The sequence below is a fragment of the Cavia porcellus genome, unplaced genomic scaffold (genome assembly GCF_034190915.1).
Source record: "Cavia porcellus strain 051 isolate PalLab524CR breed Dunkin Hartley unplaced genomic scaffold, mCavPor4.1 scaffold_6, whole genome shotgun sequence".
Classification (NCBI taxonomy): domain Eukaryota; kingdom Metazoa; phylum Chordata; class Mammalia; order Rodentia; family Caviidae; genus Cavia; species Cavia porcellus.
Genome location: NW_026947489.1, coordinates 30,944,581 through 31,232,938, shown reverse-complemented (window position 1 = coordinate 31,232,938; position 288,358 = coordinate 30,944,581). Strand labels below are relative to the sequence as shown.

At 38.2% G+C, this 288,358-nt stretch overlaps 4 long non-coding RNA genes across 4 annotated transcripts; 1 reads left to right on the top strand and 3 right to left on the bottom strand.

Annotated features, from left to right (window-relative positions):
• Window positions 1–29,470: 29,470 nt before the first annotated feature.
• On the bottom strand, window positions 29,471–63,646 carry LOC134476409 (uncharacterized). The gene is made up of 3 exons (XR_010048020.1): window positions 63,363–63,646; window positions 40,180–40,291; window positions 29,471–39,852 (listed from the first exon to the last, which is right to left on the bottom strand). It is a non-coding gene; the product is annotated as an uncharacterized LOC134476409 (long non-coding RNA).
• A 22,521-nt stretch (window positions 63,647–86,167) lies between these two features.
• On the bottom strand, window positions 86,168–109,209 carry LOC134476408 (uncharacterized). The gene is made up of 4 exons (XR_010048019.1): window positions 108,676–109,209; window positions 101,380–101,512; window positions 91,834–91,935; window positions 86,168–90,465 (listed from the first exon to the last, which is right to left on the bottom strand). It is a non-coding gene; the product is annotated as an uncharacterized LOC134476408 (long non-coding RNA).
• A 14,273-nt stretch (window positions 109,210–123,482) lies between these two features.
• On the bottom strand, window positions 123,483–287,933 carry LOC106028832 (uncharacterized). Its single transcript, XR_010048017.1, has 7 exons — window positions 287,829–287,933; window positions 262,647–262,992; window positions 203,737–203,777; window positions 201,518–201,726; window positions 196,560–196,647; window positions 191,549–191,735; window positions 123,483–132,696 (listed from the first exon to the last, which is right to left on the bottom strand). It is a non-coding gene; the product is annotated as an uncharacterized LOC106028832 (long non-coding RNA).
• On the top strand, window positions 168,724–171,936 carry LOC134476407 (uncharacterized). Its single transcript, XR_010048018.1, has 3 exons — window positions 168,724–168,887; window positions 169,909–169,981; window positions 171,669–171,936. It is a non-coding gene; the product is annotated as an uncharacterized LOC134476407 (long non-coding RNA).
• Window positions 287,934–288,358: the final 425 nt, after the last annotated feature.

Genomic DNA, 288,358 nt, shown 5'->3' with positions numbered 1-288,358 from the left:
TGTGGCATGTCAGTTTCCAGCTTGAGGGGTTTTGGAGACCCCTTAGCCAACTTTCTTATTGGATTAGTGAGGAAATTGAAATCCAAGAAAGACAAGACTTACTTGAGACATTGGAGACTCTGTACTTAGAATTAGAGCCAACATCAGAACTCAGCTCTTCAGAGCCTTCTTTGGTGTCTTTCTCATCCTCTCTGACTCAGACTGACCAGAGTTCCTTAACTAGTTGAAGAGAAGATGTAGCTACACAGTAAATAACAAAAGGAGTCCCTAGAATGGGCAGAAAGGAAAGACTGAGGTAAAGTCAACAAAGACAGTGTCTAGATATAAAATGAGTTTACAGAGGCCCTAGGGTAAAAAGTGCACTCATCTCCCAAGTTTTTAGTGAGCACAGATCTCAGATTAGACGCCAAGATCACAGGAGAACAGTGCCTGCTGGTTACCCATCAGCAGACATACTTCTTTCTAGAAGCTTTCTATGAAGCCTCCTTCTCCTTCCCATCACCGAGTTTTACTCTTTATTCAGACGACTTTCCACAGAGTTCTCTTGTGTTACTTCTATTTTTACCTAGTTCACCTCAACACATCCTTCAGTTATCATATTTCCCAACTCCAGGGTCCATGTTTCAACACCACATTCTTCCTTCCCCACCCCATGCTTGGTACTCATAGATCCTAAGTGAATAGAGTGAATGACAGGGCTATGCAGTTCCTGTAGAGCTACAGGAATGGAAATTCATGCCTCATCAACTCGTTTTTCTTCTGTTCTCTTTTGAGGAGAGAGGCAAGGGAGAGGGTGATCAACATATGTTTTAAGTAATTGGAAAATTTTTACTAAGTATTGATTCTAGCAGCTAAGCAAAGCTGATAATCACCGATCATTAGTTACCAATTCTGATTGCATGTGAGAATTATTTTTAAAGGAAAATAATCTTTATAGAGTTGAAAGGCAGTTTTTATAATTTTAAACTAATTTGAGACATAACACTTGCAAAGATGATGTATTTTTAACAGTAAGCAAAAGTAAGACTAGATTCTCTGCATTTGCTTCAAACTCTAAGGTGATTTTGCTTCTCTGCTTTTTTCTGCATACTGTTTTTTACCACCACCACCCTTCATCAGTGAAAACAAAATAAAGGGAATGGAGAAAGAAAATAAAATCAAAACAGCTCCTGTTACAGTGTAGTCGAATAACTAGAGAAAAAAGGAGACAGTGTGAAGCTAAGAGGGGGAAATATAAAAACAAAGGGATTAGATGACCTCAAAGCAGCGGTTTTGATCAAGAGGCAAAAATGTTGGAATGTAAATGGAAAATTCCTGTACTGAGGTAAAATTTTCAAATCTGTAGCTGTTAAGCATGAAAATATGACAACGTTTAATCTTACTCAAAATAGAGTCATCCCAGCCACATCTGGGTTTGTACATGTGAATAAATGTTTATTTGCTTTCTGTGACCACAGGGTGAAAATCCTGTCTACGATACGGAGGACTCCAATGCACAAGGTAATTTAATAAATTAGCTCCATCAGACATGATTCAAACAAGACTTTTAGGTTATATTCAATGAATCTCAAGGACTCGTTGGTCTAAAGGAATTCATGCATTTCGTTGTTGATGTCATGTGACAAATGGTATGCCAAGAACATCTTACAATTTTTGCTACTCTGTGAAGTAGGTGTTCAGCACCTTAAGCTAGGTACTATCACTTTAGTAGAGAGGGAAGAAGGACAAAACTAGATAAAAGATGAGGAACTAGACTTGTCCCGGTCATTTTATGAACTGTGGCTCAGTGTTCTCATTTACAAACCAAGAGCAATAGGAGTACTTACTTTGCATAGGGTTGCTAATAGGATTTAGTGAATTAATACATGTTGAAAGCTTACAATTGTTCCTGGAATATGACAAGGATACAGAGTATTGGTTGCCATTTTTCCTTTACAGTCAGTTCTGCTCTAACTTATCCCAACATGATTGATATCTCAGGGAACAATTCAAGTTTGCTCTGTGTGGGTCTGTATGTGGCGCACCATTTCAGCTCAGCAGAAGGTATACCCAGTTGAACTAAGCTGTGTAGGAATGCACAAAGTGCTGACATGCATCCACCTGAAACATCTCCCAGGGACTTCATTTGACTATGTGGATGAGCCGCATATCCACCCAAATATATTTTTTCCATGGTTATAACTTTTGATAAATTAAAACAACCTCCTTCCACCAGCTTCCTAATAACTTACAACTGCAACCGTTCAGATACTGACTTCCACAAGCAAATTTGCATCTTTTATATTATAAAAGGCTACTTTATTAGCATTTATGCACTTCATAACCATCTAATATGAATATAAAATAATCATGTCAGATTCCTTTCTTACATATCACTGATAGACTTTTTCAGTGGCTCCTGGTCCCACTTTTTCCATATGCTCTGTGGTTCTCCATGGATTGAGGAACACATACACTGCTTCGTGACTCCACCGACAGTAGTTATCTATATTTGCCAGTGCACAGATGAATGATGTGGTTAGCTGTGTGAAGTTTTTTCAACTGTATATTTTTAGTTAAGTTGCATCAAAAATAATACTTTATTAAAATAACTCAAATAGTGTCCTTCCTATGAAAAAATTTATGAAAAAATATGAGAGTTGTACACATGAAGAGCAGTTTATTTCTCTTGTGGTCTTCTATCTCAGGCTGATTAGGATGCTTCCTTCTCACCAAGGATCTCTGTCTGGGTTTCTGCTATTGTACACACACAAGCTACCAGCTACAGGCATATTCATGTAAAGAGACATTTCTGTGATTTCCACACTTTTTCATTCACAACACTGCAAAGGCCTACTATCTCCCAGGGACCAGAAGTTCAAGAGATACAGATCTTGAACACAAAGACGTATGAGGCACTATTACCTCTAAACTCAAAGCTTTGATATTCGCAGGAGAGCTATTCCACAAAAGGTTCAGGCCATCAATTCATGTCACTGAACTAAACTAACAAATAATTTTTTAACTAATACAACAAGAACACCTATTATTTCATCCTTTTTTGTTTCTCAGCGGTATAGTTGCTAGCTAAATAGTTTTTCCTGTTTTAAATGTAATAAGTATAACGATGCCTTTTATTAACTTCTCTCACTGCCCGTAAATTAGGCTTCAAATAGTAATGTATTTTTTAAGATGCTTTAAAAAAGTACAGCTTTTACGCAGAATTTTAAATAGAATGCCATATGTTAGAATATCAATGTCATCTCACAAAGAATTGTTTCTGAATTAGAGAATACTGAGCTTTCTTACATTTCTGTTTATGTTCAGAAAGAAGAAACATGTTTCATTTCCAAAGGGATGAGAAAGAGGGTTGGGAAAAGGGGAATCAAGTAGAGAATCCCTTTGTAGTGAGGACATCATGATCGACTTCCAGGACGGCGTTCCTGAGCACTGGATCCCTTTGTCTGAGGAAATGGGTTAGAGTGAAGGAGGGCCTATGAGGCCCCTGGAGAGACAGTGCCTTCCCCTACTTTATTTGCATCATCTTGAAGTGCTGAGTTGACACAAGAGTTTCACCTCTGATTAAAGTGGGTCATCTCTATTATTGGGGCTTTTGTATGAAGTTCCTGGAATTCAGCTTCATCTTCACATAACTTTGGATTCCACAAGTTATGGATTTCCTTTAATTCCTTGCTTCATTGGTGAGAGTAAGGAGATTGAATCAGAAATCACTTCTATTCGACTCTTCAAACTTCTGTTGAGTCAAAGAATGAATTTTTAAACCACGCAATTTTTCAGATTCTTGGAGCTAGTAAAAGGCAGACCTAAGATTTTCCCCAGATCTTTGTCTATTCTGGTCAATATATTCTGTTGCATAACTAAATTGTAAATACAAAAAAGTCCAGGCAACTCTGTGAGAGGGAGCATTACTTTAGATTAAATATGTATTGACAAGTTCAGTGTTTGGGGTACACTGTCAAGGAGTTCTAGAAGGCAAACATAGTAAACAACAAAGAACATCTACTGGCTCTCATTTTATAACCTGCTAGCATGTTTCAAGGCCACCAAGCAGAATGTGAATCCACTGGAAATATTGTGTCACATGTAAGTACAAAAGTAGGAATTAGGATTAAATGTTGAAACTAAATATACTATACCTTTTTCCTTTAAGTATACCCAGATCAAAGTTGCTAGAATTAAAATGGTTATAACCACAAAAGAGTTAATATTGTCTTAAATTTCTGGAGAAAATTCGGAGCAAAATATGTGCAAAACAAAATTGAGATCATTCCTGAATAACCAAGTTAAGCCTTTTGAGACGCTGAAAGCAAAACTTTCTCTGTCTGTGTCTGTCTCTCTGTCACACACACACACACACACACACACACACACACACACACACACACGTACACATGCTGTGTCACACAGACTCTTCAAACAGTTCTAAAAACTCACCAGTTCTAAAAAAATAATTACAAAGCAGAAAGATATACATTGAAGTAGGTAAAGTGAATTCAAAATATACCTGGAGTGTGCAGAATTCTGATAATACTAAAATAAGAAATACACAGAATTTAACCAAAGTTTTACTCCTATTATTCCACCATGTGTAATTTTACGATTTATATCCAAACAATAATCATCAGGAAGAAAGTGCCTAATGACTCAAAAATTCTGTCCAAGATTTCTAAACCATATCCAAATGGAAACCATGTTTTCCTCCAAGTAACAATAAATCCTAGGAACCAAGAAAATACATTTAAAGGGAAAGCACAGCAGAAATAGGAAAGTCAAAAGACCACCACCTTCTTTGTTAATTGAGATCTTCTTTATCTGTCAGCTAAGGAAAATCAGCTTTTTCTGTTTTACCTATTCTCAAAAGAGAGAAATAAAACTAACCCCTGATTAAAGCTCTTTGAAATTCATATCCATTTACATAAAGCTCTCAGATCCTGAAGATTGATAAAGAACACTTCCATGTTCGCTTGTCACTCAAAAATCTGTGAGATGGTGGAGTCAGGAGTTAGGAAGTAGCTCTGTGTCCCTGAAGAAGGATTGTGACTTAGCCTCCCTCCTCCAAAGCTTGTAGCACACTGCCAACAGTCTTTAAGGGAACTCTGGAAATTTCAGGGTGTGTTTAGAGAAATAAATCACCCAGTCCTCTTCCTGGGTAGCACCCAGGCAGGCACCTTCTGCACTGACCTTGGTATCTTTCCTTAGGCTGTGTGACATTTAATCCTGTCTCTCAAAAGAAAGATGTGCTTTCTTGTTTTGGGTGATTTTACTCTATTCTGTTCTGTTTAATATTGTCAATTTTAAGGGTATAGGCAACTACTTTAAAGGCAGTAAGAGTCACTATGATAGCCATCTGGTTTGACTATTATCTTCTTGTGAAGTTCAGTAATGTCTCCAATGTTTAGGTTTTATTGGTTTTGTTCTGTACTATGTTCAATTTTATTATACCTGATGATATAGGCAATTCTTTTTAAGGTACCAAGGGGCATTATGGTAACCATTGTTGATTATCTTGTATTCTGTTTTTACATCATGTACTATGTCCATCCTTTGTTTTGACCAACTCTGCTTTGTTTTGTCACATTTGGTTTTATTCTCTTCCAAAAAAAGTAATAAGAACTGTGGGAGTAATAAAAACCAAAATGTTTAAATGTTATTGTAAAAAAGAGAGGAAAAGAAAGTGCTCTAAAGGACACAACTGCAAGTGTGTTTAGGTGTGTAAGATAGATGACCATATTACTAAGTTTTTGTTGGATCATTGAACACAATTGTTTGCAGTTTTACTGTTTGAATGTCCACTTTGTATGCTTAATTTTGTAACTTGATCAACTATTTCTAAGATGACAATATGTAATTTATTAACCAGTGATTTCTTACTGTTTTTGTTTAATTTCTGTATTACTTGTACTCTTTTACTGTTTTGTTTTGTTTTTCTCTTTAAATAAAAAAGAAGGAAAGATGTACTGTGTAGAGGAGCAAAATGGCCACTGCTTGTGGCAAAGTTCTTGAATTTAGAAACAAGAAAATTCCTTTGAGTCAAAAGTCTGTTGAAGAAGACCGCACCAAAATGCCTTTTCGAACACTGCAGAGAAAAAGCCACGAACAGCTGGGCAAATTAAAACAACACTAAGATTCCATCTTAATCTGGAAAGAATGAAAACCATTAAAAATAAAATAATAACAAATGCTGGCATGTCTGTGGTGAGAAAAGAACCCTCCTAAATTGTTGAGGAGAATGCAAACTAATATTGCCATTTAGGAAATCAGTATGGAGATTTCCCAAACAACTAAAATTAGAAACTTTATATGACCTAACAATCCTCCTTCTAGGTATCTTACACTAAGAATTTAAATTGTTTATGGTTTAAGAATTTAAATTATCATGGTTTAAATTATTTATGGTTTAAGAATTTAAATTATTATGGTACAATTCATAATAGCTAAAGCCTACATGTGGTAATCTGTATACCCATCAACATATAATCAGATACAGAAAATGTGGTAGCTATACCTAACGGAATACTACTCAGCTATAATGAGTGACAAGCTTGAAATATTTGTAAGAAAATGAATGTGCCTGGAAAATACAATATCAAGTGAAATAAACCAGACACACAAACTTAAATCCTATACAGTGTCTCCCATTTGTGTGAGGCAAAGTACCAACAAAGAGAATTACTAAGTATTAATAGGAAGAGATAAGGGGATAGATCTCTTGCAATAGAGAAATGGTCCCAGGAAACAAGGGAGAGGGGAGCAGAGGAGGGAAGGGGAACCAAGAAGAAAAAAGAGATGTCATGCACAGGAACCTAGTAAACTCAATTGATGTGAACAGTGGTGATGTATGTTTAAAGCAACCAGAATTCATAGTATTTCACACAAGGACTGGAATAGCATGTTCCTACAAGAAGCATGGCCACATTAATATATAATTATATTGTCATTGGTGAGATATGAAATTTCAAACTTATTAGTTTCAGTCTCTGCTCTTATATTTGCATTGCTACTTAAAATGTTAGTTATATTTGACTTCAAAGTGCTGTGCATTGAACACTTCCAGGAAATGAACAAACACATACCTCTGGCATAGGAAATATTTATCCTTCCTATTATAATGAAATTAACAACTTCCACAAGGAATCTGCATCACCAGAAATCCTTTCTGGAAAAATAATCAGAGATAAAACATAAAATAGTGCAACTATTTCAAAGAATGTAGTGACAAGATTTAAAGCACTGCTAACATTTTAAAGGTTCTACAGATCTAAAAAGATATCTTCATGGTTTTAAATATATACCACAACTGCTCCTCTTTTAATTCCCTTAAAAATCATGGAAAGACAGCTCCCAGCAAAAAATCAGTTGAACACATACATTGTCTAGCTCTTAGTGGTGGTGATAGATTTTTCTTGAGCTACCCAAAACCTTCCACATCAATATCCTGGATTTATGTTGGCAATAAAGCAGCTTTCTGGGGTTTTAGCTATTCCTCAGCTCAGTCCATGCAGGCAACGTGTATACCAAGTAGTTACAGATGCATCTGAGCCGCACAAATTACTCTCAGACATCACCGTAGAATACAAATGGGCCATAGCACTGAATCAGCAAATCATGAATAAACTTTTAAATTGTACTTGGCAATAGAAATATCATCAGAAGTCTTGAAATGCATAATAAATCAAAGTAGTGTGCTTCTGCTGTATCGAGGTGGAGGAAGATCTAGATTTGCCAGCATGTGTCAACTGTAAACACACTCAACTGTTCCAGTTCAACCAGTTCCACACTCTGAGGACTGATGAACCCATGACACCCATCACTCACTCCCAACTTCCAGCTGAGCCACGTCCATAAAAATTGCCCTTCATGTTTCAGCTAATATTTTCACTGCAAAATGAAGTGAATGGGTCAAACTCTTTGTAAAAGTAGGCAAGTGTTATTCTGAGTATGTTCATGTGATATACTGTAAACAAAAGTCAAAAGTAAACCTTACAAACGAGTTTAAGAAGGAATTTTCTTCTATTTTAATTTTGTAGTACATGGGGTTCCTAAAATTGCTATGTTTAATCAGGGTCACCTCCAGCAGCAATTTTGGAATAATCATGTTTTGTCCCAATAGTGGTTTTAATTACATGACAATGCCCAAATTGCCACTTCTGGCATTAACAGTTTATCCCTACCTTAGTAAAAGAAATAATCATCCCTTGACTTGTGTCTCCAAGCTTTCTTTCCACTATCCTGGGAACATTATGACTGGCTCTGACAAGTGGATTTCAGAGTAACTATAAGTTTACAGACACAGGAGTTCTTGTGCCATTGGAGGTGGCCTGTAGGTCAACACCACTGTGCCTCATTAACCTAAGTATTTCCTGTAGCCTGTTATCTGAGTTGAGTCTTCTTTACCATGTCAACCAAACCCAGGTCTTTATCCTTGTCAAGGGAGGAAATTTTAGCCACCCTGCTACTATTTCTGGGCATGTAAAGGGCCAGGTCTCATCCTTGGACTTTGAGGTTCTTTCTGTACATAGCCCTGTTGCTCTTCCCTTGAACACACAGGTAAGCACACCTTTAAAATCAGCTTTATGGCAATAATAATGACACTTTGGTCTAAGTTTGCCTTATTCTTTTGTCTTATTTTTCAGCTGTGTTTGAATGGGTCAGGAAATTATTTTCCTTAGAACAATCCAACATTTGGTGCATTGGTTGAGAACAAGAAGAAGCATAAAAAATGACTGGAATGGGAACAAATCAACATGTTAAAAGATCTTGAGAGGTTTGAGGTTTGACAAGGTTTTTGTGTATGGAAAATATGTTTTATTTTCAGTAGATTGTGGATTGGCTCATAAACCTGCTTTTTAATAATTTCTCACTTTTAAAAAAATTCTGTGACTTGGAAAGAGCTTTAAACTTTAGGTCAGATGATATTTCAGCCCCAGTGGATGATTATCACTTGAGCTATGGTTGCTTTATATCAATTGTTTTTTATATGGTGGCATTTTGTTTGCTTGGTTTATGTACTGTGACTACTTGAAGCAAAGTTTCATGACCCACAGTGAAGACATCAGTTTCAGGAAAAACATTGTGACAATTTGGTTTCAATAGTATGCCTGAGAGATGCTGAAAAATTGGGGCTCAGCCAAGGCATACACATGAGAATTAGCTCAACAGGCAGGAATCCCCAGACCTTGGAACCCTAACCTTTAGGAGGCACATGCAGCTACCTCATGGTGAAGTTGTGTTCTCCAAGAACATCACTAATTTTAGCACATGTGTGCAGGTGTTCAGGCACTTCACATGGGTCGCTGGGCCTCAAGGCCACACAGTTATTATGTGATAGAGCTGGGGTCTAAACAGATTCGTTGTTCTCCAGAACCCAAGCTGTATTAGTTGGTCTTCACTTGCTGCTGTCGCAAATCACCACATTTTCATAATAGCATAAATTTTCTCTCTTACAGTCAGAAGCCAGAAGTCTGACATGAGACGGACTGGACTAACATCAAGGGGTTGGCAGGGCTACGTTGCTTCTGATGCCTCTAGGGAGAAATCCACTGAATTGCCTGTCCAGTTTCTGATACAGCCCTGTATTCCTTGGCCCACGGCCCTTCCATCCATCTCAAAGAAGTAGCAGAGCATATTCAAGGCTCTCTGTCCCTGCCCTATTGTCTACTTCACGTACAGGACGCTTGGGAGTACATTGACCCCCACCTAGATCATACAGAACAACCCCAAAATCTTCAGCTGTTACCAAAACCTGAAAACTCCTTTTTGTCTTATAAAGTAACACATCAGGGATTCTAGGGGATTAGGACCTGGACATCTCTACGGGGGGAGAACATTATTCTGTCTACTACACTATGAGCATCCAGTGTCTCTTCCAGGTGAACCCTGCATTTTGAAACATTCTAAATCCATATTCTGGGAATACACTTTTATTCTGAGATAATCACTTTCAAAGTTAAGATTTTGTTTCTTTTCTAAATGCAATAGCTGTGGCCTAGTAGTAAAAACAGTATTTTTAAAAAACTTTCTGCCAATTATGTTCATAATAAACACAACACTGAACAGTGTATTTTCTGTAGCCTTACACTAGGAAAAGCGCTCTTGAGCTGTCTGTGCTGCTAGAAACCCTGATTCTGTCACAACTGTGGAAGCCCTGTTCCTAGAACTTAGGGGTACTCAGGACATTCAGATTTTTAATTCATAGTAGCAGTAGAATTTGATTTCATAGTTTAATTATTTTGAGCTTTGTCATCTCTAGACTTAAATTTGTAAAGGGATAAGTGTTCACATTTAGATTATTCTAAGAATATTTCATAATGGGAGAGATTATATTCATATTCAGAGTTATATCATTATTGGCATTTTACTAATGAAATTTCTGTCTGTTTTTATTTCATTTTATTGCAGAGCCTCTGAGTTCCATTGGATAGTTGTAGCAAGATGGAACTTGGGAAAAGAAACAGAATAAAGAAAAGAATATTTTTTGGCTTTGGAAGTAGTATAATTAATGCATTGTTTTCATCCACTTCAAGGCAGCCTGGGGCCAAAAACAAATCTCTCTGAAAAAGAAAACCTGCCCAAACGAGCTCTGCTGAGTCAATTGGTGTAAGTCCAGCAGCCTCTGTGTCTGCGGCCTTGGCCCTATGCAGGCTGCTGTAACCTGTTATTGAACAGATTCAATGTTCCAGGAAAGGGGCTTTCTCTGTCTTCCCTCCAGTGGCGTCCCCAGCGTTGTGGCAGCCAAAAAATAAACTGCATTCTTTAATATCAGATTTTTTTAGTTAAAAAGGTGATGGTTTGAGCTTCTTCTGATCTATTATCTTGTCTTTCTTTCAAACAGTTTTTACACTCAAAACTGGATGAAAACTGGTATGTTGATTATTCAGTTCTTATGAAGTTCCCAATAATCATTTCCCTCTAAATTGTTTCCCTGGACTTCCCACAAACCTGTCTTTCCAGGCAATCACTGATGTCACTTGCTTGCAATGTAGGCATTTGATTTTGTAACCTTGTGCTCAGAATAAAAGATCTTAATCCTTTTTATAACATAAACACCTTCAGCAATTTGGAAACCCTTGGGCCCCTGTCCTCATAATGCATTTAAAAACATAATGAAAGATACACAAGGTTTAAAAAATAAGCTTATCATATTGAAATGCATTTCTCCAAAAATTGCAAAAATAAATTTTAGATATAATGATGTACATAAATCTTCATTACATGTACATAAATATTCATTATAAATAAATAATAAGCTCTGGAACTGTTAAGTACTATAATTTAAATACACTGAACCTCACAAGCAATATTTTAAGATATCTGTAGCAACTGTAATAGAGAATGGACATATTTGTGATGGGTTTGGGTGGAAATGCCATATATTATAGTTCATATGTAATGTATTGCCCAGATTCATAAGTGAAGAAAATGTCAAATTGCAGTTAAAGGTTAATTAAAATGGAAATGTGATTTTTTTCCTTTCCAAATTCATGATTTCTTTACATGTAAACACAAAATATAAACACTGAGCTTAGAGTGGGTGCCTATTTCTTATTTGCCACATAAAACTTTTCCGGGATTTTTCTTTACTATCCATAAATCAGATCTTACTTTTAGTCCTGCTTGGTTAACAATCTCATAAGTCTTATATTAAGTTACTTTGAGCCATAATGAATCAAAAGTTAATATCTAAACACAAAATATTGAGATTTGCACATATGCAAATTTCTTCATCTTCAGTGATCCCCTCAGGTCCTGAGTCTTACTCACTGCAAGATAAACTGTGTGGGGCTTCACTAACATTTCTAAGTCTATATGTGTTAATGAAAATGCTATACCACCTCATCTAACTGAACAAATGTGAAAACCCACTGAATTTTCATCAAGATATAAGCTTAGGGAGGCAGATATTTCATGTCTTCTTTGTCTTGGTCCTATAGAAGAAGCTCAGTAGATGTGTTGAATGAAAACTGAGCCACAATTGAAATGATCAACTCAGATTTCATAGAGAAGCAACACATACTTAACAGTATAAAAATGATTTAGGAAATAAAAATACATTCCTGATGAAACTGGTTTTAAATCTCAGAACATTTCATGTAAATGGGAAATGGAAACTGACTTCTTTTTTCCCTCTTTTATCTGCTATTAAAGATATAGTGAACCATCATACAATTCTCTTCTGTCTTTAACAAAGGTAAACTTAGCTTCCGTACCATGGGAACTGTTCCACACATGGTCTTCAAAGCTACCTCCTGTTTTGGTGATCTTGCACTTTAATTGCCTTAACCTTTGCACCTTTTAGCCAGTAGCGTAGGACTTAATTGTATTTTCTTTAAACATATGGATCATTTTTCAAACATAAGAAAATATTAAATTTTATCTTGTGTTTTGAATACAAAACACAAGATAAATGAGTTATTTTTCAATGGTTGTTTTGAATGAGGACTGGCATGGATAGGATTGCTTATTGAGTAGTGATAACATACAATATATTGAGGAGTGATAAAATAAAGTTCATTTTAATTCATTAAATTTCAAATTGACATCCATCTGTGTATTGAAAAGTCATTTTAGTGGGTCACAACTAATATTGTAAAAATTAAATAGAACAAAATGTAAAATGCCAGAATACAGTGGTAAAACTGTGTGTGTGTGTGTGTGTACACATGTGTGTGTTCTACGGAATTACAAAGTAAAATGCATTTCTTGCTAGGGATTATGGTCAAAACACTTTAAAAAGTATTAATTATAATTATTGAATTGAATTTGTAAATTTGTATAACCTTCATGGTTACTTAATAGAACAACAAATGCCATGTGAATATAAGCTTATTTTGAATATTAAAATATCCTTTGTTCATCAAATGTGATAAACAAGCTAGTATGAAAAATACGGTCCTGCTAATATTGCACTTAGTATAACTGAGACTATTAGGTGACATTGAACACAGTTACAATTTATATTTATGTTGTATTTATTATGTAACATCTAGATTTCATATTTTGACTATTAGAGAAAAGTATATTTGAAATATATGATATTAAGCTTAACTTTATAAGAAAGAGTATAAGAAAGAGTTTTCAGATATAATGGTCAATAAGCAATATACTATGGAATTCTATAGTATCTTCTTCCATAATTTTTTCCCAAGAAGTACTATCTACTGTTGACTCAATTTCTGTTAATTAAGAACTGGGATACATGCTATCATCACAATCCATATAACAATGTTTCATTCAACCATGGACCACACATAGGGTGGTATATACCACACATCTGCAAAGGGTATATATAGTGGGCTCAACTATTCAGGTTTGTGGGAGGATTCGTTGATATTTACACATTAATCAATTGCCTAATGGCACATTTCTCAGCATGCCCCCTGGTCATTAAATGATCCAAAACTATGCATAATTATCATATTGTCTCTCCAGTCTATATTTTAAATTAAACATTTTCAATATATTTTCTAGAAGACAAATTGATAAATTAATTACATCTAAATTAGCAAATTAAAATTTTCTACATCAGATTCAATAACATCTTTGTCCATCCATCTCCATAACTCTTTTGAGATGAAATAACAGTTAATTACCTAAGAAAATGATTTGCTTTCTTATTTGCAGGTTGCTATGTCTGGTGATTTAAAAGCACATGTTATAGTGTGTTTTTGTTTTTAGTGTCACTGTGAATAACACATTTCACAAGTGTGATTGAACTCTTCCTTTTATAATTTTACTACAAATTATTTGCTCTGAAGAAAGATGAATGTGCGTTATAGCTTTGAATGTGCCAACATGACTGTTGTAGTCAGGGGTTGTGCAGAGAACAATTAGAATCAGGACATGGAGTTTATAATATTGTTTTATGATGGCCACCCAGAGTTAACACAAGAAACTGCAGGAAATCTGTCTGCAACACCAAAGACAGAATAGTTTAGTCAAGGGCCTAAATCCCACAGCAATGTCCCACATGAGTCCAGATGAAAACCCAGAGCTCATGACAATGCCTCCCATCAGTCCAATTGGAGGTCCAGAGCCCGTAAGAAGGACTCACACCAGTCTCTTTCACGGATAGGTGCCAGGAAGGCCCAAAGGCCAGCAGTGGAAGCCAGAAAGTCCATGCCAGCAGGGTGAAGGAGCTGTGCTGGTGGGATGAGGTTCTCCACTGCAGCCAATAAGTCACACTCACAACAAAGACTAGAGCTTTCCTGAAAAGCACCACAGCCATCCTCAGCTATACGGAGGCTCCGAGCTCCTCCGATGACAAAAACAGTCTAGTACATGCCAGGAAACCAGCGTGATGAGTTCATCCTAGAGACCAAGTGGCACATATCTTCCTCTCTGGAGCCAGGAAGCAATGCTCAATGTGAGGACCAGAGCTTCCCCAGGAGAACCAACGGCTCAAACAGCAACATGAAGGAGAATCTGTTGGGAGCCGCCGACACCGGTCGCCTTACTTGGCGGACGTAGGGCCTGTGGGTGGGAGCGGAGCCTGAGCTAGATTGCCCCTCCCATCGAGTGAGCCAAGTTGGCACCTGCTTCCTGCCCCCTGATTGCGCTGGCGACTTAAACAACCCGCTCTGTAAGATAGTCTGCCTAGCAACAACTGATGTTAGCCAATCAGCCCGCATCGCGCGCTTTGAACTGATTGGCCACTGTCACCCTATAAAAGTAAATGCCTCTCCCGCCACAAGAGAGAAGCACAGGAAGCACAGAGAGAGATAGAGAAAGTCCACCGGCGAGAAAGGGCTGGTGACAGAGCGGAGGCCTCGCGGGGCCCACGCGGAGATAAATAAAGGCAAGATTGCACACCGCCAGACTTTGTCGTGTGTCTTTCCTGCCGGCCGGGAGCGACCCCGACATTTGGTGGCCCGTACGGGGACTGATCAACCCCGAGACACGGCGGTGGTGTGCAACGCTCCAGCGTGGTGCTGCCGGACAGGTGAGTTGGGGATAAGCCTGGGCTCTGGGTGGCGCGCACCTACAGGGCTTTTAGACTCCCCTCAGGCTCACGCGTAGGTGACGGGTTCTCTAAGTCACACGCGGTGAGTTACAGCCCTTAGAGGTTGAGGATGGGTAATTTACCGAGCGCAGAGGCGCGGCCCTTGGTAAATGCCCTTAGGAAGCTTTTAAAAGCTAGAGACCTCAGGGTAGGTCAAAAAACACTGAAACTATTCATAGCAGAGGTAGATAGGGTGGCTCCCTGGTTTTTACCCACGGGGCATTTAAACCTGCCGTCATGGGAGAAGTTAGGCGGGGACCTCACTTCGGCGGAATTGGAAGGGGATATTTCGCCGGCTATTCGCCCCCTGTGGGAAATGATACATGCGTGCCTTGACTCCTATGCCGAGTTGCGCCGCGAATTGTGTGCGTGCGCCGCTCGAAAAAAGCAGAGAGAGGAAAAAGGGCCCCCGAGCGCTCTCTGGCGGGGAGGAGATAGAGAGCCATCCGCTCCGCCCTGGAGCTCTTCTCCAGAAGCGGCTCCCCGCCAAGAGGCCGCTACACGGAACCCTCCCTTCTCTCAGCCGGCACAGGAAGTGACGCCCCGTTCCACTCTGTCGCGACCGCCGTCCTATGACGTTGCGCCGCGGGGCGGACGGTATTTTCATGGGCGGCTACTCTGCCGAGCAGGCTGAGAAAAACGCCGGTCGATGAAACGGGGGCTGGGGATTTAGCTCAGCGGCATAAGCGCCTGCCTTGTAAGCAGGCAATCGCGAGTTCGATCCCTGGTACCGATAAAAAAAAAAAAAAAAAAAAAAAAAAAAACGAAAAAGACCAAAAATAAAAAATAAAAAGGGGGAGTAAGCCAAGGCCTGCCTCCAAAGGCGCGGTTATCTATGGCATGACAATGGATGGGCCCGGATCCGGTGGTTAGCTGGAACCGAGGCGCGGTTTGTGTTTTTCCGCAGGAACCGAGACGAAAACCACTGTCGGTCCCAGAGAGGTTGACGCAACAAGTCCCTCGACTAAAGATCAGGCCTGTTCCACCAGAGGCCAACCGCAGACCCAACAACAAGATGAGCCCTAAAAGAACTGCAGGACAATCCCTTTTTGGGGGCCTGGAACGGCTTGCTCCCCTATGTGCTACCCTTGTTAGGCCCTCTATGCTCCTTGTTCTTGCTCCTGCTTATAGGACCATGCTTGCTCCGATGGGTCACATCATTTATTAATGGGCGCCTTGCGGCGGCCCGGCGTCAAGTACGCCTGGTTGCCCATGCGGCCCTGGCAGCAGCCCGTGATGGGCACAATGATCCCCAGGCTTACGCATGGCTCGCTCGACTGGCCTACGACTGGGTCTAGGTGTGGCGGGTCTTCCGCATTCCTTCCCTATTGACACCACACAGCAGGGTAGGTGAGTCAATGACGGGTAAGAGCGTGCCTCCCCAGCATGACTCGACCTAAGCCAGGCCCTACCCCATGGCGCACGAAAGCCGCTGGATTACTAGAATCTGCCCAGATCTAGATGCCTCTCCGAGGGGATCACACGGAGGGGCATGAGTGCATGCCTATGTGCATCCAGGTTCCGTCCAGTTCACTCCTGGCCCTGGAAAAAGGACGAGGGTCTCAAGGCCTTGGCAGACCCGGGGGCGGCCGACCAGGGTCCAAGCCAAGGGCCTACGGTGGGCCTCAACACAGGGCATAAGCCTCTGCACTCGATCCAGGGCGGGCTGCGATGCATACATTCATTCAAAGTAAATAAAATAGGGGGAGATGTTGGGAGCCGCCGACACCGGTCGCCTTACTTGGCGGACGTAGGGCCTGTGGGTGGGAGCGGAGCCTGAGCTAGATTGCCCCTCCCATCGAGTGAGCCAAGTTGGCACCTGCTTCCTGCCCCCTGATTGCGCTGGCGACTTAAACAACCCGCTCTGTAAGATAGTCTGCCTAGCAACAACTGATGTTAGCCAATCAGCCCGCATCGCGCGCTTTGAACTGATTGGCCACTGTCACCCTATAAAAGTAAATGCCTCTCCCGCCACAAGAGAGAAGCACAGGAAGCACAGAGAGAGATAGAGAAAGTCCACCGGCGAGAAAGGGCTGGTGACAGAGCGGAGGCCTCGCGGGGCCCACGCGGAGATAAATAAAGGCAAGATTGCACACCGCCAGACTTTGTCGTGTGTCTTTCCTGCCGGCCGGGAGCGACCCCGACAAGAATCCACTATGCCTCAACACCTCAATGCACCTCAATGCCCAGCTTCTCCTTCTCCAGGTCTCTATTTATGATGGAAAATTTCTTCAGGTGAAACATCTAAGCTCAGCAGCATGGTGATTTAATTCTGCTGGCGTTAAGTTGACCACCATTTCTTAATGCATAACAACGACACACATGGGTATATGATACACCCCAGAGAGAAAGAACTAGAAGGTCCACCATCCAGCAACACCAGTTGGTACATAGAATTAAGAACAAACCAGAAATCAAGGCAAGATTTTAATTCTTACATTCAGTTTCCAAACTGCAGATACCATCCATAACTCAGGAAGTTGGGTTCTAGCCATAGCAGATCTATGGTCTGCACTTACCAGAGTTATTCTGTTGCATATCACCAGCCATCTCAGAACAAAGAAGAAGAGCACCAAGAAGAGTTTTCCAGTAGCTGGAAAGCTCATCCTCTCCCTGAACTCAAAGATGAGCTCTTGCACCACTCCCTGACAAACAGCAGGCTATGGAAACAGAGTGGTGTTTTTCCAGAGATAAACAAGCTTAATGGATATTCCATGATAGAAAGTTGCCAGCTCTAGATTTTGCCAGGTCCCATACAAAAGAACTTAGAGAAAGGTTGTCTGGTTTTCACTCACTTCACCCCAAGGCATTATTAAATTACCCAACATAGGGAATAAACGTATCTCTTCCTTATTTTACTGGCTGCCTAAATTCTTAATGGGAATGTGTGAGCTGGAGGCCACCAAGCTAGAGGTGCCATGCAGCTGAGCCCTGTTGGAACATAAACTAAGACACCAAGTCTCAAGCTGAAATGAAGAAATTCTTAGACCCACCATTTGTATCATGTTAGAATATCAAGACAGCCAAGAAATATGACTAGTCCATCAAAAAACAGTGATGACACACATAAGTTCATTATTGCCAAAGAATAAGCATCCAACAAGTTGTAACTAATTTATTCCATCAGAATGAATTATACATTCAAGCTATCATACTTTGTCCAGTCAGAGGGTTAATGGGGAGCCTTAAGGGTGATTTTGCTTAATCTGAAAAAAAAATCAAGTCTAATTACCCAAATAAATCAGTCCTCTGACAAGAAAAGCAAGATTCCAAGTGCCTCCAAACCACAACCATGAAAGTAAACAAGAAGAAACACCGAAATTAAGCTAAGTCTGCTATAAGAGTTACTCCTTGCCTGTAATCCCCAGCCTACATAAACTGTGTAGTATTGAATTAAACTTTGCATGAAGATCTGAAGTTGAACAAAATTCACAATCAATTTTGTTTGTGTAGACATTTTAGTAGAGGTGAGTAGGAGCTCATTAAGTATTTGCTGAATGAATGACTGTGAGTAGTGAGAATTGGTCCCAGTTGTGTGAGTGTGTGAGGCAAGCATTCAGTTTGCAGATCAGCTAAACTTTAAGCAGGTACACATTTTTTCAACTCCTTCTAAGGAGACATAAAGAAGCAAAGCTCATGTAACTTGTAGTCCACACAACCACAGAGATTTTGATTTTCTTCATTTTTTAAAAAGCCTTTTTATAATTTAACCAAGGAATCATACAATTTGAAAGTTTTTCATTTGCTTAGGTCAAAGAAGTGACCAGAAATACCTTTATGTTTCTTGACATAGCATCTAATGCACGAGAGGTTGCACATGCTTACTTTTGAAAGATCCCGCTGCTCTAAACAATGGGAATTGTGGGACAGAAGCTAGTGTCATGTTCCACATTACAGTGAAGACATTCTCATTGTGACAGATAATGATGCTGCTTATTATTTTGTTCATTTATTGAACACTGACGATACTAGTCTGGTGGTTAATTTTATGTTACCTTGACTGGATTACAGGGTGCCCAGACATTGTTAACTATTATTTCTTCACATGTCTGCATTTCTGGGTAAGATTAGCATTTGAATTGGTAGAATAGACTGAGGAAAGCTGATTGTTCTCCCCCATGTGAATGGATATAATCTAATCCCCTGATGGTTCGAATAGAACAAAAAGATGGAAAGAAGGGAGAATTTGCTTTCTCTGTTTAACTGCTTGAGATGGAAATTGGTCTTTAGCTTGCTTTTAACTGGAACTTAAATTATTGGCCATCTCATTCTTAGATCATCAAGGCCTTCAGATTTGGACTAAAACCACACACCTGATTTTTCTAGGACTCTAGCGTCTAGACAGCAGAGCATGGAAATTATTATCCTTCACGATCATGCATCATTAAAAAATGACTGTAAGGATAAAGTGATAAAACGTCTTCCAAAGGAATAAAATCATATACTCCATTAATAATTGTGTTATGGAATTAGTATACATAACCATTCACACTGCCTTGAGCAGCCATATCTATTAGTCATAGATAATAACAACCACATCTATTAGCTATAGCTGTAAGAATGATAGGTTCTTAACTGAAGCTCAAAACAATTGGTGTAGAGGAGGATACAGATGATAGAAATCAGGAGATAAACAAACTTCAAAATTGAGTATCATGAATATCAGTGTTGAAAGTACTGAGTCCTGGTTATAGGATTTTGCTCATAGCGTGACAGACCAGTAATATTTATGAATTTAATCTAGTGAGAAGATCACTGATTGCCTGACCACATAATGATATAATATTAATGGAAATTGTAAAGGCCAGGTTGGACTCTTTGAGATAAAGATAACTCTAAAATAATTCAAGGTACGTGTAAGTAGATGTTAGGCTACCATGGATAGGAAATATACTCTTGCGTCTGAAATTCTTCAGCTCAGTTAATGGTGGACGACCATCCAAATTGAGGCAGTACTGGAGCATTCAGTATATTGACAACTTCATCTCCTATAAAAGTGAAGTGTCCCTCTCTCCCCACCACTCTATCAGTGTCCTCTCTTCTTCTAGACCCGTGGCAGCTACATCCATCCATTTGTAGTGCTAGCACCACTCCACACACAGATCAACACCGTGACCCTTTCCTTAGAGTCACTTTAGACAAAAGAAATAGATCTGAGACTGTATTCCTCCCATTTCAAACAAGGTGAAACAATGTTGATTGTAAAAAGCCCACCTAACAGGATTTGGAGCACAATATGAATAATTTCCTGGCTAAAGATTTTTCCAATTGACTTTTAAAATCTGACAGCATTAGAAGACAAAAGCCTTAAGAGAAAAAAATGTAATAGAATCTTGAAAGATCCAATATAAAAGAAAAAAGGACTTGGCATTTTTTAAAATCAAAGGTAGTGATGATTACTTTTCAAAATATGACCTTGAAGTCATAGGCAATATTAAAAAAATCAGATTCTCATGTCCCAGATTCCTGGATATTCTGGTGTGAGAAATAAGGTAAAAGAACCCAAAAGGGTGGGGGGAATAAATAGAATAGCATCTACACTGAGAAGGGGCCTAGGACAGACAGGATGTTCTAATAATATACAGTATATTTATACTTTTTATAATTCATTTTTCAAAAGACCCCATTAATAATCCTTCTGTGGGCAGCTAGTATACATAACCACTCACAGTACATTGAGCAGCCGTATCTAATAGCCATAGTATTTTAATCCTAATTATAAAACAATTAGATCTCTGTCCCATAGTGTGCTAGTGTAACCTATTTTTAAGCAAAAGCTCTGAATATGCCCATATCATAAAGGTACTGATCCACTGTGATATACAGATTGCGTAGCACTGACCTATAGTGATGTACAGATTTTATTTAATATGAAAACTGAAAAAGAAAGTGGTCATAAATCTTCAAGAAGAACAAAAACAAATCTTTTATGGAATTCATGTGTTAAATAGAACTGTGGTTATAAAATTGTTCTTCATATGAGGTAATGTTTTCCTAGGGATATTTAGCAATATTTAGCCATCCATCACATAAAAAGCACCTGTGTTCCTGCTAATCTAGTGTTGTTCATAATCACATTGGCAGAGAGCTAACCAAAGCATGTGATATGACAGAAAAGAAAAATTAGGAAACTCTGCTTTGTATCACATTGTTTAGCAGGACTTATAATGGACTCACGTTCTAATTGTCTATACTTTTTGTTGTTGTTTTGCTTTTTTACTGTGTTAAGCCTTGTTATTTTTTATTTAAGTATTTTGGTACAATTTAGGTATAAATAATGACCACATTCATTATAGGGAATTTGTATCTGTACATAATACATCTTGATTCTTTTTTTTTCCTGTTCACCTTCCCTGTTTGCAAATCCCATTCCCCTTTCCCTTCACAAACCTCAGATTTAATTTTATCCTTATTTTCTCATATATTTTCCCTTCCTTCTTTCCCCCTCCTCCTCCGTATTTCCCTTCTCCTTTTGAACAGTTTCTTCCTATTTCACAGTATCTATTGAAAGATAAAATATGTAGAACTCTGAAAGACATAGATGTAGGCAAAGCCTTTATAAAAAAACACCAATCACAAAGGAACCAATGACGGGGATCTCATCTTATTAAAAAGCTTTTTCACAACAAAAGAAATCACCAACAGAATAAAGAGACAACCCACAGAGTGGGAAAACATTTATGCAGCTATTCTTCAGACAAAGGACTAAAGCTAGAACATACAAAGAACTGAAAAAAATCAGATCAGACAAATTCAAAGACCCAACCCAAAGATGGGCATCTGAGATGAATAGACATTTCTCAGAAGAATACAACTAGCAAATAAACGTATGGGGAAAATGTTCAACATCACTGCTCATTCAAGAAATGGAAATTAAACAACACTGAGATTGAGCCTCCACTAGGATTGCGTTCCACAGGTAAGCAACACAGGTTAGGAGAAGGCAGCTACTTTGAAGATAACAAGAGGCATCGTAGTAGCCATTGTTTATTTCCTACTCTTGCTTTGAGTCCTGTGTCACTGTTTTGTTTTCATTGACTCTATTCTGTTTCATTGTTTGGTTTTATTCCTTTCAAAACAAAAACATGAGATTCCATCTCACACCAGAAACCATGGCTAACGTCAAGAAAACAACTAATAACAAGTGCTGCTGGGGCTGTGGGGAAAAAGGAACATATCTGTTGGTCAGAGTATAGATTGGTTCACTGTAGAAATTAGTGTGGAGATTTCTCAGAAAACTATGATTAGTGGTACCATTTGATCCAGTAATTGTCTGCAATTGAATTGAAGGTAAAAGTGCAAAATGAATCAATTACCCTAGACTTGGAGCTAAAGGAAAATAGAATATTTTACATGAGGTGATAAATGTTATTCAGAAAAAGCAGCATCATTCAATAAATAGCCTGAATAACTTTTAAAGGAGATGGAGAAGCAGTCTATAAAATGAAGACTTGCCTCATGCATATAGAAGGGACAGAAAAAATAATGTACTGTGTAACCATAGAGGTTTTGTTATTGGAAAGGAAGATATGATTGATGGTCTTGATGTCATTGCCAGTGATAGGTACAGGAATTAATAACCTTTGAAAGATCAGAATAGATATCCCATTTCAGAAGGATATGCCTTTCAGACACAGTACATAAAATCATTTTTTACACTTTTCATTTTTAATATTATTTGTAACTAAGTTTCTTTATAGTAAGTTGAGTGTCTTATTCATTTTTAATGTCCCCAGAATATCTTTAAGAATGTTGAAATTTTGTAAGACACATTGTAGAAACTGAACTAATACACATGTACTTTTAATGCTTTAATTAAAATACAATAAACTATGTTCTGATATATTTAAAAAACAAATTTGTATTCTCATATTACTATATTGTTTTGTTATATATTTATTCATTATATTTGTGTTGTATTTAACACAATAAGTGTTGCTATTAAGGCATTTATTCTATATTTTTATCTAAATTCAATTATAGAGATTTACATTTAGCATTTGCTCATTTATTTACAATGGATATTCAGTATTTACCATATGTAAGTATCTCTAAGCCCTATGAGGCAACAAATAGCGTTAAAGTCAACATAGCTTATAAGGAGCTATAATAGAAATATTTTCTATATAAATAGAGAAGCCCTGTTTTAAAGTTAGTAACCTGATTGAATTGCAGCATACTACATTGTATTTTGCAGTAGACTCTGTAGTTTGTCTTTCAGTCTAACACAATCTTCCCTGGGGTAGGAGAAAATGACTTCTGGAGTGGGTGAAAGGGACCTCACCCAGGCAGCCTAGAAACAGATCCAGACCACTGTCAGTTGCTGTGCACCTGGCTGTCCTCCACACGTGTGTAGCTGGAAGGTTTCATAACATTGTGATGCTTTGGCCCAAAGGACAAGTGACCTGAGACAAGAGGTAGAGAAAGAGGAGCAAAGAAGAGATGAAACACAACTGTAGATGTCCTGGAGTGCATCTCCCTCATGAAAACCTGCTCCTACTTCAATAAAAATAAGACTTACACTGTATACAGGTAACACCATGGGCTAGAGAAAAACATACTAAAATGCCCCAGAGTATAAATATCCACTCAAGGGAAAAGAATGAGGAAGATAGTGTATGCTCACGACCAGAAATGCACACTGCTAGCGGAGTTGGCAGACCTAATCCAGCTACAAGTGGCTTAAATTCTTGAGGGACCACAATGACTTTATTCTGGGAAACCACATCACTGGGAGCCCGTCTTTGAGTTGTCCCTCCACAAGGTGACTCAGCAGCACTGACAGCCCCAGTGAAACAGGTACAGTATCTGCTGCAGAAGAAACAGTCCCTCCATGTAGCACGATGACTCTGTCTCAAATAGTTTTGTACTTCGTTTCTAGAAGGGAAGCCAGAAGCAGCTCAGTCAGCTAGGGAGCTCCAGGGGCACTATTCTTGCCTGGTACTTGGGAGTCATGTTTTATGCTGGGATTCTTTTCAACCATTCAAAGAATTTTCAACAATTTCTTCTGAATGAGAACTTCACTTGCTTTCCTACCCTGTTCTGTCTTAGTTAACCTGTCCTTCAAACTCATTTAGCATTTGAAGTTTGAGGTTTGAGAAAGAGAAAGTGGGTTTTGTCCTTCGGGCTCAAAATGGTGTCTCACTTTGGACGAGCATATTAACAACATCTCCCAGAAAACTGAATAAAAGCAAGATTTCAGAAAGAGATGAGCTTAAATCTCCACTCTACAGCTTGTTCTTGTGAGGACTGAGGAAAGGCACTTAAACTTCATGTTGCTAGTGTGTATATTAGAGACAATATTTAACCTATTTATACAATTATTTTGAGAATTCAATGAGATGAACTGTATAAAAAGTGCCAACGGAGCTCTAGACCCCTGCTATGCTTCCATCAGAGCTTCTCTTCTGCTTGTAAGTACTGTATTTATTTAACTCTTATTTTGTATCATAGTAACTTCAAAGTATTACTCTTTGTTTAGAAATGACAACTTACTTAAAAGAATTCGCATCTTTTTGTCTCCAGAGAAAGAAGTCTAGAACTTTGCAGAGTAGTCAGCAACTGCTGGGGTCAACAAGCCTCCATGAGGTGACAGCCAGGTTCTTCTGGCTATAGATGTCACACAGCTTAAAGCTGTGGCAATTATTTTCATTACTCATTTTTTAAAAATACTCTTCAAGGACAAATATCTTACCTATTCCCTCACATAGCACATTCAGGAAACATCAACATAAAATTGCTTCCAGAATGCCATATTAAGTACCAAGTGCCAATGCAGTATGACTCAGCTATAAAGAAGGATAAACTTGAGTCATTGGCAGAAGAATAGATGCACCATAATGTCAAGTGAAGTCAGACACAGAAAAGTAAATATTGCATGATTTCTCTTGTATCAGAAATCTAAATTATAAATAATTTGAAGAGCAAAATTCATCTGGGTGTGGTGGCATCCACCTACCATCCCAACACTCAGGAGGCTAAGGCAAAAGGATACAGCAAGTTCAAGGCCAATATTAATTACATAGCAAGACTTGCCTCAAAAAACAAAAGAGAGATAATGGGACTGGAAGATAGACTGTGGAAATGGGAAGGGAATCAGGGAATAGGAGGAGGTAGGAGGACTGGGAGAAGGGAGATAAAACAGGATCAATACTCAATATGTATACACACCAACTCTTCAAGATGAATGTGATTATGATTTATCACAACTATATGCTAATAAGAAACATTGCATCTACCATATCAAAGAACTCACAAGCCAAAAAACAGCAATGTGTTGACTCTGTTACAATGCATCTCTTCCCCAGCATCTGAGCTTTCTCCTGTCCACTTTTCCATAAGCCTTGGAAGGTAGTTTCTTTCTAGGTTGCCACTAAATAATGGTAAGAATTTCTTTGTGTCTTTTCCTAACATAATCTGCTAATTCTTCATATTACATTTCCTTTTCCAAGCAACTGGTGTGGTTTCTGTTTTCTTGCTTTTTGTTTATTTTGTAGTAAAGGTGAAGAATTCAAGATTTTGGTTGTCTAAAAGTTAGTACAATAAAGTAGAAAAAAGTGAGAAAACATCTTTTCTTTTTAAAATTCTGCCTTTGTTGTGTGTGTGATCTCAGCTAAACCCTTTCACTTCTCTAATACCTACTGTCTTGTAAAGTGAGCCAGAGAGATCAGCCTTCCATTCCTCAGTTTCCTACAGGAATCAATTAGTTTATTGTTCTATAACTTGTCTATGAAACTTAATATAAGGTAAATATACATGATTTAAGAAGACACTAATTTTAGTCAGTCAGTCAAATGAGTCTGAGACTGAGTCTTGATATTCTTTACCGTCTACAATCACCTTGCCTCATAGAAAGGGCAACTGTGTGATTTTCCTCAGCAACAGCTGGGGTGGTCCCCTTCTCTGCTGCCTCTGTTTCGTTTGAGGAAAAAGTTCATAGTCTTCTTTGAAGTAGAAAATTTATTAAAAATAGTACATTACAAATGTGGGTGTAACATATGTGCCCATATAACAGGAGATAAATATATAAACACGTATATATTTCTATTTAATGAACAAATATTTTATAGGAAAAACCATCAAGTTCAAACTAGAAATTCAAAGCAAGAGCTTGACCTCCATGACACTCTTCACTGTCAGAAAAGTCTTTTCAGTGTCCTGCTGCATACTACAAAGCATGAAGCCCTCTGCTAAAAGGAACTTGAATTTTCCAGCTTGTGCTATAGCTATGTCACCCTATTTCTAGGCAGATGTGTTCTGGAGATTTTCACTCCCAGAGAGCTGGAATTCTCTTGGTATCAGCCCTGGAGTCAACTTCTCAAGAAAATATAATAATTGTAATTGTCCGTATACCTAGTAAGTGACTATCAAAACACATGAAGTAAAAACAAATACCATGAAAGAAAAATGACATAAATCACTTATTCCACTTGAACATTTTAATATCTATATGTTAACAGTTGAAAGAATAGTTAAGGGAGAAAAACCTTAAAGATATTTAACTTATTAACAATACTATCAAGCTTTTTGACCTAAAAGAGATTTATAAAATGTTGTACACCAAAAAGCAGACTACCGTTCTCTCTGAGAACATATGTAACAATCACCAGGGTAAGAAATATGCTGCCCCATCAAAGCATGATGGCAGACTTCAAATAATTAGTAGACTTCAAATAATTGAAATCATACTGTATATGTTTAGAAACTACAGTCAAATCAAGTCATAAATCAATTCTAATAAAATTTCTATTGAATTCTCAAATATTTTGAACTTGAATAGCACACTAATACTAATTCATAGGCCAACAAGGAAATCACAAGCCACATTAGAAAACACGTAAAATTGGATAATAATTAAAATGTGAAATACAAAAATTTGTATTATGCAGACAAGGCTTAGAGGAAAGTTTCTGACCTTCAGTGTTGGAAAAGAAGAGCGATTTTTGAGTAATGATTTAAATTCTCACATTAAAAAGCTAGATAAAGAAGAGCATTTTAGGTAGAAAAATAGGAAATAGAAAAATAAGATATTGATGAAATAAAAAACACGTAGTAGAAAAAGCGACAAGTCCAAAAGCTGGTTCTTCAAAAATACTAATGAAATTGAGAAAGATCTAGCAAGACTGAGTAAGTAATATGGAAAAACTCACTTAAACCACTGTCAGAAATAAACAGGACTACACCAGTACAGATCTCACACACAATGAAAAAGATAAAAAGGGATATTATACACAACTTTATGCAATAAATTGAATGACATAGAATGAAATAGATGAGTTCACTGAAAACACCTTGCTCAAGCATACACAAAAGTAAAAAGTTTAAATATTTCTATTATAATTTTTTAATTTATTAAGAAAAATCTTTTCACAAAAAAATGTCAGGCAGTGAGTGTTAAGCAAGTTCCAGAGTTATTCAGAACAGATTGGGCAGTTGGGCTTCTCAGGCTCTCCAGGGAGGATTAGAGTGGGTTCTCGGTGAGGGGAAGGCTGTGCCAGCCTCTGCCTGTTCCCTGATACCCATCTCTGTCCTCCACTTTCTCTCTGCTTCGCAAGTTTTCATTCAGAGATGACCTCAATAGTCACTCTTGATTTCTCTCTCTCTATTGGGTTCAGACCACAGGAAGTATGGACAGGAATTTGAAAAGGAGCAGGAATTCAGGGTATTTATTCACCTAGCTTCCTCTTTGGAGGCCCAGGGAGCAATGCCTTTGTCCTGATCTAAGAGCACTGTTCCTGTGAGATGCCTCCCCCCACAGCTCTCTGTCTCTGGGACCTAGTAGCCTCTATCTTTCCCATCACCTTAGGCCTAGAGGTAGCAACAGAACTACTCCTGTTACCAGGGCTAAACTTCTAAACTGTCATCCCCAGCACATATCCCCTTGCTTTGCCTGTTTTCAGGGCACCATTCTGTGTGTTTCTTGAAAAAAATTTTAATTGATACAGCTGGTAAGAGATGAAGACTTTTTGAGTTGACATCATGAAGAAGCATTAAATAGTACAAAATTATGTAATTTTCAAATCAAAGGCAATAGATAGAGGAATGAGCAAGGGTTGACAGAAGAAAGGTAAGAGTTATCTAAGAGGGTGACATGTTTCAGAGGGAAAACTCCTGAAGGTGGCCTCGCTTTTCAGTGAACATCCTGGTGGAGTAGAAGGTGTTTGGGGTGAGAAAAGTGTCCTGTGTCTCTAGACACCGGTATCTTGTACATTCACAAGTCATTAATCATCAGTTTCTTATTGAAGACTTTATCTTCCAAAACTGAACTCTGTCAAGCTACGTAGCATTTTCAGGGCAATTCTTTTTCTTTCTCCTCCTAGGTCTATAGGCCAATCTGGATTCTGTAAGACACACAAAAAAGCAATATTTGGCAGATAGCTGCTGGATGTCAACTGCACTCTGCTCCTATCTTCCTGGAGTTAGAATCAGATCACAGGTTAAAGACTCAAACCACAAATCTGCTTCCACATCAAATGCTCTGAGTTATTTCTTGTGCTTCTGACTGAGCAGCTAGCTACACAGTAAGACTGCTACGATCTCCTTTTTGCTAGAGCAGATCAAAGAACAGAAGAAAGCATATGTGTCCATTTATTTAAAGGACATTAAAAACATACAAATAAACACCAACTTGAAGAGAGGTATAGGGCAAAGGATGTGGGCAGGTCAGACCCTTCCACGCGTTCTGCAAGTGCTTAGTCTTCTCAACACCTCCCTGAGTTCAGCATCCCAGAAGCTCTCAAAATGTCAAAGCTATTTGGGGAGTTTTATGGCTCATTACATAGACGTGATATATATTATTATCTCAACCTCTAGTCCAATCATCCTGGAGGCTGCGAGGTAAGGCTGAAGTTATAATCCTTGTTTGTCTCTCCTGTCTCTAACTCCCAATTTAGAGTCTACCAAAGGACACCTCATTAAGATGAAAGACACCCTTGTAGTGTGCATGCCTGTAATCCCAGCACTCTGGGAGACTCAGGCAGGAAGTTCACTAGCTTGAGTCCAGCCTAGGCCAATTTAGCAGTTTACCTAGACATTATCCCAAAATGCAGAGGACTAGAAATGCAGCTCAGTGGAAATGTCCTGGGCTCACTCTCTAGAACTACAAAAAGAAAAGGATAAAGTAGGGGAGGCATGGTTATCACGTAGGTGGTTTCAAGAGATAAAGAGTTCTGTGTGTGTAACCTGAGCCAAACAGCATATGGTAGAAAATAAAAGATACACTTGCACCCCAATTACTCAGAAAAATATAACCTTTTTAATAATTCTTTACCAGAAACTGGGGTTAAAGATCTAATGTGTGTTTCATATGTGATCATAATATCACAAACACCCTTCATGCCATGTGGATGCAAGTGTTAGAAAAATAACAACCATAAAATTTCAAGAAAAAATAAGAGATAATAAAGACAAAACAGAAAATGGATAAAAGGAAAAACAAGAGCATCTGAAAAATATATCAGACATGGTGGAGCCTATAATTTCAGGGGTTCTAGAGGTCTGAGCAGGATAATTCCAAGTTCAGGTTCAGTAAGGGAATTTAAGTGACTTGGTGAGATTCTATCTCAAAATAAAAACTAAAAAAGGGCTAGAGGTGTAACTCACTGCAAAGGTCCTGGATTAGTTAATCCCTACAGAGGAGAGAGGAAGACGAGAGACAGACAGACAGACAGATAGAGAAAATAAATTCAAGACAGTCTTTGAGATGTACATTAACAGTAAGTTTGCTTAAGTAATAAGATAAACATAAGCAAGTAAAATTTTGAAGGGAAGGATAATCAAAGATGAATTTAAAAGAATCACTATTCAACAGTTCACATAAATTTAACACATAGGAAAATGAATAATATATTTTGATATATGTATTTTTAAATTAATTTTATTGGTACATTTTAGATAAACATAATGATCACATTCATAAGGAATTTGTACCTGTACATAATATTTCTTGACTCTTCTTTTTTCCTCAGTCCCCTCCCCTCCCTTCAACCCTTTTCTCCTCCCTGTTTACAAAAACTTTGTTTCCATTCTTTTTTTTCCTATTAAAAATATTGTTAATTTATTTTTTAAAAGACCCTAAAGTAGGAAATCTGAATATAATGTAATACTCCACAGATAAATTCCAGGAAATTAATAGAGAAGTATTAGGAAAAATATAAATGAATAGTTATTACTTATTCAAAACAAAAGAAAGGCAACTAGAAATTCTAGAAGGAAGAGGGGGAAAAAAACTGTTCTTGAAGGTTGTGTTAATGAAATGAGAGAAAATAGCATCTTTTTACACTCAGGCTTACAATATTGTCCTTCGTATGGCATGGCTAAAATACCGTGAAACACCCTAACGTCTACAGAATTAGTGGCTCAGCTCTGAATAGTGATTTTTTATAGTTAAAGTAGTAGAAATTCTAGTTATTGACTTTTGAACTTCAAATTCAGTCTAAAAGACAGCAGAGAGCTCAAATATAAGGGCTTTAAGAAAATGCAAGAATTAGCATACAGGCAAATTGAGGAGTATTAATTTGTTTCCTACATATTGGAGAAAGAAGATCCTATCTAATATAAATGTCTAAGAAATAGTAAGCCATGAAAATGGTGAATTACCTAATAAAATTAGGTAATACAAGAACTGAATTTTTTAAAAATGTGCATTGGAAAGAGAATGGGAAGAAGTATGTAAAAGAGTTTAGTTATTAGTCTTTCATAGCAGGGATTACTGGATATTTTAAAGCTAAGAATGCTCACACATCAATATCAATGTAAATTTTAAGAAGATAGTTGTCAAAATTTAAAATATGCACATTACTCTGTAGTTTAATAATATTAAGACTGTATGCACAGACAAATGCAAGGAAGTTTATTCTAGTCTTTATAAATTTAAAGAAATGAAGTAACAGCAATGGACAAAACAAACCTAAATGGTCTTCAATAGACAACAGGTTTAATAAATTTCAGTCATTCACATGCTAACATGTTCCATTAGATTCCGAAATTATATGGAAAATCACAATGTACTAGCATAGAAATTTCACAAAACACTAGTAAGTAAAAATTCTTCCAGAAAAGTTTGTGTAATCTCATTCTATTTCTGTAAAATATTGTGAAACATTGTTAATATATAGAAAATGTATTGAGACTGAATTGAGGGAATAATCTTCAAATTATCAATAAGTCTAACTCTAGAGAAATAGGGAGGAGGTAATTCTACTTCTTCATGTGATTCACTATTCTGTTTTTTCCAATGACTATTTTATATTACTTAAACATTTTTAAAATCTCAGTGAAGATCTACAGAACATAAAACTAAACCAAAATATGTTTGACAGCTGTTGTCTGTCAGTCAATTCACCCTTGCAGTCAACATGACTAGCAGATAGCAAATATTCAAACAATATTTTCTGATTCAACAACATCCTCTGATTCAAGCAACATCCGCTGATAAATGAATAAATGAGAAAAATAAAATCTGAAATATTCAACCATGTGTTTTATTTTTCTGTCATATTATTATCCACTTACTGGTATTAAGTCAACTCTTAAATAAAAACTCCTTTATTTATGTTTGTATTTTAAAGACCATGTAACTCTTCAATCCAAATTCTTGTGCATTGAAAAACAGTTTCTTTGTTTACCTTCTCTGGGTTCCCCGGCCTACAATCCATGTTTTATGCACACTTGGACTCTGGGAAATGAGCCCCTGATTAAACGGAAGCTCTAGGGAAACATTTACAAATAGGTGGCTCCTCAGACAGAAAAGCATTCCAGAAGAATTGGTCCATTTCCACTCCAGAAGTGCACAAGGACGCCATGTGACTGGTGACACATCCAGCCTCTTCAGTACTCATTGTTCTATGCAGGAGGCAACCATAAAGCTGTAGAAACAAATAAACATAATATAGGCTTGTCCTGGGTTCAGGGTCTGCCAAAATCAGGAAACGACAAGTTGACTGTGACACTGAACCCCAGAGGAAGCCAAGGAGCCTTGTGTTTGCTTTGTTCTGACACCGCAGGATTAACTGCCATGCCCTCATTCTTCTCAGGGCACTAGACTTGCTCCTTCCTTTGACCAGTTCCACCAGATGCAGTGTTCTCATGCAATTCATGGGGAAAGAAGCAGGAATCCGCCCATGAGAGACATTAATCTTCTACATTGTAAACAGCTTCAGGAAAGCAATACAGCATGTGCCAAGTGAGAGAAAGGGGAAAAATATAAAAGGAATGAAACCTTGAATGCGACAGAAGACTTCTTCCGCTTTGGTGTTATATAATACAGAAAGCCAGGAGCGAACTGCTTGCAAGAGGCCAATAGGCCACAGACTCACATCCAAATAGAAGTGTCCAAGTACCACTTTTCAACAGGTCTCCACATTGAAGGTAGAAATTCCACTGATTAATTTTTTTTTCAGTCATTGACCAAGCAAGCTACTTGGTAAAACGAGAAAGTGAGTAATTATATTAACAAATATTGTGACCCTATCTTGCTTTTCTTTTTTTAAAAAAAGCATACCTCTCTAAAAAGAGGAAAATAATTGTCATCCTGGAAAATGGAAAACGGTTCCAGGAGAAAAGAAGCTACATGAGCAAATGCCAGTGGCTTTTGCCAAGGACAAGGTGATGGCCCATTTGTGTCAGAGAATAGAACATTTGTGCTAAGCAATAACAGCCAAGGATTCAGTCGGAAAAGGACAACTTTTGGGGTTAGTAGCTGGACCTATCAGTCTTTGTTCTGAACTGAGTGAAATGCCCAGGTGGTTCAGCAGAGGTCATCAATTCCTCTTCAGGTATAGTAAGGTCAGTAGAGAGCATGGTTTGAGGATAAACCCATCTGACAACTTGTGTGCAAGTTGTCCATTTAGTATCAAGGCATAGTTACAGCTACAAGTAAAAGATGCAATGGACAGAGAGCTACACGGTAAGGAGCAGAGCCGGGAACCATGGACTAGAGAGAATCCAGCCAATTGGGCTTCCCATGACCTGCATGAACTATCAGTAACCCAAAACTGGGTCCCTTCTGGACCTCTCATGTCCAAAGTGTGAACATGAAAACCAATGCTCAAATTCTTTGTGCCAACTAGGATGTGTGAGGCTGGAAAATGATACATTAGTGTTTGTTCTCTCTGAAATTTCCCCTTTTCTCTAATCAATCCAATAGCAGGCTTTGATCTTGCACTAAGACGAGACAGAGCTGCAATAAAATCTGAACATTCTCAATTGTTTCTCCAAGAGCCTAAGTTCATTGCAGAGGAGAGGGCTGGAAGAAAATACCACACACGCTTGAAAAATGCTGAGGAACACAGGCATTGGGTCACTAAAGTAAAAATAGAGGAAAATGGTATCCTGCAAGAGGCAGACCTGCACCTTAGTCCCCGCATCCTGGCAGTTTTCCAGAACTGACCACCAGCTGTCTGCAGTGGGCTGAGGTAATGGGCACAGGGACTCCTGTCATGAAGAACATTCCTGTGTGCTGGGAGTGACAAAGAGCAGCAGAGAGCATCTAGAATGGAAGGGGCCTGTGGGTCGGGCAGCCATGAGATGGGCAGCGATGACTCCAACCAGCACATTGCATGGCTTCTCTTATATTTTTGTTTTTGGAATTTTTTAGAAATCTCCACACTGATTTCCACAATGGTTGTACTAGTTTATATTCCCACCAACAGTGTAGAAGGAAGGGTTCCTTCTCCACACATCCTCAACAGCATTTGTATTCTAATTCCCTGATGATAATAATTCTTTCTGGAGTGAGAAAGAATCTCAATACTGTTTTAATTTGCATATCTCTAATGGCCAATGATATTGACCATTTGTCCCATGTATTTATTGGTCATCTGTATGTCCACTCAGAGGTGTCTATTCATTTTGGTTGCCTCTTTTTTCATTGGGTCTTTTATTGAGGGGTTAATTTCGTTTAGTTCTTTATATATTGTACATAGAGAGCTCTTCTTGTTCCTCCTCTCAGTTGGGAAGTTTATATTTGTTATCCTATGGAAAAGTTATTGAAATTTCAATAAGTTAATTCCAATCTACCAGTTTCCGTGCAACCCACCGTGAGAATAAAGACACTAAGACATATTGATCGTTATGGGGAGCCCAGGGGTCCTAACTCCAGCCAGGATGAAGGTTCATCAGAACAAAGGCCTCGACTCAGGGTCCAATCTGAGTTTTATTAATTTGTAAAGAAGGGAGTGGCTGTGAGAATGATGGGAAATGTGGTAACACTGTGCAGAGACCTGAAATCACCTCTGCAAGATGCAGAGAGAAGGATATGGAGAAAGACTTACCTGCGTAACACACTTGAGGTTAAAGCTCACATTTTGGGGTTTGTGCTTCAGCTCTGATGTGTTTATTTTTCTTCCCTGAGAAATCATAGCCTCTTACCTCAAGGCTCAATCCCAGTTGACAGCTGTGCAGCGGCGGTTTTTCATCTCACCCGGTTCAACCCTGTTTTTTGGGAGTCACGGAAAGTGGAACTTCAAAGATTACACATCAGCACCTCAGCCAGCCCTATTTACATTGCTTAAAACCAGTTTAAGGGATAAAGAAATGGGCTAGCCAGCTCTGTACATATCAGTATGTGGAGACGGGGCCAGGTATAGTCAAAATGGAGGTAACTGCTCTTCATTCAAGGAGAGGCATCTGGGTGGTCCCCTACATTCTAGGTGTTAGTCCTCTGTCCAAGCAGCAGCTGCAAAATTTTGTTTTGCACTTTGTATTTTTTCTCTTCACTCCGCTGTTTGTTTCGTTTGCTGGGCAGAAGCTTTTTAATTTGATATAATCACATTTGTTATTTTTTGCACCATTGGGGTTCTGCACCAGTGTAGCCCTCATAAACTCTGGGTTCACTTTTTATAACTGACAGAATGTTTTAGAGTGTAAAGCACTTATGATTCAACTATTATGAAGTTTAATTTTGAAAGAATAATCTGAGGCTCCATTCCATCTTAAATAGAACTCTCCTTTTGCACCCACACAGGTCAGTTTCCTAAATAACTCAAGATGTCTTTTTCATTTCATTATTTCCAATTCAGTGGAAGAATTTAATGGGTGTGAGATATGGGAAGTATAGACAGACTCATGTTTTCTTTCACAAAGATAATTAAGAAATATTTGCTAGGTACTTGTCATGTTAGTTTATGCTTCAGAGCCTGATTCAGCCTGGGCCTATTTTGTTTGATGAATACAGTACTTTAAAAAATAAGCCTACTATTCAAAAATTATGATGATCATTTTAAAAGTATGAATTTATGACTTTGAAAAATCAAAGATTCCAACAACAGGGAGGAGCAATCCATCTCTTAGGTGGAACATGTGATCTTCAGTTCATCACTGGCTATCACAGTTCTTAATGCTTCCAAATCTGATGCTAATGCATTCCCTCACCATTACCAGGAATGGAAATGTTTCCTCCAAGGACAGCAAGTACCCTGCAACCGCTTTCTTCTCAAACTGCACTCGTCCTCCTGATAGTCTGAATACCGATAATAAAAAAGGATCTTTCTAGCTGCCTTAAGAAAATGAAATACACATAAGGAGAGAGTGTTCAAGAAATTGCTGAGCTTTCCTGGAACGTTTAACATAACTCAGGAAACACTTCAACATGCTCAAGACAATCAAGGGCAGAAAGCTCACCTCAACCATTTCCAGAGCTTGATGTGTCTCTCGAGCTCCCTACATGGGTCAAGGAGTCCTCATGCTGACTTCAGGACCTCAAGAATCCAGCTGTCCTGCTATAGAGTGATCAGTTGTTCTCTGATTGGCAAGAAACCATGTTTGGAGAACTCATAGAATTTCCACAATCATTGGGAACTGGGGGAAAACACATCCCTTGATTCCATAGTGTATCAGTGAAAGGGATGAGTATGTATAGGGTTTGAAGTTCTGTAAGTCTCACTGCCAAGTGACTCAGCACTTTTAGGAGGGAACATTAAGCATGTTACTCTGAAACATGGTTTTAAATTCCACATAGAATTGGGCAAAGGGGAGGAAGAGAGAAATTAAATAAATCTTCCCCAAACCCCAATTTTCCTAAATAAGTACAGTAAAGATAAATAATAATACACAAGTGGTAGAACTCTTACAAATTCAAATACAATTCAAATATTAATTTACCTAGAATAGAGCCTGATGTTACCACTGAATGAGCTATTGTAGTTTGGTAGCTTTTAAAAAGCTTTTATTATTAATGTTTGTACCACACAATAAGTGTATTCACTGTGAGGAGCTGGTACAAATGCACATCACATCTTGAGTTTATTTACTTCGCCTTGCCTCTCACACATCTCCCCTCACCTGCAAATCCTCGTCCTAGCTCCATAGTCTATCCCCATGTTTCCTGTCATATACCTTCTCATTCACTTTTTATATTATTTGTACTTTGCATCTCTCATAGACAAGAACTCATTTAGCTCACTTAGCATTATACACTCAAGGTGCATCCATTGCCTGCAATCAACTCAAATTTATCCTTCATTATGGCTGGATAGAACATACATATACAGAACTATACATATATATATATCTCCACATAATGTGTAATATATATATATATTATAGCCCACATTTTCTTTATCCATTCCTCTGTTGATATGGACTACTTCCAAGATTTAGTGATTATGAATTGTGCTGCTATAAACATGGAATCATTGTAATATAATGTCTTCTTTTATTCTTTTGGGGAGATATCCAGAACAGATATCTGGATAAAATTTCTTCTTTATTTTTTGTTGAATCACCATACTGATTTTTATAGTGGCTGAACTAGTTTTAAACCAGTAGAACATTTAACAATCAAGAAGGATTTCTTTTTCCCCACAAGCTTGCCACCATTTGCTGGGTTGACTCCATGATGACAGGCATTCTTTCTGGAGTAAAATGGAAGTTCAGTATTGTCTTGATCTGCAGTTCTCTAACGATCAAAGATGCCAGAATTTTTCCATTTACCTGCTGACCACTTGCACTTCTTCTAAGAATTGTCCATTCATTTCACTTGCCCATTTTCTAATTGCGTCTTTTGTTTTTTGGGAATCTTAATTATTTTGAGTGACTTATGTAGTCTACATTTGAGTTCTTTGTCTGAGGAGTAACTGCCACATTTTCCCCATTCTTTTGATGATCTCTTCATTGCTGTTTGTTTCCTTTGCTTTGAAGAAGGTTTTAATTTGATGTTGACACACTTTGTTGGTTGTTGGTGTTATTTCTTGCTCAGCTGGGGTAATTTTCAGAAAATCCTTCCATATGCCTATGCCTTCAGGTTTTTTTGTCATGTTTTTCTTTCAGCAGATTCAGTATTTCTATTTTTATATATAAGCTGTTGATCCATTTTGATGTGATTTTAGTAAGGGCAAGCAATATGGATCTAAATTCATTCTTCTGGAATAACCAGTATTCCAGAACTTTCTATTAAAGAGACTATCTTTTCTCCATCATGTTTTCATCCTTTTTTTGAAGATAAGATGGTTGCAAGTGCCTGGAGTTGTTACTGCATCCTCGGTGTTGTGCTATGGATCAAAAATCTGTTTGTGTGCCAGTACAATGCCTTTCTTTTTCTTTCTTTCTTTCTTTCTTTCTTTCTTTCTTTCTTTCTTTCTTTCTTCCTTTCTTTCTTTCTTTCATTCTTTCTTCTTTTCTTTTCTTTTTTTTATGGTACCTGAAATCTAATTCCCAAACTCACCTTTGCCAGGCAGGTACTTATGCCGCTGCGTTAAATCCCCAGCCCACTACTATGCCATTTTTAATCACTGTAGATTTGTAGAACAACTTGGAATCCAGGATTATGATGCTTTTATTTTTGTTGCTTTTGCTATTTTGGCTATTTTCTGATTCTATATAATAAACTATGGTTCTTATTTATTTTCTCTGCTCTAATTCATGAATGGTGGTCAAAAGATGAATATCATAGCTTCCTGAAGTTTAAAGCAGGGTCTTGGCTTATTAGCACTACACATCAGAAGAAATCTTTGACCACTTTTCATATATATATATATGAAATACCATATATATGAAATACCATTACTTTAAAAGGTCAATTTATAAACACTCACTGCACCAAAAGCACCAAAATCTTAATTAAGAATATTACATTGCGTGCAGAAAAAAGTCAAGAATCTAAAATCAAGGCACCTATTATTCACCTATATTTTTAATTCATTCTTGAAAACTGAATGAATAAATAAAAATCTACTTAAAACAATGTTGCAGCAAATTTAACAGGAAATACGTGATTCATCCCAACACAATGTTTTAAAATAATTATCACAGATAGAAAACTAAAACTGTTTAAAAATTCATGCAGATTTATAAAGCTAAAAAGTAACCATTCCACTTAGAAGGATAAAAATGATATGTAAATAAAATGTAACATACTCAGGCATGTTATTCTCACACATAAAGCAAAAGAGCTTCAGACGTGACTGGAGGAAAAATACCTTCTTCAGTATCTGTGAGCTTGTGGTCACGTTGCTCCCAAAATATCTTTGAAAGTAAGGTTGTGGTAGCAAATAAAATGAAAAGTATTTGAAAACATGTCCAAATAGTGCCTGTAAGCAGCAGCTCCAAATGCCTTAAAAGATGCTATCTTTTACCCTTTCACTTGTGTACACAGGCAAAGCAGAACATTTGGTTATGCGGCGTGTAATTCCAATTCGCTCCAAGTGATAGTCTGATTAGACACTGTTGTGTTGAGTGTGTCTTTGCCGAAACAATCAAGTTAAACTATGAATCTTATCTTGTTTTTACTCTGTTAGTTTTGAAATAAAAAGTCATTTTATTAAAAATAAGAGTATCACTTTACGAGGCAAACTACAAACGGAACTGGATAGGCAGGGCTGAAGCAGCACCACAGGCCGCTGGCCTGGTCCCTTCTCACTGACAGCTCACACTCCTGAGTCCCACAGCTGGCCCACCTGGCTTTCCACCCAGCCACACTTGAGCCAAGAAAGGAAGCCCACTGCAGGGACAGAAGGGACCCCTGGGGAGAGTTAAAGACCCAAAGCCCTTTCATCTCATTGGGTAGGAAAAGCAGCCTCTGGGCAGCTATGAGGAGAAAGCAGTTTTTAAGCAGCTTTGTGGTTTGAAGCTGGCAGCTTGTGGTTTTGACACCTGCCACTGTCCCTCCTGGTGCAGGTTGTCATGCCTACCCAAATTCCCCTATTAGCCCGCAAGACCAAATCCCTACCAACAAGCCTACTATCCAGTCAATCAGGTGTTACCCCTTGGGGCTGGAGATGGGATCCTGCCTATAACACAGGACAAGGGCCCTAGATTCAGCTCTGTCCCAGCTCGAATCATCTCATTCCTTCCCCGGATGGCTTTTATCCTGTCTTGCAATACATATCCTAAAATTACTTTCACTTTGCACTGGTGTTCTCTGACTCTTTTTCCTCTTTCTAAATCTGATAGAGACAAGCCTTAGCCAGGCTGAGTCTGGGGACCTCTTAGGCTCCAGACCCACTGGGCACAACACCCACAGAGGCTCGTTAGATTCAAGTTCTTCATCAAACATCAGCACACTGATAACTCAGTGGTCCATTCTAATTCTTCTTTTTATTTTTTCTTGACTAGAGTCAGAGAAAGTTCTTTGGGGTTAGGGTTAAAGATTCCAATCTTTAAAATACCACTTGGAAGCAGATACAAGAACTAGAAAGATCCAGGCTTTTGGAAATACAAACTGAAGTATGAAACCTTCACAAAAGGATAAATATCCTCAAGAAGAAAAGATCAAATCACACAGTAGTGTCCCTCCAGAGGAAGTGCTTTCTCCTGGGACTGAGACAAGAAGGCAGGCTGTGGTGCAAGTGCCTGAGAATCATTTCTCTCCACCTTCTGAGTAATCTCTGTTCTCTGCCTTTGACACATACTTTCCATTCCTGATGCAAACAGAAAGAACATTTTGGTTATACCCGAATTTTAGTATATTCTAAGCGCAACTCTCAGTGCTACAGAGCAGCAGTCCTCAGTCTTTAGAACCAGAGACAGGTTTACAAAAGACAATCATTCCACTGGGGAATGAAGTGGGGTTAGTATAATTCAAAGGAGTAGGCGCCCTAGAGCTGTTGCATGCAGTTCACAGCGGGGTGGCTGTTCTTATGAGAACCTCGGCTGACCTTGTAGGAGATAGAGCTCAGGCAGTAATGCCAGCAATGGTGATCAGCTGTAAATACAGGCAAAGCTCCCCTCACTTGCCCCCTACTCACCTCCTGTTGTGCAGCTTGGTTCCTAATGAGCCATGGACCAATACTGATCTGTGGCCAGGAGGTTAGAGACCCCTGCTGTGGAGCACCCTACAGCAATGTAGAATTCCTTTTCCTAGGAAAAACATTGCCACAGAAGGTAGAACATGAATTGTTAAGTATTTAATATACTTTCATGCTATACTAATTGCTTGTACATGCTATATCTCTCTTAATCAATAGTAATTCCACATGAGGAGGCCTTATCCCTAACCCGATTTTTATTACTACCATTGTATAGACTAAAACCAGAAGCCATGCTTACCGAAAGTGATAGAACCTATAAGAAATCCAGAGAGTTGTTGTTGTTGTTACTGTTGTTTTCTTTTTCTCAGTATACCCCACAGACCTAAGCCCTCCACAGACCTAAGGCTTCCATTTTTCAGATCTCTAGGTAGGAGTCTTGGAGATGAAGTTAACAGCTTTCTTCCACCATTGAATTTGAAAAATGGAAAAAGAGGCAAAGGATGAGGAAGCAAGAGATGGACAGGAATGTTAGACACAGAAAACAACCAAAACAAAAATAAGCAGGTTATTCTTAAATTAATTCCACAGAAGAAAATGGATTAGAAACAACTTGATCAGAGTATGTGAACCTCTTTGGATTTGTGAGGGGAAGAACCTTACCAGAGACATCATTGAAGTGGTCAAAGATTTTTTAACACAGAATTGAAAGCCTAATATGCCCATCGCTAGGCCAAAGGTCTACTAACATTCTTTGTAAGTGACATCTTCCACAGTTGACCATGACTAACCTTTAATTTTAAAAAATATAATCTAATTTATTTGCCCTAAGGACTGATCCTTATTGACTTTTTGGCAATAGGTTTTATGTGGTTCTCTGCTTATTTGTAAAATACACACAGATAATTCACTTCCTTAATTCTACATTCCTTAGAAAGCCACGTGTGCCACTGGTATATTCGTCACCAGTTTTTCACGGTTCATAAGCCCAGTAACAATAAGGAGTTTTGATGGGGTGGTAGCACCTGTGGCACAAGTTTGTCAAATGTCTCTCGGTAAAATGCACTCACTCCAGTGCAGGTTGGGGTGAAGCCACAGAGCGAACTCACACGGCAACCGTTTCATGTTTTCTAAAGACCTGAGTAATGGTTTTACTAACTGAATACAGAACATTAGCTGGTGCTGGTGATTAAAATTTTCCAAGTACAATCTTTTTATCTCAAATGGCTAAATACGTCTTAAAGAAAAAACTTCGCCCAGCAAAAGGAGGGTGTTTAGCAGCCTGGAGCTCGGAATCTCTTTGCTGGTTTAGGAGAGTGTTTGTGGTGACAGTGGGAGACCTACAACACAGCACAGCCACAACCTTTTTGAGGGATTTGGCAGAAGCTTTGTCTGGCTATTGGTAAACCCCAAACCTCTCAGTTTCACATTTCACATTTTCCCCTCTTCAAACTTTAATTCGGTATTTTGTTGAAAAGTGTTGATCATTCTGAGTCTGCAATTTGTGCTGTGAGGGCCAGTAGGGGTGGGGTTCACATCATTTTGTTTGTCCTTAACCACATGCCAACTGTCAAACCCTAAGACCCGGACACTTTCCCCAAGAGGGTAGGAGTTAGGAAGGTACAGGGAGGGGAGAGTACACCCATGGAAACCCAAAAGCTACCTCTGGCAAATGGGCAGCTGCCAGTTCTGTGATAGACAAAAAGAATGTCAACTTCAGCAGCAAACATGAAAAGCTACCAATGCCTCCACTTTCCTGAGGTCCTGGGAAAGTAGATGCTTACCTGAAAGGAGACAAAGAAAAAGCAAAACTAATAGTAAAGATGTGAGAGTTAGCACTGTCTTTTCCTTCTCCTGCAAGACCCCAGGAGAACACGAAAGAAAACCCTAACAGGTCAAAGGATGCTGTACTGAACAGAGAAAAGGACTCTTCTCTCCGAAGACAGTGTCACTCTCATTGTTAACTTACAATTTTTGAATTCACTGATTTGAATGAAAACGTATGACTAATACCCTATTTGAAGGTGCACTGTTTTGTTCACACTCATCTCTTTTTTAAATAATTAAATTTATTGATACAGTTTAGATATGCATAATGATCACATTCATCATAGGGAATTTATTCCTGTACATGATATATCTTGGTTCCTCTTTTTCTCTCATTCCCCCACCTTCTGTTCAACCCTTCTTCCTCTTCTTATTCACAAAGCCTTGTTCCCATTTTATCTTTTTTTCATTGTTTTCTTTTTCCTCCATCTCCCTTCCACAACTTCCCTTTCCCTTTGAACAATTACTTCCAGTTTCACAGTGTTTATTATACATTTTGGTTCTTGTTTAAACTTTCACTCTCTCAGAGAGACTCATTCTTTAATGCTTTTTTCATCTCATTTTTCCAAGTAACTAATTGTGGCAAAATAGACCTAAACATTACATTTGAACCATTTCTTAATTGTATAGTAAAGAAACAGCTAGAACATTCACATTATTGAGCAACCACTACCTCCATACATCTCTAGAACTTTCCATATTCCCATTTTTCTCTGCCCCAGCCCCTGGCAATAGCCATATTACTTTCTGTCTCTGTGAATTTGACTACTCAAAGTGCCTCATGTCAATGGAATCACACAGTTTGCTTGTTGTGCCTGGCCTATCTCATTTACCACGCTGTGTTCAAGTTCATCTGTGTGAAAGCGTGTGTCAGAATTTCATTCTTTCATAAAACTGCATAAGGAGAATATTTCTATTCCTATCAAAATCTTTATCTACCACATATTTGTTCTATAACCTTGAAAAGGTCATTAAATACCTCTAATCCTAGGTGCTATTAATCTCTGTTAGTTCATCAGAAAGAACAGTTTCTGCCTTCATTGTTTGATGGTTGGATCATTTTTTTCAATGTTCTGTCTTGTAATTGGAACAATTACTTTGAAGATAACAGTACGCAATATATTAACCAGTGTTTATCTACTATTGTTTTATTTGGAAATTTTGTATCATCATTTTTATTCTTTGTTTTAAAATTTAAAAATGAAGAAAATTCGACTAGCTACTATACTAGAACTTTGTAAAGGATGAGTAACTCAGATAAATAGAATATTTTCTGAAACATAGATGGACCCATTGAGACGTAGCATTGATCATTAATTTGCTGTTGTTATGATTATTATTACTTCAGAAGCTATCACATTTTTAGTAATATATATATTTAAAGATATATATATATATATGAAAATTTAGTCTTGTGCCTTCTTTTTTAGAAAACCACTGACTTCCTAAACACTAAAATATAGCTATGCATCTTGAACACTACACAAATTAAGAAATTTGAGTCCAGACATTCCCCTAGATGAGTATTTGATGACCATGATCAGAATTAAATAGCCTACTAAAATAAACTGCCTGGGAGAATTAAAGAGTTAAATTGTTGCTATTCCTGGGTATACCCAGGTATATAGAAATAAGAGCCAAGTAAAAATAGATTGCACAAGTCTGTCTCATGAGGGAGCCGCATGTATTTATGATAGCAACTCCTCTCTCCGTCCAAAACCAAGATGGTCATTTCAAGTATCCCAAACCACAATCTGGACAAAGCCTGTGATACAATCTGGACACAGCCAGGTCTGAGATCAGACTTGGCAAAGGGCCTCTCTCATTCTGAAAAATGTTTGCTGTGCTTACCAGATGAGGCGAATTAAGAGAACAACAGCACACTGCCTGGTGTCCCAGAGGCACTTCCCAACAAAAGGACAAGTGGATAAATGGGTACAGTGTTTCAGAAGACCCAAGAGGAAGTTTCCTCCTCCTTCCTCATAAAACTGCATGAAAGAGATGGAAAAACTAAATATAATAAATAAAATGCTAATAAGCCTATCTGAAGGAAAACACTCAGAAAATTGATTGAAGCTTTTACACACACACATGGATTTTTCTCCTTGAAAAGTAATCCATATATATGTCTGCTTAATTTGTACTTGGACTTAAAATTCTTTTTTTTCCTGCTGCAGATAGTTGGATGTTGTCTTAGTCTAATCAAGCTGTTACAACAAACACACCGTGAAGTGGGTGGTATAGACAACAAATATTTTCTTACAGATCTAAAAGCTAGAAGTCTACAATTAAGGCAGACAGTGTTTGGTGAGAGCTTGCTTCCTGGCTTCTCAGTGGTTCTTCATGTGCTAGAGAGGTGAAATGGCTTTCCAAGGACTTCTTTGTAAGGACAATAATCTTAATCATAAAGCTATGCCTTCATGAACTAAATCACTTTCCAAAATTGCCATCTTTTATATACCATCTCCAGAGATGGGAGGTTAGAGTTTCAACATGTGATTTTGGGAGAACATAAACAATTAATTTCTTAACAAGTAGGGTGATTTTGAAAGTAAAGTTTAGACATTCAAAATTTACCTAGTCTTATGAGTATTAGCTGTTCTTTTCTGAAAACTAATAGAGTTAATAGTATAATCAGCTTAGCTATCTTGTATATATATATATATCCGAATTTATATTTTTTTTCTTTCCTCTTCCTTCTTTTCTCCTTTTCCCTATCCCAGTTATTTTTTCCTGTCTATATCTGGTAATCTAAGCAACTGTTTTGAAGATAGCAATATGCAATTAACAGCCATTGTTAAATACCTATCATCTTGTTTTGAAAGCCTATATTGTTATTGTTTGGAGTTTTTGGGTTTTTTTTTTTTTTGGTCTCTTTTGCTTTTTGTTTTTCTTGTCTGCTTTTTCCACCCTGTTTAAATAAAAAAAAAGAAAGTACAGCTCTCAAAGTGCATATCACCCGCATAACAGTTTGTGGACAGATCACAGATGTGTTGATCTGTCACCTTAGCTCACCAAAGAGGTTCCCAAATGGTCATATAATTTCTTTCAAGTGAAAAATTCCAAAAATGATGTAAACAGTCACTTGTTTTCAGACAGTGTGCAGACTCTCAAGATGAATAACTTGAAGCTTCCATTCTGACACATTTCCCAGGCTACCCATCAGGCTAGAAGCACCCCTCTCATTAGCTGGCATTCCAGGGCTAGTGACCCATCAGCTAGCCCTGATGGGTAGGGCAGGAAGAGAGGACTGTGAGAGAGGACTGTGAGCTGAGGGTAAGACATCTATGCAAAACTCTTATTCCTCAGGACACAAGCATTTGTCCTTCTTTTGAGCTCTTATGACACATTGGTAAATTTTCCTAAACTGGATGTCAAGAAGGAAATGGAAAGAAACATGTTTATTAAGCAAATTCTATCATACATTATGCCAAGAGACCTTCATAACAATTTATAAATTGTGAACACCCATCATGCCATGAAAGACTGAAGTGAGGAAGATGACTTGATTTGAAAAGCTGCCTATTCAAGAAGATGGAGGACTTGTGGCAGTTTATGTAACCCGAGGACAGGTGTTCACAATTTATAAATCACAGAAGATGATCATTCAGAGGGATAAAGTAACTTGCTCCAAATCACTCCCTTGCTTCTCTTATTTTTTTGATAAAATGTTTTTAAAATATAAAAATTTTTGTTATTCATATACATTAACTATATTATATATTAATATGCAGCCCAAGACAATTTATCTTCATTCATTGTGGTCAAGACAAGCCAAGAGATTGTACACCTATACTCTAAATCCTTTGATTGCTGTGTTAGACCCTAACACCCTTTCTAGTGGCTTTTCTGAATGATAAATGTGGAAATGTCTCTTTTGGTCTCAGAACTCTTAGGTAAGACATCATCCTACTAAATATATGACCTCATGCAGCAGAAACCAGGAGGGCTGCCAGGGCAGCTGGAACAGTCAGAGTGAGGACAATGGCACTTCCTGATCACACTGAAACTGGCTTGGCCAGACAACTTAGAGTCAAGGAAAACATCCTGATTTCTGCATAGGAGTCAATGAGGACATGAGATAAAGGCAAACATTTGGGTTTCACCCACCACACGATTCCTTACACACAGTGCTATCAGACAGTTGGAAGAGTTACATTTATAATCATTTGTAGAATGGCAGATGATAAAAGTGATACGTAGCTTCTTGTATACTTTATTTCCTTTTATGTGCACAGAAATTTACCGGTCCTTCATTTGGCATTGGTACAGATTCTCTTCCTTCCCCTTTGGATAAATCCTAGAAATCAATCATGAGCGAATTGAGCTGGTGCCCCCCAAATGCACTATGACTTTCCCCACAGTCATCTTTGACCCCACCTGTTCCAACAAGTGCATTCATTGGAAAACAGAAGATTCCTAAGGCTGCAAAGAACACTGTGGCCTCCCATGATTTCCCAGGGCACACAGACATTTTAATAAGACATGGCTGGTTTTCTTTATTTCCATATGATGTTTCTTCTAAAAAAGGGTCTACATAAATTATTGAATCCCTATCTCTCTCAAAGTAAAAACGATTTACAGGGAAGAAATATCTCTGACATTCATTTTGACCTTTTCACCTAGCAAGTTAACAGGCTCCATCCTGTCTTTCAGGAAACTCCAGCAGTCAGTTCTTATTGTCTTCTTAAGGAAGTATCAATATTCTGAAGACCTGTTTTCTCTAGTATCCAAACTAGTGATGTAAGCTAATTCATTTGCTGAGGCACTGATTAGTCTTCTTGAGATAAGGAAAATACAAGGTTGACATTCATTTTCAACTGATTTTAGACATCAAATTAGAAAAAAGATGCAGAAAATACAGTTCAAAGAAATGAAATAATAATGATAAAATAATATTCTCAGACCCAAGTCTGACGGCTGTCTGCACAACAGGTCAATTAAGTCAAAACATGAAAAGTTGAGGCAAGGAAGGTGACTTGATTTGAAAGCTGCCTACCCAAGAAGACGGAGCACCTGGAGCAGTTAACATGAGCAGAGGGTGTTCACAGACTGGGGTGCTTTCTCATAGCAGGTTGAAGGTTCCAGCTTTGTGACCAGGCAAGACCCATATGTTCTTAATCATCTAGTCACAAAGTGATTTTCGGTTCTGCAGACCTCCAGAAAAACAGTGGTTGTTTTGTTTTCTGATTAGCTTGCCTGTGTTCAGTCCCTGGTGTAGTGTATTCCACAGTATGCAGACTGGAGGGCCTGACTGGTAGGAAAGACAGGCAAAGGCTGGGTGACATTCAATATGAAGTCCTTAGCACTCAGCTTCAATTAGTTAAAACAAAGTATTTTTCATTTGTCATATTGAATTAATCAAACAGACAGGAATGGTTACTGTTCTAATTTTATAGATGAGGAATACGAGAAATAGCAGAATTTATATTGATATGGCAAAGCTAGACTTCCCTTCTAGGCTGTGAATTCTGAGTGCTGTAAGTACTTGCTCTCTGCCCCCACCTAAGGTTGTCTTAGTTGCCTGTGGTTTAGATACCCCATTAAGAAGAATTTCCATTAACCTTAACTCACTTTCAGGCTTTAGATGAGTAACAAAGTTCTGTAAACTTTTAGATGAGTAATAAAAAATGGTAAACTGCAATTGAATCTCGTTGGATTCCTGGGAGGAACTTTTGAAACAGTCTCTACAAGAACACTTCTCCCTGAAATAATCACGCTAAGATTTGGAGTGGAAGAGGAAATGAAATCCCAAACTGCCTTTTTTATCTCCTAATCCCCAATATAAGTTATCATAATGGACTTATATCTCTTCAATTTTTTTTTCATGCATGGAAGCAGAAAAATTTATTTCCCCTGAGTCTGTAAACATGAGTTTACCGTATCCTTTCTAGATGGGGTTAAATGATCCTCTTCTACCACAGTCTGAAAATATTTCTACATCATTTGTTGACCTATTGTGCTCTTTTTGTCATTTGTCCTTTGTGACTTACTCTCATAAATTACGAGTTTTTCCATTAATATCAGGACAATGTGTATAGACTTTGGGCTTCAACATTTTGATGGTACTATGCTTTTCTATTACTTGGGAACTCAGTTAAAAATTTCATAGGACTTTTATCTCATTTAAATATTTTCAGAATATTGTCTCTTTGGTTGATGTGTCTTCCAAGCTCATTAGATGTTGGCAGAAGTCATTTCTTTCCTAGCTCTTTCTTTTACCCTGAGGTCCCACCTTTAAGCCAGCAATGGTAGATTGAGCTCTTATGTTTCCTATCCATTTGGCTTTCTACTTCCAGTGAAACTTCTCTGCTTCTAAAGGACTCATTGTACCACCTGGGCAACATTCTTTTCATCATGTAACATAATCATGGGAGTAGCAGCAGACAGCAGGGGTCATGAGAATGGTTTTAAAATTCTGTCTACCACAGCCACCACCAATGCTTATAACCATATATACCTGCATTATTTTATCCTTTGACTTTAAAAGGATGATTTTGCACAAGAGCTGTTTAGAATTGAGAAATGAAATCAATGACCCTGGAGCAGTTAGAAAACCATGGATTCAAATGGAATGACTCCCATGGTGTTGGCTTAGAAAGTGTATGTTAACCAAATGAGCAAACCATTCTTCCTCCTGGGGTGAGTAATAATATCAGTGACCCTGACTTCAGAGGTAGAATGAGATGCCAGTGATCCCATTAAAATATTTCATTGTACCAATAAAGTAAAGGTTATGACCACCATTTAAGTTGGAAACTCAGCCATCCTGCTGTCAAGGAATGATTTCTCTAATTTTCTGCAACCGAGAGTTTGAAAGCTAAATATGGTTAAGCTGTTCTCATGATTATAAAGGAGTCAAATTTTAACTATTTCACTATGTAGTTCCTATTTATTGTTACTAATATAGCAACCATTACTGGCATAATAATATTTTGAACGCTTTCAAACATATATTTAGCTTATGAATTAACCAAATGTCTAACAAATCAACTTCAAATAATTATATTAGGCTCCTGTGCAATACTGCCAGAAAGAAAAAATGAAATAAATCAACCCTAAGCATTGGTTTTATGAGCCTGACTCACACAGAATTCAAAGAGACATGAAACTCAAAGAAGAAAAAGGATACGCCTCTCTTAAACAATTTCATCTAGATGACTGTTGTAATTGAATCTTAAAGACACCCCCAAATCGCAAGAGTTCAGAAGATGATTGGATCGTGAGGATTCTAACTTCACCAGGGATGAAATCATAGTCTGATGGCACTACTGACAGACATTGAGAGATTAAGGAAATACAGGAGGCCGGTTGGAGGGAGTGGGGTGTGTGATGCTAGGGATGCCCCAGTCCTGTCCTGTTTGGTACTGTCCCTTTCTCTCTGCTTTCTAGCTGCCATAAGAACAGTGTTTCTCAGCCATGCTCCTTTACCGTGATATTTGTGCCTCATCACAGGCATAAAGTAATGTAGCCAGCTGATCATGGACTGAAAAGTCGGAAACCATAAGCCAAAATAAACCTTTCTGCTCCAAAGTATTTTCTCAAGTATTTTGTTACAGTGAAGAAAAGTTGACTAACAGAGGAATTTAGTCCTTTTCATTCAGTTTCTTGAAACAAAGAACTTTGTGCTTTTAGCTTTTTGTCCCTACATATGTCTAATTTCAAAAAAACAGAAAAACTAATTATCTTTCTCTGATCATGAGACATTGCATTACATAATGAAATATTGCACTATATCCCATCATTATGTTAATTATTATATGTTAATCAAATTTTCTTAAATCTTTAGGTGATAAAATGTTAATTCCTTGGTTTGATCATTGTATACCGTATACTTTTATCCAATTATTATATGCTAGTCTATAAATTTGTATAAGTAAAATAATGAAAAATAGCTTCATTAAGAACCATTCTAGCAGTAAAAAATTAAAGCTAATGAGAATGTTTGGTATTAACTATTTTAGAATGCTTTTCAACCATTAAAATTATGTTGAGGAAAAACAATTTATAGTGACATAAAATTGTGCTATAAATTATAGATAAAGTCAAGTCACTGAATAAAATTAATAAACTATTACGTTTATCATATAGGTTTGTATATTTTAATATTGTATGTATCAAAATATATAGCAACATGTTGTTTGCTATTGCTAGGAATCAAATCACAGGTAGTTTTTATTTGCTTCCTTAAGATTTTTCTATAATTCCTGAATTTTATTCCTTTGTGACCAACTTTAGAAAAATAGTTGCTGAAAAAATTTTTAGAGAAATAAAATATATCAAGTTTAAATTGCAAACTGGAGCTTTCAGCAGAACATAGCTGAGTCTTTGCCATGGACACCAAATGATTTCCTTCCTTTCAGTGGCATTCATACCACTGCCATGCGTTTTTCCCAACTAAATGACACAATGGAAAGACCAGACCTACACCAAGTGCAGTCTTAGGCAAATGGAATGTCGGGCAGGGCATGAAGTCACCAAACAGGACCTGTGTACAATTTTAAGTTTATGCCATTGGCTGATCAGTTGCTAGATTTCAAAAATGATAAATACCATTATTCCCTCTCTCAGTTCCTCTACCTCTATGAAGAAGGCATTTTTCACAAATATCTTTTAAATGGGAAAAGGAAGAGAACCAAGTACCCCAAAGCATTTCAGATTAGATCTTAGAATCACTCCCCAGAGTGGGAGCTCTTCCCAAAATTAGCTTCCCGATTAGATTAGAGTAATAAGTTGGAACTCACTGGCTAAAGATGCAAAGGCAAGTGTATTATTAGCACTCAGGAGCACTCACTTTGTCTTATCCTCCCTGTCTTCCCCTAGACTCTTGGTTTTGTTTATATTTCTCAGAAACCCTGAGAAAAATTCCTTTTGAAACATGTGACTGCCTGATTCACTGTTTGTTTCCTCTGATTTTCCCCTCAAGTGATAAACAATGGACTCGGCAAATGCAGACCGCCTATGAACTGGAAGCCCACAGGCAGAAAAACTCAGTGTCACAGGGCAGACTGCCATACCCACGCTGTCCTCTGCACAACTCCTGACCTCCACTCTTCTGTTCTAAGGGCCACTTGGCAATGCAACACATTCTCACGGTCCTAAAACCATTTACCTCTTCATCTCCTCTTTCTTTCTTCTCCAAGGGAATACAACTGTAAATTCACACATCAAGGAATTTGTGACTAACCCCTCAAAAGATACTCAAAATAATGCTCAGACATCATTATATGATTTTCTGTAAGAGCTCCAGGATTTTACCCACAATCAGTTTAGAGTCTTCGCATATTATTTTGTCAGTAGGGTATGGTTGTTGGGGAAGAGCGTTTTGCAAAGTTAAGGACCATGACAAGATGTAGGAAATGCATGAAAGTAGCCTAAGCTCTGGGAACACAGCATAACGTGACCAGACACAGTAGCAAGACCTAGACTGTGGAATAAGAGAAACACGGCAAAGCTTCAAAGTCAAGGGAAAGCAAGATAAACTAGTAAGAACTGAAAATAAATAACAGAGCAGCCTTCAAATGAGAGAGAGAGAGAGAGAGAGAGAGAGAGAGAGAGAGAGAGAGGCAGAAAGGATGTTTGCATACATGTGAAGAATGCACACCCCAGTCCCTTGGTACCACGTCAGAATCACAAATGGATTTTCTGGAAATTGTGTAGAACCACTACTGTGGTTCAATTACAGGTATCTCCCAAAGGCCCATGTGTTAAAGGGTTGGTCCCCAGGGCATTATTGGGAGATAACAGAACCTATGGGAGGTGGTTAGGTCATGGGGAATGTTGTGGTTTAGATCTGTCCTTTAAGGCCTTTACAATGTCCTCATGTGTTCAAAGGTGTGGCTTCTAGAAGGCAATTAGATCACTAGGTGCTATACTTATTAGTTTGAAAATCTAGCAAAGAGCCAGAGTCCAATGTACTATTAGGTGATAAGAGTGGATCGAAGAGGTGGGTCGCTGGGGGCATGACCTTGAAGGGTTCCAGTTCCTAATTTCCCGCTCTGCTTCCTGATGTGAGCAGCCCTCCACTATGCCCCACCGCCACGCTCTTTCTGCCTTGGAACCAGCCAACCACAGTGTGAATCCTCTTTTTAAAAAAGAAGCCAAAATAAACCTCCACTCTTTCAAATTAAATATTTGTCCTAGTCACAAGAAAGTGACCAAGACAGGAGCATGCACCTGTTTCATTTCTCTGCTCCTTGGCTTACAGGGTGAGTCATTTACTCCAGCACACTTCTCTGGTCATTGCTGTGTGATGCCCCCACTGGAGGTACAATGCCACAGAACTAGTCATCTTAGAGTAGAATCTTTAAAACATGAGCTAATAAACTTCCTTCCCTTGATAAGTTAATTGCTTTAGCTATTTCATTAAGGTAATATAAAACTGACTAATACAACCTTACAACCTTCTCTGCCCCAAATATCAGGTTTTCTGGCAGACACCACTTGCTTCTCTTCTCCATCTAAAAATGGTTCAGAATAGCAGGAATTTAAGGAGTTCGTAAAGGAAGTAAAAAGTTACAAATAATTTTGATATTCTTGCTATTGTTTAGGTAACTTCACTTTTTAAAGATCATTTTTCTAATCATGAGATCGTAGTTCTTATCTAATTTTTTAGTGACAGCAAAATTCTAATTTATAGGTTCCAATAACCTTCTTGGCACTAAGATTTACAAGCCAGTAATGTGACTGAAAATTCAGGAAAGAAGTCATCTCCTTTCACAACAAATCCTTACCCTTTTGATATCCAAATAGCAAGTCCTGTAGATTTCCTGCCATATCACTTAAATCTATCTTCTTCTATCCAACTCTACTTACTCAACACATGGCTTATCAAGTTTCCTCAGCAACTCATTCTCTGTCTCTGTCTCTGTCTCTGTCTCTCTCTCTCTCTCTCTCTCTTTCTCTCTCTCTTTCTTTGTCTCCCTCTGTAGGTCTGTCTGTCTCTCTCTCTCTCTCCCTCTCTGTGTATTCAGTCCAAAACACCCCCTCCTCTTCTTTGCTTATCTCAGCAAATTTCAAATGTTGGGGACTCAAGACCCTCTGCAATGATAAAAAATTTGGGTAACTATATCTACTGATTATTTATATGTTAAAACTGGGAATTTAAAGAATTTAATTAATTAAAAATGACTACATTAATTATACATTAGCATATTTTATGAAAAATAACCACATTTTCCTAAACCTAAACCGCACTAGCAAGACAGATGGAACTGATTTAACTTTGCAGACCTTTCTAATGTCTGGCTTGCTAGAAGACAGATTTTCCTCTCTGTTTCTGCTGCTCATTCTGTAGTGATATCTCTTGATATGTACCCTCTGCGGCCCTATACTGCACACCTCTAATTGAATCAAGATGGAAACAGTAAACAACTTCTGCATGTTATTATTAAAATAGTTTTGATTCCTGTGTTCCTCAAAACTTTCTCAAGCAGGAACTTCCAAGTATCCCAGGCTAATTGTGAACTCATTCTTTGCTTTGTCTTAAAGTTCAGGTTTGCAGTGAAGGCTTCCCTGACCTCAAAGAACAAATTGGGCTGTTATTGTTGTTGTTGTTGTTGTTGATGATGGTGCTGGTGTTGTATAACACCCTGAACCTCTATGTCAAGACATTGATCATGCCTGTGTTTTAATCAGTAACTTGGTTAAGGGCAGAGACTGTCAGCTTCACTCATAGGAAATCCCCAGTGCTCAGCATACATGGTAGGGATTTTTAAGAAAAGTCTTTGCTGGAAGAAAAATGAGATGGAAGAAGAAAGGAAACAAGGAGAAGAAAAGTCATAATGCTTAGGAGAAAACGTCCTGATCACTGCTATTTCCCTCAGCAGGTCAGATGTTCTGAGATGCAACTTTTTCAGCTGCTTTCTGGAGCTTTAGAGCCAACTACCTTCAAAAGAGGGTGGGACAGAGAGGCAGGTAAAAGACAGAAACAAGGACACCAAGGGGAACCAGTAGAGAATAGTAATTAAGGGTACATATGCTGGATCACCCACTAAGGTCATCATTCAACAACATCCACTGAACATCTGCCACCTCCAAAGCCTTCTCCTAGGCACATCACACATCAATGAACGTGACTTCGAGAAGCTCATGTGCAGACCTGACCTCACCACCACGTTCTACTACTTGATAATAGTTTCCCTGGCACTAGTTATGTAATCTCCCTGTACTTCACTATCCTCATCAATATATTGCGAACAAGCTTCCAAAGTTTTCTAGTGAAAAAAAAAGTTTCTTGGTAAGAATTGAATGAAAAAGTATTTGTGCCTAATATTTAGGCACCTTGTAAACATATAGTAGGCAGCAGTCTTTGTAGTGGAAAACACTGGTTAGTTAAACACTGATTAGTCTAACACTGATTTTTTCACTTTTAAAACGTTTGAGACACCAGAATCTAATCATTCACAGGATACCCCTTGGGTAGTTAGAGAGGGTCTGCTTAGGGTCTCCACAGAAGTGAGGAGGGTTGCAGTAGCACTTCTATGATGTAACACCATCCCTAGCTCCCTCCATTCTTATAAGGGAGCTGGATATTTCTGCATTGTTCCATAATCCCAGAGAATAGAACTGTAAGAGGCACATTATGAGGTGTTTCAAAGCAGGGTCTGGAATCACACCGAGAGTGTGAAGCCATTGTAAAGGAGATGTTCACAGTCAAACATTTACAACTTAAGTACTTACTCATAGGTTTACCCAACTGCAGGTTCCCAATGCTACTTTTTGACTCAATTTGGCTTGATCTCTGAGAAACTACCTTTTAAATAGGATTTCCAGGGGAGGGAAAAAAATGGGTATGGATTTTTTATTTTTCTTTCTTTCTTTTTATTTTTTTCCTCTACTTGTTCTGATATCTTTACCATTAGCACTTCACTGAAAAAGTAGTAGGTAGAAGAAAAAAAGAGGAACAATTTCATCAGTTGATTTTGCTACCAGTCTGGTGAAAACATTCAGACTTTAAAAGTATTTCACATATGAATAAAGTCTGATAGTTACTGCTGTGGATCCCATTTCCTCAGATTACCCACATTCTTCCTTAGTAGATGTTCATGAATCAACTACCCTGAACTGTGGCTACTATTCAAGTGACACAGGTTTAAAGAGAGATATGAATTGGGATGATCTCCCAGTTAAAGCACTAGATGACATCTGGTGAAACACATATGGCTTTAGAATGTGTCAAGAGTAACTAAAAGATGCCACATGGAAGTAAAATGTACTATTGGCAAGCACAGTGACAGGAGACCCCAGAGGACTGAGCCATAAAGAATTTGCAGCCTCCTTGGCTAACTTGTGGTCCAGTTTGATCTTGGAGCCATTGTCTTGGATCATCCTTGCAAATCTGTTCCTGTATTTAAGAGTCGCTGAGCTCCCTCTCAGGTTCCTTTACATTGACCTGTCAGGGCCAAATTTCAACAAACATAGACATCACACCAAATCATCCAACAGATGTTCCTTTCAAATAAGCTGGAGTAGAACCAACTACATGGAGAAGTCATAGACAAGGAAGCAGGCAACCAAAGGATTTTCAGTGGGTTGGCATAACTCTCTATACAAAAAAATCAGTCTTCTGTGAGTTTCAGAGAATATGTGAACATAAGTAAGTAACCCTCACCCCACCTTCTAAGCATTTAACTTGGGAACTTGTACCTTGCTAGAATGAGCAAAATGGGAAATACACAGATTACTTAGATTGTAAACTGTTCATCATCTCAATGAAGTGCTCTCCAGGTCCACAGCTCTAATGAGCAGCAAGTTTTAATAACTGGGATAAAAGATTTAGCAAACAGGAACTCAGTGTCCAGTCCCGTTTCTGTGAGGCACTCACACTCTCACTATAAGGAAGCAGACAGGAATGGTCCTGTTTCTGATTTCCCTTTTCACTAACATCAGAAGGTTGCAGGAAAACTAATCTCTGACTGGGCTCCAAGTGTTAAATAAGAAGATTCCATGTTCATTCCAGGCCACCAAGAGGTTCAGGGTCACCAAGTCACAGACTGTGAATTCGAACATTTGATGACTTTTGCAGGGGACTGGATGAACAAAGGAAATCCTTGGAGATACATGAAGATGGAAACTAGAATTTCTCTTTTGAATTATTTAAGATGTTTCATTTTGATGGTTTAAATTATAAAAAATTGCAGGTCCTTCAATAAGGAGAAATGGAGTCACTGAGTTTAGTTTTTTGACCTACAGTAAAACAGGAAACATGTTCACTAATATTTACAAGGTACTTCAAGGCACCAGGGAAAATGTCTAGTTTATTTGCAGAACACTCTTGTTCCTTTTATTGTTCACATAGGCAGGCAATTAATAATCTTTAGAAAATAAAACCATCAATTCAATATTGCATATTTTAAAATTGCTTTTATTCAACCCACACTCAGAACTTACTGAAAACTTCTGTGTGCCAGATACTATTTTAAACATTGGCGATATTAAAATTAAAAAAGTTCCAAACTTTGAAGGGCCTTTAACATTATACTTTAAGTTTTATTATAAATGTATGTTTTAATCACCAAAGCACTTAGCTCATATCAAAGGTTGAAGCAAAATTTTGTAGAGATTTTGGTTAAACTTAGTGTTAAAGAATACTAGCATAAATCTACATATGTTTTTAATTACCAGATTGTAATACCCATTGAAATACGTATTCATATGTGTTGTTTTTAAAGGATTAATTTGGAGCTTGTACCTTGTTGGACTGAGCTGAATTGCTTCATCTCTAGCCAACACTGCCATCTCGCTTAGCTGAACACCAAACTTAGCAACTTCCTCTCTGACCTATTTGTAGGGCAGAATGAACAGGAGAAGACAGAAGACAAAAACCCTGGAAATGTCTATTTAGGTTTCCATGATGTTCTTAATAGCAGTCTATTTTTGCAATCAAAATTAATTTGCTCCTTGCCCAACTGTGATACTAGCTCACCTTCAATGCAAGGGAGAATTTAAGAATTATTGAAGTTTTCCATATTCTTGTATTTGGTGGCATAGTTCACATAATGCCTCGGTACTCCCTGGTTACTTGGTACCATAAAAAGCCACAAGCTGAATCCACAGATTTAATTTATGAGTGGCTTAACAGTAACATACTTCATTAGTGAAGGAAACATTGCAAGGACTAGAAAGAGAAATATCAAGACTGATACAATTGAATGGATGAAAATGGTCCAAGTTCTTGTATACAGCAAGGAAAGAATTACCAAGCATACACCTCATAGTATGCATTTATATTTATCGAAGATCACCAGGCAGCAGCAGGAACAGAGAGAAGGACAAAGTGGGCAAAAAAGGACTTTTTAACTCAGGCTTCCAGTATTTAGAGGGTCAGACATCCATTGGTCCTAGGTGCCTCCCACCATCTGGCTTTACTGATTTCAGCAATCTGTGAGATCTCCTAAATTTAAACTTGAATATTCATTAGGGTAATGTGATGTTTCCAGTTGGATAAGCCACAAGAGTGGCTCACCCAGCTCCTTTGTTTCTAACTGAACTAAAGAGTATCATATATGTCCAAATCCCCATGGATAGCACTTCATTTATATTTTGTCATACAAACTTGAAATAACATGCACTAAACAGTAGTTGTCCTTATTCTACTTTTTACAAGTTTTAATGTTTTTTTGTAAACTGCATGCAAATTGGATCATACATTGTTTGTCTCTGTACCTAATTTGTAAGACTTCTATGTTTAGCTGCATTGTCACTGATGACAGAATTTCCTATCTTATATACTAAATAGTACTATTCCACTGTGTGCTATAAATTACATTTTAAAATTCATTTTATGCCTTGATGGACACCTTAGGTGATTGTGTACCTTGGCTATTATGAACAGTGCTACAGTGAACATAGGAGTGTAGGTATATCTTCAACATACTGATTTCAATTTCTTTGCATGTATTTGTGAGCGAGGCTAGTGGGCCTGGGCAAAAGATAGATCAGAAAAGATAAAGCATTAGTCAATGCATAAGAAAAGTTTACTTAAGCGGAATAATTCTGATGTTGTACTGCACAGCATGATGATTAGTTAACAATAATGTACTACATATTTTGAGGTAACTAAAAGAGGATTTTACATGTTCTCATTACAAATAAATGATAAATAGTTGAGATGATGGATATACTAATTAGCCTTTGTTCTACATGTATAGATGTTTTAAAATACCACATTGTATCCCATAAAGATAGACAACTATTTGTCAATAAAATAAAATTTGAAAAAATTAATTGATGAAAATTTAAAGTAATTCAATGATATTCCAGATCTCAAAACTGAGACACAAAAATTCTCTTTCCAATATGTTTCTACCCTTTTCTCAGTTATGATTATTCACTTCCTCCTACCTGGCTTAATTTAAGACCTTATCATACTTCATCAGCTCTCATACCTAGGAAAAAGTTATACAATGAATGATACTTATTTGGAACTTTCATAGAATTTCACATTAAAGAAAAAGTGAAAAATCTAAATGATTTTCTTCCTGAAGAGGTCCTTTCACATCCCCCAACGCTGGCCTCTTCCCCTGCCCTATGTGGGAAGGAGGAGAATGGATGAGCTAGTAAATCTTACCTGCTTTTATATCTTGATACCTTCTCCAAAATGGCCCACATCCTAGCTAACAAAGCATGCTTATATAAATGCAAAAGAATTAAGATGTTACCATATTATCAAGTGCAATGGAAATAGAAATCAATAGAAAATGAAGCCATAGAAACTATGCAAATGTATGACAATTGAACAGCACACTCTTGAATAGTCTGTGGGTCACAGAAAAAAATTAAGGAAGAAATAAGACAGTTCCTAGAATTAAATAATGATGCCAGTACAAAATATCAAACCTAATTAAAGCACTCTCATGAGGGAAGTTTATAGCCAAGAATGCTCGCATCAAAAAAATAGAATGAGCCCAAATAAAGAACCTAATGATACACTTCAAAGCATTAGAAAAGAAAGCAAATGCAGACTTAGTACAAGGAATGAAATAAAGGTAAGAGCAAAGATCAATGAAATGGAGAGTTAAAAATTGGTATAAAGAATCAGTGTTTCAAAGAGCTGATTCTTTGCAAGAATAAACAAAACAGACAAACCTTTAGTCAATCTGATCTTTAAAAAAGTAAATAAAAAAGAAGAAAAAAATCAATGCTATCAGAAATAGAAAGGTGAAATTGCAGTGGACACTGCCTGACTTGGTTAAAGGAGGAAAGGTTTATTGTAGCTCACAGTGTGTAGAGCTTTCAATTCAAAATTGGTTAGTTCCAAGGCAGAGTAGCAGGACAGAAGGGAAATGATTCATGGCAGGCAGAAGGCAAAAAGGCAGCAAGCGGATAAGCAGCAAGCCATGACAGCAGCAGCCCTCCTTCTTCCCCTTATGTGCCATCCAGGCTACCCACTCTTAGGGAGGGATAATACTCAGACCCAGAGTGGGGCACTTTTCATCCCAGCATTGCACCGTGAGTCAGTTCCAGCATCACCACTCTAACTCCAGTTACTCTGAAAAGTCCTACCTATGATTACATGAGCTTTTGGGGGAACATCTTGATAAAACTAGATGTTGAACAGTTTTTCATGTTTATTTGCTGTCATAAAAGTGTCAAAATCCAGAAAATTATTAGCAACTACTTCACAAACCTACATGCCAAAGAATTGGAAAACTCAGAAGAAATGAAGATTTTCATGGATATACATGAATTACCAAAACTCAACTAAGAAGACTTAAAAATCTTGAATAAACCAATAACAGGCAATACAATTAAAGCAGTAATAAAAAGCTAACCAACTAATAAAAGCTAAGGACCTGGTGAATTGACTGCTGAATTCTAAAAGAATTTCATGGAATACATAACTTTAATATTTCTCAAACTTTTGAATGAAATCAAGAGAGAAGCAGTACTCTCAAAATCATTGCTGAAAGCCGGCATTATTCTGATCTCAAAATCAGAAAAGGATACAACCAAAAAAGAAAACTATAACCCAATCTCTGTAATTGATATAGATACAAAAATCCTTAACAAGATCCTGGCAACTAGAATGTAACAAATCATCAAAAAGAGTATATACCATGATCGATTATGTTTCATCACAAGGATAGAAGGATGCCTTATGAAATCAATAAATGAAATTCATTAGAGACAAAGAGAAAAATAAATATGATCATCTCAATAGACCCAGAAAATGTCTTAGACAAAATTCAACACCTTCTCATAATAAAAAAAAGAAAATTGAAGAAAATAGATGTAGAAGAGCCTTTACTCAATCTGATAAAAGCCATTTATAACAAACCAATGCCCAACAACATACAAATGAGTAAAACTGAAAGCTTTCCAAGTCAGAGACAAGATAACGATTTCTGCTATTACTACTCCTGTTCAACACGATCCTCAAAACACTAACCAGAACAATCAGGTAAGAGAAAGAAAAAAAAAATTATAGGAAGGGGCAAAGTCAAATTATCTCTATTGATGTAGATGACATTAACCTCTACTTACAAAGCCCAAAAAGCTTCACCAAAGACTCCTAGAAGTAACAACCAAATTCAGCACTGTAGCAGGATATATAATAAACGCACAGAAATGAATAGTGTTCCTTTACAATAATAATGAACTCACCAAGAAAGAAATTACGAAAACAACACTATTAACAATAATATCAAGAAAACTTAAATACTTAGGAATTAACCTAACCAAGGAAGTGAAAGACTTTGACAAGAAAAAATGAAAAGAAAAAGGACATCAGAATGTGGAAAGATACCCCTGTTCTTGCATAGGCAGAACTAAGATTGTAAAAGAGGCATGCTTCCAAAATTGATATACAATTTTAATGTATTCACAGTCAAAATATCAACAGCATTTCTCACAAAACTAGAGAAAATAATGTTAATATTTATTTGGAACTATAAAATACTCAGAATAGCAAAAGCAATCCTGGGTAATGAAAACAAAGCAGTCAGGTGTCACAATCCGGGGTTCAAAGTTATATTACAAAGTCCTTGTGACAGCATGGTACTGGCATAGAAAGAGGCATGTGGATCAATTGAATAGAAATAGGAGGCAGCAATAACCCCAGGAACATTCAGCTATTTGATCTTTGACAAAAAGGTCTAAGACAAACACTGGAGGCAAGATAGCCTGTTTAATAAATAGTGCTGGGAAAATGCTATCTACATGTAGGCAATTGAATCTAGATTTACGTATCTCACCATGTACTAAACCAAAATAGAAAGGATCAAAGATGTGATGAATGACAAAATAGATAAAATTCTTGAAGACATAGGCATAGGTAAGGACTTCCTAAACAGATTCTCAATAGCATAAGAAATAATACTGAGAATCAACCAATAGGATCATATCAAATTTAAAAACTTCTTCACAGCAAAAAAACAAACCAACATGGGAAACAGACAACCTACACAATGGGAAAACTTTTGCAAGCTGTTCCTTAGACAGAAGACTTACATCTAGGATATATAATGAACTCAAAAAAATAACACTTTCCCAAATAAAGGACCCAACGAAAAAATGGAAAAACAAAATGAATAGACATTTTAAAGAAGTACAAAAGACCAATAAATACATGAAAAAATGTCCAAAATTACACTGAGATATCATCTTACTAAAACAAGGAAGTCTATTATCAAGAAATGTAATTATAATCCTGGTGAGAATTTGGAGAAAAAGGAACTCTTCCACATTGATGATAGCAATGTAAGCTAGTACAAGCACCATGGAAATCATTGTGAAGAGTCCTTAAATAAATGAAAATAGAAATTCCATTCAATCCAACTAGACCCTGTCTAGATATCTTTCCAAAAGAGTTAAAAGACATTATATGCCAGACATAAATGAACACCACGTTTATAGTAGCACAGTTTATAATGCCTAGATCTTGAAAAACAGTGTACATATCTAGCAACAGACGAAGGGGTTAAGATAATACAGTATTTATACATAATGGAGTACTACTCTGCCATAAAAAGATAGACTTGTGGTTTTCTTAGACAAATGGATATAATTTGAGAACAGAATATTAAGTGAGATGAATCCCACATGCAAACCTGCATATTGCATGGCTTCTCTTCTAAGAGAACTGAGACAATGGAAGTTCAAAGAATTTCCCAAATGATTTATTCCATTGTTGCAAAAAAGTTTAAGACATATACTACTTTGCTTCATTAATACTAATACTTTTTCTTTGTTCATCGAAAAGAACATTTTTCCTTTGTTTTTTCTTTGTAAGAGAAAGTGTTTTTTTCTTTGACTTGTATGGAGTAACATTTGGCCATTCTTTTAAATTATGACACACAATCTTTTTACTTTTGTTATCCCCTAATTATTTTGTTTGAATTTTTTTTATCGAAACAAAAGTCTTTTGTAACTTATTATTATGTACCTATTATCTACCTGTACTACTTATTATTATCTACCTGTATTACTTTTGAGCTAACTCAAAACGGATCAATTACCCTTAATGTTAGACTTAAAACTATAAAACTTGTGGAAGAAAACCTAGCATTAAATCTTTATGACCTAGGGTTAGATGAGATCGTGTTTCATGATTATATATATATATATATATATATATATATGTATATATATATATGTATATATATGTATATGTATATATATATCACAAACAACAAAAGTAAAAAAACTTGCTCTTCATTAAAATAAGAAAAATAAATAAGTGAATGAATTTTTTTTTTCTTGAATAGGCATTTAGAATTCACCCTGTTGTTAGTTAACTTTCACATCTCCAAACTATAAACTGAACTGAATTATCCAAAACGTACGTGTTGAAGCCCTGTCTCATGACTAATGTGCCCATAGGTGAAGACTGGGGCTAGTCAAAGTTAAGTGGAATCATTCAGGTGGTCTTAATCCAGTAGTATAAGTGACTTTATAAGAAGAGAATAAAGACAGAGTGAAAAGGCAGCTATCTGGGAGCCAGGAAGAGGGAACTCACTAGAACTCAACTTTATCAACATTTTCAACTGAGACTTCCAGCTTTGAGAACTAGGAGAAACAAATTTCTGTTACTTCGACACTTGGTGAGGTGTTTCAAGCAGACTAATGCACAATATAACACACAGGCACCTCCCGGAAGACAGTTAGGTCCTTTTTAGATGAAGAGTATGAGACTCTGAGTTCATTAGAGCAGTATGAGGCGGGCACTGAGAAGCAGAGGTCCTCACTCTGAAGTAGCCAGAAAGCAGAGAGAAAGCAAAAGAACAATAGAACACCACACTGGAGACCAAATGTATCTCCCAGATCACGTGACCCTAATCTCCTCATTTCAAGCAGACCCCACCTCCCAGCATCATCAAGCCGCAGGTTAGGGACCTCATGATCCACTCACTTACCAAATGCTTGTCAGAAATCAAGCCTTCAGCACCATGAGGATTTGGAGGGGATATTTTGCTTTCCAATTATAACAGCTACCATAACAAAAATACCACTGATTAGGTGGCCGAATTACAGAAATGTATTTTCAGATAGTTCTAGATGCTAGAAGTCCAAGTGCAAAGTGCAGGAAAAATTTGAAATCTGGTGAAGCTCCCCTCACCAGGTTGAAAACAGCTGTCTTACTACTGTCTTTAGTGATCTCTCTGTGCATGCAGAAGGACACTGCAAAGGGCCGCTGTCATTTCTCCCTCCTCTTACAAGGACATCAGTCTACTGGCTGAGGCCCCACCCTCGTGACTTCACTTAATCTTAACTATCTTCTTAGAGGACCTATTCTAAGTACAGTTCACGGGGTGTGGGGGAGGTAAAGCTTCCACAAATAAATGAATGAGCATCTAGATTCAGCTCCTATCACACAGTAAACAAAGAAATATGAACAAGACACTGATTTTTCTCAAGGACGTTATAATCCAGCAAAAGGTTGGGGAGTGAAAACAAACACTTATTTCTGTGTATAACCTAGTACTTGACCTGGTAGAAATTCTGAAGCAGAATTAAAAATCAGTTATCCCGGATCTACCACAGAGAAACCTAGGGAATTTGATTTGAAATTATGTAAAAAGGCTTTATAAAGGGAATATTAGATAATTCCATGAATACGTGACTCCATAATATTAGGCAGACTTAAATGAAAATAGAATTAAACCTTTGAAAGAAATGAAATAAGAGCTATGGAAAACAATATTTTTTCCTTTTTATTGGTACATTTTAATTATACATAATGATCACATTCATCTTAGGGAGTTTGTACCTGTACATGATGCATCTTGCTCCTTTGTTCCCCATCCCCTCTTCCTCCAAACTCCCTTCCTTTCTTTATTTACAACCCTGAGGGGATCTCCCTTTTGGGGAACTCAGTAACTGGATCTATGTGAAGGTAGCTGCTGCCTTTTGTTTAGATACAGAAGCCTGACTCACAAAGCTTAACAGCAGTGTCTTGTCTAAAAGGAAATAAATATGAACTAAAATAAATAATCATATCTCTGAGGCTGACATATTCTCCCACATACACACATTTTAGAAGCCCTTTGATTCTAATTTATTAACCTGACCAAAAAGACACATTTTTAATTGGTTAATTTCTGCTAATATAGACACACCTATCAACGGTTAGCAAATAAAAGACTTTATTTCATAGTTTATGCTTCCTTATGCACAGAAAATCTCTTGTGACACATTGCTACAGAGAGCCTTCTTTCCAGGATTCCTTAAGCCCAGGGTTTCTCCATTATTGGGTCTCCCTAGACTTGAGGAGCTGCCCAAGTCTAATGTCAATTTGTATATTTGACCAAATCAGGAAAAGCTCTGCAGGTTATAACATTTTTACAGGCACAAACTGATTCTTATTCCAATTTGGAGTTATATTTTGCTGTGAAATTATTCTGACTGTGTCCTTCAAAGCCAGTTGCATACCATATTACTCTTTTCTGCTTGTTTTTTCCTTAAACTCTTTCATGACAGTCACTGCTTTTTGCATTGCCACATTCCTGTCATTGTCATAGATGATCCCCTTCTGAAGGTTTTCAAACTCAGCTGTGAGTGTTCCTGCCAGTTGAATATATTTTCATTTGAAAACCATCTGTGCCCATCTAGCATTTGGCCTGGAAATCTGAATACAATGAGTATTTGTTCATGCCAAGTTGCAAGTCAGTTATAATATTTCAAATTGTACAAGTCTCTACAGGATCCATCACTAAAAGGGCATGTTATTCTCCCTCTGTCTGCTGTCTCTCTCTCTCTCTCTCTCTCTCTCTCTCTCTCTCTCTCTCGCTCTCTCTCTCTCTCTCTCAAGTGTGTGTGTGCTAGCATGCACTTAAAATTTACGTTTCTTTTTGAACTATTTTTGAATTTCTAATGAATTCTGACATGCATTAATATTTGACATACCCATTTTCTGAAGGTATCACTGTGTCTAGTATATAACCCCACCACCAAGAATCCATTCTTTCTTCCCGTCAAATAGGGTACTAAAATTTGGACAACCATAGAGTATGTTATTACATTTTAAAATATCTCTTTTAAGTTTGTATCATTTTGCAATTAAAGCTTTTGTCAATAAATTATAGAAACCGTGCATGCAAGTTTCAGAAAGCACCTTACAATGTAGTTTGCTCTACCAACTCGAATCCCCACCCTTTCAGCTATCTGAAAGGGAATAACTGCTCTCTTGGGCTGCTAAATACTTTCAGAAAGAAAGTCATATACAGAGAAACAATGAGATGGAAGAATTCTGGAGTCCTGAAGGAAAAATCACTGAGTCTACTCCACACCCCACTCTAAATGCCTTTTATCTGAGAAAATAGCTACCCTTTTCTCTACATTGCATTATTTTGCTGTTTTGTTTTGATAACTATAACCAGATTTAATTCCTAAGCCTAATCTCTACATAGAGTTTATCAGTCCAGTACCTCCCAGAAAAACATCAGAGAACTTATAACGGTATCCTAAGACCCTTGGGTTGAAATCTATTCTACTGCTATGCAAAATGTTTTGCTTGGACCAATAAGAACCCATAATCTGTTTATGGTACATTACAAGATAACTACAGAATTTGAGAGTGATCATTTGAGTGCTTTCATAACCATTCACGTGCCCAACTCATCTCATTAAAACAGCACAGGTCTTGTCATGTTGCCCCAGCAAATCCCATGAGCCAGCTGTCCACAAGTCCTTCACAAAGGATTCATGAAGGGAACCCTTAGGAACACTTTTTTATCTATCCCACCAAACTTAAGTGAGAAAGTATAAATATAAGCACAAAATGTTGCATTCTTACAAGTCTTAATTTTAATTATTTCTGTTTTAAATCTATTTTAGCATCATTAGCTATATTAGAGAACAGAAATTTTCATTCCTATTTGAAGATAGAAAGAAACTTCACTGAACAATTTTATTAATAGAAGACAAACCTACCCCAATGGCAACATAATGTGAACTAAATAAAACAAAGAAATGAAAACCAAAATGCTGCATGAGTTTCACTTCGAATTATGATCGTTTGTGTAGCAATTTCCTTATCATAGCTGTAACTGATGCTAAAATTACTGTCTGTTATTTGAAGAGATGTGTTGGCTAGTAAATCAATGAAACTATAAAAGTCCTAAAAGTATTGATCTCAAGATAAATCAAAACCAAGAGAATGATTTTCAAAAAAATATATTTAATTTAAAAGCCATGAAAATCAATAAATAAGTTTCTTGTAAAATAGCACATTGAATGGCTAAGTTTAAAGACTCAAATGCATTTGATGAAATATTAATGATATACCACATTGAAGACATTTACATAAAAATAGAGACTCTCACAATCTTGCCCTTTTCCAGTGACTCCAGAGAACAACGTTATACAGGCGGCTCTGAAAACAATTAGGGCTAATACGGTGGTCTGCATCTTACAGCTCAAGTGGTAAAGGGTTGAGTGCCAGCCTGTGGTGCTACTGGGAAATAGTGGAAACTTTGGGAGGTGAATCTGAGTGGGAAGAAGTTGAGCTACTATTGGTATGCATCTAAGGCAGGTATTAGATAGATCCCTGCACCCTTCTCTATTGTTTGACTCTGCCACAAACTTCCCTGATATGCTTTGCAAAGGTTCGAAAAGAAGATGCCAAGTAACTATGAACTGAAACCTCTTAAGTAGTGAACCAAAATAAAACCTTCCTTTTATATTGATTTTCTGAGATATTTTGTCACAGTGACAGAATGCTAACACAGAAAAAAAATTTTTATTGCAATTGAACAGATTTACAAACATTGCTAAAATGGCAATCTCTCCAGTATATGTGCAATTTGAAATTATTTTATTATAAATAGTTGTCTACATTGCATTTTTTAAAACACATGCAGCTCTAAATCACACAGAATGGGTAATCCAGTCAGGACCTCTTCTGTCTCTCTCAGACAGATGATTTGTTTCTTTCAATAAATATATTCTACTCTTAAAAAATAAACCATACAGAAGCATAAGTCAATAAATATGATTTGGAGATTAAACTTTACAACAGTTGTAAATAACAGAAAAAGTTCTGAAGTAGCTGCAGCACAATGTAAATTAATGCACTGAATCGTAACAAGACAAAAGTGTTAGATGACCTGCAAATTGTGGTTAGTGTACATTGTAAGTTGCATCGAACTCAATGTATTAAATTTGAGATGACTTTTTATTTTCAATTACATGGAAGTAGATCACAAACAACTATGAGACACAACAGTTATTGAGGAGATGGGTTATTTTATTATGATGTGAAGTACTGAACAAGCTTTTTGACTTCTACAAGACAAGAAGGAGCCTCAGCATTTAAAAGATATGAGTTGTACAGTCTGTCATGCTTAACTGTTTAGTAACTTTGATATGTTAAAGAGCTCCATATTTCCACACAGATAAGGAATGTGATGGATTTCCAATGACTGATAAAAACAAGAGGTAATACTTAGAATCTTACAGAGACAGATATTTCAGTGTTGATAGCCCTATCATTTAACGGTAGTTAATAACAGTTGGATAAAAATGAAATTACACATCTATAAGAACATTACACTAAAAAAGAATGTCACATGTACCTTAAAATAGTTTTAGAATGTTCTGAATTTAATTTTCAATAAGAATGCTTCTTAAATAGGTATATTTTCTTACATAAGATTCAATTTTCTTTTATTAAAAGTTTCACTTTATTTTTAAATACATTTTATTTTTTATTGGAGTATATTTGCAACATATAATGATTACATTCTTCATGGAGAACTGGAAACATGTAACAGTACATAATACATCTTAATTCTTTTTATCCCTCTTTCCCTTATGCTCTCTCCTCCCTCCATTTCTTAATTCCCTTCCCTTTTGCAAATTGCTAATTGCTTTTATTTTTTATTTTGCTCTTTATTCATATTTTAGGCTTATTCATAAAAGAAAAAGCAACCAGATAATATTTAAGCTTGTGTGTCTGATTTATTTCACTTAACGTTATGCTACCCAGGTGCATCCATTTTCCTACAAATACAAGATTTTATTTTTCTTTGTGGCAGAGTATTACTCCATTGCATATAAATACCATATTTTATTTATTGATTCATTTGTTGATGGACATATAGGTGCCTTCCAAGATTTAGCTATTATGAGTTGTGCTGTTATACATGGATATGCATGTATTCCTGTAATATGCTGTCTTTAACTGTCTCAGGAACATACCTAGAAAAGGAACATCTAGGTCAAATGAATTTCTATTTTTTAAGGAATTTTTTTAAGGAATCTCCATCCTGATTTCCATCATGGTAAATACTGATTTACATTCCCACCAACAATGTAGAAGGGATCCTGTTAATCAGTAGCATTGCTAACATTTGTCATTATTTAATTGCTTGATGATAGTAATTCTTTCTGGAATAAAATCAAAACTCAGTGTTTTTAATTTTCACTTCTCTAATGACTAGTTATGTTGAACACATTTTTCATGTATTTCTTGATCATTTGTTCTTTTCCTGAGAAAGGTCTATTCATTTCAGTTGGCCATTTTTTGATTGGGTCTTTAATTTGGGAAGGTCTTATTTCTTTAAATTCTTTACATACTCTAAATATTAATCTTTTGCCTGAGGAATAGTTGGAAGTATTTTTCCCATTTTTTAAATGGTCTGTTTTCTATGTAGGTTATTTTTTTAGCTGTGAAGAAGCATATTAATTTGATATGGTCTCATTTGTTGCTTCTGGATATTATTTCTTATGCCACTGGTGCTTTATTCAGAAAGTCTTTGCTTATACCCATGTCCTCAAAAATATTACCTCTTTATCATCCAGCAGATTAAATGTTTTTTAACATTTAGACTTTTGATCCTTTGTTGGCTTTTACTTAGTTCATAGTGAAATATAAGGATCTATATTCAACCTTCTACATGTAGACAACCAGTTTTCTCAGCACAATCTGTCAAAGAGGCTATTTTTCTCTAGAGTATGTTTGAAAAACTATATTGCTGAATGTACGTGAGTATCTTAGCTACTTTTTCATAACTGGGACAAAATATCTGATATCCACAACTTAAAGGAGAAAAGGTTTATTTTATCTCATAGCTTGTGGAGGTTTTAGTTAATAGTTGGGTGACTCCAAGGCAGGAAGGCAGGGCAGAGGAACATGACAGAGGAGAAACATTCAGTGTTGTGACAGATGAGAAGCAGTGCATGCTCAAGAGATAGATACAGATATAGATGATATAGATAGATATAGATATAGATATAGATATAGATATAGATATAGATACAGATATAGATATAGATATAAATAGATATCTCTGGACCATACCCTCCCACCCAGCTTGCCTCCCAGCTATAAACCCATCAGTAGACTAATGCAGTATCACACACTGTCGCACACACCCATGACCAAGTCTCCTCCAAAAAGCCTCAACTATGAAGGCATGAGGCTTTGGGGGAACATCTAAATACAAGCCATAACACTAAAGTTGTTTCTGAATCCTCTGTTCCATTGAGCCACATTTCTGCCAATACCATGCTGTTTTACCACTGTAGCCCTGTAACATAGCTTGGAGTCCATTACTATGATACTTCCTGATTTGCTCTAATTACCCAGGATTGTTTTTGCTATTCTGGGTCTCTTCATTTTTATATAAATTTCAGGATTGTTTGCTCTAGTTATGTGAAGAATGCTATTAGTATTTAGACTAGGATTGAGTTAAAAAATTTTATCAATTTTGGAAGTATGGCCACTTTGACAAATCTTGATTCTGCCTACCTAGTAACAGGGGATATCTTTCCATTTTCTGATATCCTATTTGATTTTTTTTTCATAATTGTAATGAACTTTTCATTGTTGAGCTTTCACTTCTTTGGTTGCATTAATTTATATTTAACTTTTCTTGATGGTATTTTGAATAGCAATGTTCTAATTTCTTTCTGGGGGAGTACATTAACAGTTTATAGAAATACTACTGATATTTGTGTTTATTTTTGTGTCCTGCTACATTATTGAAATTAATTATTAATTCCAAGAATCCTGGGGAACTTTTTGGATCTTGTCAAATAATTTAAAGAGGTTCTAGTCATTTGTAAATAATTAACAGTTGATTTCTACTTTTCTTGCACATATCCCTTTTATTTATTTCTCTTGTATAATATCTCTGAGTAATGTTACAAGAACTGTTTTAAACAGGAATGATGACAGTGAACATCCTTGTCTTGTTCCCAAATTTAGAAGGAAAGCTTTGAGATTTTTTCCCATTTAATATGATGTTGGCCTTTGGTTTGTCATAAATGGTTTTATCAGATTGAGCTAAGATTCTTCTATATGTATTTTTTTCTTTTTAAAATTATAACTGGATACTACATTTTGTAAAAGGATTTCCTGCATTGCTTGTGATGATATTGTAAGTTTTGTCTTGTTTCTATTTAGGTGATATATTGAATTTATTGATTTCTTGTTGAACCCTTCCAGCATCCCTGTAATGAACCCTATTTGGTTTTATCCTTTTTGATGATTAGTTGCATTCTGTTTGCCAGTACCTTGTTGAGAATTTTTGTGTCTATGTTCATTAAAAGAAATTGGCCTGTAGTTCTCTTTTATGTTTAGGTCCTTTTCTGATTTTTAACTATCATAGTGCTAGCTTCCAGAAATTATGGAAGCATTTGGAGTATTTCTTCACTTGCAAATTCATTTAAAAAGTTTGAAGAGCACAGGCATTAGATCTTCACTAAAGTTCTTGCACAATTCAGCTATGAATCCATAAGGCCTTGGGCTTTTCTTAGTTCGTGTTATTATTTCTTCAATTTCACTGCTTGTTATTCAATTACTCAGAGTTTTTATATCTTCTTGGTTCAATTTTGGTAATTAATACATATCTAGGAAAGTACTCCTCTGAAGTCTCCACTTATTTAGAGTTTAAGTTCTCAAAGTAGTTGCTAATAATCTTAATTTCAGCAATGTGAGTTGTGATTTCACCCATTTCATTTATATTGATTTAGTTCTTTCTTACTTTCTAAGATTGGCTTAAGGTTTTTCCATTTTTTTAATTATTTCAAAGATCCAGCTTCAATTCACTGATTCTGTGTATTATTTTTTACTTTATCTCAATTTCATTAATTTCTGCTCTGGTCTTTATAATTTCCTTTCTTATAGTAGATTTGGATTGGAATTGTTCTTATTTTTCTAAGGCCCAGGGATGCATCATTAGGTTATTTATTTGGACTCACTCATTCTTAGGTGGGCACTCACAGACATAAACTTTCCTCTTAGGACTGCTTGCATTTTGTCCTGTTAAGTTATAGCATGTTTTGCTGGCATTATCATTTGATTCCTCGAACTACTGATTTCTTCTCTGATTTATTAATTAAGAGAATATTGTTTAATTTCCATAAGCTTTCATAATTTCTGCGATTTTTTTCTCCATTGATTTCTAGTTTTATTATACTATAACATGACATATGTATGAAGTAATTTCAGTTTTTTTGCACTTAAGTCTGCTTTAGAGATAGTCCCATGTACTACTGGGAGGAATGTTTTTTGTTGTTGGGTGAACATTTTGTAGCTACCTAAACCATTTGTACAAAAGGTTGCTTTGACTCTTATTTTATTTATTTATTTAATTTATTGATTATTTTGGCAGTAGAAATCAAATTCAATACCTTGCACTTGCCAGCAGGCACTTGAGCAACTAAATTTATCTTGGGCCCAACTCTTATTTTTTTGTCTATTTAGGCTATTGAGATGACCCATTATAGTTATGTCAGTGATATCAGGCCTCTTATGTTCAATAGTATTTTATGAAGTTAGGCATGCCAGTGTTTGATGCACATATATTTATAGTTGTTACCTCTTTCTGTTGAATTGTTCCTTTAACCAATGTGTACATAATAACCTCCTTTGTCTCTTCAGATAAGTTTTGGCTTGAAATTCACTTTGTCTGAAAATAGGGTGGCTGCATCTGCTTTCTTTTCTGGGTTCCTACTGCATGGAAAACTTTTCCTATTCTTTGATTTTTAATCTGTAAATTCTCTTGAGTTAAATGTGTACTTGTATACATCATATGTCTATTACTCTCTGTCTTTTGATTAGGAATTGAGATCATTCACATTTAAAGTTATTACTGAAAGGTATTGACTTATCCCTTTATACTTTCCTGTTGCTGATTTACCTTTCTGTTCCTGTTTGTTTGTTTGTTTGTTTGTTTAACTGCTCACTCTTCCTGGTATATTCATTCTATTAGACCTTTTTATTTTAAGGAGAATAAAACAAAAGAAAACAGAACAAAACATATCAGAACAAAACAATATGAACAACCCAGAATTTTAAAACAAGACAACAGGAAATCAACAATGGCTACCATAATGTCTCTTGTCTTCTTCATTTTGAATTCTGTTAGACTTTTTGGTATTGTTGGTTCCTTTCAGCTTTTTGAGATATATTTTAACAATTGTTTTTGAGTGCTTGTTTGGTGGTTATGAATTATTAAAATTCCTTGTCAAAGAAATACTTGTTTTGCCAACAAACTTGAAATATTGCAAGATTCATAAGTCTAGGTTGGAAGCTATTTTATTTTGTGGGGGGAATGAGTTCAAACAAGAAAAGGTGGAGGGAGGTGATTCCTCTCAACTTCAAAATTTGAAGTTTTAGAATATTTTCCCCTGGCTTTACAACTTCTGGATTTATAAAGCTCCCTGTGTTCCATCTATATATTCACCCCAGACTGGCAACTGTCCCAGCTGAGATGTGTCGTTGCCCATGGTGGTAGACGGAGAAAGTAATCAGACCTCTGACACATGCTAGATGTAGTAGGGTTCAAGCATTCCACTATATTTAATGCCAACACTTTCAGACTCAGAAGATTCTGAGAGACACACCACCATTTTCACCATGGAGGGTGGCGTCCTACATCCTTATCGTGATTTACAGGTGTCCTCGGTCCAACCCACACCCTTTCTGTGGCTTTTTCCCTTGCTGTCTCTCAACCAGTCACCCTTGAAAGAGTTACACTGCAAATCCTAAAATGAAATTGTTTTTCAGTTGTTCTAAGTTTCTGTCTTAAGTAATCAGCATCTTCCCAAAATGACACCTGATTAAAAACTCTCTGGAAACAGGACAAATGCTGCCCTGGCCTCCTCCACCAATTGCCTACCATGTGGAATAAGTCCCTTTGGAAGAAAAAGTGAAGTCATCAGATTTTTACAAACCACATGACAAGTAAAAATATATGCATCTGTGGGCCACATTTAGCCTTTGGCCACGAGTTGAGATCTACCGGGGCTCCAATTCTCCTGATAGCCAGAGTAAGGCCAGTGTTTGGAAGGAATTTCTTTCAGGTTCCATTTGTAAATGGTTTTTAGCTGTTTCCTACCAGCACTTTATCATGGGCAGAAAACAGTTGCTGCTGTGACCTGAGTATTACAGGAGCACTCTGCCTGCTTCCACCTAGCTTGAGGCTCATCCAAATAGACCTCCAATACCAACTTAAAATGAGACTCACATCATGTGGAGAACCCACACAGGAAATGTTCAGCAACTGATCCTGTAACTTTTGAGCTAATAGCCTGAAAAAGGTATACTAGGTGTGATCAAACAATGCAGGGAATATTCAAGTTTTTAAAAAAAATTATTGTAGAATGAAATAAATTGCCATTAATCCCCTTCAAAACATTGTCCCTCAGTTCAAACATGTTTATTCCATTGTCCGTACACTTTCTGAAGCAGTGAAACTCCTCTTTCATGAGTGCTATTTGCATAATTATGGCTTCCTCTTGTTCTAATCCCACTCAAAACCTTTCCTTTTCATGGTCATTCTGATTTTGAAAAAAGAGCCATAAGTCACATGGGGCCAGGTGTGGAGAGGACACACTCCAATGTTTTTATTTAACAGAAATTTGCCATGAGCCATTGATAAACACAGAGTGATAATAAAATCTGGCTAATACATAAATATTAACATTTATTATAACAAAAGACATTTCTATTAACTCCTCAAAATATTAAAATATTTCCCCTGAGTTTGAACACACTCATCCCATTGTTTTTGACAAAGTGTCTTTTAATGTAGTCAAGGTTTTTTTTTTTAATTTAAATTTTTAAAAATGTAAACACTCAGGGGGAGGATCAAAGATGGTGGATAGATAACAACTGGCTACAGAAGCTCCCTGATATAGTCAACTTAGAATTCAACATAATACAGAGTGGGGAGCCCCAAACAGAGGGAGATGAATTCTCTCATCCCAAGAAGAAATTAAAGCAACTTGCTGACCATCCGAGTCCTGCTGTAACTGGCCGGGTCCCCCCACGACTTGCCGAGCCGTCCAAGGTCCTGCCGCTTCGACTCACTGGAGGTGCAGTTACACTGAGTTCAGGGGTCGGTGAGCAGAACGGAGGGCTGGGTTGGCAGGGTGTCTACATTGACCTGTGGTGAGTGATGGGAGTGGAGCCATTCCACAGAAAGGGGAGCTCTGGCAGATGACATTCTGGGACCAGAAAGGACTGGCAAAGTACAAGGGGCAGCAGTGATTTCAGTCATTTGTTCCCTTCCCAAACCAGATTGGTAGAGTGAGATAGGCCTGGGTCATGTGACCTGGCTGAGACCCAATAGGTTATATGAGGTCAAGTCCCTGTAGCAGTGGTGCACAGTAACCACACTGGCCCAGTGGGGCCTCGGAGGTTTGGCTGGTCTGGAGGGAAGGTGGTGCAAAGCAATATTATAGTGCAGGCCACAGCAACTTGACTGTCCAGAGAGGAGGGGCCGGCATATGCTGTCCCTGTCTGCAACTCACCAGCACATGCAGTGTGAAGGGTCATATAGCCAGCGTGCTTCAGAAGAATTGCAACCAACAAAGAAAGAAACAGGGGTCTCCTGGAAGAAGCAAAAGAGATGGGAAGAGGAAGCAACAACAAAAAGTCCTCAGGCCCCAACCCTGAGAACATTGACCCAGGACAGGTAAATACAAAGGAGAATGACAACAGCAAACACACAAAATAAGACACAGTGCCAGTGGACATAAAAAGATATATTCGGGACCTCATAAATGAATTCAAACGTGAAATATTTAGCCAAATAAAGCAAGATATAAGAAGATTAATAAAAGAGATACTAAGCACCCCTCAAGCAGACACAGATGGAATAAGGGAGGAACTCAAACAAAGGAGAGAACCATTTGGTGAAGAATATAAAAAAATATATAGAATACATGAAGCAGATTCAAAGAGATCACCGGGAAATTAAAAACTCTATGGAAAGACGGCAATCAGCTTGAAAGAAACTAAGGATAGATTATCCAAACTGGAGGACAATTTTGCAATGTGGGAGCATGAAAGGGAAAACTTTTTAAAAATAACAAGGAAGCAAGCAGTAACAATACAAAGGCTAGAAGATGACAAAAGGTTCTATAACTTGAGAATAAAGAATGTAAATGCAGAAGCTGGGATACAAACAAAGGAACTACAAAGGTTATTCACAGAAATAATTAAGGAAAACTTCCCAAACATAGGAAAAGGAAATGATATTCTGATATATGAAGCATACAGAAATCCAGCCACCTACAATCAAAACAGAGCTACACCCAGGCATATAATAGTCAAGATCCCAGAAATTCAATATAAGAACAGAATATTAAAAGCTGTTAGAGACAAGAAACAGATAACCTATAGAGGAAGGCCCATCAGAATAACAGCAGACTTCTCGACACAAACCATCAAGTCAAGAAGAGCCTGGAGTGAAATATTCCAAGCCCTGAAAGAAAATAACCTCTATCCCAGATTGATATACCCTGCTAAACTGTCTCTAGAAATTAATGGAGAGACAAGATGCTTCCAAGACAAAGAGGAATTTGGGAAATTTGCAACCACCAATCCAACTCTACAGACAATACTCCAGGGTATTCTAGACAGAGTGAAAACTACTAGAATTCCAGGAACAGTGGCAGAGAGGCCTCAATGAATGGAGCAGAAAACAGAATGATGAAGATAAGCAGACAGCTGATGGCAAAAAAGAGCATAACAAAAATGAGACAGAGAAGATTTTATTCAAAACTGGTATGATTGACAGTATCAAGTCTGCTCTCAGGCAACTACACTGAAGTTGATGAGACTCTATGATACACATTCTGGTTTGATAACTACCTGTTTTTGAAATTCTATACTATATACAAATTTGTGTTTTTATTAATACTGTTATGTACTGATATATTCAGTTATACTATGTCTCATGATATAACCAATTCTATTGGAGATAACAAGAGATAACACAGGAACCATGGTAGAACTCTTTGTACAATGGTCTTACATGTTTATTTTGTTTCAGGTGTTTATAGGAATATGTTTTGTTTTGCCTTGCTTTGTTTTGTTTCTCCCTCTAATATAGAAAGGATAGAAATGCATGTTAAGATTCATGCGTGTGTAGAATCTATAAACAGTTTATGAGAACTGATCATATGACACATGATGAAATGAACAGATACTTTGAAGAAAAAGAGACACTAAAATACCCAGTGCTGATCCTGGAGTGTCATAATGTGAAACCCACCAATAGTATTATTCTTTGTTCAGAATGATATTAGCTTGCTTGAGTTTATTCAATTCCAACATAATTGAAGATATGGATAACTGCATGTATGTTTAAATGTATAGGATTGATAACCATATTTCTAAGTTTTTGTTGAGTAGTTGGACAGAACAGGTTGCAATCTCACCGTTTGAATCGCCATTTTATAAGCTCCACTTTAGTATTTTGAATAACTATTTGTAAGAAGACAATCTGTAATCATCAACTAGTGAACTCTGTTTATTTTTTTCCTTGAAATTATGTATTATTTCTACCCATCTTCTGTTTTGTTTAGTCTTTCTTTAAATTAAATTTTTAAAAAAGACACTACAGTACAGTGCTGATCACGGAGTGTCATGATGTGAAATTCAGCAATACTATTATTCTTTGTTCAGAATGATTTTAACCTACTTTAGTTTGTGTAATCTAAATATATATGAAGATATGATTAACTGCATGTATGTTTAAGTGTATAGGATTGACAACCATGGTACTAAGTTTTTGTTGGACAGTTAAACAGAACTGTTTGTGGTCTCACTGTTTGAAATCCACTTTACAAATTCCATTTTTGTATTTTGAACAACTATTTGTAAAACAACAATATGTAAACATCAACTACTGTTTTCTTACTGTTTATTTTTTTCTCTGAACGTATGTATTATTTCTACCTATTTTCTGTTTTGTTTAGTCTTTCTTTAAATAAAGTTTTTTTAAAAATGTAAACACTCACAGCATCTTTCAACCACTCATTGTCAAATATGGGTCACAGGTAAGAGAGGATCTGAAGGAGACCTGCTTGAAGGGTGCTGGCAGTGGCACTACCAACCTCACCAGCAGGAAGGGAAGGAAGTGTGGCCTTTTCCCACAATCCTAATGGGAAGATTGGGTATCCATGGTACAACTCACAGCACTGAGATTGACTAATACTTGATTCCCACAAGAAACAGATAAGCTGTACCAGGCAGCTGGGCCAGCCAAGGGATTCATGTGTTTCCTACAGACATATACAGCCTCTTTGCTCACAATCACTCTCAGAAAAAGGGGAAGACCATTGTGCATCTGCTCTTCAGAGATGTCACCTGACTTCACCAACTGCCATTCATAAAAAGAGTTTAAAGTGCCACATCAGGACTGAAGGGCATTGTTCTTCCACAGGGATTTCATGAACAAGATGAAAGATAGAATTTCCACTCCTGGTTTCTGGACATTTTCCCAGGCCTTTCTCCTTTTGTGTGTTCCATCTACAGACTCTAAGGTATCTGCCCTAAGATCCTGAGATGGCCTTTCCCATCGAGCTCCATTATATTTATCTTCTATGGAAAGAACTCACTTTGGATCTGAATGTCCACAAGCAGTGGGGAGGTCCAGCCAAATCCTGCTTAGGGTAGCACTCACCTCGCTATCTAGTGATGGTTTCATTTTTAAAACTACTTTCTTCACCAGAGGGAACCAGAGGCCTAAAGTGGGAGCAGGGGGTTACTATCCATCGTGTACCTGAAACAATGAATTCAGCTTCTATGCTGAACTCTGTCTTTTCCCACCCAGTAGCTCCCAAGTCTGAATCCACAAAATCCAATGCAAGGCAAACAGCAGAGCCCTGGATGTAAAAACTGGAATTCTGGTTTCAGGGAACTAAGCCAACACAGAAATCCTCCCTGACTTTTCATAGCACTTACTGCTTGTGTCATAGGTTTGGCACTTGATTATATTCAATTTAACACATAATCATATTCCTGCTCTCTCATGTTTTTCTTGTATTGCTTATAAGTGTTTAGGCTTTAAACATTTTTTTGGTCCCAATAATATCGTAAGTCCCTAGATACTCGAGACAGCGTCTCACCTTTCATCAGGGATCCACATACTTAGCACAGTGTTAGGCGCAGTGCAGACATGCAGTAAACACCACTGAGCCAACAAAGAACGTTCACCACCACGTTCAACTGCCAGACTGCCATGCAGTTGAGGAAAAAGGCAAAACCAACTGAGCTTCCAGCTTTCCCTGTCTCTTTCCCAGTAGGAAGTCATAAATGTTAAACAAAAGAACATACTATTGCCGAGGCTTCAATGTGGGCCTGTCCTAGGGAATCACCTTCTAAGAGAAGCCCAGATCTGGGTGGATAGTTACCATGACTCATTGTCAATTCTATGTGACCGTCTCAGTGACTGTACTCTCATAGGAAAAGTATTTCTGTTCCTTACCACACTCAATCACAATAGGCCATCCTGTTGCCTGTTATATCTAAACTGATCCCGGAGCCTCACTAATAAGTTTGGAACTTGGACCATCAGCATCACAGAGGGTCCATTAGGAGAGCAGAACCTTGGGTCTCACCTCAATCTTATGGGTTCAGGCCATTTAAACAAGATCACAGGTAAATCAAATGCACATAAAATCATATGCATGAGAACCTTGTCAGGGATTCACTTATGGAGAAAATCTGGTTTTCTAAACTAAAGCTGCAGAATAGGCCAGATTAACCTAAGGGCTGTCCCTGAGTTTCACCCAAATTATGCTTTCATCTTCAGGAGAAGAAGAACCTTCACAAAGCAGCAACAGCCAAGTTACCTCCAGCCCCCAGATAGGCATAGAATTTAAAAGAAATTAAGATAGGCCAAAGGACAAGCAGGACTTTGTTAATAGATAATGTAACAAATAAAAGCAACTCTATGCCCCACTCTGTGCCATATACAGGATGCCACAACATCCTCCTCTCAGTGTAGTGTAACACACTGGAACAGCCTACCACATGTCCTACTATCCCAGCTGAGCTGTGGCCTGGTGCTCTACCTTCCCTTCAGAGACAACTATGGGTGAGCCTACGTTCCAAAGCTAAGAGAGGACTATAGATGTGACAAAGGCAAGAGATATTTGTCCCAGCAGAGCAGGCCATGTAATTCTAATCACTTTGCTCCAATTCTTGGGGAATTCCAAGAAATATTCACAAGAGGAACAACAGGAAGAACTAGGCAAAAAATTAAATGAAAAATAATAAGCCCAGCTTCGTGACTCCCGCCAGCCAGGAGAACGTGTGCTACCCTCAGAACTTGGCCCACACAGCTGTGCGCTTCCTGCATGATTCCAGCCAGCCCTGAGGAACACCATGCTGCCCTGGGACCTTGGCCCATGCCCAGCAGACACCCAGACCCAAGACATCTGCTGGCCCCTAGAGGACACTCTCTACCTCCTGGACCTAATACTGCTGCTGATCTTCAGCTCCCACCCTTTCTCCCAGAACCTTGGACTACAGCAGATTTACTGTGCTAGCTTGAAGGGAGATTCAGTAACTGCCTCGCCCAAATGGAAGAGCTCAGCAGGCTCCAGTCAGTGTGGCAAGTATGCCTCTAAACTAGAAGTGTACAGCGGGTAACTAGGGCCAGTAGTAAAGCTCCCTCGAACTAACTGTAAGACTTTGGTGAGTCTGACAAGAGTGTGGGTGATCCCTTTCTGCACTCAGAAAACATCAGACAGAGTAAGAAGTGTGCCAAGAAGGACTCCCCCAACTTGAAGAAAATCAAAAGGGCTTATGACACATACAGACACAAAATAGGGACACCGTAGGGCCTCAGCTGACACAAACACTATACACAGGGAGATTTAGTGACCTGGAATAGCCTGAAGATAAAGTAATAGCAGGAACCAAAAGTTGACTTATGTCAATGCTACTAGGTTTGTCAGCCCAAGAATAAAGGATTCGTCCAACAGACCTTGAAATGGGAAATCAGGTGACAGGCCCACCTATTCATTGTGGGACCCAGCAATTAGACAAACATCAACCTTACATTAGGATCCCAAGATGCACACTACCAACAGGTGACACTAGTGGGACTGAAGGACCAAATATTAACTCGAAAGGGGAAAATGGCAAAAGGAAAAAGCAAAATGCAATCTCAAACATCTAGTCCACCAGAAGCAACTACGGGAGACATTGAAATAGAGGACTTCAAAAGTAGCACACCTGAAATCTCTGCAAAGATAGCAAGTGAAATATAAAAAACAATTCCGTGAGGCTATAGAGGAAATAAAATTAGAAGTACTCTCCCATGTAAAGATAGAAATAACAACCTTAGTAAAGGAGCTGCTGAGCGCAGCTAAAGAAGAAATAGAGAAAAAAGTACAGGAGCTTGGGAAACTGATTGAAACCTTGAATGAACAATATAGAAAACGAGCAGAATTCATGAAACAAACTCAAAGAGACATCCAAGAAACAAAAAATCTATTCAAAGCTGGAAAAACCATTTAAATGAAGCTGAGGATAAGATTTTAAGCCTTGAGGACAAGATTGCAATTAGTGACCATGAAAGGATACAACTTTTAAAAATAACAAAGCAGCATGAAATGACAATCCAATAGCTTCAAGATGATGTCAAAAGTAACAATGTAACATTAATAGGCATTAGTAAAGATGCAGAAGTCAATGCAAATGACATAACTAAAATATTCAGGGAAGTAATAGCAGAAAATTTCCCAAACATGGGGAAAAATCTGATATGCAGATAAGCAAGGCATATAGAATGCCAAACAGTCACAAGCAACCTAAATCTACACTCAGACATATAATAATTAAGATCTCAGACAGGCAGCATAAAAACAGAATACTAAAAGCTTTTAGAGAAAAGACACAACTCACTGTCAAGGAAAGCCCATCAGAATCTCGGCAGACTTTTCAGCCCAGACCCTTCAGTTAAGATGAGCTTGGAGTGCAGAATTCCAAGCCCTGAAAGTAAACAACTTTCAAACTAGATTGATGTACCCAGCAAAACTGTCTTTCAAATTTAAAGAATACACAAGATATTTCCATGACAAAGAACAGCGAAAGAAATTCATGTCCATCAAACCAATCCTAGAAAGAGTATTGAAAGACATACTAGATAGAGATAAAAATGACCACAATCTCCAAAACAACAATAGAAAGAAACTATCAGGCAGGGCAAGCAATTAAAGAAGGGGGGAAATCAGAAAGCATACAACACAAACATAACATGGCTAAGTTGAGCCAGTATATATCAGTAATATCCATAAAAGTAAATGGCCTCAATTCATCTATCAAAAGAAATAGGTTGACTGAATGGATCAAGAAACAGGATCCCACAAAACTCTGTACACAAGAAACACATTTGACCCCAAAGGAAACTCATAGATTAAGAATCAAAGGATGGAAGACAGTATTCCATGCAATAGGAACCCAGAAAAAAGTAGGGGTAACTATTGTATTTTCAGACAACATAAACTTCAAGCCTAAAATTATTAAAAGAGATAAAGAAGGTCACTACATACTTGTTAGTGGAAAAATTCAAGAGAAAGAACTAACAATTATAAATAAATATGCACCAAATACAGGAGCACCCAACTACATAAGACAAATACTAATGAACATGAAAAACCAAATACACAGTTATAACAGGAGACTTAACAGTCCATTGTCACAAAGAGATAGATCAATTAGACAAAAAAATCAGCAAAGAAATAATAGAACTGAATCATACCTGCAAGCAATTGGACTTAGTAGATGTTTACAAAGTGTTTCACACAAACACATCAGGATACACATTCTCAGCTGAGCATGAGATATTCTCCAAAATAGACCACATATTGTCCCATAAAACATTCTTAAGTAACTGCAAAGATACTGAAATTATCCCATGCTTAATATCTGACTATAGCACACTGAAATTGGAAATTAATGGCAAAAGAAATTACAAAACCTGCATAAATACATGGAAATTAACCTTTTGAACAATCAGTGGGCTACAGATGAAATTAAAGAAGAAATAAAGCATACCTACAATTCAATGAAAATGCAGAAAAAACACACTTTAATATGTGGTATGCAATGAAAACACTCTTTAGAGAAAAACATATAGCAATATCACAGCTATATGTTATATCAATAAAACAGAATGATCACAAATAAACAACCTAATGCTTCATCTAAAGCTTATAGAAAAAGAAGAACAAGTTAAATCCAAAGCTCATAAAAGAGAAAAAAATTGTAAAGATTAGAACAGAGATAAATGCAATTGAAACTAAAAAAATACAAATAATTAATGAATCAAAAAGCTTATTTTTTGAGAGAATAAACAAATTGACAAACCCCTGGCTAACCTCATAAAGAAAAAGAAAGAAAAAAAAAACCCAAATTCACTCAATAAGGGCAGAAAAGGAGGAAATTATTACAGATCTCATAGAAATTCATGGGAAAATCATGAATACCTGTTTTAAAAATCTCTACTCACATAGAGTGGAAAATTCAGAGGAAGTGGGCAGATTTCTAAAAACATATGAAGTACCAAAGCTCAACCAAGAAGATATAGCAATTTTGAATAACCTAATATCAGCTATGGAAATTGAAAATTTCAATAATTAAGACTTCAAAAATTAAAAATGCACTAATAAAGAAAAGCCCAATTCCTGTTGGATTTATGGCTGAATTCTACAAGAAATTTAGAGATTTGATAACAATACTCCTTAAACTCTTCAATGGAATTGAGAAGGAAGTAATCCTCTCTAAATCATTCCTGCAGGCAAATATTACTCTCATACCAAAACCAAAGAAAGATGCACCCAAACAGGAGAACTATAGACCAATCTCACTAATGAACATTGATGCAAAGATTCTCAATAAAATACTAGCAAATAGAACCAGCAAATCACCAAGATTATACATCATGACCAAGTAGGATTCATTCCAGGAATGCAGTTATGGTTTAACATACACATATCAATAAACGTAATACACCACATCAACAGAGCCAAAAACAAACCACATGATCATCTCAATAGATGCAGAAAAAACTTTCGATAAAGTCCAACACATGTTCATAACAAAAACCCTTCAGAAACTCGGAATACACCATGTCTACCTCAATCTTATAAAGGCCATCTATGACAAACCAACAGCCAACATTATACCAAGTGGACAGAAACTGAAAGCTTTCACCTTAAAATCAGGAACAAGACAAGGATGTCCACTATCACCACTCCTATTCAACATAGTTCTGGAAGCACTAGCCAGGGCCATCAGACAAGAGAGAGAAATAAAAGGAATAAAATTAGGAAAGGAAGAAGTCAAATTATCACTATTTGCAGATGAAATAATTACTCTATATAGAAGACCCAAAAAACTCCATTAAAAGACCACTAGAGGTAATAAACAAATTTAGCAGTGTAGCTAGATTCAAAGTCACTGATCAAAAATCAATATATCATTCCCGTACACAAACAAAAAACTCACCAAGAGAAAAATTACAGAAATATTACCCTTCACAATAGGGTCTAAAAAAAAGCAATACTTAGGAATAAACCTAACTAAGAATATAAAATACCTATATGCTAAACATTATGCTATGCTAAAAGAGAAGATTGAAGAAGACACTAGAAAATGGAAGGATGTTCCTTGCTCATGGCTAGGAAGAATCAACATTGTGAAAATGGCCATACTCCCAAGTCTGTTATACAGATTTAATGCAATCCCAATCAAAATACCATTAACATACCTCACACATCTAGAGAAAAAATCCTAAAATTCATTTGGAAACAAAAGAAACCTAGAAAAGTGAAGGCAATTCTGGGCAACAAAGGCAAGGCAGGAGGCATCTCAATTCCTGAATTGAAACTATACTACAAAGCCACAGTGATAAAAATCAGCATGGTACTGGCAAAGAAATAGACCTGAGGATCAATGGAACACATTAGAAGATGCAAGCACAACTACAAAGGCATTCAGCCACCTTATATTTGACAAAAGGGCCAAACATGTTCACTGGAAGGATAGCCTCTTTAATAAATGGTGTTGGAAAAATTGCTCTCCACGTAACCAAAGACTGAAACTAGATCTATGCCTATCACCATGCACAACACTAAAGTCTAAATGGATCAAAGACCTAAATATTAAAACAGAAACACTAAATCTACTGAAAGAAAGGTAAGTAGTAATCTTGAAGACACTGGAGTAGGCAGAAAATTCATGAACAAAACGCAAACTGCACAGGAAACATTTCAAAGAATCAACAACTGGGATCTCATATTATTGAAAAGTTTCTGTACTTCAAAAGAATTCACCAACAGCGTAAAAAGAAAACCCACAGAATGGGAAATAATTATAGCAAGCAACCCCTCAAACAGAGGACTTATATCCAGAGTATATAAAGAATTGAAAAACATCAAGCCCCCCAAATTCAAAGATGCTCTACAAAAATGGGCATCTGAGATGAACACACAGTTCTCAGATGAAGATATACACGAAAGGGTTTTGGCCCAGACAGGACACTGTAGCCGGTGAAGCCTTAGAGGGGAACCAAGGAGCTCCTATCTCCCCCACCCCTAGGAATTTACCTGTGATGTCATCTTCCCCGCCCCTGGGAACTTACCTATGCAACAAACCTAGACCAATGGGCTACTGGTGCATCCCTGATGCCCTTTTAGGTTCTACCCCAAACCAAGGCTACTTACATACCCCGTCACCCCCCACGCCACTGTCCGGTTGGGGGGGAGGGGTTGGTTTTCTCTCTCCGTGTTCTCAGAATAAAGGCCTCTTTTCTTTTACACTTCTCATCTTTTGGATATAATCTTATCAATATAAATGGCAAATAAATACATGAAGAAACTTTCACCATCACTGGTCATTCAAGAAATGCAAATTAAAGCAGCACTGAGATTTCATTTCACTCCAGAAAGAATGGCTGCCATCAAGAAATCAATTAATAACAAATGTTGGCAAGGCTGTGGGGAAAAAGGAGCACTGCTCCACTGTTGGTGGGAGTGTAGACTGCAACCACTACGGAAGTCAGTAGGGAGAATTCTCAGAAGACTAGGATTGAAAGTTCCACTCAATCCAGCTATTTCTCTCCTGGGTATTTTCCCTGAAAAACTGAAAAGGTCATGTCACAGCAATATATGTGCAAACATGTTCATAGCAGCACAATTTGTAATAGCTAAATCTTGGAAACAACCAAAATATCCATCAACCACAGAGTGGATGACAAAGAGGTGGTATTTTTATACAATGAAATATTACCCAGCTATTAAAAAGGAAGATCTTGAGTCCTTCATAGGCAAATGGAGACAACTTGAGGCTATCCTCATTAGTGAAATAAATAAGAATCATATTTATAAATATCACATTGTGTCTCTAGTGTAAAAAGTAATAAGAAATATAGGAGTAATAAAACTCAAAATGTGTAATTGCTGTTGTAAAAAAGAGAGGGAAATAATGTGCTCTAAAAGATATAACTGCATGTATGTTTAAGTGTGTAAGATTGATTACTAAGTTTTTGTTGGACAGAACTGTTTGCAGTTTGTATGCTTTTCTTTTGTAACTTGAACAACTATTTCTAAGAGAACAAAATGTAATTTATCAACTAGTGATTTCTTACTGATTTTTTTGAAACTATGTATTAATTTCTAGCCTTTTTCTGTTTTGTTTATTTTTCTTCAAATAAAAAAATTTTTTAAAAATCTTAAAAAATTAACAAGCCCAAGCTGAGTTTCCATGAAGCAAACCATACTGCCAACCCTGTATGGAACCATAACTCTACTTACCATCTTCCCCTCTATGGTCTGTAACTGGAAGAAGGAAAACTTATAAACAACTGAAGCTTCTCCCAGGGATGTTACTGAGCAAAGAAGGGATGCACATGTTACTGAACAATCATCGGATGTTCTTCCTACACCTATGCTACCTCCATTAAAGTAAACAAGTTAGCGATACGTAAGTCAGATTTTAAAATAACATCACTAAACAGGAGAAGCAACGGAAGACTGCAAGCAGGGATGGGGGACACCAGTGCAATTCTCTGATGCTATGATTGGCGTGACAAAGATCCAGTCTCTGACCCAAGGTTCCTGAGAACTGTGCACATTTTCATCTGGTCAATGGTGCCCGTGACACGCAGTGCAAAAGGTGCCTGTTACATGCAGCTGCCCCTAACATTTGTTTCACGTTATCCTTCATTCATGTCAATGAACACAAGAGACACCCCTGGCACGCTGGCACCCTGGGATGAAACTTGAAGCAGGTATTCAGTCTTGAAGCAAGTAAAGTTCAACGTTTCTTTTCAATAAATCTGAATATGGTATCTTCTAGAACAGGGACTTGATAGGGAACCTGTAGAGTTATCAAATCCTCGAAGAGTGTGATTTACTATATCCTGAAGTAAATATGAATCTTCTTTTCAAAAGATAAATAATACCCCTGTTGAAAAAAATCCTAAGACATAATTGCTAAAATTCCACTGAATTGCCCATTATCCATCCTTCCCCCTTGAGCCACAAAACATCCCTCTTTCTGACCTCCAATGATGTTAAACACAGAGGGGGTGCAAGGAGGCTCAGGGCTCCCAGATTCCCCTAAGCACACGTGGCCCCGTCTCTCCTTACCACAGCTTTCTAGGCATCAGACTCTTAAGGCTTATTTTCATTCTTCCACTCATTTCTTACTGAAAAAAGAAAACTCAAAAGCTGGTTTTTGCAAGTTTGTGATTCAATAAATATTCAGAACAAACAGTGACTGATGTGTCACCCATGTCCTATGCATGGCCTAAAGGAAGCTGCTTTGAAGTTAGAGAAATATACATACCCAGGGGCTTGAAGCAGAGGTAAAATGTCAACTTACAAGCACAGGGGTTAGAAAGCTGTCTCAAAAAGAAGGTGTTATGGAAAAGGTAGTGAAAGGTTTACCACTGTCCCTTTCCGTTCAAGAGATGTTGACAGATGGCTATTCATTGTTTAAAGGAGAACAAAGACTCCAGAAGATAAAGGTGAAGATAAATATTTGTAATATTGTGTCACTGCATTTTACATAATGGCCTGTGGTCTTTGAAATCTGACAAATTTAAAGTCTACAGGTTGGTTTACTTTTTTCTTATTTGCTCTCGTAGGGCAGGCCTCCTTTAAGGCTGTCAGGCACCAGCACAGCTAACAGATCCAAGGGCCCCACGGGCATTCCGCCAACATGACCTCAGAAGTATTTACATATTAGAGACTATAATATAATTCAGTTTTTGTTTTGCTATAGTTTCTGCCAATTAATAATCTAATGTATTCCTCAGGGATGTGGTAAGTGTTGATTTAAGATAAAAAAAAGTGAAGACAAATATTAGTGAGTTGTACAAAGGTATTACTTTCCATGAGGGCATTATTTCTCAGCAATGACTACCTGGATCTCATCACCAGAGATTTTTATTTCCCTGGTCAAGAGCACAGCCTGAACAAGGTTTTCAAAACCACCATGAATAAGAGACATTGCACTAGAGAGTTACCGGCACACTCTGTATTTTATTTTATTTGGAGCACAATCAAGGTCAACCTGATTAACTCAACGTAGATGTTAAAAGAACCTGAAGAGAAATAAGGATGGAGGTATAGAGGAATAAACAGTCAAAGAAGAAGAAAAGCCAGTTGCTCCCAGCTGAAAGTTGGTGGAAACAAAACATACAAATGGGAAAATGAGAGACAAATTACCATAAAAGTGACATGGAAAGAGTTTCCCCCAGTGGAGTCAGGAGATCATTATGGAAGCAGGGTTTACCCATAATTCCAGCTATGTGACTGCCTGAAAGGAACTTTACAGCTCGGCTCTTTGGCTTAGAGCATCTGGATTGACTTAAGCAGCATATTGTGCTCAGAGACTCATGCCACAGAGCAAGAGATTATGGACTTCTGTTTTATGTAATTTCCATTCCTTTATGCATTCTTTGCTATGTCTATATCAGTTACAGAGAGCGCTCTGCTCCTTCTCAGCATAACAAACCCCTTTTCCTGCCTTCTCAGAGCACTGCGTTAGAGTTAAAGGTGAGTCTATATCTTCCGAATTACAGTTGCTGAGACCTCAAATCAAGTCCTTCACAGTTTAATGAGTTTAAACTCACTGACCTGAAAACAATTCAAAAGATGAAGTTTGGTTAGTAGAATTGTTGAAGCCCAGAAAAGAAAAAGTCACAGGACAGTGATGGCGAACGTTTTAAGAGTTTTCAGTGATACAAGCAGCCTGCTGTGGCATGCACGCCATGGATTCACCACCACCATTACAGGATGTGCAGGGTCAGACAACCAAGGCACTTTTATAAAGATCAGTCAGGTCTTTGGACAGCTCTGTCTGCTTTTCCATGCACCTGAGGTGACTCGGGGAGTGGCTGACACTCCAGCTCCTCTCCACAGCCTTGGGTGCTGTGCTTAGTATCCCTGTCCTCTGCCAGGCTTTCCCCATGCTGTAGAGATTTCCATGCTGGCTTGGAGACTGTGGCCAGACACCCACTTGCCAGAGCCTGGATGAAGGTATGCAGAGAGAGTCAAAAAGATGAGCGAGATTGAAGGAAACACCTGAAACACAGCCCCAGCTGCCTGATGCTCAGAAGCGTCCTTTTCCCCTTCCCCTCCTTCAAGCCCAGGGCCCTTGGCACCTCACAAACTCCTCTGTTAATGCAGGTTGAGCTGTCTGTGTTCCAGCCATAAGGCAAACAGTTGGAAAGTGATCAAACCGTGTGTCTGCTCCATCGCCTCACTTCGTATTGAAAGAAGGTTTGCTTCCAATTAAGGGATTTCGAGATTCTAGTAAAGGGTTTACAGACTCTGTGCAGAAGTGGAAAGGACAACCCCTCTATGTCCCCACCATCATTCAGAAAAGAGAGTCCAAGGCCAGGAAACCTACTGATGGTTTATGATGTAGGTATTAGAGTGTCATCAGGTATCACTAAGTGATATTTCAAAAATCAATATTGAGAGACTAATAGAATCCGATATAATCAATGTCATGGTAAGAACAAACTTTTTCTTGACTATATAAGGTATTAGTAATTGCATATTTTGCTGTAATTATTCAGTACTTGTAAATTTTTTTACTTTTATCATTTACTTACTGTGACATAATAACTATGGATATTATTAAATATGTTTCATCATTGAATTAGTTAAAAACAACTCTACACAGGAACATTTGTTTGAACAAACAGGCTGGTGGTTCTGTTAGAGGTTTACAGATCAGAAGGAATACTGTTCCCAGTAACTTCCTCATGCCATAGGCATTGAATTTGTCTGCCTTTTCTGTGCATTGTTAAAATATCTCTCTTAATTAAAGATTGCTTACCATAATAAAGTAGCAAATCTTTTCATGAAGCACTTACAAGATTAGATAAAATTGTCAAAAATAGCTACTTCAGGGCTTTCGGAACTAAGAAAAGACCAAAAATAGATGAGAAGCACTGTATTTGCGCATAAACAGATAAATATATACGGGGGACATCTAGGCCTTCTTGCCTGGTACTGTGCCCATCATCCCTCCAGCTGAGACATCTGTATGGTAGTTTTCCCAGGGCAGAGCAGGCATGAAAACCAGCAACTTCACTGCTACCAGGACTTGCTGGGTCCAGAGGGACTGTCAATAAAGCATTAGCATGGGTAGGAAAAAGCAGGGAGCGCCTCATGTCTCACAGCACGCAGATGCAGCTGAAGTGAGCATCAACCAAGCAGGCTGGCCAGACCGTTGACAGGGAAAGCCTAGAAGAGAAAATGTGATTGAGTGGCATGCTGCACACAAGCACAGCGAGGAATCCCAGAGTGCTCACGACAGACTTGAAAGCTGCTTGAACTTTGAACATGCTCCAGATGCACACTCAGATCCAACAGCAGGAGCAAAGGAGCGAGGAGGGGCATGAATGCCATCTGTCATCAGTCACTAGCTGACCACCACACTGACTGATGTAGGGCAACACAGGAGGAATAAGAGGGAAATAAAAACGGGGGCGGGGGGGGGAATCCCAGAAATTCCTGACATCCTGGGGAGATAGTTCTGCGGAACAAGTCCAAGCAACCAACTAAGAAAAATAATAGCAGTGACATTTTCAATCATATGTGGGCTCAAAAACTTATTTGTTGTCTTATAAAGGGAAAAGGGAGGAGAGAGAGAAAGGGAGAGAGAGAGATAGAAACAGGGTGACTATTAGAGCAGAGAAAGGAACCATGAGGGAGGGTAGAGGGGGCCAAAAGGTATATTTTCTAAAATAATCAGTTTTCACAAAATATCATCAAACAGACAAAGAGATAAGATGGTATTGAGCCTGAAGATTAGGCCATGGCAGGCTGGTTGAAAATCACCATGGAACCTGAACCACAATAAAAGTTGATCAAAAAGAGGTGACCTCTTAAATATGGCAAGCATCTGCTGGGCAGAACAACTTCCCAGAGATACATCTGAGAGGGACTAAAAGTTGGTGGCCATTGACTTCCCACCCCTCTGACCTTGCTGCTCTATCGTCCTCTTGTTTCTGTGAGTGCCATCCTGCTTGCAGGAAAGATCTCCTCTTTCTCTTCTTTTTTCCTCTTTCTTCCCTATTATTCCTTTGCTTTCAATAAAAATTGCATTTGCCTGTTCATCAGGCATCTTGGCCAATTTTTTTAGTGAGACAAAAATAGCCTGGAATCACTAGATACCGTGCCATTGGCACCAGAGTGACTTATACTCAAGAACAGTAGCAATCTGTAGAAACTTTCTCTGAGTGGGTCCTGATGGTGGATTCAGTATATGAAGAATGATCCTAAATGAAACAAAAGGTAAAAATGACTGTGGAACACTGAGCAGAACACAGGAGGCCTAGGTCAATACACCACATTCTTGCCAGGAGTGTCTTAAGAGCCTCAGAAGGACAGGAAAAAGTATATGGAGGGGTAAGAGTCAAATATTCTATATAATGGAGAATTCTTAAAAACAAAGAAAAAAGAATATTCAAGACACAGATGAATGCTATATAGAGGCACATCAATAAAAGCAATGTCTGACTTTTCAGGAAAGACCAGAGAATCCTGCTTAAATGAACACAAAAGGCCTCACAGCCTAGAATTATATATTTCCAGTAAAATTCTACATACCCGGTGGTGATGTCCATCAGAGCAAAGACGAAATGAAGACATTTTTGTCATGTCTTATCACCAGCAGGCCAAGTTTTGCACACTGAAGAAAATGATTCCAATCTGAAAGTAGAAAACTGGATAAACAAAAAATTGTAAAAGTCTCTGAAATGACAAATGAAGGGAATACTGTGTTTTCCTAATTTACTTGAAAGGTATGTGTTTAAAATTAAAGGCCTTGTGTTTGAAGATTTGTAGCCTATAGAGGAGCAAATTATATAAAAGCAGTAGGCATAAGGATAAGTGGATTTGTACTTTATAAGCCACTCACACAGAGGCACTGATGCCACTTGAAGACGTACTGTGATCTATCTACCATCTATCTGTCTGTCAGTCTGTCTATCATCTATCTATATAATAGTGTCTGAACTCCCACTAAAGAATAAAGTGACAATAAACATAAGAGACCAAGAGAGGATATAAAATAAAATACTAAAAGTGCATATATTTGACAACACATATAAACATTCAGTCTACATAACGAACTCCCTTAATTAAGCAAGTTAGAAGGGTTTTATTGTTATTATTGTTACTTAAAATCTTAGTATTTACAAGAAGCCAACCCCTTCCTGTGAGCCGGTGGCAGCCATGTGGACCACCAGGAGGAGAGATGAGAAGCAAACCCCCACCCGTGAGTCAGCATCAGTCACAGGTGGGGAGGATAAACAAGAAAATAACTTAATGCTTGCAGTGTTTACTATTTGACTGACTTTTCAGGCCAAAGACTGGTGGTCTTAGTATCTATCTGGAAGATAACAATATGCAGTATAGCAACAACTATCAGGGATTTCCTTCTTAAGGTGATAGCTGTTAATTCCCTATTATCTTGTTTTAAAGTCTTGTATCATTTTAAGTGTTTTGTTTGGCTTTATTCTGTTTTGTTTGCTTTTATTATATCTGATGGTATGGGCAGCTATGTTGAAGATAACAAGAGGCATTCTGGTAGCCATTGTTGATTTCCTATTATTTTGTTTTGAAGTCCTGTATCACTTTCACTGTTTTGTTTTGATTGGCTTTATTCTGTTTTAATTTTTTTTTATTCTTTTTAGAATCAAAAAAAAGGAAAAAATTTAAAATGTTAGTATTTGCCTGATTTGATTGTTGACTGGTCTTTGGTGCATGCATGAATTAAACCATCCCCTTTACCTCATAAATATGTCTAATTATTATGTGTCAACCAAAAAGTTACTTTAAATGCAGTCAAGTCCTTTTTTTAAAAAGTAACCTGACAAAATAGGAAAATGACTTGGACAAACATTTCACAAAAGATGTAAAGACGCTCAACATCATCCATCTTCAGGGACATGCAAATTGAAACCACAACCAGACACCATTAAAGTTCCCTACAAATGCCAAACATTAGTTATGATCTTGCATTTCTTCTCCTCAGTGTTCACCCAAAAGAAATGAAAACACATGCCTACCAAGTAACTTGTACAAGAGTACTCATTCCAACTTTCTTTGTAATAGCTGAAGATTAAAAGCAGCAGATGTCTATTAACAGGCAAATGGGCAAACAAACTGAGGTATGTTTATGCAATGGAATATGACTCAATTAAAAAAACTGGGGAGATGAGACATTGACACATGCAAGAACACGTACAAATCTCAAAAGCAACGTGTTACAGGAAGCAGGCAGGCAAGTCACAATGAGTCTCTCCTGCAGGATTCCATCTACTTACGTGAGTATGGTAATCGGCAAACAGGCAAAGCTAATTTGTGGGGTTAAAACAAGAACAGAGGTTGAATTTCCAAGGCCCAGCATAAAGGAGCTTTCTAAGATGATACAAATATTATGTATTTTGAGATGTATGAGTTTTTCAAAATTTAAGGTCTATGCATTTTACTGTAATTTTGTTCAGTTAATACAATTTCCTAATTCCTAAATAAAAGATATCAACACCTGCACATTATTCCTTTCTTTGTATCTTATTGATTATGACTTCCCTTCAAAGCTACCAAAGAAATGCAGGTAGAGATTGGGTCTCACAACTTCTGCTCAGTTCCTACTCCCTGAACATGCCTTTCAGTTCTAGACTGTGATCATTCCCTGAAACAAATTGATTTCCCAAGCAGAAAAAGAATGGCTGGATTTGTGATCAACCCACCATTAGCTAACATGGTCACAGGGCCCTGCCTGAACCTCAGAAAAAACATACACACATATTTATTTGGCTAATCTTTCCTACTAGATAGCCTGGTTTTAGCATCATTTGGAAATATGAAACTTCCAACGTGCAAATCAACAGACTTACTTCTTACTTGAGGAAAAAGAATCACATTTATGAATAGCACTCATCAAACTTAGAAGAGGTTTTGCTTACCAATACCCACTCAGCTCATCTTTAAAAACATCTAGAAAGTAAACTCTTGGTGATGGAAAGAGGGATCAGGCAACAGGAAAGGAAAAGTTAATAGATGTATCATATGCATGTACCAGTTCCTCAAAACAAATATCACCATTCTGTATTACAAACATTCACTAATTAATTTTAAAAAATCTTAAACTTCTTACCTCTAGTCAGTTGTGGGTATGGGACCACAGTGACTAAGAAAAATTTTAAAACTCCAAATATCATAATGACTAAGAAATTAACCCATCATTAAAAACCTGAATTTTTGTGGGGGAACTGAACCAATTTTTCATTGTTGATATGCTACGGACTCAGGGACTAGGACAGAAAGTACCAGAATGGGTCATGTTTATGGTGTCAGGGCCACAATTCATGCAGTCTTGGAGCAAATCAAACGTTTGAGTAAGACACTAACAAAAACAAATGTCGGGCATCTGAGTGAGGAGAACATATCCCTCTAGTCTGAAAATAACTCTCCACTGCAGGTATATTTCTCAGCAACAGTTTTTAAATATAATGTTGAAGGATTTTGGTATAGTGAACAAAAATACTTCAAGAATTACAAATGGTTGGGGTAGGAGAAATTAAATACAGTAGTTAAAAACATGGGCTAAAAGTCTAACATACCTAGGTTCAAATTCCAACTCAGTCTTAGATCAGTGTGATCTGCAAATTACTAAGCCTTTCTGTGTGTTAGTTCCCAGATTTGCAAAACAGGAGTAATAATAACACTTTTACAAGGATGCTGACAACATTAAACTTAGTGATACATTTAAAGTATTTAGTATAACTACAGGTATAAAGTAATGTTTCGGTAAATGATAGCTTTCATAGCAACCTACTCAAATTCTTAAAAACATAAAGATAAGTAACTTAGAAACACAATTGTATTAATATACTTTTTATCTCAGAGAATTTTCTGAAATGACTATTGCATATTGGAGCCACAAGTGTAGATGAGAGGATCATTCTTCATTTTCATCTTGTATAATTACTATTCTAGAAATATAAATAAGGAAGCATTCTCCAGCTCTCTAAAAAACCTGTTGGTCACAGCACTCCCCATTTAAATGAACTGGTAGGAAGCCAGCCTTGCTGGTATATTTGGTGAGGTACCAAATACCTCACCTCTGCAGATTGTCTTGAAAAACACTGAGCATCCATCATTCTAAGGGAGTCCTAAGGATCTTGATGACATGGCTCTGTTTTATATGGCTGTGGCACATGTCAAGGACGTTTTTTACTCCAGCAAGTTCTGATAATTGCGTAGATCAGGCTCCCCCAGGAACAGACTCTGAGGCTCTGAGATTGTTGTGGGAGCTTGTCGGAGGTTGCTTTGTAGATTGAGCTGAAAGGGACAGATCTGTGACGTGCTACAGAGACCCCAGAGACTGCAATGGGAGCTGTGTTGCTAGTAGGATGGCCCTCCCAAGCAGGCCCGCCTGGAAACACATGGAAAAGCCACTGAGTGAGATTTGCCTTTGGGGAGGGGGAATGAGCTTGGCCAAGAGTGTTGCCTGGAGAAGAATCAACTGAGAACATTTAGCTGCACATGCCCCACCACCTTCAGGAGCTGGAGGATGAGTGCCGCCTTCTTGCAGTGGGACTTGGTAGAACACCAGAGTTCTTAAACCTCTCTTGAGGTGACCAGCAATTACTTATAACTATGAGTTTATAGTTATAACTTAAGAGAACTAAGCATACACACACACACACACACACACACACACACACACACTCATTACTTCTGAAAAAATCAAGTATTAAATATGTGCCGCATCTTGGAGTGCAACTTCTATCATTCATACTTGATGATTATTATGTTAGCTCTCTATGTTTAATTTTGTCGATAAGGCTGGCAGAGATGAATGATAGAACCTAAACTAAGCAGCTCTTAAATGGAAAAGAGTGTGGCTTAAATAGATATTTATCACTTTAGTCACCATGCTTTTTCTCTACAGGGTCTGATATTTTGAGTTTTTATTTCTTCAAAGCTTTTCAGCGGGGATTTTAAAAATACAAAAACAATTTCTTCAGGAAATTAGATCTTGGGGATAAATGCATAGACTCAAAAGTCAATCATTCTCTACTTATTTTGGTTTCCTCCATTACTTCCTCCTCCTCCTTTCCATCATCATCACCAGCAGCAGCATCCTCACGCTTCATGCCTCACATCTCACTATCAAACCTAGCTTACACATGTGACAAAAGTTTGGTGAGGTGTTTGGTGACAAAAGACCAGCAATTACTTATAACTATTTGCTTAAATACTAAAGTTAACCTAAAGTGTCTTTTGTTTTCATTGTTTTTACTGTTTTTAGCTTTCAGTGATCTCAGGAAGACTTGAATGTCTACTCCCTATATTATGACTACCTTTTTTCCATGGGTTTTTGGTGCTGTTTAGAATGGGTTGAATGGAAATCTCATCTCTGAGAAGGATGCGTTCTCATTGCCTGGCAGTGTCCACACCTCACTCCTTCTGGGTCGATATAGAAGACTTCCTGAAGTTGAGAAGCTATGATCTCAAATGTAGGATTTTAAATTAAAGTTTTTGTTGATACAGCTGAGAGTGATTCTGCATGTGTGCCTGGAGTGGGGAGTGTGAGTTCACTACCACTATGGGCAAAGTATACTGGTTTCTGCTTTTGAACTCAAATTTAACAGATCCATCTTTCCATATTACTGAAGTTGTAGCCTGATGTGTAACCTTGGAACAAAGCCTGTGAAGGTGGTTTACTAAAAATTCTTAGGCTGAGGAAGATCAGAACAGCCTGTCCATCTCTGGTATGCAAGAATGGAGGCCAAATAGGGAGGTACACAGTTGTTTTGTCCCAGAAAATAGCTGCTTTGGAATTTCTGTGGTCAGATATTGGGGGATCACTGATGAAATGGGGAAAATATAAAAAAATAAAGTGAAAAACAAACAAGAAAAGGATTATTTCAAAGAGAGAATAAAGAAAAAATAATTTGTTCTTCTCCAGTTATAATAACTAGATGAATTTCAACTCAAAGGATGAAAGCAGGAGATGGCATAGAATGGTCACCCCTTTTCACCAAACTTTTGTCACATGTGTAAGCTAGGTTTCATAGTGAGATGTGAGGCGTGAAGGGTGAGGATGCTGCTGCTGGCGATGATGATGGAAAGGAGGAGGAGGAAGTAATGGAGGAAACCAAAATAAGTAGAGAATGACTGACTTTTGAGTCTATGCATTTATCCCCAAGATCTAATTTCCTGAAGAAATTGTTTTTGTATTTTTAAAATCCCCGCTGAAAAGCTTTGAAGAAATAAAAACTCAAAATATCAGACCCTGTAGAGAAAAAGCATGGTGACTAAAGTGATAAATATCTATTTAAGCCACACTCTTTTCCATTTAAGAGCTGCTTAGTTTAGGTTCTATCATTCATCTCTGCCAGCCTTATCGACAAAACTAAACATAGAGAGCTAATATAATCATCAAGTATGAATGATAGAAGTTGCACTCCAAGATGCGGCACATATTTAATACTTGATTTTTTCAGAAGTAATGAGTGTGTGTGTGTGTGTGTGTGTGTGTGTGTGTGTGGTTAGTTCTCTTAATCAAGACATAAACAACCCAGATACTTCTGTTTTCACTCCGCTTTATCCCACACGATTTGAAAGAATATTTTAAATATTTTCAACATTGTATCAGTAAAGTAATTCTTTCTAAGGATCTAAGGAGCAATTAACTGGTGTATTAAAGCTCTCTTAAAAAACATATTCAATATAAAATATATATATTATTGTACTATAAATACACCCAAAGTTAGGGAAGGAAAGGAATTTTAGCTCACAGTTTGTGGCACTTTCAGTCCATAATCAGCTGGTTCCAAAGCAGAGTGTCATGGCTGAGGTTTAACTGTTAGTGGCGGCCACAAGTGACAAGAGAAAAAAGGGCAAAAAAGGCAAAGCCTGCCTCCTTCCCTCCCTTGTATTGTATGCCTGAACAATTCCTGAAGAAATTGGTTGAACAGGCACAGCACTCACATCACCAATCCCAGAGCTAGACAATGAAACAATTATGAACACTAGGTTCAGCCACCTCCATGACTGCTTGAGGCTTTGGGGAAACACCCAGATACAAACCAAAACAATTATACAAGGTATTTATTAGGTAAGAAGAAGAAAAAGAAGAATTCTAGCTGACATCTGATGGTTCAGAGGCAACAGGATCCAAAATAGCCACCTGAGCATAGAGAATCACAAGGCCTGGGGGCAGTCAAAGGGCTAAATGATCATGGCAGAGTGTAAGGCTGCACTGGAAGGCTGAAGAGTCTAAGTTAGAGAGCTGAAGAAGCTCCACTGTAAGGCTGGAGGATCTTGAGACCAATGTGCAGAGGTAAAGGCAAAGACCAGAACTTCTCTAAACAAGAGAAACACTTCCTTCTTTATCTTCTCATTCTGTCCAAACTACAAGCCTTTTGCTTGTGCCACTCCCCTCTCCTTCTGCTGGCCTACACGTCAGACATTCATAGACACACCCAGAAATGCCCAATCTGCTAGCACGCTTACTTAAGTCAAATTATGATTGGCAAAACTTAAAATTTACTAAAACAAGGATTTATTAAGTTAAGTTGTCTTTCTGTTTTATATCAATAAAACTATACTTCTTCTGGAAGTCTCTATCAAAATCTATATTCATTTTGAAAAATATTAGCATCTGATTTATGTTTTACCTTGGCTTATACCTGTGTGACAATGTAATTCTGTTATTCACCTAAACTGTCTTTTGGCCACCAAGGTTTAAAGAAGCCATTGTTACTGTGACATGTGTGCTTGGTTCATTGTGCCTCCTGCAAAACGAATTATCAGTAGATATGAGAATATCAGCTGATATTCTGACTCCATTCCTTCTGCTAAGAGACAGCTAAACTTTCATTTTTGCCACTATGCTTCACTGAAGAAAGGACTCCAAACAAACAGATAAGTACTGGCTTTCATTTCCCTTTTAGCTAGAGCTTTTCTTTCTCAGTCTCCGACCATCATCTGTAGTAGGTAAGCGGTCACTTCTCTGCATTCCCAAGAGGATGGGAAGGCATTCCCCATTCCCCGTCCTGCCTCTTTGTTCATGCATTCAGTATTTTTCCCGGATCTAGAACAGAGTTCAGACATTGTTAAGCAGTTAATCCACAAAATTTCTCCATCCTTCTCCTCTTTCCATGATTCACTGATTCACTTGCTGGTTTTGGAAGACCTTTAAAGTGACAGTGTCTCCATGAAGACAACATCCAGATGATGAATATATTGGAAAGACAAAGGAGAAAATCTTGGTCGCATGGATCAAGAGTGACATCTGGGTAACATAAGATACATTTCTTCTTTGCTGGTAAAATGTCTATGGATTTTCTGTTCCAGAAGCATAAAACAAAAGCTGCTGTTAAAAGCCACCACACTCCAGAGCAACTCTGGCGTGCCTGGGTCTGTGCCTTGCCTGTGTTTTCAGTGAAATGGATACAAGAATGGAAGGTCTGGCATTCCCACTGCAGAACAGTCAGAGAGCAAATAATTCACAGTCACTATTAATCAAACAATGGTGCTTCCTTCCATGTGGAATAGATTCTAAATAATTTTATTTTTCACTTTTAAGATCTATGAATTATAATCAGAGTAGAATAAAAAATCAGATTCCAAGGATTCTAAAAAATGCACTTATGTGACAAGATAAAGACTGATTGAAGCTTTTTACCTTCCCAGAGTTCTGTTCACTTTCAGTCAATTGTCAGGTTCTTCATGTCTGAGGCTGCCAAGGTGTCATCTGAAGACAGTTATCTGCAGCTGATTTTGCATTTAACAGATGACTTGAGACACAGCAACATGTTTAGCTGTTAATTCAGGTCTAACGAGGGCCCCCCTGGAATTACTCTTCTTATACCTGATGCCCATCTGAGAGGAGCCTTCTTAAACAACAAACTTTCTCATGCTTTTGTGCTGAGGCTTACATCATTGCTCCGTTCAAAACGTTCCCCTTCCCCCATTTTTCCACTTCGTGAAATACTTTGGATTGTACTCAAATATCACCTCCGTTTTAGAGTTCTCCTTTATTCCCCACAATTAGAATGATTGTCCCCGATTTTGAATTCTCAGCAACATTTCCATTATGCACCTATTTTTATAGTTGTTAATTTTGTATGTTTTCTTTTTCCAGAAACAATTCATAAATGCTTCTGAATACTCAGATAGATAGGGAAGATTGAAATAAGACTATTTGAAGCATTTTGTTTTGGTCCTGATACCTAAGTATGTTTTTTTTTTTCATGATAAACACACACACACACACACACACACACACACACACACACACACATATGCAATCCAGCAGAATTTTTCAGGGAATCATTTTTCTAAATATCTCCTGACCAACAATATTTTGTTCTCATATTGTAATGGAAAGATTGCAGAGACCAAAAATTTAAAAAATAATTCCTGTTTTGAAGTGTGCTCGTAGATCAATAAATCAAACAGGAGTTTCTTTATGCACTTCAGAAATCCAAAAGCAAGATATTAACCCAGAAGGACAGCAAGTTAGAGATCTTTGTTGTTCTAGTCCCTTGGCTATGGCTGTGACAGAACAAAGTGTCCTAAAGCCTGAACCTACCCCAGTGAACCCACACTGCAAGTATTGAGAAAGTCCTTGCTTCCAAAATCATTTCTTCATGATTGAAACAGACTCAATTCAACTTTCAGAACCATTCTGTCCTCTAAATAGAAGTGATCGCATGAGTCATATGGTAATAGGAATGTCATTTTTGGAATCTGTTTCCCAATCAGGCTCCCTCACACAAATTTTCAAGTATAACTAGAGAGGCAAAGACAAAGAATGAGTCAATTTTGAGATGATTCAGGAAATACTATAATATGCACTGTTTAGTATTACTCAAACACTTGTCAGAGGTAGCCTTGGGCAAAGACTTGTAAAGGCACAAGAGACATCGAATCCTTTGTTAGCTTCCAGCAGAGGCTATCTCCTGAGCAAGACAAGGAAAACAGTCAAGTGATGCTGGGTCTAATGTACCTCTATAAGATGGTTCCTTGGTATCCAAAGGTACTAGGGGATCTGTATCAGTAGTAACTGAGATGCATGTGCAGGATATGCAACTAGTAAGGTTCACACTGGAAAGACATGACTCTCTTTACCTCCTCCAGAGCTGAAGCACCTGCTGTGACATTGTTAAATGGAAATGAAAATGGAGCACTGTTTGCAGTGGTGTATTGTTCAGAGACAAGCTTCTTATCCAGTAAGGTCTGCTACTTTTTCTCCCCTGAAGACCTAGAAAGTAAATGAAGAGCTTGTTTCAGCTTGCTGTCTTTTTATCTTGTGAGAATTATTTGCAATATCAGATGGATAAAATTCCCTTCCCCTTTGAGAAACTAGAAGGTAAAATAACAGTTGTACTTTTTAAAAAATTTTTATTTAAAAGGAAAAAGAGAAAAAACAAAACAAAACAAAGCGGTGTAAGGATACAAGTAATACAGAACTACAAAAAAAGAACAGTAATAAATCACCAATTAATAGATTATACATTATCATCTTAGAGATAGTTGCTCGTCACAGTATCAAAGCATACAAGGTGGACATTCAAACAGTGAGATTGCAAACAGTTGTGTTCAATGATCCAACCAAAAACATTAGTGTGGTCAGCTATTTAACACTCCTAAACACACTTGCAGTTGTATCCTTTAGAGCACTTTTTTTCCTCTCTTTTTTACAACAAAATTTACACATTTTGGGTTTTATGACTCGTTAGTTCTTATTATTTTTTTGGAAGAGAATAAAGTCAAATATGGCAAAACAAAGCTGTCAGTCAAAACCAAGGATAGACATAGCACATGATGTAAAAACAGAGTACAAGGTTATCAACAATGGTTACCATAATGCCTCTTGCTTCCTTAAAAAGATTGTCTATCTCATTAGGTATTATAAAGTTGAACAAAACAGTAGAGAACAAGACCAATAAAACCTAAACCTTGTAAACATTACAGGACTTCCAAAGGAGTTAATAGTCAAACCAGAATGGGCATCATAGTGAATCTTATTGCCTTCAAAGTAATTGCCTATACCCTCAAAACTTGATACTATCATACAGAATGGAACAAGATAGTGGGAGTATTACAGGACTTCAAATCAAGTTAATAGGAAATCAAAAAAGTTACTATAACATATCCTGCTAATTTTTTTGATTTTTCCCCTTAGTTAAAAAATCATAAAAAATAACTAATTTTTTTAATGAATAAGGGAGAGATTGAGATAAAAGAGGACATAACAACATAACAATACAGGTCAAAGCATGACAGTTTCAGCAACCTAGTGCTTCACCACCAAATAACCCGACTTAATAGTAGTTACCATAGTGTCTTTTTCCTTGAAATATTTGAATATAACTTCATATACTATAGCTTCAAACATATCAAGTCAGTGTAAAACCATTCAAATGGATGGAAGCATTGTAGGGTATTTAGAACCAGCTAACAGAAAATGAACAATGGTTTCTATATTATCTCTTTGCCTATAACAATTTTTGTTCATACTATCACATATAATAAAATCCAGCAAGATACATCATGATAAAACCAATGGAGACATTAGAGCCATAGTTTAGTGGGGCTTCAAAACAAGATGATAGTAAATCAGCACTAGCTATTATCTTAACTTACCTGACTTATTTTCTTCAAAATAGCTGTACATTTCATCACAGGCAATAATATCAAGCAGCCCAGAATAAAGCCATTCCAATTAATACGTGAAAACTTCATAAGGCCTCAAGACCACATACTGATTACCACATAATGAGGAATCATGATAACCACATACTTTTATATATTTGAATCATTACTTACATTAGGGAAACTTCAGTATTCACACATGCGAGATTGATTTATTTCACTTATGAGTATGGTCTCAAGCTGCGCCCATTTATTGATAAATATCTCAATGTGATCCTTCTTTATTGCTGATTAATACTCCATTGTATAGAAATACCACAACTTTTTTATCCATTCCTCAGTTGATGGACACTTGTGTTGTTTCCAAGATCTGGTGATTACAAATTGTACTGCTATAAACATAGGTGCACATATATCACTGTGGTATGATGCTTTCAGTTCTTCTGGGAATATGCTTAGAAGTGGAATAGCTGGAACAAATGGGACTTCCAATCCCAGCTTTCTGAGAAATCTCCAGATTGACCTCCACAAAGGTTGTACCAGTCTACACTCCCACCAACAGTGTGAGAGAGTTCCTTTTCCCCACAGCCTCTCCAGCATTTGTTGTTGTTGGTTTTCTTGATCCTGGCCATTCTTTCAGGAGTGAGATGGAATCTCAGTGTGGTTTTAATTTACATTTCTTTAATGACTAATGATGATGAACATTTTTTCATGTATTTATTTGCCATTTGTATTTCTTCATTTGAGAAGTGTGTATTCATCTCAGATGCCCATTTTTGGATTGGATCTTTGAATTTTGGGGGTCTGAGTTTTTTTAATTCTTTGTATGTTTTAGACAAAAGTTCCTTGTCTGAGGGGGAGTTCACTAAGATCTTTTCCCAGTTTATGGGTTTTCTTTTCACTATGCTGAAGCTTTCTTTTGACATGCGGAAACTTTTTAATAAGAGGTGGTCCCAGTTATTGATTCTGGGAAGTATTTCCCATGTGATTTGAGTCCTGTTCATGAATTCTCTATCTACCCCTATGTCTTCAAGGTTTCTACCCAATTTGTCTTCCAATAGATTTAGTGTTTCTGTTTTAATTCAGATCTTTGATCCATTTAGATTTTAATTTACTACATGGTGATAGGCATGGGTCTAGCTTTAGTTTTCGGCAAATGGAGAGGCAGTTTTCCAACACCATTTATTAAAGAGACTGTCATTCTTCCAGTGAACCTCTTGGTTCCTTTATCAAAGATAAGGTGGTTGAGTGTGTTTGTAGTTGTGCTTGTATCTTCTAATCTATGCCATTGATCTTCATCTCTGTTTTGATTCCAGTACCATGTTGATTTTACTACTGTCACTTTGTAGTATAACTTCAAGTCAGGGATTGTGATGCCTTCTGCCTTGCCTTTGCTGCTTAGAATTGCCTTGGATATTCTAGGTCTCTTCTGGTTCCAGATGAATTTTAAGAGTGATTTCTCTAGATTTATAAGGTATGTTGATGATATTTTTATTGGGATTGCATTGAATCTGTATAAGAGTTTTGGGAAAATGGCCATTTTCACAATGTTTGTTCTTCCTATCCATGAGCAAGGAATGTCTTTCCATTTTCTGAGATCATCTTCAATTTCTTTTTTCAGTGTATTTTAATTTTCCCTGTATAGGTATTGCACTTCTTTCATAAGAGTAATTCCTAAATATTTCATTTTTTTGCTTGCTAGTGTGAAGACTATGGTTTCTCTTATTTCCCTCTCTGTGATTTTGTTGTTAGTGTATAGGAATGCTATTGATTTCTTAGTATTGGTTTTGTATCCAGCTATATTACTGAATTTATTTATTATATCTAAGAGTTTTTCGATGGAGTTTAGGGGGTCTTCTATGTAGAATATCATGTCATCTGCAAACAATGATAATTTAACTTCTTCTTTTCCTATCTTTACCCCTTTTATTTCTCTCTCTTGTTTAATTGCTCTGGCTAGACTTCCATTACTATATTAAATAGAAGAGGTGATAAAGGACATCCTTGTCTTGTGCCTGATTTTAAAGTAAAGGCTTTCAATTTTTGGCCATTTAGTATGATGCTGGTTGTTGGTTTGTCATACCTGGCCTTTATTATATTGAGGTAAAGACCATCTATTCCAATTTTCTGTAAAGTTTTTATCATGAATGAATGTTGGACCTTATCGAAGGCTTTTTCTGCATCTATAGAAATGATCATGTGATTCTTACTTTTGGCTTTATTGATAATGCTGGATTACCATTATTGATTTACATATGTTGAACCATCCCTGCATTCCTGGGATGAATCCCACTTGGTCATGGTGTATAATCTTCTTGATGATTTGCTGCATCCTATTGGCCAATATTTTATTGAGGATTTTTGCATCTGTGTTCAATAGGGAGATTGGTCTATAGTTCTCTTTTTTTGTTGGGTCTTTCTCAGGTTTTGGTACTATAGCAATATTTGCTTCCAGGAATGGCTTAGGAAGGATTGCTTCCCTTTCAACTTCATTGAATAGTTTGAGGAGTGTTGGCATTAGGTCTTCTTTGTATTTCTTGTTGAATTCTGCAGTGAATCCATCTGGGCCTGGGCTCTTCTTTGTAGGTAAGGACTTAATTACATTTTCAATATCATTAATAGAGATTGGGTTATTCAGCAGTTCCTCTTGATCTAGCTTTGGTACTTCATATGTTTCTAGGAATCTGTCTATTTCTTCTGTGTTATCAAACCTTTGAGAGTAGAGGTTTTCGAAATAGGTGTTGATCTTCTGTATTTCTGTAGTCTGTAGTGATTTCACCTTTTTCATTTTTTATTGCATGAATTTGAGGTTTTTTTCCCTTTTTTTTAATAAGGTTGGCTAGGGGCTTATCAATTTTATTTATTCTTTCAAAGAACCAACTCTTTGGTTCGTTGATTCTTTGGATTGTTTTCTTAGTCTCTATTGCGTTGACTTCTGCTCTGATTTTTATAATTTCCTCCCTTCTTTTGGCTTTGGGCTTGACTTGTTCTTCTTTTTCTAGCTGTTTGAGGTGTAGCATCAGGTTATGTATTTGTATTCGTTCTGTTTTACTGATGTGGGAACTCAGTGCTATAAATTTTCCTCTGAGGACGGTTTTCATTGCATCCCACAGATTCCGGTAATTTGTATCTGCATTTTCATTTTCTTGTAGATATTGTTTAATTTCTTCTTTAATTTCCTCTGTGACCCACTGATTACTCGAGTATGTCATTCAGTTTCCATGTGTTTGTGGAATTTTTGCAGTATCTTTTATCATTAATTTCTAATTTCAAAGCGCTATAATCTAATAACATGCAAGGGATGATTTCAACTCTTTTGCATTTGTTTAATATGTTCTGTGAGTAAATATATGGTCTATTTTAGAGAATGACCCATGTACTGCTGAGAAGAATGTGTATTCTGATGTTGTTGGGTGGAATATTCTGTATATGTCTATCAAGTCCATTTGTTTACAGGTGTGATTCAGTTCTGTTATTTCTTTACTCATTTTCTGTCTGGTTGATCCATCCCTTGGTGTCAATGGTGTGTTAAGGTCTCCTGTTACAATTGTGTTACTAATAATTTGAGTTTTCATTTCTGTTAATAGTTGTTTTATATAACTGGGTGTTCTGGCGTTTGGTGCATATATATTTAAGATAGTTATCTCTTCCTCTTGGAGTTTTCCCCTAACTAGTATGTAGTGACCTTCTTTGTCCTTTCTGATCATTGTTGGTTTAAAGTTCATGTTGTCTGCAAACAGAATGGCTACTCCTGCTTTTTTTTTTTTTTTTTTTGATTCCTGTTGCGTGAAGTATTGGTTTCCATCCTTTGACTTTCAGTCTGTGAGTATCCTTCCTGGTTAGATGGGTTTCCTGTAAACAGCATATGGTTGGATTTTGTTTCTTGATCCATTCTGCTAGTCTGTTTGTTTTGTTGGTGCATTGAGACCATTTACATTAATGATTATAACTGTTATATGCTGGTTTACTGTTGACATGTTATCTCTCTGCTGTTGCATCTTTATCTTTCTGTTCTGTTTAATTATCTGCTTTGCTTAGTGGTTTTTTCCTTTGTGTATCTAAACTGTCTCTCAATATTTTTTGCAGGGTTGGCTTGGTGTTCATGAAGTTCTTCAGCTGTTCTTTGTCATGGAAGTATTATATTTCACCATCGATTTTGAATGATAGTTTTGCAGGGTACATCAGTCTAGGCTGGAGATCATTTTGCTTTAGGATCTGGAGTACTTCACTCCATCCTCTTCTTGACTTTATTGTTTGTGCTGAGAAGTGTGCTGTGATTCTGATAGGTTTTCCTTTATAACTGATCTGTCTTTTCTCTCTGACGGCTTTTAATAATCTATTCTTGTGTTGGATTTCTGGGATGGTGATTATTATATGTCTGGGTGTAGTTTTATTTTGGTTATGACTATTTGGAGTTTTATAGGCTTCACTGAACGTGATGTTGGTTTCTAATCTCATGCTTGGGAATTTTTCAGCTATTACTTCTCTAAATATCCTCTTGACATCCTTTATGTTGTCTCCTTTTTCATTAATCTCTATCAATCTTATGTTGTTTTTCTTTGCATCATCTTGCAGTTGTTGAATTGTTATTTCCTGATTCCTTGTTATTTTTAAAAGATCTTTCCTTTCCTGTTCACTAGCTGAAATCCTGTCTTCAAGGTCTGGAATTCTATCTTTACTTTCATTGAGGTGGTTTTTACAGCTTTCAGTGGAGTTTTTTATTTCCTGTATATCTCTGTGCATCTGCTTTATGTATTCTGTTTGTTTCTTACATTGCTCATCTAGGGATTCTATCTTTTTGTTTAGTTCCTCTAATTTTTTAACTGTGTTTTCTTTAGATATATTCAGATATATCCTTTAGATATATTCATTCTTTCATTTCTTTTATCATTTCTTCTTTTACCTGGGAGATTATTTTGAGTTTGAATTCCTTTAAGGCTTCCTGGAGTTGCTTGTTTATTTCAGTAGCTATTATGTCCCATATTTGAGTTATATGGCATATATTTTCTTCTGTATACATTGCTCCTAGGATTTCTTGAGATGGGCTGGAGGTTTGAGGTTATAATTTGGTCTTTCATTTTGTCATTTTCCTATATTTCTGTGTTTCAAGTGTTATTCAAAAGCTTCTTCAGGGTCTGTTTGAAATTCACTTCTATGTTCACAGCTCTTGGGACTGTGCCACCCAGTTCCCCCAGGCTGCTGGGCCTCTAGAACCAGTGGCCATCTTCTGCCTGTTTAGAACTCCATAGTTTCAGATAAGCTGGGCTCCAGGGACACTGTGTGCCCACCTACTTGCTGGAAACTCCACAGTTCTCCAAGTGCAGCCTGAATGGGGAGGCAGATGTAGGCACCTGGGGTCCACTTAGCCACTTCACTGCACCCGGAAGTCTGGAGGGTCCCAAAGAGTCTGGGCTTGGGGCAGAGTGCCCTGGTCACTTACCGCAGGCCATGGGACCTCTGGAACTGGTGATGCTCACCTGCTGGCTGAGAAATCCACAGTCCTCCAGACACACTGGGAGGCAGATGCAGGAGCCCCAGATCCACCCAGCCCTTACTCTGCACCCAGATGATGCAACAGTCCCAAATAGGCTGGGCTCCAGGGATAGTGTGCACCCACCTGCTTGCTGGAAACTCCACAATTCTTCTAGTACAGCCAGAATGGGGAGGCAAATATAGGTGCCTCAGTCCCACTTAGCCCCTTCACTATATGCAAAAGCCTGGAGGGTCCCGAATAGTCTAGGCTTGGGGAAGAGTGCACTGGGCACTTACCACAGGCCGCAGGGCCTCAGGAACTGGTGATGCTTGCCTGCTTGCTGAGAAATCCACAGTCCTCCAGGTCAACAGTTGTATTTTTTATGCAGGCAAATTATTTGAGAGTGAGTGACTTAAGAACAGTAGAAGGCTCATTATGTTCTAAATATCTTGCTTAGGGGGCAAGTCAATGTCTGGAGAGAAGAAATTGAAGTGTTACAACAACTTGAGATTTCAAGTCAGCTATGATAGTACATGCCTATAATCTCAGAACTCTGGAAGGCTGAGGCAGGAGGATCATAAATTCAGGCCCAGCCCAGGCAATTTGGAAACTTAGACTCTGATACAAAATTTATAAAAAGAAGTTGGAGATGCAGTTCAATCCCAATACCTTGAATTCACTACTCAATACAAAATAAATAGAAGACAGAAAGGAAACTTCACTGAGATTTTGGATGGCAGAAGGGGTAGTTTGAAGGCAGAACTCTTGAAAGTACTTAAAAATTTATTTCTAGCTTCTGATAAACTTCAAAAGAAATAGTATCTGTTTTCTTTCTTTCTTTTTTCTTTTCTTTTCTTTCTTTTTTTTTTTTTTTTTTTTTTTTTTTTTTTTTTTTTTTTTTTTGGTCTCCTGTTCCATGGAACAATTGTTTTCTCCCTTTGATTTTCAGTCTATGAATTTCCTTCAAGTTGTGTGTTTCTTGTATACAGTATATCAATGTAGTATCTGTTTTCTAAATAAATAGTAATTGAATATTGTATAAAATTACGGTTCCATAAATTTTTGAAATTATTGCTGCAGAAAAGACCTATAGAATACCATATTGTGTGTATGCACGTGTATGTGCATGTATGTATGTGTGTATTGGCATAAAATAAACAGGAAATAAACATAGAGCAGTGAAAAGGAAAATTACTTAGCTCCAGATAACTGTTTTATGTAACACCCTACTCCTAAGCACATGTCTTACTGGATGAGTCTATGGTTAATTCAGTAAGAATAAAAATGTATATTTGCTGTAGTCAAAAATCCTTTATGAATACTGAACACTGATATCTCTATTTTGTGAAGAATTTGAAAGACCTGATGAAATCTCAGATGATACCTGAAGTGGATATACTCATGTCACAGATAAGGAACATGTCTGAACATGAGTGAAAACATGCTGGATCACTCAAGATTAATTTAACACATGAAATATATTAAAACTCAATGAGACTTTTTAAATTTTCTTTATTTTCATCAGAAAAAAATTACTCCAAAATTATCCAAGGAGAATTTTCTTTGCATCCAAGAAAAAGTGATAAATAGCAAGATAAAGACAAAAGTAACATTAAGGAGAAAATTCATGCAAGTCACTAAAGCATATTATAAAAAAGTAGTAATTTTAAAACAGAGTAGTGAACATGTAGTAATAAGCAGACAGCCCAAAACAGAAAGTTTAGAAGCACATGCATATGAAGTATGGCAAAGGACAAGGTGTCATGTCAAATCATTAGAGGAACAACTTACTCAGGTGATAAGATACATATAAGCAAAAACAGTAACTTCCTTGCTGCTATCATATACAATATCAAACTCTAAGTATACTTAATAAATATGAACAAGAGCAAATGTTACAGTGTAGGTCCAGATGTTCCCCCAAAGCCTCTTGCTGTCGAAGGAAGCATGCTTTTCAGAGGTAGCTGAATTTAGAGTTTGTAATTGTTTCATAATTCAGTGCTGTAGTTAAAGGTATGAGTGCTACACTCCCCCCCCCCAGGGTGGGTGGCCTGCATACAATACAGGGGACAGAAAGAGGTTTTTCTCTTTTCTTTTTGCTTTTGCTATAACCGTAAACTGTTACTCTTCTGCCTTGTGCTCCCTTGACTTGAAACCAACTGATTACAGAATGAAAGTTCTACAGAGTGTGAGCTAAATAAACCTTAACTTATAGGTGTTGGATATTTTATCTCAGCAAAAATGAAAGAAGTAATTAAAACAGCAACAGTTCTTAAATTTACTATAAAATATTATGGACACTTTCCTGATCTTATGATAAGCAAGATCTAACTAAGCAAATATTTAAGGACAAAATGAATAAAATACACTGTTAATAGATTTGACCACCTAAAAGGCAAAATTTTTGAATCTCAAAATGCAATCCAAAGGGACCAGGGATGTAGCTCAGTGGCACAGTGCCTACCTGGCAAGGACAAAGTCTTTAGTTCGATACTTGGTACTGAAATGAGTAAATAAATAAATAAATAAATGTAATCAAAAACTTAAAATAAGTAGAAAATTTATACATGCACAAAAATAAAAAAAATAAAAAAGAAACACTAAAAGAATTGAGATCTTTGTCTGTAGCATTTATTTTCAGCTATATAAACTACAATAATAAAGACTCTGAAACATGCTTAGCATAAGCAGAAAATTCACAAAAAACAAATGAATATAATACAAATTCTCATCCTTTCTGATACTAGATAGAAATTTAAACAATAAAATACTTTATTCTGCTCATTAAATCAGCAACAATTAAAACGAAGAGTATTGATAGCGAAATGGGGACTTTTTAACCTGTTTCTGGTAAAAACTGAAAAGCTTCCTATTTTATAAGGGAATAGGATGTATATCCAAAGCTTTACAAACTCTTAATCACAAAATCCTTCAAGAAAATTAATCAAATACAATTTAAGATTTGTAATAGGTCGATAGTAATCACAGTATTTATATGAACAGCAGGTAAAATAATAAAAAAGTAAGTAAATATCATAAAGCTATTTAAATGATCCCATAGAATAGTACTAACATGGTAAAACTGTTCATGATGTCTGGCTTAGTGAATAAAACAATATAAAGATATGTTCTTCATTTTTCAAAACCACACACATGCACATGGTCACACACCTTTACAACTAACTAGATAATATAGTTATATATAAGTAATTTTTGTTCTTATTATTTTTCTTCTATGTATTTATAAAAAGTAAATATTTTCATGTAGATTTAAAGCACCAACTTCATTTTTTAATTGAAAAAAGTTATTAAAATAAGAAAAATGCAAGGTAATTAAAAAGAAATGAAATATTTCATCTGTCTCTAAAGAAGCATTCTCTGCAAAGATAAATAATACACTCACAGTTCTCTAACCACATCCTCCTTAAGCTCAAGCACTGAGACACAGTTGGTTGGAAAGAGTTCCTGGCAACTTTTGATTTTAATTTAGTTCCTGGAAATCTGTGCTTTTAACAGCTGGGAAAATGGACAACTGTATATTCGTGGATTCACTTGGTCCTATGAACCTGTGCCTAAATTGCTCATATTTAGCCACTGGAAAGTTGCTGGTATGAGCAGAAGGAGGTTTAGAATTAACAAAGTCAACAATATTTTTAAAAATCTCCAAGTTTATCTTCCCCCAAGGAGATGTGAAATAAAACTAAACCTTGGCTGCTCCAAGACATTTTCTATAACTAGACACATATAACTCTCCTGGAATGAAAGGATATTTAATCCATTTTCCTTTCCTGTGCTTTTAGTCTATTACAGTTCCAACCCTAAAGTATTTCTACAGCTAGTTGTCAATAACGGCATTAGACACACCGATGAGCTTGGAATGGTCTGTGGAGTGGCAAGACAGAGCCTCCCAGCTCCCGGCTGCTCATCCACTTAGAAGGATCTCTGAGATCTCAGAGGTCTCTGCGAGCCATGTGACCTGAGGTAGGCCACTGTAATTTCCCACACCTTGATTCGTCATCTGAAGAATAGGGATAACAAGGTCAATCCTATGGATATATTTAGGAACAGAAAAAGAATACAAATGACTTTGGGGTGGATGGAGAAACCATACAAATGTCCTACCATTTCAATAATGTTACTCTGAAAAGTCACTGTTTAACCAGTGTGAGATTTCAGTTCATTGGGCCCAGTGTCTCCAACTTCCTCCAATACTTTGGGGTTATGGGGTTGCCCTCCTTCCTCCTTTTTCCTCCCCTCCTCTCCCTTACCCTCCCCTCCCCTCCCCTTCCCTCTCCTCTCCTCTCCCCTTCTCCTTTTATCTCTTCTCCCCTTTCCTCCTCTCTCTTTCTTTTTTTTGTGCTAGGAATTGAACCTAGAGCCTACCACATGCCAAGAAAAAAGCAGTTTATTACTGAGCTGCACCCCTAGCTCATGGGATGGGTTTGTCATCTGACATTTGTAGTCACTTGGAAGGTATAGCAAAGGTCACAGGATAAGCATACTTCTTACCAAAACCTAAAATAAATTGAGGATAAGGAAGATTTATGTCTCTGTTCTGTTCTTTTAGGACTGATCCTTCAAAATCAATAAAAATTCAAATCTATCTTTAATTCACTAAATCTTTAATAATATGTATTTGCTGAGCCCCTTGAAATCACAGGGAGAAAATTACAGGTTGATTACTAAAGTGTTGATATAAAGATGACTTTTTTTCTTTCCTCCTTAAAATCAGTATGCTTTCCTATTACTCTCTTCTAGAACTGCCTAAGTACAGAGTAATAAATTAATATGCAGTTGCTCTGAAATTGCTGAGAAGTTCATACTGAAGTTTTCCACACTGAGGAATGCAGCATCATTTAAGATTCCTGGCTACGAAGTTACCTGTGTGAGACTCCAGGGAGGCAGAGAGGGCACTGACTTCTTACTGATCCCCACTTGCTCTGGTTTCCTGTTACTCTTCTCTGCTTTGACACATTACAGTGCATGACAGTTGAAATCAAATCAGCACACAGGATTCATTCTTCTCACAATGTGGACCACAACACAGTAGAAGTAGCATTATTGCAAAGTGAGAGTGAATTTCAGAAGGGTCCCATACCACATACAGTATTGATGAGTAGACTAACAGTAATGTTGAACATTCTAAAGAAAAAGACACACAAATGGAAAGAACAGAACGCAGCAAAAATTCAAAATGCCATGTCTTTTGGTTTGTATGTAATTGTTATGAATTTTCTTTTTACTCCTGCATTTGTTCATTCATCTGTAGCACACCAGTACCTAACAGAAGAGTACATGTTTCAGCTAAATTATTTAATAAGATATACTCATATATCTCCAAATAGTCAGGTTAGAGAGTCCCAATCTGCCTTTACATTAACAACTCATTCCATATATTTAACTCATCCTTTAACAAACACAGTTAATTAGTTTTCTTCTGAACTGTTGACCACTGATTCAAATGAACTCTAGTGAAAATAGTAATAACTTTAGGAGTTTGAACAAAGTGTGGAGAAATTATTTTACTTTTAATCCTTGAAAAAACAAGCACATTCTGCTGCCACACTGTGAGTTTTGAAAAATTTGAAAGTGAAACAATCTTACAAAGTTTTTGATTAAAAATGAAAAAAATTAATGTCTTAAATTCAAAGATGTAAACACAAGAGAAAACAAGACATTTGCTTCATTTGGGTTTTATTTGCTTCATAGTTTTTTATCTCCAATGTGCTCTGTTTGGGGATGACAAGCAGATGTGTGGACCTGCACATCTGGTTGTTGCATGATCCTATGTAAAATGCAGATGGCAAGTCAAGCCATTCCACATATGCACTGACTTGGGTCACCCTTGTGCTCCCTGCACAAATGAATCACCTCATCCACCATCCAACTCTGCAGTCAGGGGCAATACTATTTGTTGAACTGTTTCAAAGCACACAGCATGGCTTATTGACGAATTGACAGCCCGAAGAATCAAGTGATTGGTTTTGTGTTTTCTTCACAGGAGAAAAAAAACACTGTTTGAACATAGATGGGCTTAATTATGCAAAATGCAGGCTAAATTGTAATAGAAATGATAGAACTGTGGGATAAAAGGAAATAGGATTTAAACCCAACTGCATAGCCAGAAGTAGACTTATTACAGGCGATTTATGTGAAGTGAGTCTTGCTATGGTGTTTAAATAGAAATATAATCTTGACTATATGTCCCTTTTTGAAAGTCATTGTGGTTTTACAGCCTAGTTGTCTAATACCAAATCTTCTACTAGAAAATAAAGCATAAAAGTATCACTGCATTGGCTTCCAGTTAAACACTAAATGCACAATCACAACCAACCTCTAGAGACCTCTAGCATTTCAGACTAACCCAAAATAATCACTAAGTCACTTGACATACTTTGTCAAGGTGTTGACTTTTGGAAGTCTAGGGAATGCTATTATGAGAATCAAAGTGAGAAGCATGTGTACCATATATTCTCTTTACCAGAACTGAAAGCTTCTTCCAGAAAGTTTAAAGAGCGGAAATACAATGAAGATATGACAGTGGAAGGCGAGATAAAGTGGTTTGACTCTTTCAGAAGCTTGAAGGTTTATGATGAAGGCAGAAATTCATATATGTGATCAAGACCCAATTCTTTATTTCTGCCCCATCACACTCAATTGCTTTTCTAAGTATTACAATTTAAGTGCAAGTGTCAGTTATAGTTTCCATGAAATATTACTGCCAAGAGCACCCCTTACTTCCATCTAAAACATGTGAAGAGAACTTGCCACAAACCCTTATATCATCCTGAATGCTGCAACATCTTAGCAACTCCAAAGTCTAAGACACTTGTGCAGCACAACATTCTTCATATCTTGTCTCATCAAAGAATCTTTTTTGACTTTTCCTTCATTGTGCAAAGATGTATCAAATTATAAACACCTACTGTATTCCTTTGATGAGAAATGTCTGGAAAATTCAGGAGAAATAATTACAAATGACAGGAAATTAGAGAAATAGGTGAAGGGCATGAAATATTCCAAGGATTTAAACCTTTCCAGAAATCAGTGAGTCCCCAAACAAAATATAAATCCAAAGCTACTTGGCAATTCCACTCATAAAATGTGATGATAGTTCATATCTTTGTTCACATGGAACATATGCCTTTCAGTTTGAAGGACTTTCTGGGAGAGAACACTAACACAAAATGCAACGTGGACGAGAAAAGAAAATTGCTTTAGACATTGCGCTTTGAACCCTCAAACTTGGCTGGTGCCACAGTCTGGCACTCCATATTTCTGTCTTTGATCTGACTCTTCCAAACATGATCCACGGACTGGCAGATTTCCCTGGTGTCCCTGGTAAGCTTCAAGGCAAACCACTGGTTGGCCTCAACATTTCTCCCCTGGCTCTCTCTCTCTTGTTTTTGTGCTATAAAGAAACAAAGAATGAAAATTCAGTGGGCATTTTACATGTGTTTTCCATATTGTCCTTTAATCATTAAGTCTGAAAGTAAATCGAAGGGGAACCAGGAGTTAAAGCGCTTAGGGGCGGAGTGAGAATTTCAGATTCCTATATGCCAGTGTTGATGTTGTAGGACATTTAACCCAGTTCTGGGACATCTGCAGGGCAGCTGTCTTGTACATCCAAGTTCTCGGTAACCTTTCATTTTGTGTCACCACAGAATGAAAAACAAACATGTGTGCATGAAGGTGATGCATGTAGCTGTACGTACATGTGTGATTTGTAAGAAATCCAACTGATGAAGCTCAAATGGAAAACAGTGACACATAATTTGAAGCAACATGGTTTAAAGCAACATGGTTGAGTATTCACCAGGGATGTACTGAGTAAGTACTGCATTAATGAGTCAGAAATTTGTTTTTTCTCCATATATTTTGTAAAATAGAAACCAAGTCATGCAATTTCAAAGCAGGACAAAACAACTGTATGATTCAAACATCCAACCAACCCAGAAGACCCTGGCTTCACTGGAGAATCTCTTTGCATGTCTACTCGAGGTCTTGTGGAGCATCTCATCTCTTTTCATCCACCTTAGTCTTCTGTCTTTGTAGCAGAGGCTCACACGGCAGGAACACATCCATGTTTTCACCCTGGATTCCCAAAACATTTCTAACATGCCCACCCACTGCTTGAAGAAGTCAGAACCTTTCTTTAAGTGTGTTTGCTGAATGGTTTCCATGAGATGCTAAGTCATATTCTATGAAAATAGAACCTCATGGTCTAATAAATGTGGGAAATAGCAAATTAGTCTTATACAGGACTCATCAGAGTCTATCATTTACCAGTGTGTATTATGTATTTAGGAGAGGTAAAGCAGGCTTAGTTTGGTTGAGTTTTCTGTAGAGTTCAGACTGCATTTGTATTTTAAATTCATAAAATAAAATTGCCTCATGTTTAGTTTTCTTCCTACCATTCAAAATATTTGAAAGCTTTGAGTCAATTCTCTATAGTACTAGGGCAGTATGTTTCCATCACTGTTCAAAGAGTCCTTCCTCTTCTAGCTACAATATACTTTGAAGAAATAAGAAGAAAACATCATTCACTTTCAACAAATCTGACACATTAGCATCTATATTATTTCTGCCAATTTGCAGCTCATTGCTGTTTCTTCATGCCAATTCTTTCCGAGGATTATTATTTCTATTTCATTTCTCACTGAACTGCCATTGCTTGCTGTTGTTAAAAAATAAGAAAAATGATTTCAAAGGCTGTCTGTTGTCAGCTATGACAAGAATGCCAGAATATTTCTAAGCAATGTCACTGAAATGAAAAGAAAAGATAAAAATCTCCTACTAAATACCTAGACTGTGAGTCAATCAGGAATTGAGCACTTTGAGTTTAAGCAGGCAGAGGTGGAAATGACTAAAATAATGGGTAGGCAAACTACTGATAGCAAATTACAGCTGGAAATGAAATCAAGCTCTTAAATCTAAGATTTTTAAAACTTTATTTTGGTTATGGTGGTGGGGGAATCTGAGCATGTAGGAGATGGGTGGGTTTGCTATTGTGTAAAGGGCATATGTTTGAAGGTAGCATTTTCGGTGAGTGAAGAATCAAATAAGCCAGAAAAAATGTAGTAAAATAAACAGAAAGGGAAGACTAAGATTCAGATGGAAAATAGAAGATTTAAAAGGATCCAAAACCTTATGACAGCAATATTCTATGGCTGGAGAATGTGTCTAAGACACACATAATTTCATCACTACGTGCAGGGTTGTACAATATTTTGTATGCATCCTAATAAATGTGCCCAAAGATATCACTTTAAGCTAAACAGAAAATACCAAAACCCAGACATAGCTGGGTGCCAGTCCTGGGCAGGCTGGCCATAGGGCAAGCTATTCTGGAACACCTGGTCTGGTCGGCTGGCAGGTTTTCCTCGATGGCAGCATTTTGAAACCAAATCAGCACTTATTTCAGCCTCTCTGATGCTTTCGTATAGTAAAGAAGCAGTCAAAGACCTGGGATCATTTTCTGAAGCTTTGGTTTTGATCCATCTAAAAGGAAAAGTTGGAGAGGTGACCACAGGAGGAGAGAAGGGATATAATGTGTTTCACAGTTTCAAATCAAACGCTGTTGAAAAAAAGTCCAGAAAGTAATTCAGAGTGAAAATATTTGCTTTCTGGCTAAATAGCCAGTACCTTTTTATGGCAAAATGGAAATAAACAGTGCTTCTCATTTGTACCAAAAAAGGACAGTCTACAAATAACCCAAATCCTAAAATAAAGATATTGCCCAATAAACTAGAGCATGATTCACAAAGGTCTTGACTTCAGAGCTTCACGGATGGTCACAGCACACAGATTGGGGTGGGCTGGAGTTGTGAATAAGTAAAAGCAAGGGTCCATGAGTCAGCACCCTAAAAGGAGACTGGCCATGGCCAGTGTGGTCTTTGCTCTTCACAGACATCCTTTCTCCCTCCCAGGGATGGGGATGCTGAAAACCTAGGTCCATTCCAAGTGTGGTGACAAAAAGTAACACGGATATTAACTTAAGAGAAGGACATCTCTATGAAATTGTTCTCCTTGAGATTAGTTTGCTAGAGAGAGAAAGAGAGAGAGAGAGAGAGAGAGAGAGAGAGAGCAAAAAGAGTGAAATGATGCTATATAAAGAATTCACAAGTTAGCCAAAGAAAAGTAGAAATAATAATGGAATTCATTTTGCATCTGATTGATAGTATATTGGATATCTGCTGATCTACGTGCTGTAGATACAGAATAAATAAAAATAATCATGTAGAGAAGAAACAACAGATACCTTACCTCAGACATGCATGTGTAAAATGTGCTCTCTTGTATTTAAATAGCACTTAAAAGGAGCCAGAAGAGTCCAAAGTGTAAATAAGGGGCAAAATAAAAGATAAGTAATAGAAAGTGGGGAGATCTTTCTCAAAAGAGATGGAAAGAGTGAAATAAGAGAACAGAGATGGGGGGGGGAATATGATGTGTTCTCTACACGTACCAACTCCAAACAAGGGATATAATCATTATGTATTATAAACATGTGCTAATAAAAATAAATAAATAAGCCAGAGGATTTTCAATCACATTATCCAGTTTAATCCTAATACCACTCAGACATCAACCAGGCAGCCAATGTATGGGGAAACAAAGTCAAAAAGCTTGACTTTCTATAAATCATTTGTTATAGACAATAATTAAGATTGATCCCTGTCCTTTTGTTCCACTTTCTGTATATCCAATAATGTAAAAAGAAGTAAGAATGAATTACTCTCATGTTTATTTGGCTCCCAAAGAGCTGTCTTACCAAATCCCATGCACTCTAGGTTCTCTCTTGCTCTTAAAGCTAAGCCATAATAAATAGAACAACAACAAAAAATAAAAAATAAAATAAACAGAACAAGCCCATACTACCCTAATCACAAATGAAATAGATTTCCCTTGAGCAGACAACAATATGTGAAACTAGCTCCAATTTCTTGTAACAAAAATCTAATAAAGAATTTTTCAATTCAAATTGTTAATGTTTCCTATTAATCTACCCACTAAGCTCTTACGTAGTAAGAATCTACTGTGCTCTGATACTCTCCTGGGCACAAGTGCTCCAAGTGTGATCAAGATAGTCATGCTGTACTGACACAGGAGGAACCAGTGATCAAGGGAAAATTGAGCACGATAATTGCTGTTATTGTAATAAAAATGACACAGTGAGATGTGAGGGTAAAGGAGGAAATGAGGCCTTGAATCGGTGGGCACGGGAAGCCCTTTTCTATTTGTAGGTCTGGGACAGAGCACATTAACCACCAAGAGTGCATTGAGGCTGGAGTGGAAATGAGCTGAGAACACATCTAGAGCACAGTGAGAAAGGAAGACTCCGCTAAGATGAGATGAGAATCCAGCTGTGCCACCAAGATAGGGTCTTTGTCCTACATGCCATGGGAATCCATTAGAGGATTTTAGTTAAAGGAGTAAAGTTAGCTCATTTCCAGAAGCAAATCAAGAAAGAGATTCCAGAATTCCCAAATATAGGGAAAGATGTTCTTTGAGAAGCAGCTGGTTTATTATCTCCCTAATGAACAGGGACCTTACTGTGTCTAAATAGCATGAAAAATCAGATCAAAACATTTTCAGATGTCCTCTGAATGGAGAGGCTTGCTGTTTGCTCATGCATTCTAGGGGGCTCCAGTGCACCCCTGGTACAAAAGATTCCACACAGCTATGAAGAAACAGTTGACCCATAGCCAGCCTTAGGCTCCCTCAGTCTGGTGTTTATCACAGCCACAGTTGCAAAGGCAAGTTTGTGAAGCTGGTTTAAGACACAGCAGGAGCAGCTGAGCATTGTTGCTGGAATTGCTTCTTCCCTGTCTCCTGGGAAACAGACTCCGTGATCCAATCTTTTTCTCTATTTCGAATTTCCGCCCTCAATGGCCAGTGATTATCTAAATAGAACTGCTCAAGTATGTCTTCTGTGTATTGAGGATGAAATAGCAAGCATAAAGCATTTTTTAAGCATGAACTACCTTCTGTATAATAATCAACTATCTCATTTATTCGGCCTGACGTGTGTTACCCTTAAATAGTTCCATATGCATCAGTTTGTATTTGAGATACAAAAGTGTTCAGTCGTAGCTCCCACTGGATAGTAGCACGCACATGTTTAAAACATGCTTACTGTTATTGCCCTGTAATGTCTTGCCACAGAGCATTCCTTCCTAAGAATACAATGCTCTTTGTGAATACCACCTCATTAATCCTGGGAGAGGCAGAGACAATCACTGTCTCTACATTTTACCCAGATGGAAATGGAGCCACTGAGACACTCAGTGAGCCACAGAGATGGCAGAATCGTAAATGAATTCCTGGTTCCACTTGAGCTGAGGACTGTAAATTGGTCCCTCAGTTCATGAACTTACTTCTTTCCATGATTCTGGTCACAAGTCGAATTGAGCAAGAGTCAAATCAAATTTCCCCATAAGGTCAATATGATGAACTGTTAAATTTGATGCAGTTCTCATCCAATTCGGTTTGTGACCAGAATCATGGAAAAAGCTAAGTTCATGAACTAAAGTACTACTGTATAGCCTGCTCAGACAGCCTGGACCAGTACATCCAAAATGTCAACCACCATGAACAAGCTACCCAGCACCCATCTTTGCAGAGTACCCTGTATCCTGATGCTTTCTCAGAGCCCACTCTCAGTTCTGCAGAGCCCACTTGGATCATTGTCATTCCAAAAGCGACTTGTGGTTGTTTGTTTGTTTGTTTGTTTGTCTTTAATCAGGCAAGTTTTGTTTCTTTGAGACTTAAACTCCATTCTGCAATCACATTCACAAACATGAGGTACAGGCATGGAGACCCTAAACTCAACATCATGAGCTCCTTTCAGCATTCTTGTGGTTGTCTTGGACCTTCACAAGGCTCTAATTGGACCCAGAAATGGACCAGGCCCTTCAATTCAGCATAAGTCTCTACTTTTTAATTATTCAAAGCAGCCACTTCAACTTAGAAATGACTTATGACTCTGGTTGCTTTAATTAATAAATTAAAGCTTTTAATAAATTCTGTATGTTAGCATTTTACAGTTCTAGAATTCCATTCATCACTTTGTGTCTCAACAGGCAAGTCAAGTTTTTAAGACGTCCTTTTCAGTCTTAAATATCCCAAAAGTTATTCTTTAGGTCAGGAATGCCAAATTTTAGTGACTTATTTTTAGACTGTGATGAAGGTCTTGATGACAACTGTCTTTTGTGGCTTTTAGGAAAGCAAACAAAGACAGAAAAAAGACATCTGATCTGAAATTATTTGGTGGGTAACTGAACCTGATATGTGTGAGAAAGCAAGCTGCATTTGTGCGTTTCAAAGCAACCTGCAGGTTACTTTCTCTAAAAATGTTCACCAGTAGATAGATGCCTAACATTGCTGTAAACCTTTGTTCGGTGGAAAATAGAGATTTCTGTGATGGAGAACAATATCTCAGTCAAATTAATCACCACCCTGTTCTCCTATCTTCAAGTATCCACGGCATTTCTCGGCCTACCTAATAATCCGGACCTATCAACAGATAAAATGTTCACTACTTTCTCATGAGAGAAGCCAAAACTACATAGGCACTTTATCCTTTAAAATATTTATTCATTCATTTCAAATTAAAAGCAAAATTGTACATAGATATCTTATCCTCCCAACAGAGTTTTAGTAGGTGCTATCCAGACAGTCAGCGTTCTACTCTTTGCCTCTTATGAATTCAACTTTTTAGATTCCACATGTGATTGAGATCATGCAGTACTTGTCTTTCTGTACCTGGCTTATTTCACTTAACATGAGTTCCTCCAGGTTTGTTCATATCACAAATGACAAGGTTCCTTCTTTTTTTTATCAGCCCTGTGTGTGTGCATGTGTGTGTGTGTGTGTGTGTGTGTGTGTGTGTGTGTGTGTGAGACCTTTTCTTTATCCATTAATATATTGGTAAACACTTAAGCTGATGCCACATCTTGGCTTGTGTAGTAGTGATTCAATGAATTCAATGAGCGTGGGAGTCCGGGTGTCTCTTCCACACACTGATTTCATTTCTTTGGGGATATATACTACATGGTTCCATTTTTAATATTTTGAAGTCCCATGAATTTGTTCTTCTGTCTCCATTGGTTTATCATGTTGTATCTTATTGGATTTTATTATATGTGATAGTATAAACAAAACTTTTTATAGACAAGGAGATAATATAGAAACCATTGTTCATTTTCTGTTGGTTAGTTCTAAATACCCTGTAATACTTTCATTCTCTTGAATGGTTTTACACTGTCATGTTGTGTTTGATGCTATAAGATATGAAGTTATACTCAAATATTTCAAGGAAAGAGACACTATGGTAACTATTGTTATGTCAGGTTATCTTGTGGTGAAACACTATGTTGCTTAAATTATTCTGTTCTGACCTGTGTTATTATGTTGTTATGTCCTCCGTTATCTTAAGCTCCTTCTTTCTTTTAATTTTCTTAATAAAAATTTTTTTTAAAAATTTTGGAAAAATCTCCATACTGCTTTCCACAATGAATTTTCTAATTTACATTCTGTCAAGGATACACACAGCTTCCTTTTTCTCTAGATCGTCACCAACACTTTATATCTTTTATCTTTTTGATAACAACCATTATCACAAGTGTGAGGTAGTATCTCATGGTTTAATTTGCATTTCCCTGATGATCAGTGGTACTGAGAATTTTTTTCACATGTCTATATCTCCTTACTTGTAACTTTTGAGAAATGATGACTCAGGTTTAGTGCTAATTTTCCACTGAGTCACTTGAATTTTTGTTATTAAGGAGTTTCCTATATACTACCCTTTGTCAGATGTATGGTTTGCAAGTGTCTTCTTCCACTCTGCAGCTTGTGTCTTTATTCTTCATATTGTTTCCTTGGCTATGCAGAAACGTTTTAGCTTGATATAAATCTGTTTGTCTGTTTTTCTTTTTGTTGCCTGTGTGTTAAGTTTTTACCTAGAAATAAATCGTTTTATGGAACAATGTCATAAAGCACTCTTTACATAATAGTTTTCTACTTGTTTCTATGTTGGTTTGTTTGTGTTTCTAGTTTTCATTTTTAAGTTTATTATTATAATTTAGATATACATAATGATCACATTCACCATAGGGAATTCATACCTGTATATGATACATCTTGATTTTTCTTTTTTTTTTTTTCCAAATCCACTGTCCTCCCTTCAACCCTGTTCCTTTCCTTATTTACAAAACTTTGTTTCCATTTCACCTTTCTTTTAATCTTTTTTTTTTCTTTTCTTTTCCTTTTCACCCTCCCTAGATACTTTTTCCTTTTGAACGATTTCTTCCTATTTCACAATATCTAGTATACATTTTTGGTCCTTAATTACTCTTTCAGTTTCTCACACCAGGGAAACAATAGAATATTTACACATTGGTGTCCAATTTTATTTCACTTAAGAATATGATCTCAAGGTGCATTCATTTACCTAGAAATGTCTCAAGTTCATCCTTCTTTGTGGCTGAGAAGTACTCTGTTGTATATATAAAAAAAAAAACCCACGACTTTATTTATCCAGATATTGACTGATAAAAATTTGGATTATTTTCAAGATTTAGCATTTACAAACTGTGCTGCTATAAACATATAAACGTAGATGTTCATACGTTGCCATAGTATGATATATTTTATTCTTCCAGGAAGATGTCCCCTAGAAGAGGAATAGCTGGATCAAATAAGACATTTAATTCTAGTTTTCTTGGAATCTCCACACTGATTTCCATAGTGGTTGTACCAATCTACACTTCCACCAACAGTAGAGAAGGGTTCCTTTTACCCATCAGCCCTACCAGCATTTGCTATCGGTGGATTTCTTCTTTATGGTAGCAACTCTTTCTGAAGTGAGATGGATTCTTAATGTTATTTTAATTTGCATTTCTCGAATGACAAATGATGTGGAACAGTTTTTCACGTATTTATTTGCCATTTGTATTTCTTCATCCGAGAACTGTGTATTCATCTCAGATATCTTTTTTATTGAGTCTTAAAATTTGGAGGATCTGATTTTTTTTCAATTCTTTATTTGTTCTAGTCATTCAGGTCCACTGTCTTTATCCATTGTGAGTTGTGTGTAGTGTGAGATAAGGAAATAAGGATCAAATTTCATTCTCTTTTTTGTAATATCTAGTTTTCCAAATACCAGTTATTAAGGAATCTATTTTTGCTAAACAAAATCTAATTCACCATAAATAATGTGTGTATCTATTTCTGGGCTGTTGATTCTCTTTCTTTAGTCTGTGTGCCTGTTTCTATGTTAGCACCTTGCTGTGATGTTGTATTGTGTGGTGTGGTGTTGTGTTGTGTGGTATGTTAAGGTGTTGGGTTGTGTGGTGTGCTGTGGTATTGTGTTACCTTATTTTGCCTTGCCCTGTCCTGTCATACCCTGCCCTTGGCCTTTTTTGTTTATAGCACTGGAGACTGAGAGCACCCTCATGCATTTTCTTTTTATGAGACAGAGCCTCACTAAGCTGCCCAAGCTGGCCTCAAATTTAATAGTCCTCCTGCTTAGTCTCCAACAGTGCTGGAAATACTGGAGTACCTCACAACACTCAGTATTTTGCTGTTTTAATTACTGGAACTTCATAGTTCATTTTGAAATGAGGTAATATGTCTTCATCTTTTCTCAAGATTTCTTTAACTAATGGAGATTTTATAGTTTCACATAAATTTTAAGATTATTTTCCTACTTCTGTGAGGAGTGCTATTAAAATTTTGATAGGATTTCACTGAATATGTATATAGCTTTGAGTAATATGGATATTTTAACAGTATTAATCCTTTAAATTCACAGAAGTGTCTTTCCACTTATTTACGCCTTCTTCAACTTCTTTTATAAATGTTTTATAATTTTGGATATATAAGCCTTCATTTCTTTGGTTAAATTTTTTCAAAATAATTCATCTATATGCATTATAAATGAAATCATTTTCTAGGTTTCTGTTTTTCAGACTGATCATTATTAGTGGATAGCAATATTAAAGACTTTCTTGAATCTATTTTGTATCTTGCAACTTTATTAAGTTTAGTCATTAGTTTCACAATTTTTTGGTGTTGCCTTTAAGGTTTTCTATAGATTAGGTCATATCATTGCCAAACAAAACCAGTTAACTTCTTCTCTTTCAATTTGGATGTGTGTCTGATTGTCTGTTTCTGTGTGTGGTGTTGAACACCAAGCCTATGGCCTCATACATGATAGACAGGTATATTACCACTAAACCATATCCTCAGGCCCTGGATGGCTTTCATTTCTTTCTCTTGCCAAATTGCTTTGGCTAGGACTTCTAGTACTATTTTGAGTAGAAGTGACAAGTATGAATGTTCTTGATTTTTTCCTAGTTCTAGAGGAAAAATTTTCAATTTTTTACCAAAGAAGAAGTTGGTCATGGGCTTGTGCTATGTGGCCTTTATTTTGTTGAAGTATATTTTTCTATTCCTACTCTGTTGAGACTTTTTTATCATGAAAAAATGTTAAATTTTATCCAGCTCTTTCTGCATTTATAGAAATGATCAAATTGTTTTCGTCCACCATTCCATTGATGTGGAACTGTATTTACTAATTTGTATATATTGAATCATTTCATATCCTCAGAATAAATCCCACTTGATGATGGTAAGTGATATTTTAATAAGCTATTTAATTTGATTTGCTAATACTTTGTTGAAGATTTTTATATCTATTTCTATGATGGATACTGACCTATGGCTTTCTTTTATTGTTGTTTTTGTCTGATTTTGGTATTTTGGTAATGCTGGCCTCATGAAATCAGTTTGAAAGGATTCTTCCCTCTAGCCTCATAAAATGAGTTTGGAAGACTTTGAGATAAACCGGTATTAGTTCTTCTTAAATGGTAGCATTCATCAGTGACGCCATCTATTCTTGGGATATTTTCATTGTCATGTTTTGTCCTTCAGACATTAAACTTTGGGTTGCAAAAGAGAAACACTAGACATTAATACCTTAATGTTACTATTTTAATACTGCACATGGATTTTCTGTATGTGCATTATTCTTCAAAGATGCTTAGGATAATTTTAAACTAAGGAGGCAGTAAATAGAATGAGATGGCCTTGATATCATTTCCAAACAAGTGCTTGTTTGCCGAAAACAGAAACAGCTAAATCAGACTCTATACCCACCTCTCAAAAACCTTTGAGTTCATTTGTTCCAGAATTATCAGCTGCCTGCGGAATTGCTTTAACCCCTGAGTTGTCAAGCACATGTCAACCTTCTCAGAAATCTCCTCAGGGAAGCTCAGTCAACTATAATGATGGAAAGGATTCCCGTGAATCTTCTTCCTGCCACAGTTTTCCCTTCCCATTCTACTTTCCACAAAATACTCAGTGATGCCTAGGAGGACTGAGTGCTGGAAGCAATGCACTAAGGCTTTGCTTTACTCTCAGATAGGATAGAAATTTCCTAAAATTATTACCCTATCAGATTCCTGACACATAAAATCCATGAAAGTGGAAGAAAATTTAAGCTTGCAATATGTAATAAATCTTAAAATAGATTTATCTAGTAAAAGGAGATCTGTGACAGGCAAATTAAATTGTAAATATCTGACAGCAGAGATCATGGGGGAAAGGTTCAGGTCTAAAGTATGTCACTTTCCATCTGAATACATCTGAAAAGTTGTGTATCCTGAATCTTAAGAACTTCACTTGGAAAAGGAAGGAAGGGAATAAAGGAAGGAAGAAGAAAAGGAAGAAAGGAAAAGAAAATGTGGAAGGACAGCAGTGAGGGAGGGAGATAAATACTCTCCCTAACAAACAAACTTTAATAACAACCTCCACAGAGATTTTCTAAGAATGAAACCAATGTTTTAAAGTGACTAAATCAATATTGCTAATCTCATGAAATAACTTTAGTCTCCATCTCACTCTTTAAGTAAGCAACATTTGATACCATGGGCCCCTCCCTCATTCCTGAAATACTTCCTTCACTTGAGTTCTTGATGCCAGAGTCTCCTGGGTTTTGTCTTCCTATTTTGATTTGTTGCTCCTCGATTTCCTGTAGCTGCTCCCTCTTCATCTTTCTGGCAGCCTGAAATCTGAGTGTCCCAAAGTTCAAGAGGAAGGGATGATATCCAGAAGAAACGGGTCACAAAGTGGGATTTCTCAAGTACTCAGAGCCAGCAAGGTCAAGGTCCGTCGATGGGCAGACAGAAGAGCTGGCTACCACATGGTGAGAACAAAGGTCCACCCATAGGTAGATGCATGGTGAGCTCCAATAGTGGCAGGAGTGAACATGACCATATGGTTGGGATGATCCCAAATAGCCCTCACTCTAGTCTGATTGAATCAACTAGTGTCTTATATTCTGTCCGCATTCAATTGACGAGGCCTTCCAGGCTCAGCCTGGAGAAACAAAAGAGACTTCTCAAAACTCCTTTATTTCAGAATTTTCAGCATTGGAATCAGTGAATTTGGTGTCAGAATCCTGGCCTGGTGAAAGAATGAAGGTGGTTCAATTTGAGGGCTCCTGAATAAAGATCTTTCTGGAGGCAGAAAAGAAAAACCTGGCCACAGATGGAATGTGAGCTGAGTGGCAGAAGTAGGCAAGTTAAGTACTTGATTCCTGGTTGAGATATACTTAATCTTAAAGATGGTGCATTTTATTCAGCCTTCCAGAAAGAAGTCAGATTTACGACGTTAAAAATACTCTCAGGAAAAGTTATTTCCATTTTAAATTCTGGATACATGGAGTCTAAGAGGGTAACAAGCCCAGTGACAATAGGGAACCTATCACCACACACTTACAGTGTACCTCATAGTATGGTTTAACCACTAACCCCCTCCACTGCAGACACACACAACTCTAAGACATTCATTCTACAGTAAAGAATTTGAGCTTAGTGAACAGTTAACTCACCAAGGTGACCCAACAAGGAATGGAATCTGAGTAAAAGTGGCCGGGTTCACTTCATTGGCCTCCCTGCTCCATGGCCCACCTGTATCTCCACCCTGTAACTGCTGGCTGAGGCAGATATGCAACATACTCTTGACAGTACTGACAATTTATGTCCTCATTTAAATACATATGAACACTACAAAGGGAGTGATGTATCGTTAGGTTGATGTATCATATGTCCATAATGATGCAGTAATTGGCCCTTTAACATTTTCATTGCCACAAATCACACATTACATAACTATCATCAAGCTAACTCCCAGAATGACTTAATATTTCATCACTAGCCCGTCTCGAAGAATGTTGTACCACTTGTTCAAGGGATGCATTTAAGCTCAGCAATTATAGGGAAAGTATGCAGTGAAAACTGTCCTTAAATCCCTTTGTAATACAACCACATAAAACACCAGCCTAATTGAGATCTCTAGGACACTGATTGAGAATTATTTGCCATGTGTTTGTAGGCTTCAAATTAAAAATACCTAAAGACCTCTCCATCACTAGAGCACAAAAATACCAGCTGCTCTTCTATGCCTAAGTCTGTGGACCCCAGATGAAAAGAATCAGATCAAGTATTATAGTAATCAGGCTTCAAGCAAACAGAAAGTCTGACTCAATATAAGAAACCCCAACTGATAGGATAATACACCGTTGTGCTTTTGGGAATTTGGAGCCTTGGAAATGAGAGATAATGTCAGTTTCTTCTCTTGCCATGTTTGAATTCCACTTGATTCTTATGTCTGAATGTACACTCTTTCCCACTAAGTATTTCTTGTCCCCTTCCCTCTACTCTCAAAAATCTGAACTTAATTTATGTTCCTCTAAGCCCCTTTGCAAGTTGAGCTTCATCCCAAATGCAGCAGAAAACCATACCCAGAACTCCTAGAGACAAAATGTCTCTATGACTCTGTGAGAAAGTTAAACTAGTAATAAAGAGATTCAGCCGTATCCATGTCACTAAGTAGCGGTGTGCTGCCCAGCAACCTTGCTTCCTCATTTGGGAATTAGCTCCACAAAGATGAGGAGCATTGCTTTTAATTCTCATCTGCTTCTGCCACCCTTGACTTGGGGAAGAATGGTAAGGAACCAACACTTAGCAATCACAAAATAAATGCCCCATGTCATGAGGCAGTAGGGGGCACTGTGGATTCAGATCTATGGCGCCCAGTAACACACCCAGGAAAGAGGAAGTTGCAGTCCCCAATTTTCTACTTATCACCGGGAACTCATCTTGGGCATCTGCATCTACTCCCAGGGCTACCATTGCTTCTTCTGGTCCAATGGTTTTCAAAGGTGAGTTTCAGTTTTTGAGATTGTTGTGAAAGGCTCACTACATCAGATATTGTTTTATACAACAGTCACCATAGACAGAAGTTAGGAAGCAATCCTTGATGCCTAGATTTCACTGGACATTACTTCGATATGTCTTATCTCTTCTCACTTTCTCCAGACAGGCACAAAATCCTAAACAGCAGTGCTCAGCTGGGCTGAAATCCAATCGGTCACCATTGGAAAGAGCACGTACCCTGCCACTGGGTCTCATCTGCTCACACAAAGGGGCACCATTCTCTGAATGTTACAGTGGCCATGGACCAGCACAGACTCTCTAACCCGATGGCAACTACTTTGTTCCTGACCTTCATAATTTTTATAATGACCACTATTAAGTCTCCCAGTAACACACAGAGGTGAATTTAATTTGCATACACAATGTTCATAACACGAGAGAGTATGTGCAAATTTGCAAGTAGATAGGGAATCCTCAAAATTCAAACATTAACTGAATGTGATCAAAATGTTCTTTGGCTGAAGTCAAACCTTTTGTACTCTATGAGAATATTTATTACAGGAGCTTTGTAGTTATCACTAGAAATATCAAGAGTGACATGAGGATATCATATCCAACCAAAGCTTTCCTTTACTTAAAGTTCTATCTAACTGGGGCATCATTTGGCCTTTATGAAATCTTACTACGCTCAACTGTTGCAGCAGTGTCACTGATAGTCTGGGATACCTTATGTTCACAGTCTCCCTGAACTGAGATAAATCTCAGCGTAGAACTGGTAAACGAGGTCATTAAGATAATTTAGAGTATGTTATCTGTGGAAAGTTAGCTATAATATGCTAAGTTTTAAAATCAGAGCTCAAGAAAGCCAGATCACCATCACACCAGCATTTGTCAAATGAAATAAAACTGAAATTCAGCTCTTTATTTACCGGCTTGATATTAGCTGGCCACAGGAGGATGCAAATTTAGATAATTCCACTTCTTATACTGAGGACTTAATCCTTTGTAAGTACATAATAAAGGAGCTGAGGCATCATTGGGGAAATTATATTACTGTGATTTTTTTCCCTAAGGAACTACATTTCCTACCAGAAAATATCAAGCGCAATGTAAACAAAAATAATATTTCTATTAGTGTAGGGATAACATTTAGGAAGATCTGCAAACTGCAGGCTAGGGATCAAATGCAGTCCTTGCCTTGATTTTGTTCTAAGAATAATTTGTACATTATTAAAGGATTCCTGAAACTATGATGAATATATAATAGAAACAGCTTATAATTCACCAAATTTAAAATATGTAGTATTTGGCACTCACATTTTCTACTCCCTAATCTAAGTAATATTTCAATAAAGAACATTACTAATAAAAACTACAAAGAAAGCGTACTTCATTATGTTCATGTAAAGTCCTTGTCAAAGATGGTCCTCAGAAACAAGATGGACAATTTTCATCATCTGTGAAGATTTTATTTCTCAGATCTCTGTGTAATCAGTGAATGTCTGTAAAGATTATCTTATATCATGTGTTTAGTGTACATGGCCGGTATTTGATAAGAGCAACGCAGTCACCTATTCACAGCCTGCATCCCACAGAGCTCCACTGCACAGTCCTGCCTCTGAGGAGCCATTCCGCTGAGGCCCTGAGCTGCTCTCTGCTGATAGCATCGCACTGTTCTCAGGTCTGCTGCTCAACACCATTTTCTTGGCTCTGATTTCTACTTCCCTTTGTAGTTACTCTTTTGATGCTGCTGTTTCAGATCATACCAGGAGTGGTCACCCTACGTCCAGCCCGTTCTTTGACAGCTCTTCTACCGCACCGGCAGCTTATGAATGCCCATACCTGTGGGAAGGGAGGCATCTTGCCACTGGTAAACTGGAAGCTGAATACTCAGCGGTGGTGGCAGGCTCAGAAGCCGGCCAAGTGGATTCAGAATTTGTTTGATAGGGAGCCTCAGTTTTTTCTTTGGATTCAAACTGAGAAAGATGATACTACTTTTGAGAATGTTTCTAGGAACACTAGCTCTTAGGCAGTCTGAGGCAGGGGCAGTTATCACAAGGCTCTCAGAATTCATCCCAGCTCACCACATCGGAATTCTCTTTGGCTCTTATTAAAAATTCAGATGCCATGGACCAACTCTTCAATAGCTAAAGAATCGAGATTTCTGAGAATGAAGTCCCAGGCTTCTTCTTAATAATTCTAAGTAGATGGCTCAAAATAAGAACCACTGGTTTCAAAGGACTGACAGAAAATGCAAAGCATAGACTTCTCCATAGCTCTACCCCTAGATGAGTGACCAGCCTGCCTTCTCTGGAAAGCCTGAACTGTGCAGTTTCACAGATGCAAGAAGCTCGTACATCCCTTACATCCAGAGAAGTTCCTGTTAGAGGATCAGTGGTCCTCTGGGAGCAGCTGGATTTCCTGTTCTCCAACCTCAAGTTATTTGCGTTCAGCAGTGACTGTCCTTGTCTCAGGACCACAGGGAGTTCCTCAGAGGTCGCAATGGGCCCATCATCCTTTAACACAGAAGAAAGCGCAACAGGATGGATAAGTGTGGGACTGATCACATGCTTGTCCTGTCAGCCAGGCCACTGTTTTACCGATGTGCTCTAGTTCAACAAAACGGTACATGACTCCAGTTATCTACCAATGTTTATAATGGTGGAAGATTCCTATGAGAAGGTTAAAGACTTTCCAGTTACTAACTTGCTCCTTTACTTTATCAAGGAAGCCAACAAGGCTCAGAGACTTCAAGTGACCTTCAGAAGTTCTTAATTTGGTAAGAACTGTGGGGACTATCATTTATATGACCTCGTTGGCCCCGTGTATCTCTCCAGAGATACATGGCAGCTGCTGCAGCAAATCATGTGGCCTATAAACCTATGCTCTTTGTACTTCATCAAATTGTCTCAGAAAGCAATGGTAAATATAAAATTTCTTTGAAAATACAAAGGCAAAGATAACTATAATTTACTATTATGATAGTCGTCCCACGCCGGACTCCAAATATGATGTCAGCATCCAAATAGAAACAAAGATTCATCGGTACTCTGCCAGGTCATAATCAGGAAAGCTGCCCAAGAGGTAGCCATTGCCCTGTGGACAAGGAATCACATAAGTCAGCAGCTTTCCTAAATCCAATCAATTCAGTCATTCATTCCTCTCCAAGCAATTATCTAACCTTTTAAAGCTAGATTTATCATAACTGGGCTTCCTATCCACAAATATTGCCTCAGCCTTTAATGACATTTGCTCAGTGCAATACAAAACTTCCTTCCCTGATTGCACGCCACAGGGCAATGTAGAAGGTTGAAGAAAAATTGAGGCTAAGATAGAATATAAACTGGTCAACAAATAATAAAATATAGACAAAACGGATTTTATGCATTCAAAACAATTCATCCATTAGGAAGCTGACAAGCCTGTTTTTTATTTTGTTAGTACATGTTCGTAGTACATGAAGTTTACATTCATCTTGACAAGTAAGTTCATGCACATAATACAGCTTGGTTTTTTTTTCATCTCTTTTCTCTTCCCACCCACCTCCCTCCCTCTGACTCTAAATCCCCTTTCCCTGTCTTCATTCTTGTTGTTATTATTATCCTTAGCTCATGTCGATGACAAATAATGCTTACATTCATTGAGACATGCCTAGATTCTTGATTTAACATGTATCCCAAATGAGCCATCCCTAAAAGCCAAACAAGGCTTTTTAAAAAGCAAAACAAGGCTGAAAAGGGAAAAAAAAAAAAAACCCGTTGGCTAAAAACCTTGGCAAAAGAAAACTCCAACCATTAAAAACAAGATGCTCACTTAGTAATCATACAAAAAACATTGAATAGATTTACCACCATTATATCTTCTCATAAGTGTTTTCCGCCAGGAATGTACACAGAAAAGATTAGAATAGGCATAGAAACTACTAATATATAAACTATTAACAGTATAAACTCCATGAAATCTCAGGGGACGCAATGTGTGTCTTAGAGAAAATTATATTAAAATCAAATTGAACATTTGAACTGCTGAAAGTCCCACCAGATATATTCTCCACTAACACTCTTCAAAGTTTGTTGTGTCAAATCTACTCTCATCTATTTTGAGACTGATTACCAGAACTTAATTCTTTCTGCATCTTCCTCCTTTTTATCTCTCCCCAACTGCAGATATTATTAAAATATACTTAATAATCTTATGGAATATATAAAACACTTATATTTATTTTTAATTCATCCTTTGTTACATAACAAGTTGAATATGTCATTACAAATGTCAAAACCAGTTAACATATTTGTGTTGATCACAAATTCTAAGGTCATAAATTCAGTGTAAGAATCCCTTGTTATCCAAAGCTAATCCATCTCTGAAAGCCTAAAAGTGAATTTTCAAAGACTCTTTGTTTCACTATTTTGAATGTGAATAAAACATTACTGATCCCTCCCTAAAAAACCCAACCAACTTCCCCCTAAATCACAAAAGCATATTGCAACACCTACCTAAGACTCCATGTATCCAATTATGTAGTACTTAATGTGCTCCTTGGTGAATATGCTTATTTACTGAACCGCTTTACATATTACATTTTTTCCTGCATTGAAATAAAAGAACTACTAGTTTATTTAAATTAATGAACACATAACTCCAATAGAAATTAGAAAGTGAGGCAGTTGTTGGTACAATTGCTTACTGATTAAAAGTTAGTTGTCTGAGCTAAGTTTGGCTACCAGAGGTGCTGCTTGATGATAGTAAGCAAGAATGAGCCAGCAAAGAGAGAAACTGAGAACTGAGTTCCCCCTTCCTAGGGTGAGGAATTAGTGGACATCATCTCCTTCTGCACATGAAACTCCAAAGGTGGCACCTGCAGACCACTGTCTGAAGCTATTGGTGCATTAATACACAATCCCAACTAGCTTCCTTCTAATGAACGGTCTCTGGGATTCTCAAACTTGTTGTATTCTTCACAAGAGGAACATTCACCTTCCAAGAGGAACATTTAATTTAATAATGGGAGGAAGAAGCAGAAATGGGAGGAAGTAGCATTCTGAATGAGGATTAAAAGAATCTTTCCTGGCACTTTAGAGTGGAGAAAGATGGCTGAGATAAAACTGTAGCCTAAGGACAAAATTATTAAATGCACTTGATGTCGTCCCCCTAAAAATGAATGGACATGAGAGTCCAAAGATAGGAAATTTTGCCCTTTGCTTGGACTACAACATGTAGAAAAATGCCAGCCCTTACAGCCAAGACAACCTCAGATGGTTTATCCTCTAATGATCATGTCAGGGGAACTAAAACCCTGAGGTACAGGCGTTCAGCTGGGGTCCAGAGCTAAGACAGACTTGGCTCTGTCTGAAGGGGTGAACTAAGCATGGAAATGTCCCTCAGAACATTTTTCACACAGTTTGTGACATGTTTCCCCACTTATTTTTGGCTTGTGTGACAAGGACTTAGGGAGGGACCCTCTGAGACTTCAGTCGTAGACTGATAGTTTGTGATATGCCTGCACATGACAGATGTCCTGACAAGTCAGTATCCACAGCTCCGGAAGCAGGGCTTCCACTGACTCAGCCACCCCAAATATAGCTCTTGGGATTTCCTACAGCATCCCAGAGCTCCCGCACGACACTTTAAGAACATTTCCTGATAGCTTCAGAACTCTGACCCCAGCTCTTTTTGCATGAAAAACACTCATCCTTGTCCCTCTAGCTGGGATCTGTCCCCATTTATCCTCTTGTCTATCTTTCCAAAAGATACCAAAAGTATTTCTGCCTTTTCTCTGGAAGTAAGACATTCATGTAGGTGTCAAATGGACATTTTAAAAATATATTATTTATGGAGTCTTGGGTATCATACAATACCCAAGGAGGTAAAAGGCAAAATCATTTAAGAAATTTAGAAAGGTAAATGCTTACATCACAAAAAGTTACTGCAGGATGCTTGGTGTTTGTGGAGAGACATTATCATGACACATTGTTATGGTTGATCATTGTGTCAAATGGCAAAGTTTAGAAGTTTATCTGAGAGACTCAGTAGGGAGCCAGGGTTCATTCTTTGTAAATATTCCCATCCTGTGCAAAGGAGGGCAAGGAGACTGTGTGAGTGTTACATCTCCCCTAGAGGGTGAGGTGGGGGCTGCATACAGTACAAGGCGGGAAAAGAGGCTTGTTGTCCCCTTTTGCTCTGACTACCCTTTTACTTTGGCTGCTGCCTTGAAGTGTTGCCCCAGTGCCATGCCACCCTGCCTTGGAGCCAGCTGATTATGGACTGAAACCTCCACAAACTGTGAGCTAAATAAACCTTTCCTTCCTTCATTTTGGGTATCAGGTATGTTGTCCCAGCTATGAGAGAAAAGTAACCAAGACACACATAAAATTAACCCCAAGCTTTTTGTGAACACACTAAGTACTCACTGCTTGCATTTGTAGCAGTGAATAGATCGCTGCTTTAACAAGCCTAATTTTGATCACACTGATGTGCAGTCATATGACTGTACTCAGGAGCTGTTTCAGATAGGATGTACACTGTTCGTTTGTGTGTTTGTGTGTTTTCGGAGTGGGGTTTTTAAAGTTTTTTTAATTGAGTTTTATTGAATTTTGATAAATGATTCAGAAAGCTTCTTAAACAAAATCCAAGGAGGCATTTTAATTTTTTAGGAAACATCATACAATTTTCCATAATGATTATACTAATTTACATTCCCCATCAAAGTGAAAAAAGAGTTCCTTTTTCTCCATATTCTTACCAGAATTTATCAACTTTATAGCTATGCTAAAAGAAAACTACACAATATGCATTGCTTTCCTTCACAATTCAGCAGACTCTCTCTCTCTCTCTTTGCTCTAGTTGATTGTTTTATATATTCCTCATTTGCTTCCTGTAAAGCAGTACTTCCCAACTCAAATTCTGGTGGCCTCACCCTGCACAGAGCATAAGACTCCTATCCAATGGGGCAGGAACATGGAATGGGTGCTGCAGGCACATACCGTGGGAGCCTGAGTGTTAAATCCAAGAACAAGAGTGGAGGTAGATTGTGTGTGTGTGTGTGTGTGTGTGTGTGTGTGTGTGTTTCATTTTGTTAGACATACAGCAGGATTTCATTGTTGCTGTTGCCTATTTAGCAGCCTTAGATATTTAGAAAAGCCTTTGAAGATAGAAATTTTAATGCTTTTCCCTTATTTATAAATGGCAGTGATAAAATTACTACATTACATTAATAACTAATTTACATAAAGTATAGGATACTTAGGCAAATTTCAATAAATAACATTGTCTTAGCTTTACTATACTTACTAAGAGTCAGAGCTATTCTTTCTACAAAATGGATACTTAAACCAAGCATACCCTTCCAGAAACATCACAGAGAAACCTCCTCTGGCCTTAGATTCCCTCTCTCTGAAGCAGAACTTTCTGCATTCTGCAGGGTCACAGGTAGAGCCGCAAAAGCCAGGGTCCCTGGCCCACTTGTTGGCCACTGAAAGTTGGAGCAGAAAGTTCTTCCCAGGAAATGATAGCCAAAAGCTGAGCCGGACAGTATTTTTCCTTATAAGGCAAACTATACTCCCACAGCTTTTCAATTGAAATAAAACTCTAGAATATTGGACACTTGGAAGAGATAGTGTTGCTCACAAGTGGTTTTCAATCCTATTGCCAAAACAGCCCATTAGTAAACAGAAAGTCCTAAACTTCATTTCCTCCACCATGATGGTTTGAATTTGAGAAAACAGAAGCCCAGAACTATAAACCCACTTAGAATGTAATGCACATCAGATTTCTGTAACTGGCCACTCTGTCCCAGGTGAGCTCCCTTCTCTACACTGTTATGTCAAAACGCAAAACAAGCCAGCTTTGCTCCAAACCTGGCTGGTGCTCACAGCGTTGCCACATTCACCTTGCACTTGTCCCAACTCTCCCCCTACGAGTCTGCATGCCAAGAGAGCAAGCCAGCCTGGGTTTTCTTCTGCCCCTGGCCTAGGTTTTGCATCTGTTTCCTCAGGTGTGTGCTCCCCTGAGTGGCTTGGACAACGGTAGAGAATAAATACTTTTGGTTAAATTACCTGCCAACATAATCTGAATCTCACATCTGGAATACCTTCCTCAGGCCCGCCTTTCTTACATGCCACAAGGAACAGTTAGCTGTGGCTGATTAGTACAAAGAAAAGGATAATGTGATTTTTTTTTTAAATTTCATGAGCTAAAAGATTTATTAATGGATGAATATCTTTTTAATCCTCTCCTCCATCCCAGGCTTTGTTCTTTCTTCCTCTAGTTCTTTCTGTACTTAATTCTACCAATTTTCATTTAATTGGCCTGAATCCACTGATAATAAGTTATCAAATAAACTTTTCCAAAAACTTTCATAAATAATTTTTGAAAGAATGTGCAGCCTTGGTGTTTTCTTTGGAAATTCCACCCCTCACTCTCTTCCACACTTCATGAGGACCACTGCTGTATACCCATGCTTCACACTGTAGGCACATGAGGTTTCAGGGGCTGCTTTTTCCCTTGTAGTATTGATGATCAAATCCAGTACCTCACACCCTCAAGGCAAGAAGAACCCTTCTTTCCATGATTCCTACTAAACTTCTTCTAAGGCATTTGATGAAGAATCAGACCAAACCTAGGATGTGACCAGAGTCCTTTGAAGAAAATTATCCATTCATTTTATATCACTTTGCTGAAAGTATACTTTTTAAATAGTTCTCAAGATCTACTGGAGCCAAGATGCATTTCTCTCAGATGATGTTATATCGTTCTTTCTTCCCACATTTCATATAATTTAGAAAGAAGGATACACAAATGAATTAAAGTTGAGGAATTAACAACTATACATTAGTCATCCTCACCCCAAAACCTGGATTGCTGAGATCTTCTCATCAAGATAAGGTGCCTGACACTTAGCCTGATACAGCTAAGTGTTGGACACTTATCTTTAGCCCCAGTGCAGCAGGTTATAAGGGAAGTTCCTCTGCCAAGAGATATTGATACACAGAAAAGAGTCAGGACCAGGCAGGCAAAGCCTGTATCTGATGAGGCAGAGATGCTTTTGGCTCCAGTATGATTGTATGCAAAACAGATCAAGAAAGCTATGTGACCTTTAAGCTGGAAAGGAAGATATGTTTATGCTTTATGACATAGCTACTTAGTACAACTTTTTCCTGGGAAGGGAGCAGGAAGGGAGAAGAACCATTTCTGGGCCTAAATATTTGGGAGAATCCTTCCAGAGGATAAGATAAACAAGAATTAGGGAGAATGCACAAGGGAAAGAACCTTTCATCCTGGCAGAAGACAGAAAAAGGATGTATCTAAGGACTTACTCTAGATTTCAAAGCAAGCATGTAATATGAGGGACGGACCTGCAGTCCCAATTCACCTTCTCTGTCTAGTCCCCAGCATTAGGTCTGTGGACACTTGCCCTGCCCTGCACCTGAGAACTCCCTTTCTAGTGAAGTCACTGCCTTGAACAATGCTGTTACCTGGACAACTGAGATAATCATTGCTCCCTGCTCAGGTGTCCTCCACAGGGCCCACAGCAGCTCAGATTACAATCAGATTTACATGCTAGATCTAACAACACCTTCCCTCCATCTTCTCATGACTCTACAAACTTGTTTTTCCCCCCTTTAAGCTCAATCTCTCAAGTTTGGTCTGGGCCCAAACATAGCTCATACCGGAAACCGTGATACACCTTGCTGTGAGGTAGCAGTCAGGGATGGGGCCTTTTTTTTTTTCAATTTGAATCTTTGAAACAAATCAAATTTTGAAAGTGCATTAGATTAAATAATTTTAGATACCTACCTACATACTTTGCATGTTACTAGTACAAAAGAATGACTATTGGTCCAAAAGTTCCATCAGGTAGGGAGGCTCAAAACAGACTCTGACACAGACAGTATCTATTAACTTCATAATTGCAAAATGACAACTAGAACTAGAAGGTGTGAAAGCTCATTACCCCATGGCTGCAGCTCGTGTTTGATGGGGGCAAGAGGAGCATGTGTAAAAATGATGGGGTAACTCAAAAACATGCGGGGAGAGGCAGCTTTTGCCCCATACTTAGAAGAGCGTTTGTGGATCCTGAGGATTGCAGAAATACAACTTTGCTAAGCATCACAATGACGCATCTTGTACATGAGAGATTTCCTCTTTTCTCCTATGCAATTTGTTATGTTTCTATCCCATTTGCAATATGATTTCTAATATCCCAAATTTCATTCCATATTCTCCCTCCCTTGGCTGCCTCATCTTCCAAAAGAACAACTCAAGACAAACAGCCATAGGAAAAGTGATTTCTCTCCTAGACATATAACATGATCCATGCCAGTAGGTAGTGACTGGCCCCTGGACAGGCCAACTTCTTTCATTGTGGGTGTCGCTTCAAGTTCAGCTGTGTTTAACTTTTCATGTACTCTTCATATAGTCTTACACATCCTGAGGAGCTAGCAAGCTATATTTTTGAAATATCATGCTTGGGATGAATGTTGGCAAGAGCAACCATCCTAGGAAAAAGACAAGATTTGACACTCTTAACTCAGTTCAACAGACTCTCAGTGCAGAGCTACGCTCAGCATTTGATTTGTTCTTAGGCCATGTGGATACTGTAGATGCCACCAGGCCTGTGTGTTTCTATGCATGCTGCCCTGGAAAGGCCTGCTGGAAGGTAAGACTGCACTGAAGTTTCCCGGGGCCATGGCCCTCAACTTTTGGCAAGTGGTGCCAAGGGGCACAGCTCTCATTTTACTAAGGAGGAACAGGACCAAAGCAAAAGCATGAAATCTTCTGTTTCCTTCTGTCATGATTGCTGATATGAATGAAGTTGCCAGAGAGTGAAGCATAAGATGATGAAAGAGGGGGACTGGGGATTTAGCTCAGCGGCATAAGCACCTGACTTGCAAGCAGGCAGTCGTGAGTTTGATCCCTGGTACGGATAAAAAGGAAAAAGACAAAAAAAAAAAAAAATGACGAAAGACAATAGACTACAATTCTCTGCTTCTGATTCCTGTTCTGCAAGTAACTTGATTTTTGGCCTTGAACAGTGACTTCCTCTCAGGGGGCTGACATTTCTCTATTTGTTATAACATGAGGACTGGGATGTGTGATGGCTAAGTACCTACTAAATATCCATCAGAAGATTCTTCCATTCATTTATTCATTCTAGAAATATTTTTTGACCACCTCTGATGTCCACTTGCGTGTTAGGTGCTGAGAACATAGCAGAGAAATGACAAATAAAACGTTCTCTATGTGTGTTGTTTACAACTAACAGATGTCAATACTTTCACTAATACACAAAACCAGAAAATAACTCCAATGCAGCATCAATTAATTTCTCTTGCACATAACATATATAAAATAGGAGTTCCCGAGTATCAGAAAGCTCTTTTCAAGTATTAATGCAAGAATCCAAGGCTTATCCATTTTCATGTTCTTCTGTAGTCAACATTTGGCTTTCAAGGTTACCATGGTTATCAACATCAATTCACTGGTTGGAGAAATGTGGGGTGATGGGTTCTTCACAGAGGAAGACTTTTTGGGTCAGTCCATACAAACTCCACTGGTCAGTCAGTCACATGGTCTCTCTCAATTGCAAGGAAGGTTAAGAAATGTCATATTGTATCTTACTGGATTGTGATAGTATAAACAAATATTTTGTGGAAAAGAAGATAATATAGTAGCCATTGTTTGTTATTTGGGTCTGAATGCCCTGTAATACTTTCATTCTCTTGAATGGTTTTATACTATTTTGTTATGTTTAATATCATTGTATGTGAAGGTATGTTCCACTATTTCAAAGAAAAAGACATTATGTTAGCTACTGTTAATACTGGGTTGTCTCGTGGTGAAGTACTCTGTTGCTTGTATTGTTCTGTTCTGATCTGCTTTGTTCTGTCCTCTTTTGTCTTAATCTCTTTAAAATAAAACAAAATTCTGGCCTTAACTACACCCCCCAAAAAAAGAAATGTCATCTACTATACCCATGAAGAATAAATAATTTTTGAGAAAAACAAACTAGCCTTCTCTAGGGGATCAAGAGAGAATGTGAAAAGAAAATGGGTTTCTAGGGGTGAACTCAGGGAAGGCAGAATTCATACAAAAGAAGAGCAACCCAGGGGTATTCAAAGAAACAACAGGACTTTGAGTGATTTGTGAAGGTATCATGTGAGGTCCCCACCACATGCTCAGCAGCCACTCAGGTGACTATTCCAGGACCAACAGCAAATTGACAGTGACACAGGGTAGCTGAGGGCTGAGGGCCGACAACACTGCAGGAGACCAAATATCTTCAGAACTATAGAGACTGAAAACTCACAAAATGAGCCCATCAGCTGCAGTTGAATTAAGCTGTTCACAACTAAGTCTTTACTTTGGTGCAAATCAGTGTTAGGAATAGATGGGCTATATTCGGACTTGAGCTGAATTTTTTTTTCTAATAGCATGATTGAAAATGTCACATGAGAAATCTCTTTTCTCTTGGATGATCAAAGGGGCCACCACTTCATTACTGAGTAGTAAAAATAAAATAACATTGAACAGTCAGTGATCTCTTTAGATCAGGCACGCTGTCTCCAATACACCATGTGCCACAACTCATTGCATAGATACTTTCTGCCTTAGTTATGTAGACATTTACACTTAAAACCCTTAAAGTGAGAAATATAACAAAAATTAATTTGAAGACTTGATTATTGTCTGACAGCTGCCCCTATAAATCATGTGCGAGCATGTGTGTATATATGTGTGTGTGTGTGTGTGTGTGTGTGTGTGTGTGTGTGTTAAATAGAAATGTGACATATTGCAATATTTTATGCTTATCTAAGCATCTGTTTTCTTCAATACATTATGAACTTTTTGAAAGTAAAGCTTAGAGTTCTTGGCTCAGGGGTGCTCAGTTAAGGCAATCATGTTAAGTTTGTAACAAGAATCACTTGGTATGAGTTGTGGTCAGAAGATGTTATATAACATATTGAAATAACATTGCTGATTTGAGTCAGATCTTACTAACAACTGTCCAGATCCAGGGACAGGGTGGAGGGGAGAACTGTACCACTGAACTCTCAGTGTATATCCTTATAAACAAGGCAGAAAGAAGAAAGGAAGTATCAGGACTGAAGACAAGATGAGAGAGAAATGAGAAGATCAGATCTAAGAATCCACTAGCTCCTGTGGATGGTTCCTGCCTACGCTGGAAGATTCGGATGAACCAGGCACTCCAGTGTCCCTCCTCCCCAACCCCAGGGAAATTCTAGAGATCTAGAGACCTGCCCAGCAACAAGTAGGGCTCCCAAGAGACCAGCCAAACCCAAGGCCACCTATGGAGGAAATCTTGCATACGGCTTAGCAAGTAGTTTCTAGAACCATGTTTATAAAGACTGAACTGTGTAGAACGGAATTGAAAGGATCTAAGTTAATGTTATTGAAAACAACACTGAAAGCAAGTAACCTGGTCATTCATAAGTTCTACGCCAAGGGCTTGCCCCTGCCGAATGCACCAAGAATTATCAAAATCAATCAAGTACACGAGCAAATCTCATGGGGATGATTAATCCCTGATGAAAGGGTGCCAGAGGACAAATATCTTGCCAGTAATACTCCAGTCAACTCTACTAGTTAGCCATACAGGAAACAGGGTCTCTACACGGGCTTCCAGGCCAGGCCAAGTGGGAAGTGTTGCCAGGGCGGCTGGTAGGGCCAGGCACGTCTAGGCCCAGCACAAAGGTGTTAGCTTAGCCTACTAATATTTTTCTTGGATGATAAAGAAAATCTTGCTGGAAGTACCTTGATATTCCCTCGTATACCAATTCTCTTCTCCACTCTCCTAGTTTGAGAAGGGTGGAGTGTCAAAATTGTTTTCTGACCTTTTGTGGAGAAACTATTACAGCATTCTGGTAAATTTCAGGGTCCGAGAGTAGCCTCATTGCTTCAATAAAGTATATTTATTGAAATTCTACTAGTGCCTAAGTGTTGGATGTCAATCAACAAACAACAAAGATTTGGCGTTTATTCACATAGAGTTTGCATTCTATTTGGGAAGAAAGACAGCAAGCAAATAAACATGTATGTTATCACTAATTAGGGCAAGTATCCTATAAAAAAAAAAAAGGCACTCAGAGAAAATTACAAAGCCCGAAATGCTTACCTACAAGGAAAGCCTTCCAGATAAAACTGAGACCTGCCAGAAAAGAAGAATCTAGTATGAGAAGATCAGCTAAAAAATTACTCCAGGCAGAGGAAAGAGCATGAGATCTTTGCAGATCTCTGAAATTCCAACAGGAATCTAACATCTCTGTTAGATGTTCATGCTAAGAGCCCGAAAACTGGCTGGCAAATGAAGAGAACAAAATAGGAGGAAATTAAAATGTGAAGCATTTTATAACTCCAATGGTTTGGGTTCATCTCACTCACACAGAAAGCCCTCTGCTGAATGGCAAACAGCAAGTGAGATCGCATGGGTAGCTCAGGTCATCTTCCCACAGAAGGACCACCATGCTTAGCAAAAGGGTCTCACAAAGCGCCTGCCTTCCATCCCGGGTGGGGTCAGCACACCCCAGCTGGAGGCTGCCAGGAGCCCTTCTCTGTTCCTTGCTGCTCATTCACTAGCCAGTCACAGGATCCGAAATGGAATCTGAAGGTCGCTTGCTGTGCTCTAGTAAAAGCGCCTATAGCCTGGCAGTTAGCAAGGTCAGGTGACCAGCAGAACCGGGCAGCACGCTGCTGGCCCAGATAAAGGGCTGAGGACAGGAAACTGGTGTAATAGCCAGTTTATTACTAGTCATAAGTTCATGTAAGATAAGTAGATGGTTCCTAATAAAAACAGACATCCAGACAGGGAGGGTGTCCTTCAGCAATGGACAAGACTCATCTTTTGTTCTGGCAACTTTCATCAGCATTGTTCTGGACCATTTCCTTTATAATCCAGAGATGATAAAGGGAGGAATTGGTTTTCATCGCTGTGATTATCTCCTACATACATACCCTCAGGCACTGGGCAAATTCTCGGTTTTGTTGTATTAGAAATACATAGAAGTGTATTTCCTGAAGGATAATATAATCTGGTCAAAGTGTCACTTGTCTGGTAATTGCAGGCCAATAAGATGGCATCGAAGTCCTTTCTGAAGGGGGTAGGAGAAGCTTGACATGCTCTAACTCTTGAATTTATTTGGTTTGGCACTTGCTAAAATAGTGCTGACAATTCTGGCAAAATAACGTACACAAACTCCATATTATTCATGTACAGCCTGGATCCAGTCATTAACCAAACCCCAGGCTTATGTTCTCCCAGGATTAAGTTTTACTGCAGGATGAAATACTGGTGTAGAGCCAGCTGCATGCACACACCCTCTGTGTCATCACAAACAGACTTACATCCAGCCAGAATCAAATAGGAGCTTTCCTCAGAGAGAGCACAGCTGCCCGTAACTCTCCAGTTGTTCATATTTGTCTGTTATTTACTTTGGTTGGTGGGTTATTTCTACATATGAATGCATTCTAAAAATACTTCTGAATCTCTATGAGGCATATTTCATTTCATTCATTTGTATAGATGAGTGTGTGGTTATATATGTGTGCCTCTGGGTCTATGTGTGTTTCTGTGACTGTATGTGCAAGCCTGTGTATCTGCATGTGTGTGTATGTGTCTGTGTGTGTGTGTGTGCACGATGCGTGCACAAGCTGAAGAGCACCTCCCTCTCCAGGTCTGGCAGCAATGACATTTGTGAGCAGGCATCTGCCATCAGTAAAAAGCCTCCAAACAGAAGACATATACCAAATATTTGGCCTGAGCTCCCTGGAGTGGTGAAAGCAAGATTTTTCACAAACTTTCAAAGCATCGCAAGGCTTTCCAGAAAGTGATAGCGTAACCCTGAGCCTGTCAGTGTGTGCAGCTTTTCAAGTCCTGATGTCCGTTCTGCAGTTAGGGGCAGGGATCTGGAGGGGCTATGGGATGGCACCTCGGAAGGCAAAGGTCTGTGCCCTGATGCTCCTCCCTGGGGCCAGCAGCAGAGAGCAGGGCTCCTTCCCTTCTGCCAGAACCACCTCACTGGTCCTTCTCACGCAGTAAAGACACAGAGATCAAAGACGCATTCTGTCATGTTTTGAGGTGTTACACGTTACCCTTACTCACCTAACCACACTTCATGCTGAAGACAGGGAAGGGCCAAGGAAGGGAAGACTGAATGACTTTCATGTTTAATATTTTCAGAATCACTGCCAAGACAATGCAAAGTCTATTATCCACTTGCTTTCCTTTAAGGAACAGTCCTCTAATGTACCCTATTTGATCATTCATTCAATCAATAAACATGCCAAGTGTGTCGAATACTGATTACAAATCAAGCACAGTGCTAAAAATAGGGAAATTGGCCCTGGTGACTTTCAAGCACCTGAAGCAAGCTTCTCAAGAGTTTCTTACTCCTAGTAATTCTCCACGTCAGTCATGCAAGACCAACAAAAGAGTGGAGACATCACAGGAAGGAACTAGACCATCTGCCCAATTGTGCAAATTCAAGCTCAGTGAAAGACAACAGAGAACAAAAAGGATTTCATCAACAAGTACAGAATTCTCCTGAACCTCTAGCTAACCCCTGCACACAGCATTGGGAAGGAGGTGCAGCTGCCTCTCTCCCACAACTTTCTAGCCAGTGTCTTCACTTCACCCCATTTCATCCCAAGATAGCTTCCCACAAGCCACTCAGTTTAACACCTCCATAACCCAGTCCCAGGATCCCTGCAGGAAGCTATGTAACCAACTGTATTTCTCTTTTTCTGCAAAAATTCAACTACAGAATGATTGGGAAATGTAGTTCAAGTGTTGCTTCACCATGAACATGCTACAAACTGGACCCCCTCCCAGAAATGAGTGAGTTACTCAGGGCACTTGGTTTTAACCATCTAAGCTGTTAAATCAAACCCCAAAGAGTCTCACTCCAATCCAAGCATAGAAGCCTGGGGGCAGGGTCACCCCCTAAACATTATCTCACACAGGCACATTAGCCACCCAAGGTTAAACGGTGCCACAGTCTTCTTGCTGTTGTCATAAAATCAATTTGACATAACCATCAAAAGGAGAGGATGAAGAGCAAAGCCTCTCACATCTCATTTGTCAGTAGTTGGAAATTAAACAGTTCCTGGGGAATTTATGCTGGTGTCCCTGCTTTAACAATCAGATGAGAGAAAGGGGAAAAAAAGAAATAATAAAGATAAATACTGACAGCTCTGATCATCTTTAATAAAATTCAGGAATTTCTGACAGAAATATCTACCCAACAGCTCACAACCGGATGGAGAATTTGGAAGTTAGGCACGAGACAAATTAGAGCGACTATCATCCATCAGGGAGGGAAGCGAGCTGAAACTCCTGTCCGCCTGCCTAGCACCTCATTTATCATGTCTTAAACACAGCCTTTCATAGCAAAAGCAAGAAGTGAAGTGACAAACCAGAAGCTGGACTCCATCAAAGATAGAGCTCTCAGTCCTGTCGTTAGCCTTCACTAATTCCCAGCTTCCACTTCTGCCCAGCCCCCCAAGACATCTCCCACTGAACACCCACGGCTCATTTCTGAATTCTCAGAGCACTGACTTTTATGCCACACAAATGGAGCTTTTTTGGATGTGTGTGTGTGTGTGTGTGTGTGTGTGTGTGTGTTGTTTTTGTCACTCAGGTATATTTACCCCTCTACCTCACAATGGAAGTAAATGAAAACTGTACATGACAGCTTTTTAGGCTTCCAGCACGCAAGGAGTTGAATACATCTGAAGCCTCTAGTGGACACCTAGTGCATGATTTTGATAGTTTCTCCAGAAGCCCTTGACCTTGGAGTCAACGGCTTATTTGCATTAAGTCAAGTGAAACTTAATGGTTTATAAACAAATGCTTGAATTGAGGGCCACCAATTCTGTTTCCTATCCAAGAGGGTCACAGATCTTCCTTGAAGTTCTGAATAACACGTCAGTGTGGAGTGTCTTAATTTTTCACTATGTCTCCCTGTCACTCGTCCATGCCTAAGGCCCAGATTCCAAGCAGGTAACATGCATAGCAAATGGAGAATGTCTAACAATGAGAGAGGCTGTTCTCATCCGGCTTTGTTGCTTCAAATTTCTGAATCAAAATGTTTTGTCTGGTTTCCTTCAAAGCTGGGGGCCCATTTTGCGACTTTAAATAAACATGGCCTGTTAGAGGGGTAAACTTTATCAGTTGCGTGCAAGGAAAGCCACATCCTCTGGACACACAGCATAACTGCTGAGTCACCTGCTGACAACAGTGTTTCCTCATCTATATTTGCCTGAGCAGAAAGGGGTTCAGGACTTAACTAGAAAGCAAGAAAATTTATGTATGCAAGAGGCTGACTCAAGGGTTCTAGTCAGCGAGGTTTCACAAGTGTACAGTGACCAATGTTCCAGTACTGGGGCTGACGGGCAAGGGCAGTTCTTGAATTTGGAAATTTTCATGATAAATCCTAGAAAGGCACCAGCTGAGACTAGACACAATCTGGCAGATTAAAAGTCCAGCTTCACACCTTTTAGCAGATTCCACTTTCTCTACTGACCTCAAGTCCACCACTGCCCAGAGGACTGCTGGGCACTCTGTATTCTTTGCCATCAACTCACCCCAGTGTCCAGCTCCTTTGCGAGGTCTCTGGTTGGGCTCTCTCACCACTGCTTCCGTCTCTGTTCTTTTCCATGCAGTCTACCCTCGAATCTATAGCTGGGTCTTGGTCTTGCCCTGCCCCTTTAGTGTTTCCCACTGTCATTTGGTGTCATCACCTCCCATGCTGCTGGTTTCTCAGCCTCAACAAAAACTAGACCAAATTTAGTGTTGCCTCTTAAAAAATTGCCATTACTCTTGGACTTTCATTTAAATGCTGGTATCCTGTTCTCTATCTCCTTTCCCAGAGCTTCCCAAGTCTGCAAGTGATGCAGAGCCTGTGACGAGGCAGATCTCAGGTCTTTCAGTCACCATATGCCTGAGCGATGCAGGTGACCCCTTGCCTTCCCACCCCTCACCCACCCTGCATGGCCCAGCAGGCTGCCATCTTCCTATCCTGGAGGCCTACACACCCGTCATACCCAAAGTGTACCCTCCCCTGGGAATGTATACATCACCTCCCCCTACAGAAAGTCATCCTTCTTTTTCCTAAACTCTCAAAACGCTTATTGTCTCCTTCCTACACTTATTATTATTGTGATGTCTGCACCCTTTTATTTCCCCTTCCAAACCGAGATGTCCCTATAGACAAGAGTTGTACACTATTCACCTTTTAGCGTATATTTAAAATAAAGAAAGGTAAACAAAATCTAAGTTAGGGTTCGCTCCTTCACCTGATTGCTGCTCCTTGGCCTTTGAAGCCTCCTTTCACATTCCCAGGTCTTCCTGTTGCTTCTTCCAGAGTTCATTAATTGTACACAAGGTCAGTTAACGGGGGCCTGCTGTTCCCCTACTTCAGCACAAGCCTTATTACTGCAAAATTCCAAAACACCACCCCAGGAAGCAGAGCTCAGGGAAAAGGGCCTTCCCCGCAAAATTGTGAAACAGAGATTCCTTTGAGGTGTAACCTGAATTCCTTCTCCGCTGTCTTCACCTTCATAATTAGCACACTTTTGCAGCATAGACCTAACACCGTCCTTTGCCCAGCTGTGCTCTGAGTATGCCCTGTCCTCGACCCAATAGAGAACGAAATGTACTAAGCAGTCTCAATGTTTAACTATCTATAAAAGAAAACAAAACGGTCGGTTTCAGGCAGAGATGAAGGCATTCACTTCTCTACAAGCTCCCGTCACCTCAATTTCCTCGTAGTCCTGCCAACTCAGCCCTCACAGAGTAGACATCCAGTGGTTTGGGGAAGGGGATAGTCATTTCATTTGGAGGTGTTTCTTTTTAAGATCCTCATTTTCACTTTGGATCTCAGGCCTCAAACCCCATCAGAGAAAAGATGCAGAGTCAGAGGAGAGGCCTCTGGGAGGAGGCTTTCAGGGCTGTCAGTGTGTAGGAGCAGCTACAGTCCGAGACACAGATGCAGGACAAGTTGGCTCTGTTCTGTAGCCTCGGCCACATCATGTATTCTTTTGATATAGGGAACTAGATGTCCGATACGAGTTCATGTTCTCTAAAATCAAAGGATGAACTTTAGGAACAATGGAGATTAAGAGCAGAATATATTTATTGAGAAAAAGAAAGCTTCTGGGTTGCTAAGGATTGTCTTGTCTGGGGTTTTTATAGAGTAAAATCATGGAGAGAAACAGGAAACTCATGAGGTAGGCATAAGGTGGGACAGGACTGTGGCTAACCAATAAGATTAACTGCTCAGATAAAACTGATTCAAGCAGGAACAAATGGGGAAGCGAGTCACATAGAAAACAGACATTTTCATGGAGCAGTGGCTCTTAAGGCAGGGATGTTGGGATGGTAACCCCTGACTTCCTTAAGGTGATAGAGAACTATTTAGAATACCAATCCTTAGGATATGGATATATTTGTTTATTCTTTCATCTTGAGGCCTGGTCCATAGAGGGAGGTGTTTGTCTCCCCCTCAAGGTATCTGGGCTTCTGCACTGGTTCCTTGGAGGACCTAGCACTGTCTCACTGCCTGTTATACTTCTGACTCAGTTGCCCGTAACACTTTCTGTGATCACTGACTTCATGCAATAAGTGTTTACCAAGCACTTACTGTGTGATATTAAAAATGGTTCATACTGGGTAAGATGTAATCCAAGCACCAGTCGCAGTACTGGAGTAGGCTCTGGAGAGCTGATTTGGCTGCCCATACAGGGCTCTTCTTCTTGTTAGATTGTGGGATGGTCCTGGGCTTTCTGGGGAATGGCTGGGGTAGTGTAGGGCAGATGGACACAGGTCTTCAGGGGATCAGTGATTAGTCTTTGGTGTAAGAATCTTGCAGCAATTTAATAACTGGCAGGGTTACACCAGGGTAAGCCCACTGAATGCAAATCTGTAATGTAATAATGTGCATAATGGCAGGGGAATCTTTGCTCCACGAATTCCATAGTACAATGTAGGATATATCCAAGACTCTATAATCACACACATAAAAAATGATAGATCCAGTTCAAACAACAGTTATCAGGTATAAAAGCGTGACTGTGCAGTTCTTCCAGGGAGACAGTGGAGCAGGAAGCAGCAGTAAGTCAGCTTCTCTGAGATTGGGAGTCCAGATGCTGGACTACAGCAACTTGGGGAAGAGAAGGAGGAGGACATGGAGCCTCAAGACCCAGGAAAGTTCTGGAAGGTGAACTGGACTCCACGGGTCAGTGAGGTGATAGACCTCAAGGTAGAGCAGGGAGGTGGCAAACTACCTGCACATTCTCCCTGTCTCCCAGTGATGGCATGAGGAAGCTCATGCCTACAGAGGTGGAGTGGGTGACATCTGGGGACCCTGGAAGCCACCAAGGAGAAAAGCACCAGTGAACTAGAGCAGTAGCTGCTGTCGGTTGTAGCACCTAGTGAGTGACTCCATTACAAACATTCTCAAGAGAGGGCGATTGGCTGAATGCCATTTTGGGGTGGAGACAGCTGACTTTAGGACCCAGAGGAGCCATGGATTAGCTCCATCTCCTGGCTACTAGTAACTGGGCTAGGCACAGCCCTAGGGGATGCCCAAGGTTGCACAATCAAGATCAGGCCAACAAGAGATACCCAGAGTGCTGCGGGCTGAACAACACGAGTCATAGGCCCAAAGCCAGAGAGCAGAATCTGCATGAATTCTATGGAGTGCCACAGACACCACACCTAATTGCTATTGCGGGGATTATACAATACCCACACCCTGCCCTGATCCTGCAGTACAGATCTGGGCTCTGACTACCTCCTCTTTCTGTAAATGATAGAAGAGACACATTCTGAAGTGGACACTACCACGAAACCATAGACACAGAAGATAATTACAGGCTTAAAATCACTGAGAAATCTCTCTCTTTTATTGTTTAGTGGATTTGTTGTTGTATTCTATTTTTATTGTATGATCTTGTTTGTTGATGAGTATAAACATTGGTTATAGATTTTTTTCCTTATGTGTAGTTCTTATTTTTGTTTCTTTCTTCTTTGTTTCCTTTCTGTCTTCTTCTCCAGTCTCTAAAACTTCAGTAATCTTTTCTCCTTTAACCGTGCTGCTTCTAATCTTCTCTCTTCTTTTTACTTTTCTTCTATTTCTCTATTCTTTTCCTCACATCCCTTTTGAATTTTCTTACCAGAGGGTAAAAATCACTCAGTTGAAGAGATAGTTAATGTATATAAATTTCTGGTTTGTTTTATACTTTGTTATGTAACTATAAATCTTGTTCATCTGATTAAAGGTGAAACATTAATAGTCACCACAATTTGTCTCTTTCTAGGCTGCACTGGACTCTATGATTATTACTGATTGTACTACATTAGCTAAGGTGATATAGTTGTTTTAATCAGTTGTTCTCCCTTGTATGCCAAGATTGTCACTGGGTCATAAACAATACTATAGTTCAGTATCAGAGAAAGAGGGGGTAAGGGAAATATGGAGCAAGTTCACTTCTCATTCTTAATTAAAAAGAGTAAATTTCAACAGACTCAAAAGCCAAAAATCCAGCTACACTTAGAAGTCATCTCTGAAGAGCAGTCACTTTCTAAGGACTATTCAACACTAGTAATAAAGCTACCATTATAAGCAACAATGCAGATGATAATTTATTTTAAAAAATAGAAAATTAGAAGTCACAGAATCCAGATGCAATACTGGACCTCCAGAATTTCCTGGAGGCAAACTCATGGGACAGTGAGGTGGGATAAACAAAAAGCCACTCACCTGAACTCTCTGAAATATAAAAAGCGGGTGAAAAGGGCTCTAGAAAAAAAACAAAATAGTAAATAATTTGTCAAGTAACTAAAGAAGTAATGACCATAATGAATGACATGGTTAGTGAATCTAAAGTAGATACATATTTAGAAATAGGCACTTAAGAAAATCATGGAAACTGTGAATGCTCAACATAGAAAACAATTAAATCTATGAAACAGATTCAGATAGATATTCAGGAGAACAATTCCAGTGCAAGTATACACAGAGAATCAAATAATATGAGGACAGAATATCAGATGTAGAAGACGGGTTTGTTGTTAGAAATGATAAAAAGAATGACTTCTTATAAATAGTAAGAGATGACAAAAAGTCAATCCAACACGTACTGGAGGATGCAAAGAAGTATAATATAAGCTTGAACAGAATCAATGAGACAATCAGAAGATAGTGCAAAGGACACTTTAAAAATCTGTTCACAAAAGTAATGGCAGAAACCTTGCCAAACGTGGAAAAAGAATTTGACATACATATAAGCGAGGCATACAGAATTCAAGTTAGCCATGATCAGAAAAACTACACCAAGATGTATAATAGTAAAGAGACTAGAGAGTCAACACAAGAACAGAATATTAAAAGCCATTAAAGAAAAGAAACAAATCACTTATGAAGGAAAGCCCATCAGAATCACAACTGCCTTCTTAATATAAACGCTTAAATCAAAGAGAGCTTAGGATGAAGTATTTCAAGTCTTAAAAAGAAAACCTCCAATCCAGATTGATTTAACCTGCAAAACTATCCTTCAAAGTTGATGAGGAAATAAAATACTTCCATGACAAAGAACACCTGAAAAAAATCATTACTATAAAACCATCACTCAAAAATGTTCCAAAGAACCTTCTGGAAAAAGATAATGCAGCCTCTTCCATGAAACTAAATATAGTGAATCTATCTACCAGGTACGGTAAGCAACTAAAGGGAGAGGAAGAAAAAGCAACTAAGTAACAGGAAAATAATATGAAAAAGATAAGTCAGTACGTATCAGTAATAATCATCATTCACAAATCAAAAAAATAGACTGGCAAAATGGATCAAGAAAAAAGCTCTAACCAGATGCTGCATAAAAGAAATGCATTTAATTCAAAAAGAAATTCATAGAAAGTCAAAGGAAGTAAATAATAGTCCATGTGACAAGAACCTGGAAAAAAGTAGGGGTAGCTATTCTATTATCACACAAAATGAACTTAAAGCCAAGACTGATCAAGAGAGACAAAGACGGTCACTGCATATTTATTAAGGAAACAAACTAAGAAAAAAGATAACAAACATAAATATATATGCACAAAAGCCCATCACACCATCTATGTAAGACAAATATTAATGGGCATGAAAAATCAGGTACCATCAATACAGGCGTAATACCCAATAGTTATGAATAGATCAAGTAGATAAAAAGCAGTAACATAATATCAGAACTTAACCAAACCTTTGAAAAAATGAACTTAGTAAATAGTTACAGTGTTCCATCATAGGACATCAGAATACACATTGTTCTCCATTACACATGGGACTTTCTCCAAAACAGACTACATAGTCGCTCACAAAAAATACTTAAGTAATGCAAAGGAATTGAAATTCTCCACACACATAATGTAATGTAGTAAAACTGGAAATCAGTGGTAAACGAAATCACAAAAACTGCATAAACACAAAGAAATTGGGTGACACCCTCCTGAACAATCAATGGGTCAAAAACAAAATTAAAGAAGAAATCTACAATTAAACAATGATGCCAAAACAGCCTAGAGGGACTTATGGAATGCAACAAAAGCCATCCTACAAGGAAATTTATAGTGGTAAATTCACACATCAGGAACACAGAGTGAACTCAGACAACCTAATGTCGAACCTTAACTTCTAAAAAAAGAAGACCAAACCGTGCCCAAAGCTCACATGAGGCAGAAAATTGTAATGATCAGAATAGAAATTAATGCAGTGAAACTAAGAAAGCCATACAAAGAATCAATGAATCAAAGCGTTGGTTCTCTAAAGATTAAATAAAATTGAGAAAACCTTAGCCAATCGGATATCCAAAAAAGGAAGAAAAGATGAAATCCATGCAATTAGGAATGAAAAGGGTAAAATCACAAAAGACCCTGCAAAAATCCAGGTCATGAATAAATATTTTGAGAACTTGTACTCAAACAAGATGGAAAACACAGAAGAAATGGACAGATTTGTAGATACATATAAATTACCAAAGTGAAATCAAGAAGATATAAAAATTCTAAATAACCCAATATCAGTCAATTAAATTGAAGATGTAATTAAAAACCTACTAACAAAGAAAAGCCCAGTTCATGATGGATTCACCATTGAATTCTATGAGAAATTTAGCGATCATCTAATGTCATTACTTCTCAAAGTCTTTAATGAAATTAAAAGTGAAGCCAAGACTCCAAAAGTCATGCCTGGAAGTGAGTATTATTACCCTGATAGCAAAGCCAGGGAAGGATCCACTGGAAAAAGACCAATCTCCCTAATGAACAGAGATACAAAAATTCTCAGAAAGATACTGGCAAACAGAATGCAGCAAATCATCAAGAAAATGATACACCATGACAAAGTAGTATTCATCACCACAGTGATGCAGAGATGGTTCAATATATGCAAATCAGTAAGTGTATATACCATATTAATAGAACCTAGGACAGATATCCCTTGTTCTTGGTTAGGAAGAGCCAATATAATAAAAGTGGCCAAACTCCCCAATTGTTATGCAGATTAATGCAATCCCAATCAAAATACCAAAGCATACCTCACAGAACTAGAGAAAACAATCCTAAAATTCATTTGGAACCAGAAGAAATTCAGAATAACAAAATCAATTCTGGGCAAAAGAGGCAAGACAGGGACATCATAGTCCCTGACTTTAGATTATGCTACAAAGTTACTATAATAAAACAGCATGATATTGGCAAGAAAAATAGACCTGAGGATCAGTACAACAGACTAGAAGATGCAAAAACAACTCCAAACCAACTCAGCCACCTTATCTTTGACAAAGGAGACAAACACCTTCACCAGAAGAAAGCCTCTTTAATAAATGGTGCTGGAAAAACTGGCTTTCCATATGCTGAAGATAAAATTAAACCCACATTTTTCACCATGCACTAAATTAAAATTAAAATGGATCAAAGATCTAAATATTAAAATAGAAACACTAAAGCTTCTGGAAGATAGAATAGGTATAACTCTTTGAGGACACTAACATAGGCAAAGACTTTGTGAACAAAACTCTGATTGAACAGGAACTATCACAAAGAATTAACTGGGATCTAATCAAGTTAAAAAGTTCTGCACAGCAAAAGAAATCACTAACAGAGTGAAGAGACAATCCACAGAGCAGAAAAATATTTTGCCAGCTGTTCCTCAGAAAAAAGACTAATATCTACAATATATAATGAACTCAAAAAGATCAGATCCCTCAAATTTAAAATCCCAATTGAAAAATGGGCATTTGAAATGAATAAACACTTTTCATATGAAGTAGTACAAATGGAAATTAAAAACATTTTAAAATGTTCAAAATCAGCCAATTATAAATGTGGAGTTAAATTAATGCTTCTCCACTCTTGGTGGAGGTACAGACTGGTGTAACCACCATGAAAATCAGAGTGGTTCCAGGCGTGGTGGTGCCTGTAATCCCAACACTCAGGAGAGTTAGTGCAAGTTCAAAGCCAGCCTGAGTTACACAGACACTCTGTCAAAAGAGAAGACAAGGGAGGAGAGAAGAGGGGAGGGGAGGGGAGGGGAGGGGAGGGGAGGGGAGGAGAGGAGAGGAGAGGAGGAGAGGAGAGGAGAGGAGAGGAGAGGAGAGGAGAAGAGAAGAGGAGAGGAGAGGAGAGGAGAGGAGAGGAGAGGAGAGGAGAGGAGAGGAGAAGAGAAGAGAAGAGAAGAGAAGAGAAGAGAAGAGAAGAGAAGAGAAGAGAAGAGAAGAGAAGAGAAGAGAAGAGAAGAGAAGAGAAGAGAAGAGAAGAAAAAAAAAACAGTGTGGAGATTCCTCAAAAAAAAAAAAAAAAAAAAAAACTAAAAGTACAGGTTCCATTTGATCCAGTTATTCCCCTTATTGGGACCCTCTCAAAAGAATTAAAAGCATCATAACACCATAATACATGCACAGCCATGATTATTGCAGCACAATTTGTAATAGGTATATTTTGGAAGCAGACCAAACGACTATCAACAAACGAGCGGACAAACAAGTTATGGCTTTCTATACAATGCAGTATTACTCTGCCATGAAGAAGGATAAACTTGAGACATTTCTAGGTAAATGGATGTATCTTGAGACCATACACGTAAGTGAAATAAATCAGACCCACATGGTTAAATATTGCATTATTTTTCTACTGTAAGCAACTTTAAGTACAAAAAAGGACCAAAATGTATAATAGATATTGGAAAATAGGAAGCAAATGTTCAAGTGGGAGAGAGAACAAGGAAGGGGTAAGGATGAAAGGAAGGGAAAAGAAAAAAAAATAGAAGGGAAATGAAACAAACTTCTGAAAATAAGGAGGGGAAAAGGGGTTGAAGGGAGAAGATAAGTTCGAGGAAAAAGAAGAATCAAGGTGTATCACATGCAGGTACAGATTCCCTATGGTGAATGTGCTCATTTTCTATATCTAAAATGTACCAATATAATTTAAGAAAAAATGGCTGCAAAGGGTATTGCAAAGAGATGTTCCTTATGGAGAGAGCACATGGTATTATTGTGCATGCTATATTGGATGGATAGGGAAGACTTCTTCTCTTACAACTAGAATCTGTAGAGTGGTTAAGAGTTAACAAGTCAGTGAGGAATTAAAGTATTCCCTACAGAAGCCAAAGCATGTGCACATACCCTGTGGCCACAGGACCTGGAAGAGAGGTGCGGCTAAAGAGTAGAATAATCTGAAAAGAAAAAGGAAGGTGTATAAGACTGGGCAAGGTGAAACTTGAAGGCGTTAAATATCCTAAGAACACTGGGACACTATTAAAAGACTTAAAATAGTGGGGTGGCATTATCAGAGCAGTGTCTTGGGAAACCCGTTCTGAGGGCTGCCTGGAAAATGGCCAGACCTAGAGTCAGAGACTGGTGGCAGGTACATCACCAGTCAACACCAAGGGTCACTGAGCTGTGCAGTGTGTCACCAGGGTTCTGGCCTCTGTAGGCAGCATTTCATGCAGAGCTCTCTCTCTCATCCTGGGAAATGTGGGTTTCCTTCCACAACACGGGGCTCTGACAGGCTTCCTGTATCGATGATATTAAAGTGATAAAGCAGCAAAGAGGGAGCACATACAGGTTAAAAATTGATCCATTATCAGTATTTCCTTAATAAACTATAGCTGGTTTAGCACATCTTCAAGAGCCAAGTGCCTGAGGAAACATTGTCTCTCTGATGCTCAGAACAACTCAGAGAGCTGGGCATTATTGTTGCCTGTATTGTTCAAATGATACCAATCCCCAGAGAATTCACATGCCAAGGAATCCACAGTGTAAGATTCAATCCAGGTCTTTCTGATTACTGTATTTTCACATGTAACCTAATACTTATCACCTTGTGAACATGTCATGAGCTCCATAATGACTGGATTCATGGCTTTACATTGTCCTCATGGAATGAGATATCATCTTGCCCAGAAGAAATATAATATGTTGATGAATGAAATCGTACACTCATAGATACAATTTTTGCAACTAAAAACAATGTAACACAAGCTTTGGAGTCACATAACACAAACTCCTTTTATTCCCATATAAAAGAGAAGCGAGGACAGGCATGGTAGCTCACGACTGTCATCCCAGCACTGGAGAGACCGAGGTAGGAGGATTGCTGCAAGCTCAAGGCCAGCCAGGGCTATAAAGTGAGTTCAGTGCCAGCCAAAACTGCATTGCAAAACCCTCTCAAAAAAGAAAAAACAAACAAAAACAAAGATGAGTGATTTTCTATATTTAGTATTATGCGTGTCTCAGTGTCTCTAGTAAGAGTGGCGTGCACAAAGTTGATAACGAATTTGATTGCTATGCCACAAATTTTTAGACACTTTAAATATGTTCATTTAACTTAGTTTTAAAAGAAAGCTGATTAGAAAGATAGCAATGTTATCCACACTTTACAGATGGCAAAATTGAGACTGACATGGGTCAAGAAAAATCCCAGGATTACAAGTGGGAACCCAGAGAAGACAAATAACTTGCAATGGAAAAATGAAGTAATATCAAAGGTCAGTAACATTAAATCTATATGAAACTGGAGATCTGTTCCGAAATGGAAAACCAAACCCCATGCTGATGAAAGACGGTGCATTAAAACTCACCCTAAACCACAAGGAGCCTGACTGCAAAATAGTTTAGCTTCCCGGAGCCAGGCTGTATGGGCAAACTCATTGTACTTGTTGGAGTTGTTTTGACATTAAAATGTGAAAATTCTTAAAATAAGGAGGAGGTTGGAGGCTCCAAGGCATGTTAAAATAATTTGTGGCAAAACTGAGAAAGTTAAGTATTCATTAAGGGGCTTTCAATTCAAATGATCATTTTACCATTTCTAGGTCTAATTTGGGGAGCAGAAAAAAAAGGGAACAAACTTACTTAATCCCTTTTCTGAATCGCCACAGAGAACACAGACAAGAGGCCTCAGGCTTCATCCTCCTCCTGTGTGCAGAGTCTGTGGATACTGCGCCCTGCATAGGTTTCCCTGTGTGATTATCTACCGCTGGGACCAGCTGGCTTGGCCAGCGACCTTGGTACAGCCTCCCTGGCTCGGTTCTAACTTAGCCCATGCATTCATTATCTTGGTCTTGGAGAGGTTGGTCTTGGATTCTATTTCACCTTTAAACTCAAAGAAAAAATGTTGGAATCCCAAATCTGGAGAAACATGCAAAATCCAACTCAAAAAACTCCCATAAATTAAGTGATGTCCAGGCTCAAATATACATTACCATTCCCAAGTGTCAGGATGGAGCACACAGCCAGAGAGCAATGTGGACTGATGGCCTCCTTTCTGCATTCCCATCTCCCCTGAGTCTCGGAGCCGCTGTGGCTCTCTGTGCTGGGGTCCAAGGCTCCTGCGAACAGTAATGCTCTCAACTCTCGCCTGCAGAGCAGACTTTCTGCTCATCGCCTGGGAGGACACTCAACATGCTCAAGGGCCTCCTGCCTTTGCTTTTACTCACTTGTACATATATTCAATCATGAAGTCTTCTATACTTAAATAATTCGTATGCCAGGCGTGCATGGAGCTAGAGAGGACACAGAGAATGACTGACAGAATTCTGCTCTCCAGATTTGTTCTCTCATACTTGTTGCATCTTCATACCTCATCCAGCAGGAGACTGGTTAGGTACATCTTTCCATCAGCATGAATAGATGTATTATATTTATATTGATATTCTGAAGCCCACACTGTTTAACCTGTTTCATTGGGAAAGAACATTTGCAGAAAGTCTTCTAATGAGACAGCAACACTCAGCAGCACAGAACAGGTCAGGACAGACCAGATTTAAGGAAAAATGACCCAGGACGAAGCTCTGTCATCTGAAAGGTGCTGCCGCTGGACCCAAGATGAGAAAATGGAAATGGAGAAGAATGGAGGAAAATCAGGGGGGCAAAAGTCTGTGTTTCAAGAACATTGCTGTGGGTAAGCTACACCCCTCCTTCCTTCAGAAGCACCAGCAAAAGATCTGCAGGGTACCATGCTGGGCACTGTGGCTGTAACACAACAAGAGGGCATGCTTCCCAGCTCAGCATGCTCACCACACAGGGAGCCAGAACCGTGCATGCACTGTGACTTAGAGAAGGGATTCATCAACGGCCTCTCTCCCTGGAGGTTTTCCAATCATTTCCTCGTTTTTCTCCTTGCCTTAGATTCTCCCACTCCCCTCTGTCCTCTCCTCTAATTCATCCTCCACACCTTTCCCAGAGTTTTCTATAAAATACTGGTTATTTATAAAACAACCCCATCAAAGGTTATTTATAAATTACCTTCTTGAAAAATGGCCTGCAATGGTAGTGCCTAAATTTCAACAGCAGCCAAGGTCTGTTTTCCTAGCCCTGAATGTACCAAGTCAGAATTTCTGCAAGTGCGACTTTGGAATCTGCATAACGAACACATTTTACAGTAATTTATGCATACTCTGACTTCAAAAGTAGCCCATGGACACAAAGGTCGACTAACAGGATGAATGTGTTTTATAACATATCCAAGCCTCCCCCACCAGCGCCTCATTGAGGAAATTTTAATACCTCCAGCCTTATACTTTAATTCCACAAATACATTCCCTGACCATGTTGGGTATTTCTACTCTCTTGTGCCAGTTGTCATAGAATTTCTTCAATTTTGGATTCCCATCTTTGCTTCTCTCATTCGAATCTCTATGTGTGCACAACACACACACACACACACACAGGTTCTCAAGGTATGATGTTAGGATTTAGGCCTAAAATGTCCCCTCAAAACTTCATGTGTTTGGAGCGTCGTTGGATCAAAAGATGAGGCACTACATCTATTAGTGTATTCATCCTTTGATGAGTTCAGTAGCTGAATGTGCAGTTAGGAAGTGGCACTGGTTGGAAGTGTGTCACTAGAGGTGACCTGGAAGGTGTGTTCCTGTCCCTGACTCCCTGTTTCCCTCTCCACTACCTGACTACCACTAGCTGAAAAGCCTCCTTCTCCATGCCCTTCCATTAGGGCATTTCTGGAATGAAACCAGCAAACCATGGACTAAAGCCATGAGCCAGAATGAACTTCTCCTCTTGTAAGTTATAAGGATCCAGTATGTGGTTCTGGTGAGGGAAAAGTGAATAAGACAGCCAGAAACAGATGTTTCTTCCCTTTCTTTTCCCAGCCACACTTCATCTTTGAGATAAAATACATTGAAATACAAAGGGATAAGGTGGCTAAGATAACACAACTTCAGGAACCAGGAATGCCCTTAAAATTTCAACTTAGTAATATTAATATGTCCACCAACTTTATACTGCAAGTTTCACACATATACTTATGCATGAGTGTGTACAAGACATGCTTTGTCTTTAAAGTTAATGTGTAACTAGACATAAAGTACAGCACTGTGTTTTATTGCAAATTGCACTGTATAGCATGAATACCCTTGAGGTATGTGAGATTCAAGTGGATCTTCAATATAGACTGATAGTGTTCTGACTCTGTACAGATTTATTCTCAGAGCCAAAAAACACATCTGAGATATAATGGCAGGTTAGCACTGCTTTTCAATATTTGGTTACTATACAAATTGATTACTGTACTTCAGATATTGCAACCACTGTTGGTTTGTTTACTGAAGTTTCACTGGTTCTCCTATGTTAAAGCAATATAAAGTTTAATATGCAGATATTTACAGTACCTGGCAGTTAATAACTGTCCAATATATACTTATTAAATTAAGAAATGAATTAATGACAAATAGGACATCACCACACCTCTAAGAATTAGAACAGACTACAGTCAGCATGAAATCCAAAACACCTCTAGTTATGCAAGAAAACATGTGTGGGGCACAGATAGATTCATTTGTTTATGTATGTCTCTCGCACATGGCCTGCAAGCCAAAGACAGTTATTATCTTATCCTTTTAGCAAAGGATGCCAACCTCATAAGTAGAGAATAGCCAGGATACACCACTCCAGGGAAACCTATGCAAATGAAATCTCCTCTACTTCACTGTGGATGAAGGGACGACGGGAGGGATGCCCAGTGAGAAACCTGAAATTTTTCCTGAGGAAACCTGGCTGGTCAGGTCTGTTGTCAAAGGTGGCAACGTGAGGGGCAGTCTCTGCAGCTGACATGCTTTCCTGAACCTCTTTGTATTATCCAACTTCCTCCTTCTCCCCAGGTGCCTAGGTTAAATCTTTTTTCTGAATTTCAAGGCTTTCGTTGCCTTTTTTTTTTTTTTTTTTTCAATAACAGGAATTTACTGCGTGCCAATAAAATAGTGCCTCAGCCCAGGTGGACTGTAAAGATGATTGAGACAATTCAGCAGATGCCTGGACCATAGCAAAGGGCTTCTCACATACAGCTATTCTAAGTCCTTTCTTCTTCAAATGAAGAATCTCTCACTCCGGAGCCAAACTGGTCAGTAATACAGTGCACAGCAGAGCGGAAATTCTACAATGCTGGAAAATGCAGGAGCAACATTTGTTTCCAATTTCCACTGTTCTTCCTCCCATTAAGAAAGCCATTCTTGTTACAAAGAATTCTAGTGTCAATATGTTCTCATAACACCAATGTATAAATTAATTTGGAGAAATCCAAAATCACTTTCTAAATATATGAATGAAATTTTGTATGCTATTCATTTTTACTGCATAGAATAATACACTCAAAATAATCATTATGTCATGAAAACCAAATGATAAAATCTACATCTGTTGTAAAAAAAAGAAACAAAGAAACAAAACAACACAGTATCACAAATAATACAGCACTATATCAAGTAACCAACAAGACCCAGCAATTAATGAATCACATTTTTTTTTGTGGCAAGTGGTAAGACATTGTTTCTGGTCATTCAGCATGATATTTTATCATTGTTATGTTAAAGTGAAGGACAGACTTTTCTTAATATACTATATAATCCTAAAATTCAATCATACATGAAGTAAAGGATTAGAGGATAATCAGCCATAAAATAACCTTGGGAGCAAGACAGTACTGTTTCTGAAAACTATACTGGGAACATCTCAATAATACACAGTGAGAAAACATTGCAAGTAAGCACATCTGTTTCAATTCAGATGTGTATGCCAGATAAACTAAGGAGCTGTTTTCCTTGCAAAATATTTCTTCATAGAAGGGTTCACTAAACTCCTTGTTTAGACGATAAGATACCCTGATACATGTACTATTTTATTTGATTCATAAAATTTGTGCTTACTTTCAACTTTTTAGAATATGCTGTTCATTAAGAGAGTGTGCCTTAAAATTACAATCTTTTAAATTTCACAGTTTTAGGGAACAGATCGAGAAAGTCCCAATTCAAGAGAAATTAAAGAAAAGAACTAAGGAAAAACTACATTTATATGACATGTGTCAGGCATCTCTCGTTGTAAGAAAGAAATTTGAGTTCCTAGTCTGGTGACTTTCAACAAATCAATTAAGATCTATGCCTCATTCCTTGTAAGGAAAATATCAGATAATACAGATTAAGTGGGTTTTATTAATTGGAAAACACCATACATCTATTAGGCAATGTTAACAGACAACATTATTAAAATATTAAGGAAAAAACTAGTAAGTGGGGCTGCAGAGTCTTAAATCATTCTGCAAAGAGTTACTTGTTCCATTTGTTTTTCTGGAGATAAATCCCTAACATTTTCTACATCGTAATATTCTTGTATTTGACAATGTCAATGTTTATTCTACTGAGGTAACTTTTACAAAAACTGTGTCGTTAAGCTTCTTTGTGTTGCAAAACTGGCCAATGGTTTGGAGGAATAGATGTTTTATACATGGGTGGATACTGACAGAACACAAGTGGAGAGGAACTTGACAGTATCCATGAAAATCAAAATGGTCTGACCTTTGTATATAGATATAAAACTTTTAGAAATTTACCTTAATGTTATTCTTTAATAGATTTATTATATTCATTTTCTCTTGGTCATCTTATGAGTACAAAAATATTAATTGTGATGTTACTTTAATATGTCCATATTTAGAATATCAATGATCTTTAATAAACTCATAAACACATTTTATTTATTAATGGTTAGTTAAATAAATCATATGCATTCAAACAGCAGAATGATCTGGTACTTTTAAAAATAATCCAGTTGTCTGTAAACTTACTAGGGATATTTTCTAAGATACTAGAAGGTGAAAAGTGAAGAAAGAAAAAATGAATGTCTGTATATGTGTATGTGTGTGCATGTGTTTGTATGCCTGGAACGTACTGAAAGAATTCTATAAGCACTAAGAAATACGGGGCAGGAAACTAGGAAACAGAGAGGTGAAGAGAGAAGACTTACATTTTATTCTGTACTCTTTTGTTCACCTGGAATTTCAGTTCATAAACACACTAATAAAAATAATTTTCTGTAAATAAAGCTAGAAAATGTGATTTCCTATTATAGCTCTGCTTACTTCACTGGTTGGAACATTCAGAAAAATCCACAAGTAATAAAAAATTCTATTACACTTTCTTTTTCAGAAAATATGAAGCATACCATTACTTATGTCTGGAAAGCTGACTTTTTTGGAACAGTTAGGCTTCCAAATTAGATTTTCACCTCAGATTGGACACTTAGGAATTTTCAGATTATAATAGCGTCCAAAGAAATGGGAAAAAATCTTGTCAAAACTCTCAATAGTTTCATTCTGTGTGAGGACATCAGAGAAAAGTAGCTCCACTCAACCCGGCGAATCACTGCAGAGCAAAAAGGAGGAGGCAGATAAAACAGTCCAGGCAGATTTGTGTAATCCTGGACTCACTTCTCTCTAGGACCAGAGGGAGGCTGACACAGGAAATCACCTAGTGTCCATTTGTCCCCAGCCTGGGAAATACGCCAGAACTGGAGTTACCCGTCAGTGGGTGAAGAAGCAAAGTGTGAAAATAGGCCAGGCTGGAACCGAGAATGCGAATGTCAGTGGGGTGACAGACAGAGGACAAGACAGGAATGTCAGGGCTCCGTGTCATGGCACGCGCATCCAGTCTACTGAGTCTTGTATGAAAAAAGGAGCAGAAACTCCTAGGTGATGGGGAAACGCAGTGTCTGAAGCTGGCGTGGTCTGAGAACCTGGTGGTGAAAGGTGCTCACCCAATTTACTTTAGGAGCCTTAGACATAGCTAAGGACCCACCCCCTGGGATTCTAGAAGAGGTTGCAAAGCAGTAGCTGGGGTTCAGCTAGAAGTGTGTGAACCTGGCTTGCGAGCTGAAGTGCCAGCTGAGAGCGGCAGTCTCGGAAGATGTAGGAAACGGATGAGGCTGAACTTTTAAGCAACAGAGAAAGAAAGAGCTCACCACAGATATGTAGGACTCAGGCAAGAGCAAGACCAAGTCCAGACTCCAATCCCTGCAAGAACGTGCCAATTCTAAGATGACCCTTAATTCTCTACTCTTTTATTCTTCTTAGAGAATTCAGTGTAATGAATTCCATTTTGATACCTTGATTAATTATTCCAAGCCTGTCTTTACATGCAGTTTTCTATACTTTGTTCAGGGTTTGACTCTTTCTTTCCTTCCTTGCTTTACTCTCCAGCTACAAACTAGCCATTTCCTTTGGGATATTCCATCATCATTTTAAAATTAACGTTATCATCTCAAGCTAAATTCCTCACTGTGCTAACCTGTCCTGCTATAACAAGATCACCGAGACTAATTTATAAACCACAGAGCCTCTTCAAGTTCTGGAGTCTGGAAGGCCCAAGACCAAGTGCTGACGGGTTCACTGGTAAGAGGTGGCTTCATGTAGGAGTGCTTATTTGGTGCCAGAGATGGAAAGGCTGAGGGGCACTCCTTTCAATCTCTTCTAAAAAACACTAATCTCATTTATTAGTGACCCTCTTAAAGATCCACCTCTTAATACTGTCCCACTGCTGATTAAATTTCAACATAGGCACTTCAGAGACGCATTCAGACTATAGCACATCCCCTTTTCTCACCTTCCTTCCTCTCCTCAGCTTCTTTGTTCTGTCGTAGGTATCTCCATTCTCTTAATCACCCAAGTTCAAAGCCACCTTCCTAGAAATCATTCATTCATTCAGTCAGTCATTCAAATATACTGAATGGCACCAATTCAAAGCCATATTGCAAATACCATCTCTGTTTGGACCCTCACTTCCTCTTCCTTCTCATACCAACTGCCACACTCCTATGATCTTCATAATGTGTATGTTCAGTTATTACAAGCACTTCATATCAGGCCTCCATGATTCGTATTCCCACTCCTTCTAATCCATTTATAACTAATTTTAATCATAATCTTTATGTAGATACCGCATTCTAATTGCCCATGCATATTTGCCTTCTTGTCTAGATCACATACCCTTTCAGGGCAGGCTCACATAAATGTCCCCTACCATTTTTTCTCAGAACCTACATCCATGTCAGAAAGATGATAGCGTCCAAGAAACAGCACATGTTTAATAAATTCTTTAAAACTTTCAATGCCTCTCTATCGAGCTTCTACATCTCTGCTTAACATTCACAGTCCTTTGCTGATTGGTGATAATGATTTGTCTACTTGACCACATTTCTCACTGTTTGGCTCCCTGGTTCTTTTGTATCCCTTGGGCTTATTTCTTCATGCCATGTGAACCTGTACCCACACATGGTTATTCTCACTGTCTTATTTCTTGAAAAGCTTCTTTTTTCCCCCTCTCAAATGGAGAGCTTTATCCTATACCTGTCTATGGCAGATTTCCAACTAGACAGAAGAAGTGGTCAAAGAAAGATGACCGTCCCTCTCCCAGCCTCCTCTGAGAAGCATTCACTGACTCCCTGCACTCTCAGGGTCAGAGAAAGGCAATGCTGTGTCTGTCCTAAGGTTGTGGAAATTGAGCCCAGGTCCAGCGGTAATGCAAGTAGAGCCAAAGAGCAGGAAGTAAAACCAAACTAAGGCTGCAAAGAAGTCCTTCACTGAGTGTCCCTCTTGCAAGTTTAGCAGGTCAGACTGGGAAAAGGGAGCTTGGGGAAACGCCTGCAAACGTCAGTGTGCCAGAGGTTAGCAAAAGGAAAGAAGCATTCACTCACCTTTTGATGCCCTGACTGACCTACTTCATGGATAAAAATGGGCATTTGACCAACCTGGTTTCTTGTCTTCAAGGCTGTTTTAATCCCCTTGATAGTCATGATCTGCACAGTAAAGAAGCTCAAACATCCATTCATGGGTATTCTGCTGCCAGGTTTTTGAGGCTAGGGTCAACTCATCCTTCTAGACATGCTTTACCTGGGATCCAACGAGACAGGAGACATGTCCTCTGCAGTTAACACAGATACCATAAAGCCAAAGTTTAATCTAGTTTATGATTTTCATTACATCTTCTCACACCCAAACACCGTTGGAGATGCTCAGCACAGACAGATGAATGAGACATTGTCCTCAGCCTCTCAGCTGTCCCAACATCCGCATGTCCACCCACAAACTGCTACAGCACCTTTGTCCATCTGGGTCTCGCTGAAAGCTCTGCTCTCCAATCTCACTCCAAGTCCCTTTCATAGACTTCTAGATTTTCTTAGGCACCGCCCATTTTGTAAACTAGATATTTTTCATTTCTTCTGCAATTCCCAGAGCTCAAGTTTGACTTTGCACTCTGATCTTCTTTGCCTCCAGTGTGTCCCACATACAGATCTAGCTACACACAACCCAGGTCCAGTGAGGATTGCATAATAAATGTGAATATATTTAAGACTACTAAATAGCAATTTAAAAATTTATGTTATGCATACTTGAACAATTAAAACAAAATGCCAGATCCAATGAAAGCCTCATGGTGCCCTAGCACCACCAGTAGAGTTCAGCCACTTTCTGTGAAAGAACTCACACTTACAATTGGAACATCTGTTAATCAAGGAACAATTACTGAGCAGTGTTTATAAAATAAACAGCACAGTGGGAATAGAGAGTTTAGGGAAGACCATGAAAAATATAGTCTTCTTTATGAAGCTTTTATTCTTGCCTTGAAAATGTCTATCAAGCCAGTAGGCGTAGATTTAAGTGATTCATTGAAATACAAATAAATGATATAAAGGTGACAGCAGATGACAGGTAAACATGACCTCTCCTGGACCTTGGAGGCAGCCTCCTTAATAAAGTGACATTGAAGCTGACATAGGAAACACAAATTCTTACCTGACTAAATGGGGTCTTATGGCGATGGTAAAGCATAGAGCATTCCAAGGATATAGAATCACACACATAAAATAAAGGATTCTTCACAAAAAGCCCAAATCCTAGTGGTCCTTTTCCAGAACTGTAGAAGGCAGTGGTGAGCACAAGCAGAAAGAGACAAAAACATCACCTGGCAGCCTGGTGCCCACGTGCTTTTGCCAGAGACCCTAACTTAAAGACACACAAGAAACAGATGTGGTTTCCAAATATGAGGAAGGAGGCTGGTACAACCCTCCATGGAGTGCCATTATCTGTACAGCATCAGAGATTTTGGTAGCTGAAGAGGAAAGCACAGGCATTCCAGGTCCAGAGGCACAGGCCTGGGGAATGCCAGTGTCACTTAGGGACAGGAAGTAAGTCATATTCTAGTGGAGAACAGAAAAGACACAGAACAAAAATTAGGATGAACATTAAAGATACAAAAGAAAGTTAAATAGAATCTCTGGACCATTCTAGAACAGCAGCTCACAATGACCCACTCACCTTGTTAAGGCTCCTGCCTTTCTCACTGCTTTTTGTCCTTCTGTGTTTACATCAAGCTCCAACCTACTTGTTCATTATGTGGTCTGTAAACACTCTCTGCTAGTTGGTAGCTTATTTGTGCAGGTGGAAGGCTGAGCGTGAACACGTAAGAACACCGTTAACCTCTATTTCCTGATACAAATTAATTCTATTCGGTAGAAAAATGCTACCCCAGACAGATACAAGCATCTCCAGTTTCTTGGGCCGCTCTGTCTTCAGGAACCCACTGAAGGGTCTCTGTCTAATGCTGGCTGGGAGCAACAAGCTCTGGAAAGAACCGAAGCTGAGGGGATTTTGAACCTAGGGAGCTGGGTCTGCAAACAGGGATTTCATTTCTGCAACAATCTGCCTGCTCCATAAACTGGAGTTCTCCCACCATTAAGCTGTGATTCTGGAAAGGACCATAAAGGCTTAGCTTATCACCTTCATTCCACAGATAATGTTATCAGACCCTAAGAGAAGTGACCTTCTAGAGAGAAAGGGTTCCATAACTTAAGGTTGGATATTTCAAAATTCACATTTCCATTTAAAAAAGATCAAAACTAGCATATTTGTAAAACTGGAATTTTTAGCCATTTTGATAATTAAAAATCTAATATCCTTTTTAAAATATGATATAACATCTTTGGTTCGTTTTTACAACTGCAATTGTGGGGAATTACATCACAGGCAATTTTCTAGCAACAGAACATAGGTTTAAAATTACAGGTCTTTTTTTAAAAAAAAATTGAATACCTTTAAGATTTAAGCATAAAATGAAATCATTCTCCTGACCCATCTAGAGCCTTAGCTACTCACTCCTTCAGGTTGAAATTTTAACCAGAAATTGTCTGGGTAACCTAAATCAAAGTGGTAATTTCTGTCTTGTCCATTTCTGCACTTTTCTTTCTCCAGACTTTCCAGTTATTATTTTGACTGTGTAAACAATTCAGTGCTGAGCCAAGGAGTATATCGTAATGGCTTGTTTTGTTTCTTAGGCTTCTTTTATTCTCTCCCTCCCCTTCTTTTAACTATATGAATCATGTTTTAAGTGTTTCCACTGCCTGGAACAGTTCTGTAAAATGTCTCTTGATTTGATCGTACACTTGGATACATCAGCTAAATTGTCAATTCCACTTTCCTTTTAGAAACATCTCCGGGATACATTTCAGACTACTTTACACTGGCTGAAATCCTTCTCTTTAACACCAATTAAGAGTTGTAAGTCAATATTGTAAATTCACGTATATATTTATATTTTGTGTTATATCTATTTCTCTAGTAAACACTGATTGACACAAACCTTGTGCAAAGACAGGCTTTAGATGTTCTTTTATATAGATTAGACTCTTTGATATAAGGAACCAATTTGGCAACTTTCTGAAATTTTGTATTTTAAGAAATATCTAATAGCAAGTAAAATGATTTTAAGGAACATCAATCCTAGAGTTAGAAATACTTTGTTCAAAATTATAGCCACAAAAAAACTTGAACAAACAAGATGGTTTCATCCCTGTTTCTCTGAGAATCATTTATCCAGAATTATCTGCCTGGATCAAAAAGAAAAGTAGTGTCTAATTTTATTTGTCATTAGTATGAATCAATGACCTGTGGGATAAGAGAGTTTAATTCTCAATGCCAAATGAGCCAGCACTATTTTTAGTCACCTAGTCACCTTTTCATCTATAATTTCCATAGTTAAGCTGTGTAGTCTAGGTGCAAATTGAAAAATATTGTGTCTGCATTAGACTGCTTCAGCCCTTCACAATCTGTTTTCTGAGTCTGTCCATACATGAGTCGAAACGTTTCATAGTACCTCATAAATATGCACGTTTGCATTTTACATATTTGTTAGACACAAGTTTAATTTAAACTTTTTTTAAAGTTCATAATGGAAGGAATCTCTTTCTGATATCCAAGATAAACTTCTTGAAGTAAAATAACATGTTTTGAACCTTGTTCCCCCAAGTACACCAAAGAGTCAGAGCCAGCCAAGCCCAACCTATATACTCTGCCTTTGGGCAGAAATGGATCATTGTGTTTCTGGTTGGGTGAATTTTGATAACACATCAACCAATTCTTACAAAAATAATAAGAAACTGTCTTCAGTGGACCTCCGAAGAAACCTTCCTAAAACCTTTTCAATTTAAATGATTAGCAGTAATTTTTAACTAAGGCAGCCAAACTTTATAATTTACTCACTCAGCCTAGAAAACTGAGAAACTTCTTCTAAAATTCATTGCTTTTTTCCCTTGGTGAAAGTTGTAACAGAAAAAAGGCAATGTATCATGCATCTCCACCGATTTCTAGAAAAGAATTTTTTATATAGTAATTTTGTATTATCATAGATTCTACTTTATTTTGTTAGAATAGTTGTAATAGAACATTGAAGAAAATTCAGAATCACTACTGGCATTTGTATGCCTTTCTGGAACTGGACACATGGCATGAAAGAACAATACTGAACGTGGATTCAGTCCCTCCCTAGCTTTTTCTAATTTGTGGGCTTTGGGCAAGGTATCTGGTCTTCCATGTTTTTCAGAGATATGAAAAATGATAGTATTTTCCCTGACACAGACTTGAAAAAAAAAAAGATGCAATAGAATACATCATTTCACCTAAATGAGAGTGATTCCTAAAATGTAAAAGCTTTAGCATAATATCCTAATTATTGGATTAATTATGTCCCCAGTGAATGCGTTTCTTGATGTATTTTCTACTTGATATGAGTTAGGAAGATGAACAATTATTTATTTTATGTCTTTAATACATATCAGTTACACATATCAATGGGATTCATTGTGCTATTTCCATACATTCATACAATGTGCATTGGTCAAATCCGACCTCCCTTCCCTCTAAACTTTGCACCCTTGCCAATCGCTGATAATCACTATTCTACTTTCAGGGACAATGAACATTTAAATGGATGTTTATCTGCATGATTTTGAAACTCCTCAGACCACATCACTGCATCAAAGTGATACTCATGGAAGCCACACCCAGTGATCACGCCAGGGCTTCCGAAGCGAGACCTCAGGTCTAATAGGAAAAGTCAGTGCCCTTGTATTCTGCACTGCCTTATTACAGAGCTAACCTTTCTCCTCTCCATATCCCGTTTCTCTCGCTTAGGACAGACATCACACTTTTGTACATTTGTTACATCCTGAAATATACTTGACACTTTATGAAAAATTATATTTGTGCTTTAACAACCAGGAAATGCTCCGTTCACCTAGTTCAATTTTCTGATTTTTAAACAAACTCAAGAATAATCTGTTTTTGTTTGGTTCTTAGTTTTGGTCTTATTACCTATTGTCTCCTACTTTCTAGCCTCTTTTTCAGGAAAACACACACACAAACACACACACACACACAATTTTTCATAGATTTTCAGTTAGATCTTTGACTTAACATCTGCTGAGCCATAATTCACAATGTAACATTTCACAGTTCTTCCCAGGCACATTTTGATTGTAGGCACTAGAATATTTTGATCAGTGTATTTTCTGCACACAGACATTCATCACAAAAGCAATTACTCATTCCTGGAAACAGATGCCAAGCCTCTAATTTAAAAACACCAAGTGAGTAATTCCCAAAGCATTTTTTTTCCCTTCAAATCCAAAACACTCTAATTACCTTGGAATAAACAAAGAGCCTTGCAGAGCTAACTCAAATGGTTTATTCAAATTCACCATCTCCTATGTATGCTATGGATTTCTACCTGCTGCAAAAGTTCTTCTGGGGGGTTTCCCATGTGACACAGAGCCCATTAAATGGAGAAGTAAACTTTGTACCCATTTCAATCCCTAAACTGGCCCGAGAGGAACACAGAAGTTACCAGTCACTTACACTTCTTTCCTTAAACATGTATTCCTTAAACATGGATCCAAATGGTCAGGCTTCCTACCTACAACTACATATTTAATTATGTCAAGAAAACAAAGCAAAGCAAGTAGCTTTAAGGACTGCGTCAGTGCTCTCTCTACTGAACCATTTGTGCTAATAACGATCTGTCTGATAAGCAAAACACAGCTCCATTGCCAGGCTGCTTGCAAGAGCAGAGACACAGGGAGCTCAAAGTATTGCATATGCCAATAACAGCTAGTACAGACGTGTTGACAGAGGATCCAGCCTACCTACAGACTACTGTAGCAAAAACCAAAAAGGCCTCTGCCTGCCCTCTGGGAGCGATGAGACAGGGAGTCACTGTCAAGCTACTGCTGCTCATTGAAAATTTTAAACTTCTTTTTCAGTTTTATTTGCTAATTCATAATTTCCCTTCAGCTGTGTCTTCCAGGGCAAGGACAAGAATAGGTAAGCAAAGTGTCCAGGGAGCAAAGTTCAAGAGGCTACTCACTCTTGGGTTTCTGCAGGGTGACAGGTGGCACCTGACAGCCTGCACCTCCTGACATTTGAACCTGAGTTCCCAGGGGTTCACCTAGTCTTACACCAGATGCCCAGTCCACAGCTCACCTTGTCACTTACAGCTGTTATTTCAGTGAGCACAGTTTTCAATTCCAAGGCTTTCTATTTCAATACATGCTCTCTTTAAATTAAATTTATCATTTCAATTTAGATTTACTTAATGAGCTTATTCTTCATAGGGCATTTCTACCTGTATATGACATCTCTTGCTTCCTCTTTCTTTCCCAATCCCCTCCCTTCCCTTCGATCCTTACTCACCTCATTTTCCTTTCATTTTATCCTTCCGTTATTTTTTTTCTCTTCCTTCCTTTCCTCCTCCCCACTCCCTACTTCCTCTTTCCTTTTGAGCAATTTCTTCCTATTTCAAAGTATTTATTGTATATTTTGGTTCTGTTTATTCTTTTATGGTCTCAAACCAGGGGACAATGCAAGGTTTACACATGTGTCTGGCTTATTTCACTTAACAATATGGTCTCAAGGTGTATCCATGTACCTAGAAATGTCTCAAGATTTTCCTTATTTATGGTTGAATGATACTCCAGTGTATAAAAAAATACATGTTTTTAATAGCTAGTGCTGATTTAATACTATCTTGTTTTAAAGCCCCACCAAAAACTGTCTTCTGTCTCCATTGGTTTTATCATGTTGTATCTTGCTGGATTTTATTATATGTGATAGTATAAACAAAAATTGTTATAGGCAAAGAGATAATATAGAAACCATTGTTCATCTTTCTGTTAGCTGGTTCTAAATACAATGCTTTCATCCACTTGAATGGTTTTACACTGTCTTGATATGTTTGACGCTACAGTATATGAAGTTATATTCAAATATTTCAAGGAAAAAGACACTATGGTAACTACTATTAAGTCGGGTTATTTGGTGGTGAAGCACTAGGTTGCTGAAACTGTCATGCTTTAACCTGTATTGTTATGCTGTTAGGCCTTCTTTTATCTCAATCTCTCCCTTATTCATTAAAAAATTATTTAATTTTTTATTACTTTTTTAAACTAAGAGGAAAACATCAAAAAAACTAACAGGATATATTATAGTAAGTTTTTGATTTCCTATTAACTTGATTTGAAGTCCTGTAATACTCCCACTATCTTGTTTTGACTGATTAGACACTGTTCTGTTCTGTATGACAGTATCAAGTATCAGAGTAAAGGCAACTACTTTGAAGGCAATAAGATTCACTATGATGCCCATTCTGGTTTGACTATTATCCTCTTTTGAAGTTCTGTAATGTTTACAATGTTTAGGTTTTATTGGTCTTGTTCTCTACTGTTTTGTGCAACTTTATAATACCTAATGAGATAGACAATTCTTCTTAAGGAAGCAAGAGGCATTATGGTAACCATTGTTGATAACCTAGTACTCTGTTTTTACATCATGTGCTATGTCTATCCTTGGTTTTGACTGACAGCTTTGTTTTATCATGTTTGATTTTATTCTCTTCCAAAAAAAAGTCATAAGATTTATGGGAGCAATAAAACCCACAATGTGTAAATTTTGTTGTAATAAAGAGGGGGAAAAAAAGTGCCCTAAAGGATACAACAGCAAGTGTGTTTAGGTGTGTTAAATAGATGGCCATATCAATGTTTTTGATTGGATCATTGAACACAACTGTTTGCAGTCTCACTGTTTGAATGTTCACTTTGTATGCTTTGATCCTGTGACCTGAACCACTGTCTCTAAGATGATAGTGTGTAATCTATTAACTGGTGATATCTTACTGGTTTTTTTTTTTAGTTCTGTATTACTTGTACCCTTACACTGTTTTGTTTTGTTCTGTTTTTTCTCTTTTTCCTTTTAAATAGAATTTTTTTAAATAATTTTTTAAAATATATGTTTTTATCCATTCTTTAATACCTGGTCATTGATTAATAATCTTTTCTTCTCATGTCCTCTTTTGCTTATTGATTCTAAAGTACTTGCCAGCATTTTTTAAATAAAATGCAGCATTATTTCTAGTTCCTTATATGTAGAGTCCACAAATTCTTCAGTCTGCAGGCAGTTCTTATGACAGAAAATGTGCTTGTGTTTTATCTTATTTGGAAGTCTTTTGCTGTTAATCTTCCATTTCTGTCCAGTGGATTTAGAGCTGGTGGCTTTACCCTGACATTCCAGGACTGTTTCAAGCCACAAGCTAGGATCTTATGCCAAGCAACCAAAAAGGATCAGATATGTGTGCAGGACTTGTCTCTCATTATCATAGATGTCTTTTCCCTAACCCAGAACCACAAGCAATTGGGTCTAATGAGGGGTAGTTAATGGGTTTTTCATCCTCAATTTACTGTTGGAAGCTGTAAGTACTGATCTCAACTTTATCTGGGAAGCTTGGTTCAAACGTTCTGCTATTTGTATAAGGATAATGCCTTCCTTACCAAATGTCTCCGATATTCAGCTGCTACCTAATGTGACTTTCCCAGGAGCCAGCTGCCTTTACTCTCAGTTCATGACTCAAGGTTTCCATTAGGTCCAGGTTCTGTATTATCCTCTTATTTTTTCAGTGCAGCTATATTTACTACAAAGACCATAAATACAAGGCTAGGGATTTAGCTCAGCTGCGTAAACGCCTGTCTGTCAAGCATGAGGTCACAAATTCAATCCTTGGTACCAGAAAGAAAAAAAAAAAAAAAAGGAAATATAGTTTAAAAAAAAATAACTCCTGTTAAAAAGCACAAAGAAATTGTTATGTTTCTCCAACCAATGGACATAGATACACAAATATCTAAAAAAATTAAAGTCAAGGAGATTTTATGCTCATTTTTCCACCACTAATGGGTTTTTTGCTGTGGTTTTTATTGTTGGTGTTTTGTTTTGTTTTGTTTTGTGGTGACAAGGGATTGAGCCTGGTGTGCTTCTACCACTGAACTACATTCCCATCCTTTTTTTCTTTTGAGAGAGTGCCTCATTAAGTTGATCAGATTAGCTTTGAACTTGTGATCCTCCTGCCTCAGCCTTCCTACTCACTAGGACTATAGGTATGCACCACCATTCCCAACTAAAGGGACAAGTTTTAATGGAAAGATTTTATAATCAGTAAATCTAAATCCTACTTGAAAAAATCTCCACTGAGGCTTTAGAAGTAGCGTCCTCCTTCATTTCTGCAAGCCCAGTAAAAGGCTTGAGAGTTTTTTAAGTTTTAGGCTTTTGTGGAAGCAAGACACATCAGCTTACATAACCCTCTCCTATGTGATTTATAGCTGTGTCTATTGTTTCCGCTAATTTCTCATGGTGAGATTAGAGCATATCACCTCAGCGTTGAGCAGGGTTTACCTTCTGTAATCCTGGCAAGGCCAGAATATTGGGCATTGATTTTTGATTGAAAATGGTCATAACAGTTAGTAGCTTATCTAACAAAACATGTACAGGCTCCATCAACTGAAAAGTATAAAATGATAATGAGAGAAATCAAACATCTAAAACAATGAAAATGTATACTGTGTTCATGGATTGGAAAGTTTAAGATAGAATTGGTAACCCAAACTATTCCATAGATTTAATAAAATGCATATCAAGAGTTTTTGTAAGCACAGAAAAATTTACTCCAAAATTTGTATGGGAAGGAAAAAAAAACTAAACTGACTAAACCATTTGCAAAATTAATAAATAAATAATAAACCTAGAGGGATCATAGTGTGTGGTACTTGCTATATAGCTACAGCAATCAATATTATGTGTGCTATTGAAATAACAGATATATAGACCCTGGATCAAGATCAAATAAACCAGATATAGTGGCATATCTAACAAACTGATTTTTTCACAATGGTTCAGATGCATTTCTGACTGGATAGTGTTTCCAAAAAATTGTACTGGAACAAAAGTTCCTAAAATGTGACATTACTTTAACATAACATGTATAAACTACAAATGTACTATAATCTAAGCTTCATTCTATATACAAAAATGAATTCAACAGACACCAGAGATTTAAATGTGAAACATAAAACTGTAATATTCTTAGAAAAAAGTCTTTAGAAAATAGATGCAGGTAAGGAATTTTTATACTTGACACTAACAGCACAATCTGTAAAAGAATAATGAATAAATTGAACTTCATCAAAATTTAAGGCATTTTGAAGACTGAAACTAGACCCATGCCTCCAACCATACACTAAATTAAAATAGAAATGGATCAAGGATGTAAATATTAAAATTCTTTCATTCAAAATTTATAATTCAATAGTCTTTACAATAGTCACTGAAGCATGTAACACTCTCCATAACCTAATTTTAAACATTTCCATCACCTAAAAAGAAAATTTCTTTGAATACAAAGCTACTTCGATAAAGACAGCATGGTACCAGCAAGAAAAATTGACCAAAGGACCAATGGACTAGATTAGAAGATGCAAGAATAGCGCCAAACATACTCAGGCACCTTGTGTTTGACAAAGGAGACAAACACCTTTACCAGAAGAAAGACAGTCTCTTTAATAAATAGTGCTGGCAAAACTGGCTTTCCACCTGCTGAAGACTAAAACTAGATCCATATCTTTCACCATGCACTAAACTAAAAAAGAAATAAATTGAGTATCTAAATATGAAAACAGAAATGCTAAATCTTCTGCAAGATAGAAGATACTGGTGTAGGCAAAACCTTTCTGAACAAAACCCTAATTGCAGAGAAAATGTCACAAAGAATCAACAACAGGGGTCTTTAAAGAGTTTTTGCACAAAAAAATAAGCCACCGACAGAGTGAAGAGAAAACCTACAGAGTGGGGAAAAAAATTGTCTACTGTTCTTCAGCCAAAGGACTAATACCAAGAACATATAAAGAACACAAAAGAAATAAGACCACTTAAATTTAAAGATCCAGTCAAAAATTGGGCATCTAAAATGAATAGGCATGTTTCAGATGAAGAAGTACAAATGGTAAATAAGTATACAAAAAAAAGTTCACCACCATAGGTCATTTGCGAGATGTAAATTAAAACACTGCTGAGATTCCACAAAGAATGACTCCATAAAGAATGACTATTATCAAGAAATCAACCAATAACACACACTAGTGGGAATTTGGAGAAAAAAGAACCCTTCCTCTCTGTTGGTAGGTGTGTAGACTAATATAACCACTGTGGAAAGCAGTGTGAAGATTACTAAAAAAAACTACAACTAGAGTTTCCATTTGACCCAACTATTCCCTTATTGGTATCTTTCTGAAAGAATTAAAAAAGAATTAAAAACATCATATCCCAGAGATATATGCACATCTGTATTTATATCAGCAAAATCTTGCTTATAAAAAGCAAAATCTTGAAAACCCTCAAATTCCCATCAACCTATGAATTGATAAAGAAGTTGTGATTTTTTTATGATAGTTCCACTAGGACTTATTAAAGAAGGATAAAATAGAGATATTTTTAGGTAAAATGGAGGTGCCTTGAAACCATACTCTTAAGTGAACAAAACGGATCACTCATTTGTAAATACCATGTGTTTTCTTTTATATAAGAAACCAAAAGCATAAATAAGGACCAAAATGTATGACAGCTATTGGGAAAAAGGAAATGTTCAAATGGGAAATGGAACTAGGAAGAACGGAAGGTTAAAAGAAAAGAAGAGACAAGAAAAATGAGAAAAAGATGGAAAATGGAAATAAAGCTTTGTAAATAAGGACAGGAAGAGAGGGTGAAGGGAGGGTAGAAGGGGAAAGAAGAAGAAGCAAGAAAATTTGAGGCATTTTCGCTGCAAAATATGTTGTGCAGAAGATGAAAGGATAAGTTAAAAACTGAGAAAATATTCATAAATCACATACCTGACAAAGAGCTACACAAATATGTACATCTGCACAATGGAATGCCACTTAACGGAAGAAGGGTTATGCCACCAATTCCTGCTACAACCTGGGGGAACTTCAAAAGCGTATGTATTGTATGACTCACGGACATAACATGCTTGAAATGACAAACTACAGAAACAGAAAAGCTTTGCGACTGCAAAGGAACAGTGATAGGACCACAGTAGACATGAGTTGCTTTGTACAGAAATATTTGTTTACACACTTCTATATGTGGGATGAAATTGTATGAAGCTATATACATACACACACACACACACACACACACACACAGCACAGCACAGCAAAAATGAATTGAGATCTTAAAACACAGTGAAACACGAATAAGATCTGCAGTCTAGTTTACAGTAATGTAGCTATGTCAAATTCCTGCTCTTGTTAGAGGGTCACAATAAAATGTGCCACCTTTACAGAAATCTGGGTGAAGTATACATGGACTGTATTTTATATGCAGTTTCTCTGAGTCGAATATAAAGTTTTCTTAAATTACTCGTTTAAAGCAATACTCATTAATTTAGCACAAAGGTTTCATGAGTTGACAACATGGGTGGAGGTCACTGGAGCAGTTCTCTAGCCACTCGCAGCTTCTGTGTGTTGTCAGTCAGCAACTGGTCAGTTAAGTGTCTGTTCCTGGACGGTGGCCGCCTGAGTTGATGTGCATAGTAACTACATTACATGTGGCTTCCTTAAAGTGGACTTCCTTAAAGCTCACTCATCAAGCGACAGTTACAGGGCCTCAAAGCTGCAAAGCTGCGAAGCTCAATGTGCAAAGTTTTTTCTAGTCTCTGGTTGCACCAAGTTGCTGTTGTCATATTCTGCAGAGCAAATTACAGAGGTAACCAAAATTCACAGAATAGTGAAACAAACTCCAGGGAAAATGAAAGGAACTGAAAAATACTATGACTATTATTTTTCAATCTAGCATAGCAGCAATACAACCTGAGTAGTGGAAAGAAAAGTTGACTTACCGCCCCAAGATTCCAAGGTTTCCTTTCTCCAAATTGCTATAGACCTTACTCATACCTCCCCAATCCTGAATGATAGTGACGTCATGGAGAAGAAGGCAACAGAAAAGTTTTCTTCAAGCATACATGAGATGGTAGCAGAAAATGCCCCATCCTCAAAGACTTATTCTATATTTAGAGGCTTAGAGACTAAAATGTTGTGGGTCAGGCCCAATCAATAAGAAGCTGTAAAAAAATGAAGATATCAGACCAAAAGCTCCTTAAAGGATGTTACCCTGTCTAATGGTCCTGGTATCCCTTAAAGATTATACAAGATTCTCATTCAATATGACTCATTCAACACAAATTCAATGAAGTTAGTAAGATGAGGAAACACAGCCACAACACCAAGTCCCTGCACCAAGTAAACCAATCTTGAACATAGCTGCTTAGGTCAAGGAGCAAGAATTGTTTCCAAGCTAAGAATACTGTTCATTTGGGTAATTTTCCCTATTAATACTTGTCTTACTTACTCTTTTCTCACTACTGGGATAAAATATCTGATGCCCAAACTTAGGGCAGATGGAAATATCTTCTAGTTTCACAAAGGAAAGAACAATACAATTGTAAATAACAGCAGAGAGGTGAGAATATACTATGCTTTAAATATAAATTAGTGGGACAGTTACTGAATTGGAAATTCTTTCACAGACTTTTGATACATTTAAGAATACTGTTATGTACAATCGGTAAAAGGACAGGTCAAGGATAATGAGATAGATTAGAATTTTTTAATCATGTATTGATATTTTCAGTGCACTGTTGGCTCAAACTAAGATGCAATCTCTAACTGGACTGTGATCAATTGACAACGATCACAGTTAACTTGTAACACCCAGCTGAAATGCATCTGTGTGATGCTAGATGTCAAGGGCCCCACATTACATATTGTTGCCAATGACATAAAAAGGAGAACTGGAGACGAAGAAGCAGAATCGTTAGTTCTTCTGATGCCACTGGTCCTCCTGGAGACCTTATTGAGCTTCTTTCCTGACAGAATTTGGCCATTCTCATCAGCAGAGGAGGTCAGGATCTTGCCATTGAGAAGGGCTGCTGTGGTTCATTTTGGGGGAGCTCTGGCCCTTACTTTGGGCATTGCTTCCTGGTTCTGGAGAGGAAGATAGTGTGCTGTTCATTCTCTTGAAGAAGCTTGTTGTACTGGCTTCCTGATATAAACTCAACTGTTCTCATTGTTGGAGGAGCTCAAGACTTCATTGTCACAGAAGATGGCTATGTACTTTTCAGAGGAACTCTGGTCCTTACTTTGAGCATCACTTCTTGGCTCTAGTGCAGATCCCCAAATCTACTGGCACTGATCCTTCATCCCATTGGCACAAACTGTCGAGCTTTCACCACTGACCTTTGGGTCTTCCCAACACAAATCCCTGAAGTTGACTTGCATGAGCCATTGTCAGGGGCTCTAGGCCTTCAGTTAAACTCATGGTGGGCATTACATGAGCTCTAGATCTTCAGCTGGACTCATAAAGGACATTGCCATGGTATCCAGGCTCTCAGTTGAACAGAGTTCCTGTATTTTTTTTGTATTTGACTCTTTGAGTGACTATCATAAAATAATCCTATAAATCATATATCCTGTATTAAATTGTTTCCCTTGTAAACCCTGACTACATTATGGACTTTAGTGAGCTTACTAAAGAGTGGAAAGACTATATTTCATCTCTCAGTAAAATAAAATATTATCACCTGATTTCAAATTCTCCTTGTAACTTTTTTCTAACATTTTAACTATTGCCATCATCGTAAATTTACATAATGTTCTATCTTACTACTTTTATCACTATGCAAGTACCTTCACAAAATGTTTTCTAGCTACACCTAAACAGGTTTTTTAAAAAATCTGCATTCTACATCCTTGTGACCACCTATACTGATGTGGAAAACATCCACTTTGAGAGCCACACAATAGTCAGATAATAGGAGCCCCCAAGGCCCTGCTAGAAGTCAACACTACAGTATGACTCTGTGGTCACCACTGCATTCCCTTGCTTGGTTAATTAATACAAAATTGCCTGTTAGTAACAATCCAGACTTCTGCTTTTAATTTCCTTCTGTGCTTAAAAATAAACAGGCCTCACTGCATTTGGAAGGCCATGTGCATGGGCTTTTTGTGCTTATAGCAGACCAGTATCCACAGGAAGACAATTGGGCCATTGCCAAGGTGGGGATTCGGTTTCTTTGTTGTCATTCGGACACCCTAGCTAACCACAATCTCTTTCCACCATCCCTCTATAACATGCTTAAACTAGAGCCAAGATTTATCCCACAAAAAGAGAAAGAAAATCCAAAAAGGAGGAAATAAACAAAGAAGAGGCAATGGAAAACATCAGAGTTTTTGGATGCTGCTCCATATATCATTTTTTTTTAATTTTACATTTTCCTCTTATGACTTCACAAAAATATTCAGGCTGTGGATGCACAGTCATATTTGGGAAGAATTCTATTTGCTTGCCATTCTTTACTCCCCACCCAAGAAGATGATAGGATAATTAGCATGAAGTAAATTCCTGATTCTGTTCCTTGGGGATAGGCTCAGGCTTTTGGATTGAGGTTGAGGGGCAGAGCAGAGGTTTTGAATGACTGTCCAAGGCCAAGCAAAAGGCTTTGGCAAACCTGTGCCCAAGGCATGATTTATATGACTCCAGTCTTCTCCTATACCATCTTCATGATGTTCCCTTTCTCCTATACACCTCCAAAATAAAATAAAGATGTGTCTCTGCTCATTTAAAATTATATTTTCAAAGGCAGGTCTTTCCATACTAATGAGATAGGGCCAATGAGATGGGGCCAAGAGTACATACAACACAAAGGGCCCAGGGCAGTTCACATTTTCTCATCCAATAGGTCCCAAATGTTCTGGCGGATAATCTTTTTATTCTTCCCAAACAAACTTCCTATCCCTCTACTTTGTAGTTATTAATAGGCTTTTCATTTCCCACAAGTCTTCCATAGGAAGAGCATGGTATAGACACAGAAGCAAAACCAGCTATGTCCTGGAAAGAGAAAGTAGTTCAGTTGGGGAAAGATTACTTGAGAAGCAATATTCAGAAATGAAAATGACCCAGAGCTTGGGGTCAGATATGTAGACTCATGATCATCAGGCCACAAATTCAAACTTTATTTGGTAATGGAAACACATTAAACATTAAAAATAAATCTTTAGAAAAGTCACTATTTTAGAAAAACATAATGCCATGTCAAAAAGTTTAAAAATATGAAAATTTGTAAAATATGCATGCTTCATCTCAAGATTGAATTCTCATGACTGACCATGCCAGATACAAATTGTTCTTTGATCTGATTAATTCTTAAAAGAGAGCAAAGTTTTTGGAAAAAATCAGGTGGGCTTTTTTATGAGCCGTGAAGTGACACAATAAGAAAAATATCTTCAACAACATTTTTTTGTCAAAAACACAGATGTAAAAGCACAGATGTAAACTCATATAACTGCTCAGTTCTTTCTTTACTGACTTGCCTCCCAGCTCTGGGCAGTAAAGCACAATCTAAAGAAGAAAGCTAATGTGATTCATATATGCAGATTTCTGATTTTTCCTGAGTATCAGGGAATCGTGACCTTGAGTCATATGGAGAAGTGAATAAATAATGTATTTTTCAGACTCTTTCCAGAAAATCTCATTTGTGTTAGCCAGTCTGTAAGGAAAACAGACAAATTTGAATTCCACTCCCTCGTGAGACCCTAGGATTGGGCAGTACGTATTATCAGTCCAGCACAGAAAGTTTAGATAGGTTACCATATATAAAGTGGATCCTCTCAAAACTTATGCCCACTACCCAAGGATAGGCACAAGAATCCTCCCCACTACACAAAACTACTCTCAATTTAGGTGTTAAGTTGTATGCAAAAGATAGACTGTCATGGTACCATGAAAGTTTAGGAGATTGGCTATTTTTTCTAACTTATAATGCATTCCACCTTCACATCTAATATTAAAAGATTTGATGATGCTAAATTCATAGCTCATCACCTGTATGATCTCAGTGCTTTATCTAATTGCACTCTGTCTTTATGTCTAGCACAGCTCTGTCACATCGTAAGCATATAAGTTAACTGGCTGGTTACTGATAGTCATGACAATATGTGACATAGTTCTCCCTTTCTGGGTAACTATTGAAACCACTACAGTATAGGATAAATTATTTTTATAAATTCATGATCTAAATGCTCTTCTTTCTTCACTATTTCTTTCAAGGTGTCCATGGCCAGTTTATAGTCTTGTATGGCATATCAAAAGATGTTCACCAAAGATACTCTCTAGAATTCAGTTCAACTCATTAAACTTCGAAGTTGAACCTCCAGGATGTCACAGAAATTCAGTTCAAGTTGTTATTTCCCAGCTAAGCTAAAGTCATCTATTTTTTTTGTCTGCCAAACCATCAACATTCCCAACATGGAATAGCTATAATGCAGGAAATTCCAGTTCTAGGACTCAGACATGAATGCTCTGGCTATTATTGTTAAATTGCATGTGTTGAGAAGTTTTTTCCTGTTGGGCACAGACAGGATGACATGTACACAGTCATCCACAGAAGCAACAAAACTGTGTTTCAGATCCTGAAGGTGGTAGCAAGTCAAAAAGCAGTCAGTTTAAGGGAATTTTTATAACTTCTTATTTTGTGTGTAATTTCAAACTTTAGAAGTGATTACTGTGCTCATACTTTAGGAATAAAGAATGAAGCTTGTGGGTTACCTCTTTTGGACAACTCTCTTAAGAAGTATTCTTGTTCAATTAAATGTGATATTTGAGATACTTTTATGAAAAACAAATAAATGAGTATCATCATTTTATGTTACCTTGAAACATTCCTCAGATTTCCAGATTTTGTGTCCTTAACCACTGTTACCATAGCACCTCAGTAACTCAGTCTATGTGAAAATCTAGCTGTACTGGAAGGGCCCCATACCTTTATCAGTAGTTAGTATAACTCATCAAAGTTTGCTTCATTAAAGATAGTTACTCTGATTTATTGTTTTGTTTTGTTTTTTGTCTTTTTCATTTTTATCGGTACCAGGGATCGAACTCACGACTGCCTGCTTACAAAGCAGGCGCTCATGCCGCTGAGCTAAATCCCCAGCCCCCAGTTACTCTGATTTAAAGAGTAAATATTTGATAAGATGAAGGAATGCTAGAAGAACTCCTTTCAAAAGTGTCCTGATATTTTTTGCCCCCATAATATTGTACCATGTATGTAACGAACGTTTACATCAAACTAAAATGGATATTATTCTTTCTTCTACAAGCAAACTCTATGAGTAGGTGGGGTTTAGTCTGGTCTCTCCCTCTTTGCTTTTATGTGTCATTTAAGAGCTGCTGTACCTTCCAGTTGCCTTTTTCATTGACTTTAAAATCCACCACTAATACAAGGAAATTATTAAAGCAACTGTCATGAAATCCCCTTAAGATAAGTAAATACAGTAATTTTCTTCAGAGGTTGTCTTTTTTTTTCTTACAATAGAAATAGGTTATACTAGTTGGGTCTGAAATGGTAGAATATGTATGGCTACTTGTTTTTCATTCAAGAACACATATATTGAATGTCTACTACTGAAAGTCTTTTACTGCATAGCACAAAATAAGTAAATAAATACATAAAAAATAGGACCTCAGTGGTTCAACTTATTAGAAGACATTATTATGAGCATGCACACCTAAAGTGTATGAATCTTATTTTACTGAATAAAAGGGATATTTAAAAGTAGGTAAACTACTGGGGATTTAGCTCAGCAGCATAAACACCTGCCTGGCAAGTGGAAGGTTGCGAGTTCAATCCCCAGTACTAAAAAAAAAAAAAAAATTATTAAATTGAGTAATCAACAGTGGGACAAGTTTGGAAAAAGTAAAGTATGTGAATTAAAACTGAAAAATAATTAAGAAAGGCTCAAAATGTTGATTTTTGGAGTTGGTTCTTGAAAAATAATCTGTTTTTATTAGACTTTCAAGTGAAGAAAACTCTATGAGCAAAAGCAGAAAAGGATAACTGTTAATTGTGTTTGACTGGATTTTGTCACATAATTAGTTATGTGTGACTGGTGAAGGAGAATAAGACATTAAGAAGGCTAGAATTTCTAGATTTGGTGAATAAATGTGAAAAAAGGATTGAACTCTATTTTGCAGTGAATTTATGTCAAGTGTCCAGCGGAAATACTACGTAGGCAATTAGAAACTTGGAGAAACAAAAATAAGTAATACATGGAGATAAATATTTGGAACAAATTCAAGCATGAGATCCAGTGAGACGGTTCATGGCAAACTGTAAGATCTTATATTATTCCAACATCAAATAACACAGAGTGGAGTGTGGGAATGAGGAAAGGGAAAGATGTAGACTAAAAGACAGAAGGAAAGCCAGAGTTTACATAGAACCAAAAGAAATGAGGGTACTTGATGAGCTCATTGGGTTAACACCAAACCTTGCAGAAACTGAGTAGACAGAGATACAGAAGGTTCCATGTAGTGAACTGAACTGTGCTTTCTGAATGATGTTAACATACTTTCTAACTAGTCAGAAGGAAATAAACATAAACATGAATATTATTATTACCAGACTCAGTGATGTCTTAATGTCTTTTTTCAGGCCTAATAAATACCTCACACTGGGTTTCATTTATATCAAAGGCTTATCCTTAAGCTATGTAAATTTAGGGACTACATAAATCTTTCTTCTGTAACTATAGACTAGGACATTTTATTTAAATCTTGAACATCTTATTACTCTTTCTTCAGTGAAATGAGCTTCAAGAAGAGCAGTCTTCACAGGTAGAAGATCGAGACTTCTTCTGAGATAAGCTTTGCCTAAGTCTTCCACTCACGAACAGAGATTGGTGCACCCCATCTTCGAATGGCTTCATCATCTTTGGGTGGCACTGGCTAATAATTGTCCTTTCCTGACTACAAAAAGTTTTCATAGCTGGATCAAACATTACGTAGATGTTGAGGTTTCATCTTCTAATTGATTAAACATGAAAAAGTTGGAACGCCTGTATTAAAGTGGAATTTATATGACCAAGGGCTGTTACGGGATGAGAGGAGATGGAGGAGGGAGGAACATTTCCTAAGACAGCTTGCCATCTATCTTTCAGCGTCTTCTCTGAGTGTATTATTTATTTGCATTTTCATTTTTGTGGTCTGGAGCTTTAAAACAATTTTTAGTAGTCCTTTAAAACTAATTTAAAACATGAAAACAAAGTTATGGATAACAAATTTTTGTACAATTCTGTCAGCATCAAATGAAAATATTTTGTTTCTCTAATTTTTTTCTACCGAGGAAGTTGTCCAATAGGAGATGAAAGAAAATCTAAGACCTGGGCACATCTTTTTTCCCCCATTACACTGGTTGTATGACACTTAAATGATTATCTCTTCTGGGACTTCCCCACAATCAGGTTTTGGGTAAGATGACAAAGCTCCACTAACAATTAGAATCATTCATTCAGTGTTGATTAAGTATACTAGTGAATCAGGGTATTTCAAGATGAATCAGATAAAAATTTTGCCTACAAAGAAATGTAACTTAACAATAGTAGTGATTCATAGCTTAAAAATAACCAAAATACTTGGTAAACAATGATAACTGATTAAAACATTCAGATTTTCATTTTACAAAATACAATGAAGCAAGTTTGTACAAAAACTTACCCCAGGATAGAATATGTAAAAAAAAAATGCTGAATAAAATATTGTAAAAATTCTCACAATCATGGCTCATTGGGCAACAAAAGGAAAATATAATGCAGAATGACATGAAAGTAAGAATATAGGATAACCCAGCGCTAGACCTAATATTTTCTTGAAAAGCATGCAAAATCGAGTACTTCATTCAATAGCCGCAGGTTAAAAAAAGTAGTAGCACACTGAACGACAGACATGAGAAAAGCCCTGAAGGTAGCTGGACACAAACAGAAGGGATATAGGAAAGAAAGTTAAAGAGATACGGCAATTAGCATGCAGTCACACACACATATATAAAAGCTTCAGAAAGAAAAATGAGAAAAATGGGGCAAAGACAATGTTTAAAGACACAAAGAGACAGAGAGAGAGAAAGAGAGAGAGAAGAGAGAAAGAAAACAGGAAGAGATTAACCTCCAGGGAAGGCAACTAGACTGCTGACTTCTCCCCAACTCTTCCCCAGCCTTTGGTAGCTTCCATTCAACTCTCAACTTCTGCAAGATCAACTATTTTAGATTCCACATATGCAGGAAATTGTGCAGTCCTTGTCTTTTTGTGCTTAGTTTAATCCACTTGATGATCTCCAGTGGGATGTTTTATAAAGGACTAATCCTCACGATCTATCTACTCCCTGAAGGCCCTGTCTGTCAAGGCTGTGACAAAGGAGGTGAGGACTTCAACGTAAGAATGTGAGGGACACAAACATACACTCCTTTGCAGAGGGAGCTGGGACTGAAGAATGAGGGAAAACAGGATTGTAAGTGAACCAAGGACTCTGCGTGTCCTACTGCTGGTTCCGAGGCTTAATGGTGGATGGCTCTTGCCATAGTTTCAACACTTAAAAGAAAACAAAAAGAAATGACTTAAAATTTCTAGCACAGTGGTCAGCATAGAGCGTTGGAGTCTGGAGCATGGATACAACACACCATAGTCCCCTTCTTCATCACCTTTCACTCCTCTCCCTCCCCTTCTACCTCCCGATCACCTTTCCATTTGAGAAAGGTCTATCTCCCTACTTCCTATTATTCATCTCTTATTTTGCTCTTCACTTGAAATTCTAGTTTCTCATATAAGAGAAACCATGCAGTATTTAAATTTATGTGTCTGACTTACTTCACTTTCACAAGCACACCCATTTTCCTATAAATGATGCAGATTCATCTTTCTTTATGGTAGAGTAGTATTCCATTGTGTATAAATAATCACATTTTATTTATCCATCTGTCTTAGTTACTTTTTACTCGTTGCTGAGACCAAGTACCTGAAGCCCAAAGTTGGGAAAGGAAAGGTTTATTTCTTCGTTTTTGGAGGTTTCAGTCCATACTCAGTTGGCTCTAAGGCAGAGTGGTATGGGTGGGCCGCAGTTCATGGCGGCTGCAAACAGCAAGGAGGAAACAGGCAAAAGAGAGTGAAACACATCTTCTTCCTGCAATTACATCACATCCTGGCTCCACCCCTAGGCCAGTGCAGCACTCACATCCCCAATCCAAGTGCTAGACAATGAACCAATCACAAATACACAATGCAAATGCATGAGGCCACCGACATAAACCATGACACCATCCAACTGTTAATGCATGTACAAGCCAGGGCCAAGATTCAGCTATTCTGAACTGTGCTGCTATAAACAAGGATATGCATTGATTATCATAATCTATTATAATATGATGTCTTTAACTCTCTTGACAAGATATCGAAGAGTAGAATAGCTGAGTCAAACAGAATTCTTAGTTTTGGATTTTTGAGGAATCTTCATGCTAATTTCCATACTGGTTGTACTTGTTTATATCCCAGCAACAATGTAGGAGAATTCTTTTTTTCCCCATAGCCTCACCAGCGTGTATTACTTGATTTCTTGGTGATGGTTGTTATTTCTGGAGTAAGATGAAATTTCAGTGTTGTTTTTACTTTTCTTTATTTTAATGGCCAGGGATGTGCATTTGCTTATATACTTTTGGTCCCTTTTACTTCTTCTATGGCCACTTTAATTCTTCAGTTTACTGGCCCATTTGCTGACTGGGTCTTTGAAGGGTCTACATTTTTTAGCTCTTCACATACTCTGCATTAGTCTTCTGTCTAAGAATAGATGACAAAAATGTTTTCCCATTCTTTAGGTTGTCTTTTAATTCCATTGTTGTTTCTTTCGCTATGTGGAAGCTTTTTAATTTGAAGTGATCTCATTTTTTTAATTTTTGGTACTATTTCCTGTGCAACCAAGCAAGGTTCTATTCAGAAAGTCCTTGCCCACACTCATGACTTCAAAATTTTCCTATTTTATCTTCCACCAGGCTAACTACTGTTTTAATATTTAGTTCTTTGATTTTAGTTGAGTACATAGTAAGAGCTATGAGTCTACACTCAATCTTCTTCATGTGGATACCCAATTCTTCCAATACCATTTATTAAATAAGCTATCATTCTCCAGTGTATGTTAAAATACATTTAAGAACAAGTCCACCACTTCCAGATTTAGGGTCAATGATAATATAAACAATATCTACAAGAAGAACCTACAGACCTGCAGTCTGTGCAACAGGTGAACATAGATTTCAGAATCTCTTTACTAAATTGAAGAATTAAAAAGCGATTAACTATGGCCAGGCTCTTTGGGAAATCACCTTTGGCTCTGATTCAAGGCTTCCTCCAGATTTATTTTCTAGATAGAAAGCTCTGTTGCAGTCCCAAAAAGAACACAGAAAGAGTCTTAGAATAGGGAAGGGCTGACAGGAGGGATGTTGTTGACTGGCTTGATTATGCAGGTTTCTTTCTCATGTTCTATTCTGTATGACCCTGTAATGCCAAAACATGGCCTTAAATTTACTCTTATGAAATGCCAAAGTTTTATTACTTCCCCAATTCATCTGGGAATCTGAGGCTGCCTCTGAGTTCCTATTGTCCATCAGAACTGTTGAACTGATGAATGCTTGGCCAGCTGGATGCTCATTGTGAAGCTCCCACTCAGCAGGCCTTAGTGGGTTCCTGAAAGATGAAGGGAAAAAAGAGGAGAGTATCCTGTTGGTTTCCCTTATGTTCGTATTGAAGAGCTGACCTTGGATTTGCATTTTCATTCATGAGTCTAATGAGAACAGTTTTCTGACCCTTGAAAATACAGTTGTAACTATTTCTTGTTAAGTGCTAGTGTAGCCCAGTAAGGCTGACCAAAGAGGGCTGGCTTTACTGGACTCACTGCCACACATACTCTGAAAATCCAATCTGTTTCAGACTGCAGGTTTGCCCTATTACTCCCATGAGATAATGTTATGAGCTGGAATTTGTCCTCCAAAATTTATATTTTAAGCCTTAAACTCCATTATCTCAGAAGGTGACTGTACTTAGAGGTGGGCCCTTTAAAGAGATAATCAAGTAAAATGGGGCCCTTAAAGTGAGTCCCAAACCAGCATGACTGTTGTCTTTATAAGCAGAAGAGACTAGGATTCAACTCACATACAGACAAACAGAAGGCTGACCGTCTCTCGACGGGATGACACAGTGAGAAGGCAGTCACCTACAGCCAAGGAAGGGGCAGAAGAACCAAACATGCTTATTCCTCAACCTCGAACTGCCAACATCCAGAACTGAGAAAATGGAAGTCTACTGTTTAATTCACTCCTCTGGGTAGCCCGGCAAACTAACGTAGATAATTCTATTTTTCTCTTGTTCCTCTGAATGTCTGGGACCACTTGTTCTTTAGAAAGCATAAAACCCCTAGAAAGTCCATTCTGGCTCCAAAAAGAAAAGCAAAGGGACCAGAAAATCCTGGAAAAGTGATAATAGCTTAGTCTCTGGCTCTAATTGTTAAGAAATGAATTTTTCCTTTTGTGAGAAAAGTTTTTTACCTACCTTCATAGATATTTACTGAGCAGCTAGGACATCAAGAGAGAGTATGTTCTGCACCTCAGGGAAAATTTATCATTAGCTTCATGAACACAGAGTCCACAAGATTCTTTGTAAAATCCAAGTCCCACCGCTTCCTACTTGTGTGAACTCAGGTAAATTTCTTTACTTCTCTGAATCTCAGTTTTGTCATCTGTAAAATAGGAATAATAAATACCTTGAAAAATTTATAAAACCTAGTGATATTAACAGTAAAATTTTAACCAGTTCTTGGAGGCAAGTTGGTGTTTGATAAGTGGTAACCATATTGATAAGGACAAAATGATAAAGTTAAATGATCATCTAGCACTGGCAGTGATAACTGCTAAGGATAGGTCCAGTATATATTAATCTCTAAGCTTGCTTACATTTTCATTTGGCAATTTTATGTTGCTGCTCATAGTGAAACTGCTGTGTAGTTTTCCTTTCTTATCTGTCCTCAACTGCTTTGCCAAGTTTTAAGGCATCTCATTAGAACTGGCTGAGAACATCCCCTCTTCTTACATTATCTGAAAGTCTGGAAGCACCTATTCTTTGGAAGTGTGGCAGAGCTCTCCATTAAAACTCTTGGGACTGACGGCTTCTTTGCAGGAATACTCCAAATAAATGGTTCAACTCCTTTAATATTTGTAAGATCATTCAGCTCATCTTGAATTTTGGTATATTTTTTCTATACATTTATGTGTTTTATTTAATATTTCTAATTTGATGGCATCTAGATCAACAAAACATTATTATTTTATTATTTTACTTGTATTTTAAGTTATCTAAGAAAGAGTACCTAATGTTTAAAAAAATCACTGGAACAATGAATTGCAAACAAAATACGATTTTTAATACAGAATATGTGGTTATTATTCCTTTTCATTATATTTTATTCTTTGTCATTTTTTACCTTTTTCACATTTATTAAATGTTTGTCAGTTCCATTAAATCCTTTGAAAGGCACAATCTTTGTCTCCTCTGCCAGTAAAACACAGTTGTAAATGAATGTGTCTCCAACACCAAGAATCCTGCCTGTCATGATGTAAGGATTCAATATGTAATTATTTTAAATTTAAAAATGGAAAAACAATCAAGTTTTAATTAGTGTTTATAGCAGAAAACAATAACATACTAAATGCATGGACTTTTATTTCAAAGACAAATGATAGCTTGATTTTAAAAATGTCATGAAATTGCTTGCATTAATGTTCTACACTTGCCTAATTCTTACACCCTGAAACGAAGCTCAAATCTTGAACAATTGCAAACTCACAGTGACGTCCTTAGACATTCTAGTGATTTCAATGAAAGCAGCTTTATTTTGAACAACTTACGATAGGCCTCAGCTTTACAAACAACTGAAATCGTGAGTTTGAAAAATTTGCTAAATTTCCTTCACAACTGCAACATTAGCCAACCCGTGGCACGCAACATTGACCCATCACTGTTGTTCACTTACTAGATGAATGGTGTGGACGTGCCAGAAAGGAAAGGGTCTCGTAAAGGCAGAGATACAGAGGAAATGTTGAAAGGGCAATGGGCTTTGCTCACGTTGCTCAATGCGGTCCCCCGCATACTGGGTTGTGAAAGAGCATCTGGGGCCACTCTTTAGACGTCCAGGAAGAACTCTAGAGATCAGCAGTTCCAACCCCTTTGCATCTCTCCTCTTATCTCAAATTGAATGAAGGAAGAAATGTCAATTTCCTGCACTTGCCTCTCTGCACATTGAATCTACTCTGTTAATAGAATTTTTCTGGTTCTATCAGAGGTAACTGAGTCAAATTCAGTACCTAATCCATAAAGCTGTGGAGATTATGGATAATGTTGGCCTGATCACAGACTTCATAGATTCTAACAAAATCTTTGTGCCAGATTAAGCCCAGTGTGGTGGCCACATACCTATACTCCAAGCACTGAGTCAAACTTGGACAATTTTATGATTTTGCAATACCCTGTCTCAAATTCAGTAAGTGCTGGAGATGTAGTTCACTACAAAAGTCCTGTTTCAATCCCCAGTATTCAACAGTATCACAAAAAACAAAAGAAACTTGAATCAGATTACAAATTACAAATCTTTCCCAAAGTAAATGCTGAGTACAAACTTCAGGTAAATGACAGTCCTGCAGAGCTGATGCCAGAGCACCATAGTTGAATTAAAGGATTCCTCAAGGGCTGGGAATGTACCCCAGTGATAGAGCACTTGTCTAGCATGATCCGAGTCCTGGGTTCCACTTTCAGCACCACACATATGCACACGCGCACACACACACACACACACACACACACACACAGAAATCTATCCATAAAGACACTTCCTGGCAACCTGAAAAAGTAAAAAGTAAGTGAGACTATTGAATGTCATCACTTAAATCAAGATACAAACCAACCACTGCTAATGGTCTAAGCCTGAGAGAAGACAGGACTAAAATCCCCTGGAGGAAAGTGTTGCCCTCCTATAACTCAGTCAGATGTGTGACACAAGACTGTGCATACTAGAGAGTATGCAAAAGGAAAAAGTACAAATCCTGGAAAGATTCTTTAAATGAGGATATATTTAAATTTACTAAACTGGACAACTTTTAAAATTGTAAGTGCTATACACAAGTGCTGTGTATTTGACTTAGTAAGTATACTAACTTTTTTTCTTTCATATTTACAGGACCATTACATTCCAGTGTGTGGTACATGGTAGATGCTTAATATTTTCAGAAGGATATGTGCTGTAAAAAGCATTGGTTAGGAGACAGGAGGCCTGGATTTTATCATTAACTAGCTGGTAGCCTTGGACAAATTGAAGTTTCTTTAGATGCCCAAATTTTCTTCTATCAATAAGTGGATCAGCCGTGTGACCTCATCCTACCTTCTTAGTCCATATTTCTATTAGTGCTACAAGAACAGGTTCCTCCAGAACAGCCAAAACATTCTTCAAGGAATCACTGAGCAGAACCACGAAGACAAGAACATAAGGGGGACTTTCAGTGAATGGAAAGCAGTCCAACATGACTGGAAGACTGGATAGGGAAAGCCTGCAGAGGGAGAGTGGAGGGCCTGGACACCACCCTGATGTGCAAGGGGCCAAGAGCTGCAGGTGAAGACGCACACACTCCTGTAGAAGGTCCTGGATTTCATCCCAGTATTGCAAGACAGAAAAGAGAAACAAGGAAAGAAGGAAAGAAAGAAAGAAAGAAAGAAAGAAAGAAAGAAAGAAAGAAAGAAAGAAAGAAAGAAAAGAGAAAGAAAGATAGAAAGAAGGAAAGACAGAGAAAGAACACGAAGGAGGAAGGAAGATCACAGAAAATAAATAACAGTAGTTAGAGGCAGTGATAGCAAAATAGTACGTTTCAGTGTAATGAAAAAGCACTTAACACATTTATGGACCTATTAATCCAAGGAAACAGCAGTTGATGATCAAATATTCAAAGGATGTTGCAAACAACCCACACATGAAAGATTCGTGGCTCAGCAGCTCCGTGAGTGCTTCCACCAGAGACAAAGATCACCTGGGAATATGAGGTTGCTGACAGTCTGTGCATCACAGTCTCAGGGCTTACTGTATATGCCCATCTTCATTATCCTTATGCTAAAATTCAGTTATGCATGCCTTGAATAGGAAGGAATGAAAAAGAAAAAGGAAATTCCAACATTACCCTAAACAAGCTATAAGCTATGAGGATGTGAGGATGATTTCATTACCACAGAAGAACTTTGGGGCCCCTGGATGACATCAGACAAGAGAGTTACTACATGGTTAAAATGGAAAAGGAAACTAACAGTTATCAGATGGCTGCAGTGTGACAGGCTCAACTTGCATTCTCATAGTTAGGCCCCACGATAGTCATGAAAGAACAGCGTGGTGATTAGTTCCTTCTCAAGTGTAAGGTAAGCCAGGCTCACAAATGTGGAAGAACACACCCAAGGTGGCAAAGGTACCCAAGCATAACTGAGATATGTCTATCTGCAAAGTCTGTGGTCTTTCTACTCTTTAGAGTTTCTTATGGCCTAGCTAGCAGAAGGTAACAAAGCCTGATCCATTGCAATAAACAAGTCAGTCAGAAGACTTGCCCTGTTGAGACACCTCTGTTCTTGGAGCTGCACCTCTGTGGTGACAGTGGCAGTGTATGGGAACATGGCCATGCAGCTGCTCTTGGCACACGGGCAAGAGGACATGGCACCTGACATGTGATGCATCTTTATTCTAACACATTCCTGGCAAGGTGTGACAGTGTCAGCCCAAGCATGGGAAATCCTGTCAGTTTGTCACTCTGATATCGCATACTGGAATTTCCAACAGCAAAGCATGCTGAATGGCCAACATCAATCAGCCACAAATACAGTAGACAAGAAATCTGAAACCAGTGCTTCGTATCCAGCTTAGTTGTTGCTCTCTGCAGGCTCTCTCACCACTTTTCAGGCCACTCCACCCCAGAAGCCAAACCATCACCTTGTACCACAAATGTGATTATATCACGACCCATTCAAAACATTCCATGATCTCCCAATGTACTTAGAATAGTGAAAATTCATGGCAGTGGCAGGTGCCACCCTCCTTGGCCTCACCTCACCCCTCTCTCCTTCATGTTCACTAAGCTCTCTTTTATCCTCTGTTAGTTCTCCAAGCACACCTGCCTACTCAGGCCCTTCTCATCCATCACATCTTTGCCTGGGCTGGTCCTCTTCCCTAACTCTAGCCCGTTACCTCAACTAATTTCTTTTCACTCCTTTTATTCCTCCCTAAATGTCACCTTTTCAGACTCTCCACATTAAATGTCCCTTATATCATTCCTCACAGGACCTATTTTCCAACTTAAGACAATTGCAATCAAGATATAATAATTAAACATTTCAGTCTTTGTCAATTCTTGGTTTTCCTAGTAGAATGTGTATTCCATGCATGCAGGAGAAATGGCTAGACAATGTTGTGTTCCTAAATGGGCTGCACATTAAGTTGATCATCAAATATTTATTGAGTGAATAAATGAATGAACATGATTACCTTTTTCCTGAAAGACTTTGCTTTCTACAATTCTCAGAATCAAGGAAGAATCCAAGACAGGTCAATGGCTTGTCTTGCACAAAATGACCTATTCAGGAAATGACATATCGGCATTTAAGAGTAGAAATGTTGTTTATAAAAGCCTTTTATTTTTGTCTAAACGTTACATGTGATTTCAAATACTGAAACCTATTATTCACATAGGAGTACATATCTTATCTAAAGTGTACTTTGTTTCTTAGCAAAGAAAATATGAATCCACCTCTAACTTTGCAACCCAAAACCAGACCCAAAACAAATAGAATTCTAAGATGCTTTTCAATTTCATGATGCAAAAGTTTCTGTACCAAAAATCTGAAGAGCCAGAGAAGGACACGAGGAATGTGCAGAGTGGCCAATAGGCCTCGCCCCCACAGGGTATCCTCATGCACTGCAATTAACTGCTTCCTTCTGAGTATACTGAAGGTGCATCCCCATCCTGCACTGAGATAAGTAATATAAAATGACAGAGGAAAACGTAAATAAATGAGGCACAAGCCACATAAGAAGTAAGGCTGTAACTAAGCTGAGTGGACAAGAAATACTGATACCTGTATCTTTACTGTGCCCAAATACTGATTTGAAGAGGAGGTAGGGTTAAAAAAAATAAGCTTATCTGTTGTCATAGTTCCAGAGACAAAATCCATGTGGGAGATCTGTTAAAATATTAAAGGGGAGAAAGATGGGGCTGGGGATTTAGCTCAGCGGCATAAGCACCTGCCTTGCAAGCAGGCAGTCGTGAGTTCGATCCCCAGTACCAATAAAAAGGAAAAAGACAAAAAAAAAAAAAAAAAAAAAAAAAAAAAAAAAAAAAAAAACAATATTAAAGGGAAGAAAGACAAAACTCACATGTGTCCATGTTCTCCTGCCCACCGCATACGAACAATAAACAGCAAGTGAGAGATGCCCAGCACCTGCAAGCTAAAGTTTCCCTCCTCTAAACCCTCACCATCATGGAACTCAAACTCCTGTCTCTCCCCAACACAACAGTCATTCCAAGTGTTGAGAACTCCAAGAGCAGGGCTAGGAACTCCCATCTCAGTTCCCACATGTCAGCTTCGTGCAGCACTGTCAAACTGGAATCTGGAGTCAGCTACCAGACCTACCAAAGTGACAGAACAGTACACAGTACCTCAGTGACAGAACCAGAAGGGTGCAGACTAACACATTCCTCTCTGTCTCTCTCTCTGACTCTCTGTCTCTCTGTCTCTCTGTCTCTCTCTCTGTCTCTCTGTCTCTCTGTCTCTCTCTCTCTCTCTCTCTCTCTCTCCTCCTTCTCCTCCTTTTCTCTTCTCTCTTCTTCTCTCCTCTCTCTCCTCTTCTCTCTCTTCTCTCCTCTCCTCTCCTCTGCTCTCCTCTCCCTCCCCCTTCCCTTCCCTTCCCCTCTCTTTTCTTCTCTTCTCTTCTCTCTCTCACATCCACACATCCGAAGACTTGAAAAGTTCCTTTTCTTTCCCTGGAAGTATTCAACCAGCTACAGTTTTGGAGTATGCTAAACCGAGTTCCAATCAAATACTCTGTCTCTAGGGTTGTCTTCCATATAAAGTGTGAGTCATGCTCAGAGTCAAATAATTTAAATTACTCTTTGTATACACTACAGTTTCCTCCTAGAAGACCATGCTTTATATCTCCTCCAGGTTTGAGCCATCCTAGGTCTCTTTTCCAGGTCTTGGACAGTCTAGGCTTCACTTTAGAGATCACTCAATAGTACTTGAATGCATAATTAAAGAGGGGGATGGAATCAGGTTTGGAAGCTGCAATCCGCATCCCTTTGGATATTACCCTCAAATCAGATAATAGGCAAGATTTAGTTTCTGTTCCCAGGTGAAGCTCTGTTATCTCTGCAATATATAAGCAGTTGTTTGCTGCCCAAATGTTGATGGGGCTATTTGTCATCTATTGTCATCATTGAGGTTTAATACTTCTGAGTTCTTGATATTTTTTTTTCTTTCTTTCTTTTTTTTTTTTTTTTTGTGGTACCAGGGATGGAACTCATGACCTTGCATTTGCCAGGTAGGCACTTACACCACTGAACTAAATCTCCAGTCCTAATCTTTTAATATTAGAGATGCCCATAAAAATGTGCATGTTTTTAATCTTCAAGTTTGTCACAAAGATACCACGACTTACAGGTTCATTAAATTAATTAAGGTTTCATTGAGACCCAAAAGCGTTGAACACAAGATAAGGAAGATAAGAAACAAGTTGTGCTTCTCATTTTTTCCAAGTTGTGGTAAAAATTGTGACACAGTCCTTTGTGAGACCTTAGAGGGATTGCTTAATTGTCCCAAGCTCAACCTCACTGTCTTTCAAAAGCAGAGATTCCAATTTTTTCCAGTAACACACATTCATAAAATCTGACTTCTGTAGCATATACAGGATGTAATTTTAAAAATTATAAGACCTGATATTTAATTTAACCTGTGAAAGTCATAACTGAAGGAACTCAATGACCATTTAGGAGCCGTAAAAACATAACAAAAAGCAGCTGATTATATTTACAACAGAAGATGTGAATATAAGTTAAGGAATAAACTATGCTTCACATAGCATTTTAATTCAATAGTTCAACTTTGCAAGTAATAAATGAATATATGTTTATAAGACATCTGAGAAGTGCAGCGTGGTAAACACACATGGAATCAGGCAGTTTAGGGACCAAGTTTCAGCATAAATCACTGGTTGTGGGATCTTGAGCAGTTTACTCTGAGCTCAGTTTCTTCTGTCACATAAGGAATAAATCAGCTTTGGGTACACCAGCAGGCTCCATGAGCAGTGGGAACACCCATCAGAATGGAATGCATTGATCCCTGAGAAAGTGTAGGGTGTAAGCACAGTAGGAGACTAAGGCCTCAAAAGCAGCTCCGCTATGGAACCAGTCTTTCCTCCTCCAATTCAGCCATTTCAGTCACTCACCAATAATTTAAGGCTGCTTGATAGTAAGAACCACGCTAGAGCCTGAGTGTTGATGACTAAGAAAGGGAGACAGATAAGCACGCAGATCATGACAGTGCAGTGATACCAATGCTGAGAAAGAGAATCAGAGCCACTTCTCAAAAGAGGGGCCCAAAAGCTGAGCTTTGGCGTGGTAGACAGGAGATGGCCAAAGGTTCACAGAGATAAGACACATTCCAGTCATAGGGAATGGCCAGCACAAAGAATGTGGGGAAAGTGTTAAAAGTGGCAGGGTCTTGTGCAAGTTTAGACTGAGTTTATCACCTGGTATGTGACAGAAGCTCAGCACTGTGTATGCTGGAGGAGAGAGAGGAAAGAGAGATAACCCAAGTCTTAAGGTCTCACAATGGACAGATTAGAAAATTAATAACCATGAGATGAATATGATGAGGTTCAGAAGCATTACATGGGCGGAACTAAAGAGATGCCAGCACTCACTGGTGGGTGGCAGGTGATATGAATGAAGCCCTGGACATGGAACCCAGCAACTCTTGCAAGCCCTATAGCCCGTAGCTGCTGGCACAGCCACAGTAATGTCCCTTGATACCTCTCAATTCCAGCTTCCTCAGCTCTGAAACCTGGCAATTATATCTGTTAATCTCTGAGACTACTTCCAGTCTTGTTCAATTTTAAAAAACAAATATGAGTTTCCCACTCAGTGCTGGTACAATGTTTAGCTACTCAGGACCTGGAGATGAATGAGAGACGCTGGTTATGCTCTGTTTGCTGCTCCCACGTGGTCAGGTCCACTTTGACCCCTGTTCTGCTCTCCTCTGTGGGCACATGTCCCTACTGCATCCTATCCTTTCCTTGCCTTACAGTGATCTGTGCTACTTCCATACAGTGGGAGAAATCTGGAGGAGCTGGGAAGGGTGGAGAGAGAGGTTGAGGGGTCTCCTCCCATCTCCTCCTTGCCTCTTCTCTGAAGGCAGGGAGCTTCTCTCCATGGAGACACCCCTTGCCTAGCAGCCCATCGTTCATGACTCTGGCCTGCTATCGGGTTCCGCACAACTATTCCCACCCTTACCCCTCCAGGTCCAGATATGTTAGTGCCTTCTCACTTTTGCTAGTGTCATGGTATTTCAACTTCCTCTAAACCTTCCCTCAATCACTGTCCATAATCTCTTTATTAAAATGTCCTCAGATAAACCATGTGAGTGGAATTCTATTGTGTCAGGCTCCTAATTCTTACAAAGAATAGAGAGCGACTAGGGAGAGAGAATTATCAGTGGTCATGCATCGCAATATAAAATACCACAGAGGGAAAAGCAATTAGGAAGCAATATTGAAAGACTGAAGAAAAGATACTCAGGGTAAGTGTTTGTGCAGAAAACCCAGGATTGAAATGCAGGAGCAGTGCTGAACACAGAGATAATAAATGGACCAGAGAGTGTACTGTCATTGTTACTAAGTAGTTATTATTGCTATATGATGAAAGTTTTCCAGATTTATAGCCCAAAAAGAAGTATAATCTTCCAAGCTAAAATGGGCTGGTTTTTGCTGTTTGTTGTAGGTTGATCATTTTCAATATTATGAACCAGGTATGCAAATTCACAAATTTAAAATACATGAAAGCTCTGTACAAAAAGACAAGCTCCTTGTCTGAAAAAGAGCTGAACTGGGTGTGGTGGCACACACCTGTAACCCTAGCACTTAGGAGGCTGAGGCAGGGATTGCAGAAAATTAGGGGCCAGCCTGGACTATATAATGAGTCCAAGGCCAGCCTGAACTACAAAGCAAGACTCTGTCTTAAGAGAGAGAGAGAGACAGAGACAGAGACAGAGACAGAGACAGAGACACAGAGACAGAGAGAGAGACAGAGACAGAGAGACAGAGAAAGTTAGCTGAAAAACAAAGATGAACAGAAACAACAATCTCTACACCAAAATTGATGATATTCCTTCCTAACCCCCTCTGATATTTAACGTCATGATTCTATGGGCTTGGGGAGCACCCCCACTTACACAATCACAGAGTAGGCAATAGCTTCCTGTGTGATCTGCAAAGGACTCCACTCTGCCACTTACGTCACCCAAGTCCTGAGCAGAGCAGGAAAATGGACATCGCTTTGCAGATTTGGCTCTAGCAGACTGGCATGCAAGGGCAGCTCAGCAGTGTGGAAGTCCAGTCCCTGCTCTGCATGTCCAATCTAGGACCTCTTGACATTTTCTCACTAAGACAGAAGACAGAATCTTATTAATCTCAAGTACACCCACTTGAGTATTCACTCAAGTAAAATCATAGGTCAAGAAGGAATTAAGACACTGTTTTGTAGGAACATTATATCAAAATCCCCTGATTTTATATTTTAATTACCCTGAAACTAAAAGTATTGGTACTTACTTCACAAGCTCACCAAGAGAATTAAAAAATCATGTAGATAAAAGATTCAGTCTGAGTATTCCATGAAGTCGGCCTCAGTTTTGTTTGTATCACCCCATGTACTAGAATTAGGCAATTTTTTACTATATTATTATTATTATTATTATTATTATTATATATTAATTGTACACATTAATGTGTTTTGATATAACTTTACATGCTTGCATACATCATGCTTTGGTCAGATCCATTTTGCCTTCTACTTTCTTTCCTCCTCTAACCTGTATCCTTTTTAGAAGTCAAACATCACTTAGAGGTCTATCATAGACCAGACACAAGAGGTTTGATACAGTCCAGCATGATCTGCATCACGTTCAGTCCAGCAAAGGCTCAGATCAGCCCTCAGAGGGCCTCAGGGAATAGCTTACCTAGTTTGAAATTTCCATTATTAGAGTCATTCTTTAGAACTAATACAGATGTCTGAGTGAGGACCAAATATTCTCTGTGTCTCTGTCTCTCTCTGTCTCTCTGTCTCTCTGTCTCTCTGTCTCTGTCTCTGTCTCTCTCTCTCTCTCTCTGTTTCTCTCTCTCTCTCTCTCTCTCTCTCTCTCTCTCTCTCACCCATTTGCCAGCAATAGATTTGTAGCAAAAATGACAAAATTGTACTGATTAAACCTGAAAATCTATTTTCTCTGATCATTGGTGGCCCTTGATGACATTGCTAACGTTTATTTTTAACTTGTTCTAAGAATCTTAGAAACTGCTTCATTAGCGGGGGACCAGCAAAATTCTTAGTTTGCTGTGCCTAAATCTGCACCTAAATCCACAGCATGTTCCATCTCACTTCTCTCCCCTTCCTCTTTGAACTCAGAATGCTCCCCTTCTTACCTCCAGATTATTGTTTTCTTTCTGAGCAGAAAGCAAGGAATAGGGAACCACAGGATGGAGGAAGGGGGAAAGAAAAAAAGCTCATAAGGGAAACTTGTAATGATTTAGGATGAAATCAAACTGGCAAAGTGGTTTAAGAATGCTTTTAACAAGCTTAATGAATTGCCACTCAAAAAAATGTTACAAAGTTAATATTTTTATTGTTTGAAACAAAAACTGAAAAACACTGGAGGAGCTTGAGGAACATAGGGTAGATGTTTTTGGAAAAAAGGTCTCTATCAGCAGCCTGTATCCTTCCTCCGTCATAGAAGTTACCTGTTTTACCTCTCCATAAAGACCTTACCATGTGAAGAGTATTAATAGGGTAGATTTTTGAACTCATACTAAAACTTAAAAATATGTTAGCTTGGTACAGTGGTATACACCTGTAACTCCAGCACTTCAGAAGCTGAGTCAGGAGAATAGCCAAAAATTCAAGAGCGATCTGAGATACCTAGTGACTTCAAGGACCAGTCTGAACTATGTAGCAAGACCCTGTCTCAAGAAAAATGTTAACCTGGTCAGAATTTTAGGAGTACAAATTGCATTCACAATAAGTTCAGTCCAATACTTGTGACTTATTTTTTTTTTAATAAGACCCTAGCCTGGTATTGAAGAGATGTTCCTTAAATCAACAAATAATCTGAAAGGGCAAAACCTAAGCCATGCCTACATGTTTTGAGGACACTCAGGCTCTTTGGTGAATGAGGGATAAAATGAAGACCCGCTCACTTCTAAACAACTCTGCATGAGCAAATGCAAGATGTATCCTGTTTTAGAAAGGAAATCACACCTCTCCCCAAGCTGTAAGAGAGAAAGCAGACTTCAGACAAACTGTGAGACCCCAGGCTGCAGGAATGAAACCTACTATTTTCTCCTGATAGTAACAGCAGCCACAGTTTGTGAGCTGTGGGGACTATTGAGTAACACCTACCATCAAAGCCATGTGCCCTTCATGATCAGAAACAGTCTTCTCTGGAAGAAAAAAAGAAGAAAGTCTTATTAGAACTTCAACCCTATCCCATTTCCAGATGCAATCCACAATTACAATTCTCTCATCAGCCAGCCCCCCAGGCCAAAACTCTTAACTTTACCCCATCAGTACCTTTTTCTCAAGCCAAAGAAAACTTATTCAACAATAAGTAATGCCAATATTTTAAAGAAACTTTAAACACCATGCATTTTTACAGATGTTTTACATTTATACTTGCATGCAAAGCAATAGAAAATACTAGTTTCAGTAGGCAAAAAGTATACTGTTTTCTGCATACGTGAAGAATCTCAAAAGATAAGATGATGATCCAAAATTTTGGCCTGCAAAGATTAACCACAGGAAACCAAGGGCTACAGTGCCAACGTTAAAGAAAATAACTATCCATGATACTTATTAAAGATGGTGAGTGGCCTGGCACGGAAGGGCAGCCTATCATCATACCCCTTGGGAGACTGAGGCAGGAGGATCATGAGTTTGAGGACCATCTGAGGCTCTATCTCAAACAACAACAAAAGATGGTAATGAAGGCCTTGATCCATTGGACCCATGGTGGTAGATATAGATACTAAAATGCATTCATATAGTGGGGAAAATAGATTAGAATAGACTCCAATTCAAACAAAGATAAATAGGGATTTATATCTGAAGAGCAGAAAATGGGACTATGAAAGCAAAATTCCTAAGAGGAAACAAGAAAAATAATGAGGTTTCTGGATAAATCAATTTGATAGGATTATCACAGCAGGTTGCTCAGGGTTATAAAATATTATAGAGGTAGTCAGACACAAAGGATGGAGGATTTTCTCTAAACTTAACAGGATTGTTGCTGGTAGAAGATTCTACAAAAACAAAGGAAGAAAACCAAGGTCAGGTATAGTCAAGCAGAGGACTCACCAGAGTCTGACCAAGGTTTTGCTGAAAGAGGATCTTCGCTCAAAGGTAACATAGTAAATACTTGTTGTTTAAACAAATGGACATCCTCCTCCAAACCCTGAGGATTTGATTGGGCAGCTTCCATCACTGTCATTGGTTAAATTCTCTCCCTTTCCACTTTGTCCTATATTTTATCCAATTATTTCCCACACAGAACCCTTTTGATAACTTGTGCTATTTTCTTATAATTGAGAAAAAGAAGATTGGGAGAGAAAATTCAAGGCCATGGCTCAATCCAAAGGTAGAGGAGGAAATTTCAGTAAGAATCTCAGCCACAAATCCACGTTCCTCTGCCACAACAATGGTTCTGAAAGGGCTGGGTGGTGACTTCAGTCACATCCCACACAGTCCTGCATATTACCCACACTATCTCAAGATCCCACGTTCTCAAGAATGGAAATCTGAGTGAACAGGAACAGTGACAAATGAATCAGAGGATATATAAATTCTTAAATGTCCAAGAACCTCAAGAAAGAAAATATTTAAAATCAATGGAACATTTAGCACACTAACCATATGGATATCTTCTACTGAATACCTCTTAGAGCCAAGCTGGAGAATATTGATGCATGGATTGGAAAAAGAAATCCATCAGCTAATTTTAGGAAGAATCTAAGCACCATAAATTTACAAGCATTCCTTAACGATTAAGAAAAAGAAAAACATGCAAAAGAAATATGTTAAGTAGATGTTTTTCAGTCCTCTAAGTTTTTTGCTATAAAGTTTGTTTCCACTTGTAACTATCCAAATAGCCTTTTAAAATTTTTGATGACAGGAATGTTGTCCTCAATTTCTGTTTTTGTTTTTGAGTTTTTGGTATTTCTGCATAGCCACTAATATAGTTAGTGCCTCCTAAATTTTTCTGAGCAATTTCTGTAAAACTTAACTGAGTTATCTTTAAACGTACAAGATCATTCCACATTTATGTACTTATTCAATAAATATTCATTCCGTATTTGCAGTACCCAAGTCACTGAATGAGAAACCATGAAGTATGTGAGCGAAGGATATGGTCTCCGTTAATATTAGAAGAGAAATATACCAATCACCAACCATCCTGGAAAAGCAGAATCCATCTGCCTTTCAAGGGGAATTTAATACAGTATGTGGGGGAGGAAAGAATAGAAAGCCCATAAGGGAACAGTGACATGATTCAGACTAAGTAATGGTAGATACCATTCTCATCCACAGGCAAGAAAAACAAGATTGCGTTCCAAGAACCCAAGGGTTGGGGCCACCTGCAGAGACCATAACGGGTTGGGAGTTAGAACCCTAGAGGTTGTAACTTTCCTAGAGACACCTCCTGAGGCAGAGGGCATGGGAAAAGGACCCCAAGTCTTCATATCAGTGTTTCACATTGATGTCACCACCCATCAGCACAGCTGACACAAAGGTGTGGGCAACACCACCACAGGCCAGCACTTGTGACACAGAGAACATGGAAAAGCATGGCTCCAAGTAGGCAGACTGCTGCTTTGAGATTTGAATTATAGTCAGACAAATGCTCAATAAAACATTACAATAATTGTCTTAACAGAATTACAGTCAAAATTTGAAAACTTAAAGAGATACTAATTTCATTTAGAATCACTGATATATTATTTTTTAAAAGGCAGCACTCTGAAAATGTGAGGGGAAGGAACAGAACTTTGAAAGCTACAGAGGTATAAAAAGGAGTCTACTTGAAAACTCCTAAAAGATGTATAAATACTCTGTAATCAACTGTTGAAACCATAACGGAGATTTTTTTCCCCTGAAAGATGAGTGTCACTAAAGATTTGGGAGCAAGGAAGTAGCAAAAAATCAGAATTTCACTTTAAGGATTAGTGTAACAACCCTATGTAAAATCCATGGCAAATGGAGAACTCAGGTGAAGGATAAAGTCTTGAACCAAGAGGGTGATCACGAGACCGTGGGGCTTCTTTAAATGGTCAGATGTCTTGAGGTTCTTGTCAACTGAACTAGAAGTGTGTGAGTCCTCTGGGAGCTCAGAAAGTGCTGTGATCATGCATACTCTGGTGGCACCATCTGCAAAGTGATAAAACTTGGTAGCCTAAATGTAGTTAAAATTAGGTATATAGAAAAAATGTTTCAGCAATGCCTCAAGCATAGAGGAAAAGAAGTTTGAGAATAAGAGTAGTAGGAGAAAAGGAGGAAACTGAGGATACCACATTCCAGTACAGTTTTCAAAATAAATGATTGAGCTGCCATGTAAAATACACCTAAAAATCTAAGAAGAATGAATACTGAAAAGTGCAATTTTTAATTGGCACAATGCCTAGAATATTTGTAATTTTGGAGAAAACTTCAAATTCCAGAAGGAAATTCAAAATCCAAAGGTTTATGTTGAAGACACACAAGTATCAGATAGATAGATAGATAGATAGATAGATAGATAGATAGATAGATAGACAGATAAGCTTCTGCCTTTAAAGTTTTCCGGCTCCTTCATACTTTCAATCTAAAAGGCAGTTTGTTTGGTATTTTTGAGTCTTCTCTTCAAATTAAAAGAAGCCAAAAGTTTCTGCACCTAGAAAAATAGGAAATATAAAGCAAATTCTGTACTCTCATTGTTCCCAAAAGAGGACCATGTTGTGTCCCAGTGTCCACCACAAATTCAGTCATCTACAATCCAGGAAAATGGGGTTACACCATTTTCCATTATTACCATTTGGCTGCGTAGAGTCTTGCCCATGCCATGTATTTATAGGAAACTGCATGTGTGACAAGACTAACAGTTAAAAAATAATTGGTCCCTAACTTCTATAGTCAAATACTTTCAGGAAAATTTGGTGAGAGTCTTATAACACACTTGATTAACATGGCATCAGTATTTTGTCCTAGAAATCCTATAGAAAGTACTAAACAGAAATAATGTAGGATAGACTGTTTAGAATAGCACACTATGGACTCATATATTTGCCTCTGCAGAAATTCAACCATTATAGAAAAGATATTATTTACAGTACCAAGTTTAAACCTCTTAAGCTGTAATTCAAAACCATGTCTCATCTGGTAACAGCTTTCTTTTCCAGCATTATCTTTCTGTAACCATTCAGTCAATATTCAAATTCAAATATGCAACAAACAGGTCCTCACTCTATTCCAGGCATTGTGCCAATCTTTACTCTCAACATCTACTGCTAGATCTCCTCCATTTAAACATTGCTTTTATGATACCTTAGAGACCAGGCTCTCTTGTCAGGGAGGACTTCACACAAATCCTCAATGCAACGCAGCATATTGGTGAAGAGGAGCAGGGCTTTGCAACATAACTCCTTGAGATTTAAATACAGCTTGACCAGACACTAGCTATGTGACCTCACCTCAGCAATCTGCTGTCTTCCTTACACCACTGCTGAGATGGGTAAACATATATAGCAAGCATCTAGAAGAGCATATAAAGTGGCTTAAGACTGCAGTAAGAATTGGTTAAATGTCCAAAAACTGTTTAATAGTAATAGCGGTCATATTTTAATGCCCAGTCAAAGGTCCTCTCCATCACAATACCCATGCTCATGATGACTCAGTTTCACATGGTTCTTAAGATACGTGGCCTTGCGTATATCTTAGATCTAATAAATTCCCCTTGGAAGCAGACTGTTACAAGATTTTCATATTTCCCAAGTGCAAATGGGCATATACCTGGCCATATCTAATGGTTGACAGTACTCTATACATATGTGTGTGTTTAAATTAATTGAGGGGACCCCCAAGGACAATTGTATGGGGAGTGGCCAAGCATAATCTTTTCATCACCAGGAAGCTCCAAAGTTTCTGGTCGTGGGCCAAGGATTTAGCTCACTGGCACAAGCACCTGCCTGGCAAGTGCATGGTTCTGAGTTTGATCTCCCATACAAAAAAAAAAAAAAAAAAAAAAAAGTTTCTGGTCACTAAAATGGGAAGAATGAGGGCTTCAAAGTGATTCGGCTTCTTAAGTCTGAGTCAGCTTAGGTCCATTCTTGTTAATGGGTGGGGAGGTGAATAATTCATAATTTCACCAGTTGTTCCCCCCAGAACACCCTAGACAGTCACGCTTGCAAACTTTGCTTTGTTAACAGCAGCCTCCCTGGGAACCAAGCCAGGACCCTACATCCCTGAATTTAAGCCTTGGGCGTGTTGCTGGGATCCACTGGGGCTGGCTTGTTTCTGAGAAGGAGCCATTCTCTGGTGATGTGATCATGCAAAGATGGACCTTCGCTGCCTCAGAGATGATCAGCTAAGACTGTCTGGAGCAAATACCCAGGGGATACAAATGTGGCTGCCCTCTAGACAGTTGTGTCGCAAGCCAAAGGACAATGACATGCTGGAAATAGCACATAGAATCTGTGATAGTGCTGGGAAATGGCTTTAGTCTACAAGCTGGAACACATGCCTGCCACCCCTCACTCTGAGGAACCAGTGCCCATGAAAGATAAGTTTCCCAGTATGACTAACTTTCTGACTATCCCTGTCTCTTCCCTCGTGCTGACAGGAAATGAAGTGTCCATTGAAAGTGCAAAGCTGCTCTCTGGTGTGTTCTGCTGCTCTGAGATGCGTCTTCCCTGGACAAGTCTTCTGGAAAGGATGCCACCCTCGCTTCAGTGGGCTCTCCATTGTCTTCAGCCCCTTCTCCAGCCAACACCAGGATGACCTCGCTACACCTCCATTCATTCTGATGTTTGCTCCAGCTGTAATGCTGGGCGATGTCAGTGAAAATGCAGAATTTAGGGAAGTGCGTACTTTGCTTTTATAAATTAAACTGTTGCAAGTTTAGCCTTGCAACATCATCACATTCACTCAGTTTTATGTTTATTTGTCACCATTTCCTAAGTTACGTTCTACAGGACAGTAGTTTTGGGAATTATTAGTGGGAAAACCCTGAAGAAAAGGATTCAAAGTCAAGCAGGTTTGGGAAACCTGATCACATGCTTCCTTGAACTGGGGAGAAAGGAAGAGTGACAGCCACAGTGGAGAGATTGCAGCAGCCCGTGGTTCATCAGTAGAAGGGGGTGTTACTCGTGAAGTTCACTACCAATAAAATACTTCAAGAGACATGGAAATAACATTGCTTGCTGGCACCTTTGCTTAGGAGAGTTGTACGAACAGTCCTTAAAGTCTCTATATTAAAATGCATTTTCAATGCCAGCTGAAATAAGTCTAAAAAATCACAATATTCTCTTAGCAACAAATTTTCCAGGAAAATTTCAAGAGTGAGGATGGATATCTCTAAAAGATAATATTGAAGGGAAGTTCAAAATTGACTGCAAAAGTCTTACAAAGAGCAGCACCAAAGACAGAAATGGGTAATTCAAAACCATTACCCTCTTTCTTATTGTCCTAAAATGAAATTTGATAATCAAGAAGTCACTTATTGAACCCAGGATTGGAGAATGTTCCTTCTGGGATTTCAGATAGAGCTGCGCCTAGAAGTTCCCTTCAACAGGGCAACAGACTTAAGGGATAAAGAACTCATTATCCAACGAAAGTGCTGACTCTTCTGATGCTATTGGAACACACAACTTTCCTGCTCCCTCTTTAATTATCAATTTAATGAAAACCCAGTAATCAGCCGAAGTTTTCTGCTCGGGCAAGCCCAGATGCATCAAGGTGCAGAAGGAGACAACGTTTCCCCAAAGCAAATGTTGCTGCAGCACTCTGCTTCTTGGTCATATCTAAGCAGGAGATGAACAAGATTCACCTCAAAGTTTCAGTTTTCCTGGGACCTGTGAGACTTCAGAAAAGGCAGGCAGAGATTCTTTGGGTCATATTGGAGTTGTTGAGGGGACTGTGGCTGTAGTACCTGGGGACCCAGAGAATGGGCTGAGAGGGACTAACCACAGGCCAGCTGCAACAAATAATTTTTCTTCAATTCTCAGTGCTTCTTCTATTTCCTTAACTTTAAAACGAGGAGATGCTTATGATGATCTCAGAGACTTTTCTTGCTACGTGTCTAAATCACTAGACTATGGTTCTAAGTAAACTGGAATCACTTCTTTCTTGTTTTCCACAGTGACTCTAGCACTAAATATATTTCTCCAGAATATTACAGATGCCATATGGGAATATATTTAATGCATAAACTCACAAATAAAATGCTAGATTCAATCCAACATATGCAACTTGTTTTTGAATTCAGGACTAATGAGTCTTTTCCCTTATTTTTGTCTCAAGTTCCAAGATGATAACCCAGGCCATTCCCTTATCAGACTTACTCAGAGACAAATCCTCTCACAAAGACATTTAGAAAAGACACGGATAATCCAAAACGTCAGGTGTATCCTCTCAGGATGAGAGACCTCACAATGTGGAAAAGAGCATCAACATAAACAGTGATGGCCTATGTTTAGAGGTCAAAATATGAAAAATTATTGCAAAAAACGAAGACCTTGTTCCACAGTTCTTGCTGAGATAAAAATAGCAAGGAAAGGGGCTGGGGATTTAGCTCAGCGGCATAAGCACCTGCCTTGCAAGCAGGCAGTCGTGAGTTCGATCCCTGGTACCGATAAAAAAGGAAAAAGACAAAAAAAAAAATAGCAAGGAAAATTGAAAAGTTCAGGCATTGTTTCTCTATCATAGGTCACCCTTCCAGCTCTTTCCCAAATCCAACAATGTACTCATCATTGACTGTATTTGCATGTTGAAGTCTTTCATCCCATATTGTGCAATGAAAGGCATATGTTAAAGGAATTTCCAGCAATAGAAAACAGATGGGGAGAGCTTTAGCAGCACAGCTGGGTGGAAGGCAAGGAAGTCTTCACATCTCCACCCTTCACTACACCAAAAACTCATGTTAACCTGAAACTGTCCGTAGTAACAAAATTTCTTGTGTCCAGCGCTCTGGGGACTGGTGTGGAACAAGAGATCTGCTGTAATTGTTTATATCTAAAACATCACCCTAAAGTTTCATGTATTTGGAAGGTGATGGAATCATGGAGCACTGTACTCATTTATGGGTTCATCCATTGATGAGTTCAGTAGTCCTCGTGAGAGTAGGAGGAAGGTCCTGGTCAGAAGAGGCAGGTCACTGGTGGCATGACCTGAAAGAGTGTTTTTTGTCCCCACCTCTCCCCTTGTATCTCTGATTCCTGGCTGCCATGATGTGAGCAACTTTGTTTCACCAGGTCCTAATACCACATCATTTGTGTATTGGAGCTGGTAAGCCATAGGCTAAACCTACTAAAACTTAGGGCCAAATTATACTTCTCCTTTAAGTTGAAATGTCTGGTATTTTGTCTAGTGATGAGAAAACTGAACTAATACATTCAAATAAAACATGTAGTTTAACAGACCACTATGGTTCCATTTTTGCTTTGCTCTGCTCTGCTCTGCTCTGCTCTGTTTTGATTTGCTCTGCTTTTTGTTCCATGCTATGGAACACTCTGACTGAGCCTTCTTCCTATCCTGGAACCACTGCACCATTACCCAGAACAATCCCAGTCCCCTCAGAAGGAGTCATGGGTTACTTTCCTCCTAACCTTCCCTTCCAGGCAACTTCAGTTTCCATGATTTTTGGTCTACCTTGTCCTTTAGGTTTAACACCAATCTGATATTATGGCTCTGGTTTTTAGAATGAGATCCAAGATCTGCGGGCTTATCTATAATTGGAAAAGTGAAAGAACATTTTATATTGTACCATAATCATAATATTGGAGATGCACCAACAAGATAGACAATGAGGCAATTTGAAACATTAAGTCCAGGTACAGAATACAAAATCATTACCCAAGGATAAGGACAAGAACAGGAGGAAGTTACCAGGAGTAAGATTTAGAATTTGAGTGTGATTTATACACAACAATGGCAATAACATGAAAAAGAACAAATCATAAAAGGACATTATTTGTGATGAGGCTGGGTACTAATACTAGTGAACTACACAATAGGAGAAAAATCTCTAATGGTAATATTAAATCTATTGCCAAAATGTACATGCTTCAACTCATGGCCTCTTCCTAAGCAAAAGCAGAAGTTATGTACATATTAATGTGATCAAACACAATCATTTTTATTAAATGACAACAGTAAACTAAATTACTTAGTTCTCTTAACTGTGACTGTCAAATTGTAGTTGTCTAAAATAATAAAAGCATTATAGAGAAACTTTGACATTATTTAATTTATCTAATACCCAACCTCATGATCATATCTCCTAACACTATATTAAACATTTCTCATTGTGTGAACCACTATTATTTAATTACTTAACATTATATCAATATTTTGAAATAAAAATCTAACATTATTTGAGAATTTTTGAATGTTTTACAATTTTAACTAGTATGAGCCATACAATGTAGTATTTAAGAAAATGACAGTATTGTAAGATGAATCTGAATATACACATCACTTTAAAAATGTGTGAACTTGTGCTGTGAGAGATTATTTAAAACAAGCATGCATAAAATATAATACTCATAAGTACATAATTGCTACCTTGACATGCCAGTCTTCATCCAGTATAAGGTCTGAAGCTCCTGGTATCTAATAGTGGAGCAAATTTTCAGATTATCCAGAAACCATCTAATCATGAAATGTAGATATCATCTCTTCTTATAAAGATTATTTTTTAAAAGTGCATGCACTTGGAGATAAAAATAATGAAAGAATAAATGTATAGCTAAGATATCAGATTGTGGAGTATTAAGGGGAAAAAAATGTTTAAACCACTTAACCTATTCTGATCCAAACACATGGACACCAATTTCTATTTCAGAAAGCTTTAGTCTACCTTGAAGCTCTTTAAATTTACACAAAGTTAAGCAGCATGTTTAAAAGAATTAGAATACTGTATCTTAAAGCTTCTATGTTTTTCTTTTTCTTTCCAGCTCTACTTATTATACTAATTAATGATTTCATTTCTTGCTTGTTGAACCTTGACTTGTGCCTTGCACAAGTTGAAAATATATATTCATTTGTTCTCAGGCAATTTGAAGACCAACCTCTGCTCTAATCGTTTGCTATTATTTCCCATTTTACACACAATATAAATGAAGTTCAGAGAAGTTAAATAAGAGGCTCAAGGTCACAAAACAAATAAAATATTTCAGTCAACAGCAAACAAGTGCAATATTACCTTTGCAGGACATCAGAATGTAGCATCTTCTGTATCCACTAACTACTTTTCTTATAAACAGAATTTCAGTCATTAGTTCTTTAAACAAAACCAGCAATCCATTAATTTTCCTATTGCATAGGATATTCAGTAAGAGACCTAGAAGGTAAATAACTAAAATGTCACTACAAACAATAAAAAAATCTAACTGGTGGTGGTGCTAATAACAACAGCAGAAAGAATTAGAGAAAACTGAGAGCTAGTGTTTCCTTAGATGTTCCACAAGTGACTTAGTGGAATCTCAGGCACTTGAGTCTTCCAAATAAAATAAGTAAATGTAAAATATAGATGTATATTCCCAAAGAATGGCAGCTAGAATAGCCCACTAGGCAGTGAGATCTCACAGGCTACACAGACACAGGAACAAATTATGTTCTCTAATGTGTTTCTCAATTTCAACAAGAGTACAAATTTAGGCATCTCCTCAGGACAACACCTCTGACTGACTACTTCAGGACAAGTGATTAGTTTATGACTGCCAAGTTCACCCCAATATAAATTAGAAGGTGTTTAGTATATTTGCCTTGAGGCAAACTCATACTTTCATAAGCAAACTCTAGGACCTGCATCTGCCAGGGTTTTCCCAGCTTCACCAGACTCCACATCTTTGGACATGGATCCAACACATCCACTCCATAAACAAAGACAATGTGCTGATGATTTTCTTAGTACTGTGCTCTACTGTGCAGCAAGGGATACCAGGAATGGGTCATGCCTTCACAGGCTTGGTTCCCTCTAGAAGGAAATTAGACACCATGGCCATGAAGTCACGTGTAACTTTATTGCAGATCTTCTCTGTGGCTTCTGGATCAGGAGGTCACTCCCAAGCCTCACAATGTCCTGGAGGTACTTGCTAGATTCTCAGATGTCTTTCAGTCACCCCTTCCATTTGTACTTGCTCCATCCCAGTAGACGCACAGTGTCTTAGTTTGTAGGATTCTTATTTCCAAATTGGTTAATCCCAAAAGTACAGTCCAGCTTTTTCCAAGGGGATAGAGAACATTCCATATATTTGCACATTTTTGAGAGAGAAATTGAAGAAGCAAAAAGATACAGAAAACTAGCTGGACATCTTTTCCTGCCTGCCAGTGATATGCCTGCCAGCCTACAAGTTACCGCATTCCGAGCCTCCAACGAGGCCACCTTGCAGACACCTGGCTCACTCATCCCCTGGATCTGACCTGGCATTGTCACACTTTTCTCTGCCTTCAGATAGCTATTCAAATATCATTTTTCAAAAAATGTCTCCCTGACCACCCTAACTAAAAGATTAAAACCTTCCCATCACCTTTTCTCCCTGCATCTTAATTTATCTTTACTTATCACCACCTGAAAAGAAAACTTTTTTCTTTCGCTTCTCCACCCACTAGCATATAAGCTTCCTGACAAGAACTTTATGTGCTTTTGTTTTCTGCTGATTTCCAGTTCCAGTCATTTAGAAAGCGCTTACCCAACATAAGCTGAGCTAAATCAAAGCAACACAAAATGCCTAAGACAGTCAAAGTTGTTTTTAAATCTAGAGACCTAGGCAAGGAGCTACGCATTTTTAAAAGCTGATTCTGCCTGCTAAAACTTTCAGATGTTATTTTCTTTCTATCCTGGCATCTTGTATCTTCCTCCTATCTCCTAGGGCATGTTTAGCCCACAGCCTTAGGAAAGATTTATATGGAGCTTATTAAGGACTAAGATTTGGACCTACGTACCTATCCAGGTTCAAGATCAGACTTGTATAAAAAACCACAGACAGACATAGAATGGCTGTTGACTCTATTGCAGAGTGAGTCTGGTCATAGCATAGAAATGGGAGGTTAACCCTTTACCTAGAGGGGCTGTGGGGAAAAACGAATCCTTTTCCATTGTTGATGGGAATGTAGACTGGTTCAACCACTGTAAAAATCAATGTGGAGGGCCAAAGTGTACAATAGATATTGTGAATTAGGAAGGAAATATTCAAATGGGAAGGGGAACTAGAGAAAGGGAGGAGTGTGTCCCTGAGAGGACAGTGCATGAAGCTATGGTCAGAGAAACTCCAGAGATCTCAGGAATTTGAATAAGTCAGGAACGGGGAATGTCTAAAGAATCCACAAACAGTGAACACAGCCACCCCAAGAGAGAGGCCATGAGAACTATAACCAGCGATGCCATAGGAGTGGAAGCACCCAATCCCTTTGGAGCTCACATCTTATCACAATTTACCCTTAGCACTAGATATGGAACTACAGGACTTAATGTTTGTCTACTGGGTTTTGGTCTTGCTTTGATCCAATTTTTTTCTATACTCATTTATTCCCTTTGAGAAAGAAAATGTTTACTCTGTGCTATTGTATATTGGAGTGTTTAACTTTCTTTTTTACTTTTACATGGGATTATAGCTAAGAGTTTGCCTTGTTTCTCAGAGGAGACTTTGAACTTGGACTTTTAGCAACACTGAAACTGATAAAACAGTAAAAGTGCTTTTTTGGCTTCCCAATGAGTTGTAAATGTACAGCAACTTTGGCAACTCTTAGAGATGGACCCAATGACTTTTGTAAAATGAAATGGACATGTATCTTTGGGGTCCAGTGGCAGAATGGTATGGTTTGAAACTAGCAGATCTCCCCAAAGTCTCATGTGTTCAGAGGTGTGGCTTTAGGCAGGAGCTTGGATCATGGGAGTGGTATATTCATCAGTGGATTCATTGATGAAGAGTTCAGAGCCAAATGTGATGTTGGAAAGTAGCATCTTTCAGGAGAGGCAAGTCCTTGGCGCTGTGTCCTAGAAAAGTGCATCTCCCTCCTGGCTCCTTCTTTCTCTCTCTGCTTCCTAACTGCCAGGGCAGCTACTCCTCCACTACCCTCAACTGCAACTTAATCCCAGTACCTTCTTTCCAGAGAATCCAACTAACATAGAACACCAAAGACATCATTTTGTTATCTTTTTATACATGCATAACAATTCATTGGGAAACCAAAAAAACACATTTGTTGTCAATCAGTCAAAGATCACTAAACACCTTATTTCTGAAAAGGAGTGTCTTTAATTCAGTAGAGAATGCAGATTAAAAGCACTGTTTTGGGAAGGCTAGAGCTTAAATGGGAGGAGAATGCTCACAGGTATTTTCCAAGGAACTCAACAGAACTGTTTGCAATAGATAAAAACTTCTAGGTGTTGAGGCAGACCACGCCTCAAAGATGACATTGCAGGTGACCTTCCATAGCTTCCAGGCTATGTGTACAAGTATGTCTAGCTCTCTCTCTCTCTCTCTCTCTCTCTCTCTCTCTCTCTCTCTCTGCCTTTCTGTATGTGTGTGTGTGTATGTAGCTTCCCATCTCTGTAAAAATATAATATGAATATTTCATATGCTACCCAAGAAACTATCTAACTAACTTCTGGAAGTCTCAACTTTATGTGTATAAACTTTATGTTTGTTAAATCTGAATTTTCCAGTAAGTTTCAGAGATTGGGTGAGAACCAAGCCTTAGCAGGGGTGCGCAAAGCAGGTCTGGCTGCCTCTCTGGAGACCCAAGTACCCTGTTCCACCAAGTCTAGCTGGGCTAATTTGGACGCATGTTCACAAGGACTTGCCTGTTTGATCTAAAGGTGACATCAAAGGACTAATGCTCTACCAGCCAATTCTCACTTTTATATTTGTTCTTTATTGCCATCATGTAAAAACAGAGGCTTACAGAATTCGTAAACTATAAATAAGATTATCATTCACTAATCTCTGTCAGGTGTGTATTATCAGAAGAAAGAGAAGTGTTGAATCAAGTGCTAAGCTTCATGGTCTTTAACACAGAGGGCAGAGACCCTTGGAATCACCTCCCCTGTGGATCCAGTCCCCACTGCACACTCAGTGACAATGCACATGCTGTCTCTCAGGGAGTCAGAAAGGTGCTATTGAAGCAAGACAGGCACTTAGTCTTTCTGTGCTTGAAGATCCATGGCACCCATCCACACGTCACCCTGGTTCTCTGATGAGCAATTCTGCACTCACATTGAGATAGTTCAGTCATGGGTGCTTTTGGCAATTATCCTACAGTCAAATGGGTAGATGAAAGCACTGGATAGCAGCCAGTTGCTTTGCAGACTTAATATAAACCACTCAAAAGAAAGTCTTAAAGGGAGGCAATTTTCTCCTCAGGGTAAATAGGGTCAAGTCCAGAGAAAAGCAGAGCTGTCTGTCCTGGGTCTTCACTGTCACCTGTGTGTCCATCTCACAAGTGAAGGCAGGTGGGAGCAGTGTGGGGTGGGTGACTGGCACTGGGGAACTCTGAGCTACAGGTGGACCCTAGAGGACACACTGATCGAAGGCTGTGATTCATCGCCAAACACACTATTGTAGAGAATCTGGATTTGTAGGATTTGATAACTTTAAATCAATTCCTTTAAGCCTAACAAGAGCAAATAGGTGCATGGACTTAAAATATCTACCTTGTTGTTTCTATAAATTTGTATGCAGTGTCTCAGTGTGATTCATAACCAACATCAGAAGCCCCAGTCAGGTTTTACATGTCCAGATTCCAAAGACAAAAGAAGATAGTCTTAAGGATTATGAAACCTCTCTAGCAGTCAGATCTTCCTTCAGGAAGGTCAATTTAGGCTGCTGTAGCCCTCTTCCCACTCCACAGGTGCTCTCCCAATATTTCCCCTACAGTCACCCTGCCCCAAGAGACACAAGCTGAGAAACCAGTCCCTTGCTGAACAGTTCTGAGAGTTACAAGAGATGACCATGACAAGTGGTGCCGGCAGACACTCATGAGGAAGAGGCAAGATGTTGGATAGATGACAAATTCCATGTTTGTGTGAAGAACTACTGTTATGACCTTCAAACCAAATTCAGAGATAAATGAGCTAAAACCAAATCCATGTTAGGGTTTGCACAAAGTCACAATGGCAGAGCCCCTGCTTGGACCTCGGTGTCCCAATCCCTGTTCTACTGTCACCTGGAAGCTGATGGAATCTGCCAATGATGTTAAGCTGAAAGGAATGATAGTGAGAACCAGCTGCTTTAAGGACCATAACACAGAGACTTTCAGTCCCTTTGTCTTTCTCTGTGGAGTCACTCTCCATGACTCAGGTCAAATTATTCTTGTGAAATTATTTCCCAGCACCAAGCTTGAGAGCATTCTACACAAAAAGCCAGCTCAGTGTACTGTCCTAACACACAAAGAAGAAGAGGAGAAAAACACATGAACAAAAACATGCTATGCCTAGCAACAACAGCAAAAGAGAAATCAAAACAATAATAAATTATTAGTTCTCATTTTTAGTTCAGCAAGCATTCACCAAGCACCTCAAATGCTCAAAGTGTTGTGCTAGGAGCAGTGTATTGGGTATGGAGAAGGAGGTGGAGGCACATGACACTGGAAATAAATTTATAAGACTCTAGCTTCCAGGAGGCCACCACCCCAGCGAGAGGCACAAATATTCTTCATAGTAACTAGTACAAACCATGATGTAGTAATCATGGTGTGGAAGTTGCTCAAATTGAGGCCAACAAGGTCAGAGTAACGAAGAGCTCACTTTCATTTCTTACCCTAACCAGGACATAAGAGGAAGTGAATTTTGGAACTAAACCACAACCATAAAGAAATGTGTAAATGGTGTGAGCATGGTAATTAGTTGCTGGTGTTTAATTTTCTTTTTGTTGTTGTTGGTTTTTTTGACTGTCCCACATAAAATTTTATGTCTTTGAGGTTTTGCATTCCTACCTCCAAATGCCATCTGTCAACCATATGCCTCTTGGGCTCATCAGCAGCCAACATCTAGCACGAGGCTGTGTGCTGGTGGCGGTAGAGACTGACGCCAGTATTCCAGGCTCGCCCTCCCTGTCCTGCCCACTCTGACCATTCTCCATGCCTAGTGCCAAGTGATTCCTGTCATTTGACAACAGGAGGTCCACAGAACTCTGGTTTTCTGAGGCTGAGCCAGAGACCACCCTGCATCACACAGAGAGCAAGCATGAGAAAGGGGAAGACTGACTACACCCCACTCCAACTTTCCTGTGGTTAACTCTTCTCTCACCCCCACACCCTGCAATGTTTAGGCAACTAAAAAAGCCTGCCACATTTGTCACTGTGACTTTTAATGATGCTGCCAACTTTGATGAAGACCATAAATCTGTCAAACTCTTTCTAGAAAATGCTGCCCATGCTCCATTGACGTTTGTCTCCAATTTGAGTTGTGTAAATATTAGGCATTTTTTCAAAGCTCACTCAGAGTTGTTGGAGTTTCCCATCAGCTACCTGTTCCAGTGCCAAGAATTCCAAGAATGCCAGAATCCTAAGCAATTTCTGCTTTTGGTCAAAGAACCTTGCTAACTGCAAGATGAAGAGCATTTAAGCAATGATTCCCATATTCATTTTCAAAATGTGAGTTTATGTAGCTTGTGATGAGTCTTCTGCTTTCTGTGATTGATTTCTTGCCCCGTGATCTCTTTGATGTACTTACTCACTCACCTGTGGGCTATAAAGGACTTGGCTGCTTAAAATCAGTGACTTCCTGAGAACCTAAATTTCTAGAGCCAATAATAGCTCAATCACTGGGGAGTGTCTGCTGAGATTCATCACAGCATTCCCATATGTTTTGGAAAGCTCAGTACTGGAAGAGATTTTTTTTCTTTTCATACCTAAGAGGGTAACTAGGATCTAATAAAAGAGTTGCTGTCTTCACCTACTGGCTGAGAATTTGAAAGAGGCCGTTAGGATCCTAAAGAGATTAGACCAAAAATTGGCCACCTGTTCCATGTCAAGGATGAGTGTAGTCAGGTGACCCAGGAGAGAAAAGATGAACACACTAGAAGTCTCTCAGGTTTGCCTCTGTTTCTGTTCTTTGTGAACAGTTTGACATCTTGGGGCCTAGCTCTAAGAACAACTCTGGGGCCACAGAGTTGCAGTTTCAAGAGAAAAAGCCAGAGAACCATTACAAGGTTCCCAATCTCCTACATCTGAAGGGCCAGCCCAGCACAACCAACAGGAGCCCCAGACTGTTCCATCTCTGCCTGGGCTTTTCATGGTTTTGATGGGTCCTAGATTTTAAGGGGTTGTATTTTCTTTCAGTTTCTTCAGTGTGTCCTATCTCCCTACCACTGATGTATTTATTCTTCTAGGTAATATTATTTATCAAGATAATACTCATTTATATCATCCATGTTTCAGGCACTGGGCTAGGCACCAAAGATAATGCTATTTCCTTTCTAGAACATATGTTCTAATAAAGAAACAAGCTGTAATCATACACTAGTTAATAATATAATAAAAAAATGATCACATATTAAGAAGAGTTGTTTCAGAAGTGTGGGTGCCATGGTTGAAGCACTGACTACTGTGAAGAATATGGGACCCATATTTGCTCTACATATGGGGAGAAACCATTTCTGGCTCTACTTAAAAATAGGAAAAGTGAAGTTCAGATCACGCAGTCCTTAAAGTCAAACCTGTGTCTGACTCCAAAATCCTCCACTGTTCCATTTCACCAACTCTTCTTTTGTTGCAGAGGAAAGAGGAAAGAGAGAAGACAAGACCAGTCCATGGAGCCTTAGAGCTGTGTGCTCAGCCTGACTCAGATGCTCAGCTTGAACACATTAACATGCAAAAGCACTTCCAGCTGCAAAAGAGGTGCTATACGTTGATGACACTACATCCTGGCATTAGAAAACACAAACCTTCTGTGGTGCTCCTGTATATTTTATTCCCTTTTCTATCCCAGATATCTATACCCATGGTTCCTATTCATTGAGTTAAAGAACAAGTTCCAACTCTGTGCCTTGTAACCTAACATCATCCTTCAAATCGCCAGATGGTGAGTGAAGGCCAGGAGTTCCTTTATTGGACTCGAGCCCTCTAGATACTGAAGGAAAGCAGAAACATCTTTTCTTCCAATACTGATGTTTTCTAAAATACATGGAGATGCTGTGGTAAATTGTGGCAGACAGTTTCCACTGACTGAAGTATTATTGGCTCTAAAAGCATGGATTCATGGAGATGTTGCTGGTTTTAAGCAACCAAATCCCTTATAGCCCACAGGTAAGGCAGTACCAAGATACCAAATCACTTGATACAAAACCTACCCAATTCTGTCTCTCCCTCTTACTAGTTATAAGGTCTTAAACCAGAAACCTAATTTCTTTAAGCCTCAAATTTCTTCCTGAGAAATAAATAGCTGTGTGGCTTACCTCACAAGAATCAAGACAAAAAGAAAACCTAAATGAGATCCCATGTTGAAAGGAATTAAGGCACAATAGTCTGTTTCAAAGGTTACATATGGCTTTTTAAATGTGTCTCATTAGAATTGTGAGCAAAATATGACTCATGGCAACTAGGGTGACTATTAGTTATGTCTCATGTTTCTAAGAAGATTATTGCTACACTGACATCCTCAAAGGTGAGGTTCCTTCAGTATACAGGAGATGAAAATTCTCCCACCATGGATAATGGCCACATGAAGATAATACAGAACCACAGAGGGCATTCTCTCTTTAATGTCCTACTTTCCATATAATTGGTGACCTATTGTTTAAACTATTAGTCCTCGTGCTTGCATAATAAGCACTATTTTCCGATAACTTGATAAATGAACACTCTGGCTGTGAAAGGATTAAAAAAGGAACAACAAGGAAAGTTGTCTTTAATAATCCCACTCTCTATGGACTGCGCAAGCAAGGTATTTACCCCACTGGAAGGGATAATGTTTACCCTTAAAATCAAAAGAATGATCGTTTACCATATGACGTATCGGGGGTAAACAGTGGTGGCAGAAGAGGGAGTAAAGTGTTAAAATACAAAGGCAGAGGAGAACTGGAATAACCTCCCTAACTCTTATCCTTGAGAGTTTCCAGGAGCCTGTCTGGATCCTGCAGCCTCAGGAAAAGCAAAGACCGTTTTTTGCCTTCACCTCTGGGCTGTTTTTTACTGCTGTTCATTAAGGAAATCTTTTCCATCAGTCTTATCATCTCTTTCTTGGCTCTTGGTCAGACTGAGTCAGACCTGGAACGTTTACTTTCACAAAGACTAACCAGTCTTTTGTCTAGACACATATGACTGCTACCAACAATCTGTGTACCAAGGTCAAGGAAGAGGCCAGTGGGTTCTTTTATGTGACTGAACAGTGTTGCCACACAACCAAGAGCACAGGAGACAGAATAAGTGGGAATGGGGTAGGCAGGATCTAGGAATAAATTGGTAGCACATAAAATTAGGTGAATAAAAGCATTCTGGACTCTCTTTGAGAAGTTGAAGAGGATAGTTCAGAATATTCCTGAAAGAGTTTACAAATCTAGATTGGAACTTGGTTTCAAATGTTCATTCTGTTGAACATACCTGGGACTCTTGAAACCAAGGCCCATACCACTTTTATTCTTCATCTTGACTTTCTCTTTCCCCTGACCAAATTTCATCCATGCTTCAAGGCTTATGCTGAAAGCACTTCCTCAGGAAAGATCTTCCCAGTGCTCAGAAGAGAAAGCAAGATAGGTCACCCCTGTACAATTTCATCACATTCTATCTACCTTGCCAGTATAGTTCTCATTAGCACTATAATTAAATGATGATGTATGCGTGGCTATTTGGAAAATGACTATCCATATTTATTAGTCATTGAGTATTTTGTAAATTATCTTATAATTGACCTAATTATAACTTTTAAGTAGCAATATTACAAAATAAAAATAATGTGTATAATTATTATTCAACTAATAATGTGGTCTTTCTGGCAGAATTTTAAACTCCTTGAGGGCAGGAACTATATATCACCTCCTGACACTGTCTGACATGGAATTGGAGAGTAAAATATGGACTAAGTGAATAAGTCAATGCAAGAGATCGACCTTAAGTGCTTCTGGAAACAAGGTAAAAACCAACCAGAGCATAGTTCTCACCAGTTCATATTGGACAGGCAACATCCCAATGTTTCAGCTGCCCCAAAACCTCAAGGGTAGAACTCTTTTTCTATACTGCTTGAATTCCTAACTATAGAGTTTTATTAATTCTTATTCCACTGCTACCATTATGAGCAAAATATGAAGAAAGTTGGAAGCCAGCTGGCTAGAATTATAGTGTATTTTTCACGCTCTATTGCATTCTCCACCTCTCAGTAAAGTCTCACTACTAAATGAGAGTAACTTTATAGGTTTGATTCTTAAGAGGTATCACTGGCCCTCTGAAGACCTACGTAATCTAAGGAATACATTTCACAAGTTCAGTCCCAATTGTAGTATCAAAGGCACAGAATAATCACCAGTAAGGATGAACAGATGCAGCAGTCCAGAGGTCTCAAAACATCTCCCTTTAAACATGTGATAGTGATAGGAAAGGAAAAAGTTAGGTTATCATTTACAGACCACATGATCCTCTGCATAGAAGACCCCAAAAATTTACCACAAGACTTGTAGAATAACAATTCTGTAGCATCGTAAGGCACAGAGTCAACGCTGAAGAATCAGTAGCCTTCCTGCACACCAAGAAAAAACTCACCAAGAGATAAATCAGAGAAGCAATACCTTTTACAATAGCATCAAGAAAAATGAAATACTTGAGAGTTACCTTAACCAACAAAGTGAAAGACTTCTATTGTGAAAACTATAGTATTCTAAAAAAACAGATCAAAGAGGACATCAGAAAATGCTAAGACACTTTCTTCCTGGACAGGCAGAATCAATGTGGTAAAAATGGTCACACTTCCAAAACTCTTTTACAGATTTAGTGTAATTCCAATCGAAATGCTAATAGCATTCCTCACAGAGCTAGAGAATAAAACCCTAAAATTCATATGAAACCCCCAAAAGCAATTCTAGGCAACAAGGGCAAAAAAAGAGACATCACAATCCTCGACTTAAAGTTATATTACAAAGCTACCATGATAAAAGCAGCATCATATTGGCACAAAAAGAAAATAAATAAAAGGAAAAATAGATTTGTGGATAAATGTAACAGAATACAGTATACATAAAAACCTCTAGTTACACTGAGCTAGCTTATCTTTCAAAACAGGGCCAAATATTTTCACTGAAGTGAAAGGAGACCTCTATAACAAATCATGTTGGGAAAACTTGCTGTCCACATGCAGAAGATTGAAATTGGACCCATATCTCTCACCATGCATTTAACTAAAGTCAAAATGGTTCAAAGGTCTAAATATTAAGACAGAAACACTTCATCTGCTGGAAGACAAAGTAGGTAAACACTCAAAAACACAGACATAGGCAAAGGCTTTTTGAACAGAACCCTAGTTGCACAAGAAATAATACCAACAATCAATAAATAGAATCACAACAATTTAGAGAGTCCTGGACAACAAAAGAAACCAGTAACCAAGTTTTACACAGAAGTGATAACCCACAGAATGAGAAAAAAATTGCTAGCTACTCTTCAGACTAAAGGCTAATATCCAAAATATACAAAAAACTCTAAAAAATTAGAACCCTTATATTTAATGTCCCTATCAAAAAATAGGAATCTGAAATGACCAGACATTTCTCAGATAAAGAAGTACAAATGGCTAATAAATACTTGAAAAATTATGCAACATGGCTAGCACTTTGGGAAATATGAATTAAAACAACAATAAGACTCTGTCTCGTTCCAGAAAGAATGGCTATCGTCAAAAAATCAACCAACAACAAAAGTTGGCAGGGTTGCAGAGGAAAAATGAACCCTGCTTCACTGTTGTTGGGAATATAATCTGGTAAAATCACTGTGAAAATCAATATAGAGATTCCTCAAAAATAGAAATTCAACTTTATCCAGCTATTCACCTTCTAGATATCTTCCCCAAAGATAACATATTACAGTGAAACATGCATACTTATGTTTATAGCAGCACAATTCATTATAGCTAAACCCTGCATACAACTTGTATGTCCAACAGATGAATGGATGAAGAAAATGTGGTATTTAGTCACAGGGGGGTACCACTCTGCCATAAGGAAGGATAAACTTGAGTCATTTGTAGGAAAATGGATGCTTCTGGAGACCATGTCAAGTGAAGTGAATCAGATAGAAAAGCTTAAATATAGCATGGTTATTCTTGTATGAGAAACCCAATATACATGTATAAGTAAATTAAAAAATAAAAGACATACAACAGGCAAAAGCAGACTGAAAATATTATTGTAATCCAGCATAGCCAATGTACCTAAAAGTTTACAGTGACTTATACGTGGTTTTGGCCTGTTACACTGGATGTTAACCAGTGTTTATGATAATTAACTTGACAAAGACTTAAAAATAAATACAGTGGTACCTCAGATCATGAACACTTCTGTTTGTAAACAATTCAATTTGCAAACAAAACATTCAGCAAAGTTTTGCTTCCATTCACAAACATGGGTGATGAACACAACCTCAACCATACTCCCCACAAAAACACAAATGCATCTACCTCCTCCAAAATGGTAAATCAAACTCATAAACCATGGTAAATCTGTAGATCTGTTGCTGGCAAAAAAAAAAAATCTAAAAAACAATTATAGAAACAGATTAAGAGGAAATAAAAAGAATTAAGATGTTGTCCTAGTTACTCTTGTTGTTAAGAAAAAAAACACCTGACATCCAAAGTTAAAGAGGGAACGGTTTATTTAGCTCAGTATCAGTTCATAATCAGCTGGCTCCAACGCAGGGTGGTGTGACAGAGGGACAACAGTTCATGGGAGCAGAAGACAGCAGAAGGAGGGAAGCAAGCCTCTTTTTCCTGCCTTGTATTGTATGCAGGCTACCCATCCTAGGGTGAGTGTAGCACTCATGTCCCCAATACCAGTACTACACTATGAGCCAATCACAAATTCTAGAGTCATCCATCTCAGAAAAGCCTGCCCCAATGACTGCATGCATTTGCAGGGGACATCCAGGCACAAACCATAACAGATGTATTATGTACATGTATCAATTCCCCACAATGAATGTAATCATATGAATGAATAGCAAACATGCACTAATAAAAATTTAAAACTTAAAAAAAAATGAGTATTCCCTTTGGTCTGCTGCCTCACAGGGCACTATTCTATCCCTATGGAGAAGTCACTAATGGCTTTCAGGGGATTTCAGGGGCTCACTTTCTGAATGCTCTCCTAACTGCAGCCCGGTTTCTCATCTCCATTCTACAATGGACACCAACTTAATATGTGTCCTCCAGCCTGCTTTCTCCTACTCAGCCTTCCTCTAGTATCCTTCTCCTTTCTCAGTCTTTGAAAAAGTCACACAAGAAACATCTCCCTAGTATGCTCTCTGCCAGCACATTTTTAGATGACTTCATTTTCCTAGTCACATGTTGGGGACCACGAATTGTAAACTGATGTAATAGCTGACTTAGGGTCTTCTTTCCTTGCCTGCCATGTGTGCTAGTTTGGGAATGTAGAGATCCCCTTCCTCTAGGTTAGTGAGATTAGCACCCAGCTGTGGGGATGGATCTTGGCTTATTTGCTTTATGATATTAAACTTGTCTGTTGTATCACTGCCTCTATAGTGTTCCAGAATAAGCACCCTACCCCTGCCTCTAAAATGGCTAATAAAATGGTAGCTAGCTGGAGATTTGGGACCTTTTGTTCCTAGAAAGCAATTGGTAGTTTCAGATCCCTGTTATGCACCCCTCTACTCTGCCTCGTGGTCTTTGTGTCCTTTCCTGTCTTGTACCATAACTCAGGTAGGAGATTGGAACCCACTACAGGGAACTCCAGTAACTGGCACTTTAGGAAGGGTTATTAATAGTTATGAACCAATTCCAGTGTTCAATATCTTCCTGAGTAAGCAGCCATGTATACAAGCAAGTCATTTTCACATGTGCATGCCCATATGTAGACTGTCAGTGTCAGCACTCTGGAGGTATTTTACAAGCCCAGTGCAAGTATTTAATAGAATCCTACATTATGAGATACTTTTTAAAATCGTTAGTTTAATCAACATTCTTAGCACATACATCAGTGTCAAAGCAATTAGCCAAGAGCCTTGAGCACTGGTGGTTTCAACTAATACGTTGTTGGTGCTCTGGTAAAATTAATAAATGTTTAATGTCATCATGTTGATCCAGCTTAATTAACTTTTTAACAGTTCACTGATTTTAATAACTAGTTCTATAGAGTTTTGTGTTGTGTTTTTCCATATGAAAAAGTCATCAGAGACAATTTAGGCCAGTGTGTACAACTATTTGGAGTTATAATCCAAAAGTAATATATTGAGGGAATTTTAGAGAAAATCTATTCAGTTGGGCAAATAGGAGCTAAATTCTGTGAAGAAACAAATCTCAGGATACCCATTCAGCCTGGTACCCAATGACTTGTGAGCTAATATCCCCCCACTCTGAAAGCATGAGAATAAAAATAGAAAGAAAACACACTATTTTATTAAAGATCTTTAGTAGGAGCGATTATCTGCATATGGTGTGTGTGTGTGTGTGCGCGCGTGTGTGTGTGCGCGTGTGTGTGTGTGTGTGTGTGTGTGTGTGTGTAAAGGGAGTTTCTTCTTTCTTTTATTCAATATAATCCATCTTTTTGGTGCTCCATCCATACAATGCAAAACCGCAAATATTGTACTCACAGAACTGTCTGCCCTCATGTGCAATCGTGTTGAATGCTCATAAGGAAGACTGAATTTCTTAGCTGCATTCCTGCCTCTAGAAAACACACTTCAAGTATGGAAGGCGATTACCACACCAACAGGGTTTATCCTCTTTTGTTCAATGTAGCACAGCCATAGACTCCTTTACCCTACATGACTCCTACATCTCAGTCTCCCATAGACTCAAATGAATGAATGTGCAAATGAAAGCCTTCGATATCTGGTGCACAAAAGCTCATTGAAGATAAATTTGTCTTCCTTGCTTTCAATATATCCAGAAAGAATTCTCTCTCTACCCCAGCTCAATTTAACTCGCAGCCTCACAAGCTTCAACCCTTCCCTCTGCCTCATGAGAGGTACTCCTGAGTGCCAGACTAGCTGGGCTGTAGTCTGAATATTTGCTGCTATGGTTAACTTCAGTTGTCAAGATGATTGCAGGGAGGGACTCCTGGGAAATTGGTAAAGCATGCCTCTATGTGTGTCTGGATAGCATTTCAGAGAAGATTAGTGAGAGTCAGCAAACTGAGTGGTTCCACCCTGAACACAGGTGACTCCGTCTAATTGGCTAAGAGCCAGGATGGAGCCAAAAGGTAGAAGAAAGGAACATTCTGTACTTACATGCTGGACATTTCTTAAACAAATACATTTTTTGCCATTGCTGTCCTCCACAAATATCAGACTTTAGGTTCTTCAGATTTAGCCTTTAAAAATAGACTAGTACCCACCTGTGAATCTACAGGGACTTCGTTCTGAGGCTGCACCATTTATCGCTCTTGGATTTGAGCTTCCATCTTCCAGCTTCTTGGATTGAGCAGCTATGAACTACCCTGGTTCTCAGGCCTAAAGACAGCCCCTGTGAGACTCTTCAGCCCCTGATCATGGGAGCCAGTCTAGTAAATCTCACCTTGGAATTATACATATTCTGTTGGTTCTGGTTCTCTGAGGAATTCTAACACCTGTATCTACACGGTAAAGAAACTGATACACAGGTATGGAGCAAGACGGAGAAGAGAGAGGAAGCAGCTCTTACACACTGTCATCAGAATTGTGTAGATTCTAACAGGATTAATCTTCAAAGAGTCAAAAGCAAGTTTTGTCTGCATTTGCACATAAAGAAATTCAATGTCAGAAAAATCAAATATTTTCCAACTTTGTACAGCTACTTGCAACAGCAATACAAGAGTCTGATTTCAAAGTCTCTACTTTGCCCCCCAGATTTCCTTAGAAAATGAGACTAGGACTTGGAAGACTTCTAACTTGTGTTCCAAACTCAAGGTCCTAGATAAAAGACAAATGAAAGAGCATTTGGGTTGTTGATCCAAAACTTGTCCCAGTTGCTCCAACTGGCAATTAGCATGGCACCACAGAACTCCAGCTCCAGAAATCAACTTTAAAGTCCAAAACAAAAAATTGTCTAACAGATATGCTAGTGATATAAAGGCAAATAAAAAATAAACCTCTTTTTGTGCATATTTTGAGAAAAGTGGTTTTTTTTCCTTAGTATTGAGTGTGTTTATCTGTATTTGCATGAGAGAAGCAGCAGGGTAGCAGGAGGGGGGAGGGGACAAAGAGACAAAGAGAGTTGTTGGAACTTTATATAAAATGTCAACATTCTCAGTAGTGTTGGGAACTGAAACACAACCGTCTTAGGTCAGTGCCTGATACTAGAAAGGCCAGCTGACTAGACAGTGACCATAAATACGGCTGGTTCCTCTTAAGATTGATGTTGCTCCTGTCCCTGGGAGAATAAAAAACATAAAATGAAAACTATGGTCTGGGAAAATTTTTAGCTTTTAAGAGGATTAAATAAACAAGAGTTTGGGTCAGAAGAAAGCAATGGTCATTTTCTTGCAAGTTATGTATGAAAAGATCATTTATTTTGTCCCACTGAGTTATACTGGTGTTGGGACTTTTTTTAAAAAGTCATCTTTCCTATTTATTAGTTAAAATAAAAGAAGCCAATTGGCAAAGCTGGGTAAGCGGGCTATTGGAGTAAGAGTTTTTGTATGTTTTAATTTTTCAAGTTTCCACTTGGAAGACGTCACTGGTTAGTCTCCCGGGGGTAGAGATCTGGACCCTGCTGTGCAGACTGACCCTCCCAGATCACATCAGAGAGCGTCTTACCAGGACTGGGGACTCAAAGCCACATAGGGACCATTGAAAAGCTATCCAAAGGCAATTTATGTTCTCTCAAGGATTTGGCAAGCTCTGAAGGTCACATCCCAGCTTGACCCAAAATCTACAGTTCTTCCATGAACTTTAATTCCCCTCTCCTTGATTCCCTCCCACCACAGGCTGCAAACAGCCCAGCTTAGTCTCCCACATCAAAGAATTCCTTTTTACTAAAAGAGGCAGGTTACTTCTTTGGCCCCTCTACCATATATGACTTGGGAGAGGAAAGTCAGGAAAGAATGTGCTGTGAATATTTGCTGTGTTCACTTTCAAAGGGTGCCCTGTTTGCAGAGGGGTTATCTTGTATCCACATGCTGTTTGCCCTAGGTCTGAAGTAAGAGTTGATGAGGTTGACCTGCAGCTGCTCAATATTGAGAGACATTTCTCTAAGGGGGCCAGAAACTAAACTAATGTTTTAAAAATCATGTGTGCCTAGAATATTAAGAATAGTCCTGAGTATTTCGGGTGGACGGGGGAACTGAAATGTTGCCTATTTTCCTGTTTTAGTTGCTGATCTATAATAGCAAAGAAAATTATAATGGTGATTCTACATTTAGGATACTGATCTACACATCTTATTCTGTTACTTGTGGAATAAGACAACCAGCCAAAAACTATGAACCTCCTTTCTCTGGCTCTATATTCCATTCTTTTTCCCTTTCCACATACACGGAAAGAGCATAGAGAAAGTATGCAATGAAGACATTTTGGACTTAAAGGAACTGAAATCAAAGCATGGGCACACATTTCCAAGAGGAAAATAAATATCTCATTCCTCACTCCAGCATCACGCAGGCACTTCACTACTGAAGTACTTTAGAAGCACGTACATAAATCCACCAATACTATGTCATAGTCTTCTGGTTTTGCTAAATTCTCAATGGGTGTGCCTTTTCCTGCAAGAATTTTCTAAATATACATGAAAGAACAAAATATCCAATCATTTCTGGTTCTTCCTTTGTAGGGAAAAGGCCAAAAAATTCTAATTCCATTTTGAAAGTCATCTACTAAAAGTTTCACTATGAAAGTAAAGAAGACACACAAATATTTGAATCCATTCTTATCCTTTTTGTCTTCCACACAACTACCATGAATTAATATTTTTTAAAATCCAGGAAAAAGGAAGGAAAGATGGAAGGAAGGGAGTATAGAAGAAAGGAAGACAGGGGAGAAGGGAACATGTAATTCAGGTTTGTTGTCTTAAGTATACCTGCTTTCCTAAAAAGGATTTCCAAAATACTTAAGTGCCCTGCCCTTCCCTTGGCAGATTATGAATGAGCATTCATATAACATGACCATTAGCAGGCACTGGCCAATTGGTAGGAAGTTCTTCTAATTTGCTAATGGTGAGTAGTTCTTATTCAAGAACAGAGAAAATTGAGACGCTAACATTTTAAATAAGATAATTATTAATAAAATTCTCAAAATACTTCTGATTCAAGACAAGCAGAATGGAAAGCAAAACAAAACTTTCAAATAACCTTGTATGCAACTTTAAAAGGTGAATACTTTTAAGAGGATCTAAGTCAGAGGCCAGCAAACTATAGTACAAGGCCAAGACCAGTTTGCAACATGATTTTATAAATAAATTTCACTGGAAGACAGCCAAAGCAATTCATGCATGTACTGTCTTCAGCTGCTTTTACTTTACAATGTTAGAACTAAGTAGTGAAAATAAAGCTCATACTAGCAACCCAGACTCTGCATCCATAGATTATTGTTTTTCATTTGACCCAAGATGGTAACAACACATCTGCATTTGGTTCAATAGGATGGGAGCGCAGGGCAAAAAAGAAGCAGAAGAGGCTAGAACTTAGTCAGTTGGTGTGGGTAGCTGCAAGAGAGTCTAGCAGATGTGATAGTATTGGATTCTGGGCATCATGGTCTAAGTAATATCTAAGAATCCCAGTGCTTGAAGGACTGGTATCAGGTGACATCCAACATTCTCTACCACAATAAAGAAATATTGCCTCAGACTGAATGAGCCTAAAAAAATCATTTCTTGCCAGGCTTGGTGTTACAGGCTTGCAATCCCAGAACAAGGGAGGCTGAGGCAGGAGAACTGTGGAAAGTTCAAGGCCAGCCTGGCCTACATAGGGAGTTCAAGGCCAGACTGAACCATATAGCAAGACCCTCTCTCAAAAAAAAGAAAAAGAAAAGGAATCATTTCTTGAGGACAGCTGTGAATTGGGAGCAGAAATAAATTCTTCAAGGGAAGAAGGAGGTGGGCTTCTATATGGAGAAAAAAATCAAAAGAAAAGGAAAAAATAAGCCTGATATCAGACATCTCCAAACTTCTGAGTCCAACACTACCCCCCGCCCCAGTTTTTTCAAAATGTTTATAGTTCCTGGGCTGGTTTCAGATTAAAGGGCATCACCTTACTAACACAATTCAGGCTGTGTCTGGCACAGACTGCCAGCCATCAATGTGATGTCCTGCTATGAGTCTGTAATACAGAAATGTCAGTACAAAACAGAACAACAGAACAAGTTAACTGCCAAAGCTATATACCACAAGTAAAAACACTTGCAGAGAACCTCTCCAATCTCCAAATTGAAAAAAAATAACAGGAAAGAGCTGGGCAGGCATGTGTCCCCACACCCAGTCCCAGCAAATATGCCCCAGGTGGAAGAGAAAGAAAAAGTAAAAATGAATACAGACACCTGGGATCAAGAAGAGGTACAGACTGACCCCACGTTCCATTCATTTCAGGCCTTCTCCAAGCCACTGCCTGTCATTTTGAAGGCTTACTGATCAAGCCATATGAAGGCAGTTCTTAAGCTTTTCCAAAAAAAGAGAGGAAAAACCCCAAAACAAAAACAGGATCCAAAAATGAAGCCTATTTTGGCCAAAAGGAGTCACCATGTCAGTCATAGTAAAAAGCACCAGTGCTGCTGATGCTGTTGAAATTGGCAGAGAAGGAAATGTGTTCTGTACTTTATTCACCTTCTGGCCCTTCTCAAGAGGCCCTTTTCTTGTTTCCCCATGAAGATATCCAGAAGCTGTTGCATAGATAGAGCAGAGGATGCAGGTAAGATCTTGTTCCTAGGTGGCTTATGTACCTTGCCTTGTCGCACTGGCATCCCAGACAGTGAGGGTGCACCATGAAAAGGACATTCACATGTGAGGAGGATTTTGTTCTTGTTATTTTGAGTGGTACTATGGTTTGAACCGAGATATATCTCTAGCCTTTTTGCACAGAATTACATCTCTAGCCCTTTTGACTTGTTTTTTTATGTTCATTCATTGGTTTTTAAGACAAGATCTCGCTAAGTTGCTCTGTTGTCTGGACTGAGCTTGAACCTGCAATTCTTCTGCCTCACCTCAGCTAGTGCTCTGTGATTCTAGATATCTTCACATCTGTCAGTAGGTGTTAAACCTGGAGAAGACTGATCACACTGGAGAAGAATCACAGCCATCAACCCCTTTCTACCTGTGGAGAAGCCAGAACCAAGGCCAATCCTACATTAAATCTTGACATTTTCTCTTAGTTTATTGAGCTTCTCATAAGCATCTTTTGCCCTCCTCCTTGAGGAAATCCCTTATCAAGCTCTTCACCCATGCTGTCTGTGTCAGTCCAGATCTAGACTTCCCTCAGCATCTTCTGCTTTTAGATATACACTCTGTGTCTTTCATTTCACCACAAGAAAAGAGTTAAGTGTTAGAAAGTAGCTGATAAAACAGTTTCCTGAATAGGTGTTCAAAGAGGAAACAAAAATTGCAGTCTCAGAGTTTTTAGGAAAAGAAAAAAATAATGATACAAAACTACATATCAAAATGCATGGCACATAGCCCACTTATTTAGAGAGTAATTGTGATTTTAGCATTGTCTTAAATATTAAACAAGAAAAATAAAAAATAAGTAAACTGAGCAAAACACTGAAGAAAAGTTTTACAAACAACTTCTGGAGAGAAAGAAAAGGAATACAAATGTAGCCAGGAAAGAATATTGCCATTATAAGAAAATGTCACATGTAATTCTGTATTTATCTGTTAGACATTATTAAAATTTTTATTGAATATTTAAAGAGAAGAAAATGATTTATTAAATGTAAATTTTAATATGCTGAATGAAATTGGGAAAAATGAAAACAATACCAAACAAGTTATATCTTACTGACATACAATTCTTAAGATTTTAGGGTTGTTTTAGAGAATTTGGGGAAATAAAAAGATTTTAAATTCCTCACTCCATGGACTTAGGGGTCAGTGGATCATCAGCATCACCCTTGTTCCTTGCTCTATGGACTTAGGGGCCAGTGGAATCATGGGCCACCATTCCCCTACACCCAAAACACTGTAGCAGCCCAAGGACATCTACTGACCCCTTCATCACCTGCAGACCCTTGATGGGCTGGTGAGAGTCTCAGAAACCCCTTACACACACAGAGGACCTTAGTGGCCTTGAAAGAGTGTGATGAGTTTCTCCCTCAAACAGAGGACCTTAGTGGGTAAATAGAATCAGCAGTGAACTCCTCCCCAGCTGTAAGACTTTGGTGAGTCTGGCAAGAGTGGGGGTGAGTCCTTCTTCAATACAGAGAATACCAAGTGGGTCGAGGAGAATGCTGACAAAGCCTCCCCCAACCCAGAAGTAATCAAAAGGGCCTACAAGACACCCAGTGACACAGAAGGGGCCCAGCTGAGGTGCACACTATCGCCAGATAGATCTGGCTCCTAGAACAGCCTAAAGCTGTAGTAACAATAGGAGCTAAGGATTGACTTACATAAATACTCCAAGGCTATTCAGCCTAGGGAGAGTATAGGACTCACCCAATAGGCTACACAGGAGAAACTCAGGTGACTGGCCCCTTCCCTTCATTGTGGGACACAGCAGTTGGTCAAATATCAACCACACAGTAGGCCCCTAAGACACAATGATGGACAGTGACACTAGTGGGTTTGAAAAGGCCAAAATATTAAACCAAGAGGTGAAAATGACAAAAGAAAAAGGAAAATGCAATCTCAAACATCCAGTCCGTCAGGAACAAGTACAGGAGACATTAAAAGGGAGGACATACAGCTGAAGTCATACAGCTGAAATTTCTGAAAAGATAGCAAGTAAAGTGAAACAAGTCCATGAACCTATAGAGGAAATCAGATTAGAAATAATCTGTCACATACAGAAAGAAATACAACCTTAATAAAGGAGTTGCTCAGCATAGCTAGAGAAAGATAGAGATAAAAAAAAGTACAGGAGCATGGGAAGATGATGGAAACCTTGAACAATACAGAAAATAAGTAGAAGGCATGAAACAAATTCAAAGACATATCCAGGAAATAAAACTTTTACTGAAAGCTAACAAAACTGTTTGAATGAAGCTGAGGATAGAATTTCAGACCTTGAGCACAGTATTTCAGCTAGAGATCATGAAAGGAAAGAACTTTTAAAACACAACATTAAGTGACAATTCAACAGCTTGAAGACAATGCCAAGAAAAACAATTTAAGACTACTAGGCATCAAAGAAGATGCAGGAGTCAACATAAATGACATTGGTAAAATATTCACAGAAGCAATAGCAGAAAATTTCCCCCAAATGGGAAAAGAATCAGATATACAGACAAGTGAGACATATAGAATGACAAATAGTCATAACCAAAATAAATCTACATCAGGACATAAAATAATTAAGATCCCAGACGCACAGCATAAAAACAGAATACTAAAAGCTGTTAGAGAAAAGATAAAACCACCTATCAAGGAAAGCCTATTAGAATCATAGCAGACTTCTCAGCAAAAAACCTCAAGATGAGCTTGCAGTGAAGTACTTCAAGACCTGAAAGAAAATAACTTTCAACCCAGATTGATGTACCCAGAAAAACTTTCTTTGAAATTTAATGGAGAAATAAGACACTTCCATGACAAAAAACAACTGAAGAAATGCATGTCCACCAAACCAACCCTAGAAAGAGTATTGAAAGACATACTACATAGAGATTAAAATTACTACAATTTTTGGAATAACAACAGAAGGAAACCACAAGACGGGGGAAGCAATTAAACAAAGCGAAAAGCAGGAAATCAACAGCAGGAAAATAGCATGACAAAGCTGAGCCAGGACATATCAGTTATATCCATCAATGTAAATGGCCTCAACTCACTAATTAAAAGAAATAGGTTGACAGAAACAATCAAGAAACAGGATTCAACAATACACTGTATGCAGGAAAAACATCTGACTCAAAAGGAAACTCGTAGACTAAAAGTCAAAGGATGAAAACAATATTCCATGTAACAGGAACCCAGAAAAAAGCAGGGGTAGCTATTCTGTTTGCAGACAATGTAAGCTTCAAGGCAAAAATGATCAAAAGAGATCAAGAAGATCACTATGTACTTGTAAGGGGAAAAATTCAAGAAGGAGACATAACAATCATAAATATACATGCACCAAATACAGGAACACTCAACTATATAAGACAAATACTAACACACATGAAAAATCAAGCACACAATAACACAATTGTAGTAGAGGACCTTAATACCCCACTGTCACAAAGATAGTTCAGCTAGACAAAAAGTCAGCAAAGAAATAACAGAACTGAATCAGACCTGTGAACAGATGGACTTAGTAAAGGTTTACAGAGTGTTCCACCTAAGCATATCAGAATACACATTCATCTCAGCTGTGCATGAGACATTCTCTAAAATAGGTCATATATTAGCCCATAGAACATGCTTAAGTAAATGCAAAGGAATTTAAATAATCCCATGCATATTATCTTTAGTTAATCTTTAATTAATCCCATGCATATTATCCCATGCATATTATCAGTGCACCATAGTGCACTGATATTGGAAATTAATGGCAAAAGAAACTGTAAAACCTACATAAACACATGGAAATTAAATATAACTTCTTGAACAACTAATGAGTTACAGGTGAAATTAAAGAAGAAATTAAACAATACCTACAATTCAATGAAAATGCCAGCATAACATATCAAATCCTGTGGGACACAATGAAAGTGGTCCTAAGAGGAAAATACATAGCAATGAATTGTCACATCAGGAAACAGAACAAGCACTAATGAACAACCTAATGCTATACTTCAAGCTTCTAAAAAAAGAAGAGCAAGTCAAGCCCAAAGCTCATAGAAGAGAAGAAATTATAAATATCAGAGCAGAAATTAATGCAATTGAGACTAACAAACAATAAAAAATTAATGAATCCAAGAGCTGATTCTTTGAGAAAATAAACAAAATTGATAAACCTCTACCTAATCTTATCAAGAAAAACAAAGAAAAAAACCTCAAATTCATGCAATAAGGGATGAAAAGGGTGAAATTACTACAGATTCCATGGAAATTCAAGATTATGAAACAAAAGACTTTGAAAACTTTTACTCATATGAGGTGGAAAATGTAGAGGAAACATACAGATTTCTAGAATTTCTCAAGAAATATACAGCAATTCTGAATAACCCAATATCACCTGCAGACACTGAAAATGTGATTTAAAACTTACAACAAAGAAAAGTCCAGGTCCTGATGAATTTACAGCTGAATTGTATAAGAAATTTAGAGAGGATTTAATGTCAGTACTTCTCAAACTTTTCAGTGAAATTGAAAGGAAAACAATTCTAACTCATTCCTGGAGGTGAATATTTCTCTGATACCAAAACCAGAGAAAGACCCAACCAAAAAGGAGAACTATAGGCCAATTTCCCTAATGAATATTGATGCAAAAATTCTCAATAAATTATTGGTAAATAGAATGCATCAAATCATCAAAAAGATTATACAGGATGACAAAGTGGGATTTATCCCAGGAATGCAGGGATGGTTTAACACATGCAAATCAATAAACATAATACACCACAACAGAGCCAAAGACAAAAACCACATGATCATCTCAATCAATTCAGAAATCTTTGATGAAATCCAACACTTGTTCATAATAAAAGGCCTACAGAAACATGGAATAGGTGGTGTATACTCAACCTATGAGAAACAGCCAACATTATACTAAATGAACAAAAACTGAAAACTTTCATGCTAAAATCAAGAACAAGACAAAGATGTCCACTATCACCACTCCTATTCAATATAGTTTGGAATCATAGTCAGAGCAATTAGATGAGAGAGATATAAAAGGAAGAAGAATAGGAAAGAAAGATGTTAAATTATCACTATTTGCAAGTGATATGATACTCTACATAGAAGATCCCAAAAACTCTATCAAAAGACTACTAGAGTTCATAAGCAATTTAGCAGTGTAGCTGGATACAAAGTCAACATTCAAAAACCAATAGCATTCCTATATACAAACAACAAACTCACTGAGACAGAAATTATGGAAATGACACATTTGAAAACAACATCCAAAACAATGAAATACTTAGGACTCAACCTAACAAAGGATGTAAAAGACATGTACACTAAAAACTATGATACTCTGGTAAAGGAGATTGAATAGGATGTTAGAAAATGTAAAGATACTGTCTTGGTTACTTTTTTCTCATTGTTGAGACAAAATACCGGGTACCCAAAATTAGGGAAGGAAAGGTTTATTCATCTTACAGTTTTGGAGGTTTCAGTCTTAATCAGCTGGCTCCAAGGTAGGGTGGCATGGCACTGGGGCAGACCTTAAGGTAGCAGCCAGAGCAAAAGGAGAGAAAACAAGCCTCATCTCCTCTCTTATACTGTACACAGCTTGCCCCCTCCCACCCATCCCCGGGGTGAGTGTAACACTCACAAACTCTCTGTGCCTTCCTCTTGCACAGGATGAGGATATTTACCAGTAAGGAACTTGGTATCCTGCTGAGTGTCTCAGTAAAACTTCTAAACTTGTATCAATGATTCAACCATAACAGATATCCCTTGCTCTTGGTTAGGAAGAAACAACATTGTGAAAATTGCCATATTCTCAAAAGTGTTATACAGATTTAATGCCATTCCAATAAAAATGCCAATAACATACCTTACAAATCTATAGAAAACATCCCTAAAATTCATTTGGAAACAGAAGAGACCTAGAATAGCAAAGGCAATCCTAGGCAACAAAGGCAAGGCAGGAGACATCACAATCCCTGACTTGAACTTACACTACAATGCTACAGGATAAAATCAGCATGGTACTCTCAAAAAAAACATACTTGAGGATCAGTGGAATGGATTGGAAGATGCAAACACAAACTATAAAGACACTCAGCCACCTTATCTTTGACAAAGGGGCTAAACATGTTCACTGGAGGAAGGATAACCTGTTTAATAAACCGTGATGGAAAAATTGACTTTCCACATGCTGAAGACTGAAACGAGACCCATGTCTATCACCATGCACTAAATTAAAGTCAAAATGGATCAAAAGCCTAAATATTAAAATAGAACACTAAATCTACTGGAAGACGAGGTAGGTAGAAATCTTGAAGACATAGCAGTAGGCAAAGAGCTTATGAACAAAACACAAACTGCATGGGAAATACTTCCCAGAATCAACAACTACGATCTCTTGTCATTAAAACTTTTGGTACATCAAAAGAAATTATCAACTGAGTAAAGATAAAACTCACAAAATGGGAAAGAATTTTAGCCAGCTGTCCCTCAGACAAAGGACTTATAGCTAGAACATATAAATAACCGAAAAACATCAGGCCCCCAAATTCAAAGACCAAGTCCAAAAATGGGCATCTGAAATGAACCCGTATTACTCAGATGAAGATATACAATTGGCAAATAAATACATGAAGACATGCTCAACACCACTGATCATTTGAAAAATGCAAATTAAAACAACATTGAGAGTTCATCTCACTCCATAAAGAATGGTTGCCCTCAATAAATCAACTGAAAACAAATGCTGGTGGGGCTGTAGGGGAAAAGCAATATTTCTCCACTAATGAGGGAGTGTAGACTTGTTCAACCATTATGGAAATCAGTGTGGAGATTCCTCAAAAAGCTAGGATTAAAAATCCCATTTAACCCAGCTACTCCTTTTCTGAGTATTTCCCCAGAAAAACTGAAAATGCCACAGTGATATATATGCATGTTTATAGTAGCATAATTTATAATAGTTAAATCTTGAAAACAACCAAAATGCTCATCAGCTGCAAAATGGATAAGAAAGATGTGGTATTTTTATACAATGGAATATTACTCAGCTATAAAAAAGGATAATCATGAGACTTTTATAGGTAAATGGAGGCAACTTGAGACCATACTCATAAGTGAAATAAATCAAATCTCTTCTCCTCTCCTCTCTTATCTCTCTTATCTCCTCTCTTATCTCCTCTCTTATCTGTCTCTCTCTCTCTCTCTCTCTCTCTCTCTCTCTCTCTCTCTCTCTGGCACTCTCTTCTGTGCTTCCCAACCAATTTTGCTCCACCATGTCTTCTGCCATGATAGTTCTGTGCACACTTCATACATTCATTCTTCCTTTAAAACAAACAAACCATACTGAAAATTCAAAAGAGCATTTCCTTAAAAGTACATCTTATCCTGTAAACAATGACTATCATCAAGAAATCAAATAGTAAAACATACTGACATAGCATTGGTGATAAAACTATTCTTCTACATAGTTAGTGAAATGGTACCATTATGGAAATCAGTATTGAAAATCCTCAAAAAGCTAGAAATGGAAATTCCATTTGACCCAACTATTTCCATACTACATAACTTCTCAAAAGAATTAAAAACATCACATTGCAATTACATTGTAATACACAAGTTTATAGTATCAGAATTGCATACACAAGTTTACAGTATCAGAATTCATAGTAGCTAAATCTTGAGGGAAGCCTATACATTCATCATATAAGAGAATATAGTGTTTACATACAATGGAATGCTACTCTTAATAATGATAAATTTGAGCTACCTGTTGGAAAATGGAGGCAGCTTGGGATCACAATGCTTACATACTACATGCTCTCTCTTATATGAGAAATACAAAATATAAAGAGAAAAATAAAAGATAGATAATAGGAAGTGGAGAGATAGATTTTTCAAATGGGAGGGAGACCAAGAAATGGAGAGAGGGGTAAGGAAGGGAAGGGCAAGAAATGGAAAAAGAATTAAGATGTGTTGTATACTTACACAAGCTCCACACAAGGAAAGTAATCACTATGTATTGCAAATATGTACTAATGCAACTTTTTTAAAAAAGAAAAATGTTACCAAGATTACATCTGTTAGAAACTAATAATCAGATTCACAATTAGGGCTAAAATAGTGGAGGCTCTGCCATCAAAATCAGGTATACGTCAGTGATGCATGCCAGCATAACTATTAGTTATTCCAGAGACTCTGTTCTATGCAACTAGACAGAAAGAATCATCATCAAACACTGGAGGGAAAGTAGTAAATGTAACGTTCTCAGCAAATGATGTGATTATTCATAAATCACTCATGAGAATCAACTAAAAGACTATTTGAACTTCTTGAAGTTGATCAGTTTAAAAAATAGAAAAGTACATAGCTCCACACATATTTACAATGAAAATTTTAAAATAATACTTTGAGAAGTGCACAAAGGGAGCCACTTGTAATCCCAGCACACTGGAGGTTGAGGCAGGAATATTATGAACTTGAGGCCAGCCTGGCTACACAGTCGGTTCAAGGCCAGCGTGGACCACAGAAAGAACCTTGTCCCAAAAATACCTGTAAAGAATATTAATTAACATAAACAAGCTAGAAACAAACTTATTTAGAAATAAACAGCATTGCTATAGTATGATGCTTTTAATTCTTTCTGGAAAATAACGAGACGGGGAATGGAGCCTCTAATCCTAGTTTTTGTTTTTGGTTTTGGTTTTTTTTTTTTTTTTTTTTTTTTTTTTTTTTGAGGAATCTCTACACTGCTTTTGACAGAGGTTGCACCAGTCTACACTCCCACCAACAGTGGAGAAGGGCTCCTTTTTTCCTGCAGCCCCTCCAGAGTTTGTTATTAGTTGTTTTCTTGATAATAGCTATTCTTTCCAGGATGAGATGGAACCTGAGTGTCTTTTTAATTTGTATCTCTCAAATGATCAGTGATGATGAACATTTTTTCATATATTTATTTGTTATTTGTATTTCTTCATTTGAGAAGTGTGTATTCATCCCAGATGCCCATTTTTGGATTGAATCTTCAAACCTAGGAGATCTGATTTTCTTCTTTAGTTCTTTATATGTTCTCAATAGTAATCATTTGTCTGAGGAATATCTGGCAAAATTTTTTTTCCAAATTGTGGGTGGTCTCTTCATTCTGTTGGTGGTTTATCTTGCTGTGAAAAAACTTTTTAACAAGATGAGTTCCCAGTTGTTGATTCTTTGTGATAATTGCTGTGCAATCAGGGTTTTATTCATAAAGTCTTTGCCTGCACCAGTGTCTTCAAGGGTTCTACCTATTCTGTCTTTCAGCAGATTTAATGTTTCTATTTCAACATTTAAATCTTTGAGCACACCCATGTTTATAATGACACAGCTTGTAATAGTCAAATCTTGGAAACAGCCCAGGTGCCCATCAACTGTTAAACGGATAAAGAAGATGTGGGGTTTTTTATATTATGAAGTACTACTCTGCCATAAAGACTGGTAAGCTTCAGGCATTTCTAGGAAAATGAATGCACTTTGAGATCATCCTATCAAGTGAAATAAATCGAACACATGTGTGTAAATACCACATTGTTTCTGTGGTGTGTGAAATCAAAAATATAAAGAAGGACCAAAACATATACTAAGTAATTGTGAAATAGGGAGAAAATGTTCAAATGGGGAGTGGAACGAGGAAGTGCAAGGGGGAAATGAAAGAATGCACAAGTTAAAAATGAGAAAGAAATGGAAACAAGTCTGTTGTAAATGAGAAAGGAGGAGTTGAAGGAAGAGTAGGAGGGTAGCGGAGTGGAAATAAAACAAACAAACTGTAGCATGTGCAGGTACAAATTCTCTATGAAGAACGTGATCATCATGTGTATCTAAAATTAGTCAATTAAATCTGATGGGACAAGAAAAATATTTAACAGCATCTACATGTTTTAGAAAAAAAAGAAATTTTAAATTACCAAAGACTAGAAAGGGAATTAAACACACAATGTTCACAGATGGAAAATAATACCTAGAGCACACAATTACTTATAAACTTTATGGTTTAATTCCATTCAACTCTACCCAAACTGTTTTTGCTGTTTTAAATGTTCTTTGCTGTTATTGCTGTTGTTGAATTTTTAAAATGAATAGTTTATCGTGAAAAATATGATGTAATTATGAATAAGAAGTATAGTGAGGGAGGACTTAGACATGTTGTAACTTGTAACAGGAATATAAAAATAATATGATGCAGTGCAGGGTGAAAGGTATACAAAATTGTTTAAGATACTGTATTGACTCTCACATAATGTCTTGTTTGAGAGAAATAGATTAAAATGGAGACACGTGACAAAGTGTAACACTATTTATAATAAAACTATGGCTATAATGTGTCACAGGAAGGGTTTCTCCCCTCCTTCTGGGTTGAATCAACCCATCCATGACTCCAGCGGGGGTCACGGCACAGAAGGATGCTGAGGCTCATCCCAGTACGTGGCTTTGAAGAAAGAGCAGTAGGACTGTTCCCTGGAGTGTGGCACCCACCAGAGACCCTGACAAATACAAAGCTGGCTGGAATGGAAAACTGTGGTCAGATTGTAAAGGGATTTGAATATCTTTGGGATTCAGGGTCTCAGGAATCCAAAAAATTTTTCTCTAAGCAAACTTAAATGCCCAGAATCCATGCTCAAAAGTTATCATTTGATTGGAAGTTGACTGAGAATCACAAGATAGGTTGAAAACTATTGTTATAGATTATGAGCAGCTTCCAAAGCAAGGAGGTTGCGCGATTCTGCCTGTTTCAGAAAAATTACTGTGGCAGCTGCACAGAGGTGCACTGGAACAAAAGACACTTGAAAAACTGGAAGAAATTGAGTTACAGAGAGCTCAGTTTCCCTAAGTTGATTCCACAGACTACAGCAGAGCACTGCCTGGAACATGAAACTTCTGACTCCTAACACAGTGCCCTTTCACCCTGCCAGATGGAAATTCTAACACTAGCAGGCACTGTCTAAAATGCATTAAGTGCAGTAGGCAAAAACTGCCCATTGATTTGATAAAGCAAAACAATCTACAAGAATAACCCCCAGGAACCGTAATCCAATGAACACTACTTATAAGAACAAATAATCAAGCATCCATTTAGCATGAAGACTTCGAAATTTTACATATCAGAACTCAGAGAAACATGGTAAAATAATGAAAACAAGAATTCTCCAAATTTATGAATTTATTGGTCCATTTTCATAGAATGAATGGACAAAATGGACACAATCTCTAAATCTTATTTTTTCCCTCTCCTAAGAATTTTGGTTCATGTGTGTGTGCAAGTGTGTGCACAAGCCCTCTGTACCTTAAAGATTCTTTATGTATTTACAGAACAAATCCTCTAGCTATCCAATAGACCTACCTCTACCTCCAAATAAGAAACAGGCTGGAACTTCCACAGTCCATCACGTTCAGTATTTGGTTCAAATCGAGTATGAAATGCCTTAGGGAGGTTTCACAGTATTGAGCAGACAGAATCTTCCCATTTGTTTTAAATTTCTATCAAATGATTTAGGAATATTCCCTTTAAAGGACACTATCTCACTGCTACTAAGTCTCACGTCATCTTCCTTGTCTAAATTCAAGATACTGTACGGAAATAACAGTAAATATCATAATTTTTTTTAATTTATTTAAGAGGAAAAAGAGAAAAACACAAAACAAAACAAAGCAGTGTAAGGTTACATATAATACAGAACTACAAAAAAAAGCATAACAGTAAGAAATCACCTGTTAATAGATTACATATTATCATCTTGGAAATAGTTGCTCAAATCACAGTATCAAAGAATACAAAGTAGACATTCAAACAGAGAGACTACAAACAGCTGTGTTTAATGATCCAAAAACATTAATATAGTCAGCTATTCAACATCCCTATACACACTTGCTGTTATATCCGTTAGAGCTCTTTTTTCCCCTTCCTCTCTTTTTACAACAAAATTTACACATTTTAGATTTTATTACTCCTTAGTTCTTATTACTTTTTTGGGGGGGGGAGAATAAAGTCAAATATGGCAGAACAAAGCTGTCAGTGAAAACCAAGGATAGACTTAGCACATGATGTAGAACAGAGTATACGGTTATTAACAATAGTTATCAACGTTGTCTCTTGTTTCCTTAAAAAGATTTGTCTGTCTCATTAGATATTATAAAGTTGGACAAAACAGTAGAGAACAAGACCAATAAAACTTAGACATTGTAAACATTACAGGACTTCCAAAGGAGACAATAGTCAAACCAGAATGGGCATCTTAGTGAATCTTACTGCCTTCAAAGTAGTTGCCTATACCCTCGGACCTGATACTATCCCACAGAATGGAACAGAGTCTAATCAGTCAAAACAAGATCGTGGGAGCATTACAGGACTTCAAAACAAGTTAATAGGAAATCGAAAAGAGTTACTATTATACATCCTAATTTTTTAAATTTTTCCCTTAATTAAAATAAACATAAGAAATAACTAAATAATTTTTTTAAAGAATAATAGTTACCATAGTGTCTGTCTTTTTCCTTGAGATATTTGGATAAAACTTCCTATACTATAGCTTCAAATATTTCCATATCAAGAAGCCCGGAATAAAGCCTTTCTAATTAATAAGTGAAAATTTTATAAGGCTTCAAGGCCACATAATGGGGAATCATGATTGCCACATATTTTCATATATTTGAATCATTACTTACATTAGGGAAACTATTCGGTATTCATACATGCGAGATTGATTTATTTCACTTATGAGTATGGTCTCAAGCTGCGCCCATTTATTGATAAATATCTCAATGTGATCCTTCTTTATAGCTGAATAATATTCCATTGTATAGAAATACCACAACTTTTTTATCCATTCCTCAGTTGATGGACACTTGGGTTGTTTCCAAGATCTGGCGATTACAAATTGTGCTGCTATAAACATAGGTGCACATAAATCACTGTGGTATGATGCTTTCAGTTCTTCTGGGAATATGCCTAGAAGTGGAATAGCTGGAATAAATGGGAGTTCCAATCCCAACTTTTTGAGAAACCTCCAGACAGACCTCCACAAAGGCTGTACCAGTCTACACTCCCACCAACAGTGCAGGAGAGTTCCTTTCTCCCCACATCCTCTCCAGCATTTGTTGTTGTTGGTTTTCTTGATCCTGGCCATTCTTTCAGGAGTGAGATGGAATCTCAGTGTGGTTTTAATTTGCATTTCTCTGATGACCAATGATGATGAGCATGTTTTCATATATTTATTTGCCATTTGCATTTCTTCATCTGAGAATTGCGTATTCATCTCAGATGCCCATTTTTGGATTGGATCTTTGAATTTTGGAGGTCTGAGTTTTTTTAATTCTTTATATGTTTTAGACAAGAGTCCCTTGTCTGAGAGAGAGTTCACTAAAATCTTTTCCCAGTTTGTGGGTTTTCTTTTCACTATGCTGGAGATTTCTTTTGACATGCAGAAACTTTTTAATAAGATGTGGTCCCAGTTATTGATTCTGGGAAGTGTTTCCCGTGCGGTTTGAGTCCTGTTCATGAATTCTCTACCTACTCCTATGTCTCCAAGGTTTCTACCCACTTTGTCTTCCAATAGATTTAGTGTTTCTGTTTTAATATTCAGATCTTTGACCCATTTAGATTTTAATTTAGTACATGGTGATAGACATGGGTCTAGCTTTAGTTTTCGGCAAATGGAGAGCCAGTTTTTCCAGCACCATTTATTAAAGAGACTGTCGTTCTTCCAGTGAACCTGCTTGGCTCCTTTATCAAAGATAAGGTGGTTGAGTGTGTTTGTAGTTGTGGTTGTATCTTCTAATCTATTCCATTGATCTTCGCCTCTGTTTTGATTCCAATACCATGTTGATTTTACTACTGTTGCTTTGTAGTATAATTTCAAGTCAGGGATTGTGATGCCTCCTGCTTTGCCTTTGCTGCTTAGAATTGCCTTGGATATTCTAGGTCTCTTCTGGTTCCAGATGAATTTTAGGAGTGATTTCTCTAGATTTATAAGGTATGTTGATGATATTTTTATTGGGATTGCATTGAATCTGTATAAGAGTTTTGGGAAAATGGCCATTTTCACAATGTTTGTTCTTCCTATCCATGAGCAAGGAATGTCTTTCCATTTTCTGAGATCATCTTCAATTTCTTTTTTCAGTGTATTTTAATTTTCCCTGTATAGGTATTGCACTTCTTTCATAAGAGTAATTCCTAAATATTTCATTTTTTTGCTTGCTAGTGTGAAGACTATGGTTTCTCTTATTTCCCTCTCTGTGATTTTGTTGTTAGTGTATAGGAATGCTATTGATTTCTTAGTATTGGTTTTGTATCCAGCTATATTACTGAATTTATTTATTGTATCTAAGAGTATTTCAATGGAGTTTAGGGGGTCTTCTATGTAGAGTATCATGTCATCTGCAAACAATGATAACTTAACTTCTTCTTTTCCTATCTTTACCCCTTTTATTTCTCTTTCTTGCCTAATTGCTCTGGCTAGTACTTCCAGTAATATATTAAATAGGAGTGGTGATAAAGGACATCCTTGTCTTGTGCCTGATTTTAAAGTAAAGGCTTTCAATTTTTGGCCATTTAGAATGATGCTGGCTGTTGGTTTGTCATAAATGGCCTTTATTATATTGAGGTAAAGACCATCTATTCCAATTTTCTGTAAAGTTTTTATCATGAATAAATGTTGGACCTTATCGAAGGCTTTTTCTGCATCTATAGAAATGATCATGTGATTCTTATTTTTGGCTTTATTGATATGGTGGATTACATTTATTGATTTGCGTATGTTGAACCATCCTTGCATTCCTGGGATGAATCCCACTTGGTCATGGTGTATAATCTTCTTGATGATTTGCTGGATCCTATTTGCCAATATTTTATTGAGGATTTTTGCATCTGTGTTCATTAGGGAGATCGGTCTATAATTCTCTTTTTTAGTTGGGTCTTTCTCAGGTTTTGGTACTAGAGTAATATTTGCTTCCAGGAACGACTTAGGAAGGATTGCTTCCCTTTCAATTTCATTGAACAGTTTGAGGAGTGTCGGCATTAGGTCTTCTTTGTATTTCTTGTAGAATTCTGCAGTGAATCCATCTGGGCCTGGGCTCTTCTTGGTGGGTAAGGACTTAATTACATTTTCAATTTCAGTAACAGAGATTGGGTTATTCAACAGTTTTACATCCTCTTGATCTAGCTTTGGCACTTCATATGCTTCTAAGAATCTGTCTATTTCTTCTGTGTTATCAAACTTTTGAGAGTAGAGGTTTTCGAAGTAGGTGTTGATGATCTTCTGTATTTCTATTGGGTCTGTAGTGATTTCTCCTTTTTCATTTCTTATTGCATGAATTTGAGCTTTTTCTTCCCTTTTTTTAATAAGGTTGGCTAGGGGCTTATCGATTTTATTTATTCTTTCAAAGAACCAACTCTTTGATTTGTTGATTCTTTCGATTGTTTTCTTAGTCTCTATTGCATTGATTTCTGCTCTGATTTTTATAATTTCCTCTCTTCTTTTGGCTTTGGGCTTGACTTGCTCTTCTTTTTCTAGCTGTTTGAGGTGTAGCATCAAGTTATTTATTTGTATTCGTTCTGTTTTCCTGATGTGGGAACTCAGTGCAATAAATTTTCCTCTCAGGACGGCTTTCATTGCATCCCACAGGTTCTGGTAAGTTGTATCTGTATTTTCATTTTCTTTTAGGTATTGTTTGATTTCTTCTTTAATTTCCTCTGTGACATACTGATTACTCAAGAGTGTGTTATTCAGTTTCCATGTGTTTGTGGGATTTTTGCAGTATCTTTTATCATTAATTTCTAATTTCAGAGCGCTATGATCCGATAACATGCAAGGGATGATTTCAGCTCTTTTGCACTTGTTTAAATATGTTCTGTGAGCTAATATATGGTCTATTTTAGAAAATGATCCATGTACTGCTGAGAAGAATGTGTATTCTGATGTTGTTGGGTGGAACATCCTGTATATGTCTATCAAACCCATTTGTTCACAGGTATGATTCAGTTCTGTTATTTCTTTGCTCATTTTCTGTCTGGTTGATCTGTCCCTTGGTGTCAATGGCGTATTAAGGTCTCCTGTTACAATTGTGTTACTGATAATTTGAGTTTTCATTTCTGTTAATAATTGTTTTATATAACTTGGTGCTCTGGAGTTTGGTGCGTATATATTTAAGATAGTTATCTCTTCCTCTTGGAGTTTTCCCCTTACAAGTATGTAGTGACCTTCTTTGTCCTTTATGGTCATTGTTGGTTTAAAGTTCACGTTGTCTGCAAACAGAATGGCTACTCCTGCCTTTTTCTGGATTCCTGCTGCATGAAGAATTGTTTTCCATCCTTTGACTTTCAGTCTGTGAGTATCCTTCTGGGTTAGATGGGTTTCCTGTAAACAGCATATGGTTGGATTTTGTTTCTTGATCCATTCTGCTAGTCTGTTTCTTTTGATTGGTGCATTGAGACCATTTACATTAATGGTTATTACTGTTAAATGCTGGTTAATTGTAGGAATGTTATCTCTCTGCTGTTGCATCTTTATCTTTCTGTTCTGTTTAATTATTTGCTTTGCTTAGTGGTTTTTTCCTTTGTGTATCTAAACTGTCTTTCAATATTTTTTGCAGGGTCGGCTTGGTGTTCATGAAGTTCTTCAGCTGTTCTTTGTCATGGAAGTATCGTATTGCACCATCTATTTTGAATGATAGTTTTGCAGGATATATCAGTCTTGGTTGGAAATCATTTTGCTTTAGGATCTGGAATATTTCACTCCATGCTCTTCTTGACTTTATCGTTTGTGCTGAGAAGTCTGCTGTGATTCTGATAGGTTTTCCTTTATAAGTGATCTGTCTTTTCTCTCTGACAGCTTTTAGTAATCTATTCTTGTGTTGGATTTCTGGGATGGTGATTATTATATGTCTGGGTGTAGTTTTATTTTGGTTATGAGTGTTTGGAGTTCTATATGCTTCACTGATCTTGATGTCAGTTTCTGATCTCATGCTTGGGAAATTTTCAGCTATTACTTCTCTAAATATCCGCTTGACATCCTTTATGTTGTCTCCCTCTCTTTCATTAATCCCTATCATTCTTATGTTATTCTTCTTTGCATCGTCTTGCAGTTGTTGAATTGTTGTTTCCTGATTCCTTGTTATTTTCAAAAGATCTTTCCTTTCCTGTTCACTAGCTGCAATCATGTCTTCAAGGTCTGAAATTCTATCTTCACTTTCATTAAGGCGGTTTTTACAACTTTCAGTGGAGTTTTTTATTTCCTGTATATCTCTGTGCATCTGCATTATGTATTCTGTTTGTTTCTTATATTGCTCGTCTAGGGATTCTATCTTTTTGTTTAGTTCCTCCAATTTTTTATCTGTGTTTTCTTTAGATATATTTAGAATCTCTTTCATTTCATTTATCATTTCTTCTTTTATCTGGGAGATTATTTCGAGTTTGAATTTCTTTAAATCTTCCTGGAGTTGTTTGTCAACTTCAGTAGCTATTATGTCCGATATATGAGGTGGATGGGATATATTTTCTTCTATATACATTGTTCCTAGGGTTTCCTGAGATGGGCTGGAGGTTTGAGGTTGTAATTTGGTCTTTCGTTTTGTCATTTTGTATATTTCTGTGTTTCAAGTGTTATTTGAAAGCTTCCTCAGGATCTGTTGAAAATCCCCTTCTATGCTTGGAGCTACTGAGCCTCTGACACCGCACTACCCCAAGCCATTGGGCCTGCAGAACCAGTGTCCCTCCTCTGCCTGCTCAGAACTCCACAGTTCCAGACAAGCTGGGCCTCAGGGACACTGTGCGCCCACCTGCCCCTTGGAAGATCCACAGCTCTTCAATTGCAGCCGGGTTAGGGTGCTCTCCACAGGCCACAGTGCCTCAGGAGCCTGTGATCCCTCCCTGCTTGCAGAGATATCCACAGTCCTCTAGGCAAAGGAAGGGACTTCTGCAGGCACTCCAGATCCGCCCAGCTCCTCCTCTGCAGGCAGATGGCTAGGCGCGGGGTTAGTGTAGGCCCGCCCATCCGTCAGGAGCTCAGCGGACTTCCAAGTGTAGCCAGGGGGGGGGGGGAGGCAGCTGTAGTGGCCTCTAACCCACTGCTCCACTTTACTGCACCCAGAAGCCTGGGGGGTCCGGAACAGTCTGAGATTTGGGCAGACTGTGCTGGGCACTCACCACAGGCTGAGGTGCCTCAGGAAGCTGCGATGCCTCCCTGCTTGCAGAAGTATTCAGTCCTTCAGACAAAGGAACGGGCTTCTGCAGGGACTCCGGATCCGCCCAGCTCCTCCTCTGCAGGAGATGGCTAGGTGCGGCTGGGCTCGGGGGTTAGTGTAGGCCCGCCCATCCGTCAGGAGCTCAGCAGACTTCCAAGTGTAGCCGGGGGGGGGATGGGGAGGCAGCTGTAGTGGCCTCTAACCCACTGTTCCACTTCTCTGCACCCAGAAGCCTGGGGGGTCCGGAACAGTCTGAGATTTGGGCAGACTGTGCTGGGCACTCACCACAGGCTGAGGTGCCTCAGGAAGCTGCGATGCCTCTCTGCTTGCAGAAGTATTCAGTCCTTCAGACAAAGGAACGGGCTTCTGCAGGGACTCCGGATCCGCCCAGCTCCTCCTCTGCACTATTCTGTTTTATTTCATTAGAATTCATTCTCTGCAACCCTTGCAGCTGCACAGCTGGACCCTTAATTTTTGAAGGAATGGGAGAAGAAAGGCAGAAGCAGGTAAGGGAAGAAAGAGCAAGGGAGGAGGAAGACAGGCTGCCATTCTCCCTTGTTACACAATATTTAAGAACTAAGTGGTTCCCAAAAGGTGTTGCTGGTAACACTTAAGGTAACAGAAGATGCAGACAATGAGGCCAAGATGGTCCTAGATCTAGGTGCACATGCCACCCTTCCGCTCAGATTCTCATTTCTAAATGATGATTCACAGTCCTACCATGAGTGTATGTGGGTAATAGTAATGGGGGGGGTCAGACATCCTTTGACTCCCCAGTGTTGATAGTCTGGACCTACACAATAGCACAACATAAGAACTTCCAAGATCAAAGCATAGATAGGATGGCAGGGTTTCTTAATTCATGGTGGTCAACACCAGTAATATTCAGCAACAAGAAGGCATAAGATAGGATCAAACTTATCTAAGGCTCTACTAGCCTCCTCTACCTCATGAGAGTCCTGTTTTCCCCATGCTTCTCCATGGTTTTAGCCAAGGCTGATACTATCATTACTCTTCTACACATGGTCCAACCATACATGTACTGTAATCCAGATAACATTTAGTACCATTAATATAGTTGGGGAAAACTGAATGAAAAACTGTCCTTCTACTTTTTAAGCTATTGTACAAGGTATAACACTTCTCACGCTGTGCAGTTTTTACTCCGCCACCATCTTTGGGCTGATCTGAACTCACCCAATATCACTGCACACTCTACAGCATGGCATATCCATGATGCAGGGCTGTTACACGAGCAGAGAGAAGCACACAAGCTCCAACTCTGCCTCCAGCACTTAATAATGTAAAATGTAGAATAAGCTACTTAATCTTTCCATTCCTGTGTTTCTCCCTAACACTGTATGAAGACTTCTTGCATATGAAATGTGAAATATGTTAGTGCCTGGTGTCTGATAAGTATTTAGAAAACTAAGTGGAATAAATTAATGACAGTGGTTTCCAATGACTACAAGAGTCACCCAGGACATAGTGAAATGCAGATTCTTAAATCTCAAATTCAAATATTCCAGTTCACCAGAAACAAGAGGAGGTCTTGGGACTTTTCTTTGGAAAAACGATATCAGAGGCTTTCGGCAGTCTGTAAATAACATTCTGGAAAACCTCCTATAATAGCTGCTTCTGAGTTGAATACAGTCCAGAACTTTCTGAGAACTTTTCTCCTAGAACACCAGTGACAGCCAGAAAAAGGATGCCAATTTCATCCTCTTATCTCTTTTTATTTAGTGAAATTATTTTGTTTCTACCAGTTGCCTAGAACCCAGCTTAGTCCGAATCCACTCGTTAAGGTTGATCTTTCAAGTCTCAGCAGTAAAACCCATTTGTTTCTTTCCCAGGGGATGGGTGCCAAGAGCAGAGAACCATCACCTGCTCCAGACCTGCATTCCAAAGGGAGTATCAACCACGATAAAGTCAGGTTCTAGTGCTGGGGCCCATCTATTTTCTCATGTAGGTTTGGCTTCTCTCAGGTTCTCTCTCAGGAATTAGAGAGCTTAGTAGGGGGTGATGCTCAGAATGCTCCCAATTTTAAACCAAAGGAGCACAAGTAAGAGATTTGGTAAAAATTCAGGGACATAAATTCATTTTTTTTTTTTTTTTTTGTCTTTTTCTTTTTCATCGGTACCGGGGATCGAACTCACAACCACATACTTGCAAGGCAGGCCCTTATGCTGCTGAACTAAATCCCCAGCCCCTATAAATTTGTTTTTGTGATTTATAAAAGTAGAAGCCAAGCAGCAGGAGAAGAAATGGTGCCATAAACAGCTCCCACCTGCACTGACAAGTCCCTGGGTCGTGTGTGTGTCTCTTCAGCAAGTTAGAGTAGTTAGTGCTGCTTCCACAGGGATGCCTGCGAGTGATTCGGATTCCTCAGCCTCCCACTCTCTACTGTGGCTAGAAAATTCCCAAACTCAGTTTCCTGGAAGAATTTTATCTGTCTCCTCCAATTTTCTCACTTGTTGAACAAAAGATCTTGCACGCTGATCCTGCCCCTGAGTCACCTCCAGAAGTTACAATGTTCACGTCCTCATCGTGCTTTGGTTAATCTAGCAGAGTGATCCATGAAATATTCCAGCGAAGCGCATTGGAACACACATTCTCTCCTCTCTGTCTCTCTGTCTCTCTGTCTCTCTGTGTCTCTCTCTGTCTCTCTCTCTCTCTCTAAGAGAACTGAAGATTTTAAACTACTGTTCTTTTGCTTGTCCTTGCTTTTATAGTTATCTTGATAGCTCTTGATTTTAAAAATTGAATTTAAACATATTAATCTATGATTCTGAAGCACCTTAACATTTTGAATTAAAAGTTCAATTTTTTTTTCAAACTGAAATTTTAAAACCTTAGTTGATAATTAGAAATGAGTTCCTTTAGAAGTATGGGTTCAATCACACCTGTCCCTACTATCGATAAGTAAGAATTTGGAGGAATAACTTACTTAAACTCTTCAAGCCATCATTTCCTCATATGTAAAGTGAAGACAACATTATTTTTATTCTCCCTCTCCCTTCCTCAAAAACTCTTCCTATCTATATGGCGATTATATCCTGTTTCTTAATATGGCTCTTACTTTGCTATTTAATATTTTTTTTAAAAATTAAGTTTTTGGTCTGTCATATTAGAGGCACCACGTGATAGTATATTTAAATTTTTATGACTGATTTATTTTACTTATTATTTTTGTTCCAAGGGATATCAATTATCCTAAAAATTACTGAAAATTATCCTTATTTATGTCTAATATTCCATGGTGTAATACTTACATTTTCTTTATCTATTCATCTGTTGATGATCATATAGGCTACTTCCATGATTAAGCTATTTGAGTTGTACAGCTATAAACACAGGTACACACAGGTGAGACACGTATTTGTTTCAAACCCCCAGGCTGAATGTACTCACTATGTGTCACAAACATGTTCTACTAAGAACTAAAATAAAAATTTCAAAATGATAGTGTTAATAGAATGTTGCTTTTATGTATAAAAATACAAGCCCTGCTTGTGTTGTGAGTAAACACTCATAGAATTTCAGTATCAAAAGTAGGATGATTTCCTGATGTACAACCTACCATATACACACGTACACACGTACACACACACATACATATGTATATATATATATATATTTCAGGAATCCCCTTGCAATAATAACACAAACTTTTAAGAAAGTTAAATGACTGGGCATGAGAAAATCTCATTTCATGAGCCAGTCCAAGTACTGAACCCACAATCTTGTCCTGATGAACACCTCATGCTGTAAGCAACAGCCAAAAACACATTATGAGCAGCAGTTCCAGGACACACGACTGTGGTGATGGGTTCTGTTTGTAAAAATGCAGACCTGGAAATCTGGTAGTGACTAACAACCCAACCAATGAGAAATCACAGAGACAGAGACAGAGACAGAGACAGAGACAGAGACAGAGACAGGGACAGGGACAGGGACAGAGACAGAGACAGAGACAGAGACATGGAGTGAGACAGAGACAGAGTAGTTTAACAGAAATGTTGGGAGGCTTTTCTGACCACACACATCCCACTAGAGAATCAGCTACACTATCTCATGAGGAGAAATTCTCTTAACTGCACTACACTTGCCCAAACTTACAGCCTTGTTATGGTGAGGACTCTAACTGCTGAAGGCCTACGGAGAGTCCTGACTTGTCTCCAAGAAGGAAACCTATGTTCGAGTGAATCTATAAACTCAAGCTGGGAACTCTCCATACACAAGCATACAAGGATACTTTCCTAGCTCCGTTTTTTCTTATCTGATATATAAAACTCCAAATTTGAATTCTGTATGTGAGAAAGAAAACAAACAATTTCTGCTATCCATTACCCCAAGGCCCATCCTACCAAAGGAGTAAACTAGTAAATAAAGCACAAAGGACTTCAAACTACGCTTTCTCAGTAGAGTCTGGCAGAAATCTTTCTTGGTGAGACGCGATTGCCCTGGACCTTCCACATCTCACTTTTTACTGCCTTACCACTCGTGCTGTTTTAGTTTTGCATACTGGAGGCACTGCTTGGACTTCCATCTGTCCTAACCTGCCAGGAACCTGGCCTTAAGTACTTTTCAAAATGTACCTTCTTGAGTTCAACCCCCCAATGGCTTGAACTGCTAGATTATCCAGTTAGGTTAATCGGACTGAGATAGTGGCTTAGTCAAGGAACTCTCTGAGATTTCGTAGGTACTTTTTTTTTCCCTCACTGGTAATCAAATTCAGGACCTCAAGCTTGCCAGGCAGGCGCTGTGCTGCTGAGCTACATCCCCAGTCTTCATAGGTGCTTTTTAAGATTGTTTTAAGGGCAATAACTTGATCTAAAAACCCCAGGAGTGGGACCTGAATAGGGAATGGTGCAGAGGTTAGATCAAGGGGCTCTAGCTTTTCCGTATTGCTCCCAGCACTCCATATGACTAAAAACCCTATCCTATTTTCATTATGATTTCTTCTTTCTTATTCCCAAGTGTCACTTTAAAAAAAGATGACCTAAATTGCTCTGTTCTGACCTGTTTTGTTATGTCCTCTTTTATTTTAATCTTTTTTTTATTAAAAAAATTTATTTTCAAGTTAAAAAAAAAAGATGACCAAAGTAAGCACTGAAACAATTATTAGGTTGTTTGGCTGTAATGTATCCAGTGCCCCTGACTTTTAACATTTTTCTATGCCAGCTCCAATTTGAATAAATCTGATAAATTCTGCAGTGAGCTCAGAGATGTGGAGCTTTGTCCCTTCTTTCTCTTTTGTCCTCTGTACTTCCATTAAGATCCCCATTATGCAAATAGGAAAACATCTATCTCTGGTTTCCTACAACTTTCTGCATAACCAGATCTGCACAGATGTGGGAGACAGGCCATGGGGTGAGTTCACATAAACAAACACTCTAAAGAGAAGATGTAAACCTCCCTATCTTTAATCCTACAGCCAGGACTTGCTTACCTGCACTAGGAAAAGCCCATCACCTTGTCAGGGGGGTTTCCAGAGCAAGGCACAGGAAAACGAACTCCAGTATATGCCAATAAAGAGTGCTCCCGTCTTGGATAATAACTTGTAAAAACCAAAGTAGCGCTAACTTTATAAAAAATAAGGTATTCTTATTAATGTGTTTTCATTCCATTTTTTTCAACAGACAAGGGTTTACGTCCTTCAAAAATAGAAGTATACATTAACACTTTTTGGAATATTGAATTCATATAACCTGAAAATATCTTCTTTCTTTTCACTTCCCTTTGTTAAGAATTCATGAAAGAAAGAAAGAAGGCTAGAAGGAAGGAAGAAAGGAAGGAAGGAAGGAAGGAAGGAAGAAAGAAAGGGAGGGAGGGAGGGAAGGAGGGAGGGAGGGAGGAAGAGCTGTTTGAATACGGGGTGACAGTCCAGATTGTAAGCTTCTGGGCTAGAAGGTGAACTGTGATTTCATAATGATTTGCTCAAAGTCCACAAGAATTGTATTAGACCAACCTACAAGCTTCTTAAAAGTGCTCCAATTTCTAAACAGACTTAGGAGAAAAACAACCTGTATTATCAGCTCCTTCTTCCCTGCATTGTTCATCTCATTTCAAAAACCTATTAGCTTAGACTCAAGTTAGAAATAGCAGAAAGCCCTAAATTACAGTGTCTTTAAAAGTACAAAGGTTAATGTATGCATCATTGTAAAAGAACCAGGACCGTCTGGTTCTTCACAACCAGAGATCCAGGTCTCTCTTGCTTTCTTACTGTACTTCCAAGGCCCTAACCTTACGATCCAAAATGGCATCTGGTCCACTCCAGGCAGCAGGCGGAGAAAAGCATGAAGAAGAGGCAGAGACAGGCTGCACCTCGAGCTCGCTCTTAAGAAGTTTATTAGGAATTTCCAGCTCTTATTTCTGTTGGTAACGAGTAAACAAAACTTTGCAGCATATCTAAACCTATATTCTAAGACATGAGATTGCCATTCTGGAGATCAGAGGCCCAGTGAAAAGTCAGAGTTTTTAACACTGTGAAAGAAAAGAAGGGATCATTAGGGAGTTTCTAGCTGCTCTTTTCCATGTTACAGACCAAATCACAAAGAATTTTGTATTAGGAGATTTAAAAGATGAGGCTGGCTGAAATGCAGGCAGTGGATCAGAGGGACAGGTGACTGATTGTGTGCTGAATAATAAAAGTGAGACTAAAAGTCAAAGCAGATGTGAGAGCAGAACATGAGTGAAGGGAAGAAGCTAATGTCATCTTTGAGAATTATTTAGCACCTACTAGGTAGTAAACCCTGAGTCTATAAAAATTGGAAGTGGATAGCAACGCAGAAAAGCACAAATCAGTGGAACAGAATAGAGCCCAGAGGTAGAACCAGACATACATATAAGGAAGAATAAACAATTCAAATTTTTGATGATGAAGTGCTATCCATTTGGATAAAGTCAGGTTTGGATCACTTCTGGTCTTTTCTTGGGTACTCTAAAAACAGAACCTGAAACAGGATTGAAGTGTCCATCTCTATTGGAAAGTACAACTCAAGGACATTAAGAGTCAAGGACAGAAGTGAGGTAAGGAAAGGTGGGAAGCTGATACAGGGTGGTGAGAGGGAGCTGGCTAGTGCTTCGTGAATAGTCAGCCGGGCACACAGTCAGACAGAGCTTCACGGACCCGCTCCGTAAGAGGCAGCCCACTGGACAACACACACAATGAGTTCCTTCTGTCTCCCCCTTTTCCCATGGGCTATTCACTCCATGAGGGTTATCTCTCTGTTTTTCTGAGCTATGTCCATGTCCAAGCCTGCAGAGCTAGAGCCACTGTTTGTGCTCTGTTCCTAATTTGGGCATAAAAGAGCAAAAGAGACAGGCTTCAAATGTGAGCATGGCAGGTGGCATAAACACCTTCATGCAGCCGAGGTGGCAGTAATGGCTGGGTCTGAGACACACCAGGCTGACAGAATCTGGGCCACTCTGAAGCTACATTCCCTCCATACCCAACTGATACTCAAATGCTAGATAGATTAAATGCATAAATGTTAAACCATAATGGCCGAATGAAAATGATAGTATGTTTTAAAATATAGTTTTGAAAAGGAAAAGACTTTTCTAAGTGTGACTCAATTTCAGAAACACTAAAAAGAAAAAACTGGTAGATTTGTCTAAAACTTCTTCCTGAGAAGACGTATGCACATGTGCAAAAGCAAAATAACAAATGCACAATGTAAGAGAAAATATTTGCAACACACCAGACAGATAAAACATAAATATCAATAAGCTCCAAAGAGCTTCCACAAGTCAATAAGGAATATTATGTGTGGGGAAATAATTTGCTTTAAAATCAGAAAACTAGCTCAACATCACAAAAATCTAACCATCCAGTCTAAATAGATCCACCAGATAATCCCTTTTGCAGTGCCCAAAACCTTAAGGGAAATTCAGGTGGAAGAATCAGAAAAAAGCAAAGAGAAATATTATAAATATTCCAGTGGATTTGATTACTTTACAACATGAGACCAAAACTTCCAAAGTTCCACCAAATGAACTGAGAACTTAATTTTCACTCTTTTATTTTTGCAGCCTTAACATAAGCTAAAAATCTCAGAAATTTCAGTTTATTCCAGGAAACCAGAGCTTCTTTGAGGATTTCTATAACAAACTCCATCCAGACTTAATTTTCTTTTATAGTAAAAGCCATTTTGTCTGGGCACCCTGAATTTAGAAAATTCTGTCACATTATTTAAATTGCTTCCCTTGAAAAGAAAAAAAAAATCTCTATTTCTTTGAACATAGAGAGCACTAAGTTATAAGAAAAATAACATCTTACATTTATTTGTACTTTATCAAAGCATTTTCATATCTATTATTTCATATGATCTTCAAAAGTTCATTAGGAGAGTAAGATTGGCTTTCTTTATATCCATTCAAAACAATGGGTTCTTAAAGTACAGATCAGATAAAGAATAGATCTAATGTCCAACATTCAATTACTGGCAGATTCAGAACTCAATTCTAAGTGGTCACTAATTTGCCATTTTAAGCGTTTTGCTTCAGACTTCATGGTTTCTACTAAGTAGTGTGTAAAGAGCATGATTCAACAAGTGGAAAAATGGGTTGTTGTCAAAATACATATTTTGAGGAATTCATAATCAAGTTTGATTGGCAATTTCAGAAAAAGACAAGTTGCTTGTATTTAACCTTCCCTTAGATAATAGTGGCTAACTGGTCAAAACGGTTAAAGATTTTAGAATGCATCCCCAAAATAAAAGAGGCCTATCTTTTCTATTTAATCTTATAAAATGAGCCAGGAAATGCATTCTTGATAATAGTTTCCATAGTCATTTTCCCTTCATCCTAGGAGCTGGGGAAAGAGAACAAAGGAAGAACTTCCCTCCTTCTAGGACACAATTACTCCCATCTCCTATTGAGAAATCCAGCTTCAGATCATAAATATCTGTCATCTGATGTGTATTGAGCAACTGGGGTGTGCAAGGTCTTCTGCCAAGCTCCCGGCACCAGACATTCTTCATTCTCTTGGTGTGATTCGAAATGCATCTAAGCTAGACGTGCTTGTCTTCCAATTTTGGCCATGACTGATAAAAGGAAAATAAATGGAAAAGCCAGCAATGTGAAAAGAATTTAGCACTTCTGAAAGTTTGGATTAGATTTTTTTGAGGCAAAACGTCAAAATCTCAAGTCAAATTTACTTTATCTACTTCATCTATGTTTTATTTTATTTATACCCAATAATTTCAAGTTCTACTTACATTTTCAGTCACTACAATAGGAATTCAAAAAAGTCATGGATTTGTGTGACTTCAACAAATGATTTAATGACTAAATGAAACCTGTGCTAGGATATTCCTTCTGAACTCGCTTGAACTTTGAGTGAAAAGCAGGCTCATTTGCTAGTACACTGTCATAGTATACTCTATGTCATGTTACTTTTTGTAAGTTTGGGGCTCTTGCCCCAGAAAAATTCTCCATCTGAAGGAAGAGAGACATTCACTGAGTTGAAGCAAGTCTGATATTTTCTTCACCTGTGATTTGTTAGAAATACGTGATTGTTCTTTTACATGAAGGGCTTACAATTTGTCTTTAGCTTTTTCAATTGGTGTAATTTGAGACCAAGCACAGGTTACATTTCTAATCAAAGGAAATTCTAAAAAATTTGAGCAAAATAATAGAAATCCATTGGAAGAATACAAGCTAGATTGGAAAATTAAAGGGAAAATGGGAGAAATACAGATTAGAAAGAATGGAAAGTAGGTAAGTCGAGGGATCCAGGTAGCAGAACCAATGCACAGCACCTCAGGGTACATCTGCTTGTGGACAGTCTGCCACAGTAGTCATTCTCCTTTCAGAGGAGAATGAGGCCCAATTGGCCTCCTCAGTGAGCACAAAGGAGAAAAGCAGCATGCAAGGATGATGCTGATGACAGCTCAAAGGAAAAGTTAACAGAGCAGAGACCCAGCTGTTTACCTGAACATATACTAATGGATAACAGAAGGCAGGTGAAGCTTGTGTTACTTTAATTGCCTATTCCCATGTCTGAGTGAATAGAAGCAGGCTGATCCAGGTGGTTGAGGCTCCTCTGCTCATGAGAAGCAGGAGCCGCTGGTTCCTCATAGACTAAAACAACTCTGTGTCCGTCTTTCATCTTCATCCAATGCTACATCAGGGAACCAACTAGCAGGACTAGATCCCTACAGGTGGCACCATCCATGGGGAAAGATCAGTATGGGTGTCATATGGGCAGGGCCCTAGAACCAGCAGCATGGGCCAGTTCAGTGCAATGTTCAATATTGGAAATTCATAGAGAAAAGCCAAGTATGATACCATGGCAGAGTCACACCAGAAGTACACACAATGAAAATGCATATTGCAGAGTAGGTGAATGTTTCTAGCATACTGGAGAACAGACCCAAAAAACAGTTTGTTGAGAAAAATTTGTAAATTAGTATTACGTCTAGGAAATGTCCCCTCCACTACAAAACACAAGAGTTCTAAAATGTGAAGGTAAAGCACCCTGTATAAACAGCTAGAGTCTCTGTTTTAGGAATGGAAATAGAAACAGGTGTATATATTTTCCTACATGGGCTTTCCCTGGCTTTTAGTGTCCTTGGTCTTTTCAAAATAGAGGAAGTCTCTGCTTTGCACAACAGCCTGGGGCCATAAATGTGACTCTGTGCATCCACATTGTGCAAAGTCATCAGAATCGTCAATGAAGAAAACTACTGTTACTCTCCTCAGTCCTAAAAATTTTTTAAACTTTCTAGCTGTTGGCTATAAATAAACAAAAAAATAATAAAGCTAGTATTCATTCAGGGAGAAAACTTAAAATTTAGAAACATCAAGAATTAAAATGTTTTATTTGTTTGTTGAAAAACTTAAGAGTAGGCTAAACAAGGGTTACCTTTCTTTTTCTCAGAGTGCAACCATGGGGAGAGCATCTTTTCTATGCCTTGGCCAATTCTCCTTCTAAATTTCAGTCCATTCCCAACATATTTTCCTTTGTGCTTTCAGTATTGTGAAACAGCTCTAAGAATTCCTCTAGCACAGTGTTTTCTTCTTTTCACTGGCGTCATCTCCGCTGGGATAGTTTCATCCTTTTCGTCACAACTACGTTCCTCCTTTACGTCGTAAGTTCATCTTCAGAAAGTTCCCTGGCTGCATTCAAGTTCCACTTCCGGGTTTATCAAATGCTATTTTTGTTGCATTTTTGTCTTTGCGTGCCAATTCCCTTTTTCAATGATCCGTTTCTGCAGAATGTCGCAAGAACGCATTATTAGTGACAAAGAGGCTACATAGTTGATCACAGAGTGTATCTGCTACTTGCATAGTGATTCATGAGCTGATGAGACAGCATCAGTTCTTCGTGGTTAACATGCTATGGTCACTAAAGTTTGAACCAGTTGTCAGGGAACAGTATTATTTGAGAAAGCAGAAGTAACTGAACCCAGTGGTATTAGAACCGTACAAAGCAGAGACCACCTGTATCATGAAATATTCTCCTGACAACTTTTTAATGCATCATGAAATTTCTTAAGAGTTGTTTTTTGTTCCTTTTGGGGTAATTCTTGCATGGAAAATCAAATATCGCATCCTATCAGTATTTTCTTGTAATAAAGAGAGGGGATTATATTTGATTACTGAATTGGAATTACCCAATAAATCTTATTTTGACTCTGTCAGATAAGTGAGATTCTGGTATATCAGTTTATTTTATCTGCAATGCAACAAGAAACCTTTTGCCTAGATCAGTAAGGCTGAAAATGGTAAAACACTACATATCCTTCAAGACCCAACTCAAATGCCTCTACCTGTATAATCCTTTCTTAACTCCACCAGACAACATTAGTCACATACTTCTGAGAATAAAGCTTTCTTCTTGTTCATCTTTAAATATAGCACAGTGCCTACTCCACATTGGATGCATAAATGTTTCTTGAATAATGGTAAATAGTTTATCTCAAAATCAAGTTTCCTTTTTGTTTTTAAGAGATAAAAAGAGCCTTCCTAATATGGGATTCTAACTAGCAGAAAGACCCAATAGGGGTAGCCAGAAAATTCAGCTACATGTCCTAACTTTCACAGACCAGTGTCCCAAAACCTCATTCTTCATTCTGGACCACATCTTGTGTGTGATGGTCCGGGTGCATTGATGGAACCCTTCACACCAAGGTGAGTAAAAACTACTTTTCATCTGCCTATGGGCTATGCCTGCTCATACAGGCCTTGACCTTAAGAGCTCTCTGAATTCATCATGGGTAACAAAGAAAGCTATGCAAAATCATACCAGCCATGTGGTTCACACAGATCTCAGGAAAATGCCTCTTGAATTGAATCAAACATCTGTCTCACTCCCCTTAAAAAGTACAAAATGTACTTTATGAACTAATAAAGTTTCATAGTCCTTGTACATTTCCTAACAGATCTCCCTTCCAGAACTCTCACTTATTAGAAACTCATCTCTGAATGAACTATCAGTTTCTCTCCACTACAAAGAATAAAATGGAATATATCTCAGCAGAGCACAAAACAACACATGTATCATGACACATCCACACAACGCCTTTCTTTTTCAAAAACACACATTCACATAAATCAGAAACAAATGCAAGGAAATATCTGGCTCAAGTTATACAAAATGCATTCATTTAAATTAATTATTTTATCTATAAATCCCATAAACATTTAATAGACTTTATCTGATGAAAATGATATTGTTTCTGAGAGAGAAAGAAGGGTCTTAATTTAAGGACAATGGGACATAGAACAAAATTAGCTCCCCTGAACTTGAATGTTTGCTACCAGACTATGCCAGATCTTAAAGGATGTCTGTCACCAGACAAGAAGGCTCCCCAGCCTCAAGAGATGTGTGTGTGTGTGTGTGTGTGTGAACCTGCATGCAGGTACATGTATGAATAAGCAGGAAAAAATAGACACTTCCACATGGAGACTACAACTTCAACAAATTTGTAAAGATGATGGGACATGACATGTTCAAGTCACCAAACCCAAGTGTGACTTGACTAAGGAGTGGTAGTATTGAGAGCTGGGTAATGATGAGTAGTATTGCAAAGATCTTCAAATGTCTCACTTCAAGAACCATATCTAGATTTGATTATATAGACAAATGGGATCTTTGTTCCTGGGTTTTAAAAGTAAATCTTGCTTTGCATTTGAAAGAGCACTATTCCACAGCAAAAGAACATGTGTTTGGAAGGAGAGGGTTGTTTCTTGGTTTTTGCTTTTGCTTTTGTTTTTGGTTTTTTTTTTTTTTTTTTTTTTTTTTTTTTTTTTTTTTGGTTTTGCTCATGCTGAGTGCCCATGGTTTAGTTTGGTAGGGGCTTTTTTTTTCTTTTCTAGATGAATATGGTTCTGGTCTTCCTCCACTAGCCCTACTCACACCCAAACCACTTGGCTCACAAATGCAAGCCAGAATGACAACTTGACAGAAAAGCAGAAATATGTCAATGAAGGCAACAATTGATGCCTTTCTTCCTGTGGTTCAAGAACTCAAGGCTTCTTGGAAACTATTTCACGCTTCCTGCTTGCTTGGTAATCAATACAATTGAATGTGGAATTCGATATATCTTCTAATTGTCTTAGATGACTGGGGCTGTCATAACACAATAAAGTAGGTAGTTTATAAACAACAAAAATTTATCTCTTCAAATTCTAGAGTCTAGGAAATCCCAGATCTAGGCACCAGCAGGTGCCTTTGGTGTATGACTATTTTCTGATTCGTATATGCTTCCTTTGGATCTGTCTTCATATGAGGATGAATCAAAGATTTCTTTTATAAGCATACTAACTTCCTGTAATGAAAATTCTACCTCGTGACCTAATGATCTCTTGAGGGTCTCACCTCACATTACAGTAGGAATTAGATTTCAACATATGAATTATGGGGAAAAATAAACATTTAGTCCATACCACCAACCATCAATACCAAGCATGAAATCATTTTGCTTGAATTTTTTGTTTGTTTTCAAGTCAATTTCTTTCACTGATAATGGTACCAATGATAACATTGGCAAGCACACTTCTAAGTCATGAATTATTGCTACCCTCATCTCAATCTTTTCAAAACCAAAAGGCAGTTTCTTGATAACTATAAACTAGTGTCTGTGAATAATTCTTGCAATTCTTACGATGATAAGTGCAGACAGAAACACTACCACATAGAATGGGGTCAGGGGAAACAACCATAATAACCTTTTCACGTTTCATCTTCTTAAGGACCTAAGCAGCATGTCACCACTCCAAGATTCACACTGTTTTTCTGGAGGTGCCACCCACCTTTATTTTGATTGCATATAAGAAAAGGAGAACTCTCCTGTGAATGTAGCTGACCCTGACTTGCTCCTGATGAGCACAGCCGAGGATGACTTTCAGGTGAATGGGGAGAGGGGGGTAATTTGGTTTCATCTCTCATCCTCACAACAACTGTATGTCCCAGAATAAGAAATGGAGGCTTAGAGAAGAAGGGGAACGAGAACACAGCCTAACCAGAAGCTTACCACTAAGATACTCTATTCTCTCCACCATAACATGTTTATTCCTTGTCTGAATTTTGAAAGCAAAAATGCTTAAAATCTGCTGCTGTAAAGCCTGGTGGCCTCCACAGAGTTGGCTTCTCTTGAGACATAGCCTTTACTCACTGAACTGCCAGCAGAGAAGAAAAACTCAGAGAACAGTCAAAGCTTTGGAAATGTCTCAGTAGCTTTTCAGATCTCTTGGACAGGCACCATAAGCCCTGTTCTGCATTGTTCTTGCCCAGAGAGGACACTGCCAGAATACTTTCCCCAACTTCATTCTGAAGACCAATTTGTCCATTTCAACACAACTGCTGTTTCCCAAAACTTATTCTATTTCTGGTTTTCTGAGTCAAACCCTTGGGCTTCTACATCCTGAAAATGGTCATGTTCTTTCTACTGCTTGTCTGCACCAAAGACAAAAGCCAGTGAAATATGTAGTAGCAAGTGGAATGTCCTTTAGTGACCCTGATTGCCTCTTCTTGGCTCTGTAATAAGCTCAGTTTCAGTCAGGAGCTACCTTCTTTTCTCTTCTTTCTTTCATAGGCTTTATTCACTAAAAGTAAGTCATTGTGCCAGCTATCACTAAAGGGGAGGTTAAAAACACCAATGCCCTGCCCTAACTGGATAGCGCTACAGACCACAGGAGTCAAGGGAAAGCTTTTCAGAGGCTTTCCATCCAAATTCCTCACCCTATGGAAGAAGACTCCCAAAGTCACATGGTAGAAAATCAGGTTTCCTGAGCTCATTTTTCATATCCATAAACATGTGTTTGTTTCTCTTTATACTGGGACAGATGTGGGGATAAAAGTTAGATGGTATGGTGGTTTAGAAAAAAAATGACCATAAAATCTTCAGTATTTGTCACTTCAAAAGGTGACATTTACTTCCCCTCCCTTGCATAAGGGTTAACATGGTGTGTGTAGGTATGCATGTGAGTGAGTGTGTGTGTGTGTGTGTGTGTGTGTGTGTGTGTGTGTCCTGTGACTTGGACAGTTCACCTACTTGCTTCTCCTTTCATCCATCTCTTTTCCTCATCAAACCCCAATCAACTCAAGTCACATAAAAACCAAGCAAACAAAATTGTTCCCTGTTAATATTAAACAGCCGTGCCCTGTTTTTCCTATTGGACCGTGAGTGTACGTATCAACTCCCATGTAGGCGCCAAGAGCTGGAGCTACTCAGTTCACCTCTTCTATAGCTGCCCATCATGGTCCAGAGAAACTTTTCACTAAATAACATCAGGCTCATCAACTACACAAAATCTCATGATGCCTTTGGAATTCCTCCCCACTTCTGGAGGAGCGAGCACCGTTGGTGCTGTGTCCCTCCTGCCAGTATTTCATGGGGGAAAAAATCATCTTCACTTAACTGCCAAAATGGCCTTTCACTTTTAATCTTTTCCAAATACCTTTTTCAATTAAACTGCAAACCAAAAACATTCCTTCCTGGATTAGGTAACCAAATGTGAATGTATGAACCCATCAAACATTGGAGACCACACACACTCACACACTCACACACAACCTGTTGGATGGGACCTCTGCAACTATGCTTTTCAGCTGGGCCAAGGACCATGTGACAAATGTGATCTCACAGTTGGAGACTCACTCTCCATCTCTGGGATCCCATAGAAGCAGCTGCTAGAGGTGTCCGAGAGCCTGGAAAAATTTTAGGGCCACAGAGCCCCCCTACTCTCTGCTCCAAAGCTGATCTTCAGAGACAAGCCTCTCCTCTGGGCTCTCTTGGGAAAGCAGGAGAAATAAGACTCAAACTGAAAAAGAAATGGCACTGTGGGGGAGAAACTAGGATCATTAATCCAGGAAAAATGATGCTAGGAAATTACTCCAGGGATATTTGAGGACATTTGACCCAGTCTGAGTCATTGTCTTAATTAGTACTGTAAGACAATACTGCATGGGCAGAACTCTAAATTCACCCCTCATCTCCTTCCTGGGCCCCAGATCTCTCCATATGCTGATCCCCAGGCAGACCCTCTCTGTGCATTTCTACCCTCTCAGGAAGGGTCGAGGTGTTGATCTGCACAGAAACTGAGTGAAAAGGGTGCATCTTTAATGGCTGACAACGCTTCAAATCCTAAATGAAAGACTGGCCAAAGGTGCAGTTCCCTGCATCAGACAAGCATCAGGCCCCACATTTGGCCCAGAAAGCCCACCTGGACTCCAAACTCCACCTTCCCACTCCTGTTCCTGGGAGGTGACCCACAGCACAGCAGCCAGGTGCCACCCTTCCCCTATTCATGGTCATACACAATGCACATGGCACAGTCCAGAAGGTCACCAGCCACCTCCTCAGTGAACAAATGAGGCTTACACTAGAGCAAGGATTTCTAACCTGCTACTCCAGTCTTCATGGGATCCATGGAAGGAGTCATGGGATCCATGTCAATTTGGATGAGAAAAAATAAATCTATACCTTTGTGTCCCACTAACATTCTAACAGAAATGCAACATTTTTCCTCCCATTTTGAATATGGGCAGTATATCCTAGTATTATTATTAGTACCTATGATTTTATTACCAATAAAACTATATTATTTTAAGGATCACTTTATGCTTGCAAATAGAAATCACAGAATGTTATGCTTGTATGTCCTTATTTTGAACTTAAAATAGTTACTAGATCAGCTGGGAGAATTTATCACTTAATACACTTAAATATATTACTGTGTTACATATTTTATTTCTATAACTATATTACAATAAAATTACTCTCCTTTGTAATCCTACATATATTGCTTTACATTTTCAAAAAATATTTTTCTAAAAAGAGTGCCATAGATTTCTCCAATTATCAGAATCCACAGCCGTCCATCCAAAACTATTAAGAATTTTTCATTTATATGAAAATATAAATGTAATATATATGAATTTATTTTTCTACCTTCAGCATGGGGCTACTTAATCTCTACTGGTAGGATCAAACCTAGCCAGCCCCTCAGTTCAAACATTCTAAAGGAAAATGAGAAGTTCAAGAGTTCACCAGTTTACCCAAGTTCCATTTTGGCCTTGAATTATGAATTTCCCATAAACCAGATTGCTGCTGGTCCCAGAGTTCCTCTGTGACTCAGACCTGACTTTGTACCTTACCATTCATCCCCTACTCTGAAGAACATTAAAGCCCTCCTGAAAGTTTAGTCCAAGTTTCTTGCTCTAAGAACTGGAATCTATTATATCGACCTTGTTTTCATCTGTAAAAATCTCTAATGCTGAATGGCTTCCAGGAGACAGATTCTGAGACATTACACATTGAATTAAAAACAACCACAGTCTCCTTCCATGCAAAATCCCAGCCTTCTTTACATTGGGAAGAATCTTCTGGGAGACCACACTCACAAGAGCAGTCCAGTCCCAGGCTCCCAGAGGAATACTGTGAAGTAAAAGATCTAAGCAGAACTGCAGGATCTGATGAACTTCTTCTCACACTCCTGTTCCTGGAAGATGACCCACAGCACAACAGCCAGGTGCTACCCTTCCCCTATTCAAGATCATACACAATGGTACAATCCAGAAGGTCACCAGCAACCTCCTCAGTGAACAAATAAGGCTTACACTAGAGCAAGTATTTCTAACTTGCTACTCCAATTGTCATGGGATACAGTCAAGTCCCAGGCTCTCAGAGGAACGGATATTATGAAGTCAAAGATCTAAGGAGAAATGCAGAATCTAATGAACTGCTATGACTTCCTCTCATATAATATTTGAGAGATTAATGTAATTCCTGGAAGGCAAGACCAAAAGGAGCTATAAAATGACCTCATAGCTCCTTAAAACAAAAATATGTCTCTGAATAATCAAAGATGAGAAAATCACAAAATCGACTGTAAACATGTCAAAGAAGAAGGATAAATAACTTAGGGAGAGATAAACAACTTGGAATTTAACAAAGGGCTTATCCATCAAAGAAAAGGCCTTGCTTTCCATCTATGAAATTTTTCTCCTATGGAATCAATTCAGAGAATCTTATCTAAGAGAAGACTCATATTCTTTCTCATAGCATTTTATTAAATCTTCACAGATTACAGAGGAAATATGGGAGCTGGATGAAGTCACAGGAAGAAGATGTAAGCACAATGTTCCTGTCTAAACATGTTCAAGTCGCAAAGAAAACTTCTCAGAGCTTAAGTGCTCTCTGATATTCTCTCCAGAAAACACGATATTGCCAGATTAACTTTGTTGAGTTCATGAGAAAGATATGGTTTGATTTTATTTAATTCACCTTTTAAAAAATTCATATTTGGCTTCAAGGGAAGTGCCTGCTAAAGTCTTTCCTGTAGATTCCAAGGCTTAAAACCATGCAAACAAACAAGCCTGGATCCTGCAGACTTTTGCTGTTCATTTCCATGGGCATCATGGATTGAGAATTCCATGAGCATTCCAGACACTTTGGGTTTGCATGAAGTTTGTCTGAGCTCCCAATTCTTTAGCTCTATTCCTACAAAGAAACCATTTCCAAATTCATCTTTAAATAATATGTTTTTTTAAGAATTAGTGAAAAAGTGTTCAGACTCCACAGAGCAATTAACTTTCTCCACAGATTTCTATCCTTCCCACGTACTCACATGAAAAATAAATTATGTTCCCAGAGACTGTCAGAATATGTGGACCTCAGCATCAGCAACCAGCATATTTTATTAATTCCTAAGTGATCTCAGTGTAAATGTGCAACCAAGTTTGAGCTAGATAAAGAAGCCATCAAGATTTTGGGAAACTTTTTCAATCACATTGAGGTTATTCCCAAACTTTAGTGCTCCCAAGAGCAACACCCCAAAATGATCTCCCCTGGTTCCATATTGCCAGAGACTGAAATGTCCCCAAATCTAGATAACTTGACTGCTCCCCGAGCCATGCATTTTAGGTGAAGCTTGAGTTGCCTAGAGGGGCTGGAGAAAAGGAGACACATCTACTAGGTAGTAATGGAAAGATACCTTAAGGACTTGGTATTTAACTTCCACATCTATCCTGGGACAGTGACCAGGACTCAGCAGTCACATTGTAATATCTTTTTCCCTGTTCAAAGTAAACTTTAGTTTCTTTGTAGGCAAGATATGCACAAACAATCCTTATGTATAGGATAGAAGCAATACCTTTACTCTGGTGCCAATCCCTCTAAGAAAAGTCCTACCTTAAGACCTATAGCCACTTAGCACCAAGGTAACAAAATGAACTAAAGGAAAGCATTCCAAGGAAGATGCATCTTGAATTTGCAAGGCTTTCAAATCACTTCCACTATTAAAAAGTAATCAGAGATAACCAAGATTCCTTTCCCTTAATGAGCTGAAAATAACTCTTGAAGTAGTTTTTTAAGGACGAAAGATGAAGCATTAATGTGCATAAAATGCTGAGTAGTGTCTGGAGCAAAGTTGCACAGCCAGTTAGAGCACTAGATGAGTGAAGAAAAGGTCCTAATCTCATTTCATTTTGTTTTGACACCATAAGCTATGTCCTGATTTCCACTTAGCGAAGACCAATCTGGCTCAGTGCATGAAAAAGGAGCCCACCTCTCCCACCAGGGCATTTCACCATAGCAGAATTTCCAACAGAGAGATGCCCAACCCTCTGAAGTTAGAGTTAAATCACAGGAGATACTGGCTAATGACCCAAAACAAAAAGAAATGGCCATGTAGACAAATTCTTATATTTTAAAATAATATACAAATAGTAGGGTAAGGGTAGAGGGCCATGGTTTGGAAAAGGAAGTAGAGGAAAGGAAAATTAAGTATTTGGCCACGACTACCAGTTTGCACATAGCTATCCTTCTCATTTCACAGTGGAAAAATGCTCTTCTGATGTAACTAATTCCCTTTCTAATGAACTAGACCTTTCTTTTGTCTTTCCCAGGGAACCCTTTATCAATCATCTTCTCTCATAGTTTAACTTCTCCCTCATAGTACCTTCTCAGTAGCATCTACATCTTGAAGCTTCTCTTATATCAAAGAAAAATACATAGAAAGACTAGAGAAAAAGTGTAAATCTGTTGTCTCCCATGTACCCTTATCTCACTAACCTCAAATACCCTCCCATCTGTTTGCTCCCCACTTACTCATTAGCCCGCTGGTATCTGGTTTCCATCACTGCTAAACTACTACTGCCAAGATAAGCAGCAACTTCATCCAACCCTATAAAGTCCACAGGAAACTCAGTCTTCATCCTACCTGACCTCTGTCTTGAATTACACGTATCTGATCACAACCTCCCGGACACTCCTGTCCGCTCCTTTCTCCTAGCTCCATTCCTCACGCCCCTCTTCCTTCTCTCTTGCTCCTCCTGTCTCCGTTAGGTGATTTCCTCCCCTTGGCCAGTTTTGACATCTTGCATTCATGAGAGGATTTGATCCACTTCTTATTCCTCACCCTTTTGTCAGATGACTCCTGTGACTTAAAATTTACCTTGAAAAATTAACTTTCAAGTCTTTATTTACAGAATTGATATTTCTATAGTTTCAAGTCTCAGTATTCAACTGTGTGTTCAACATTCCCCAGAGATCTCACAGAGGCATCAAACACAACATATCCAATATGGACTTTGCTCTTTTCCTTAAGCCTGCTCTTCTTATGCTTTCTGCCTCGGTGAGTAGCACATTTCCCAGCACAGCCAGCTCTTTGTCATTTCTTAGGTGGCTCTTTGGCACTTCAACAGTTACACTTGAAAGGCTACAAAAGGTGTCCCACGAAAAGGCTATAAAGAAGGCAGAGTTTTCGCTTTGACTTTAGAAAAGAATAGGCCCTCTTTTCTCTACTTTACACAAGATTAACCTGAGCCCCAGAAGTCCTAAGTTCCCACAGCAAGTAAGAAAATGCGACCAAGACTGGAATGCAGTATGTACGGTCCTGAAGGCAGCACTTCTTCCTCCACACCTTCCTCCCTCCTAAATCATCGCTTTGCTAGTACTGGTTACCAGACTTCTTGTTGGTGAGAACGTCTTTGCTTTACTATAAACCACCCTGATAAAAATGATCCAGTGATTATTTTTGAGATGTCAAATTGAAAATGTACAGATTCCACAAGACGAAGAAATTGCCAAGTTGTGATTGCACAACCCAAGCAGTGCAGGGAACCAAGGCGGCCAAATGTGTGTTGGAAAAACCACAGATGTCATCTGGGAATGCTCAGAGGCCCGGGCTTTCGAGCTGAGGCAGTCCTGCTTCCACCGGAACTACAGCCTTATAAGGCCACACCAAGGCTGTGACTTCCTCAGCTGAATCAACCTGACACAGTGCCCATTCCCTGAGCTCACTGGGACCCCACTGCCTGAGCAGCGGCTCCGTCATGGAAAGAATGCCACTGAAGGGAGGTCTGGTTCAGTCTCCATCCTGAGCTGGATCACAAACACCCACCTTGTCATAAAGTGCAGTGAGTCTTACAATGGGAAGATGGGGGAGACAAGACGTGGGCCGGGAATGAAGATAATTAGGGCCCCCTGAGACATTAGTCACAAGTCTTATTCCTTCATCTCCCTTTACACATTTATTTGGGAGCAGCAAACTCTATAAGGGTGAAAAACAAAGTCCTCTCAGCCAGGAATGTGTTCTGAGGTTCACAGAAAGGCTTCTCCTCCTTGCCTTGGGGCTTATAGGCCGCTGCTAACAGCTGTGTGTCTTCCTGTGAACAGATCAGACAGCACATGTTCACGGGTAGAAAGGACTCCAGGGAACAAACTCCACCATTTGTTTGACTTGCTTCATTAAACATACTACCATCATACCAAAACTCTAAGAAAATAAAAAGGCACTTAGAAGAAATCGGCTAGGCACAGAGCTCTACGTTCTGAGAGCTCACACTCACCAGCAGTGGGAAAAGACAGAAGAAGCCTGCAAAGATAAGTAGAAAAGAATGCTTTAGAAAATGGAATGCTCACACTGCGGCCAACTCACTCTGCTGCCAAATATTGATTACTCTCTACAGATTATGGAAAATATTTGTCCAAGCTGCTCCCATTTCATCTACAAGAATAGTCAGGATGTAATAAAACATGTGTTCTGAACATTCCCCCAGAGGTAAATTTCTGGTGTGTATATGCTAAGGTGCTAGGAAGAGGTAAGGAAAGTTTTGCAAGGATACCAGTAGTCTTTCCAAAGGAAAGAGACTACAAGTCCCTCATGGAAATTCAGCAGGGTGGATTTGTGTTACTCCAACAAAGATCCAAAATAAGAAGGAGATACCAGCTCCCCCAAAAGAAAGAGACTGAGTAAAAAGAGATTGAACCAGTGAGAAGGCCCTTGCATCAAGATGGGACTCAGAGAACAGGAGCATTTCTGGTCCCTTGAGGCTGTAACTATCAGGGATGATACTGACCCAGCCCTACTGGTACAGCTCAGTCCCAGGAAAGGTAGATAGAAGAGAACCCAAGGGAATTCTAACTACCATCTTTTGCCTCAGGCAAGAGTGTTTTGTTTTGTGGTGCATTCCTGAGTGTTAAAGTTTTTATGTAGATGTCCCCACAAAGTCTCACTCAGAGATAGAGCTTTTCAGAGGTGGCAGGATGTACAGTATGTGAATATGGATTAAGGGTGTGATCATTAAATTAGTCCACTGTTTGATTTAACATAGTTCTGGACCTGGATAATGGGAAGGCCCACCCTGTGTGTGAGTGGGACAACCCCAAAAAACTTGTAGCTTGGATGGATAAAAAGAGAAAAGGAGGTTGCTACTTGCTAGTTGTTCCCTCCTACTTGCTCTGCCATGAACTGTTTTCTACCTCTGTGATGCTGTTCTGCCATCTGCCACTGCCTTGGGCCACTCTGCCTTGGTGGCAAGCTGTCTGTGGACTGAAATCTCTACAGTCTGCGTGTTGAATTAACTTTTCCTTCTTTAACTTTGAGGGTTAGACATTTTGTCTCACAATGATAAAAGTAATTAGAATATTGGGTCAGGAATAATGGACAAGTACAGTGGCTGGGGTAGCTGTTGGAAGAAATACACCCCTCCCTCAATTTCCACATCTGATTTGCATTGTCTTGGGTAGAAGGTTTGTGCTTCCTCTCTTGATTTGCAACCAGGAACTTCATGGCAAAACAACCAGCTTCAATGGCTAGTTCAATGCCTTATAGATCTCCTAGTTCTCTGGAGTGCAGAAGGCATGCGGACATGTCTCATGTTTTTCAATGTGTCCCGCTTTTACAGAGAAGGGAACTGACCCAAGATACCAACTGCTATAATTTTGAATTCATCTCTGTGATTGAACCACAGCCTCACCTTAACTATTCCCTGCCAATGATAAGGGTTGTGGATGGGAAGACATTTCCTCCAGATCCCATTAGCAGAATCCTACAGCACTGACCAGCAGGTCTTGAGCCCTGTACATGTCATCTAGCCTAACCATGAGTAGAATAAGATAGCCCCTCTAGAAGGAAAGAGATGATTTTAGGGTCATTAACTCTCCACCCAATACCCTCTCTATGCAAACTTGATAGCAAAAATTTCAGTTCATCCAGTTCTCATTGTATGCAAAGTATTTTGCAGTCATTCATGTTATTCATCTACTTAGACATTCAATACCTTTATTGAGCAGCGATATGCCAGATGTTCCCAAGGAGATAAAGATACAGCAGAGAATAAGAGGAAAAAATCTTGTGTAGGAAGAGAGACTATAGAAGAAGAACAACAACAAGAGGAAGAGGAAGAACAAAAATAAGAATATACATAAAACTAAAACAGAGTGAATGGGAATGGAGGAGTCTATTTTATAAAAAGTATGGAGGAAAATTCCCTCTGAGGAAATGATCATAGGGGTCTCCAGCCCAAATCTGTGTTCTTAACCATTATGGGTTTGGCGTCAAGGTAGAACCCAGAAAGCTTTTCCAATTACTTTCTAAAGTCAAAGAGAAAATTCTGGCTTATTTACAGCTTGGTCTTGCTGACACCTTTTGTGGCCTTTTCAGTGTAACCCTTGAGGTGCCAAGAAGCCACCTAAGAAATCACAAAAGGCTGGCTGTGCTGGAGAATGTGCTGCCTCCTGGCTTCCCTGTCCACAACACACATTCACTCCCCAGCCCAACCACTGGCTGGCTTGTTGTCAGCACGGGGCTCTCTCTGAAGCCTGTGAATCTCAGCTGCCTCTTTTCAGGAGGCTGCCTCTTCTCAGGAAGCTGCCACATCTAAGCAATGTATATTAAGGCCAAAACCTTGAAGAAACCCACCAGATCCTGTTTGTTCAAAAGATATGGTTAGGAAAATGTTAGTTAGGCAGAACAAAAAGTGGGGTCTTTCACCAGCTTAGATCTGGGAATGCTCAAGAGTAGTCAGTGTTGATGTGAAAATAATAACCCTGTCAGAGCTTCTAATGGAAACCTGAGTCACCAATAGCTGCCACCGTTATTAGCTGCAGCCCCATCTCCTTGACTGCTGAGTGCTCTTAGCCTGCAAATTGCTTTTCCTTAAATAGTCCTTGATGCTTAATAAGTCCTCAAAAGGAAAGTATTGCCAGTACTATTATTAAAATCCATAAAAACCAGCATCATCATAAACACTGTTCATATCCCAAAGTTCTAGTACTTACAAAAAGTGGGTAATAACAGGGACCTCATGAAGGTGCATTTCCCTGAATAGTTAATCAACCTGAGCAGAAGTCCCCAAGGGAGAGGAACTAAGACCAGTCTTCAGCAAGAAAAATTGTGACTCACTAAACCCATAAATATTTATGTTGTTCTAGCTGCAAAGAACATTTTTCTCTTTTGGGTAATGATTGAGCCCCATAAATAGATTTTAGACATCTACTGCTTTACCAAAAATAAGCTAGTAGAGCTGGCAGATACACTGCTAAATTTTCTGATTCATTTGATCTTTGCCTTCTTTCTTAAGTAGCCCCAATCCAATCCCAATTGTTTAGGTTCCGGTTCCATCCAAAACTCATGTAATAGTTAAAGATCACATCCAGTAAACTTGTAGTTTCCTCAACTTTAAATCCTTTTGCTCTGTCATCAATAAGTTTTTGGATTGAGTTTTAAACTTTCTTTACTCAGCAGAAATCTGTGCAAGTAGTTTCATCCCTGGTGCATAATTCAAATATCTATTTCATTGAGCCTTGCAATAACTGCCTGACCGTGCAAGTTTTGCATAACAATCTTCTAAACTGACAGCTGACCTAACCTCTGGAGGGCAGAGATAGCCCTGATTATCTCAATCCATATAGAATTCCAGCACCATTCTTAATGCTACCTGAAAATGGTTATTATAACAGTTTGTAATATGATTCAATATAGTGCGAGAGTTATTTTTCACCCATTTTTCCCACTCAACCAATGGAGCAATCTTTCCTATACAAGCTAGAATTTACATCTGATAAGGATTTGATATACCATCACTATCCTCTTCCTATTCTCTAGAGCTGATAGTTGACTAAATAAATGACCAAGTTCAACACCTGTGAAATGTTTAGTGTTATCACAAATGAGTGTGGGCACTTAATTAAATTCAAGGTGGTACTTTGTTCCTGAAGATTCAAGCTCTACAGCCTACCAAATCTGAGAGAAATTTGAGGAGCTTATAACAGCCACCCCAGCAAACAAATTTAGTTTCCTTACTTCTACCCTAGTGAGTTTTGATTGACCAAGTCTTCTGTGGTAGTTAACTGATTGTGTCAGCTTGAATAACAAATGTCCAACTAACTGAACTAGCATAGTTCTGGGTATGGCTAAGAGAATTTACTGAAGACAGAAGATCCACCCTGAGTGAGCGGTACCAACCATTAGGCTTGTACCCTGGAAGGAATAAAAGGGAAATAAAGCAGGAAGGCTCACTCCTCTCCAGTCTTCACCTTCACTTTAGTTGCCATCTCCTGACTTCCAGTGCTGACTCTTTGGCCTCTCACACAGAATTTCAGCTGCCCATAATAGACACTTTGACCTCCAGATACAGACCCATATAGTACAAGCAGAGTACAGTGGGCTCCAGGCCTTTGATCATTCACTGGACTCTTCAGCTACCCAGAGTGCAGACAGCGCTTTTGCACTCTTCAGCACCTGACTCTGGGTAGTCACTGTAACTGTACATTTTAAATATATATATATATATATATATATATATATATAATATATACTATAAAATATATATATGAAAAATATATGCATATATATTTGTTGGTTGGGGAGGAGTCTTTTTAAATTATTTTTAATTTTAAAGAAAATAAAACCAAGCAAAATAAAACAGAACAAAATCGATCAAAATAAAATAGTATAAGTGACACAGTACTTCAAAACAATATGAAATCAACAACGGTTACCATAATGCCTCTTGTCGTCTGCAAAATAATCATAGATAGAAAAAAGCAGACAAAACAGACCAGAATAGAACCAATAAAAACAAAACAATGAATGCAATAAGGACTTCAAAACAAGACAAAAGTAAATCCAAAATAACTACCATCATATGTCTTGCTATCTTTGAAATAGCTGCCCAGGACATCAGCTATAACAAAGTCAAACAACACAAAGGAGAATAAAACCCAACCCAACAAAACAATGAAACTGATACAGAACTTCAAAACAAGATAATAGAGAATTAACAGTGACTGCCACCTCCAGAAGGAGATCCCCACTACAAGTCATGCTGTGTACCATGATCCTCTGAATAGATGATCAGACTACCAGCCCTAGACCTGCAAAGTCAGTGAAACACCGAACACCAAAAGCATCAAATTGCATTTCACCTCAATAGCTATCCTCACAGCCTATGTTTCTGGAGATCAGCTGATAGCTTATGAGGAAAGAGGGGGTGGCTCTTCTTGATTCCTATCCCATGTTCCAAAAGGGGCTAGGGTCTGGCTTTCCCCCAGCAGCAGCAGCCAGTCCTTAGTGCTGATTTTCAGGGAGGGCTTGCTTCTTGTTAACTTCTTGTTCTCTTCCCCCATAGTCCACGAATGGCCTTACTCATGAGAAAAGTCTAGGATCTGCCTGTCCCTCCCAGCAGCAGCAGCCTGGGCATGGTGCTGGCTTGCAGGGAGGGCTTGCTTCTTGTTGACTTCTTGTTCTCTTCCCCCACAGTCCATGAATGGCAGTGACTCACAGGAAAAGGCTAGGGTCTGGCTATGCCCTGGTGGCAGTGGCTCATGCATGGCACTGGTTCACAGGGAGGGCTGGGCAGGGTGGGGGGAGCGTCTTTTTGAGATAGGGTTTCACTGTGTAGTTCAGGCTAGTCTTGAACTCACTTATCTTTTCTTTTGTTTCTTCTTTCTTTGAGACAGGGTTTTATTATGTAGTTCTGGACAGCCTCAAACTCACAGTGATCCTCCTTCCTCAGCCTCCCGAGTGCTGGGATTATAGGCATGCACCCCCATGCCCACCCCCTTTATACGTTTATATGTTTTACATTAAATCAGTTTCTTCAGTGAGCACTGACTGATACATCATCTTAGGCATGTAGTATGTCCTTGATAAAAACTTCCAGAGTGGTCAGGCCCTCATCAGAAATTCTCTTAGCATTTACAATACAAAATATATTTAGTAAGAGGGCAAAAACAGTGCTTTATCAGGTTAGCTGCAATAACTTTCAAAATATGCTTTATATGTTAGACTGTACTGCATTTTCTCTTCTTTTTGATGGGAAAAGTTAGATAAGCCACATATGTAGAATTAACCTAAAAATCAAATACAGGAGTAAAAATCCACATAGAGTAATCAAGTAAACAAGTGCTCAAGACCCTTTCCTCCTGATGGTTTCCTGCCATTCTCCCTAACCCAAATTGTAGCATTTCCATTTTTCCCCTTACTGTTAAGGACTAGTTTCTGACCTTGTCTTAGAAGTCCCTGCTCAGTCCATGATCTTAGTTAGATTTATAACTTCTCATGGTTCACAGAAAGAATAAAGGTGACAAAATACAAGTATCCTCCTCCTAGTATAGGCAATCTCTTTCTCTGCTATCTGTGCCAATGGCCATCTATCCCTGTGTAAATCCTTCTAGGCCAACATGTGGAAGCACCATGAGTTGTGTCTTTCTTAGGATGAGTCAAATCTCCCTCTATGCAAGCTTCTTCCACTTACTGTTCTCCTGACCTCTCTTCTCCTTTCTATGCTACTCATTTCCACTATGTGAGCATTCACACCACTTTCCCAACAAAGACCCAGTATGAAGTGTGCTGATGTGTCAGCCTCTCCGTAGTTGTGACTCTCTCAGTACTAAGTGGTCAATATCTCTGTTAAGTAATGCTTCTGACTCTGGACAATATTCTGGATGTGATCTGAAAATGTAGAGCACAGTGGAGCTATTTTTGCTCATGATCAGGACAATACTGTCGAACCTGTATCAATAGCCCAGAAGAGATTAATAGTTTACTAGCTGAATTTCAATGCTATCAGATGCTAGAATAATGATAATAAATTCTTTTGGCATTTTGGCAAAGATTTCCATCACGAAAATTTTCTCCATATACTTAGACTAGTTCATAGCTAGCTTATCATGATGACCTATGCTTCCATAACAACAATAGATTTTTTTTAACAATAATGTTTTTTAATGGAAACAATTTGGAGTTTTTAAAAATCCTCTAACAAGATTCTTTAATGAGGCAGTTCACTGTGTCTTTTTTTATCACTTCTACTGTGTAGTTATATAAATGCTTTGGGCGGGGGGCTTTCCAAACACGGTTTTTGTTTGCTGTCCTTTGCATCTCCAGGTACACCTCTTGGCTCTGCTAAGGATCTGCTAGATACCAGATGTGAAAGGTGAAAGGAAAACAGTGAGATGATGTGAAGGACAGCCACTGACCGGGAAATTAGGACGCCTAGAATCTAACCTTGGCTCTGTCGTTAGCTCCCTGTGAGACTCCAGGCTAACCATTTAATTGTTCTCAGCACTTTTTTAAATTAGTAAAGTGAAGAACCCATCTAGATAATCAGCTTGGTCCTGCTCCTATGACAAAAGTGTCTGTGACATGTTTCCATTGAAAAACAAATGCTATTCTTTCTGGGTTTACTGGAAAGATCTCCACAGTGGAGCAGTGCAGTAGCCTAATAAGCAGAGAGATGGGAAGACTGGAATCGCCTTTAAAACAAATGGCCCTTATCTCAGGGACCACCCTCCCTGAACCTTTCTCGCAAGTTCTTTATGAGGCTTGTAACTGAAAACAGGCACAGTCCCGACTCACTCTCTCCATTCTCTATGCACACTGCATATACCGCATTCTTTTCCTTACTCCTCAGGTCCAGCATGGCATTCGCACCCATGAACACTGAGGTAAGAATTTCACTACTTCAGCCCCTCTTTTGCACAAATGAAACTATGGCTCCAAGACAGTAAACTGAGTCTATGCAACCAGTAGCTAGAACTGTATTAAAAAATAAAGATTGTTAAACAGATACAGGGAGATAGATCTTTCACAAATGGGAAGAAATCCAAGACACTTGTAGCAAGGGGAGCTGGGCAGGAGAGGCAAAGTAAAAAGAGGTAATATGTGTCACGTGCATGCACCAAATACCCACCATGAATTGAGGTGTTGTGTATCATAAGTATGAACTAAAAGTAATAACAATAATAATGAAAAGGAGGAAAGGAGGAGATGGGTGGGGTGGAGAAGGGGAATGTAAAAGAATCAAGATGCATTGTATACACACACTCACACCCTGCGATGAATGTAAACTTCATGGATTGTAAACAGGTACTAGTAAAATAAAATTTAAAAAACATCTGGGTCACATCTTGACATATTCAGTGCTTTCAGCACTATTTTTACATAAAAGTACCCTTAAATAGAAACATAAAATTTATATATTAAAAACTACAAAACACTATCAAAGGGCATTAAATAAAGCCCAAATAAGCAGAAAAATATCCTATGCTCAAAGATTGGAAGATTTAACATTGTTAAGATAGCAGTAATTCCCAAATTAATATACAGATTTAATGCAATGATTACCAAAATTTTATTTTTAAGATAAATTTATATAGAGAGGCCCAGGATTGAGAAGAGCTATAACAACCTTATAAAAGGATACAAAATTGAAGGATTCACATCCTAATTTCAAACTTACTAAAAAGCTACAGTAATCAAACAACATGGTGCCAGCATAAAAGCAGATACATCAACCAATAAGATAGAATTGAGATGTTCACATTTTGTTCAGGCAGTTTTCAACAAAAAGGCTAAAGCAGTTCAATAGAAAAATAATCGTTTTTATAAACAGTTCTGGACCACTGGATATACACATGCAAAAGAATAAATTTGTAGTTCTACTCTACATGATGCACATAAATTAACTCAAAATGGATCACATATCTACGTGCCAGTAAAACTAGAGAATTCTTATGAAAAAAGCTACTATTCATAATCTTGTATTAGGGAATTGCCACTTAAACAGCAGAAAAAGTGATAAAAGTGTAAGTTGGATGTCTTGGAATTCATCAAAATTTGAAACTATTATCCTTTGAAGGATATTATCAAGAAGATATTGTAATAATGAAAGAGAAAGAAAGTGCTCAAAAGGAAAGAACAACTGGGATAGGGGAAAAGGGAAATGGAAGGAAGGAAAAGATTCTATGTATATAGGTAAACACATATAACTGCATGTATGTATATGTGTGCAAGACAGTAACTATACTACTAATTCTCTGCTAGTTCATCACAAGAACGGTTTGCACTGTCTTTGTTTGATTGTTTGATCATATTGATGCCTAGATCTTATAAACTGAACAACTATTTCTAAGATAACAATATATAGTCTATTTAGTGCTGATTTCTTTCTGTTTTTTTTTTTAATTCTGCATTATTTCTTTTTTACTGTTTTGCTTTTTCAAAATAAAAAATTTTAAAAAGGATATTATCAAGAAAGTACAAGGATGACCTATAGACTGGGAGAAAAATATTGAAAATAATCTAAGAAGGGACTGGTATCTAAAATGTATAAAGAACTTTTACAATTTAATAAGAAAAAAGGCAAATGACCCAGTTTTTATTCATGTATAAATGATTTGAATAAAAATAACCCAAGAAGTTATATGAATAACTAGTAAGCACATGAAAAGATGCTCAATACCACTAGTCATTAGATACATATAATTCAATACTCTAAAGAGATACTACTTCACCCCCAATAGAATGGCTAGAATTTTCTTAAACAGACAGAAGGGATATTCATACATTGCTGATGCAAATAGCATATAATACAACTACTTTAGAAACATTTTGGAAGATCATCATAATGTTAAATATACAACTACCATATGACCCTGCAACTCATTTCAAGATATTTATACAAGAAAAATAGAAACATATGTCCACTAAATAAATTATACATATAAAAATGTTCATGGTAGCATTATTTCAAATAGCTCAAAAGCAGACATACTGTATATTTCATTCAGCTAAAAAATGCATACACATGATATATCCATACTACAGAATATCAACCATACAAAGGAGTATAGTATCAATACATACTACAGTGCTACAACACAATACCTCTGTTCTACACATAATTATCTAAGTGTTGATCCTCAAAATATCCAATCCTTGAAAACATTTTCAAAATACATTATCCCTGAAAACATTATTCTAGGTGAAAGAAAGCAGGGAAGAAGTCCACATAGTATACGCTTCCACTCATGTGAAATATCCAGACCAGGCAAGTCTACAGAGCAAATAACAGGTTAATAGTTCTTCAGGCTTGAAGGAGTGGATCAGAGGAGATAAATGGAGAACGACTACATGTATGTACAAGGTTTCTTTTTGGATGATGGAAAAAACTAGATTATGGCAATTGTTAAATGATTCTGTATATATTATAAAAACCATCGAATTATACATTTTGAGCACATGAACCATATGATAAACTTTATCTCACTAACATAGAGGGGAGGAGGGGAAGGGAAGAGAGGGGACGAAGGGGATGGGAAGGCAGGGGGAGGGGAAGGAAGAGACAAAACCAGGGCAGGATGCTAGATGCCCTCTACCTTGAAAAATATGATTCGATTTCCAAGTCTGAGAAAACTTGAACAGTATGACAGTGTTTTTAATATGAATTACAAGTCACTCCTCAAATATATATATACTATAAAAATAGGAAATATTTGTAGATTTAAAAACAAGGTAAAATGCAAACAAAATGCAAAGTAAAGGCCAAGAGAAAAATGTAGTAATACATTTATTTCATTGATTCTTGCACATTACAGTAAAATTTTGCACCAAGTTACCTGGTGCCAAGAGAAAAGGCAGTGCAATGATAATGAAAAGGCAGATACAAAGTAATTGTTTATTTTCATGACAATGTGAAAAGGACAATCAGATGAGACATAGTCAGTTTCCACAGATATGTTCTCTCTTCTCTAAGAGCTCACAATTAGAGACAAATACGAACACGTGTGAACAATTAACATCAATAAGATAGTTGCTACAGGAAATGATGTACAAGCTACATAAAGGAATCCATAAAGGAAGGACTTATCATTCAGACTCGGGAGTGTGGGGAAACAAGGAAGGCCTCACTACGGTGCTGATGTTTGAGATGGGCTGGTGAGGAAGTTGGGAGAATATTGCATGCCTCTATCTACCGAGACTGAAACTGCCTGGCCCATTTGCTAAAATTCTTGTAAGATATTCTTGTATGACAAGAATACTGTGTCTGAAAACTGAAGATGGCTCAAGGCAGAGGGAAAACTGGAACCTCCCCATGCGTGGTTTTATACGCCACGCTGAAAACACAGGACTCTGACCTGTGGGCAGTGGGAGCCATTGAATGGCAGTCCCGCAGTAGGGAGAGTCTGGAATATAAAGTTAATGTTCAGAGCTAACCTAAGGAATTTAGGCTTTTGGGCAGGATGTAGTTTCAGTACTATGAAAGCTGAGGTAAGAAGATCACTATGAGTTTGAGGCCAGCCTGAACTGCCTAGTGAGATGCTGTCTAGAAAAAAAGAGAAAGAAAGAAGAAAGAAAGAAGAAAGAAAGAAAGAAAGAAAGAAAGAAAGAAAGAATTGACTTTTTGGCCTTTATATTTAAGACCAAAGGGTAGTAATCCCAGATGTGTTTAGCTACTCATATCAGTGATTTATATAGGAAGACATATAAATCATACCGGAAGACATAGTTAATTTGGGATTATAGGATACATGAGCTCCATTGTAATTATCATAGCTTTCTACTGAGCCCATGACATTCCTACATGATGCTACTTGCAGTTCAGGGGGATTAAGTCACCATCAGAGTAAATCTGTAGTCATGAAATTGTGAAACCCATATAGATTGCAACCGGCCTCAGTGGAAAGAACACATAAATGAAGTTGAAGAAAAGCTTTCAACTCATACATCGATAGAGATAGAGATATTTAGAGAACATACACACACACACACACACACACACACACACACACACAGGCCATACGCTGTGCTGATTACTTTACACATTCTATATTCAAAGCAACCCAGGATGATAGGTATTATATTAATCCCACTCCATTGCCATGGATATCTATTTTCAGTAGTAAGTTTAATCTTTACTACTGGAATCACTGTAAAAACACTTCTTGTATTTCTGTCCACAGAGAAGGATTAGATACTATTCTCCTTAAATGGCATATGGAATATCTCAAGTCCAAAAGATTGGGTGACTCATTCAAGAAGTCAATAACAAACACAGGACAGAAATATTTCCTGATAGTTGGTCCAGTATTGTTTCCATCAAAGCCTTTTCCTCACATAAATAAAAAGTCATAATTTTGCAGGGAGCCATATTTGCTGTATTCCCTTGCCAATCTAACTTTTCACTCTTCCTGGTGGCATTATCTGACCTCTGTTGACATTATTTATTTGACCACTGTTATGGTTTGTGTCTAGATGTCCCTCCAAACCCTCAGGCAGTCATTGAGGTAGGCTTTTCAAAGATAACTGAATCCAGAGTTTGTCACTGATTCATGCTTCAATGCTGGGATTAAGGATGTTAATGTTACACCCTCCCCAGGGCAGGTAGCATATATATAATATGAGGCACAAAAAGAATCTTGTCCCTATTTCTATCCTTTGTTGCTTTTGATCTTTTCCCCTGCGATGAACTATTGCCCCTCTGCCAAGTGCTACTTTGCCTTGGAGCCATCAGATTATAGACTGAAACCTCTACAAACTGTGAGCCAAATAAACCTTTTCTCCCTTAACTTGTGGGTATTGAGTATTTTGCCTCAGCAATGAAAACAGTAACTAAGATAACAACCATACAACAAATGCCAATTTCATTACCCCATTACCATCACTGGGCCAAACATCCTTTCACTTAACTTTGCATAGAATAATGTTATTAGTCCATCAATTAGTCTTTACTGGCACTGTAGTTATCATCACATATTCTTCAACTGCTGCAGGACAAAGAGTACAAGCTGCCTACAACAAAGAGGACAGCAGTTCTTGGCCAAGAGCGACTTTGGCTTTTGCCAACAATGGATCTCCAAGGAGTCTAATGACGAAAGCACATATTCATACTTAAGAATTAATATTCTGTCTGTGGCAGAGAGAATATCCTCTTAACTTCAAAGAAGATCAAGGTCTGACACAGAAAAAACTGAGTTCTCTATCCTGCTATCTCTGTCAAGGAACTACCATCAGGCAGCTGGCAAGGCAACTTTCAGAAACCAGCTTCACCACTGAGCTCTTTCACACATGGCACCAAAACTTCTTTCCATCCCACTCCCTTGGAACTTCTCAATCACCATGGCAGAGCCAGATAACCAACCAGTTATCAGCCACTGTCTAGGACAGCTCTCCAAAATCCATCCACATGTGCTCACTAAATCAGTGCCCTGGGAAAATAGATAGGCATCATAACCATACCTTATCTCTTACCAGACTGAGGAAGGACTTTCCATCTTCTTTCCTTTCCTCCAGGCCCAGTCCCCTCAATTCACCTCAGAACTTCTCCAGGAGCTCATAAATGCAAAACTGCACTTTGAAGTTAGAGTGCCTCTGGCAGCATACTCCCCCTGCAAAGCATCCAAGGGCCTTCCCACTCTGATGCCAACTCAGGTCTCCAAAAATATCTTCAACAGCTTCTGTCCACACTGGATGTGCTCCCTGAATACACTGCACATTTTCATATATAGGCTTTTCCTATTGCTACTTAATTCACCCAGAATGCATCTGCAGATCATTTCATCCATACAACTAACTCTCAGTCTTTCTCTGAAAGCCATCTTGAATGTAACTCACTCCAGTGATGCTTTCCTTCAACTACTCCCATGCCAAACTAACCAGTCCTTCCACTGTCCCCCTAGACACTGCATTCATACAACTCAATAAGTATCAGAGCCAAGACTTGGGCCAAAATCTAAGGCTTTTGCTTAATCCTTAATCTGCTACATCATTTTACCAATGAAATCATGCTTTTATTCTGAATTCCCAGTGGCTGAGGGAACACGGTAAATGAAGAATGAAAGAATAAATGAAAAACTGCAGATATTTTCTACAATTCCCTCACTCCATTCCCAAAACTAGGACTTCTAAAGGAAATAAGATTTCTCCAACTTACAAGGTACAATATGTCCTACAATCAGTCCCATGTAGAGATTTATAGCACTGCATCATGTAATTCTGTAGACCCCCCCCCAGTGATATTCATGATGCCTACCTTGCCAGGGAGAAGGTAAAAAAGAAATAGCAGTATGTAATATCCCAAAAGAGGTCAGGCCCAAAGAAGCAGCTCCCTTTCAACTCCACAACTCACCTCTTAATCAGGACTCTGAGCATTTGAGCCCTCCTGAAGCCAAAGCCAAAAGCTTCACATGTTTGGAAGAAAGAAGCCAGAGTGTCCCTAGTAGTGTAAATATAGAAACAGATAGGACAAGCAGGTCCTAAGGACAGATGCCAAACCCATGAGCGTCAAAGAGCTTTGAGTTCTGAATTTACTCTCTGTCAAAGAAAAAATAAAAGAAGATAAAAGGGAAAAAAATAAACTTCTTGATTTTGTCCTTTCACAAAGAAACTTTTCAAGAAGAAGCAAGTAAAATCCCCCCAACTCACTGGGTGCTGAGCAGAATGCAGAGACATCAGCCTTGGAAGGAAGAATGAATAAGCAATTCAAAACAGGCTTTCCTGCCACAGGCTCAGCATCTCTTTTGCCAGCAATATTCTGTCTGCCAACCTACCTGCAAAGAAAGG